Source organism: Pongo pygmaeus, chromosome 19 (assembly GCF_028885625.2).
Source record: "Pongo pygmaeus isolate AG05252 chromosome 19, NHGRI_mPonPyg2-v2.0_pri, whole genome shotgun sequence".
Taxonomy (NCBI): domain Eukaryota; kingdom Metazoa; phylum Chordata; class Mammalia; order Primates; family Hominidae; genus Pongo; species Pongo pygmaeus.
Genome location: NC_072392.2, coordinates 96,157,526 through 96,366,973, shown reverse-complemented (window position 1 = coordinate 96,366,973; position 209,448 = coordinate 96,157,526). Strand labels below are relative to the sequence as shown.

The following is a 209,448-nucleotide window of genomic DNA, read 5'->3' as shown; positions in this document are numbered from 1 at the left end:
TCAGACCCAGGTGGAGATGCCACTGGCTGTTAGCAGACCCCTGCGCTGGGTCTAGCCCACCCAATCCCATGGGGATGCTCCTATGCTCCTGCAGACATCTGGGTGCTGCCACAGGGGCCCGACAGAGTTGGCATCTGGGTGGATCTGAGCCAAGTGGTGCTTCTGGGCCTCAGCAAGTAGCTGGTGCCGATTCTGGGCAGCCAACTGTGGCAGCATCTTCAGGCGCGAGCGCTGCTGGGTGAAGCTGCGTGGGCAGTCCAGAAAGTGACTGACAGTCCACAGGGACCGACCTAGGGTTTCCGGCCCCTATCAATGCAGACGCTGTCCTCCAAACCATCATGGTCCCTCTCTGGCTGGGGACGTACGCCTGCCACCGCTGGCTTGCCAGCATGATTACTGGTTGTGACCTGTTGAGCCATCTTGCCAGCCTCACAAAGGACAGTACCAGCTGCTTATGACAGGAAAGTGGAAGAACTTGGCCTGGATATTTCTGGAGAATTACCGTGTGTGCTAGTCAGTCTTTTGTGTCAACCAGGCCAGGCTGGGGGGCCCAGTGATCTCATCAAGAGGAGCCGAGGTGTTGCTGTGATCATGTGCTGCTGAAATGTGGTGAACACCTACAGTCGATTTCACCTAAAGATCATCCTTGAGAATGTGGGTGGGCCTCATCCTATCAGCTGAAAGCTTTAAGAGCAAAACCTGAGGTGTCCCAGAGAGGGAATTCTGCCTTGAGACGGCGGCTTCCACTCCCACTGGATGTCCAGCCTGCAGCCCCACGGCTGGGTGAGCCCGTCCTCTCCTCGTTTCTATCTTCTATTCGTTCTGTCTCTGGACCCACCGTGTGGCCCCAGACCCTCCAGCGAGGACCTCCTGTGTTTCTTCAGAGCAGCCCTTGTGTGCTGGAGGCCTGGGCTTCAGCGTGTCCCTGGGTGCCCTGGGGCATGTTCTGTGACCTCCCAGCTCCTCGCCTCATAGGGCCGCTGTATCAAGTGACACAGTTTGTGTGCTGCGTACCACGCCTGGCACCCATCTGAGGTGCTGCAAGGAGGCCATGTTTGCCCGATGAGAGCAGCCTAAGATCTGCAAACTGTTGTTCGAGTGGATGGGAACTTGATGCTATTTCAGGCTGAATGACAAGACTCCGCGATGCCAGGCTGCGATGCTTCTCAGCCTGGGCTGCACAACGCAAATCTACAAGGGAAGTTTTAAAAACATTGGTACTTGCTGGAGGTGGTGGCGCGTGTCTGTAATTGCAGTTGCTCCAGAGGCTGAGGCGGAGGATTGCTTGAGCCCAAGAGTTTCGGTTTATTTGCTTTTCGAGAGTCTTGCTCTGTTGCCCAGGCTGGAGTGCAGTTCCATGATCTCAGCTCACTGCCTCAGCCTCCCAAGTAGCTGGGATTACAGGTGCATGCAACCAGGCCTGGCTGATGTTTGTATTTTTAGTAGAGATGGGGTTTCACCATGATGGTCAGGCTGGTCTTGAACTCCTGACCTCAGGTGATCCGCCCGCCTCGGACTCCCAAAGTGCTGGGATTATAGGCGTGAGCCACCATGCCCGGCCGGATGTGAATTATCTTAAAAATTTTCAGATAATTCTAATGGGCCAAGGTTGAGAACCCCTGATCTGGGCCCATCCAAGCACCAGGCTGTCACAAACACATGCACGCACTCACGCCCGTGGGCTTGGGGGGCTTCGGAAATGTGCTTCTGCTTTTTTGAGATGGGGTCTTTCTGTTGCCCATCCTGGAGTGCAGTGGCACGGTCACAGCTCACTGCAGCCTCGACCTCCTGGCCTCAGGTGATCCTCCCGCCTCAGCCTCCCGAGTGTCTGCTTCTGGTTTTCATGATGACCTGGGGGCCAGGCATACTACACTTGCTGCTGTTCGGGGGCCAGTCCTGTACCAGGAGCCCATCAACCACAACTCCGCCGAGAAGCACTGATATGCAGAGCTAAGCAGCTTTGTTTCCATGTGGATCCTGTGTGGGTTCTCTTGGTCCATCCGTAGACACCGCACTCCTGCAGAGGATCTTCTCGGGATGCCCCACTGTCTCCGTTTTTCCTCTTCACTGAACACTCAGTTGGGGCTCGCCATGATGCCTCTGTGTCTGCTGGCGTCTCCCCCATTGGAACAGCCTTCTTGGCCCGCCACGCTGCTAGCCGCTGGGCACCATGCTTTCTGCCTTTACCGTTCTGCCGTGATGTTGCCAAAACAGTAATAATAAAAAAAAAAAAAAAAAAAGGAGGCTGGGCGCAGTGGCTCATGCCTGTATTCCCAGCAGTTCGAGATCAGCCTGGGCAACATGGTGAGACCCTATCTCTACATAAATAAAAAATGAAATAAGCTGGTGGGGTGGCGCATGCATGCCTGTGGTCCCAGCTACTTGGGAGGCTGAGGTCGGAAGATCGCTGGAGCTTAACCTTGAGGTCAAGGTTGCAGTGAGCCGAGATGACATCACTGCACTCCAGCCTGGGACACAGAGACCCTGTGTTAACAAACAAATACACAAACCACAAAGGGCAGGTCTGAACTTGTCATTTAAAAAAAATTTTAATAAACTTAAAAAAAATACATATCCACAGATGCAGGTGAAGAACCTGTTGTCTTCCTCAAGCCTCCTTTTCACCCACGGGTGGAAATGGTACCCTGGAAGCGCAGGCCCACGAGGTCTTTGGTGGGGTCCCTACACGAGGCTTTAGCTTACACTGTGCTGCCCTCCTGTCCCCCGAGTTCCCAGTCTGTCAAAATCCAACCTGGTCTCCCAGGCCCAGGGCAAGGGTCACCTCCTCCATGAAGCCTGCCACATCCTTTGCGCACCCTCAGGCGCTGACCTTGTTCTCCCAGCGCACAGGCACGGGTACACTTCGCCCCTGTAGTAACTCAGGCACAAAATGAACTCTTGCTGAGGCTCGGCCGCACAGAGCTGAGGGCTGCTGCTTCCAGGTTCAAGTGCATTTTGAGTTTCATTCCCAGCTTCCTTCTTTTTCTGGTCTTTAATTTCTTCTCCGGATTAGGTCCCACTCAATGCTTTCCTTCTCAATTTCCAAAAGATGATGGTCAGAGCCAGCAGCACCCTGCCTTCCCTATGGGTGGGGGGGCCAGCCTGTGGCAGGGGTGTGGGTCCCATCTTTTTGAAGGAATTGACCCACAGTGGGCGGGTCCACCTTTGACCTTGCCCCAGGGAGTGCAGACGGAAAAAAGACCCTTGCTTAGTTTGAGTGAGGGGCCGCCGGGGTGCTCGGTTTGTCTTCAGAGGCCTGTCTGTAACACCAATGCCACCCTGGTGGCACTGACTGGTCACCCTGAAGGCCACGGCCAGTGTCCTAGGAAGGGACTCAATTTCTAGCTGTGCCACCTGAGATTCTGGGGTTAGGCTGGTGCTGCCTCTGAAGTTCCACTGTGCTCAAAGTGCTTGGTGAAAGCGAAGGTGATTTTACAAAAATAAATGCATAAAATGTCTAGGAAGCACAAAAAATCCTCATTACTCTTCTCTCTGAATATTTTTTAAGCCCCAACTGGACCCTAGGCAAAAGTGAGTGGCACTCCTCTGCCAGGACTCCAGGCCAGCCCCGGCATCTTCTTGCTGCCGTCCCAGACAACAGAAGTTACCAGATGAACAGACTTGGATTTGCCAAAGGGGTGGAGAGCTAGAAAGGTTGGTTGTGCCTCTCGATGATTATTAAGATTTCAATATTTACAGCAAAACCACAAAGCAAATGATAGAATAAAGCAAAACGATGGAAAATCTGAGTTCACTCATGAGGTATGTATGTGAGCTCTGAGGAAATTACAGAGGGAACGCATGCAGCTGGACAGCTCTCCCAATCGCAGCGTGCAAAGTAGACATCCATAGGATCTCTTGGAAAATGAAAAACACATTACTTTGAACAACCAAGAAAAAAAATTGCAATTTATTAAGATTCAATAAAGCGTTGTACTTTCGAAAGCAACTTTCGATGCATGTTCTTCAACAATCACATTCTATGAGGAAAACATTAAGAGCCACAAACTTGTTTTTTAATCTCAGAGTTACAGACATATTAAGTTCAAAATTAAAGGTAAAAAAAAAAAAAAAACCCCAAAAACAAAAAAACCCCTCAAACCCAACAAAACCCCAAAACAAACAAACATATTCTTGACTTCCATCCCCAATTTTAAAACAATAGTTTTTCTACAACTCAATGCTCGCCGGCAGCACGAGAAGTGGTATGTCGGACGCACATACGCACGCGCACGCTCACACGCACACATATTGGATATACATACGCAGGTGTGTGTCCATCGAATATATAGAACGCATGTAATGGCAATGAGATGCAGTCGCTCTGAGGAAGGTTGGTTTTGCTAAATATCCTACTAAACTTGAGAAAAAAAGTCTTGAACCCAGCTTGTGCATAGTTCATGATCCTCTATAAAACCAGCTTTTGTGGATCTGCAATCTTGCAGGACTTTTTTTTTTTTTTTTTTGTATTTTTTTTTGTTTTGATAAAACCATTAAAAAGCTAATTAAAAAAAATGTAATGCACAAGTTTCCTGATCAAGCAGGCAGGGAGCACAATGTTCATATATATATATATTTTAAAACATACTTGAGGGTATGTTATTCCATTGTCTTTCTTCCTTGCAAAACAATCAAAACATTGATCATTTTTAAAACATAAAGCAATTTTTAATATATAAAGCACTCTTCAAACATCTATTTCTTTTGAGTCCATTATTTGGTAAATATGTAACTGCTACACATTAGAGATTAGGTATTTTTCTTCTTTGTGTTTTTTTTTCCTCTTTTTCTTTTTTTTCATTTTTTTGCTTTTTTTTTTTTTTGTTTGTTTTTTAAATAACATCTTCAGTGCTAGGAATTGGGTTTAAAAATACATGAAATGGTGTGGAGCTGCCCTCGGGAGCCCTGGCTTTCCTGAGAGCGCGTCCGGCATGTGCAAGACAGTGGCCACAACGCCTGTCACCTTGACGAAGGGGCGAAAGCAATCGACAGAGTCCATGACGATGGCCGAGGGAACAACACTGTCCCGTCCCAGAGCTCTGAAGGAGCGCATCTGCATTCTGAAAATAGGTTTCTTTACGACGGAAGTCTTTTTTTTTTTTTTTTTTAATTCCTTTTTAAATTTTTAAAATTTTAAAGTCTGAAGGAGAAAAAAAGGTCTGTAAACAGGTGGGAGCCCAAACCCCAGGCTCCCCCAAAAGCAGTCACAACCCACGCCCAAGTGCTTGTTTCTGTTCCTTCCGCGGAACCATCCATTCTTTACAAGTATCTATGGCCACAGTTCAACAACAGTTTTTTTTTCTCTTTAACTTTATATTCCAAATGGAAAAATGGTGCAATACTCTGGTAATAATTTTCTTGCATTAGTCCACAATAAAAAGCTGCTAAAGGTAGGTATACATATTATTTCTCCAGAGATATACACTGTACTTTTTAAACGCAGTCACAGAGTCCTTGAGTAAACATTTACACATGAATTGTCGCCAGCCCTGTCCTAGGAATTCTCTGTAATGTATAGGATTAGCTAAAGGAAGGGCGAGGACACTCAGTGCAAAGTTAGAAGCTAATAATAACAAACGTTTGACCAACGCGCCAAAGAAAAAGCATATACTGAATACAAGGGAAAACCCACAGTTACATCCTCACACACTTTCAAACACACAAACACAGAAAACTGCACGCCGTGCGGGAGCACGCGCCACACATGCACACACACACTTCTGTTTCAACACGCACACATACACACACACGTAGGCTACGAACTTAGAAATTCTTCCTAGAGCCTGTTTCTGTGTACTGATGTCAACCTGGAAGAGTAGAATTAGAAAGTGTTCACATTTCACTATTGGCCTGCTGGATTCAAGTATTTGCATGTTTGATATGTCTTTTTTTAACTTTTAAAAAATATTTTTTGGGATAAAAAAATGACATGAAAAAGTAATGAAACAAGGGTAATGTGCATAGGCGGATCCAGGGGAACAGAGAGCAGATCGCAGCCCGCGCCTTCCGCTCAGCTCCCGCCGCGGAGCCGCTCTGCGCCCGGCGGTCCACACCAGACTCTGCCCTGATTACCGGCCGCCTCTGGTCATGTGCATAATCGTCACAGGCTCATTTTAAATAGGCTTCACGTCTCCCTCCCTCCCCCACAGATAAAATAACCCTTTCCAGCCCACAATCTGAAAAGTGCCCTTCATGATAGAACTATTCTAAGCAGCTTTTATACTTAAAAAAAAAAAAAAATCAAAATGATAACACACTATACAAACATAAGACACACAAAATAAAAAGCTACGAGGAACATCCTGTCATTAGCATGTGACGCTGACCCACCGCAGCCCGCACTGTTTTGCGAACAGTTCGCAAGGACCGCGGCCAAGGTTCGTCTTCAGTCCTGGACAGAGGTACTCAAAAGGGCGGCCGCTGCTGGGTTCCAGCGGGTCTGTGGGGCCGCCCAGCCGGGAGGGGTCCCGGGAGGGGTCGGCTCTCCTGGTGCTGATGATGGCAGCGCCTACAAGGACTCCCCGCTGAGCAGGTCCCCAGGCAACAGGGTGGTCAGCGGGGTGGGGCTGCCGATCACCCTGCTGTCGTCGGCGCTGGGCGGGCCCCACAGGCTGCTGGAGTACTGGGGCACCCCGCCCCACAGCAGCTCACTGCTCCCCTTGCCACCCAGGCACGGGGCGTTCCAGTGGCCAGCGTCGCTGCGCACCAGGCCATGGGAGCTGCCCGCTGCGCTGAGCCGCGGCTGGCTGGATGCGCTGCTGGACTGCCAGCTGGAAGTGGGTGGCAGCGCCTGGCCTTGGGCTAAGAAGCGATTCACTTCTTCTTCACCAGCGAACTCGGCCAGGATGGTAGTGTTTCCCAGGACGCACCTGCAACAGCAAGATGGGGCACGTGAACAGGGCCACCCCAAGTCCTGCTGAGTTCGTGGCACTGGCTTTCTCTGTATTGGGAAAGGCCACCTGGAAGCCATCCTGTGGCTTCTGCTTGCCACTGCTATTTCCAAACCCAGACTGTGAATGTTCTGCTCAGTTCAGACTTCCAGCAGCAACATCGTACTGGCACAGAGAGCACATCTTCAAGTGCATGAACAGACCATTAAATGTGGGCTCATTTAGGGTCAGTGTCATTTGCATCCTGGGCTAAAAACAGGAATGACCAATTTCTAGGTTCCGTATCTCAAGTGATGTTACTGATCAGGTCTACTCATACTTCTATGAAAAGCAACCTTTCACTAGGGTGAAGAGTTGGCTGTGAGGACCACTGCTGGGCCCTGTGGAGGAGTGTGTCTCAGGCAGGCAGCAGACACAGCAACTCAGCAGCAGAAAAAAACCAGGAAGTCCCAAGATACCTGTGAGGAACTGACCCGCCTTTCCCCAATTCCTTTGTTGAAGTCCTAACCCCCAGTACCTCCCCATGTGACTGTGTTTGGAGATGCGGTCTTTAAGGCGAGAATTAAGTTAGTTAGATGAGGTCACATGGGTAAGCCCTAGTCCAACAGGACTGGTGTCCTTAGAAGGAGAGATTACGGCACAGACCTGCACAAAGAGACGACCGTAGAAGAACAGAGGGAGAAGGCAGCTGTCTACAGCCAAGGAGAGAGGCCTCAGGAGAAACCAGCCCTGCCCACACCTTCATCTTGGGTGTCAGACTTATGGCCTCCAGAAGTGGGAGGGTGGCCAGCCTGTGGGGTTCTGCTATGGTGGCTCAGGACACCCCTGCAACACCCCTAACCTAATGCTCTGGGGGATGGGGAGCTACTTGGAGCGCTGAGGTGGCTGTGAGAAAACATACATGTGCAGAGACTTCTGGGCCTTGGCAGCCTCCTCCTTGGAGCTGTACCGGACCACAGCATTGCCTTGAGTCAGATTCAGGTGGAATGTGATAAGAGGCCCATGTTGCAAACACAATGTCCGCAGTGTAGAACCATCAATCTGATAGAGGAAGCACAGAGGCATGAATGAGCTTTCTTCTGGTTTCTTTCACTACAGCCTTCCAAAGAAAAAACATATGAAATTGGATACACTAAACACTGGGAAAATGTTGTTCTTTAAAAGGCCTAATAATATGTGGTTTTACATTAACGTTTTATATCTCTGTGGCCAAACATGTACCTAAAATGTTGGATGTTTCAGCTACATTTTATAAGTTAGGCTAATCAGAGGAAGGAGAAAAACCCCATTTTGAATTCTGCTCTCCTTTCACCAGAGCACGTCACACAGAGCCTCTGGTTTGCAAAAGGCACCTGGGTCCAGCTGCTGACAACAGACTCGGGAGACGTGCAGGTGGGTGTGGCCTGGGTCCCGGGAAGGGACTGGCTAGCCCCACAGTCTGATGTGGCCAAACGACTCTTTTAAAAAATGTTATAAAAATACACACACGGGGTCTTGCTATGTTGCCCAGGCTGGTCTCCAACTCTTGGGCTCAGGTGATCCCTGGCCGCGGCCTCCCAAAGTGCTGGGATTACAGGCATGAGCTACTGTGCCCGGCCAGGCCCAACCACTCTTGAATGGGTAGTTGTAAGACAAACAATTCTATTTACAGAGCACGCTTTTCCAGCCTCTAGTGGGTAAACAAACAATTCACCAGGAACGTGGTTAAAAGAGGCCCCTGGGCCCCATCTGCTGCCGCTGCTGGAGCCAATCCTGGCACTTGCTCATCTCCTCCTATGCAGCGTCACCTACGGACCCTGACCAAGAACCCCAACTATCCTGCCCCGCCAGACAGCCTCATCTGCATCGGGGGCCAAGCGGGAACCCTCCCTGGATCATGCTCAGTGATGCAGGGGCACCATATTGCACCTGGGGAGTGAGGTTTCGAAGAACGAGCCAGCTGCTGGTTCTTCCTGAGGTGTCGGTGCTCCAGGCAGAACCTGCAACAAGAGGAGAGAACCCGGTTGACAAGGCCCCGTGCCAGTGGATAGTGTGGCCCTCCCCACTTCTTATTGTGCTGAAGTGTGGGACAGCACAGGCCATCACTGCGTGCTTTAGGAGAGCCTTTCTCAGCCTGGGAGGCCCATGCTTTCTTTGGTAAACCAAAACCTCACAGTCCCTGCAGATCCCCTTCCCACTTCCCCGTGGTGACTCTTGACTTCCTGGATCTTCCCACCAGCCCAGGAGGCCTGTGTTTTCCCATCTGTGCCAGGAGAGACAGGGGTGATGAGGCCCGAGAATCTCCAGGAAAGCTCTGCTCTCCACCTCTGCCTGTCCCCAGACCCAGTGTGGAATCAGTACTCCCAGGTTCTTCTGGTTAGTACAACAGAGCAAATCCCTAAAGGCTGCTGCTAAAAGGCAGAAACCATTACTTTCAAACTATCTGATACGGTTTGGCTGTGTCCCCATCCAAACCTCATCTTGAACTGTAACTCCCATGATTCCCACACCCCTATCCCAAAATCTGGCCATTAAACTGGCCCCAAAACTGGCCATAAAAAAAACTCTCTGCAGCACTGTGACACGTTCGTGACGGCCATGACGCCCGCGCTGTGACAGGCTCGTGACGGCCATGACGCCCGCGCTGTGACAGGCTCGTGACGGCCATGACGCCCGCGCTGTGACACGCTCGTGACGGCCATGACGCCCGCGCTGGAAGGTTGTGGGTTTACCGGAATGAGGGCAAGGAACACCTGGTCCGCCCAGGGCGGAAAACTGCTTAAAGGCATTCTTAAACCACAAACAATAGCACCAGCGATCTGTGCATTAAGGACATGCTCCTGCTGCAGATAACTAGCCCAAACCATCCCTTTATTTCGGCCCATCCCTTTGTTTCCCATAAGGGATACTTGTAGTTAATCTAATATCTATAAAAACAATGCTAATGACTGGCTTGCTGTTGATAAATACGTGGGTAAATCTCTGTTTGGGGCTCTCAGCTCTGAAGGCTGTGAGACCCCCGATTTCCCACTTCACACCTCTATATTTCTGTGTGTGTCTTTAATTCCTCTAGTGCTGCTGGGTTAGGGTCTCCCTGATCAAGCTGGTCTTGGCACAGAAGCAACTTTGGAACTGGGTAACAGGCAGAGGTTGGAACTCAAGGCTCAGAAAAAGACGGGAAAATGTGGGAAAGTTTGGAACTTCCTAGAGACTTGTGAAATGGCTTTGACAAAAATGCTGATAGGGATTATGGACAATAAAGTCCAGGCTGCAGCGGTCTCAGATGGAAATGAGGAACTTGTTGGGAACTGGGGCAAAGGTGGCTCTTATTGTTTTAGCAAAGAGACTGGTGGCATTTTGCTCCTGTCCTAGAGATTTGTGGAACTTTCAACTTGAGAGAGATGATTTAGGGTTATCTGGCAGAAGAAATTTCTAAGCAGCAAAGCATTCAAGAGGTGACTTGGGTGCTGTTAAAAGCATTCCATTTTATAAGGGAAGTCGAACATAAAAGTTCAGAAAATTGGCCAGGCACGGTGGCTTACGCCTGTAATCCCAGCACTTTGGGAGGCTGAGATGGGTGGATTACCTGAGGTCAGGAGTTTGAGACCAGCCTGGCCAACATGGGGAAACCCCATCTCTACTAAAAATACAAAAATTAGCTGGGCATGGTGGTGGGCACCTGTAATCCCAGCTACTCGGGAGGCTGAGACAGAAGAATTGTGGGGTTGGAGCTCCCACACAAAGTCCCTACTGGGGCACCACCTAGTAGAGCTGTGAGAAGAAGGTCACCGTCCTCCAGACCCCAGAATGGTAGATCCACTGACAGCTTGCACCGTGTGCCTGGAAAAGCTGCAGACAATACCAGCCCGTGAAGGCAGCCAAGAGGGAGGCTATACCCTGCAGAGCTGCCGAAGACCATGGTAACCAACCTCTTGCCTAAGCGTGACCCAGATGCAAGATATGAAGTCAAAGATCATTTTGGAGCTTTAAGATTTGACTGCCCTGCTGGACTTCGATCTTGCATGGGGCCTGTAGCCCCTCTGTTTTGGCCAATTTCTCCCATTTGGAATGACTGTATTTACCCAATGCCTGTACCCCCATTGTATCTAGGAAGTAACTAACTTGCTTTTGATTTTATAGGCTTGTAGTGGAAGGGACTTGCCTTACCTCAGATGAGACTTTGGACTGAGGACTTCTGAGTTAATGCTGAAATGAGTTAAGACTTTGGGGGACTGCTGGGAAGGCATGATTGGTTTTGAAATGTGAGGACATGAGATTTGGGAGGGGTCAGGGGCAGAATAATACGGTTTGGCTGTGTTCCCACCCAAATCTCATCTTGAATTGTAACTCCCACAATTCCCATGTTTCGTGGAAGGAACCCAGTGGGAGGTTAACTGAATCATGGGGCAGGTCTTTTCCATGCTGTTCTCGTGATAGTGAATAAGTCTTATGAGATCTGATAGTTTTAAAAATGGGAGTTTCCCTGCACAAACTCTCTCTCTCTTCTTGTCTGCCGCCATGTGAGACACACCTTTCACCTTCTGCTAGGATTGTGAGGCCTCCCCAGCCACGTGGAACTGTAAGTCCAATAAATCTCATTCTTTTGTAAATTGCCCAGTCTCGGGTATGTCTTCATCAGCAGTGTGAAAATGGACTAATACACTATCTGTAGCTGATTTTTAAAATTTTGTTATTTATTATTATTATTAGTTTTTTAGAGACAGGGTCTCACTCTGTCACCCAGGCTGGGCTGCAGTGGCTCAAGCATAGCTCACTGTAGCCTCGGTCTCCTGGGCTTGAGCCATCCTCCTGTCTCAGCCTCCCCAGCAGTTGGGATCACAGGTATGTGCCACTATGCCCCACTAATTTTTTTATTTTTTGTGGAGATGGGGTCTCACTTTGTTGCCCACGCTGGTTTAAATCTTCAGTTTCTTAAATTCCCAGTACATTTCTTTCATCTCTGAGGTTCGACATGCAGCACCTGAGAGAAGCTGCAATATTATGAGAGTTGTGTTTTCAAACTGGTGGGGTTTCTTTTGTTTTGGGCCTGGAAAAGCCTTATGTCCCAGTGACATCTCGTGGAGAAGCAAATATAAAAAGCAGAAATCCAGATCCCTGTGCGAAGGGGAGTCATGGGGGCAGAGAGCCTAAAGGGCTGTGCAGGCCTCTGAGGGCCCAGTCGGGGGCAGCCACACTCCTGAGGATAGAGTTGGCCAGTGTGGGCCCTCAATGGGTGCTGGAACTGCCTGGGACCTCTTGGCCCAGAGCAAACCTGCTGCATGCCGGCACACCTAGGTTGATGCTAAAAACACCAGGCTCACCCAGCTAATGCCCTGGACATCTAGGGTGGCCCTGGTGCCCTTAAGCCCTCCCAGGCTCCAGAGTTAGAGGCAGGGGTCCTTACAAAGAAGGTACAGGACAAAGTGATAAGCACATCCCCTAAAGGGTAAGGCCCCCATTGGAACACGAGGAGCATGGAGCTTACCCGAGGAGTAGGAGCTGGTCCAGCCGAGGGGGCTGGCACCCCAGGTGGAGGAGGGCTTGGGATTGGTTAACCCTGGAGGTGGCCTCGTGGGTGCAGTAGTGTTTCTGGGCACCTTCCACAGTTCATGAGACAGAGAGGCTTGCGTGTGGGAGGCAGGGCCAGAGGACCACGTCGATTTAATGTCTGACAGTTTACCTAGAAAGGCAGAGAGATGGAGCATATGCAGTCTTGAGACAAAGAAGAAAACTCACTGCTGTGTTTGGGAAGCCACACAAGTGCTCTCTAACACCAGCAGACTGTGTGATAGGCAAAGAAACACCAAGTCAAGCCCCTGGCAAACTCAAGTAACTGCAAATTCCCAGAAGTGTTTTGCCTCTAAGTTTTCAAAACCTTGCATAGCCCTTGTCTTGTGGCCATGGGGGAAAGGAAGAGAGAAGGCAGTGGGCCCACACACTTGTATGGAGAAGAGGTTACCGTTTCCATGTGCATGCAAGCTGATGTGTCCAACGTGCCCACTGTGCCTGGGCAAGGCCCCCACCCATCCTCCATCACGCCACACGGCCTCCCAGCTCAGGAAGTGAGTAAAGAGCCAATAGAAAAAGCTGGGGCCTGTCAAAGTTTTGTTTGGGAAAAGAAAGAAAATGCTACCTGCAAGTCTAGAGGCCAGGCGCGTACCTGCAACACTAGGTGCGGATGCAATGCTGCTGAAAGAGCTACTGTAGCCGGAGGCACTGAGCGGCCAGGCACTCGAGGAAGGCAGCGTGGCATTCTGAGATGATGGCGGGGAGGACCCTGCAGAACCAAACACGGCACTGAGCAAGGTGGTGGCGGTGTCCGCGTTCATGACTCTAACTGTGGGGTGTGAGAACCATCAGGAATCAACCTCTCCCTAGGCTGCCATTTTTAATAGAAGCCTGAACATGAAAGTGTCATGTGGGAAGGAAGAAACAGGGCATGCCTCCTACTCTGGGTCCCTGTACCCACTCAGGGAGGCCTGGGATGTTGCTGAAGGCGGAGGAATCAAAGGGCAAGAAGCAGCACGAGCTTCTTTGAGAATTCCCGCCAGAATGCTTAAGATACCATGTCAGAGTTTTAAAGGACCACACTGATCTCCTCTTCCAAATAAGGTAAAATAAAAATCCAGGGCAATCTACATCCTTTCACAGTTCAAACAATGGCCACAAAATAGAAGAACAAAACTCCAAGCCTTTTATTACAAAATCTGCCATAAAAATTTGAGTATTTCTTCTGACTGGGGTGTCCCATCAACTTACACTCATGTTTTGCTTTAAAAAAAATTTTTTTTAAAGAGATGGGGCTGTTGCAATGTCATCCAGGCTGCAGCACAGTGGCTGCTCACAGGCGTGATCACAGTGCACAGCAGCCTCAACCTCCTGGGCCCAGTGATCCTCTTGCCTCAGCCTCCTGAGTCGCAGGGACCACAGGTGCATGCCACCACACCCGGCTCATGATTCCCTTGTTAAATACAGGAGTAATTAAGAGACATCGGTCCTAATAACTGTGTATATGGACTTGAGTTATTCTATTCCTAGGACTGCAGTTTTTTCAGGAAAGCTTGTCCCTGTGCCTGAAACGGAGACCTGGGATAAATGGGCCATCCTTAAGGCACCTCAATTCCTTGTGTAAAAGCTCAGCTCCTTGCTGCTTGGTTTTATTTTATATTTTCTAATGTGGCTCTCCCTTTCAATTCTGTAAAGAAAGCAAGAAGCTGGAGAAGAAAAGCGAGGATGGGATAATGGTGACAGTTGGGGTGAACACAGGATGGAAAGAGCTCTAATTGGGACAATGACTCTGCCAATGCACGGATCCTGGCTAGCAGAGGGAACGTGAGCACAGTCTGGCTGCTAAACTGATGACCACAAACAGAATCGGATGGTTTCTGAAAAGCCATGGCATCTCAGCCGTAGGCCCACATGGCGTTGTGCAGTGAATAACCAGGCGTGTGGCACCTCCTGGACATGCACAGTGTCCAACCTGCAGAGCTGTTTGCAGCTGCCCTGCTGCAAGGGACCTCTTTAGAATGAGGGCACCAGAGTTGAGAAAAGTTAACGTTTATGGGTAATCTGCAGGTCTTCCCTTTTATTTTTTCCAATTTTTATTTTGGGTTCAGGGAGTCCATGTGCAGGTTTGTCACACAGGTGAACTGTGCGTTGTGGGGGTGTGGTATAGAGATCATTCCATCACCTAGGTAGTGAGCATAGTACCCGACAGGCAGTTTCTCAGTCCTCTCCTTCCTCCCACCCTCTACCCTACAGCAGGCCCCAGTGTCTGCTGCTCCCTTCTTTGTGTTATGTAAACTCAGTGTTTGGCTCCCATTTCTAAGTGGGAATGTGAGCTGTCTGTTTTCTGTTCCTGCGTTAATTCACTCAAGAAGGTCTTTACCTTAAAAGGGTGTCAGCTTGGCCGTGCGCAGTGGCTCACGCATGTAATCCCAGCACTTTGGGAGGCCTTTTCTTTTCTTTTTTTTTTTTTTGAGACGAAGTCTTGCTCTGTCACCCAGGCTGGAGTACAGTGGCCCAATCACAGCTCACTGCAGCCTTGACCTCCCAAGGTCAAGTGATTCTACTGTCTCAGCCTCCTGAGTAGCTGGGACCACTGACGTGTGCCACCACACCCAGCTCATTTTTTCATTTTTAATTTTTTGTAGAGCCAGGGTCTCATTATATTGCCCAGGCTGGTTTCAAATTCCTGGCCTCAAGTGATTCTCCCACCTTGGCCTCCCAAAGTGCTGGGATTACAGGTGCAAGCCATTGTGCTCGGCCTGCTAGTGCTTTCTGGTTAGCAATTTCTACGTGAAGAGATGTTCATTGTACTCCCCTTTCTTTCAACAACAAACCCTAACGTATCCCTAAATACGACCGAGAGAAGTACCAGAGTGGAGCAACAAGCTTCCTAGTGCTGGTCATGAGCTGAAGGGGAGGCCTGGCATGAGCCACATGAGCTGGCTACTGCTGAATACTGAAGTCTGTGTACAAGTGCCAGGGCAGGCTCAAGACCCAAACATCGAGCACCCGGGAAGTCAAACGATGTTCACTTGGAGCTACAAGTCACCCCGGTTGGCAGGTTGGCTGGCTGGCTGGTTCTTAGGCTCAGGGCTGGAGATGCCATTTCCTTGCCTTATCTCAAAGGCCGATGCATTTCTTAGGCTTAGGTTCTCTTCTGCCCTCCCCGCAAGTTGATCCCCTTAACTGGGCAGGCTGTGGAGCTGGAGGACAGCTGCATGTGGAGCTTGAGGACAGCTGTCACGTGTTTCTCAGGTCATCTTCATCACACAATGGCACACTCAGGCAATGGCAGAGGTCACTCCCAGTGGCCCTGGTTCTGCCCGGAGGCTAAGGGGCTACTTGATGCTTCATCTGGGCACCACTCAGGAAGCTCTGCCATGCAACTTCGATTCTTTCCAACTTCCCTTATGACTTGGATCTGTACAACCTGCATCCCACTTCTCCACATCCCTCAAAATATGCTAATTTTCCTGTCTGGCACAACCCTGGTGCCCCACCAGGTGTGACAAGCAGGGAGGGCTGGGTGTCTGATTCTGGCTGGCGCCTCACCTGTCTTCTGCCATCTTGCACGGCTCCCTTTCCCGCACCACTTGGCTGTGTCTGACAGGAGGGACACCCATAACACCCCTGTTCCGAACAGCAGCTGTGTGACCCCAAGGAATACACAGCATGAAACAGAAAGGGCAATCTGTACTCACGTTGGCTTTCCAGCCAAACCAGACACATTTAGAAGCCTATCGCTTTAAAGAACCACAGAAGCAGCAAGGCACACTGGCTCACGCCTGTAATCCCAGCACTTTGGGAGGCCGAGGCGGGCAGATCACTTGAGGTCAGGAGTTCAAGATCAGCCTGGCAAACATGGTGAAACCCCGTCTCCACTAAAAATAGAAAAAATTAGCTGGGTGTGGTGGTGCACGCCTGTAGTCCCAGCTAATCGGGAGGCTGAGGCATGAGAATCACTTGAGCCTGGGAGGCAGAGGTCGCAGTGAGCCAAGATCACGCCACTATACTCCAGCCTGGGCAACAGAGCGAGAATCTGTCTCAAAAAAAAAAAAAAAAGAAAGAAAAGAAGCAAACACAAAACACATGGCTCCAATGAGTCATATTTCAAGTGGGAAATTCAATGTTTTGGGAACTACCTAGGTGGCCTTATTAGTGATAGTACCTATGGCAATCTAGCTCTTCCACAAAATAGCATGCTGTGATAAAACTTTATCAGAGATGGCACTTCTACGCTAAGACATTACTTATCAATAAATCCAGCAGCGTGGGCGACACCTGAGGTCAGGAGTTCGAGACCAGCCTGGCCAACATGGCAAAACCCTGTCTCTACTAAAAATACAAAAATTAGCCCGGTATGGTGGCACACATGCCTGTAATTCCAGCTACTTGGGAGGCTGAGGCAAGAGAGTCGCTTGAACCCAGGAGGTGGAGATTGCAGAGGGCTGAGATCATGCCACTGCACTCCACCCTGGGCGACAGAGTGAGACTTCATCTCAAAAAAAAAAAAAAAAAAAAAAAGTAATAATAATAAAAAATCCAGCAGAAACTCAAATTGATTTCCATTTCCCCATAAGCACTGCCTGCTGTCTTTTCATGCTGCTTCAGGTGACTAGAAAAGGTGCCCGCCAACTGTGCCTTGTATCATCCCTGCCTCACAGCCCAACCTGTCACCCCTGACATCTCCAAATGGGTCTAGAGAGACCGTCCATGCAGAGCAGCACCCTCACCTCCACTCTTGAGGAGGTAGCGGTTGACATCCTGGATGGTGGTATTGATGGTAGGCCCAGTGGGGACACTGCCAGGAGTGACGTCAGGGTCATTCTCAGGGTCAATATTCTGCAGTCCTTTCCATGGAACTCCCGGATGGAATTCTGTTTAAGAAACCAAAATGAGAAGCCACAGATCAGAACATCTGCACATTGATTCATGACATTTAAAAAGATGTTTTGTCCTGTTTGTAGAAATTTTTATAATCTGCTAATTAAATTAGAGGTACACTTTATACTCTCTTTCATTAAAGCAATCAATCCTTTGGAACAAACTAGAACCAGGTATCACAGATATCATATTAAGATAGTTTTCACACAGGGTTGGAATAGTTTTACCGGATAGTGTGCAGTGTGCTTCCTCCCTGCCACCCCTTCCACTCCTCATGTTGAACTAAGGGATTACAGAAAAATGCCTGATGCTAACCATACCCAAAATTGATCTGACAAATGGATTTCCAAGGAAAATGCCAAAGCTCTGGGCTTAACGCTTCCAGATCCTTAGTTCAGATTCTGGGTCCTCTCAGCCTAATTACTCTCTGCAGGCTTGGAGCATGTTCTGACCTGCTGCTGTTGCACAGAAGTGTTGCATGGTCTTACCTGGGGGCCAGTTGATGCTAGAGCCATTTGAGATTTTATCACTGTCAGATTTGGCACGTGACCAGCTATGGGGAACAGCTACGGGAGGACTGGCTGGTGACTCACTGTTCTGGATTAAATCGTACCGGCCATAGGAGTCATCAATGGAGGACTTACCTGGAGGCCCAATGCTTAGACCTCCAGGGATAGCACCTATGGGGACAATAGAAAACAAAGAAGCGAGTGAATACTCTCCAGTTGAGAGACACCAGAAGATACCCTAAGCCTCCCTATGCACCTTCTGTTCTAGGTCCAATGCGTTGCCCTATTCAGTTACATGAATTGTAAGACTTGGTCTGTCTAGGATTCTGTAAGAATCAATGACTTATTTATTTATTTATTTATTTACTTTTTTGAGACAACGTCTCACTCTGTTGTCCAGGCTGGAGTGTAGTGATGTGATCAGGGCTCACTGCAGCCTCAACCTCCTGGGCTCAAGCGATCCTCCCACCTTGGCCTCCCAAGTAGCTGGGACTACAGGTGTGAGCCACCATGCCTGGCCAGTGACTGTTTCAGTTAGCTACAATTTCAGCCCTGAAAGATTGAAACCCTTGAAGAACAATTTCAGTTTGTCCAGTAAGAAGTCTTTACAAAATACATATCCATACCATGGGAAGCTGCCCTTAATAAACCTTTTTGGGGACAACTTATGAGTCTTTGTGATTAGCTATCAAATTTGCTGTTATCTCTTCCCTCCTTTTAGTCTGAAACCCTCACTATGGAAGAACACAGTGGATGTTAAAAATTCATACAGAACCAAACCGACCAGCCACAGGCAGCAGAGCCCTCCTGCTAAGAAAGGTGCCAGCAGTGTGTGATGATTTTCCATAAGTTAACCATAAGACATAGTTTCCTTTTTCTTTTTAGAATGCTTCGTATCAAGAGAGAACTAAGTAACCTACTGAATTTCCTTTGCTGTTTATTCTACCAGGAAGTTCAGAGTTAAATTTAATGCTTGAGAGTGAGATTACCTCCTATGGTTATCATTTTTGCTTCCACCTTATTGGTGTGTCCATCAGTAAAGAGTTACTGATGGGGATGGCAGTTTGGAGTAAGACAGACTGCTTGGATGGAGGGGAATAACCAACAGAAACGCACCCTAGTATTTAGAGCTGCAGTTCCCATACATACTGTATATTTGATTTTCTATTTATGTTTTACCATTTTATTGAAAACATTTCACCAGACTCAAGTTTTTGTTGATGAATATAGATATATAAAAAAAGTACACAGGGGCTATGACCTAGATTCTTTGCTGCTCTGGGGTTTTCAAATTATTTCTAAGTTTGTAGCTAAGATCTAATGGTTGGGTTTTAAGAAGTTTGATCACTGACTAGCTGAGATCTTATATGTATTATAATGGAATGGGTTATTTTAAATCCAACTTTCAGTGCTCAATTCTTAGAAAAGTATAGAATGGGCACGCTATACAATGGGATGATCAATTAATAAGCCAGCAGTGATCCCACCACAGGCATCCTAGCTCAGACGTACCATGCTTGCTAGGGTTCTGCTCCAGGGGGGAAGCGGCACTGGGCAAGTTATCCATGGAGTTGGGGTGCGTCCACTGGGGGAGGCGTGACTGGGACTGGGATGGGTCCTTCACCGACAAGCCACCGGTCATGTCCATGCTGTTGACATTCATGTTTGGGTTCAGTCCAGCTAAAGAGAGAGATGTGATTAGGATTCGCCTGCTCCTCTAAATGACTTCATTCTAAAGCTCTCCTATAGAAGCTATTTCAGTCTTCGCTTGCAGCAAATTTTTTTTTTTTTTTTTTTTTTGAGACAGAGTGTTGCTCTTGTTGCCCAGGCTGGAGCGCAATGGCACAATCTTGGCTCATTGCAACCTCCGCCTCCCAGGTTCAAGCGATTCTCCTGCCTCAGCCTCCCAAGTAGCTGGGATACAACAAAATATTTTAACTATAACTTTTAGTGCTGGTGAAAAAATACTATTTATCATCATAACAACATGTATTTCCAGGAATATTATTCCTAAATTAAGGTGAAAATGTGAATAGTCTTTGATTAATTGAGGCCCACAATTCTCTTCATTTTACTTATTTCAGTGCTGGATAAACATGGTCCTGAGGCTTCTCAGAGTCCACAGGAAAACAGAAAAGTCCAAACTATTAGGAAAATCTTTCTTTGTTTTGGAATATCTTACGGAAACTCATTGGGTCAAAAACACTTTTCCAGAACTCTAAAGTACCACTTATGAAACAGACTGATAGGATAATTCAGTTCTACCTTTAGTGAGTTTCCTTTACAAAAGTCTGCTCTGAAAGAGTCTGTGAATTAAATATCAAACTACTTTTAAGGAACTGAACTATTTGACGGGGGCAGGGGGGGCTGCCATCTGCCCCTAGCTGGGATGGTAGTGAGCTGAGGTTTCTGGGCTCATTTCTTATAGCTAAAAGCAGGTACCTGGTTATCTGTCCAGGACCTGCACTAAGCTAGGTTAATAAAAGATGATGAGGAGGACAATGAAAAAAAGGTTGAAGTAAAGAGTTTCTGATGAGGACACCAGTTTGGAGCAGGACAGACTGCTTGTTTGGAAGGGACTAACCAGCAGAAGCGCCCCCCTCCCCTTGTATTTCCAGCTGCAGCTCCCATTACCACATACACATACCCCACAGATCCTTACCGTATGTACTACACCACACGGTACGTAAGCACAGTGAGCCTCTACTACCAAGCCAGGTGCTGAACATTCTGGTTCTTACCTTTATTTCAGAGGCTGCAAATTCAAATGCCCATAGGAGCCAGGTGGGCCATGCACATGAAGAAGTGGGCTTCATGGGGACTGTGGCAAACCAGAGAGTGTCTGTCCTGTCTAAATAAACAGGTGCTACTGGGGCCAACCACCTATTGCTACATGGAACATAAACTCACTATAGCCATTTTTAGGAGAAGCCAGATGCCACTTTCCCCAATTTTTGAATGTTGGCATTAACATACACCTACGCACATGCACACACACACTTCGCAGACCTAACAAAATGCCTTTGCAAGCCCATCAGTGCCACGGGGCTGCCTACTTGCAATCTCTGCTGTGTGGGTTCTTTTCATTTCAGCTTGTACAGATCCAGTCAGGTAAGGTGGCAACAATGCCAGGGCTTCGACCTGGTCTTCAGAATGCTCCAAATTCCACAATTTGGGGCCAACCCATCTCTCCTAACTTTCCCCTCTGGGAAAGTCAGCTAGACTGGCCTGGCCCTTGCAAAATGGGCCCCTGAAACAGGCCAGGCCTCTTTCTTCTGTGCTATGTGAGGCTTCCCCTTTATTTGGAAAGGCTTCCTCTTTATTTACTGTAATCCTATCCAATCATTTGAGGTTCAAGCTTAATCCTATTCTCTGATTTTTCTTTCACCACTCAAAGTGAAAGTGAACTTCTCCTTCTCTAGAGCCCTGTAAGAATCAGATGACACTGGTATCAAGGTTATTTTTTCCCGTTTATATGCCTGCTCTTCCCATCTAGGTGGCGAACTCCAGGTGGCAAAAGACTGAGAATAACAACGACAGGCTGAACATGAGGGAAGGAAGGTAGCTAGGAGCCCCCACTACTGACCATGGGTTGCTGGTTTCTTTACATGAATTGCTGAGTGTCTAATAGGCTCTTCAACATAGGTGCTGCTGCAGAGAAATGCTGAGAGCCAACAAGATAGGCAATTTTACAACCAAAGTTTCCTATACTTTATTAGTTGTTTTTAATACATTTATAACTTTACTGTGAATATTATAAAATATTATCTAAATTATTTTTCAACTAATTTCAAAGATTCACTGCATGAATTCTTTAACTTGTACTAACAGAAAAATTTTACAACCAAAGTTTCCTATACTTTATTAGTTATTTGTTTTTAATACATTTATAACTTTACTGTGAATATTATAAAATATTATCTAAATTATTTTTCAACTAATTTCAAAGATTCACTGCATGAATTCTTTAACTTGTACTAACAGAAAAAATCCTTAAGAGTAAAGATAAGTGGCCGGACATGGTGGCTCATGCCTGTAATCCCAACACTTTGGGAGGCTTAGGTGAGTGCATCACTTGAGGTCAGGAGTTTGAGACCAGCCTGGCCAACACGGTGAAACCCAGTCTCTACTAAAAATACAAAAATTAGCCAGGTGTGGTGATGCATGCCTGTAATCCCATCAACTTGGGAGGCTGAGGCAGGAGAATTGCTTGAATCCAGAAGGTGGAGGTTGCAGTGAGCTGAGACTGCGCCATTGCATTCCAGCCTGGGCAACAGAGCAAGACTCCATCTCAAAAAAAAAAAAAAAAAAAAAGTAACGATAAGTGTACTTTATCCTTCAAATATAGGTTAAGAAGACAGGTGAATAGTAGAAAGCTGAAGCTAATGCATTTTAGGATAATAGGTGGAATGAAATTTGTTTCTAAAACAGAAGCACTTACATAAGTAGCTGACATTTTACAAAGTGTTTGCTATGTGTTAGGCACTATTTAAGAACTTTACATATTAGGCCGGGTGTGATGGCTCATGCCTGTAATCACAGCACTTTGGGAAGCTGAGACCAGGAGGATCACTTAAGGCCAGGAGTTTGAGGCTGCAATGAGCTATGATCACGCCACTGCACTCCAGCCAAAAAAAAGAAAAAAAGATAACTTTACGTATTAGCTCATTTAATCTTTAAAACAAACCTAGGAGTTAAGTATTTCCACATTACAGATGAAGAAATTAAGGCATGGCTCAGTATGGTGTCTCAGGCCTGTAATCCTAACACTTAGGGAGGATCACTTGAGGCCAGGAGTTTGAGACTTGCCTGGGCAACATAGAAAGACCCTGTCTCTACCAAAAAAAAAAAAAAAAAAAAAAAAAAAAAAAAAAAGAAAAATAAAGAAATGGAAGCAAACAGCAGCTAGGCAAGTTGCCCAAGTTAGTAGTGAGCCTGTTGGTGGTGAGTTGGGACTCAAACCTAGGTCGTCTAATTCCTAAGTCAGGTCTTAACTACTTAGACACAAAGGGTTCTAATGGATGAGACAATAATTAAGGAACAAGATCATCTAGTCTAGTATTTATCCATCTCATATTAAAGATATACCACATTTATAATATGTCAAGTAAAAAGGGTTCATATGATTACAATATACCGCTCTTTTCAGAGACATTTAATAGAATTAGATAAATGAATATTATCTGCTGGTAGCAAATTCATTACCACTCAACTGGCCTTTGCCCCTTTACAGATGTATTTTCCAAGTTACTGATACCCTTTGTCCTGTATCTACAGACTCTAATAGCAATCAACAGACAAGCCTAAAGTGCTTTCACTAACTTCTGAATTCTTACAGCAAATTAGTCCATGCAGAATCAATTTACTAATTTATACCCTCTGGGGTCTTCAGGTATGTGAGCTGCGTCTCTCCTGGCTGGCCGGACCTCAAGGCCTGGCACCTTGGCAGGTCTTATACTGACCTGCGGGTTTCAAGTGCTGAGTGTGCTTCTACAAGTTAGATTTCAACATATATATGTTGATTTGGTCGATTATACAAATCACATTTCATACAAAATGAGTTGTATCAACAACCACTGCTTTTTAAGAAGTGCTTTTAATGTAAATCTGAATACTTTTACTGACCAAACCATTATAAAGTCTTCTCTGTGGTTTAGGCTGGAGGACAGTGGCTGGTAAAGTACAGTTCAGAGTAGACTAGGAATAGAACAAACTTTGGAGATTTGACAATGGAAATGAGATTTTGGGGGCTCTGACTGGTACTACCTTTAAAGGTTTTATACTGAGAGTATTATGACAGCAGCAAAACTCCTGCTCTATAGAACGTGGTTAGTGTCGTTCCCTTATTACAAATCCTTGAGGCTGGGCATGGTGGCTCACATCTATAAACCCAGCACTTTAAGAGGCTGAGGTGGGAGGATTACTTGAGCCCAGGAGTTCAAGACCAGCCTGGGCAACACGGTGAGACCCCCATCTCTCAAAAAAATAATAAAAAAAAATTTTAAATTAAAAAGCCTTGAGATATCTGTTCTCTGATTTTGTCTGGGGCTGCATTTCCAACAGGCTATGGTTTTAGCGCTGGCCAGTCCTCCTAACCACTGAAATGCTGCCCTGGCTACCACATACGGACTCCAGGTACCCTCTCTACCTGATGTGGCTGTTGAAGACCATGGAACACTCACCGAGAGGGTAAGGAGCAAAGGTGTTGGGTGAAGACTGCTGCTCTTTGGTCTGCAGGTCAGGTAGGCCGGGAGTCTGCGGGTGCGAGGGGAAGCTGTCCATGGCCGATTTGCCTGCAGAGGGGTGCAGAGACAGGTGCGGCGGGGGTGGTGGCGGTGGTGGCTGCTTCACGAGCAGGGCCTGGGCCAGCTGGCGCTGGTGCTGCTGGATCTGCTGCTGCAGATTAGTGATTGTGCGCGCAACCTGGCAGGCAGAGACATAGGTGCGTTAACCAGGTAGGAACGGACACTCACGGCTTGTCTAGGGACCAAGTGCATTCTTCATTGTCTTTATGCTGAGGCCACTACTGGCTAGGCCAACCTCCTCCCAAACCTAGCTGAACCCAGGAATTTTCAAAGGAAGGCTTGGCTAGAGAAAAATCAACGATCATCTAATAGTTCATCAATTAGCGTCTCTTCTATCAGGGAAAATTATAGCTCATGACAAAAATCAATCTGGGTAGCACCTACTTGCTGCTCCTGTTGTCTCATGGATCCGGACACATTACGCTGGGCCTGTAACATCTGCTGCTGGATTTGTAAACGTTGGTATGCCTGTTGACAGAACGAAGAGTTAAAGTAGTATAATAATTAAGTGTAAGTTGAACTAATGGTTCAACTTTCTGACATTAGTTAAAAAATAAAAAAAGAGAACCTAGCCACTCTTCTTGGCCCATACTGTGGCTGACACACTCTTTTTTTTTTTTTTTTTTTTTTTAGATGGAGTCTCGCTCTGTCATCCAGGCTGGAGTGTAATGGCGCGATCTCAGCTCACTGCCACCTCTGCCTCCCAGGTTCAAGCAATTCTCCTGCCTCACCCTCCCGAGTAGCTGGGATTACAGTCGCGTGCCATCACGCCCAGCTAATTTTTGTATTTTTAGTAGAGACGGGGTTTCATTATGTTGGCCAGGCTGGTCTCAAACTACTGACTTCGTGATCTGCCCGCCTCGGCCTCCCAAAGTGCTGGGATTACAGGCATGAGCCACCGTGCCCGGCCGTGGCTGACACATATTCTGGAGGCACAGAGCACTTTTAAAAGATTAATGTCTTATCCACTTTTTTAGTGCGCAGAATTAAAAAAAATCACAGAGTCAATACCCGTTTAGTGTTGGTGATGTTGGTCAGCAAATATTTTTCATTGAATGAAGAGATCAAAATTCTTCTGCTTGATTCATACAAACTGAAACTTAAAAAAAAAAAAAAAAACAAACCAACCTATTCTATAATGATGGAGACTGAAGTCCAGGACAGCCCAGACAATGTGGCAAAACACTGGTAGTCACTGTCCTAAATCATTCAAGAATAATGTGTGTTAAACAACGTGGTTATCTCCATAACATCATGGGAATGAAAGCTAAGAGAGAACCTGAAATGCAGATTTGTGGGCACTTTTGTCACACAAACTTGTCATCTACAAAGTTGGTTAAAGTTATGATGATATTCTTTTGTACACTGACATAGAAGCTTTGGTCATTTGACTGTTTTGAAATGTTGGTTGAATATCACGTTTTTTTTCTTACAACATGAATTTTAGGGACATTTTTGGCAAGACTCATCAAAGTAGAATCCAAATAAAGGTGGAGATTATACTATTAGAAATGCCTCCTTAATTTGTAATCATGGAGGAATACCCCACTTAAGTGAATACTTATAGGCCCTAAAACTTAACCTTATGAAAGCACTGAAACTTTATTTTTCCAATTTTTCTGGAAAAAAATTTAAGAACAGAATACATTGTTTTAAAATCAGAACACCCTATTGATAATTCAACATTTTCTTGATGTCTTTCACACCATAGAGGTCAATAAAAACTTACTGTTTAACTAAAAGATTCTAGCACATCAGTAAGATAATCAGCTCTGTGTCAGAGCTGCAGCAATGCCTGCAGCATCAAGTGGCAGAAAGCGATCTTCCCCTACAGTAACAGTTCTAAACCTGCATGCTTTTTCTATGAGTGCCTGTTTTCAGAGCTGTCTCCTTTCCTTTGGAGGTCAGTGGTCTCCAGCTGGCAGGACTGAAAGCAATAGGACTGCACATGTGCACTGCTTCCCCACAGCGATTCCTCACTACAGCACCGCCTCCCTTCTGACAGATGGAAAAACAGTCTCTGGCCAGGCGCAGTGGCTCACGCCTGTAATCCCAGCACTTTGGGAGGCTGAGGCGGGAGGATCACCTGAGGTAAGGAGTTAGAGAACAGCCTGACCAACATGGTGACATCCCGTCTCTACTAAAAATACAAAAATTAGCCAGGCATGGTGGCAGGCACCTGTAATCCCAGCTACTCTGGAGGCTGAGACAGGAGAACTGCTTGAACCCACAAGGCGGAGGCTGCAGTGAGCCATGATTGTGCCACTGCACTCCAGCCTGGGTGACAGAGCAAGACTAGCAAGACGCCATCTCAAAAAAAAAAAAAAAAAAAGAAAAAGAAAAAGAAAAAACAGTCTCTGAGGGCCAAGCCTTGGTCCTGATCTCATGTCTGGAGCTCTGTGCTTTCCATTAAAGCGAGGACACATAGCACGTGTCTCTGGGACATGTCCTTCCCTCCTTCCTTCTGTCCTCCCCTGCTGCTTATAGAAAAGCCAGACCTCAAACTTGTTGGACATGTGTCTAAAAAACAGCAAAGGGGAAAGACTGAGGGCTTAAGTACTCTGTTATTAGCACAGATTTTATGCCAATGGTTCTGTCTTTTGGAGTTCTCATTCTTTTTTTTTTTTTTTTTTCTCCTTCATGATTCCTGATCATGATTTTCTTTTTTTTTTTTCTTGAGACGGAGTCTTGCTCTGTCGCCCAGGCTGGAGTACAAAGGTGCGAGGCTCACCGCAACCTCCGCCTTCCAGGTTCAAGCGATTCTCCTGCCTCAGCCTCCCGAATAGCTGGGATTACAGACATGCGCCACCATGCCTGGCTAATTTTTGTATTTTTAGTAGAGACGGGGTTTCACCATGTTGGCCAGGCTAATCTCGAACTCCTGACCTCAGGTGATCCGCCCACCTGGGCCTCCCAAAATGCTGGGATTACAGGCATGAGCCATCGTGCCTGGCCGATTCCTGGTCATTTTCTAGGTGATGAAGTTGCTGGCTACGATTGCTAAATAAATCAGATACCCACATTAAAGAATGAAATAATTCACTGGGTCTTTTAGTGTATATAATTTCAGTAAGCATCTATCTATACAATGACATGGCAATTATGGTAAAATCAGTAAGACTGTTAGAAAATTAAAAAAAAAAAATCAAGATTATGTGAAGTTATAAAACTTTCAAGAATTATTAGGTCACATCAGCCATTCTTGACCGGGATTTCATGAGAGAATTAAGTTCTAATGCTCTAAGGCATCTACTATATGTAATAAAGCAATTTTTCTCCTGTGCTTCTAGAATAGTATTTATGTATACCATCCTTAGAATAACTGAGAAAATAGTCACTCAAATGATTTTTTGTGTTCTGTGGTTCTCAGAAACTCTGGCTGAGAGCTCAAATGAAAAGACATGCCTAATTATAAAATCTGGTAGATCTTCTGAACACAAAGAGGCCAAGCCATGTGCAGTGGTGCACACCCGTGGTCTCAGCTACTCAGGTGGCTGAGGTGGGAGGATCCCTTGAGTCCAGGAGTTCCAGACCAGCCTGGCAACATAGTGAGATGCTGCCTCTAAACAAAAACAAAGAGGCCAAAACATTTACAAAACCTAGTAGGACACCTTTGAGTGAGAACTTCCTAACTCATGAAGAGTTTAAATACTTCATGAGAGTCTCAATGACATCCCTGTGAAGACAAACATTATCGCAACTGCTGCTCTCAGCAGGTGCCATGTATCTGCACTCGGCCTGCATGCTCTAACTTGCATGGGTCTATCCACTCACCAGCTGCAGCTGATAGAGCTGGTTCAACATCGTCATATGTTGAGGATTAATTGGCGAGGTTAATAGTGCAGGGTTGAGACCAATGTTTTTTGCTGCAAACTGCAAAAGCTGTGCTTGAACCTGTTTAACATAAAATATACTATTAGCCGTTGTATCTCTGTTAAAATAGTTACTTGTACATGTAGTTTTTAAAAATTCAAAAATGATTAAATGATAATTTGTAGGGAGACCCCCTGAAATTACTGCTGCGGAATAAAAGACGAAATGCTCCTGATTATTGTAAATACAAAATTGCATGCAGGATTGTGTAAAGACAATGCAAGGTTGGGCTGCCAGAATGAGCCAACAGCGTGTGATGTGCTTCCCCCTGCAGAGAGCCTATAAACGGATGTGCAGTCAGGGAGGTTTCACATCACTGAGATTCCTATCCCAGAAAAGCAGATGTTCATAGCTCTGGGAATGGAATGCGACCCTTGGGGAGAGCCTATAAACGGATGCATGAGGGGCGCCTGTTCATATGGATAAGATAGGGTTACAAACGCCTTATCTTGCCATGGCTCTTCTAGGTCTCTTTAGGGTTAAGGCATACTCCCTTCTGAGAATTTGTGGTCTAAACAGTTATCTAGTTTCACGTCCTGTTTCTATTGATTGTTTGCAACCAGCTTTTGCTGCAATTATTACTACTGATTAGTATCTTACTAAACATAGGTTATGGACAGACTGTGTTTCTGTTTTAAGGCTCTGTTAGAAATTGCTGATGCACACACTATATTGTAAATTCTTGTCTCCATATACTGTACTTCTGCATACCGATGTTATGTTAAAGAATTACTTCATCCCCATGTGATCATCTCACCTCATAATCGAACGACCCTAAATCCCTCACTAACCTACCCCCACCCTCACTAAACTTAATAATAAATGCTGGTATATCCAGTGCATTGGTGACATCGCAGGATCAGAAGGCGGTGACCCCCCTGGAACCAGCTTTCACTATCTCGTGTGTGTCTTTTATTTCTCGACCTGCCGATCTGCCTGGGAACAAAGAAAGAGCCCCGTTGCACCGCGGGCTGCTGGCCAGATCCTGCAATAATAATTATATTTGTCTCATGGGTGAAATGTCAAAGGCCATTAAAAAATGTATGGACATTTTAACATTAGTAGTTAGCATGTGAAGAATAAGAAAGAAAGGAAAAAGAAAGGAGGGAAGGAAGAAGGAAAGCCTTCAGAGATCTCATCCTCCAAATATTTTAATTATAAATGAACTTTCCAAGGTTCTGTGTCCTTCCTATCAGCACTTACAGGTAACAGGGAGATACAGAAGAAACAGTGAGACGGCACACAGGGGCCTTGCCATTTGGGACATGCTGGTTTGCTTTGTGTCGGGAAGACTAACTGCTTCTTCTGCTACTGCCTCTCAGACTGGGTGCAGCTGTGGCCTAGGTTTGGGCAGTGGGATGTGACTGGAAGTGGTGTGTGCAATTTCAAGGCCACCCGCACGGTAGTGCTGCCTTTTCCTCTGTTCCTGGGAAGCGGCTGTGGCAGAGCCCCCCCCCAAATCCCTGCACTGTAACCTGAGAGAGATCAATGTCTACCTAGTTTAAGCTACTGTTTTTTGAGGCCTCTTTGTTATAGTGGCTTATCCTATGTCCTAATGAATACATTTAACTATTCTAATAACTTTTATTATTACCTGATAATAGTTACATGTATTAGTCATATTGATAATTGCGCACTATCAACTCAGTGCACAAACCTGGGTGTGAACAATTATAGAGTGAGAATTACCCTCAGTGCAGTGCCCAGTGCATCCTGCTCTTTTTCGTATGCTAGCATTGCCTTCCCATATGCTGTGGTCTGAATGTCTGTGTCCCCCCAGAACTCCTATGTTGAAACCCAGACCCTAATTGTGGTGGTATTAAGAGCTGGGGCCTTTGGGAGGTGATCAGGAGCCCCCATGAATGGGATCAGCACCCTAATGACAGAGGCCTGAGGAAGCCTGTTCGCCCCTTCCACCACATGAGGATGCATAAAAGTTGCCGTCTATGAGAAACGGGCCCTCACCAGACACTGAATCTTCTGGCACCTTGATCTTAGACTTCTCAGCCTCCAGAACTGCAAGCAATACATTCATGCTGTTGTAAACGACCCAGTCTAAGGTATTTTGTTACAGCAGCCCAAATGGACTAAGACACCATATTCCAACAAACTAAACACATTTAAATTAAATTTTATGAATAACAGAAGATTGATGAATTAACACGTTCTCTTTTGGAACAGGTTGAAAATAAGATCCCTCAGAAATCTTAACTATCTTCTTGATATCAGAGGTCTCTTGGGGAAGAAAGCAGTTTTTTCCCTCTCTGCTAGAATGCTAGAATGTTGTAAGTACTTCAAGATGCTGCTGCTCTCTCAGGGCAGGGCTCCAGTCAACCTTCACATCAGAATTATGTACCAAGTACAGCCCTGAGTTACCCCACGCAGCAAAGATGTTATCAATACCACTGATTATCAAATACATTATAAGGGGTAAGAACTAACACTGTAATTAAAAACTTGGTCCAAAGCCTAAAATTGTAAAATGTGCTAAAAATAAACAATATTTAGAAGAACAATTGATATAGATTAGGCCTCAGAGCCATGCAAAACAGCAATATCCTTTTCCTTAATTCGATTTGACCTTTTTTCCTTTCTTTCTTTTTTTCAGAAGGAGTTTCCACTCTTGTTGCCCAGGCTGGAGTGCAATGGTGTGATCTTGGCTCACCGCAATCTCCACCTCCCGGGGTCAAGCGATTCTCCTGCCTCAGCCTCCCAAGTAGCTGGGATCACAGGCATGCGCCACCCCACCTGGCTAATTTTGTATTTTTAGTAGAGATGGGGTTTCACCATATTGGCCAGGCTGGTCTCGAACTCCTGACCTCAGGTGATCCACCCTCCTCGGCCTCCCAAAGTGCTGGGATTACAGGCGTGAGCCGCCGTGCCCAGCAACCTTTTTTTCTTAACAATCTCTATGGTTTACTCCTGAAAAGGGATGAAAGAAAGAAAAAAAACCCAACTCTATTGGCAGAAATGATCTAATTCTGAATATTAAACATAACTGAAAATCTATAGCATATACACTATTATATAAGATCACATTTAGTTTCTCATTAAAGCATGATTCAGTCCTTGGCTGCTTCTAAGGGTTCTTTTACATCCTCAGCAATACTACAGCGTGTCACTTTCCTCTCCCACCAATCTAGGACAGTTCACTGGGTTCACCTGAATAATTTTCTCGAGAAAGACTGGGACAAAAGCACATCAATGGGAGTGTGTTGGGCAGGTCCTTCCCCCTCAATATTGCTTCTGACCAGGAAGAAGCCAAATGCTAGTTTGGGTGGCTGAGGCATTCCAAGGAGCAAGCTCTAAAAATGTCTCCTGGGTCAGGAGAATCCATTTACTACTTTATAGTCTAAAATTAATTTATAGGTTAAAAACCAGAAGGCCTTCTCTTAAACGTGGATTAACTCAGCTCTCACTTTAAAATAGTGACTTCCAGGTAACACAGGACCCCACGAAACACTGGCATCTACATCCTGCTGCTCAGTCCTGCTCGGATGTGGGTCTGACCTGAGGGGATAGAAACTGAGGCACTTGAGCACGGAGACTGGGCTGGGAAGAGTTAAGAGGCTGCACTGGTGGCTGTGGCGGCTGCTGCATGGTCCTGGCTTGTGCTGCTCCACTATTGCCAAACATACCCAGATTGCCACTCGGTATCTGCACAGGGACAGAATTGGACACGTTACCAAGGCAGGCATTAGAGTAACATTGTTTGGAGGTAGGGTGAAATGATCTATTTTAAGTGAATGAAAAATTGTTTCTACTTCCTACCACTGTCAACTTGTACCCAAGATAATTTTTTTGAGACAGAGTCTTGCTCTGTCACCCAGACTGGAGTGCAGTAGCACGATCTTGGCTCACTGGAGCCTCTGCCTCCTGGGCCCAAGTGATTCTCCTGCCTCAGCCTCTTGAGTAGCTGGGATTACAGATGCCCGCCACTATGCCTGGCTTTTTTTTTTTTTTTAAAATAGAGTTTTGCTCTGTCACACAGGCTGGAATGCAGTGGTGCGATCTCAGCTCACTGCAACCTCTGCCCCCGGGTTCAAGCAATTCTCTGCCTCAGCCTCCCGAGGAGCTGGGATTACCGTCGCCCGCCACCATACCCGGCTAAATTTTTTGTATTTTTAGTAGAGACGGGGTTTCACCATGTTGGCCAGGCTAGTCTTGAACTCCTGACCTCGTGATTCACCTGCCTCGGCCTCCCAAAGTGCTGGGATTACAGGCGTGAGCCACCACACCCAGCCCGAATTTTTGTATTTTTAGTAGAGACGGGATTTTGCCATGTTGTCCTGGCTAGTCTCGAACTCCTGACCTCAGGGGATCCACTCACCTCAGCCTCCCAAAGTGCTAGGATTACAGGCGTGAGCCACCTCGTTCGGCCCCAAGTGAATTTTTAATGAGTGTCGTTTATACAACAAGAAGGCTACCCCATTCAAAGAAACTACCAGCATGCAATGTTTCACACACAATAGCAACATGAATATGGTTATTTGAAAAATATACATTTCCAAAAGGATGTGATAAAAATTAAAGGGTAATAATGTGTGGTGATTACTAATCTGAGAGGATAGCAACATTTCAAACAGGAAATATAGTTATTATTTCAACAAACCTTGAAATGGAATGAACTGACAAATTCAGGAAGTTAATTTTGTGTTAACTATGATAAAGATATTGTAGCTGTAGTTTTCACTCTGTGTCACGAGTTACCTGACAAATAGGTGAGGTAAGGTATTGCACAGCTTCACTTGGGAACAGCCGCCTGAGAGGCACTGGGAGAGAACCCCTTCTGCGAACCTAACAGCTGTGAACCTAACCCCAGTGCACACCCTAGCTGGGCTGCTGACTTGAAGCTGGCAGAACAACGGAAAACTGCACCACCACCAGGGAGGCAATGTCAGATCGCCAGGATCACACAGTTGGGCGCTGGTGAGTGGAAGGGGCACTACTGGTAACAACACTGGGACAATGTGCACACAGAGGCTGTTTGGCCACCCACACCTCACAGTGTCTACTTAGAGACGTGTCCCCAAGCGGTGTGTGTGTGTGTTAACCTCATCCCTAAGAATATCAGAAAGGAGGGATGTCCTAGGGATGGGAAAGGATGATATGTTTTTTGGTACATTTCATGTTAAGAGTCTATATGAGAAAAGTGAGATGAAGTGGCAAACAACACTCTCAGGTCCTTCCTTTAGTAACTGATTTAGAAAGGTGATTTCCACCTGTACCCGAAGACTTTTGAAGCCTGGAAAAAAACGCCAGTGTGACTCCTGAGAACCACCTTGCAAGAGATGTCATCTTTATTTGTGGGAAAAGGGGAGAATGTGCTGCTTTCTCGCAGATCAACAGATGTGACGTCGTTCTGGCTGCCATGAGGAAACAGCGTGGGCACTACCGGGACCTCTGGATGGATGCGGCAGCCAAAGACCACTGTGCAACACATCATCACTTTAGCCAGTCCCAAGTTAGCACCAAGGGTGCTGAGAGCTCAAACATGTTTTACTTAAGTGTAAGCATAAATATAGCTAAAGCATTTCCAACTTCAACTCTTGACTCCAGTAAGTCACCTGAAAGGAAATCCTGGTAGTATTTCAACTACTTTTTCAGTCATATTTAAAAATAGAGGTATGAACTATAAATAAGAAAGTTTATGTCTCAAACACATTTTTTAGAAGGCAGGTAAAACAAAGGCCACATTTTGCTCTCTCCAAACAGCCTTACCTGTCTAGAAGAATTCAAGTTTTGCATGCCCAGCCCGGAGGCAATCCCACCCAGGGCCTGACTGGGGAGTGCACTGTGTGAAAGGGGGAGCTTCAGGCTTGGGGAAGGCAAGAACGGTGAAGGCGTGGGCTCTTCCACGAGGCCGCCATCCTGAATGGAGAAAGAAAGGGTGAGCTGTGTGCAGTGTCCATCAGCAGACAAAGCACCAAACAGTTTCCCAAGGAAATAGAGGAGGCATGGATGGATAAATAATTAACAGATCAAAAAAGTGTGGATAAGGGAATGGAGAACATGTGCAAAAGGAAGAGGGGAAAAAGAAAAAGAAATAGGATTAAGATGCTGTTTTCAGTTTAAAAGTATTTTACAAACACATATATTAGCTGCTACTATTCTCCTAACTATTGGCCCTGCCTCAGGTAGGAGCACAGAGGAAGGATGGAGTCATTGGCAACACGCACTTTACAACCATTTTCAAATAAACAGATTCTTTTTGGTAAGTTATTACCAAAGCTCTAGGTATACATTAGGTTGAATTCCATGACATTTGTTTTTGACCTACAAACAGCAGTTTCATAGGGTGTAATCTAAGAAGAGGGTGAGTTATAAAACTAATAAAAGACAGAACTTATTAATTTTTTTTTTTAACATCTACTGAGGTCATGTTATGTATCTCAGTACCTATGTATCACAGTACCTATGTACCAGGTCTTTTGCAAATTTATGTCATCTAACATCACAACCAGCCTGTGCATTATTCCATATTTTAAATGTCAGGGTCCCAATTTAGGGTTGCCAGATTTAGCAAATAAAAATATACGATGCTGAGTTACACTGGAATTTCAGATAACAGTAATTTTATCAGTTTAAACAGTATGATTTCAAAAATTATTTATCTGTAATTCCAATTTCACTGGGCATCCTGAGTTTGAACTCAGTCCCCACTGGCGAGGGGCAGGACAAGGACGTGAGCCTCACCCTGGGGCTACCCCACAGCTGCAGCTGAGGCAGATCATGTGCCGGAGGACTCTGAGAATAAGATCAAGTCCCATCTCTGATATTCTTTGCTTGTGAGCCTTTCCTTTGTTTTTTTTTCTTTCTTTTCTTTTTTTTTTTTTTTTTTTTGAGACAAGAGTATTGCTCTCTCGTCCAGGCTGGAGTGCAATGGCACGATCTCAGCTTACTGCAACCTCCGCCTCCCGGGTTCAAGCAATTCTCCTGCCTCAGCCTCCCGAGTAGCTGCGATCACAGGCGTGTGCCACCATGCTCGCTGATTTTTGTATTTTTAGTAGAGATGGGGTTTCACCATGTTGGCCAGGCTGGTCTCGAACTCCTGACCTCAGGTAATCCACCCACCTCAGCCTCCCAAAGTGCTGGGATTACAGGAGTGAGCCACCACACCCAGCCTCCTTTCATTATTGATTTTTTTTTTTTAAATGTGTCCTTCCTTACTTCAATTTTATTTTCAAGGCTCAACATTTGCATTGAATTTAGTGCAATGCTTTTCTCCGCTTTGTAGTCACACCAATGTGGCGTGGGGACATCATTACATGACAACACTGGGGACTGAGCTGTGACCGGACTGGCTAAACATTCAGGGAGTTTTCCACAGATGCCAGCTGTGGTCACTCATGTGGCCAACTGACAAGGGCCAGCCAGAGATGGGTGCCCAAGCCCCACCACTTCCAATCCCTTTTCCTGAGGATAAACATCTAACACATAATTTCCAAAGGGAAGATCTGTGTTTTTAAAAGGAGATAGTAAAATGGAAATTTGATGACCCTTGCCCATTGGACAAATTGAAGCAGCCAAGTTCACACAATAAAAATGAAAATCAGTTTTCAATCCCAGTCTTTTTCATTCTCAGTAACAGCTTATGAAATACGACATTCCCTTCTTTGAGTTAAATGTTCATAATGTTAGAAAAAAATGGATAAAAGTCACTTAAGTATTATAGTCCAGCAAGTTTTTAATCTGGCTTGTATTAAGGACACAGTTGAAATGAAAAACTCCTCTTGTTAAAAAAGCAAAAACAATAAACCACCTATATTCATACCTTGTCAAGAAAGGTGGGGCGGTCCACGGAAGACTCTTTGGAGATTGGCGGGCGGCAGCCGAGGGGCTTGGCGGCCATTCCATTATGGTCGGTCACTCCCAGCCCACGCTTGTCCACGTCCACCTTCTTTTCCAGCAGAGCGCCTGGAGCACAACAAACAGAAGCAACGCTGTAAACAAAACAAGTGAGTGCTGAGCACAAGACAGGCACCAGCTAAGACCTCAAGGAGGGATGGAGACCCTCCATCCCTTCAAACACAGGGAAGCCAGGGGCAGAGAGAGCCCTTGCTTTGCTAGGGCTGAGCCCGGCAAGGGGCTGCCAAGGATTCACAGCAAGGGGATGGGGGTTGGCCCCAGGCACCCTTCCGTGGCTCCTGCAGTCTGTGATCTGGCCCTGCCGCCCTCTGCCCTCTCCGCAGCAGCCACACCAGCCACTGCTGGCCCTCAGGGGCTCAGCTTGTCCTCTCCCCTGGGATGCACCCCCTCCCCTAGTTTTCTACAAGACTTGCTTCCTCATTTCGGGTGGGCTCAATGGTTGCTTTCTTACAGGGGCCTTCCCGATTATTCTGTCTGCAAAAGATCCTCTCCTACTTCATGGCCACGCCTCTCCATTCACCGAGTCCTGTATCTGCAAGGATTCTTCCAGATGTGGGGGATACAATACTGTGCAAAACAGACACTGTTTCTGTTCTTACGGCTCTATTGGCTTAATGACTAGTGTGTGTTTGGCCCACCCTAACTCTGTCCTTACTCCACAGTTAGAATTCACCTGTCGCAGCACACGCTGCTCTGTCCCGCCCTGGCAGTTTGCACCACACGTTGTCACACGTGCACGGTTAGACAGTCTGCAGTCTATCCTCATTATTCATGAATTCTGTATTCGTAAAACTGGCCTACTTGCTAAAATTTGTAACCCCCAAATCAGTAATTGTGGCACTTTTGTGGTTATTTGTGGACACGTGCAGATTGGCAAAAAAATGTGAGTTGCCCAAGTTCCCAGTTCAGGTTGAACCTCAGATATCAGGTTGTAAAGAAGTGTCCTTTTTGTGGTCCATTTATTGCCAGGCTTTTCGTATTTCTGTGCTTTCTGTAGTGATTCTGGTGTTTAAAATGGTCCCCCTGTGTGGTGCTGAGGTGCTGTCTCGTGTTTCTAAGCTCAAGAAGGCAGTAAAGCGCCTTACAGAGGAAATATGTGTCAAGTAAGCTTCATGTAGGCATGAGTTAAAGCACTGTTGGCCCTGAGTTCAATGATCATGAATCAATGATACGGTACATCCGAAAAAATTCACTGACCCGTATGTGCGGCTGCTCAGCAAGTACTCAAGTAACATCTGGGCATGTGACAGAGCTATGGAAAAGAGGCTAAATTTGCGGATTCATGAGATGATGACTAGGAAGTGTGGTGGATGGCATTGTTATGAGTCTGAAAGCCAAATAAATTTATGGTCACATTATCCAGGGTCAGAAAAATGTTACACCCTTCTTGGCTAATATATCAATATTAAATAAGGTGTCTTGAAACAGAAAAACATATAAAACAAGGTTATATATTGATTGGTTGACAAAAATGTTGTGAGCAGAGGCTCACAGGAACCCAACCCTGTATGTCTCCTAGGAGCACTGGTTCAGCATTCGTTAATTCAGTGTTTGTGGTGACTTTATAGAACATAACTACCAAGAAAATAAGAATCGACTCTATTTAAATGTAAATATTCAACATTATTATTAAAGCAGCTCCAGAACTAGGGTTGCTTGTTCCTTGACCGAAAATCTTATCTCTCAACAACAGTTGGTGCTCAGCCAGCTGGGTAACGCTTCTGCTGGCCCCTAGGCAAGTCCACTCTGGGGCAAGGCAAGAGGGATGCACTCAGTGTCCACTGAAGTCTAGTGTGTGGTTCCAGTGTCTCTCAGAGTGTCATTATTACCTTCCCTCAAAACATATGGGAAAATATGAGAAAAGCCAACATCCTTCAAATATGGCATTGGCGATTCAGCTCCAAAGTCCGCTAATCCCAAGAGGCTCCCTCTGTGGTTCCAGCTTGTTGTGCGGTTACCCCTTCACCGTGGCCTGGTCCTGTCTACCCAGGACATGTTAACCATTAAACCATGACTACAATCAAATGCTTCTGGAAAGTAGAACTTCACAGCTGGGTACCTTTTTAAAAAGGATGTTGTATGACTTACTCATGGCCTGATCAAGATTCATATTGTTACTCTTCAAGGCCTCCTCAGCTGGCTCTCTCTGTGTAGGAAAACAGAGTTTTCATCAGTGCACGTTAATTAACAAAAGGAAAGCTTACAAACAGTTTAATCACTATCAACTTAAAGACATAGTTATTAGGTTTTGGAACTGGAAATACATTTCTTCACTGTTGAGGTTAGAGACAACGTCTTTTGAATTAAAAATACTTGTAATAAGAAAATGTATTGACTTGATTTTCAAAGTAAAGCCCTTATATTTAACACTTTGGAAACAAAATGCAGAGTGACAGTAAAACCTTGTAAGTACTCCTAAAATCATTTTCATTTTTTAAAAATGTAACTGTTAGTATTATTTTTGTAGAGATAGGTTCTCTCCATGTTGCCCTGGCTGGTCTCAAACTCCTGGGCTCAAGTGGTTCTCCTGCCTCGGGCTCCCAAAGTGTTGGGATTACAGGTGGGAGCCACTGTGTCTGGTCCCAAAATCATTCTGTACAACACTGAATAGCACTGATTCCATAAAGATGCAATCTGTGCCAAGACAGCAGGGCCACAGACAAGGACACCTGCCATGAGGACAGGATGCTCTCCTAGGACAGGATTCCTGTCCCAGTGAGGCCCATCTCCATGCCTCTCTCTAGTCCCAGAAACTATTTCAGTCACTGTCGGAGTGCAGAGCTGCTTTTCGCTTCATCGACTCTAGGCTCTATCATCAACAACTTTTCTCTAAGAAACAGAAAAACAAAACAAGTAGATTCATTTTGATAATTTATGACTGGAACACCGTACTCTCAGGGGATGATCAAAGCCGCTAGGGTGCCACGATAACTGAGACAGTATAAATCAGGACACGCTGAGGCCACCGTGAACCTCTTGGCCACTCACACAGGCAGAGCCTGGGCCACCAACACAATGCCCTGCCCATGCAGAGGGCCTGTGCCCAGTGTGAAGGATGGGGTTCCTCCGCTACATGGAGGCCATTCTGGACTCATTCTTTTAGAAGCATCTACGGTAATTGAAAGATAAACACTAATTTGAATAAGGATTTTGAAAGAAGGCACATGAAGGGAATACATGGTGAATATGGGCGACATCCCTTGTCATCTGAACTGCCATCCAATCTCAGGAATTGAACAGACTGTGGTATTTTCAGGGGAACGCCCTACAATATGAATTCTCCCTACATATGACTGGAAACTTAGGAACTAAGTAGGTCTGGTTAGGATACTTTTTCTGGATATGAAACCTTAGTACTTTACAGCAAGTTTTCTTTTGTGATCTCTGTCAATATACTCTATACACTAATGAAATTCATGTTTAATTATAAATTAAAAGTAAACATAAAACTGTATAAACCAATGAAAATTAAAAATCACACAGCATTTTCCGGCTGGGCATAGTGACTCATGCCTGTAATCCCAGCACTTTGGGAGGCCGAGGCGGGCAGATTGCTTGAGCCCAGGAGTTCAAGACCAGCCGGGCCAACACAGTGAAGCCTCGTCTCTACCAAAAATACAAAAATTAGCCGAGCACGGTGGCTCACGCCTGTAGTCCCAGCTCTACCCGGGAGGCTGAGACAGGAGGATTGCTTGATCACACCACTGCACTGCAGCCTAGGTGCCAGAGCAAGACCCTGTCTCCAAAAAAAAAGCATTTTCTATTCTAGGAAAAGGCTCTCACACCCTTTTTGATAGAAATTATGTGGGTCTTTGCTGTAGTTCAAAGCAATGATCTCTAACCCAAACTACCCAGGTAAAAGGGAGATTTAAGAGTTAGATGATGTCAATATCTCATTTCTCAAATAATCTTGGTGCCTTCTGAAACACACAACAAACATGGAGAGGAAACAATGAGGGCATTTCATTTCGGGAAGCATAGTGGGTAGCAGGAAAATACGACGCCAGTTACCGGGAAGCCCATGTCTGTGAGTTGTTTGATCAGCCGGCTCATGATCCAGGCCTCATCCTGCTTGCCAGACGTCTTCATGCCCTGGAACAAAGTGTGGGAAAGGGGGAAGTCCATGAGCTACATTTTAATGCATTTCTTCCAGAAATGGGAGACAGCCTAAATTCAGGGTCATTTAAAAGTCACAGGATCTTTTTGTATTAACGTTGAATAATGCTGTATTCCAGAAACTCCCTAACAGTATTTCGTGGCTACTGCTATGGAAAGCATCAAGGTACATTTGCAGGTTGGTATATATGTGCAGTTTATGAACTTAAAGAAAGCAAGATAATTATTTCTCTTTCCCAGATAATTAATTTAGTTTATCACAAATATACACTACTTTTACTACCCAATAATCCTAAGTGCTCCCTTGAACACAGCCCTATGTGAAGTTTACTAAAAATTAACACAGTTTTTGCCCTTTTCTAAGCTTTATTCTGAAAAATGATAAAATGAGGGGGTTTATTCCAATGAATAAAGAGGCAGCAAGAAGAAAGGATGAAACAACCTGTTAATTTTATTAACTATTTGTTACTTATAGCTCATAGGGTACAGAAAAGGAATAAGGAGGAAAATGTCAGTGAAGGAGAGGATGAGGAAAAAGGTCAGCTACAGAAAGAGCAGTGCGGGTGAGGGAGGGCACGGCACCACAGATGAGCCAAGAGGCTTCTCAATAACTTCTCTCTGAGCCTATAAATGCAAAGGTTCTAATGATGCATTATTACAATATGAAAAAAAATCCCCTTCTAAAAATGCTCTTCGTAGTGTTTTTCACAATTGAGCCTGCCACAGCTATATCATGGAGCACATGGAGCTCTATAAACAAACAGGCTTTCTTTCCTCAAGGAACTAGCTTATTTTGGGGCTATTTTAATCATTACTATGCTGCCAGAGCCAGATTAGTCAAGATTTTAATTTACCAATTTGGTATTTTTGGTCCCATGATTAACTGGATTATTTGCCAGCCCAACTGTAAAAAGGATTCTTTTTGATGTCTGTAATCACTTCTACTCCTCATGAGCGGAGAGCTCTGATTTTAGTTTCTGATTTCTGCTGATTATTAACTGAATGCTTTTTTAAACTACATTTTTTTGAACATGAATACATTCACACGATTCAAAAGTATAAACGAGGTATAAAGAAAGTTTTCCTTTCATGCCACCCCATTTGCTTAGTTCCTGTTCTCTCCAAGAGGCACTACTCATAGCTGTTTCTTATTTGCCCTTCCAGAGAATTTAGAACATTCTGTAGAAGCTGATACACTACGTGTGCATGCATGCATACACACACTCACATACACACACACACAACTTGTTTTCTTCCTCCTACCCCACAAAATAGGGTGTGTGCTGTACATGTTTTTCTATACCTTGCTTTTCATTTAACAATGTACTTTAGTGATCTTTTCATATCAATACATAGATAGAATTTCCTTTTAGTTTTGTATAATGTAGAAGTGACATAATTAACTTGTTACTCCATCAATGTACATATAAACTATTGTTATCTTTTTACTACAAAAATGCTGCAATACAAAACTGTATAAATGCCACAAAGTGAGACTCTGTCTCTACAGAAAAAATAAAAAATAAAATTAGTTGGGCAGAGTGGCATGCACCTGTAGACCCAGCTACTCAGGAGGCTGAGGCAGGAGGACAATTCGAGCCCAGGAGTTCAAGGTTGTACTCCAGCCTAGGTGACACAGCAAGACTCTGTCTCTAAAAAAATTTTTTTAAATAAAAAAAACAAAATGTTGGCTTTCTGTGGGTCTGAGAGATGAAAAATGGCAGGCGTCTCTGAGTGCTGTCTGGAACTGCACTGCCTTCCTGTGAGTCCGTGTCTAGGAGCCACTGGTGCTCCTTCTCTGTGGACCAGCTACTCTTCACATCCTGTGCTCCTTCTTCTACTGGGTTTCTGGTTGATTTTTTTTTTAAATCAGTTTCTAGGACTTCATGTATCAGGGGATCGGCCCTCTCTATGATATGAGTTATAAACACATTTTTCCAGTTTGCTATTTTTCTTTTGACTTTGATTATGGTATTTTCTGTCATGTACAGTTTTTACATTTATCTACTGACACAAAAACATTTTATTTTATGGCTTTTAGATTTTGGTCATAGTTAGGCCTCTCTGACTCCAAAGTTGTTTTTAATGTTCTTTCACATTTTCATATTTCTAATATTTAAATTTGTGACCTACTTGAAGTTCAGTCATGCTGAATGTGGACTGAATTGGAGAGTCATCTAGAAAAAAATGAGATACACGTCTCATGTAGCTCATGTATATATGAGATGTGTATCTCAGTTTTTTCTAGATGACTGCCCATTTGTGTCTTTTTTTTGAGAGGGAGTCTCGCTCTGTCGCCCAAGCTGGAGTGCAGTGAGGCGATCTTGGCTCACTGCAACTGCAACTTCTGCCTCCCAGGTTTAAGCAATTCTCTTGCCTCAGCCTCCCAAGTAGCTGGGATTACAGGCGCCCACCATCACGCCCAGCTAATTTTTGTATTTTTAGTAGAGATGGGGTTTCACCATGTTGGCCAAGCTGGACTCGAACTCCTGACCTCAAGTGATCCACCCACTTTGGCCACCCAAAGTGCCGGGATTACAGGTGTGAGCCACTGTGCCCGGCCTGCCCATCTGTTTTAAGACTTCTTAACCATCTGTCTCAAACTTTTTGGTCTCAGGACCCTATAATACTCTCTTAGAGACTGAAGATCCCAAAGAACTTCTGTTTATATGAGTTGTGTCTATTGCTATTTACTGTATTAGAAATAAAAACTGAGAAAATTTAAAAATATAATTTTGCTTAAAAATAATAAAGTCATTACACATTAACCTAACATTTTAAAATAAAAAGTAATTAATTTTTCATGAGAAGGGTGGCATTGTTTTGCCTTTTGGCAAATCTCTCTGTCTGGCTTAAGAGAAATGGCTGGATTTTCATGTCTGTTTCTGCACATTCTCTGCTATAATAAAGATCTCTGGACACCTTTACCCTATACTGGAGAGAGACTTCAAATGAAAAAGACAGTCTTAGTACTGGCATGATAACAGTTGTGACCTTGCTTACTCCCCTGAAAGGGTCTCTGGGACCTCCAAGGGTCCTAAGACTACTTTGAGAACCTCAGGTCTATCTTTTTGTCTGATTAACTGGATACTGCAATGTGTCTGAAGTACCTTTGGTTTTCAGGGTGTACCATCATTAAGAGTGTTGTACTTACCTTTTGAAGTCCTTTTTTGGGGGCGTTCCCCCAGGAACTGCAGGAGGAGGTGCTTTCTTGGGAAGCAGCATTATTCCACACGTCCCCTTCTTCATCCTCCCACTGGCTGGTACTGAGGTTCATTTCATCCCCACCACTGCCCCAGCCTTCTTGCATAGATTTTGAAGCTAGAAATAGAGCAAACATGAACTTATCAAATTCATGTCCCTAACGCAGACAATGCTTCCACTGTAACATATAATTTAGGGGTCGTGGGACAAATGATGCATTGTAATCAACCTATTTATGCCTTCATTTCTCCCAGATCTCAGAATTGAATTTCTCCCACTACATATGTAAATAAACATGTATATGTATGTAATTTTTCCTTCAAACATCAGCTATTTGTACTCTGTGCTGTTCTAAACTTCCTTAACCAACTACAGATCATTCTGAAACATAAACATGCTAAGAATAAATCCTGGGGCCACCAGGGAAGGTGGCAATCTCTACATGGTATGAAAAGACTACAGAAATGTAGACGCCTAAAACATTTCATTGTCCTGTGTGGTTTTTAAAATTTGTAGGTTTTTTTCTTTTTTTTTTGAAAGAAAAACCTGTTGCCCGGATTAGAGTATAGTAGTGCAATCACAGCTCACTGCAACCTCAAACTCCTGGGCTCAAGTGATCCTCCTGCCTCAGCCTCTCGAGTAGCTAGGACTACAGGCATGTGCCACCACATCCAGCTAATTTTTTTTTTCTTTTTAATAGAGATGGGGTCTCACTATGTTGCCCAGGCTGGTCTCAAACTCTTGGGCTCAAGTAGTCCTCCTGCCTCGGCATCCCAAAGTGTCGGGATTACAGGCATGAGCCATCACAAGTGGCAGGAAAATTTGTATATGGGATGCTTCATAAATCTGTATCTCATCCTTGCATAGGAACCATGCTAATCTTCTCTGTATTGTTCCAATTTTAGTACATGTGCTGCTGAAATGAGCACCTCTGTCTGATTCTTAATCACTGCTTGATCCACACCTGTGAGCATTAAGTCACACAGACCAGAGCTTCTCAAACCTGTCCACTCGTGACAGTCAGCTGGATCATGTGAAGTCTGGCAGGCCTGAGGTTGGGCCCGACAGGCTGCATTCCTAACAAGCTCGCAGGAGATGCTTACAGACTAGCAGGATGGAGGCCTTAGGCAGATGGAGCTACAAAGTGACTATTGAGTTTCCACTTCAGATATTATTTTTTCCTCCTATCTTAAAATACAAAGTGATTTTTGGTATCAAAATTACCCCAAATTTTCACTTCTTGGAAGAATATGAAGAAGGGCAGGCAAAGACTAGGTAATAGCACAGTTAGCTGGGTCTTTAATGAAGGCTGATAAACATATAGAATAGGCACATAACTGTGCCTCCAAGGACAAATTCTCAAAATAGAACACACTGCCTCAAAATGGCACATGAATCTAAATACTCAGAAATTCTCTTATCCTTTAGGTTTGTAACAAAAAGTAATATAAACGGAATACTTTGAGCAGAGTGGTGGCTATATGGAACATACTATCGAGTATTAGCAAAAAAACAAAAACAAAAACAAAAAAAACCCCACAAAATACAAAACCAATAAAGTTGCATTTTAAGATCTAGGACATCTAATAATGTCCAAAGAAAAGATGAAGCTTCTGCAGTTATGAGAACAACGAATTTTTTTTTTTTTTTTTGAGATGGAGTCTCTGTCTCCCAGGCTAGAGTCCAGTGGTCTGATCTTGGCTCACTGCAACCTCTGCCTCCCGGGTTCAAGCGATTCTCCTGCCTCAGCCTCCTGAGTAGCTGGGATTAGAGGCGCTCGTCACTATGTCCGGCTAATTTTTGTATTTTTAGTAGAGATGGGGTTTCACCTTGTTGGCCAGGCTGGTTTTGAACTCCTGACCTCAGGTGGTCCACCCACCTCGGCCTCCCAAAGTGCTGAGATTACAGGCGTGAGCTACCATGCCCAGCCAGAATTAATTTTAATATCAGATTTAAATCAGTAATCTTATGCTCATGTTAATATTACAAATATCACATTGCAAAACACCCATATAAGAATTCCACTTGGTATACACAATCTGGACATTTATAAGGATACTTATTACCTGCATATTTGCTACACTTTCAGAAAATGGGAGGAAAATGTATCTTTCTTTAATTTTTTCAAGTTGTTTAAGTATAAACAACTTGAAAACAAACATGGCAAATTCCACACACAGTGGAATTCTGTTGACAAGATGAAAGCAGGGCAATACGACAAGATGCGTTAGGCTGCTGTGAGGTAATACATATTTTCAAAAACTAATCTCAAGAAGATGACATGCTTTATCTATATTGCTCAGTGAAATAGCAGGTTTAAAATACTTAATGTGGCAGGTGCAAGAATACTGCTGAAGTAATGTGGGTATTACCAAGAGAATCAAACATAATATGCTGGGTTGCTTTGACTCTAGCATTTATTTGTATTATTATAAAAGGAGGGCATGGACATCTCTTAAAAGCTCCTTCGTGTTCATGTATCAGGCATGGCAAATATTTTATAATCTTGGCATTTTTTTTTCCTTTTTTAAGAGATGGGGTCTTGCTCTATTGCCCAGGCTGGATGCAGTGGTACAATCATGGCTCACTGCAGTCTTAACCTCCCGGGCTCAAGCAATTCTCCCACCATAGCCTCCCGAATAGCTGGGATTCCAGGCGTGTGCCACCATGCCCGGCTAATTTTTCAATTTTTTTTTGTAGTGACAAGGTCTCACTATGCTGCCCAGGCTGGTCTCAAACTCCTGGGCTCAAGCGATCCTCCTGCCCTGGCCTCCCAAAGTGTTGGGATTATAGGTGTAAGGCACTGTGCTTGGCCAAGATTTTTGGTTTGTAGTTAAAGTGCAAATATAATGAGGAAAGTATCCTAAAACTCTAATCTTTAAAATTCAATATGTTGAGTCATTTCCAAATTGCCAGATCAGGGCAAGCAGGATGCTAGGCTTACCTGGTTTGCACAGGGCTGAGGCAGCAACAGGTGCACCAGCTCTTCCAAATGCCACCGGCGGCTCGGTAGGGTGATCTCCCCACCCGCTGCCACTGCTGGGTGGCTTCCCCCATGCTGCTGTGCCATTATCCACCAGGGTAGAAGGGGAGGATGGTTCTCCCCAAGAGTTTTCAGTCTTTGAGTGAACATTAGGCATTTCTCCCCAGCCTGATGAAACTGAAAAAGGTTCCAAAGGGTAGAGAAAATAATGAAAGTGCATCAGAGAAAAGTAAAAATATAATTCAGTTTTCAATTTCAAAATAATTTCAAGACAATCTATCCTTAGAATAGCCTTTAGGAGAAAATTTAAAGGAGGCAAATGTATTACCTGTAATCAGATTTGTTTAGCTTTGTGTTTTAAAATTTTTATTCATTTATTTTTGTTTAGAGATTCGGACTCGTTATGTTGCCCAGGCTGCCCTCAACTCCTGGGCTCACTCAATCCTCCTGAGCAGCTGGGACTACTGGGGCGTGTCACTGCACATGGCTTGTTTGGCTTCTTAAAACTGGTCAGATGCAGTGGCTCATGCCTGTAATTCCAGCACTTTGGGAGTCAGGTGGATTACTTAAGGTCAGGAGTTCAAGACCAGCCTGGCCAACATGGTGAAACACTGTCACTACTAAAAATACAAAAATTTAGCTGGATACGGTGGTGTGCACTTGTAATCCGAGCTATTAGGGAGGCTGAGGCAGGAGAATCTCTTGAACCCGGGAACCAAGTAGTTAAGTTTTGCAAAGTCCTAAGTTATACTTTTGGTAACCCGGGAAGCAGAGGTTGCAGTGAGCCAAGATTGTGCCACTGCACTCTAGCCTGGGCGACAGAGCAAGAATCTGTCTCAAAAAATGAAAAAATAAAAAATTGCCATTTTCTAACTCCTGACCTCTACCTATTTTCAACTTTAAAAGTCCATTAAACGTTAAAGCCTATTCAATTGTCAGCATTTGCAACATAGTAGGGTTTAAAAGAATAGTTTAAAACTATGGTTAAATAGCTTGTTTACGTCTTGTATTATATGTAATGACACAAAAGAAATCATTCTAAGAAAAATTTGTGAGTTGCAAATATATACTGAAATATTATTCTTGTTTATCTTTTGACCCATCATAGACACAGATCACCTTATCTGGGCAAAGAAACGAGAAGATGGCAGATTAAAAACATAAGGTAAAGTCATAACTGGAAAATGCAGATAGTTCCCATGGTACCATCCACAAGCTGAGATCTGAGATATCTGTCTTAGAAGGCAGAAGAGAGTTGAATTATGGATCAGAGTAGTTCCTACAGGTACTCTGGGAGGGTTTTTCAGGAACCCTTTCACTCCTTGCCAAGTCCTGTTGCAACAGCATCCTCAGGGATTGGTCCCTTGTGGAAACAGGTTAGAGATGCATATAGAAGCCTGTGGCATCACAGGTGACCCTTGACAACATGGGTGTGAACCTCAGTGATCCATTTATACACAAATTTTCTTCCACCTCCAGCACCCGAGATAGCAAGACCAAGCCCTCCCCTTCCTCCTCAGCCTGCTCCTCAACATGAAGATGATGAGGATGAAGACCTTTATGATGATCCACTTCCACCTAATGAATAGTAAATATACTTTCTCTTTACAATTAAAATTATATATTTTTTATATATATTTTTTGGAGACAGAGTCTTGCTCTGCTGCCCAGGCTGGAGTGCAGTAGCACAATCTTGGCTCACTGCAACCACCGCCTCCCGGGTTAAGGGGTTCTCATGCCTCAGTCTCCCGAGTAGCTGGGACTACAGGCAAGCAACAACATGCTGGGCTAATTTTTGAATTTTTAGTAAGGACGGGGTTTCACCATGTTAGCCAGGCTGGTCTCGAACTCCTGACCTCAAGTGATCCCCCCACTTCAGCCTCCCAAAGTGCTGGGATTACAGGCGTGAGTTACCGCACCCAGCCTTTACAATTTTCTTAATAATGTCGTCTTCCGTTCTCTAGCTTATCTTATTGTAAAAAAACTCTGAAGGCATGAAAAGTATATGTTAACTGACTACTATCAATAAGGCTTCTGGTCAAGCAGTTAAGTTTCTGGGAAGCCCTAAGTTATACTTTTGGGAACCCCTGATCCCAAACTGTTCGAGGGCCAACCGCATTATCTACAGGCACAGAAGAGGCTATGAAACCAGGCAGTAAGAAGGATTTCCCCACGCCCTTCACACTTCAGTACAAAAGACATTTTATATAGCATAGGTCAATTTTATTTTTCCAAATAAACTCAAATTCTAATCTTTTGCTTCTGCCATAAGCTCACCTGACACTGTTGATAAGTTGACAGCTTGTATCAGTTGTAATTTTCATATAGATACATTTTGCTCAGAGACAGAAATGTAAATATTTTAAGTCATAACTGTAGAAAGCATATGACTGTGTGCAAGAGAAAAACTTAACAGTATAAAATGCAAATAGTTAACCATCAATTTTACATTGTTTGGCCTCAACATGGATGTTACAATATCAATTACGAAATGTATTAATTTTCTGACTAAAAATAGCATGGAATCAGTTCCCTTGATACTCTTTATTCTACGAAAACGCAGTAAGAATGATTAATAACAAAAGGACACGCAACCTAGAAATCATTTTAAATTACAAGCTCTATGCTGAGGAATATATTATGCAAATAGTTACCAATAACAGGGGAGTTAGCCCTAACCAGTTATCGCTGGCAATTGCTAACTATAATATTACCTTTAATTACACAAAAGACAATAATATATATTGGGAGAAGTAGTTTTACAAATTGAAAGGACAAAATTAAATCAGAGACGTTAACATAGCTAATAAAAATTATCAAGGTTTTGGGAAGCTAAAATAACTTATGTGTTGCTAAAGACCAATTAGCTATAAAAATACTAATTTACTGTAGGTAATTAAATAATGAACTCACCTAGAATTTATCATCTCTAGAACTCCATCTCTTTGAGGAGGCAATATGTATTACAAATGATTTAATTCAGTCAAAACTAAGGATAAATACTAAGATTGTTATAAGCATAGTTCATTGATTTTTATAAAGAATTTTAAATTCCTCTTAAAGGCAGCAGAAATGTCTAGTGAGTATTTTCATGGAGAAGGCAAACGACTTGCAAGTATCATGTTTCAAAATCTTAGAAATGGAAGAACAATTGCTTACTCAAAAAATTAAAAAACCAAATATTTCCATTTTTATATTTATTTAATAGAGATGGGGTCTTGTTATGTTGCCTAGGCTGAAGTGCAGTGGCTGTTCTTAAGTGTGATCATAGTGCACTGCAGCCGCAAACTCCCAGATTCAAGCGATCCTCCTGCTTCTGAGTAGCTGAGATTACAGATGCCTGCCACCACACCTGGCCCAGTATTTTCATTTTCAGTTGAATCTGGCAAGACTATAATTTACCTACAATGCCATCCTAACAGAAACACTAGGATGTACCATCTGACACTCTAAAGGTTCTAGAAGAGATGCTAAAAACTGAAATGCAATAGAAAATTTTGATGCAAAACAAGTATTTTCAGCACACAGAAAATGATTTTAAGTACATAGAATTAAAATAATCTCCACTGTTAAGTGTTTATCATCAGAGTGAATTTGGCATCTTTTTGTTAATAATTTATAGGGATTCTTTTAAAGTTAGAATTGATGAGGTAGAACAAATTTCTTACATTTAAAATACTGATATTAAACTTTTAAAAATGATCCTTCAAATACTACTGCTTTTTGCAGGATATTTCTGTACTATGGGGTCTTAGAATCGTTACTTCCCTTCAATTTCTTCAAATTAACAAACAGAGATGGGGATAATAAAACACAGCCAGGATATGTAGTTTTCGTTCAATTTTAAAATATACATTCTTCATCTTTCCTTCAGAATGGAGAAAACATAGAGTGCACCTGGAAGCTGGGTATAAAAATGAGCAGCAGACGGAGAAAAGGCCAAGAAATAGGACCAAGAAACAGAGAATCTTTCTCTCACTTGTTAAGCACATCACATCTTAAGCACTACAGATAATTAAGTCAGTGGATGAAATTCTTTCCTCTATGAAATAAAAAATTAATTCTAGCTTGTTCCACAGATGCCACTTACATAGCTTTGTTAAGTGTGATGGGCAGTCCTTTTTGGGAGGAAAGGTTTAGTTAAAAAGTGGCCAATTGTAATTAATTAAGAGTATATGATAAAGGACTAGGCCAGGCAGGGTGGCTCACTTGAGGTGGATCACTTGAGGCCAGGAGTTCGAGACCAGCCTAGCCAACATGCTGGCACACACCTGTAGTACCCACTACTCAGGAGGCTGAGGCACGAGAATTGCTTGACCCTGGGAGGTGGAGGTTGCAGTGAGCTGAGATCGTTCCACTGCACTCCAGCTTGGGCGAGAGAGCGACAGAGTTGAGACTCTGTCTCAAAAAAAAAAAAAAAAAAAAAGATAAAGGATTAAAAATGCAATCGATCAGGCATTTATTGAGTGCTTGCTATGTGCTTGGCTTTTTAAGGTACTGACCTAAATATTAATGAGATGAGATTTTTTACTCATACCAATGGCCTTTAAACGTAATGTAAATTTGCTGTGATGGCTGGTTGGGTACCTGCTTATGGAGGAACAGAGCAGAATTGATAGCTGCAAGATCAATAAAACTTTCTTATCTGAAATCAAGATGTGTCTTTATACAGTGAAACTTTATATAGAAGAGTTTGTCCATTATACAAGAGTATAGTCAGATGGCAAAGTATCCTACTTTTCTGAAAGCCTTTGTGGTGGGCATTTTACACTTCCATTCCAAAGTCAGGGGACTCTGTTTGAGGGTTACAGATTTGGGGTCCTTTCTAGAAGCTGACCACGGGCGTCGAGCTGCACAGTAACTTCCCAGAACAGCTTCTTCTGCCTGCCTTATTGAGTCATCACGTGGAGTAAGTATTAGAAAAGGAAAAGCATCTTATATAGTTTTGATTTCATGACACTAATACAGATTTTAATGTGCTAACTCTTTCCTACCGCTATCGGTGGCGGGGGGCACACTCTATTTTCTTTTTCTTTTTTTTTTTTTTTGAGACAGGGTCTCCTGTTGTCCAGGCTGGAGTGTGGTGGTGCAACCACAGCTCACTGCAGCCTTCACCTCCCTGGGCTCTGGTGATCCTCCTGCCTCAGCCTCCTGAGTAGCTGGGACTAGAGGCATGTGCCACTATGCCCAGCTAATTTTTGTATTTTTTGTAGAGACATGGGTCTCACTAGGTTGCCCAGGTTGTTCTCAAACTCCTGGGTTCAAGCAACCCACCTGGCTCAGCCTCCCAAAGTGCTGGGATTACAGGCGTGAGCCACTGTGTCCGGCCTCACACTGTATTTTCAACTGTCTTCATCATTTATCTATTTTGAATTGAAGGTACCTAAAGCTAAGGCCTTTGCATGTGGGGTTCACATGTCTCACGCCATGGACTTGCACTAAGAATCATCTCTTCCTACTTCCATAGCAGGCTCCCAACTCCCCAGTCCTTGCTCAAGTCCAGCCCCACTTACCAAACCCCTCAAACACAAGAAAGCAAAAACAACCCAGCCAAATCCAAACCCAAGAAAAATCCCACATCCACAAAAAGCATGGATCACTCAGATCATTCCTCTTTTAGTAACTACTGCATAGTGCTTAAAATAGAATTACTTCTGGCTGCAGAGGTCAATGGGATCTATTTCTGAAGTTATGTGAAAACAGCTGAGCTGTAACAGGATCTTGCTGATTCACTCCATCTGCAGGTGACCGTCTTTTGGTGTAGTTTTTATACTAAAGAATGATAAACTTCCTAGGACAGGAGTCTGGAAGGAAGGCCACTGCTCTCTGGCTTCTGCTGCTAATGAGACTTATAGAAACAATACACGTCTCATCTTCGTAGGTAGAAGCTTCCTAAATCTAATTTTTTCCTAGTTTAGTGAATTGGAGATATGCCTCTTCCATGATTAATGCACATAACCTCTGCTTTTATATTTTATAAGATGATAATTGTTTCAGAAAACTAAGTTTTAAAGCAAATATCACCAGATTAAGTACCCACATGCAAAGTAAAGTGTGCCTCTGGCTAGAGCCTTTGCCGACTTGTAGGAGCCCACAGTGGTCACGACCAGCACAGGTGGAATACCTGCTATGGCTGAGATACATCTCTGAAGAGCTGCAAATAGGCAGCAAAATGAACACACAACAAATTCTAGACTAAGATCAGTATTAGCAGTATACTCCCTGCCAGTTTTCTGATTGGCATATGTAATGATATTTTACTTCTAGCCATAGTTGGAAGACACAATAAGATGTCACTACCCCACTGCTACTGGTTTAGCTTGGATCAACTGTATAATGGCCTTCATATTTGACTCTAAAATTATCCACATTTCAGTGAAATCTGAGTTCAGAGATGAAATCCCTGGAAGTTCTTCAATCTCATTGTTAGATTCAGAGCCAACTATGAGGCTCCGTTACTCATTAAATGGTTTCATTAATTAATATTCAATGTTCTCTTGTGTGTCTGCAAGTTGGTTTTTAAGTGTCCCAGAATATTTATGTCTGAATATGCGAGGTAATCATGTTGCTGAGTATTTTTAGGATCTGCTTTCATTCCCTTAGAACACACATAAATGCTATGTTTGCACTTTCTCCCTTTCTGCCACATCCCACTAACTGGCAAAACAGCAGACTGATTTTATGACGACTTAATAGCTTCGTATGCACAGCAGAGTGCAAGGTAGCAGGTCCTGCAATTCTGGCTCACACCAGAGACTGAGTAATTGAGGCAATGTTTGAGGAGGAGGATGTGTGCGAGCCAGTGTAGACAGCTTCACACCCTGTGTCAAGTGCGGCCTCTGGAGCCCTTCTCAGGCAGCCTACAATTTCTGATAAAAAGACAGGCACAGGGATATTTCTCTGGACTAATACTGTTGTTTTATCTCCAGAATGAACCTGAACCAGGTCCAGACAATCCAGTTTAGGAAGCTATACTGCATTTCCTAAAATACTACCAGTTTTCCTCAGGCTCACAGAAAACTAATTAATATCAACAAGCATAGGACAAAAATGATTGTACTGTAGCATTCATTCCTTTAAAACAATACACACACACACAAAATGTAATTCAGAAATCATATTTTATAAGATAGGAGAGATCAATACCCTTAAGTGGTAATGATCAACAACTTAAAACCCAAACTCTGACATAAGTGAAAATTCTATAAATTCAGCATAGGTCAACCTATGCTGAATAAAACCTAAAAACACCAACTTTAAAAATAGCAGAAACTTCATGAAGTAGTCACAAGTGGAAGGCTTTTGTCTGGGAATCCCAGTAGCTATGGAAAGCTGTGCAGGCATTCAAGCCAGTGGGCAGCATGGCCCAGCAGGTGCTAAGACTGCTGCTGCCCTTGCTGACCCTGACTGCCCAGATGGCACAGTCCCCAGAGAGGAGGGTAAGGGGCTGCCACTGGGGGTAATGCCACTCCTGCATGCTGTCACCTCTATGAAGGGAACTGGTGTGGAACTGTTACTTCTACAGGCTCAAATAATAGCTTGATCTAACAAGTTTGGAGAGTGAAAGGCTATGATTACTTGTAATTCTTAAGGGTGATGAACTTTGCTCTCACTGCAAAAGAAGGCTTAGTTCATGTCTGAGAGTTAAACATCACAGGTAATACAGGGCAGGAATAATAGTGTAGCCACTTTACGCCAGTGGTAGAAAAAGAGATTAATGTTATAAATGAAAAAAATGAACAAATAACCCCATATGTTGTGCAATATACTAAACTTAACATACTTTCAGCATGTGAGCACACTTCCACATGGAAAAAAATTTGTGTAACTTTTTATTTGTCTCTGTTAATTGGTAAAACTAGATTTGCAACTGCTCCTATAGTATTGCTACAACTACAAAGAGCACAGGCATGCACAGGCTGCAAGAATTGCAGGGGAGAACAGACTACAGAAACACTCTGTTAAGGTGTAGCAGTTACAGCACATTTTTCTTCTTTATATTTGGTGATAATACGTGCAATTTGTTTAAAAAAATCTATAAATATTTTTCATATAAAAGGGAATTATTTTGGCCCTTTTAACTGAACAAGAATGCCTTTCTCAGCGTGAAGCTCCCATGTTTTGGCTACTAAAAACCAGTTAAAAGTAGTTTCTGGGCCAGGCGCGGTGGCTCACGCCTGTAATCCCAGCACTTTGCGGGGTCGAGGCTGGCTGATCACGAGGTCAGGAGATCGAGACCATCCTGGCTAACACGGTGAAACCCCGTCTCTACTAAAAATATAAAAAAAATTAGCCGAGCATGGTGGTGGGCACCTGTAGTCCCAGCTACTCGGGAGGCTGAGGCAGGAGAATGGCGTGAACCTGGGAGGCGGAGCTTGCAGTGAGCTGAGATCGCGCCACTGCACTCCAGCCTGGGTGACAGAGCAAGACTCTGTCTCAAAAAAAAAAAAAAAAAAAAAAAAGTAGTTTCTGGGCCGGCCATGGTGGTTCATGCCTGTAATCCCAACACTTTGGGAGACTGAGGTGGGTGGATCACTTGAGGTCAGGAGTTCCAGACCAGCCTGGCCAACATGGTGAAACCCCATCTCTACTAAAAATACAAAAATTAGCCAGGCATGGTGGTGCTCGCCTGTAATCCCAGCTACTTGAGAGGCTGAGGCAGGAGAATCGCTTGAACCCGGGAGGTGGAGATTGCAGTGAGACGAGATAGTGTCACTGCACTCTAGCCCAGGCAACAGAGTGAGACTCTGCCTCAAGAAAAAAAAAAAAGTAGTTTCTGGTCAGCCATGGTGGCTCACACCTATGATCCCAACACTTTGGGAGGCCAAAGTGAGAGGACGGCTTAAGGCCAGGAGTTTGAGACCAGCCTGGGCAACACAGCAAGACTCTGTCTCTAAAAGCAAAAGTTTCTAAGGATCACGTATCAAAGGGGAGAGATCCCCCAACAAATGCAATGTGGTTCTAACCTCTGTAGGGTGTCATGGATGTAATATTTTAGAAATGTCAGCAGGTCATAGTATATATTACACATCTAAGATTTCACCATCTCCCTCCCACATATGTACCCTTGGAAAGCTACTTAATCTCCTAGGTCTCATTTGTAAAATGAGTGCGAAGGAGCTGTAAAAATTCAATGAGGTGATCCATAAAAATGCTCCATATGTGACTGCCAACCATGGCCAGACCACATTTATTGCAGGACTCCAGTGCCAGGCACAAGGCCCTCTGCAGCTCGAGCTCTTCCAGGAGTTGGCACTCAAATTGGGACTATCCACTAAGGGTGGATGTGACACGCAAGCCAATTTAAAATAGTCATGGGCTGCATAATGACGTTTTGGTCAACTGACTGCGTACAGGACAATGGTCCCCTAAGACTATATATAATGGAGATGAAAAACTCCCATCACCTAGTGACGCTGTACCCATCATAATGCAGCGGAATGCATTCCCACGTGTTTGTGGTGATGCTCATGTAAACAAACCTACTGTGCGGCCAGTCACAGCAAGGTCTAGCACACACAACTGATGATGCTAACACAAGACTATGTTACCAGTTTATGTCTTTACTGTACTTCCTGTTATTGGATCTCCAATGGGACAACGTGTGGAGGTGGACAACAGTGATATTGAAGATCCCGGCCCTGTGTAGGCCTAGGCTAACGTGTGCGTTTGTGTCTTAGTTAACAAAAAAGTTTAAAAGGTACAAAAAAAAAGCTCATAGAATAAGAATATAAAAAATACTTTTGTAAAGCTGTACGATGTGTGTTTTAAGCTAAGTGTTACTGAAGAAAGTATCTTTTAATCTTTCAATAAATGTAGTGTGGCCTAAGTGTACAGTGTTCACCAAGTCTACAGTAGTCTCCAGTGGTGCGCAGCAATCTGCAGTGGTGTACAGTACTCTGCAGTGGTGTACAGTGCTGAACTCTACTTTGCAGTGGCGTACAGTAGTCTACAGTAGTCTGCAGTGGCGTACAGTAGTCTACAGTAGTCTGCAGTGGTGTGCAGTAGTCTGCAGTTGTGTATAGTAGTGTACAGTAGTCTGCAGTGGTGTGCAGTAGTCTCCAGTGGTGCGCAGTAGTCTGCAGTGATGTACAGTACTCTGCAGTGGTATATAGTGGTGAACTCTACTTTGCAGTGGTGTACAGTAGTCTGCAGTGGTGTGCAGTAGTCTGCAGTAGTGTACAGTAGTATACAGTAGTCTGCAGTGGTGTACAGTAGTGTACAGTACTCTGCAGTAGTCTCCAGTAGTCTGCAGTAGTGTACAGTAGTCTACAGTAGTCTGCAGTGGTGTACAGTGGTCTGCAGTGGTGTACAGTAGTGTACAGTACTCTGCAGTGGTATACAGTGGTGAACTCTACTTTGCAGTGGTGTACAGTAGTCTGCAGTGGTGTGCAGTAGTCTGCAGTGGTGTGCAGTAGTCTGCAGTGGTGTACAGTAGTATACAGTAGTCTGCAGTGGTGTACAGTAGTCTGCAGTGGTGTACAGTAGTGTACAGTACTCTGCAGTAGTCTCCAGTAGTCTGCAGTAGTGTACAGTAGTCTACAGTAGTCTGCAGTGGTGTACAGTGGTCTGCAGTGGTGTACAGTAGTGTACAGTACTCTGCAGTAGTCTCCAGTAGTGTACAGTAGTCTGCAGTGGTGTGCGTAGTCTGCAGTAGTGTCCCAAGCCTTCACATTCACTCACCACTAACTCACTGACTCACCCACAGCCACTTCCAGTCCTGCAAGCTCCACTCATGGTAAGTGCCCTACACAGGTGCACCATTTTTAATATTTTATAGCATATTTTAATGTCCCCTTTCCATGTTTAGATATATAAATACTTACCATCGTCCTACAACTGCCTACAGTATTCAGTACAGTAGTATCCTATGCAGGTTTGTAGCCTAGGAGCAACAGGCTGTACCATGTAGCCTAGGTGAGTAGGAGGCTATGCCATCTAGGTTCATGTAACTATACTTTATAATGTTAACACAATGCTGAAGTTGTCTGATGACCATTTCTTAGAATGTATCAACATTGTTAAGCGATGCATGACTGTATTAATTCTGTTCCTGGAGCTTTTTTTTTTGTTTAAAGAAATGGGGTCTCATTATGTTGCCTAGGCAGGCTTTGAACTCCTGGGCTCAAGCCATCCTTCCACCTCAGCCTCCCAAGTAGCTGGGATTACAGGTGGGGGCTCTCAGATCACTTTCTGCATACCTTTACTATAATGCTAATTAAACTCTATTAAATTTGATATTACTAGCCTATTCCACTAGACTATTCCTTACTTAGGAATAATCTTATTTTTCTTTGTTTTTTTTTTTGAGACAGAGTTTCACTCTGTCGCCCAGGCGGGAGCGCAATGGCCCCATCTCAGCTCACTGCAACCTCCGCCTCCTGGGTTCAAATGATTCTCCTGCCTCCACCTCCTGAGTAGCTGGGATTAGAGACATGCGCGCCACCATGCCCGGCTAATTTTGTATTTTTAGTAGAGACAGGGCTTCACCTTGTTGGTCAGGTTGGTCTTGAACTCCTGACCTCAGGTGATCTGCCCGCCTTGGCCTCCCAAAGTACTGGGATTACAGGCATGAGCCACCACACCCGACCTAATCTTATTTTTCAAATCCCTTCATTTTCCTTCTTTCTGCTTCTCCTTATCCCCCCAAGTACTTTATAAAATGTAAGGGCCTAGAAATATTAGTCATATATTAGTAAAAAATTGGAATCACAAATTCAAGTACTCCAAGGAACCAGTCAGTTAACGTAAACAGGCCCAGTGTAAGAACAGCAGCACAAGCTTGATGATGCTCAGTGGCTACTGATCAAAAGCCTCAGTGCTGGGAACCATCAGGGGTCGGAGGGCAACATGACACGGTATGCAGAAAATGCACAGGCCCTTATGAAGGCAAGTGGCTCTGACTGACTGCTGCCATGTGAATCCAATGTCAGACTTCTCAGGTTTCCAAAGGAAGCCAGAAATCTGGAATTTAATATAAAACATTTGCATTAAAAAAATGCCAATTTACAGAAAAAATGTGGGCCAAAAAGGCACATTTGTGGGACTAGGTGCAGCCCATGGACCACCGATTTTTGACCTCTGGTTTAGTAACACTGATGTGTTAGCTGGAGGCTAAAACTGTCTTGAGGATCCATAAAGGACTCCTGATGTGGCAGCCTCAGAGAGGTACAAGTGAACCACCAAGAAGTCTACGAGGAGGCTGGAGGGCCCAGCTGGTCGGCCAGGGGAGGTCCTGTAGGGCAGTCATAATTGAATTAATGCAGCAAGCAGGACATTCTCCTGTTGAACGCTTATGACAAAAACCAAAAAGGTGCCCAAATGCCCAGGCTGCCCTACACAAGATGGTGATTCCCCAACTCCACTGGCCCCCCACATGCAGACCTTCTGGGCTGTTTCCTCCCTGCACCATCACTGCCCAACACTACATGTACACTTTAATTCATGTGTTGTTTGCCACCCTCACTAGATCTAGACCCCTCCATGGCAGGGTTTTGACTGTTTTGCTTCCTGCAGTTTCCCCAGCTACTAGAGCACAGCCTAGTACATGGCAGGTCCCAATAAATTCACTGTGTATGGTGATCTCTGGGCCCTGACATTGCCCAGCAACCCTCCAGGGGCCCCAGTCAAGTCAGTTCTCTGTTCCTGTCCTCTACATGGGCTAATGCATGCTCCCCCTCTACTCATGCTGCTGCTCCTAGCCAGCCCTCCTCCACTCTGGGCTAGTATTCACACTCGCAGAGAGAAAAGAACTCCCGAAGGTGGCCTTGGCCCTCTGGCCATGACAGCCTGGCCCACCTGTGCAGCGCTCTTTCCTGCTCCTTGCTTCACGAGATGGATGAAGTGCCCTTGTCCTGCTGGACGCAGGGATCTCTTCCCTCTTCATTCATTCTCATCTCCACTTGTTCCTTTCTAACAGCTCTGAAACATGCTCACGACTTTGCCACCTTAAAATCTCTCTACTCTGGACCTTGCCCCTCTGGCTGAGAACTGGTCTTCCATATCTGGGACCTTTCATTGTCCTCACTGGACACATGGAGCTCTGTGCCTCCTGCTGTGCTCATGGGCATGTCAGCGAACTGACACAGTCATCTGCCAACTTGCCCAAGTTCTGAACCATGTCTCTCCTATCTTCTTTGCTCCTGCAGCCAAATGGTTACGAAATCTTGGAATCATGCACTGTCACTGCTTTCAAATCCATCGTCTCCACCCCAGGCCACCACTGCCACCACCAAAACATTCGCTTGATGTTCTACTGAGTGTGCTTAATATATTTTTTTCTTGAATAGAAAACCACCAGAGGATCCTGCTTTGCTCTCACTGGATAACCTTTAGATACAATATTGCAGGGTGATAGGGAACTTAAATTATTTTAATGCTATTTGCTATAAAAAACACTACTCGGAGTATTCATGAATATATAACGAGAATAAGCTATTTTTTTTTTTTTTACTTGTAAAGAAACATGAAATACCTTTCCTACCTGGACCGAGCAACGGTGATCGATTCAGCTGAGTACTGGCCTGGTGTGGTGGCGGCGTCTCCACCCTGTGTGTGGTGTTGCTCGTGGTGGTGGTGGTGGTGGTGGTATTGGTCGTGGTACTGCTCTGGATGACCGGGTTGTTTCTATCCCACATGTTTACAGTTTTATTGTTATAGTTGCTTGGGTCCCCCCAAGCTGAGGTACCATCATCAATTTCCATTTTGCGGCGAATGGACGGTGGAGAGGGTTCTTCCCAGCCAGTTGCCTCACTGCTGTCCTTCTGTTTGACTGGTACCGGCCCCCCGATCCACCCTGTTCCTGTCTGTTTCACAGAAGCAGCTCCTCCCCAGTTACTCACATTGTTGTCTTGGGGTTTGCTAGCCCAGTTCTGTTGGGGGCCAGGTTTTAAAGTCTCCCCCCAGTTTGTACCTGGATTGGCCTTTGTATTTGTGCTGTTGCCCCAGCCACTGCTCCCAGATCTCGTGGTGTCATTCCAACCAGACCCTGACCTATTACTGTCAGCATCCCATCCAGATCCATTTTTTTTCCCATCCCCCAAGTGTCCAAGGACAGACGATGAATCTGCCCAATCTCCCCCTCCTGCACTCCAGGCTGGATTTGATCTTTGTCCATCTCCCCAGTGTTGGGATTTGGGCTTTGGAGGCTCACCCCAGGTGGGTGACTTGTCCTCCTGATTTGCGGCCCCACTCCAAGCATGGCCACTCTTGGCAGCAGCAGCAGTACTAACAGCAGTAGAGCTTATCGAGTCCCCCCAAACCCCCGGGCCACTTGGCGCTTTGTTGTTGCTGTCTCCCCAACCTGTGTTTGCTGGCACAGCGGCAGGTGGCGCGTTGACCCACCCAGATACTGAAGAGGTATTTGTACTGTTCATGATGGACCCATCGTTCTTCCCCCCTGAGTTTGAAGGCTGAGTAGCTGCACAACCCCAGGCCTCTGTCCCATTGTCATTTTTCCTTTCAGACCTAGGGGATTCTTCAAATTCCCAGGCAGTGTTTTGCTTTACAGGAGTCTGTCCCCAACCAGTATTAGACAGAACTCTTGGGTCAAGATCATTCCTTGGCAACTGGATGTGCCCTTGGTCTATAATCCCTTTATCTCGCCTTCGGCCTTCTCCCGTTCCATCCCTCCCAGTGCTTCCTTCATTGTGGTTGCCAGAACCATCACTACTTCCTTCACTTGCTGTAGTTCCAGAAGATGCCGCTTTGGCCCAGGAGTTCATGTGTTCACCACCAGGCTGTACGGTAGGGTTCTGGCTGGTGACACTAGGACTCTCCCACCCTGTTGATCCTTTCCCATTGATGTCACTGTTGGAATGCTGGTTTGGGGGCTTTCCCCATTCCCCATTCACACCATTAGAGGTGCTTCGGCTGGGGTGGCCCCAAGCTCCCGAATGGATATTACCAACGCCATTGTTGCCACTGCCCCTTCCCCAGGCGAGTATTCCAGGACCAGCAGGAGGTCCTGAATCCCAAGCATTTCCTCCACTTCCTTCCTTTTGCACAGCACTGCTGGATCCATTTTGTTTAGCACTTAATGCTGAGTTCACAGTGTCTCCATTCCCCTGACTGAACCCAGAATTGCTATTTCCTGTGGCAGGGTTACCTGGGGACAGTCCCCACACAGAATTGCTTATTCCTTCAGCACTGCCCCCACTGACTTGAGAAACTGATGATCCATTAGCACCAGGAAGGCCTTGCAGGTGGGGCGGGATGATGGCCCCCATACCAACAGCCATGCCCCAGTTTGGCAGTCCATTTGTCTGCATTGCATTGATAGGGTTGGGTGAAGAGTTCATGGGGTTAGTGTTATTTGGTCCATCAGTGTTAAGGTTCTGAGGTTGTGCGCTGAAAGACACATTCTGAGAAGTGGACGTTTGTGGTTCTGTGCTCTCTTGCGGCAGCAAGTTTCCCCAAGCACCTAAAGTGCCTGTTGGGTTCCCGTTCTGGTTGCCCATATTTTGACCTATGGCACTGACTGGACTGCAAATACTGGAAGGGTTGCCTGTCGCCACGGTTCCTTCATGTCCAAGTACAGGCCAGGCAGCTGGGTTGGCATTAGGATTAAGGTTAAGATTAATGCCAGCATTGGAGTTGGAAGCACCCCAGCAATTCTGACTTCTCCCATCTCCAATCATAGTGTCCATTTTTCCATCCCCACCACTGATAGAGCAGTGAGCCAGGCCAGAGCTGGAGCCTGTGGCTACACCCCACACTCTGGCCGCACTTCCATTACTGTTTGCTCCCCCTGCTCCAAGGGCACTCTGATTAGAAGGGCTTTGGACGAGTGCGCCATTGGTGCCATTATTGCCATTTGTCTTCTTGGTATGTCCAGTGAAGTTGCCCTGGGCACTCCCTGTAGCCATGCTACTGTTCTCTGAGCCACAGTTGGAGGCAGAGTCAGTGTCTGTAGTACATTCTGAGGCAGATTCAGTCTCTGTTCCTGTGATGGAAGGCCACGCCTCCTTGTCAGTCCTATCTATTATCACTTTATCCCAGCTGCAGTTGGCTTCGCTTCTGTAAGTAGGCTGTTGTCCCCAGTGGGAATTTTCATAATGATCTGCCAATCCACTATGACTGAGATCTGAAAAAGATGAAACAAAATTCGAAATTAGATTTTCTACTCATTTGTCAATGAATCAACTGTTAACTAGTCTTTGGGGAAGCCCTTTATTTCAAGTCTTCAAATCTGAATGACAAACACCAAAAAATGACTTAAAGAAAAAAGCTATTTGTCTTCTTAATAGATCCCATTTTAAAAAGCGTTAATGTTTTTAAAATTATATCAATTCTTACCACTACACTGTACTATTATTCCCCCTGGAGAATACTCACAATGCACGTTAGCACATCAGCATCTCTGAAAGCATCTGTAGTAAAGGCAGCTTTGAAAGATAAGTGACTTTTCAACTCCTATAAATACAGAGACTGAGAAACGCTGGCAATGACAGCAAGTTCACGTGGAGTTTTGAATAAAACTTGTAGTTCTCTTTAAGACCTCTAATTAGATTACAGTATTATATAGAGGCGAAACATGGCTTTCAGTAGAAAAAAATTGTAAATTGCATTGCAGAATCATAACAAAACCAATATTTGGGGTGGGGGAAGTGGTGACGGAAGGAAAGAGAGAAAAGACATATGAGACAATGCTATCTTATGTTATCAAAAATACTAAGGATTAGAAATGTTTAATTAGCTGTATACTACTTTATCTGATCTTATCTGCAATTTGGTTTATCACTGTCTCCTGCACATTCATAATAAAAAAAAAAATCTGTAGCTCAAGGACATCACTAAAAAAAGAAAAAAGAAGAAAAAGAAGGAAAAAGAATCTCAGCCCCCCAAGTGCTATCTTTTTGGATCTCTAAAGATTCTCTCAATCCTTGTTTTCTATTTCTTTAGAGCCTTTTCTTTGGAGATCCCTAGAATAACTTTACATGCCATCTTCTTATAGTATTTAACTCTTCAGGTCCTTTTAAAGAATCCCCTGTTTGGATCTGCATTTTATTTCCTATGACTTTAATAATTATTTGAGTATTTCCAACATCGCAGTCAAACTTATATTCCAATCAACTTTTTGGCAGACTTTATTCCAAGTATGTATCACTAAAAAATAAAGTAAAAGAAATGTTAAAAAAATAATTTAACCTAAATATACAACAAACTCACATACGTGATTTAGAAATCCTTGGTGAGTTTCTCTAAATACTACAATATTCAAATAAACTGCAATAAAATATTTTCTTCTCTTTTAAAACATTTTAATTATGTTCTCTTCAAATTTATTTTAACAAGAAAAATCTTATGGACAGTTAAAACATGAATTTCCCAAATAAATTCTCTTTTAAAGTTTGATGGAACTAAAGGAAAAAAAGGAAGTGTACAAAAAAATTATCATTAGAAAGACCATACTAAAGCTAGTATCAACCTAAAAGAGATTTTTATTGCCTGATTTAAGAGCAATGTAATGATTTTAGAATTATGCTCCAGGTGATTTCAAAGTAGGTACGTAATTCCGGTGAAAACTACAAAGGAAAAATGAAGACAGGCAACAGAAAACTTTAAATGTTGAAACTGTTATAAAATGACTAGGTTCTTTTCACTGCCAAATATTAGGGGTTGGCTCTATAACCCTGGTTTATGACAATTTGGTTTCACACATACTCTAAAAACTATCTAATATAATAACTAACTAAAGAGATAAATGAGCCATTCCTCATTTAACACAGAAAATAAGACCAAATTAACACACAGAGATTATGGCTTGTTGCCAGCAAATATTACCACATTTCATTTTACCATCAGTTTGGGTTCCCTCAAGGACAGGTTGTGCCATAAGGCAGGCTGCCTCTTGACTAGGACAGCACTCACTGCAACCCACACCCAGAAAGCAGGGGGTTAGCAACCTGGCTGACCAATGCATTCTTTTCCGTATGTGAGGTGCCATTCGAATACACAGTATTATTGGTTCCATTCCACAACAGTCACACTGTAAAATGATCTGCCCTTTGTTAACCGTCTACTTTGAGGACTTGAGGATTGCTCAGCCCCCAATTTGACAGGTTCATACTCAGTTATATGACACGTTTGAAAGAAGGACAGCATTATAAGCTGGTGGCTAATAAATGCTGTTGGACAACTGTCTAGCCACATGAAATGAAAGTAGATCCCTTATATTGTATACATTCTAGATAAAGTAAAGATCGAATTAGGAAAAGCAAAACTTCTTAAAGCTTATTAAGGAAACAAAGGAGACCATCTCTGTGACCTTGGACACTGTATCTTCTTATAGGAGACACGAAATACATAAGACATAAACAGGTGGTAAATTTAACTATGCTAATATTAAAAACATCTATATAACAAAAGATATCATATAATGAAAGCTAAAAAAACAAGCCACAGGCAGGGAGAAGATACAACAGATAATGTATGGTTATCAGATTAAAGAATTCCCGGACAGGTGCAGTGGCTCTCGCCTTGTAATCCCAGCACTTTGGGAGGCCGAGGCAGGTGGATCACCTGAGGTCAGGAGTTCGAGACCAGCCTGGCCAACATGGTGAAACCTCGTCTCTACTTACACAAAAATTAGCCGGGTGTGGTGGTGCACGCCTGTAGTTCCAGCTACTTGGGAGGTTGAGGCAGGAGAATCACTTGAACCCGGGAGGTGGAGGTTGCAGTGGGCCGAGATTGTGCCACTGCACTCCAGCCTGGGCAACACAGTGAGACTCCATCTCAAAAAAAAAAAAAAAAAAAAAAAGAATCCTACATATCAGTAAGAAAGAGGCCAACAACCCAACCAGAAATGGGAAAAGGATAGGAACAGGCAATTTAGAAAAGAGAAAACTCATAAGTCATTAACATATGAAACAATAATCAACCTCATTAATAATCAAGAAATGCACTTTAATGTCATAGTGTAGATGAAAGTGACAGAACACTACAATTTTTGAATTGTGGTTCCCTCTGGGGGTGGGATGGGGACCAGAATGGGGTTGGAGAGTGATACCTATAACATTTTTAAAATAGAGAGCCCTGAAGCAAATATGGCATGATATTATGTTAACTCTCTATTGTGAATACAGTTATATTATTTTCTGTATACTTTCTTCTATTGAAAAAATATTTTCAAAATTTTTAATTTTTATGTTTAAATGTGATACGAATCAGGCAGCAGAGCAGTCTGATTAAAAACCCATCTGATCCCTGAATTAAGTGTCTAATTTCTGAAGGTGAGTTCCTTGAGAGCATGGCAAGTATCTTTTTAGTTTTCCATTCAAAATGCTTTTGCCACGTATAGGCAAACAATATATGCTTCCTGGGCAAACAAAACCATAAATGCATAGTGCTACAATGTGAGTTCTAGCTGAAGTCACCAATCAGCTGCACTTGTACAGCCCAGACTGCTTTGAACAAGCACGTCCGTCTTCTGAGGGAACCAGTTCCACTACAATGACGCTGCCTACTCAGACCTTCCCAGGCTTTGAGGTGTAGATCTCAACTGCGCCACATCAAAATAACCACCGATGGGGCAATACTGGCAGGAAGCAAAGTCACTTCTACAAAGGCCAATATCCATCCCCAATAGCTGAAGTGCCATAAGGATGGACATATAGGATGCCATAAGGATGAAGTCATGCCTGTTGAGTTTACATACTGGGTATTTCTAGAACCTTTTCCATTAAAACAAGAAATAAAACTTCCCTCTGACTGCCCCTATTCCAAGCACCCTCATGTCTTGACTGGATTACTGTAAATAACTTTCCAACAGGTCTCTTCCCATGCCCCCTGCCATCCCGCCCCCAATAATGTGCTCAACACTGCATACAGTGCTCTTTTCCAAATGAATGCCCAGTGGCTCACCAATGGTTGGGTCTCTTTTGAGGCCATTCATATCATTCTTTCTCTTGCTCTGTGCTCCAGACAGTTCCTCGAGGTGCCATCTGTGTCCTACCCTCCCAAAGATAGGGCTGTTAAAGGTGCCATCCCCTGCCTGGGCTCAATGTCTATTCTTTTTTCCTATCTCAAATCCATGGACATTTAATTTGGGACGTTTTTGTTCCCTAGTTAGGACTCCCTCATACATTCATTGTAACAGTCTTCCTTTCAAGTCACTTAGACCAACCAGGGTGGCAAACAATTTCTGTAAAGAGCCTAATAGCCAAAATGCTTTAGGCTTTGTGGGCCATATAGTCTCTGTCACAACTACTCAATTCTGCTGCTGTGGCTGTGTGCCAACAAAACTTTATTTCCAAAAATAGGTGATGGGCCAGATGTGGCTCATGGGCCCGGAGCTTGCCAACTCAATTGAAACAATAACTATTATTGAGTGCCTCTTATATGCAGCTACTGTGCTGGGCACACAGCCATAAACGAGATGAACGACTTCTTTCTCTCATGGAGCACACATTCTAGCGTGAGTCATCGTGTGACTGGCTGGTTCTCCCTGTAGGCTGTAAACACCATGAAGGCAAGGGGTGCCTATTTTGGCCCTATTTTTACTGCCAGTGTTCAGCAGCGTATCTGACAGAGAAGAAGCAGTAAATAAACATACACTGAATGAATGAATGAATGAGTAATTCTTATCAATACCTGAAAGCAGTTTGCTAGTAATATAAATGATGCTTAAATTTTCAGTCTTGAAGGTAAAGTTAAGATTAAGCTTAGGTTGCCATGTTGACTAGCAACCAACTTAACTGAAGTTATTTGCAAAAATACTGGGTTATCTATTCAGAAAAGTTAGTTCAAGAGGAACTGACAGCTCAAAATCTTTTTTAGTTAGAAAAAATTACAACTGAGACTATGAATCTATGTTGAAAACATAGATAGGGTTTGATAATAAGTTATACTACCTCACTCCTAGGTATATACCCAAAAGAAAGGAGAGCCGTATATTGAAGAGAGAGCTTCGATGTTTGCTGCAGCACTACTCACAACAACCAAGATTTGGAAGCAACCTATGTGTCCATAAACGGATGAATAAAGAAAATATGGCATATATACACAATGGAATACTGTTCAGCCATAAAAAGAATAAGATCCTGTCATTTGCAACAACATGGATGGAACTGGAGGTCACTAGGTTAATTAAAATAAGCCAGGCACAGGAAGACAAGCTTTGCATGTTCTCACTTATTTGTGGGAGTTAAAAATGAACATAATTGAACTTACAAAGATAGAGGCTAGGAAGGGTAGTGGGAGAGTGAGGGGTGGGGAGAAGTGGAGATGGGTTAATGGGTACAAAAAATAATTAGAAAGAATAAATAAGACCTAGTAATTACTAGCGTAACAGGCCTACCATAGCTAAAAATAATTTCACTGTCCATTTAAAAATACATAAAAGAGTATAATAGGATTCTTTGTAACACAATGGATAAATACTTGAGATGACTGATACCCCATCTATCCTGATGTGATTATTACACATTGCATGCCTGTATCAAAATATCTCATGTAACCCATAAATATATATACCTTCTATGTACCCACAAAAATAAAAAAAATTATAAAAAATATGTTTTACTACAGAAGTCAATTTGGAACAATGCTATTTTACTTAAGAAGGAACCAATCAACCAACCAACCATCTCTTTTCTCCCACCTCTATAGCCTCCTTGTGCTTCTTGGGATAGGCTGCAGCCTCGGGGCCATGCTGTGGCCTGGTACATCTTCTGTCACAGGAGAGAAGCAGGGAGTGTGCCCAGCCCAGCCCAGCCCACTGAAGTTTCAGGCTGCAGCTGCTGACATTCCATGTTTGGCTACCATTATGAGCATACTGCTATTCTTTTTTCCTTTTTTTCCATACTTTAGCTGCTCTCTTGTTCCCTACTTCTTGGTTCTTCCATCTCATCAAATGATCTGGCTCTTCACAAATTAATTTTACTGAAAATTCAGTGCAGGTTCATGGAGACAGAGAAAAGTACCTACTACTTATAAGCTCTTTTTTGAAGGGTAGGCTTAGGGATCTCTCTGAAAATTATAAATACAAAACCCCCAAACCGAGGACTGTATTGCATACTGAGCTAATTAAAATATGCTTTTAGTTCTATCAAATCTCTGAATGTCTCCTCTTCCTCATCATCACCACCACCACCATCACCATTGTTACCACCATCACCAACACCGTCATCACCAGCACCACCACCGTGATCACCACCACCGTCACTGTTATCTCCACCATCATCACCAACTCCATCATCACCATCACCAATAGCACCATCATCATCACCACCAGCACCACATATTCTTTTAATCAGAATACCAGGATTTAGTCCAAAAATGAAAATGTAGTCTAAAAGGTTAAACTTCGTTAAAAAAAAAAAAAATCTGTGAAATGATTGAATTTTAAGAGCAGCCATTTTGAAATGAATGAAAACTCTGAAATGAACCAAGACATCACATACTTTATACCATTTCGGAGTCTGAAGTATTTCCATACACATCAGCTTAACTGAACCTTACAAACAATGTCAGTTTTACAGATGAAGAAACAGGCTCAGAGAGGCCAAGTGGCCGGGGTTTGTAACTAATAAGCAGTAAGGAATGAACTGAAATCTGGGTTTTCAGAATACAATCTAGTGCTCTTCCCACCACAACATTCTATTATCAAATAATTTTTCCCCTAAAAAAAGCCTTAAAAAGAAAAAAGAAATGAAGCTCATGTATAATGTTAAATTTTCTTTTCTTCTGCTGTTAAGTGGTTTACACAGTCTATAAATAGGTGTCTATAAAAATCTAAGCAACATAACTGTCTTAAGTGATTAAATTAAAAAGGATTACATAATAGCATGGTTGAAAGAGAAAAGCTTTCCTTTGTCTTTAAATTCCAAAATGTTAGCACATAAAGATAAAATTTTCCTGGAAAAGTATTTAATGAAGAGCTTCCAAAAGCCATGGTAAGCAAAATTTTAATTAGGTATCAGATTTAATCAGATATGAAAGTGTGGACAAGATTTACTCAGAGGTGTGCAGAATGCTGTACTGGTACTAACCCTAACAAATAGTAAATGCGTTCATTCTTTATCATCACAGTCCTTTTAACTGAAATAACATATTATGTATTATAAAAACTAGTTCGCAATGCTTTCAACAGTTGACAGTATATGTTTACTAAGGCTTACTGATACCACAAATCCTTCGCTGCTTGGTTTTCAGGGGCAGGATAAATGCTACAACAGCCTTCAGCTTTTGAAAACCAAAGATGCCTCCCCCTCTACTGCATTTACTGGGTGTAAAGATCTCAGGGAGAAAGTACTTTGAATTCAAAATTCCATTGCTGGACAGACTCCTAAACATTTCATCTGTCAACTACTATAAATACAAGGAATTATGAAATGCAGAACACAGTACAAGATTTATTGGAAACACAAATAGTGTCCAAAAGAATAAGTTTGTTGCCTTGTGTTTTTCTTCAAAACGGCAGTAAAATGAGATTGCTTCCTCGAGGTTAAGAGTCTATTAAATAAAGAAGGAAACTGGGGGGAAAGGAGGCTTGCTTCCTAATTTGGGAAGGCCTGCCCGTGCCAGCCCAGCAGAGAGAAACCACAGTAGGGAAAGCCATGGGTAAGTCTCTGCTCAGTGCGGCAGATCTTTAGCAAGCAACTCTTTTCCAAGACGCCATTTTATCCAATCTGAATTGCAGCCAAGAGCTTAGGGACGCCGAGCTACCACTCACACGCTGGAATGTTATGTCACAAACGGACTGGCGAGAAGCAGCCACTATTTGTTCCGTGTTTGTTCCGTTTCTCCTGCTCTACGAAGGGCTGACGGGTGAGGAAATACCTGCAGACGGTGCCGCCCAACCCTCCTAGGAGACGCCACCTCGCGTGCACAGCTGCCTCTACGCCTGCATCTAGGCTCGCCTGGCCTCTCGCTACAACATGTCGGCTGGGTACAGCGAGAGCCGCCTCCTGTAGAGCTGCCAGGGAGCTGCCAGGAAGCTCCTGGGGCCAGCCTGCGTCCGGGCCACCCGCGGGCGCCCGCGGCCGCAAGCCGGGCAGGGCTGGGCAATGCCCTTTCTACTCCAGGAGGCACCCGAATCATCCCCCTTCAACTAGGGGTGGAGGCATGGACGGATGGGATTTTACAGCTTTGATTATCTAATTGCAGCTGACACTAAACCGATCTTCCTTCCTCTTTAAATTCTTTTGATTGTCACAAACATTTTCACTTCAGGACCGAGTTACAATTAGCATCACAGCCACTTTTCTTCTGTGTTTTGAAAGTCAGCCAGAAGAATAACGGCATTTTGCCTATTGGCTGCAGGCGAATCAACTGCGGCTCTCGCATCCTGCCTTTGTTTTCCGCTCCTTCTTTCTCTCTTTTTCTAAACAACTCCTAAACATTTGGCATGCCAACACTAGCTGGAATATTCTAAATGAGCCCCATATGTAAACTGGCAAGTGTCCAGCTTCTTAATTACTTTCCTGCCTCTATCTAAAAAAGATCTAAGTAGCAAACACTGCCGTATATTAATCAAAGCCTCTGTTTATAAATGTACAAAGCAGCCGCCAAAACAATACATTGTTCTGCCTTTGGCACAAGAAGTTAGTAGTATTATTTTTTAAAGATAAAAGCTCTCAAGTGTTTCAAGCTGGAGCTATCCTGCAGACTTGCAAAAACATGATCTGCACTGAACCTGACATGATCAGGTGGCATTCTTTGGAATCTCTGGAAATCACTGTACTTACTAATACTCATCTTCCCAGTTAAGATCTGTTGCTATTTGGCTAAATATACTCCCATCCAAATCAATACATGAATTTACAAATCTACTTTCCCCTGTATTATTTTATGAGAAGGCCAATGTTTCATTTGCTGGTAACAGTCTTTATCTAAAGAGGACCTGGAACCAGGGCTGGGAGGCACCCTGGCCTATCTGTCTCGCAAAAGCCCTTCCACCATTGGCAATAACTGACTGTCTCTCCTTGGCTACTGCCAGTGAAGGGGGAAGGAATAAAAGTTCTTCCAGAAATCTGAAAACCCTGCCCACCACCCTATATTTCCACCACTCTTGTTCCACCTCTGTCCTCTGGGGCTGCCCAGGGGCAGCGGGCTCTCAGGACAGCCCTTTGACAGCTGAAATGCCCCCAGGCCCTCCTCCTCTCGGGCTTGTTGTAGGCTCCCCTCTGTTGTTCTCCCAGTCCTTAGGGGGCATTTCTAGGCCTTTATTGCCCTGTCTGCTCTGGATGCCCTTGTGTGCAAGCCTGTGTTTCCCATGAGGGATGGCAGCCACAGGATGCTGCCTGAGAACAGTCACAGCATTAACCACGGGCAGGAGGGTCAGCTGGATGCTGGAAAGCTCCATTTAGAATTGTCAGCCCATTACAAAATTGGTTTCACTTGACTGAATTTCACTTCAACATCAGCATTATCGAATATTAAAAGCATCTAGGACTTATTTTTGCATGCAAGTTATTAGAAGTCTTGGTTACCTTCTAAAATGGGATACTTGTTGACATCAACAATGCTACAAAACCAATGAAGCTTCTGCCCAATGCCCGGGCCAACGTGGGTGACAGCAAGAAGCTGACACCAAGAACAGAGGGGATGGCTGACCTGATAAGAGGTAGGGAGTGAGGGGGCAAGATTTGAAATTGCTGTTCTGTGGGGACCTGCAGCCTAGCAAAAGTTCACCTGGTTCTCAAACACAGGCTGCTCTTTATCATCACAGGATGAAGTGAGATTGCTGGTCACTGGAAGACTAATGCTATCTACACCTGTGCCTGTTCTGTAAAGAATACAGTCAACTCTGTTTTTGTCCCTACTGCCTCTCGACACGTTCCAACTTGCCTGTCATTAATTCATGCCACTGGGCAGAGGACAAATGCAGAGCATTCAGTCGTCAGTAAAGAGCTGCGCTCTAGGTGTCTGCAGGATGTATCCCTGTATCTGAACAGCTACATCATATTACCCAACATTTTGATATATCCTGCCACATGCCTCCTTACATTCCGACCAACAGCACACCAGCGTCGCCTTTCCCCACACTCTCGCTGATCGCCTGCGGTGGTTACAGGGTCTTGAGAAGATTAAATGAGTTAATATGTGTAAAGCAATTGGATCTTGCAAATGATAAGCACTCAATCCATAGTACTGTGTTATTATAATAGAGGAATATTAACAAGATTTAAAGTTTTGACAATTTGGTAAGTGAAAAGTGATCTATCAATGCTGTTTCCATTTATCTTTTCCCTGATTACAAGGAAATACTTTTTTTTTTTTTTTTTTGACAGAGTCTCGCTCTGTCGCCCAGGCTGGAGTGCAGTGGCGCCATCTCAGCTCATTGCAAGCTCCGCCTCCCGGGTTCATGCCATTCTCCTGCCTCAGCCTCCCGAGTAGCTGGGACTACAGGCGCCTACCACCACACCCGGCTAATTTTTTGTATTTTTTTTTTTAGTAGAGACGGGGTTTCACCGTGTTAGCCAGGATGGTCTCAATCTCCTGAACTTGTGACCCACCTGCCTCGGCCTCCCAAAGTGCTGGGATTACAGGTGTGAGCCACCGCACCCAGCCACAAGGGAATACTTTCAACATACTTTAGGACCCATTTGTGGTAGTTCTATGATCTTCCTGTTCACATTCTTTGCCCATTCTTCTATTGGACTGTTTTTCTTTTGATTTGTAGGAACACTTGGTATTTTTGAGATATTTACCTTTTGCTATTTACACTGTAAACATGTCCTCTCAGATTTTATTCATATTTGTGTACAAAACTTTTAAATTTTTATACACTCAAACTTGTCAGTCTTTCTTTTCATGGCTTATGATTAAAATTTTATCCCAAGATTTAGAAAATACTCTCTTACGTCATCTTTCTGTAGTTCTTATATTTGTCTTGCGTATGGCTTTCTAGCACTCGATATTGATCTGAACCACTATTTTCTCAGTGATCTGCAACTCTCCGTGTATACATCTGTTTTTCCCCCTGCTCTCTTTATATCATAGTTCCTGGATCTGTGTTTACTCCTGCCCTAGAAACACACTGTTAAAATTACTAGAGGATCACAGCTCGAAGTGATAGCTCATTATGCTTTTTCAGTTTCTTGGCTCTTCTGTTCACGTACACTCTCTCTTCTAGATGAAGTTCAGAATTAGTCTATCAAGTTCCAAAAGCAACTTGTTGGAAGAGCTTTAAATCTGAATTTAATTTGGCTCTATTACCAAAAGAAGCTTTTATGCTGGTTTATTACTACTACTTAGTAATACCAACAGCCAACTTTTGTAGCCTTAGATCTTCCCGCTGCCCCCCTGCCACAATGAGCCTGCAGCGGTTACTGAGAGGCTTTACAACTGCGGGTCTGCGCTTTTCGTGCATGCAGGTCACTCCATCTGCGACGCCCTTTCACCTTCTTTGCCCAGCACAGCTAACTTGAAACTCAGCTCATATCACCTCCACCAGCAAGGCTTCCTTGCAGTCCCCTATCCGTAGTCTGGGTTAGTTGTCCTTTCCATGTGGCACTCTATGCTTATCTCTGTTACAATATCTTGAAGTGGTTGACTTACTTATTGGTTATTCCAAAACACTTCACTCATGAATTGTCCATCCCCAGTGCAGGGTATGTGATGTTTGGTAGGCATTCAACAAATGTTCTGCTCAATGAACAAATGAAGACACACACGACAAAACCACAGTTCTGAAAGGCGAGCATCTTCCTCCCTTCTCAGAGCTGTGCAAGCTGAGTGTGGCACTGCTGCCTGAACATTCTCATATAGGAAGAAAAGGAAAAAGAGTGAAAAAGTGTGAAGCTAGTACACTAGTTTGTCTAAGAAATGGCAAAATGTGTGGTTGCAATTTTCTATAGAAACAAGCTTGCAGATTAATGTAAATCAAAAGGTGAATTATGACAAAATGTTTTAAGAGTCAGATTAATCTACTATTTACATCCCGTTAGGAAGCATGTGCTATATAAAGAAAAAGAATAATAAAGAAAAAGAATAATGAAATAAATAACTGTCAGACTAAGTCTCTTTTCATTCTTTCTTTTTTTTTTTTTTTTTATGGAAACTTGCTCTGTCACCCAGGCTGGAGTACAGTGGTGTGATCTCAGCTCACTGCAACCTCTGCCTCCCGGATTCAAGTGATTCTCTTGCCTCAGCCTCCCAAGTAGCTGGGGTTACAGGTGCCTACCATCACACCCAGCTAATTTTGGTATTTTTAGTAGAGATGGGGTTTCGCTATGTTGGCCAGGCTGGTCTTAAACTCCTGACCTCAGGTGATCCAACCTGCCTTGGCCTCTCAAACTGCTGGGATTACAGGTGTGAGCCAACGCGCCCGGCCTATGTAAGTCTCTTTTCTAATTTCACCAGTTGCCTTGTATTGTAACAGTATGTAAATATAAATTTTATCTATTCTTACACAGCTAAAAACGCTACAAATTCCATTTTTAACTCTTTAAAAACTTTCCCATTTCTGCTCCTCTATTGTTTAATTTTATCCATAAATCCTCTCTGTATACTGGAACGGACACGTAAGTTTTCCATTAGCACAGTAAAGGACTATAACATTTACTTCCACGGGAAAGCAGCAGGCAACTGGTCAAATACTCAGTTATGGGGAAACAAGGATGCCCACAAATCTTCACTGTGCAACTTTTTAAAGCTATGACAAAGGTGACTCGAACTCCATCAATTCCTTCCACGAATACTTCACCTTCTTTAGTTTTTGCTAAGCACACTAAAACTTGGGGGGAGGGTACAAAGAGTTTACATACTAACACACCTGGGAAAAGCACAGAAATTCATGTGCTAAGCTGAAAGAACTCCCAGTTTCACTTTGCTTTTCATTAGAAATGGTGTGCTGTTAAATTCCTAAGGATACCTCCCTCACCTGCCCCCTGCTTGGTTAATTCAATCTTAGTTCTACTGACCCAGCATTTGTACTGCTTTTTAATTGAACCTTACAAATTAGAGAAATGTAATCATGAATAAAACTCTATTTTTTTGTTTTAATGTAGAAGTGACTGTAGGAGTCACTTCCACATTAAAGTGACAGATTCAAGTAGAATGAAAATCTATGTATTACTTTTAAGAAAGTTGTAAGAGCTTTTATTTCAAACTGTATCTAAAAATACTTTCACTGCAACCAGAAATCTGGTTACTCCTCAGGAATACACTAATAGAATTTCACCTGGATATGAATTCATTAAACAACTATAATATGAAAAAGAGAATTCTAGGAAGGACAAGTGAAACTTCAAAATATACACAAATCACAGAGTGATGAGAAAGCTTTACTGCACTGTTTTAGAATTTAGTCAGTTAAAAATTTTGAGTATTTTTTTGAAACAGGTCTTGCTATGTTGTCCATGCTAGTCTTGAATTCCTGGGCTCAAGCGATCCTTCTCCCTCAGCCTGTCAGGTAGCTGGGATTTGTGAACACTCTGCTTCACAATGGTGTTTCAAAGATGGGTACATATCTGTTGTATATTTCAAAGTCTCACAAGTCTCACATTAACAACTATCACCTCCATTACTCAACACTTACTATAAGCAAGACCTTGTGCTGCATATGAAATAAATACCTCATCTTCAAAATTAGGAATCTCTTCATTTCAAAGATGAGTCAAAAGTGCAGGGAGTGAAGGTGATTTGGTCAAGGTCACACAGGAGGTGGTGGGTCTGGAAAGTGGATTGGGCCTGTCTCTTGACCACTTTGCCATACTGCTCCATGCATGCTGGTGCTCGCCTACGATCCCTATGCCGACACCATACAACATGGACAGTGTTCCTGAAAGTCCTTCCACTGACAAAATCAAACAAAGTCACTGGAATAGTGTCTGTGTCAGAAATTTAAGGGAAAGGACCTTAGAGATCATGAGAGGTTCAAACCTCTCATTTTAGATGATAAATGGAAGTACTCGTTGGTGGCATAACAAGTTCTAGTTTCCAAGTCCTCACCTATGGTTCAGAGATTTTCCCATTCTGCTTAGTCACAGAAAGCTCAGAGACATTATTTATTTTTTCCTGTTGCCCAGACTGGAATGCAGTGACTCGATCTTGGCTCACTGCATCCTCCACCTCCCAGACTCAAGCGATTGTCCCACCTCAGCCTCTTGAGTAGCTAGGACCACAGGCACATGCCACCATGTCTGGCTAATTTTTGTACTTTTTGTAGAAACGGGGTTTTGCTGTGTCACCCAGGCTGGCCTCGAACTCCTGAGCTCAAGCAATTCACCTGCCCAGGGCTTCAAAGTGCTGGGATTACAGGTGTCAGCCACCGCGCCCGACCTCAAACATTTTCTTCATAGGATATTTCCAACTTAGTTGAAAGGCAAGACTCTTATGACTTAATCAGCAAAAAATATAGGATATATAGTATACAGTAAGTGCAAAGGTGTATGTTACAAACTGGGCATATTACACCTGTGAGAACAGAATGGAGACAGAGCTGCTTGGGGAAGCCTCACGGGTGTGGGGGGACAATGAACTGGAAGTAAAGCAGGGGTTGGGGGGGCAATTAAGCATGTGTGCATGGGGGGGACTTGACAGTGAGCATGGCACACTTGTGAGACAGTAAGAAAGCAATCCCAATCATAATAGAAAGTAGGCCATGGAGGCTGGGGGCGGTGGCTCATGCCTGGAATCACAGCACTTTGGGAGGCTGAGGCAGGCGGATCACCTGAGGTCAGGAGTTTGAGACCATCCTGACCAACATGGTGAAATGCCTTCTCTACTAAAAATACAAAATCAGTCAGGCATGGTGGCGGTCGCCTGTAATCCCAGCTACTCAGGAGGCTGAGGCAGGCAGGAGAATCACCTGAACCTGGGAGGCAGAGGTTGAGGTGAGCCAAAACTGTGCATTTCAGCCTGGGCAACAAGAGAGAAACTCAGTCTCAAAAGAAAAGAAAAGAAAAGAAAAGTAGGCCATGGAGAGTAGGAGAGTGTGCATTAGTAACCAGGTGAGCAGGGCAGGTTTGTGAGGGGACCCCTCATCAGTGAAGGGTGGTGAGTGAGAAAGATGCATCTGGCTGTGATACCGGAGACTACTGAGGAAGAGATGAAATTGGTACAAAATGAAGATTTTTGTTTGGGAGTCAAGAATGGATTTCTTATTTTATGCTCACTAAATAGATTGATCAATTTTTTGAGATGTTTTCAATCCATAAAATGATTTATATTCTTCAATATGTGTGTGTGTGTGTTTATATATGTACTTATATATATACTCACACACTTTATTATTATTATTTTTTAAACGGAGTTTCACTCTTGTCGCCCAGGCTGGAGTGCAATGGTGTGATCTCGGCTCACTGCAACCTCCACGTCCCAGGTTCAAGCGATTCTCCTGCCTCAGCCTCCTGAGTGCTGGGATTACAGGCATGTGCCAACACGCCCAGCTTATTTTGTATTTTTAGTGCAGACTGGGTTTCTCCATGTTGGTCAGGCTGGTCTCGAACTCTCGACCTCAGGTGATCCGCCTGCCTTGGCTTCCCAAAGTGCTGGGATTACAGGCGTGAGCCACTGTGCCCAGCCTACAATATATATTTTAGAAGGACTACGAACTAGGAGTATTTTCTTGGATAATGTTATATTTACAGAGATAAATATTTAATGAAGGACTATTATCATAGCAAGATTTTATGGACTTAATTGCTTATTTTCTACTTATCTAAGAAACCAGTAACATTCTGCACCAGCAGCATTTGATGAGAAAACTGATACAATACTGTCAACCAATCACATCACAACCAGATACAACCACAACAGGCAGGGCTGTTACATTTCTTATTCAGTTTTTCAAAATAAGACCCTTAAATTAAAACACCAAGCTATTTAGGTCTAACTATAGAATCCTTGTCTCTGTTAAGATTTTCCCGAGGACCATATTGGGAAAGTAGCATGTTTGATTGTAAACTGCTGGCAACTAAATAGATGAGACTATATTCTTGGTCAGTGAATATATTTTACCTTTTCTGCCTTGCTTTTTGGTGACAATCGTTGACCTACATCCCCTCTACCAAGTGGTTAGCAGATGAAAGCCAAGACTATTTGAAGAGACTTGGTAAAGTTGTCTAAAAATATTAGTTCTGACTATACTACAAAGTCACAGTTTTGAAAAACATTGCTATAAATACTTTTAGGTCATGCTAGAATTATTCCCCATATTAAAAAGCAGCACATGAAAGAAAACAAGAATATGACTTGTGCCATGTTTCTTTTAAATTCCAATCTAAGAAGCCTCCTTGCACATCTAATTACAGACCTTAATTTCACAACTATGAGCAGATAAGTTTCCATTCTAGAAAGAGCACCAATTATTAGTTGTTACTTGAAACCGAAAGATTGAAGAATCTAACAGAGAACATGGCAGTTGACCACAAATACTTTGTTCTCTTCCAAGAATTCCTTAAAACTACAGTACATGAATTTTTCAAAAGTACAAATCCATCAAGTCAAGGAGATTGGAAAAGAAGCTGACAGGAAATGAGAGACATCTACATTTTGGCAGCTGGAAAGCAAATAAACAAGTGGTGATTTTTCTTAGGAGCCAAAAGAAAGCTAACAACTAGTTACAGGCAAGGAAGCAACAAGAAGCAGGGCTTAGGATGAGGAGGTATCAGATAGGCTTGGCTCAATGTGTATGACTAAGTTACAGTTAGAAACGCCTAGTGGAAGGATCTGTACCTCCCTGCAAAAAATGCTTGTGTGCACTCATCAGACAGACTAGGAAATTGAGAGAAAAGGGTTTTACTGAAAAGTTTTCACTTCTGGGTTCTAAAGTATCTGCCTTGATGGGTTCGTATGGACCAATGTACAGACCTTTAGTTTCTGATGAAAAATAAGCTCAGCTGAAGTAGCTCATGCCATCTGCAAACTCATGAGCAATAATGTAAATAAATAGAGGGAAAACACAATTAAATTTTAAAACCCACTTAAAATGAAATGAATTTGTCTGTCTCTGTGTATGTAGTGAGTATGGACCAAAATATGTCTATTTCTATTACTCAGCAGCAAAGTTGAAAATAGCAAACAGTTTTCAGATCAAAACAATGTCTCATCCTGTGTGGTTTTTACCTGGTTGGAGCTTACTGGGATGATGCTGTGTTCCGGCTCCAGGTAGGGGAGGTGGGCTTACCCCTGCAGGCCCAGCACCCTGGGTTGGGCTCACACTGGTTAGAGTCCCCGTAGGCAATGGCTGGCCTCTCTTTAATAGCTGCTTCTGTTCTTGCTGGCGGAAGCGTGGAGGCACCTCACGAGGCAGGTAACGGGAAGCAGCTGGCTGCTGGCCACTGGCAGATGCACGTTTGCCATTGTTGCTGCTTGAGATAGTGCTGGTGGAAGTACTGGTACTGGTACCGGCAGGTTGGGGCTGGCTTGAACAGGTCTTAGTAGGTTCTGGCACTAAAATGAACAAAAGGCAAAAGAACCCAAAACTTTAGCTAGACCCCTTTAAAACCCAACCCAAACCAAGGAAACCATAACCAAAAACTGAGAAAAAATGACAATGCAGTGCTTTGGAAACAGAACTGGACTAAAGTCTAGAGTTCCAAGTTTGAGACCTAGTTTTGCTACACACAAACTAATCTTGAGAGTCTGAGCCAGCTATTCCTGGGCCTTGGTTTCCTCATATGTAAAATCAAGGTGATACATTAAGACTGGAGCAGCAGTTCTCACACTTGGTTTGCATTACAATCACCTAGAGGGCTTATCAGAGCCCAGACACCTGGTGCCAACCTCCAGACTTTCTGATTCAGTGTCAAAAAGCGAGGAGAAACTGGGAATTTGCATTTCTTTTTTTTTTTTTTTTTAGTGTGAGACAGTGTCTCACTCTGTCACCCAGGCTGGAGGGCAGTATGGCACCATCTTAGCTGACTGCAACCTCCACCTCCCGGATTCAAGTGATTCTCCTGCCTCAGCCTCCAGAGTAGCTGGGATTACAGGCGCAGGCCACCAAGCCCAGCTACTTTTTATATTTTTAGTAGAGATGGGGTTTCCCCATGTTGGTCAGGCTGGTCTCGAACTCCTGACCTCAAGTGATCCGCTTGCCTCAGCCTCCTAAAGTGCTGGGATTACGGGTGTGAGCCACCATGCCCGGCTGGAATTTGCATTTCTAACCATTACTGGGACAATGTTGATGCTGCTGGTTCCAGCACCTCTCTATGAGAACCACTGCTCTTGTTCAATATTTATAAAACGAAGGAATCTTTAGGTGTCCATGAATTTATATGTATTTTTAATTCTGATGATAATGTATAAAACATATATTGGTGCATTCTGGGTTATCTGAATAATTAAAGCTAAATAATGACGTTTTAGTCAACAACTGACTTCATATATGACAGTGGTTCCGTAAGATTATAATGGAATTGAAAAATTCCTATCGTCTGGTGACACAGCCGTTGCAATGTCACAACACATTACTCATGTGTTTGTGGTGATGCTGGTGGTAACAAACCTACCATCCTGCCAGTCATATAAAAAGTCTAGGGAGGCCATGGTGGGTGGATCACCTGAGGTCAAGAGTTCGAGACCAGCCTGGCCAAAATGGTGAAACCCTGTCTCTACTACACACACACACACACACACACACACACAAGCCAGGTGTGGTGGCAGGTACGGGTAATCCCAGCTATTCAGGAGGCTGAGGCAGGAGAATTGCTCGAACCCCGGAGGTGGAGGTTGCAGTGAGCCGAGACTGTGCCACTGAACTCCAGCCTGGGCGACAGAGCGAGACTCCGTCTCAAAAAAAAAAAAAAAATCTAGCGCATACATTATGTACAGTAGTAATTATGTACAGCAGTACATAATGGTTCATAATAACTATATTACTGGTTTATGTATTTACTATGCTTTTTATCATTATTTTAGAGTGTATTGCTTCTACATAAAAAAAAAGCCAAAAACAACAGTTAACTGTAAAACAGCCTAAGGCAGGTCCAACAATCCAGAAGTCATTGTTATCACAGGAGATGAAACCTCCACGCATGTTATCTTCCAGTGGGACAAGATGTGGAGGTGGAAGACAGTGATACTGATGATCCTGACCTCGTGTAGGCCTTGGCTTGTGTGTGTGTTCGTGTCTAGGTTTTTAATAAGTTTAAAAGTTAAAAAAAAAAATTAAACACAGAAAAGAGCTTACAGAATAAGGATATAAAGAAAAATACTTTTTGTACAGCTGTGCAATGTGTCTTTTAAGCTAAGTGTTATTACGAAAGAGTGAAAAATCTTAAAAAAATTAAAAAGCTTTATTACTGAAAAAAAAATGTTTAAAGTAAGTTTAGTGTGGCCTAAGTGTATAGTCATGTCCTAGGCCTTCACATTCACTCACCACTCACTGACTCCTCAGAGCAACTTCCAGTCCTGCAAGCGCCATTCATAGTTAAGTGCCCTACACAGGTGTACCTTTTAAAAATTCTTTATAGCATGTTTTTCTTGTCCCGTTCCTATGTTTAGATAACATAAATACTTACCATTGTGTTGCAGCTGCCTACAGGATTCAGTATAGTAATATGCTGTAGAGGCTTGCAGCCTAGGAGCGAAAGGTTCCACCACATGGCGTAGGTGAGCAGCGACCTATACCATCTGGGTTTGCACAATGACAAAACAGCCTAACGGTGCATTTTTCAGAACGTATCTCTCTGTCAAGCAAGGTATGATCGTACTACTGAATTTTAGTGTCAGCAACTGTCGTTTGGCATCTGTAGCACTGCCACACTCTGCCAGATTTACTGGGAAAGAATGCAGTTGGGCCTACTGTGCGAATAATGAATTTGCATTAAGTGAAGGTCCAAAATCATATTAGAGTAAGTTGCATAAACAAAGATCTTATAGTAATTTAAATTTTAAAAAAGGAGCAGAAGAGTTGGGTGATAACCTAATAATAGGGTTTACTAAGAAGCATGCCAAATGCAAACAGTGATTCGAGTAGTAACTCTGCACGCCGATATGTAAAGTGCAAGAGTCTGCGCCTCAATAGTCAGTCCCACCTCATCTTGTACACAAAACATCATTATCCAGGACATTACATTTATTTTGTTACTTGAAAACACTTTTGGTTTTCTACTCAATTTGTAAACATCACTGGTTTGATAGCTGAGAAACACCTATGTAAAAATGAGTTTATACCTAGTTCTGTACATACCTTTTATGTAGAAGAAACATTAAAAAATATTTTAAGTCAACATTGGGGGGTGGTTCATGATACGGTACTGTTTCCCTTTACGTTGTCAGCTCCAGTCTACCTGCAGTTTTTGTCTCTCAACATGGACTTGGCCATCTACCATGTGAAAACTACATTGTCCACGCTGCCAGTATCCTCCAGGTCTTTGCCTCACTGTCTATCATTTGTCACTAGTGCCTGGCAAGTCCTTAGTCCTGGATGAACCCACTGTCTACTCTCCCTACTTCCTCACTCAGGTTGCTAAGTATCTCTCAAGAAAATCATGTGACATGCAGTTTGGTACCACTACGAATGCATGGTCCTGGCCTCAGAACGCCCTCACTGCTTCCTGTCAATCCTGCAACTTCCTGGGTCTGCCTTGTTCCAGTGCTGTCAACAATTCATTTAGAGATCTTCCACTTCTGAGCTCCTAATGCCTTTACCTCCTTGTTCCCACTTCTCCCCATCCCCAGAAAATGAACTTGACTACTCTGCATTAGAAATAAAAGCCATCAAGTAAAAACTCCAAGTTTTGGCGGGGGGGCGATGGCTCACGCCTGTAATCCCAGCACTTTGGGAGGCCGAGGTGGGCAGATCACAAGGTCAGATTGAGACCATCCTGGCTAACACGGTGAAACCCCTCTCTACCAAAAATACAAAAAAAAATTAGCCGGGCATGGTGGCGGGCGCCTGCAGTCCCAGCTATTCGGGAGGCTGAGGCAGGAGAATGGCGTGAACCCGGGAGACGGAGCTTGCAATGAGCCGAGATCATGCCACTGCACTCCAGCCTGGGCGAGAGTGCGAGACTCTGTCTCAAAACAAACAAACAAACAAACAAACAAAACCTCCAAGTTTCTGTCACTATAGATATATGAGTGTCACCCTGTTCTTTGTCCCACATCTGTTATTCCTATCTAAGGCTAATACTGTATTCCATCAACTCAAAGACACACATCCCTTCACAGGTTACCATCACTTACATTGGGATGTGTCTTATGATGACATGTCAGTGCACAGGCAGCATATTTTCCTTTCTTAATGGTATGTGCAATACCAATATGTCTCACAATCAATGGGGTCAGAGAGGCAATGCAAGAGGGCACCCTCCAAACCTCTGGATCCTATCTTAGGGACTTTGCGTGTCCTGGGTCTTCAACTCACAACTCTCTCCAAAGTAGATATGAAGGCCCAAAACATAAGATTGGGTCTTGGATCAATTCCTTGCTTTACAAATATTTCTCTATTTTTTTCTAGCCAGAGTTTCAATATGACGGAACTGAATACAAAAAAGAAGAGGGTTGCTGTGTTTGCGTGCAGAGTGAAAGAAATTGCATTTCCAACCTCTAACTGGCCCAGGGACTGTCTGGCTACTGTAATTAGCTCCTTCTCATCATCACTTGAACATGTTCAAATATTTAATCTCTTCACAAATGGCAACAATCACCTCTCCTGGACTCCACATTCTCCTTCAGCTCCTCCCACTCTCTCCTCTCCTCCTGCCAAACCTTCACGGAAACTGACTACCCAAGGCCATAGTTTCTTCCTTGCTGCTAAAATCCAAGGCCATGTTATCTTTTGACCCCTCAGTCTTTAGACCAAAAGACCCCTCAAGTTGTCTTTATCAGCGATGGCCACTCCTGCCTTCTTGCCTGCCTACTCCTCCATGCTACTGTTTCCCATCCCCCTTGGCAGGTTTCCTTTTCTTTTATGGCTTTGTTGTCCACTCTTTTATACTTGATACACTTCAAAATCAACACGTCCCATATACTCATCAGCTTTCTTGCCTCGCCCTTCTGAGTATTTCAATCTCTCCTACATCTAATCCATCATCAAACCTTGTCATTTCTATTAATAGCTCCTAAATGCCCTCCACCCTCAAATATCCCTCAATTTCACCCATCTATTTTCATTCCAACTGTCACCATCAGAACCTGGGCACCCTCATCTCTTAGCTGGAGTACTGTACGAGACTCTTTCTAATCCACCATCTATACTAATACACCATCTATGATCCTTCTGAAATGCAGATCTCCTCCCTGGTTTAAAACTCTTGAGGTCTTGTAATGCTCTCAGAATAAAATCCAAACTCTCTGCAAGGTCCACGTGGTCCTGAGCAATAAGACTCCCAGTTCCCCAGACTTAGCTTTGAGGTTCAGCAAGTGCTGAACTCCCCTGTGAGCTGCTTGCTTCTTCATCTAACCACCACATTTCATCAATTCTAGGGCACATTTCCAAATATTTCAACATTTCTGAAACTGGGATGCATGTTATAACTGACAATGAATATATCAGTTTAACTGGCAATTTTTTTCTTAGTGGTACATAAAATAGTGCATAATGCAATCGATAATGTCAGAGTCAAAAAACATGGTAATTTGTAGCTATTCTTTAAATATCAGACTAAATGTCACCTCCTCTCCAAACCTCCTGTGACTCGCCCAAGCCAGTCTAGGTGCTTCTGACTGAACATCCACAGTACCCGGTATTTGGCACAGCACTCAGCATTGTGGATGTTACTTTTTAAAATGACTGTCTTCTTCTCTAGGCTGTAAATTATGGCAGCATAGTGCCTGACAACAGTGAGTGCTAAATAAATGTTGAAGGAGTGATTGTTTTTCTCAAACATATAAAGTTTAAAAAATGCAGACAGCAACATCATGTAAAGAAATTAGTTGATGAAATAAAAAAATACTAAGGCTAGAGGCCTCAAAAACTTGGATTCACTTCCACTAATAATACATATGATCTGGATCAAGTAATTTTCATATCCCTAGACCTCAGTTTTCTCATCTGGAAATGAGAGGTGTAGACTAGCTGACACTCTAAGGCTCCTTCTAATTCTGAAAGCCTATGGTTGAAGTGAAGCCCAGAGAACAGGACACGCAGTTTTAATTCTGTGATGGCTAGCATTCCAGAGTCCACAGATTTCCTCTTCCCTATGTCCAGCCTGTCTCTGCTCCTATTTCCCTGGCCTTGATATACACATGAAATACTTTTTGTAATTACTTAAGATTTTAAAGTTCTTTACCTTTGTATGGAATGAACATCCATTATATCTTTTCTTTTTAAAGACAGGTGCAGAACCTACTTGTTATAAGTTGAAGTTGATTCTTAAATATAAATATATATATTTTCCTGATAATGACCTTCAGCTAATTATAATAACAGAAAAGCTAATAGGTATTTACCCAAATGAGTTGAAAACTTTACGTTCATACAAAAACCTGCACACAAATTTTTATAGCAGCTTTATTCATAACTGTCAAAAACTGGAAGCAACCAAGATGTTTTTCAGTACGTGAATGGATAAACTGGTGCATTCAGACAATGGAACATTACGTGATTTAAAAAAATTAGTTATCAAGTCATGAAAACATAGAGAAACTATAAATGCATATTGTTAAGTGAAAGAAGCCAATCAGAAAAGTACAGTATGTAAAAAATCCACAGTATGTAGATACGGTATGATTCCAACTACGTGACATTTTGGAGAAGGCAAAACTACAGGGATGGTGAAAAGATCAGGGGTTGCCAGGGGAGTGGAGGATGACTATGCGGAGCACAGGGGATTTTTAGGGCAGGGAAACTGCAATGACAGATACACAATATTGTGCATGTCAAAACCCATAGATATTTATAACACAAAGAGTGAACCCTAATGTAAACTGTGGCATTTAGTTAATAATAATATATTGGCCGGGCGCGGTGGCTCATGCCTGTAATCCTAGCACTTTGGGAGGCTGCGGTGGATGGATCACCTGTCAGGAGTTTGAGACCAGACTGGCTAACATGGTGAAACCCCGTCTCTACTAAAAATACAAAAATTAGCTGGGCGTCATGGCGTACACCTGTAATCCCAGCTACTCAGGAGGCTGAGGCAGGAGAGTTGCTTGAACCTGGGAGGCAGAGGCTGCAGTGAGCTGAGATCGCACCATTGCACTCCAGCCTGGGCAACAGAGCAAGACTCTGTCCTAAAAAAAAAAAAGTGTCAATAACTAGAACATCAGTTGTATCAAATGTTCCACACAAATATGGGAAACTAGTGGTGGTGAGGAGAGGGAATACATGGGAACTTTATACTTTCAGCTCAATTGTTTTGTAAACTTAAAACTGCTCTAAATAGGCCGGGCGCAGTGGCTCACGCCTGTAATCCCAGCACTTTGGGAGGCCAAGGCGGGCAGATCACAAGGTCAGGAGATCGAGACCATCCTGATTAACATGGTGAAACCCCGTCTCTACTAAAATACAAAAAATTAGCCGGGTGTGGTGGCAGGTGCCTGTAGTCCCAGCTACTTGGGGGACTGAGGCAGGAGAATGGCGTGAACCTGGGAGGCGAAGCTTGCAGTGAGCCAAGATCGTGCCACTGCACTCCAGCCTGGGAGACAGAGAGAGACTCTGTCTCCAAACAAAGAAACAAACAAACAAACAAACAAACAAAAAAACCAAAAAAACTGCTCTAAATAATACAGCCTATTAATAAAAAACAGAAATACAACCCACAACAGAGAAGAAAACTTGCTGTCTCTTTCACAGTAGCAACTTTCCAAATAAAACTGAGAGCACAATACATAGACATTTGTCTGGTAAACTTAAAACCACTCAATGTATTTTAAAATTACAATTAGCATACTAACAATTATTTTTTCACACACTTTAATGTATCTGCCTCAAAAGGTTTTTTTGTTTTTGCTTTTTTTTTGAGATGGAGTTTTTTTCACTTTTGACGCTCAGACTGGAGTGCAATGGCACAATCTCTGCCTCCTGGGTTCAAGTGATTCTCCTGCCTCGGCCTCCCAAGTAGCTGGGATTACAGGTGCCCGCCACCACACCTGGCTAATTTTTGTATTTTTAGTAGAGATGGGGTTTCACCATGTTGGCCAGGCTGGTCTTGAACTTCTGACCATAGGTGATCCACCCACCTTGGCCTTTCAAAGTGCTGGGATTACAGGCATAAGCCACGGTGCCCGGCCAGGCTTTTTTGTTTGTTTTCTGAGACAGGGTCTCACTTCCGTTGCCCAAGCTGAAGTGTAGTGGCATGATCACAGCTCACTGCAGCCTTGGCTTCCCGGGCTCAGGTGATCCTCCCACCTCAGCCTCCCAAGTGGCTAGGACGACAGATGTGTATCACCATGCCCAACTAATTTTTTGTAGCTTTAGTGGAGATGGGTTTTTGACATGTTTCCCAGGCTGGTCTTGAACCCCTGGACTCAAGCAATCTATCCACCTCAGCCTCTCAAAGCGCGCTGGGATTACAAGCGTGAGCCACTGTGCCCAGCTCAAAAGTTTTATCCTAGACTCAACAAGTGCTTCTTGGGAAGCTAGGAATATTGGTTCTTTTATTACGAAATTCAAAAGCAGCAGCAGAAGAAGAGGAGGAGGAGGAGGAGGAGGAGCAGGAGAAGGAAGGAATAAAAAAAGAGAACTATTAGCAAGCTACAGAAATTTTTGTGATGAAAAACCCAGTTTCTCTTTTGTAAATAACTGACATTGGATGGCTAGCTACTATAAAAGTCAAAGTACAGTCATCCTTCAGTATCCAAGAGGGATTGGTTCCAGAAACCCCCTTGGATGCCAAAATCCACAGATGCTCAAGTCCCTGATATAAAACAGGTTATTATTTGCGTATAACCTAAGCATATCCTCCCGCATACTTTTTGTTGTTGTTTTTAATTTTTAATTTTTTTTTTTAGAAATGGGGTCTCACTGTGTTGCTCAGGGTGGGCTGGACTTGAATTCCTGGGCTTAAGTGTTCCTCCCACCTCAGCCTCCCAAATAGCTGGGACAATAGGTGCATACCACCATGCCCAGCTCTCCTATATATTTAAATAATCTCTAGATTACTTATAATACCTAATGTAATTTACATGCTATATAAATAGCTGTTATACTGTATTGTTTACGGAATAATGACAAGAAAAAAAGGTCTGTACATGTACAGTACATGCACTGCATAGGTACAAATGCAACTGTCCACTTATATTTCAAATATTTTTGATTGACAGTTGGTTAAATCCATGGATGCAGAAGCCACAGATAAGGAGTGCCAACTACACTTGTACTTCTACCTGTCATTTTGCCTTTTAAAAGACTGGAAATGAAGAAAATGCACCAGAACTCAAAACCTGATGGAAACAATTAGGCAAGGACTCAGGAGCAAAGAATTTGAGCTGACGGGAACCTTAGAAATCATCCAGTCCCACCCTCGTCTGCACAGACTCAGGCAGCCGAGATGATCTGGCTGAGATGACTGACCCAGCTACCACTGGGACTAGAACTCACATCTCTGACCATGCTTTTCCACCATGCTGCTGCTAATCTTTCTTAAATGACTGAAGGACAAATTCAGGGCTGTATTTCTTCAAAACCTTCAGAGGAAAAGGAATTCATGCTACAGAAAGGAAGAAGTAAGCAAATCATAAATGAATGTTATCAGTCCTTTTTTCAATATAAACCACCAAATTCTAAGACATTTGGATATGGAATATGGTTTCCTGTGTGCTATCTGCCTGATGCATTATGTGTAGTCAATCTTATATCTAAGACAGCCTCATTTTTTAAGAGTCAAAGTATTCCTAACCAGTCTTCCCTTTCCACCTTGAATAACTGTTATGTGAGTAGGGCAGGACTGGCAGGTGAACTAAGAATGCCCCTTACATTTTTAAAGGATGGGGAAAAAACTCAAAGACAAATATATGACAGAGACCATATATGGCCAGCAAAGTCTAAAATTCTGGGAATGACCTTGGTGAGAGTCTCACTGCCTCTGGGCATCTTTTTGGCCCAAAGGCTAGACCTACAGGAAAAGGGCCAGATACTAATAGAGTTCCAACTACTTGTAATATTAGACTATCAGACATAGAAACCTTCCAGAGGAAAAATCCTGGTAATATATCCCAAAGTCTTATGTAGGTATTGTTTTATTTTAATTAAAAAAATTATAAATAAATAGGCCAGGCGTGGTGGCTCACGCCTTTAATCCCAGCACTTTGGGAGGCTGAGGCAGGCAGATCACCTGAAGTCAGGAGTTCAAGACCAGCCTGGCCAACATGATGAAACCCCATCTCTACTAAAAATACAAAAATTAGCTGGGCGTGGTGGCTCACCCCTGTAATTCCAGCTACTCGGGAGGCTGAGGCAGGAGAATGACTTGAGCCAGGGAGGCAGAAGTTGCAGTGAGCCGAGATTGCGCCATTGCATTCCAGCCTGGGTGACAGAGTGAGACTCCATCTCAAGAAAATAAATGTAAAAAAATAAATAACCTATTTCATGTCTCCTCTCCATAATCTTTTTTATGATTACTGAATGAAAAGTTAAAATGATGCTATTTATCAAGAAGAAACAGGAACATATTAAGTTTGGAGAAATGAAATTACTCTCTTAGAAACGCAGGTGCTTTTTTACTCTGTAATAGCCTTGAGCTACGAGCACAACAGGATCAGTGAATGAGCACGCACATCAGGCTTGTCTGAATGCGTGGCCCACGCCCCTCCTGTGCCCCTCAGAGACGCCTTTGTGCTCTGCTGGCCCTCTCACCGCTAATGGACTTCAAGTCTTTGTACTCGTTCTCCGGCCCTGGAATCTCTGGAGAGGTTGCATGCTCACCATTCTGACCATCATTTCTGTGCTACTGATAACCTGAGTACTGTCCCAGTGTTGCCCTCGAGCTCCAAGTCCAGCCTCCTTCTTCAGCTACCTACTGGACAGTGCTGCTTGAAGGAAGCTTTCTTTCCTACTGAACACATCCAAAAGTCAAACAAGAATTTCCTGGTCTGAGTCCAGGACTGTGTTGGTTGCTGTAGGAAGGCACTGGAGCACTTAGGTTTCTCACTTAAGTGAATCAACAATGAACTGGGGAAATAAAGAAGACACACAGAGTATTTAAAGCTTGTGCAATTGAGTGGAAATCTCAGACAAGTGTAGAGGGGAAGGATGATCATGTGTTGCCCAGTACAGCAGCCACTGGCCAAGTGTGGCTATTGAGCCTTGATGTCTAAATTGAGATGTACTTAGTATTAAAACATATACTGGATTCTAAAGACTTAGTACCAAAAAAAGAGAAATACCTCATTAACAATTTTTCTGTTGATTTCACATTGAAATGGCGATATTTTGGATATATCAAGTTAAACATTATTAAAAGTAATACCACCTGTTGCTTTTTAAATGCTGCAACTAGGCTATTTAAAATGATTTATGTGGCTCACATTTGTGGCTTCCATTATTTCTATTGAATAGTGCTGGTCTAGTAATGGCATTGTATTATTGAAAAGGATAAAGTTTAAGCTAGTTTCTCAGAAACCGTTAAATAATTACCTGTTTTCATAAAGACTGAAAGTGAAACAGAGATTGAGAAACTACAAGTTGTGACAGATCACAAGCTTTTTCAGGTGGGAGAATTTCCCTTACAACTATTTACTCTACACTAAAGTACTAGCACATTATTTCACAAACAGAAAAAAATGCCACAAAGCATGTATTCAATTAATAAAAAGACCAAAGGCCCTGGAATATAATGCAAGCATGGCACACTCAGTTTACCCACGTACTTGTTCTCACAGTGATATTTCCAGCTTGCAATGCTAATGCTATGGCTGGTGGTCTACAGGTCATCCTGGACCCTAAGAAAAGGGAAGAGAAGCCTCACTCAGCAAAGCAACAGACAGAGGAATGGGGAATTCTGACCCAGTTGAGCTGTACACCTCTGGGTCTCTTTTATATTATGCAGTGATAAACCTTCTGACTTAAGCCAGTACTTTTTGGATCTCTGAATCAAGCAGCCACTTAATAATCTCAAGTGATAAGTGGAAAATCTCAAAATCTGGATCTATTCTTGTAACACAGATAAATTATATGGGCATTTTCTTTTTTTGTCTAGCCATAAACTCTTTTCAGATCCTCATTTATGGGTCTATTACTGTCTAAAAAACCAGGGCATCAAAGCAATCCTGACATTCTCCTTCTTCAAGAAGACCTGACTCTAGGGCCATACCTCACAGATAAGGACTCACATGGGAACCTACCCTTCTGCACATCAGCATTTTCATGCAGCAAGAGAATACAGGAAGGCAATGGGAACTTTAGCTTCTTTATGATTTTTCAACAAATCATTTGTTTTATTTAAGAAATATTAAGATAGCAACCATTTAAATAACTACATATATAATTTTAAAAAACTTTCAGCAAGATGGAAATTCTGATTACTCTTTGCCTATAACCTTTTGCCTTTTGTTTTTAAAATGAGGGCGACATCTGCTGGTGAAAAGGTAGATGGTAACTCTTTATATAAGAAAGCAACAGTCTTCCAAAACAATTTTCTTTCCAAGGATTTTCTGCTTTCAGCTAAAATTTTCAGGTAGTATTGTCATAACAGGGCCAAACAGATAGATTCCCACATTTTGCTTTTTCTAAAATGACAGGCTACAGTATGGACACGAAGTTCAGGCTGCTGTCCCTTCAGACTTTGGAGAACTTGATTTTGAAGGAGCTCCTTTTCAGACTTCTCTACTACATTGTCATCTCTAAGATAGCAAGACAGAAGGAACTTGCCTTGCTGACCCAGCCTCCTTAGCCTCCAGTCTACCCTTGCGAGGGTCTGAGCCTTTTCAAGTCCTGGCTGCAACCCCATTCTCTCTGCTTCTTTCCTAGTCATTTTAGTTGGCTTGAGTCTCATCATGCTCAGTCACTTCAATATCATCATCTGAAACAGCCGAGGCCCCCGACCTTCCTTCCTTTCACTATGCTTGCTATCCATACTTCTGTATCATCCCAACCTTCAGTCATTTCCAGACTGCCTGACACTGCCACACGTAGTCTCAGAAACAGCAATGAGCTCTGTTACCTACTAACACTAACATAAACACCCCCTGCCACCAAGAATTCCTCTTACTAACCTAACATGGACTGCCAGAATCCCCCTCTTGTAACTGCTTAAAACTTTTCCTGCACTCTGGAATCCTGATGCCATCCAGTTTCTCTCAATCTATGGCCTGGATTTCTAGTTTATAGAGACAGAAAGTACTCACTTATCCAATAAATACAGAGGTTTTCTACAGCCCAGCCTCTTCTCGGCTGGGGCTGTATCAAGGAACAAAAAAGAGATCCCTGGCCCTGTGGAGCTCAGATCTTAGTAGAGAAAAAAGATCAATAATAGACTTGATGTGTAAGTAAGATACATGGTTCACCAGGTGTTAAGTGCTGCAAAAAAAGGAAAGCATGGTAAATAAGGGCTCAAACTCATTGTTTTCCCATGCAATCTGCCTATCATTCGCTCTACCCCCTAAAACATGTCAATATCCCCACCTATCCTCTCCTTATTTAGAAAATATTGAATGGGTTCCTATTCTGTGCCAGGCACTGTGAATACTGAGTATTATATAAAAAAACATGGTTCCAGCTGGGCATGGTGGCTCACGCCTGTAATCCCAGCACTTTGGGAGGCCAAGGCGGGGCGGATCACGAGGTCAGGAGTTCGAGACCAGCCTGGCCAATATGGTGAAACCCCATCTCTACTTAAAAAAAATACAAAAGTTAGCCGGGCGTGGTGATGCACACCTGTAGTCCCAGCTACTCTGGAGGCTAAGGCAGAAGAATCACTTGAGCCCGGGAGGTGGAGGTTGCAGTGAGCCGAGATCGCACCACTGCACTCCAGCCTGGCGACAGCAAGACTCCATCTCAAAAAAACCAAAAAAAACAAAAAACAAAAACCAAAAAACATATATATACACATATGGTTCCTGTCTTTATAGTTTATCATACAGTAGAAGAGACATTATCTTTAAAATGATTTCACAAATAGAAAATTACACATCGTTGTAAGCATGATAAAAGGAACAGTGGGACAAGATAACTTAATTTAGGGATTCAGAAAGCTCCTTTGAGAAAGTGACAATTAAGCAGAGCCTGCAAAAGTATGTCAGGGTTAGCGAGGTAGAGTATGTCTGTGTGTATGTGTGCGCACCTCGTACCTACAAACTCACTCCCACCAGCCTAGACAGTGCATGGGAAAGCCCCGAAATGGAAAAGAGCTTCTCGCCTTCGGGGGTTGAAGCCTAGTGGGGTTGTTTCACAGGAGGCTGGAGAGGTAGGCAGAGACTCTGGAAGGATTTTGGATTGTATCACTTGTGTAGCTGGGAGAGCACTGGGTGGTTCCATGGATGGATACTCCTCAAGTGTTCCTGCCTGGCTGCCACACTAGGAGAAGCCTGGAGCCTCCAGTTTCAGAGAGAAACTCTAGAGACAGGCTGCTACAATTGTTAACCCATGGTAAGCTGAACAGCTGTGCAGTCATGGGTTGTCTAAGCTCAACAAGCACTTCAAGCTGTAGAGGTCTCTGACCCTGTGCAGACTCTAGAGCCATGTGGTTGCGACAGGAGGCAGCGGTGCCCTCCTTGTTCAGCTCCGCCACCTGAGCAGGAATGCAACAGGGGAAAAGAAGTTCCCTATGATCCACCTTACATTCCTCACCCGGGTCTGAACAAAGCAGGGGAGCAGGGAGTGGGAGCACGCTGAGGTGCTTCTATCTTATTCAATCACCCAAGTCATAACTACCAACACAGTTTTTTCTTTAAAAACTTATTTAGAAATATTTAAGACATTTAAAAAAAGGCATAAAGACCAAATAATCAACAAATCTCCATGGAGCCAATCTCCAGCTTAAAAAATAAAATGTCCCCATTCCACCAAAGCCCCACCTATCTTTCCCTCCCTGACTGTATACTCCACCTTCCCCCAGCAAAGATCATCACCATTCAGAACTGGGGGTTTATCAGTTCCATACACTTCTCCTGCGAGGGAGTGCAGTAGCTAAAAGTATGGACTTAGGGTTGAAACTTCAGCTCTGCCACTTCTTTGCTGGGGATCCTGGATAAATTACTTAGCTTCTCCATCCTTCAGTCATGCCATCCATAACATGTGGGCAAGGGCGGGGGGATAAAAGGGAGCTAAGAATCCCTTACTGAGAGAGTTCCGTAAGGACTGAATGCTAATCTCTGTGAAGAATGGTTTAGAACAGTGACTGGCACTTAGTACACAGTAAGCGTTTATATTATAATCCTCCTCCTCTCAGAAGCAATGGAAGCCACAGAAGTGAAGTAGTCATGTTAAAGGAGGAACCACAGAGAATGACCTAAAGGAGGGAAGGCAAGCAGAGACTGCAGTAATTTAGAAGAGGTAATGACAGCTGTACTCAGCAATGGAGGATTAGATCTTACTCTGGTTCTAAACCACCCCCCTTAATTTGGTTCTCGTATCTCCAACATTTTGGAAAGCGTTAGGCGCTAGATGAATGTTAATGAACAGCCATCCCATTATTTTTTAAATGTTTACAAAGCAAGTAGTCAAAATGGTCTCTCCTACCCACCACCACAGGCACACCTGGTGCAGGACTGACAAGCCTGGCACACAGCTTATGCAGCCTCCCTACAAGGAGAGCTGAGGCTAGGGATCCGATTCCCCCAGTAACATGTGAGTGCATGTGACCTGGTAGGTACTGGCTGTGGGTGTCTGTAAGCACAGTACTGGAGATGGTGGCAGTTTCTGTGCAGGGTCCACATTCCCAATCGCTCCTTTTGTGGCTGAGAGAGACAGTGTTAGTGCTGCTTCCTGACCCCTGGTCTGCGGCAGTGGCGCTGTGCTCTGGAAGTCAAGAGAGCCAATAGGGCCTCTCAATTATTCCTGGAGGTAGCAGCTCTTCAGGGAACTCTTTGGGGAGTCATTTCTGAAGGCCCAGCCTAGAGTTTACCCCCTTCAGCCCTTTCAGTGATTTTATACGCACCCAGTCCCCCATATTTTAAACCCATTTCTGCTTATAACAGCTAGAGTAGTTTCTATATTCTTCAGCCGAAATCTGGTTAAGAGCATAGACTTTTTTAGCAAGGAGTTTTATTTATTTATTATTGAGATGGAGTCTTGCTCTGTTGCCCAGGCTGGAGTGTAATGGCATGATCTCGGCTTACTGCAACCTCTGCTTCCTGGGTTCAAGTGATTCTCCTGCCTTGGCCTCCCGAGTAGCTGGGATTACAGGCGCCCACCACCACGCCCAGCTAATGTTTGTATTTTTAGTAGAGATGCGGTTCTGCCATCTTGGCCAGGCTGGTCTGGAACTCCTGACCTCAGGTGATCCACCCACCTCGGCCTCCCAAAGTGCTGGGATTACAGGCTGAGCCACTGTGCCTGGCCCAAGTAGTACCTTTAAATCTTCCATCTACTTAGACAACATCACAGTATGTCATATGAGCTAGGTATACCACTGTTTCCCTGTAATGGCATTTACTGTTAAAAGGATCCTCAATTGAATCCCATGGGCTGCCACCATTAGCCTAAAGTATAATAACAAGTAGGTGTGAAATGGATGAGAGCAGTATATTTTAAAACTAACTTTTTATAGGTAAATGCTAACTGGGAGGGACATTTTTAACCCACACATTTTAACACATCTTCTTTCTGAAATTTGGATGCACATTACAATTGGTGTATAAATACAACAAGGTTTCCTCATTCATGCTCCACCTCTGTCAACAGGACGTTACTGAATCGATGACATGTCCTATGACTGATGTCATCTCGGAACTTAAGAAACAAGCTTTTGTAAGATAAAGCATAGAACTTCTCTTATGCATGGACACCCCACACAATGAAAAAAATTGTCGAAAATCAAGCAGTAATTCTAGTCATTTCAGAATAAATATTCAAAGATTCAGAGTTTCTTAACATTTTAAATTTAAATTTACTCAAATATAAGATTGTTTGCAAATGTGACTATGTAAGAGAACTATTCTCTTGTGCCAACATAATCAGTGATTCCAACGAATATTTTTGTTATTACAATTTCTTCTGCAGCCTATACAGCAGCAAACATTGTGGCAAGAAGTTGCCTTAGAACAATGAGATGCGAGCAGAAGATAGCTCTGAGTACCGAGGGTACATCTGCTGTGCTCATCAGCAGCCCTGGGGGGATACAAAGTGGTGCCTTCTGTTTGTTCAGTGGATGCTTCTGGCTGATCTATCACCGTGGCAACATTTGGAGCCCAACTCAAAACGAGCACAGACTCATTAACTACAAACTACATTAACTTAGTGTCTGTTGCTAATGAGAAATGCTGTTCAGAGGTATTTCCTACTCTAGCATATTACAGTTACCTCTCTAAAAGGTACCAAATGCCACTCTCAATACATCACATAGTAGATAACATGAATGTTAAAAGAAAGCAAAATTATTTTAATAATGACTACAAACAGTAAGAATCATTTCATTAAAAGGTTACTTTGTTTTGGCCCTTGGATACTCCTGCTGTAAGAAAATGTACTATGCATCATATATGCAAGTATATCTAAGTTCTTTTTAAACAACAAGCTTATTTGGAAGATCAATTTAGAAAATGTCGCTAACAGCATATGTTAAAGCTGAGTAATCAAGACAGCATTAATGCCTACTGGCTCTGCTATAATCTTCTCACATGTAACATTGATCATAACTCTCTCCAAGTGAGGCAACACGCTGGACAAAACATTAAAGCCAAAGAAAGTCCACTGGGTGTAGAGCTTGTCAGTTCCTTTAACTCCTTCTTGACCACATCTCTTTTCATACTAAATCATCCTGAACTAAATAAGCTCTCAGAACAAATCGCAAATCCTAAATCTCATGAAACACAGAAGATTTAAGTGGAATTATGTCTCAAATGTGTTCTCCCAGGACTGATAAATTGGGAAATAGCAGTAATCCTAGGTATTTTCCCTCCGAAAGTGCAGAATCCTACAACCCGCCAGAAGAGGGAGCCAAAGTTAAACTACTCCAACATTTAGTAAGACAAGGCTGGTGCAGGAGGAGAAAAATTGGCCTTATTTCAAACTGATTTGGAAAAGCCTTCTTATTCTCTTAGGCAAAAGAGCACAACTCCTCTTTGATGCCTCGCATAGTGGACCAATCCCCATCTCTCACTTTGGCCTCACCTCATACCCTGCTATTTCATAGCTTCCTGTTTGTTTAGTTCATGGAAAATGTCATACTCCATCCGGCCACAGGCTCTTTACAGATGCTGTTCCCTCTCTAGGTAGGAGTGTTCCCTGGCCTAGTTGGGTCCTGTTCACCCTTCAGATTCAATGATACCTTCCACAACTCCTGCCAAGTTCGGGCTCCTTTGTTGATGCTGTCACACAGTCACCATCCCAGTTAGTAAGGATACATGTATCACTGTGGTTGAGATTTATGTCCATTCCTCATAAGACTCAGCTCCATGAGAGTGGGAAGTGTATCTCTATTTTAACATTTTCTTCCCATAGCAATCAGCACAGTACCAAGCAAACAGTAGGTGCTCAATAAATATCTGCTGGATCAAATGATTAGTTAGCCCAGTTAGTTTCTAAGTTCTGCCTATTCTATCAATCATCACTACCCTTCCCTGTCTATCCCCGCCACTTAGCTTGTAAGCTGGAGTCTGAACTATGCACTGGTCCAACTGTACCTGCTGCCTCCAGCCCTCTCTCCTCCTCTGTTTAATTCATCTTCAATTCTGCAGGTTTAGTGATCTTTCTAAAGCACAGATCTCATGATGTCATTCTCCTACTTAAAACTCTCCAATGGCTCCCCCTCTGGTCTAGAAGATCTAAAGTCCTCAGGATGGTGTTCAAGGACTCTATGAGCTAGCTTTCCACCTTCCACCTCTCTCAAAAGAGCTGAAAAACAGTTTCAACTCTTTTTTGGGTAGAATAGCTTGGTGAGGGTGCTCAGTTTTAATGACCTGATGGATGGGTTTAAGATGACTGGGATAAGGCAACCCCTCCTTGTCCTTGCTTTCATAGCAAACTTAGGGCACAACTGGGAGTGGCCCAGCTCTGGTATGCACTTACCTCATTCATATCAGTATTTTCCTTTCCCAATTCTCTCACTTACTTTTAAAAACAGGTTATCTTTTCTTATAGAGATACAAATATTTGATGAAAAGATGACCAAACCTAAATCCTTTCGGGTAGAAAGTGTGAGATAGATAAATCACAACCAACTTCACTGACCATCTGCTGGGTCCTCACTGCATTGGCCGCCACCTCACTCAGCAGCTCCTCTGCTGCCAACATTGTAAAATGTCTTTTTTGTACTTTCCTTAGAGCCTGACTTCTCATACCTGGAAGCACTGGCTCCCTATCTGCCACTGGCCATGAAATGCTTATACTGACCTACTGATACCTGGCTGAGATAAAGAAGTTACAATGCCCAGAACATTTTATTGCATTCATTTGCATATACATATATTTGCTTATCTGCCTGGCTCTTCCCACTAAAATACCTCTTTGAGAACAGGGAACTTTTTTAAAAAAGCTTTTATTTTAGGTTAGGAGGTACATATGAAGGTTTGTTACACAGGTAAACTCATGTCATGGGGGCTTGATGTACAGATTATGTCAACACCCAGGTATTAAACCCAGTGCCCAACAGTGATCTTTTCTGCTCCTCTCCCTCCTTCCACCCGCCACCCTCAAGGAGACCCCAGTGTCTGTAGTTTCCTTCTTTGAGAACAGGGAACTGATCTCTGCCATCTAACAGGTATTTATTAACTGTTTAAGTTAATTAATGAATTAACTAGCCATCTTAGGTAGCAAAATGTGACTAATATTTAGCTCATTTATTAATATAATCTTTAGTTATGCTAAAAGCTAGATAAAATGTGATTCTATTTGAAAGTGCATATTTTCTGATATTACTATTTACAAGTAACTACACACATAGAAGGGAAATGACTGAGGCATGTAGACAACTAAGCTGTAGTGATGAGTCTTTCTGCCCAACTCTAGAGGCGAATTTAGTATCAGAAACCAATCTGGAAAAAGAAAATAAATAACAATGAAAAATGGGCAAAAGACTTTAAAAGACGCTTCACCAAGATGACAAATAAGCACATGAAAATAAGGTGCAACATTAGTCATTAGGTTAGTGCCAATTAAAAGTGTAATGAGATACCACTACATACCTATTATAATGGCTAAAATTATGAAGATGACCATACCACGCATTGGTGAAGATGTAGAACTGTGAAATAGTATAAACACGCTGGGAAAGAGCTGTGTGCAATTTCTTGAAAAATCAAACATACACCTATCATATGCCATAGCCATTTTACTATTATGCATTTACCCAAGATAAATGAAAGTATATAGCCATATAAGACTTGTACATAAATGTTCAAAGAAGCTTTACTCAATAGCTCAAAACTAGAAAAACGCAGATGTCCATGAACAGAATGAAGAGGATAAATAGCTGTGATACACCTACACAATGGAACACTGCTCAGCAATAAAAAGGAATGAACTACTGATACATACTACAGCATGGATGAATTTCAAAAGCAATACACTGAGTGAAAGGAGCCAAAGTGCACAGTGTAGGAGTCCCTCAATACAATGTTCTAGAAATAAAAACTCTTTTATAGTGGCAGAAAGCAGATCAGTGTTTGCCTAGAGACAGATGGGGGTAGAGTGGGGGCAGAAGAGATGGATCAGAAAAGGTCACGAGGACACCTTCAGGGATGATGGGTGTCATCTTGATCATGGTGATGGTTTCACAGGTGAATACATGCCAACACTTATCTAATGGTTCTCTTTAAATATAATGTCCACGATAACTCAATAAAGCTGTTTTTAAAAAAACACAGAAAAGAAACTGGTCTGGGTAAACAAATTATTTCTTAGAAAGCAGACTGTCAGCATCCTTCAGAATTATAAACTGTAACTTTGTCTAAACTTAGAAACTGCCTTTATGTTTAAAGTTCTAGTGAAAAGTTATATGAAACAGAGATGTGAACTTTCACTTTATCTGAGACTCAGGAGAAGTGCCCTCGCGAGGCGCCCCCAGAGCACAGCGCCCCGCTTCCTTGCCACTAGGCTCACTTCCTTTCTTTCACAATTTGTTCAAGAACTTACACGTTCATGGACCTACTCAGAGGTTCTAGCAATACATTTTTACCCTTTTGAATAACCTATATATTTTTAAAATGTCTCATCTTAATACATTTTTTTGTTTCCATGGAAAAAAATTAATGTTTATTATATTTCCCCCCTGGAATTTAACAGTAAAATAAACACTTTAAATATAAAGCAACATAGCTAAAGAAAGACATATCTAATATTTCAAAACCTAAAAGATGCCATCCCCTAAAGATACCTCATACAATCAATTTCTTAGGAATTTCCTTCAGCCTTATTTGAAAACATCCTAAGTGTCTAAGTTCCTTCCTAAAATTAATAATTATACTGACAACAAATACAGAATACTCATGTCTCCAGCCCCATTATGTGGTTGTAGAAAAAACATAAGAAAAACATATATTTCTATGTGTGACTATAAAATTGGGAATATATGCTATAAACCTCAATTCTTACTACTTTTCATTCTGATTGATATTAAACTTTATATGTTTAGAATGAGCCTAAGCACACTGCCAATACTTTGTGACTCTAAAACCTCCATCACTCAACTGAAGACTACTGGAAGACTACGGCTTCAACTGACTTACATCATTAACAAAAGCACCTAGAGGTTTTGTTTACCAATTACAAACTGAATGCATGGTAAAGTTTAATACCTCACTGCAAAACTGAAATTATACTCTTTATAAACAAGATTAGGATACTAATTAAATGTACGAATTTAGGCTGAGCTGGTGGCTCAAGCCTGTAATCCCAGCACTTTGGGAGGCCAAAGTGGGTGGACTGCTTGAGTGTGAGACCAACCTGGGCAACACGGCGAAACCCTGTCTGTATAAAAAAATACAAAAATTAGCCAGGCACTGTGGCATGCACCTGTAGTCAGCTACTTGGGAGGCTGAGGCAGGGGGATCACTTGAGCCTCGGAGGTGGTGGCTGCAGTGAGCTGTGTTCGTGCCATTACTCTCCAGCCTGGGTGACACAGTTAGACCCTCTCTCTAAAAAAAAGTATAAATTCAAATGTATATGACTTAAAAATCATAATTCAGGCCAGGTGCAGTGGCTCACGCCTGTAATCCCAGCACTTTGGGAGGCCGAAGAGGGCGGGTCACGAGGTCAGGAGATTAAGACTATCCTGGCCAACATGGTGAAACCCTGTCTCTATGAAAAATACAAAAATTAGCTGGGCGTGGTGGTGCGCACCTGTAGTCCCAGCTACTCTGGAGGCTGAGGCAGCAGAATTGCTTGAACCTGGGAGGCAGAGGTTCCAGTGAGCCGAGATTGTGCGACTGCACTCCAGCCTGGGCAACAAGAGCAAAACTCCATCTCAAAAAAAAAAAAAAATCATAATTCATTAATGATACGGACCATGAACCATAATGGGTCATGAAGGTATTCACTTTCATACATGGTAAGATTAACTTTGAGCTTTCTGTATGAAAACATCTACTTTATGAACTTAAACAAATCTGACTAAAAGCACTGAATTAAATTTTCACATTTATGAAAATTATCAGAGTTAATCATTAAAAAAAACCCTCACTCAATCCATGAAAACACCCAGAAAACAATACTGAAAACTTAGGCTCCCAAGGTCATCATATCACAAATAAAGCTATTATTACCTGTGCCTCAATTATGGGCAGTGCCGAAAATAAAGAAAACTGATTACTCATTATGGTCATAAAACCCATGCCAGTCTGAAGGGACACTTGGACCCCAGTTACTCCACAGAGAGCTACAATGCACAAGTTAATGGCAACAGGATTATATCTGATTCCCTTTTCCCCCAGTATAAGAGCATCTAGGGTCTCACTAAGGGTAATTGTGTTCGGCTGTCTCTTTCTTTGGTCACCAACGCAAAGACAATATTCAGCAGAATTTACAAAGGGCTAGTTTATGAATAGGCTCCCACAGAGGTTTTCAAATTGCTTGGTGCAGCTCCTTGAAGGGATAGGGATCCAGGAGTGCTAACTGCGGGGCAGTGGAGAGTCCATATAAATATATATTTATGTATATGAATTCATAGAGAGATGCATTCAAGGATGGCTAACTGTTAATGGGTAAATATCTCAGGACAGAGGAATTTCGAGTGAACTTTAATTTCTCTTTAGATTATCTCAAATTATTTTCAATCAGAATATATAACTTTTGTTTTTCATCACAGGAGGGAAAAATAAGAAAAAGTTGACTACGACAACAACCCAAGACTCTGAGACAACCGAGGAAAAGGCCTCCAGGTATAGAAACATGCCCAGATTCCTTAGGAGTGCAGGACGTCAACCCCACTGGAGGGTTTGCAGACTTAGAGGCATAGAGGAAAATCAAGGGGGAGTCAAGAGGAAGAAACTGATGAAAGCCAAAGTGAATCAACTATTTGAGTGAAAACCCCCGGGGCTGAATAAAAGTGTATCTCCTAGCTGCAGAGAAAACGTGGTTCCCATGATCACATCAGGGTAGGATGGGGGTATGAATGTTTGGCAGCATAGTGTTTCACACAAACGTACTCACTTGGCCTGAATCTTAAAAAGAAAATGACCCAAACAAAGACATCACAGGTCAGAATTTGAAAAGACAGCCAGGAACAAAATTTCTGTTTAGTGGTAATTTTACAAAGCAGACTTTCTAGAAATCTAATTTTCAAATTTGTGGGGAGGGTATGAAAGCATGCTACATATTAGATTAAGTTATTCAAAAAAGATATATTTCTAGTTAGCTTCAGTTCGTCATTAGTATTTTAAATAAAAATTCATAGTTCAAGTTTGATGGTTATAGCCAGATGCAAACATTTTTTTAAGTATAATTAATGCTATAATGAAGACTCATCTATTAAGAATGGATTAGACTAGTTAATATTCTCCAGGAGAAGGTAGAGGGGTATCACAGATGAGCATGTCATATATTCTAAAATGTTCTTTGAAAATGTTTAAAACAAATCCAAATTTAAAGCATTTCTATTATTGAGAAAATTAAGTCAAATATAATGCTAAATAATTGGGGCACGGCTTTACGAATGCTACTAGTTGAGTGGTGTGTAATATTGCAGAGCAAGGGAATTTCTAATTGATTTGGTCTAGTTTGAGCTAATTATCAAAACCAAAATTATTCAAACTTCTACAATGTTGATTGATTCAGTATATTATGCAATCTAATTTATAACTGTAGCTTCTCTCTTAAGAGTATCCAACTCTTGGACTCTCTCAAATTGCTAAACACTTTCCTATATTCAAACAACTCAGGGCCTTGAGACTTCTGGGTTCTGCCTTGTGGCAAATGTGGCCCCTGTCCTCATGGACACACAATCTGGAGCAGGGGAGGAAAGTCAAAATGCTACAATGTTAGGAAAGCATCAATTTTATGTGTGAACACTAATACTAGTACTATAACATGTATCATAGGTACAGTCAGGCCAACCTGTGTCACCCAACAAAAGTGTCCAGTCAGAAAGTTGGAACCAATATTTCTCAGGCAATGAATTTTGGTTTGAACCAGTAATAATGAAGAGTCTGAGAAAAACGTAAACCTTGATGCTGCTAATCTTCATCAATGAATTACCTAGCAGTACTGTTAGATTATTTATAATTCAAAAAGCATTTTTTGTTTGGAAAGACATTAATTATTACTACAACCCATTCTAAGGCTAGTTAGTAGTTACTGATAAACTGTACCCAAAGGAACAGTATTTTAGAGGATATAGAAGGAGAAGAGAAAAATCCAGTAGCGTTTGGAGTTAGCAATGAAAATTCTCAACAGAGGCCAGGTGCGGTGGCTCACGCCTGTAATCCCAGCACTTTGGCCGAGGTGGGGGGGAATCGTTTGAGGTCAGGAGTTCGAGACCAACCTGGCCAACATGGAGAAACCCTGTCTCTACTAAAAATACAAAAAATTAGCTGGGTGTGGCCGTGCGTGCCTGTAATCCCAGCTTATGGGGCGGGGGTGGGGTGATGCTGAGGCAGGAGAACCACTTGAACCTGAGGGGTGGAGGTTGCAGTGAGCCAAGATCATGCCACTGTACTCCACCCAGCCTGGGCAACACAGCAAGACTCTGTCTCAAAAAAAAAAAAAAAAGTAAAAGAAAATTCTCATCAGAACAGTAATAGAAAATAATAGCTCTGCGTAAAGTGGTGGGACAATGTAATTCACAATCACTGTTCAGTAATATGCAATTTGTTACCACTTGAGGAGAAAACAGTGACAATGACGAAGAATATAGCTGGTACTAAACCAGACAGAAAAATTCAAAATGTAAAAAAAAAAAAAAAAAAAGAAGAAGAAGAAGAGGAAATGGATGATCCAGAACAGTTAACTCTGTATTTTGAAATGACAATAGTAAGAAACCATTGTTTTTCATTCAAGATCATAAATTCATACACAACTATGTACCATAACCCTTTTGGACCCTTCTGGAAAAGTGTTATGTAAATTCACAGTGCTTCTAAGAGTATAACAGAGAAAAATGTCCTTTTTGCTATGCTACTTTTTAATATTCATTGAGCATTAACTCTCTCTCTTCATGTGACTCTAGTCTAGAGGTTCAGAGACCTGGGCTCCCTCAAGTCTTGTCTTTACCATTAACTGGTTCTTAACCAAGAACCAGCCTCTTAATTCACACTAGGAGATTATCTGTAAACGAATTCCTTTCCTGTTCAACTATGAAGTTCAAATGAGATAATATACATAACGTTAACTTTGAAAATTATAAAATGTCTCACAAAAGCATAGTATTAGCTGTGAGAGTGCATGTGTCTACATGTACAGCTGTGTACATGTGATGGTCCAGTGGAAAAAAACTTCAGAATAACAGTTATAGTAAACCTTTACTGAGCACCAATTATATGCTAGATACTAAGTCATTTTCCTGCATGATCTCAATTAGTCTTTTCTTCTTTTACATTTTATTTTTAATTGACAAATAATCGTACTAAGTCTTTGTAACAGCTTTATGAGGTAGGAACCATTCACTACCTTTCTCATTTTAAACATGAGATACTGAAGCCTAAAGAAGTGAAGTAACTTGTTCCAAATTAAACAGAGCTAGTGTATGTGACTCCTGAGTGTGTGCTCTTAACCACTGGGAAATAACTAAACATATAGGTATAAAATGAAGAGGCTTGGAGTATGGCTTTCAGTTTGTTCATTCTGAATCTCCAGCATCATAGAGAGTTCCTGAGTAACAGTGAGAAATGCGTGTGTTTCCACCAACACCTTTTATGATAACCAGCAAATTCTGGACTTGGAGGATAAAAAGAGAAATGTTTTACATATCAATAAGCAAAGAGGGAATACAGAAAGAATAGATCTTTTTTATTATAAAGGATAGTTGGCAATGAGAAATTGGAACCTTAAAAAAATGCAGATATCCTTTGGTTGTTCTTATTCAAACTGAATCAACTTTATCAGTTCGATCCTGTTTGGTGGAAATCAAACCAAAAGAAAATTTAAAAGCATTGTTTGGAAAGCTAATATAACCTTCAGACATTTTTAGATTAACCAAATACCAATGAGATGCAGATGTAAAACCAGTGATAAATGAGGAATTTCGCAATGAATAAAAAATAGTTTCAAAGGCAGGCTTAGATTCTCGTTTTTTAACCATCAATTAAAAAAAAAAGTCATCCTGGTCATAAAAATTTTGGTACTGCCATAAATGTACCCCCCTAAATACAAATAAACTTACCTTTGGTTTTTTGATCAGCAGCCTGAAAAAAAAAAAAGAGAGAGAGAGAGAAAGAAAGAAACTCTTTAGGAATAATGTGTAGAATGTACACATCTATGAAAGTTTATAAGCAAACTTTTATTATTGAAAATTTTAAGGGGGGAGGGGGGAGGGATAGCATTGGGAGATATACCTAATGCTAGATGACGAGTTAGTGGGTGCAGCACACCAGCATGGCACATGTATACATATGTAACTAACCTGCACATTGCGCAAATGTACCCTAAAACCTAAAGTATAATAATAATAAATAAATTTAAAAAAAGAAAAAAAAAAAAAGAAAATTTTAAAATGAGTTTTTGCCCAGTTAATTTATTACAATTTATTAGTGGGAAAAATGTGTACATGCCATTGATTACATACCAGTATTAATCTAAAGGCAAAAAATTCTATCTGGAGCTCATTTAAACTCTATAATTTTAACAGGCTCTAATAGGAATACTGTTTAAACTACAAGATACATTAAACTAGGTAAGAACAAAGACAAATGGCATAACTTGGTATTTTAAATGCCATAAAATTCAAGCTTGACTATGAAGTTTACAGTAGGGCTTTTATTTTTAATCTTTACTAATAGGATTCGTAAAAGAACATTTGCCAAAGCTGCAAAAAAAAATATTTCTAGCTTTTCTAATAAGATCAGTTGAATGGCCCTTCTTCATTTATTAGACATGGTTGTTCAGGACAGTTCATTTTAAGTAGAACAACATGGACACACTTTACCATCAGCAACTAAAACACGGCTTCCTTAAAACACAGCTCTAACACTTCCAGTTCCAAGTTAGACATTTACGGCTGTCACCTGTATTTATTTCACCAGTAGGATATCTATTATTCGCTAATTATAGACTTGGCATATTGATTTAAAAAGTAACAGAATGAAACCTTGTCATGTAATGGCTATGATAATGCAAATGAGACACACAATGATACAAAGACAATGAAGTAGGGACTTCAGTCAAACCTTTTTCTGAGCACCTTCCTTCTTTTTCTTTTCTTCCTGCTTTTTCTTTTTCTTTTCTTCCATCAAACGTTCCTCTTCTTGTGTTTCTTGCTCTTTCTCCCTATTAAATACAAAGAAAACTAGTATAAGTTTGATGATCATGTTAAGTCAAACAATGAAAAAGCACTAGCTGCTCCAAGTCTTAAGTCAGAATTTCGCGTATGGTATACAGGAGGACCCTCTGAGAAGGTGCTAGAAAGGGACACTTCCCTAACAGCACTGCAGGTTGCCCTGACTTCTTCAGTAGCCGGCTGTCTCATTCGTTCAGCCCACATTGTTGAACACCAACCCATCATCAGGCATTGCTGGGGATAAGGGTATGATATGGAGTAAGATACAGCTCTTACAGTCCAGCCCCTAGTCTGGTCTCGAATACCTGGGCTCAAGTGATCTCCTGCCCTGGCCTCCCAAAGTGCTACAATTACCAGTGTGAGGCACCAAGCCTGGCCATGCTTTATTTTTTCCACTTGATCCCTAGGGTTCTGAAATTTCAGGGTGATGTATCTTTTCTCCCCCATTATTTGGCTGATGCTTTCAGCTCATACCTTTCAGTTCTCTATTTTCTTGAAAACACTTTCCTTCTGTTTCTAAATAACAACATATTGAATCTCTTGGATTGATCACCTGTAACTTGTTGTTTCTCTTATGTTTTCTACTCTTTTTTTATTGGTGCTTCTATTTTGAGGGTGCTTGATTCAAGTTGATCTTCTAATCCTTCTACTGAATTTTTTATTGTGATGTTTAAAATTGTTAACTTTCTTGTGCTCTTGAATGCTCCTTTTCCACAACACCCTGTTCTTATTTTAGGTATGCAAAATCATCGCTATTCTTTTCTCTGAAAATCTTCTAAGTTTTCTGCATATCTTTGTTCCTTCTCTGGATGCCTCTTCCCTTAGACTCTCTCTGATCTGAAAGCCTTTCCTCAACTCTGTAGTAATCCTTGGTTGTCTGTTCAGGCACTGAAATACCAATTAGGGGCTTTGTATGTATGGGATGGATTTCCTTCGCAGTGGGTTTTGCTTTAGGGATATTAGGTAGGGAACTGGCTGTTTTACTAGTCCAACCTCAAATGCCAAAACATGTAGTTTCTCCCACCTGATCACCAGGGTGCTTTATCTATCGTATTAGCTACTAGACCCTAACCACCCAGAATTGCGCCACTGCTGAAATTTTAGATGCCACTATCCCGCATTCTGAGCATAACTTCCTATTCTCACTATTTACACGGCACCTGTTCTTTGTCCATTTCCTGACTCTTCCTTTTTCTTCTAAGCTATTTTAATCACTTCTTTTCCGAGAGAGTCTACACCTCAAGCCCATCTCATATGTTCACTAATTCCATCACTGAAGAACTATACAACTCACATGTGCTATTTATTGTAGTAAGCACCAGGGACGAAAACAAGGATGGAGGGAGGTGGGGACTGAGTCATTTAATAAGTATTTTCTGAATAAAAGTTTTGTTTATTTTTGTAAACAGAGATGGCGTACTATGTTGTCCAGGCTAGTCTCGAACTCCTGGCCTCAAGTGATCCTCCCACCTCAGCCTCCCAAAGTGCTGGGATTACAGGAGTGGGCCACCGCACCCAGCCAGAACAATAGCTTTGTAAGTGCTCTGGGATTATAGCAGGAAGCAAGATAAGAATACATATACTTTCAAAGATATTTACATAAATGAGTAAAACAAATTATCGCTATTACAACACCAACAAGTATAAAATGCAGTGAGAATTTGACAAGATGAACATCTGCATCTGCCTGGGCACTGGCCTCCTGCAAAGGCTATTTTTCTGTTACAGTCGGGAGCCACATGTCCTGGCTTTAAATGAGATTATAAGCTTCCTCTGTCCTGTGGGCTGTGTCTTGGTAGGAGGACTCTTCTCTGCGGCCCTGAGAAGAATCTGTTACCCTTCAGGGCATTTCTGGTACCAATTTCTGGTATATAATCTCAGCTGAAATTTACAGTGGAGAAAATCTGTTAAGTTTTCCTTGAAAGGAAAACTTTATTTTCTGATATGATCAAGTAGTATTTAAAAAGTTACTGTCTACCTTGTACAGTGAGATTATAAACTTGGATTTGAAAAGTGTTTTCACCTATTAAAAGAAAAAAAAACAAATGTATCAATTAAATGGAGAGTCAATTTGTATTTTTTCTAAGTTATAAAACAAATTTGTAAGTCAAGAAGCAAGGAGAATAAAGAAAAGGAATGGCCAGGCTGGGAGAATTTTACTTTTTAATCACAGAACTTTTTCTTTTTAAAATTATGTTTAAATATACATGATCAACATACACTTGTAAATATAATCTTATCATGCTTTCCCCCCAGGATGACATTTGCTTTCCTGTTTCTGACATGCTTGGCATCCCTTATCTACTCTTTCTCCCCCTTCCATATCCCTGTCAAATATCTCCCGCCCCCATGACCCACGTTAAAACCACCTAGGTTCATATCTCTCTGTTTTTGTCCCTGCTCGTGTAACTGTATAAAACATATATACTTATACATTTCTACAAAGATTTTATTGGATCACTGTTGGTATAACTGGGATTATGTTATAGAAACTTTTTTGCATCTTGCTTTTCTCATTCAATACTTGCAGGGAAGGAGGATCTCCCTTCTCTCTCCCTCCCCCTACTGAGATGTCCAATCTGTTATTTCTAATGGCTCCATAATGTACCATGGTGTGAATGTTATCATATTATTCTGTCATTCTTCTATTCATACATATTCACTTCCTTTCCAGTTTACTGCCACTGCAAAGAACTCCAGCTGTCCTATCCAGCTCTGCTGCAGAGAAGAACATCCCTTCGATTGGTGTTTCAGCTTATGTTTCAGTAGCAACGGGAACCAGGTGAGGACGAAATCTGATATGGGCTCAACGCCCGGCCCAGAGCAAGTCTGAAGGGCCAAATTGGATATAAATTACCTATACCTCATATGGTGAGGTATACTATAGTGGATCCCTCTGTACTGAGTTTTATTAGGAAGAAAACATTTTTTAATAACTTGGGTTTTCCCTTTGTTTCTTTTATTCTCAAATAATTTAGCAATCACAAGATTAGGAGGCTCTGGGTAGAAAAAGGAGCAACACTCATATTTTGGAGGCAGCTAGGAGGAGGAAGGGGTGAAAAGATTTCCCATAATGGGCCTCTGTGGGTATCATTTCGGTGTTCCTAGTTAAACTGTAGAGTTTCCCAGAGAAACAATGATTTATTTTTGTTTCAGAGGTTCTGATGGAGAAAGAGAAATAATGATTCAAAAGGTGAAATTACGTAGGTAGACTGAGAATCCAGCCACCTCATGCAAAACAATTCTGGATGAAAAATGTTACAAATTACCAGTCTTTTTGTTAGTTGATTACTTCCTATATTTGTAAAAGAAGAAAATTCAATAAAATAGGGCAGGCGTCTGTTTTTGTCTTTGAGGTTTAGTTATCAGAAATTGTAAATGTTTCTCATCCTTAGTTTCACCTACAAAGAACACCAGAGCCTATACTCTGAAGTTATACTGGTTGGACTCCCATGTCATGTCATCAAAATATTCACTAATTTGTGTGTGTGGGGGGGGGGCCGGAGGGAGAAAGAGAGAGAGAGTGTGTGTGTTACATGCCACTATTTTGAAACTAATTCAATTAGAATTTCCTTTCAGTGTTTATGTTAGAAAGGGCTTGTAAAATGTTATCAGACAAAATTAAAAAGAGAAGGGGACGGAAATGGTATGCTATGCAGTTGTCATAGAAATAGTTATGGTCTTAATTTATTCAACATGTATTTGACTACCTGCTACGTGCAGGAAGTATTTGCTAGACTTTTGTGGGCAGTATGAGAAGGATAAGACAAAACAGTCTCAGCCTTGAGCATAAAATCTAAAAGGAAAGACAAGGTAAAACTTTAATTATATTTAATACTCCATATAGACTATGGAAAGAAACAGAATAGAGAGTATGCTTGAGATTTAGAGTCACAAGGACTGGGTTCTAAAGTGAAATAAAGTCATTGGTATAGAGAAGGTCCAAAGCCTGTAAGCCAGCATATCGGATGGACTGCCTCTAAGAATGCTTAAGTCACTCAGCATGACACCTGGACCTGGGGTGGAAAAGGCGACTCATTGCCAAATGGCTCTGACCAACAGGACCAGAAGTTGCAAAGAAGACCTGTGCTTGACAGACTCTATGGTCTTCTGATTTCCACACTTTTGTATAATCCCTTCCCGTGGAGTATGAGAGAGACCAGCAACTTGCTTCTAGCCATTCAAATATGGCAAAGGTGTATGTTGTCACTCCCTGGCTGTGTTACGTAAGACTCCAGCTTTCTAGCAGACTGGCTTTAGAGTCGCCCTCTTCACTGCTGGCTTTGGAGAAACAAGCTGCCATGAATCCTACTGCTGCAAGGAACGGCATTCAGCCAGCAGCCTGAGGAAGCCTGGATACCAACCGCTACCCAGCAGAGCCTCCAGACGAAAACAGCTCCTGGCCTTGACTGCACAGCTTTGCAGAGGGCCCAGGTGAGTACAGCCTCCTGATCCCACAGAAACCATGCAATGGATGTGCACTGCTTTAAGCCACTACATTTAGTGGTATTTGTTACGCAGCATAGCAAACTAAACCAGGTAGTGATGGAGTCAGGCCTTCTGGGTCTGGGCAAGATGGATTATGCCAGCTACAGCCTCTCTCCTGCCAATTACAACAACAACAACAACAACAAAAAAACTGGACAAAGTACAATATAAACACAAACACATAAATAATGAAAAGTAACAAAAGTAGGTGGTTTGGGGAGAGGAGTTAAAATGTAGGGAAGGCAATCTGTGTGGGGGTGACTTTCTCATTTCCTTTTCTCAAACCTTTGCCCAGGGAGTGGGCCCCAATCACAGCCATGCTGTAGCAGGCATGGCACTGACACCTACAACCAAGAGAAACCCATCTTTCTCAGCAGAGGACTAAAGAAAGGAGCACCTGGGAACTGGACGTATCCCAGGAGAGTCAGGGATCCCAGAGAGAAATCAGCTGGAAAAGGGAATCCCCCAATTCTGTGTACAAACCTTCACTATTTTGGGCTCACCTCTGAGTTATGCATTTATGGGGCAGACCCAAAACAGCAGAACAAAGGCTGTGAGATCTGAACTACGATGTCAACACCCGCCTGCCCCAAGCCTCAGACTAACTCCTACATGTGGGCCAGGCCCAAAGCAGCATAGTGAGAGCCTAGTACTGAGCTGACACTGGAAGCCTTGAACCTACCCAGGCTGATTGCCTGCTAAAACAAAACCAAAACAACAAACCAGTGTTTTCTAGAGGAGTCTGATAGTACTAAGAGTCTATATGACATATTCAAAACGTCCAGGATAAAGTCCAAAATATCCCCTCATACAAAGAACCAGACTATGTGGCCAACTGTCAGGGCGAAAGACAACAGACATCAATGGCCAAATGACCCAAGTTTTGGAATTATCAGACAATGGCTTTAAAGCAGATGTTATAACTATGCTCCAGGAGGCAAATAAAAATACACTTGAGTAAACAAAAATTTAGAACTAAAAACTAAAACATCTGAATTTAAAACTTCATTGGATAGGCTCAAGAGAAGAATGGACATGAAAGAGGAAAGAGTATGTGAACTTAACAGAGAAATAAAAATTACTGAATCTGGAAAACAAAGAGACTGAAAAAAATGAACAGTGCCTTGGGGACCTGAGGGATAATACTAAAAGACCCAACATTCATGTCACTGGAGGCCCAGAAGTGGAGAAGGAAGATCAGTGAAGAAAAAAATATTTGAAGAAATAGTGGTGAAAAACTTCCCATATTTGGTGATATACACAAATTTATAAGTCAAAAAGCTCTGTGAACACCAAACAAGATAAACTCAAAGAAAACTATACTTGGATATAACGTATACTAAATGTAAGCAGCCAAACTCAAAAGACTATGTCACGTAGGGTCCATTTATATAACAGTCTGGAAAAGGCAAAATTGTAGAAACTGAAAATAGACCAGCAACTGTCGCGGGGAGGAAGGGTCTGGCTACAAAGGGGCAGTGCAAGGGAGTTGTTTTGTTGGGCGACAGAATTATTCTGCATCTTCACGTGATGATGGTTATATGGTTGTATGCGTTTGTTAAAACTCACGTAACTGTACACCACAGAGTGAATGGTGCTGCAAGTTTTTTTAAAGTAAACTTTAAAAAAAGTGAATAAAAGGAATGACAGGAAACAAAATTTAAAAAAATTATAAATGGTTGTCGGCCAGGCGCGGTGGCTCACGCCTGTAATCCCAGCATGCTGGGAGGCTGAGGTGGGCGGGTCACGAGGTCAGGAGATCGAGACCATCCTGGCTAACACGGTGAAACCCCGTCTCTACTAAAAATACAAAAAATCAGCAAGGCGCGGTGGCGGGTGCCTGTAGTCCCAGCTACTTGGGAGGCTGAGGCAGGAGAATGGCGTGAACCCGGGAGGCGGAACTTGCAGTGAGCCGAGGTAGCGCCACTGCACTCCAGCCTGGGCGACAGAGTGAGACTCCATCTCAAAACAAAACAAAACAAAAAAATGTTATAAATGGTTATGGTGAAAAGGGTTCAGGAGGATGTTGAATCCTTCCCTCATGTCTCCCCTCCACCTTGATTCCCAGCCTGATGAGAAGTGGTTTCAATGAAGTGAAGACAGTATGTGTTGGGGGCATTGAGGAGGGTGCAGGGCTAAAGATAAAGGTCTTTGTTAACCAGAGGACCATGCACCACAAGGCACGGGGGAAAGATCTGGAGAAAAGGATGAGGAAACTTCAGAGCAGCACTGGGATTTGATTACTAGTTAGGAAGAGATGACAGCAGGGACCTATACTTCGGAAGGGCGGTGAAGAATCACGGAGATCGTAAGAGAGGTATGACAAAATCAGCTGGTCTCAGGTATTTCAAAGGAACTCTGATATTATTTTCATTTTAGAGTTAATACAGACTTCAGCCCCAGGATTTAATTCTCAAGACTCACTATCATGGCTAAAACAAAACAAGACAAAGCCCCGCAGCCCAGTATGGAGTTACCGCAGCCTGAACTGACCACGCTTCTTAAGAAACGCGTCTCTTGCCCCTCACCTTTTAAACATCTTTTGGTGCTTCTTGTCTAGCCACTGACATAGGTATTCCACCTCCTTATTTCACCGATGTCTTTCTATATTATCTTCTTCCATTTGGCTTTTTATCACAGAACAAGTAATGCTTCTCATTTTGGTTGGCTGTCTCTGTGAAATAAGGTTGATGAATTGTCTGTTACTTTGCCACTCAGCTTCCTTTCCTCCTCCCACTGGTATCTGTATCCTGATTTCCCTCTCATCCACAATCTGTGGACTTTTAGGGGCAGTGGCTCCAGGGATGCATTTTGTGTCTGACTAATCGCAGGGCACAGCGTCCCCTGGGCCACAGCGCTCAGATTCAGGGATGACACTGGATGTGAACCAAACAGAATCAGAGGGCTGCAAGTTACTGCAACCATCTTTCAACCAGAGAGAGCCAAAAAATGAAGCCAACACCAAAGAAGGGAACTAAGAAATGGAGAGAAAAACTAAGTGTCTGTGAGGTATGCCCTCTGAGTCCAGGAATAAGTTGTTTTTGCAGCCTGGTATCTCAGTGCTTTGCCATCCCCTGACCAAGGGGTGAGCATGAGACTCACAGTAGGCCAATCAAGACACATCTTGGAATAGGAACTCTGAATTGAAGTGGCAGACAGCTGGAGCGGATTCACTGCACTGACTGTGCCCTACAAAACCTGCCATCAGTGCCTGCTACCTGGATTCTCTAGGCTGCACGGGTTGTGTCCTAGTTTTCCAGCTTGTCCTTCAATTTTGTCATCTACCTCACTTCCTTCCAACTGTTCCTCTTTTTTTCCTCAAATTTGTACAGTTGCTTCCCACTGTCTGTAACCAAGGAATCTTGATAATGCAGTTTATCAACAATCTATTTATTTAAACCTCGGCTAACTCAGTAAGCACTGACTGGCTGCAGCATTATTTGATTATGATTTGTCTTAACTAAGTAGGTTCAGTAAACACTTTTACCACTATAAAAATTACTTTAGTATTGCTATATTAACATGTCCATTACAAATATGGGAGGATTGTTGTTTGTTTTTGAGACAGGGTCTCACTCTTTCTCCCAGGTTAAAGTGCAGTGGTGTGATCACAGCTCACTGCAGCCTCGAACTCCTGGGCTCAAGCAACCCTCCCACCTCAGAATCTTGTGTAGCTGGGACTTCAGGCACACATCAACACGCCTGGCTAATTTTTAAATTTTTTATGGAGATGGTGTCTTGCTGTGTTGCCCACGCTAGAAGTATGGGAGTTTTCAGTACCATGTTGTGAAAACCTTTTCTTGATTTCTGAGTTTAAAGTCACCTCAAATTAAGTCAGAAAATGACAGTATAATTTTAATAGCACTCCACTTTCAGTCAATTATATAATGACACGTGTGTGTGTGTGTGTGTGTGTGTGTGTGTGTGTATATACTTTGAATGTGCTAAAATAATAGAAGAAAATGTCCAATCAGTCTCTCAGATACAGTAGTCCTTGCTGGTACATCCTGGCCTATGTGTTACAGAGTGGTTATTAATAATGCTTGGGATTTCGTTGTTTGCAAGAAATCTTAGGAATATGTATTCTGTAACCACTGATAAGCATAATGCTTTTCCCAAAAAACTACGAAGGAGTTTGGAGGTGGGGATTTACTGCCTCTCAGTGCCAAACTCTGCTTTTTGCCTGCTCTGTGAAAATGAATCTGTGGCCTTTAACTATTTTTCCTTTGCCAGCTGGCATGATGTTCAGCTTTTTCAGTACAGGGCACTAGAGACATAGCAGAAGAGTTCTGCCTCCTGGCTAGAGGGCTCCCTGGCAGGATCCCGCAGGCACACTCCAGCCATGTCGCCACCCCTGCACAGACGGTTTTGTAGCACAGTGCCTCTGGTGAGATGCCTTCCCACGAACTGCTTTCAAGTTCCAGCAACACAGCATCATGTGACTTCTCTGCCACCCCGTGAGCCATGGCTGTGATCTCTCACTGGATGTTCCACCTCAGGCTGGGGGTAGGGGTCTCCTCCTCATATCTGCTATTCCTGAATCCTCTAAGGCTTTCTTTATTCTGACTAGCCAATCCCTTATTATTCTAATCCCGTTACAGTTAACAATTCTTGACGGTCACCTTTCCCTGTTCACATAACTGTATGGTTTCTCTCTCTTGGCTGATAGAGGAGCCCATAAATTAGAGCTTATTTCAATCCTATCAATTAACTGGAGACTTTTAAATACTGTCACACCAATCAGTAAATAAAATTCACAGATGTGCCTAAAAGAAAAAATTATATCAAAGTATAAAACAACAAGCTGTATTTAATTAATAGCACAAAGACCTGAAATATCAACCCTGACAGATGGAGTGAAATAATTATTTTTGCTTGAATTTGGCACTTGCCTGTTTTTTTTTGTTTTTTTTTTTTTTAAACTTCATGGTATTTCTGTGTTCTGAAACTTGTGGCATATTTGGGCAAGTTTAGAAAAGGTTCTCCTTCATAATTACAAAAAAATAAAGGACAAAGTTCCAGGACCACATAAGCATTGGTCAGTCACTGAAGTGATGAAACGGAGCCTGGGGCAGTTATCAATATGAGAACTACATGAGAACTGACTGCAGATGATCCCCAGGGTGGCTTTCTATTCAAAGGTTTTGCAATTTTGTGAACTAAAAGGACTGTTAACCGTGTGGATTCAGTTTCAGGAGCCATTAAACTAACTTGTGTTCAAAGTTGGATTTTAATTTGGGAGAGCAGGTGAGCATACAAGACCTGGGCAGAAAGTCTGATGACAATCTGCACAAGAGAAAAATCAAATATAAAAAGAGATGATACCACCATCCACCCAGTCCCTTGATCCAGAAACATCCGTGAAGCCCAGGGCTTGCATGTGAGGATAACAGGAGTTTCAGGGGTTTACACTGGAGTAATAAGCTGATAAAGGACATGAATGTCTGCCTAAATAGTTTCTTTTTTTTTTTTTTTTTTTTGAGACAGTCTCAATCTGTCACCCAGGCTGGAGTGCAATGGCACAATCTCGGTTCACTGCAACCTTCGCCTCCTGGGTTCAAGTGATTCTCCTGCCTCAGCTTCCTGAGTGGCTGGGATTACAGGCATGCACCACAATGCCCGGCTAATTTTTGTATTTTCAGTAGAGACGGGGTTTCACCATGTTGACCAGGCTGGGCTCAAACGCCTGACCTCAGGTGATCTGCCCACCTCAGCCTCCTAAAGTGCTGGAATTTCAGGCGGGAGACACGGTGCCCAGCCAATAGTTTCTATAATGAAACAAAGTAGAAAAACAAGTGACTGATTATATTGCTGCAGGAAAAAACCCCCACAGGTACTAAGAAGCTTGTCAATATTTCACATTAAAAATGTGAAATGTAAAAACTTAAATTTCATAAAATGAAGAAAATTTACCTGAAAAATATCAATTAACAGAAAAACATTTTAATTTCCTGTTTTCAAACACACAACAGGTTCAGATGCTGCCCACACCCTGCAAAAGTTTAGACAGAGATCCTAAGGGAACTACCTCATAAGAAAAAAAAGGGTTCTAATTAAGTTTACTCTTTAGTCGTTCATTAAACAAACACAAAGCAGTACACTGATTACTGGAGCAAACTGAGATCACATTTGAGACTGTGAGCTGCATAGTCCCATACTTTGTATACTAACAAGTATTTACTAGTTATAGCTCGTTGTTTCTGTCCCTTAAACAACTTCCTGGAAATTACTATCTTACATCAAAAACTAAAATTCAAAGCATAAAATTGGTATGAACTGTAAATCTAATACTATGTTCATATACCAATCTCAAGAAGCAAATGTTTCCTATTACTCTCTTAAAGTCAATGTACTGCTAATTGCCACCTTTTGGCTTTCTGGTTTCTTTTAAAATAAAAAAAAGTGATAGGGCCGCACGCGGTGGCTCACGCCTGTAATCCCAGCACTTTGGGAGGCAGAGGCAGGTGGGTCACCTGAGGTCAGGAATTCGCGACCAGCCTGGCCATCATGGTAAAACCCCGTCTCTACTAAATATACAAAAATTAGCTGGGCATGATGGCGGGTGTAATCTCAGCTACTCAGGAAGCTGAGGCAGGAGAATCGCTTGAACCCAGGAGGCGGAGGTTGCAGTGAGCCAAAATCGCGTCACTGCACTCCAGCCTGGGCAATAGAGTGAGACTCCATCTCAAAAAAAAAAATAAAATAAAATAAGTGTAGAGTTTACCTCCTCCAAGACTTTAATGAAACCACATCTACTAATGGATTAACACGTACTCAGAGGTAACCTAAAATCTGCCACATTATTTTACTATTTGATTTAATTCCTCTCTCTGTCCTTTACGGATTCTCATGAACCATAAGAACACCTACCTGTTCTATAAGGGAAGAAAAAGTTTCCCCAGCATTCAGGTCTAAAAGTAAGTTACTTTAGTGGGCACCTCACACAGGCGACGTAGTCATGCACTAGACAGCTTCTTTTTGGCGCTAGCATGTGTGTGCAAAGGGTAGGCTTTATTAAATCATCTTCTGCAGCCTCTTGATAGCCAAAAAGCATGATGGGAAAACTCAGGGAATTTGCAAAAAGTCAGCAATTCTCTGGGGGGCCAAGGCAACACAGTCCAAGTGTGAAGGTTTCCAATGGTTTTGCTTAATCTTAAAATAAAACTTAGAAAATCAAACAATCCTCCATAAATACCGAGTTCCAACTGCAAAGATACTAGGGCAGCAGACAGTGTGAAGTGATAGTCTCTGGAAAAACTAATGGTAGCAAGAGCTGTCATTTACTCAGCACTGGGCTTGGAAGGTCTTTCAAATAGATGACTTCATTCGCTCCTCAAATCGATCTTGTTGAGACAGGTATCACCTGCATCTTCAAGGAGAGGATCAGAGGATGAAGCTCAGAGGACCTCTGTGTACAGACACAGACAGTAAGTGACAGAGCCACAGAGCTGTCGTCATTCAACTGAGGTCAGACTGAGTTTCAAGCATACGCTGCATCCATACCACACTGTATCCCTAAAGAGCACATATTCTTCATTGTGGTCCAAAAGTGACAGCCGTATGCTTCAAACTTACAATGAACTGATAGTAAGGTTGACCTCATTTTTTAGAAATTGAAGAGGATAATCAAAACAATTTCTTATATATATATTAGTTAGAGTAAAAGCGAAGCTGCTGTAACAAAGAGACCCCAAAATACAACATGCTCAAGATGTGTCTCCCCTGCAGTCCAGGGAGGCTGGCCAAGCATCCTTGCTTGAAGTTTGTTTTATTCACTAGAGGAAGGAAAAAAGGAATTGAAGAGCAAATTATTTCCTTTTTGGTTCATGCCTGGAAATTTACGTTATTATTTCTGTTCACATTCAAGTGACCAGAACTTGCCCATATCTAGACACAAGGAAGGCTGGGGAAAATGTCTCTAAACGTGCCCATCTAAAACTTCTTTCAAAATGAAGATGGGGGGAGAACGCATTCAGGGGGTTAGTTAACCATCTCTGCAACCAGTAGATGGCCTGCCCACCTCTACACATAGATAAAAAATAATTTTTCTAAAACAAAACAGATACACATACAAATTGGGGTTTGTGTGTGACCTGAACAAACAATACATAAATCAAGCCCCTGAGATTCGACTCTACAGGAATATGATGAAAATGATTTCAGCCAGAACTTCTTCAAGGGATCAAGATATCATCAGTTACCTGCTATAGCTACAGAAAAATCCTATTAACACTTGTACAGAATAACGAGCAACATACATCCCTGGTAACCCTTACAGAATGAATCTGTTATAAAATACGAACTTTTATACCTAATCTACCTTCGAATATAAGATGCACCATTATTTTATGCATCACTAAGAAACAAAAATGCTGCCAATTATACCATGATATATATGCCATTGACTGTAAGATGCATGTCAATTTCAGAGATGTTAAAAATGGGAAAAATGTGCTTCTCAGAACAAATGAAATACAGCGTGCCCCTGAAGTAACAAATCAAACTGATCGACCCTACGAAATTACTGAGTAAAAAGCAATTAGATAATGGAAGACAAATTGTTATAGTTGCTAGTAGGCCATTCTTTATGGTGATAATATAGATAAACATATTGGGGCCATACCTACACTTAATGAATTTTTAAAAACTTAATTCTATGCGAAAGACAGACAATTCCCTTCATAATACATTAATTACAGCAGCTAATAAGAAGTGCAGGGTGCTATGAGAGCACTTAAGAGGAAGGATTCTGGCTGGTCAGGAGGTCACAGAAGATTTCCTACGAAAGTGAGCTAAGTTCTGAAGGAGACCTGGTGGCACAGCAGGGGACAACATGCATGAAAGTTCTACAGTGGGAAGGCACACAGGATGTTGGAGAAACGGCAAGATGATGGGGGGCCTAAAGGCTGCAGAGCAATGAAAGAAATGGCCACACCCAGTCTGGTGGGGAAGACTTAGGTTAAATTTTTTTGTCTTTATCTTCAGAGCAATGAGAAGCCAATGAAGAATTTTAAGCAAGGGAGTAACAATCAGTTATTGATGAGATCATTCTGGCTCCTATGTGGAACAGATTACAAGAAGGTAAGAGTGGAATGGTGGAAACCAATGCGTAGGCTACTGCAGTCAATATAAGAGTTTAGACTTCGTAGTTTAGATCTGGGGATGCAAAGCAGGCTTGAACACCATTTAGAAGATAAAATGAACAGAACTGGGTGATGAATTGGATATGGGCATAAGGGAGAGGGAGGTGTCAAGAACAATCCATAGGCTTCTCACCAGTGTGACTAAGTGTATGGTGGTCCGTTCACTAAGATAAACACGGAGAAGGACACCTCACATTTGAGATGCTTGAAACATTAAACTGGGAAGGGAGCTAAATGTAAAATTCCAGAGTTCACAGGAAAGATCCAGACTGGAGAAAAATTTCAGATGTTAATGCAGAAATATAAATCAAAGTGAGGGTTATAGCTGAGATCAGGTAGGAAGGGAGTTTGAGAGTAAACAGGAAAGAGGGCCTGAGATGGGGGCTTAAGGAACAACAGCATTTAAAGATCAGGCCCAAGGGGATGATTCACTCATTCAAACATCTGTCCATTATTTGGGCATCATTTATTAATAACTGGCCATACAATGTGCCAGACTTGATTTTAGGTGTAAGGCCATCCACTGACAAGATACGTAAGATCCCTATTATCAACAGCTTACAGTTAGTGGGTAAACAAATACAAACACAGGTAAATAAACAAAGTAATTTCAGTTTTTCATAAGTAATTTCCTAAGTACTATGAAGAAAATAAAGTTGGCATTGCAACTCAAATTCCATGACTGGCACTGATTAGCAGGTGAAGAGATTTCCCAAATGAGTTAACTACTGAGCAAGTCCCAGACAAAGTACAACCTTCCCTGAATGTATATGACAGTTGCTTTCCTGAGTTTCCAGAAACTCAGCATATATTACAACAGCACAAAAAATTCTACACATGTAAAATAGGTTCTGAGCTTAAGTAAGTTTTTCACCTACATAATATCCAGAGCGAAATTCAGAAGTCATAACAGATGTACTAACAGTCTTTCTTGGACGGAAGTAGGTCCAGGCACAGAATACCTAGGACCTCTGGCTCCTACCCACTAAATGCCATTGTACCCAACTCGAAGCGCATGACATCCCTAAACAAAAGTCCATCCTTCCAAAGGCCTGCCAAGGGGCTGCTCCCTCCCTTCTTCAGAACTGCCACTTTAAGGCAACAAAGTAACATTGCGTTAAGTGACACAAATTCCAAGAAATTCAGATGCTCTGAGGTCTACATACTCAAGACTTCTAGTTGTAGATACTTCCACCAGGTGAAAATCCAATCTTTCATTCAACACATATTTATTAAGAGTGTACTATATGTGCCACATGATGTTCTAGGACCCTGCTTTCGTGGAGCTTACATTTTAGAAAACGGCAGTAAACACAACTACTTGAAATGAAGATGATCCAGAATGTGGCTCTTACATTTTAAATCTATACACCCTTGCATCTCTCAGGTAAAAGTATAAAAAGTCTCCTTGAACATTAATGTTATTTTCCCCACTAACTGTTTTCATTTCTAGACACATGTACCATAACACAGAATTTAAACATTCAGCACCCAAAGAATGATGTTCAACACTGAAAGAAACAATTGCATAGTTTCAAATTCCACTGAAGCAGTTTTAAAATTTGAAAAACTGTTTGAAATACAAATAATAGCCCCTGGTGGTAAAAATGCTAATTATAACCAAACTTTTGTGGACTCTAACTATGCTCAGATAAAAGAAGAGAAAAGCAAAAATGGAAGCTATGAGTTTTTAACGGGAAGAATCATCAAAGTACAGGAACAATCTTCTGTGAGAACAGATTCACAGATGGGCAGATGAAGAGAAGAAATTCTGATGCTGGGAAGAAGATGCAATGGAAGAATAAATAGCTGGAAAATGCGTGTGTGTGTGTGTGTGTGTGTGTGTGTGTGTGTGTGTGTGTGTGTGTGTTGAAGATGCAATGGAAGAATAAATAGCTGGAAAATGTGTGTGTGTGTGTGTGTGTGTAAAGAGATAGAGTCTCACTCTGCCACCCAGGCTGGAGTGCAGTGGTGCTATCAGAGTTCACTCGACCTCCTGGGCTCGTGACTCTCCCACCTCAGCCTCCTGAGTAGCTGAGACCACAGGCTACACCACACCCAGGTAAGTTTCTTAGTTTTTAAATTTTTTGTAGAGACAAGGTCTCATTTTTTCTTTTTTGAGACGGAGTCTCACCCTGTTGCCCAGGCTGGTCTCAAACTTCTGGCCTAAAGCAATCCTCCTGCCTTGGCCTCCCAAAGTGCTGGAATTACAGGCATGAGCCACTGTGCCTGGCCATAGCTGATAAATATTTCTAATTGGCACAGTACTGCTGGTACACAGTTGACCACCATCTTAATTTACACTCTTAAAAAATGCTTACTTCAGGCCGGGCGCGGTGGCTCACATCTATAATCCCAGCACTTTGAGAGGCCGAGGCGGGCGGATAACTTGAGGTCAGGAGTTCGAGACCAGCCTGACCAACACAGTGAAACCCCGTCTCTACTAAAAATATAAAAATTGGCCAGGCATGGTGGCGTGTGCCTGTAATCCCAGCTACTTGGAAGGGTGAAGCAAGAGAATCGCTTGAACCCGGGAGGCGGAGGTTGCAGTGAGCTGAGATGGTGCTCGCGCCACTGCACTCCAGCCTGGGCGACAGAGCGAGACTGTCTCCAAAAAACAAACAAACAACAAAAAAACTCCGCAAATATAATTTGTAATTGACAACAAAATATTTTGTTGATGGACCATAATTTACTTAATTCTCCGGTTGCTTATTTAGGTGTTTCCATTTGACACTGTTTTTATCACTAATCCCCTTTGTTTATATTTGTTCTGTATTGGTGATTATTCCAGCTTGTTCTGTATTTGTGATTGTCTTAGGAGAGATGTCCAGAAACAGACTTCCTAAAACAAAAGGGTATAATTAAGGGTTTCATTATGAAACTGCTTCCAAAAGCATTTTAATAATCTGTAGTTTTATTAGCTGAATACAAGTGTGCTTATTTCACAACACTCTCATAAGCACTGAGTATTATTAATTTTTAATCCTTGCTAATCTGATAGAAAAAGTATTTCAATGGCCTTAATTTACAATTCTTTGACTATTAATGAACGTATTTCCCCATATTGGTTATCCCACATGAATTTCATTTTCTGTACATTGCCTGTCTATATATTCTGGCCTGTCTCTTCAGTTCTTAGTGGGCGTCTTCATATAAATTTATTAAGTTTATACATGTTAAATACATTAACCTTTAATCATATTGCTGTAAACATTTCCCCCAGTTTTTGTCTGCCTTTTGTTTTTGGCATTCACCAAGTTTTAAACGCTAATAAAATTCTACCAAAAATTTTCATGAGATTTTACTTGTATTTATAGGAACTATTCAAATTAGCTATTTTTATTCTCTAGATTTCTTAAAATTTTTTCTATTATACAGATGATACTTCATTTAAAGTTTATTTTGGTGTGTGGTAGACACTAGATTCTACCTTCTTTTCTGTAACTAACAGTGCCTGGGCGTCATTTAGTGCACCAGGACTAAATGATCCTTCCTGTATCTGCTCATTTGTGACAATGGCTCTTCATACATCAAATTCATGTATAACAGATGGGCCTGAAGACCATTCTGCTCCATTAATAACTGCACGCTTCTGCCATAATGACACTATTTAAATTATTCCAGTTTCATAAAATTTTGGTTATCTGCTACCACTAGGTTCCTTTCATTATTTTTTTAAAAGTATTTATTATTTTATCCTTCCAGATAAAATTTACAACCATATTGTCATGCTCCAAAAGAAAAATATATCTTTTTTAAAAATTAGAATTGCTTTAAACATACAAATTAATGAACTGAAAGCTCTGTAAGAATTAATTTTCATATTTGAGAACATCTCTCCATTTTTTTTCCCTCTTTCAGTGAAATTGTCATTTCTTCTTCTTCTTTTTTTTTTTTTTTTTGAGATGGAGTTTCACTCTTGTTGTCCAGGCTGGAGTGCAATGGCGCGATCTCGGCTCACCGCAACCTGTCTCCCGGGTTCAAGCGATTCTCCTGCCTCAGCCTCCCAAATGGCTGGGATTACAGGCATGTGCCACCATGCCCGGCTAATTTTGTATTTTTAGTAGAGATGAGGTTTCTCCATGTTGGTCAGGATGGTCTCAAACTCCCGACCTCGGGTGATCCGCCCACCTCGGCCTTCCAAGTGCTGGGATTACAGGTGTGAGCCACCGCGCCCCGCCCATTTCTTCATATTTATTTCCTGTACACGTTAAGCTCATTTCTAGGTATTTTATAATTTTTTAAAAAATTGATTTTTATGTATTAGATCAAATATCCTGTGGATTGCCTGAATGGTTACTGATGGTAAGTATCTAGTCCAGTTACTGACTTATCTATACTGCATCAAATAATTTTTTAGCTTATCATCTTGGGTTTTCTGGGTATACAATCTGTAAATAACAACCATTTTTTCATGGCTTAATTTCTATTTCCTGTTTTGGTAATCAGAATTCTAAGATTCCTCCTAAGATTCCTGGCACCTGGGGTACACATACCTTCCCCTAGTTAATCAAACATGAACGTAGGTACTATTTGCAGGGACTGTGCAGACGTAATTCAAATCCCAAATCAGTTGACCTTAAGACAGAGAGACTATCCATCCAAGTGGGCCCGATTAACCCTTTAAATTTGGGCTTAGAGGTCAGAGACAGAGGATGTCAGAAGTTCAAAGTATGAGACAGATTCAACACAGTCGCTGGATTTTTTTTTTTTGAGACAGAGTCTCGCTCTGTCGCCCAGGCTGGAGTGCAGTGGCGCGATCTCGGCTCACTGCAACCTCTGCCTCCAGGGTTCACACCATTCTCCTGCCTCGGCCTCCCGAGTAGCTGGGACTATAGGTGCCTGTCACCACACCCGGCTAATTTTTTTTTTTTGTATTTTTAGTAGAGACGGGGTTTCACTGTGTTAGGCAGATGGTCTCGATCTCCTGACTTCATGATCCGCCCGCCTCGGCCTTCCAAAGTGCTGGGATTACAGGCGTGAGCCACTGCGCCTGGCCTCACAGTTGCTGTTTTAAAGATGGAGGCTACAAGGCAAGGAACATAGGTAGCCTAGGAATTGAGAACAACTCCTCTGACAGCTAGCAAGGAAACAAGGACCAAAAGAACTACGAAGGACTATGAAGTAACACTGATCATGCTTTAAACCTCTTAAGTTTGTGGTAATTTGTTACGCAAAAACAGAAAATGAATGCACCTGTCTTATTTAACTGGCGTAGCTTTAGACAACAACGTTAAAGATTAAATAGTAATGTTGTTAGTAAGTCTTAGGGAATAGTCAGGAGCCAGAAACCATACCAATAACTTGAACAGGATAGAGTTAATATGAAGATGTGTTAACTAGTGAAAGGTGGTTATGTTTTTAGAGGGGTAAAAATAGTTCCTTATGGGGTCCAGAGAGAGCAAATGCAGAAAGCAGATACTTACTATAATAGCTCCAAGCTAAAAGTGTGTGTGTGTGTGTGTGTGTGTGTGTGTGTGTGTGTATGTACGTATAAGAAAGAGGCTAAGAACTCAGAGGAAGATCCTTCCACGCAGGACTGGAGAGGGTGTGGCTGCCACAGAACACACAGCTAGAGAGTAGCAGAAAGACCTAGAAGAGGGAACAGGGAAGAGGTGGTCCACAGGAGGGCCCTACTAGGAGGCAGAGAAACTTCCTTGAGGGTACAGGTGGGCTGACGCTGCTTCACAGGCACCACTGAGGTGAGCACTGCCAGGGCTCTCCTATGCCAGCCTGCTGACTGCTGCACCAAAAGCACACGCACTGGAAGGAGGGAGTGGAGAGATACCCGCTACTTCTTTTTTTTGAGACAGAATCTAGCTCTGACATTTAGGCTGGGGTGCAGTGGTGCAATCACAGCTCACTGCAGCCTCAATCAAGCGATCCTCCCACCTTAGCCTCTGGAGTAGCTGACACTGATGCATGCGCCACCACACGTGGCTGTTTTTTTTTTTTTTTTAAGTATTGACGAGGTCTTACTATGTTGCCCAGTCTGGCCTCAAACTCCTGGGCTCAAGCAATCGTCCTGCCTTGGTTTCCCAAAATGCTGGGATTACAGGCGTGAGCCACCGTGCCTGGCTGGGAAGACCCTTTTCTTCTCTATTCCTCCTTACATTGTGTCTCCAGTGCTTCCACTGGCAAAGCCTAAAGTGAAGCCAGCTCACCAAAGGGAAATGTCTACAGTGCCCAGCTCCTGTATCAAAAGCAGGGCATAAATGGATGCGGATTTACATAAACTGGGAACTGAGCAACAATAAATAACTGGCATAGTCCACCCCTTTGGCTACTTGGCTTCCATATACACCCTCTATATTTGAAGTATCAAAACAACTCTGATTCCACCTAATAACATGCAGCTACCTTCCTATAAATGAACACGTTCTCACCTTCTCCCCAAAATGAGGAACTACACTCTGAACAGACATTGTATTAATCACTGGCTATATTAATTACTCCTTAAAATTCAGTTAACAGTCCCACTAAATATTCTGTTCTCTAAAGATCAAATTGTTTAATTAACTTCCAGTAATTATATATAAAATAAGGGGGAAAAAAGAAAAGTTAATACATATAAACATACAGACACAAGAAAAAATATGCTAAGTTACTACAATCCTTGCTTCTGCACCGGTTATGAAGCCATGGATGGTGTCCCTAACTTTCTTCTTTCACTATGCATCCAACATTTCTTGTGACCTCAATCAGAACCTCAGCCAGTCAGGGTTCTCAACATGACAGGGTGACCTAAACCTTCATTCCTGAAAGATGTGACTCCTCAACAGACCTGCCTTTTCTTGAATACTGCAGTTTTTCATTTTGCCTCTAATATGGTGCAAAGAAGTACTAAGAGATACTCTAGAGAATCCTGAGTTACAAACATCCTCCTCCCTGCCCCCATTGTATAGCATTACCCCATTTTGCCTTAGTAATCAGAATTAAGCACTCTAGTCAGGAGAGTGACCTCTTTTCCTACCTGTTGGTTCAGTGGCATCAACAGTCCCAAATGGGTTATAGCCTCATCTTTCAATTCAATGGAACCTTTCTGTGTCCTCTGGTAGTAACATTCCCTATTGGAAAACAAGAACTCCAAATACCAGCAGAACTCAGTTGCTAGAATGGGAAGCAGAAATTCTAGGGGTGGGTTATAAGGTATAATAACAATGAGAGACTGCTTTCAGGATTTTACCAGTAAGTATAATATGAAAGTTGGTCTGTGAATTTATGCCATATTCAACAAATATCCTGCTCTCCCTAATTTGTGTATAATAGATGAAATAGGGATACTGAATCTATCTTTTTGTCCTTTTGATTCTGTTGGCTTTTGTCTTTTGAAGCTGTTATTAGGTGCATACATATTTCTTGGTGGACTGACTCAGTTTTCATTACAAAATTTCCTTGTTTCTAGGGATGTCTTGCCTAAAAGTCCATTTTGTCTGTTACTACTTAAATTAACCATCTTACTACTTGTTTTGAACTTGTCCCTCCTTTTTTTTTGAGATTAAATCTTGCTCTGTCACCCAGGCTGGAGTGCAGTGGCACAATCTCGGCTCACTGCAATCTCTGCCTCCTAGATTTAAACAATTCTCCTGCCTTAGCCTCCCGAGTAGCTGGGACTACAGGCATGTGCCACCACATCTGGCTAATTTCTTATTTTTAGTAGGGATGGGGTTTCACCATGTTGGCCAGGCTGGTCTTGGACTCCTGACCTCAGGTGATCTGCCTGCCTCAGTCTCCCATAGTGCTGGGACTACAGGCATGAGCCACCGTGCCTGGCCTTGTTCCTCCTATTCTATGTTCCTTTTTTCTTTTTTGTCTTTTTTTGGACAGTAAGTGGTTTTTATTATTTTATTTCCTTTCTCCTTCTCTATTAGCTTGGTAGCTATAAATTTTCTTTCTATCCTTTTAGTAGTTACTCTAATCAACTCAAGATCTATGAAAGAATTATGTCCTGCAGAAAACATTCTGAGTGACTATTTTTTTTTTCAGTTCTTACAAGGCATTCTAAATGTAAAGAAGTTAATTCATAATATATAATAGATGCCTTAGCACAGATGTCTTAGTTCTGGCTGCTACTAACAAAAATACCATAGACCGGGTGGCTCACACAACAAACATTTATTTCTCATAGTTCTAGAGGCTGGGTTCTACAGACCCTCCAAGACCAGGGTGCCATCATGGTCAAGTTCTGGCGGAGACCCTCTTCCTGGCTTGCAGATGGCATTCTTCTTGCTGTGTCCCCATATGGCAGAGAGTAGAAAGCAAGAACTCTGTGTCTCTAATCCCATTTGTGAGGGTTCCATCTTCATGAACTAAATACCTCCCAAAGGCCCCACTTCCTAACACCATCACGCTGGAGATTAGAATTTCAACATACAAATCTTTGGGGAACACATACACTCAGTCCACAACACCTAGGGGTTGTCAAATCTCTTCTATCAAGGGCTAGACAATAAATTTAAGCTTTGTGGACCACAATGTCTCTGTAGCAGCTACTCAATTCTGGTGGTGCAGCATGAATCCAGCCATAGACAATATGTAAACTAACGGGCATGGTGGTGTTCCACCAATAAAACATTATTTACTAAAAGAGTTGGCAGGCCAGATTTGACCCACATGTTGAAGTTTGCTGTCTTTGAACATTATGATGTGATTCTCTCACCAAATGTGATTGAGAAGGACTACCCTAGATATTACTATCTCTGACTCATTAAAATCTAATATAAATTACAAAGACCTGAGGACATTTAAACTATATTTATCTTTGTAATACTGTGAAATATATATTTGGTCTTCCATCCTGCTTCCTGGCATATAATTCCTAAAATCCTTCCAAACTCCAAAGTAATGTCTTTTTGTATGCTAATGAGTTGACTGATAGCTGGCAGCCTCTTGGTAGCTTCAGGATGGGGGCTGGTCTCCATAAACACCAAGGCAGGATTAGAAGGTTAAGACTTTCAGCCCTACCCTCCAATCTCCAGGGAGGGTAGAGGGGCTGAAGGTTAAGTTGATCACTAGTGGCCAATGGCTTAATCAATGATGCCTTCATAATGAAGTCTCATAAAAACCCAAAAGGGGCTAGGAGCAGTGGCTCCCAAAGTGTAATCCCAGCACTTTGGGAGGCCAAGGTGGGACTAGTTTGGCCAACACAGTGGGAACCCACCTCTACAAAATTTTTTTAAAAAAATTAGCCTAGCATGATGGTACGTGCCTGGAGTCCCAGCTACTCAGGAGGCTGACGTGGGAGGATGGCTTGAGTCCAGGAGGTTGAGGCTGCAGTGAGCCATAACTGCACCACTGCACTCCAGCCTGGGCAATAGAGTCAGACAGCCTCAAAAAACCAAAAAACCAAACAAAACAAACCCAAAAGGATTGGGTTTGGAGAGCTTCCAAATGCCCGAGCAAATGGAGATGCCAGGAGGACGGTGCAACAGAGAGGGCACGGAAGCACCCACCCCCCATACCTTGTTCTAGGCATTTCTTCATCTGTTTCCTTCATAATATCCTTTGTAATAACCTGGTAAACGTAATTATTTCCCTGAGTTCTGTGAGCCACTCTAGCAAATTAACTGAACCCAAAGAGGGGTGGTGGGAATCCCAACTTGAAGCTAGTGGGTCAGAAGTTCTGGAGGCCTAGACTTGCAACTGGTGTCTCAAGGAGGGACAGTCTTGAAGACTGAGTCTTCAACCTGTGAGATCTGAGTTATCTCCAGGTAGATAATGTTAAAATGAAATTGGAGGGTACCCACCTGATATCCACAGCAGAACTCCTTGTTTGATGTGTGAGAAGAAACCCTCACATATTTGCTCACAGATCCAGCTGGTGTCCACTGCAGAACTGACTGCTTGCTTGGCACGTGGGGAGAAATCCACACATTTGGTCAAAGAAGTCCTGTGTGATGATCACTGTTGGAGAGTGAGAGCCGAGGAAAAATAACCTGTTTTTCCCCCATCAGAACTCTCTTCCAGCTTTCTGTGTTGCTGTTGCCATATATTATTTTTACTTTAAAAATTTTTAAGTTCCAGGTACATGTGCAGGATGTGCAGGTTTGTTACATACGTAAACGTGTGCCATGGTGGTTTACTGCACCTATCAATATTTTTACAGTTTTCACAGTTCACATTACTTTAGCTGTATTCGTCTATCTATCCTTTCCAGTGCTCTTTACTCCTTCCTGCATCTCCACGCTTCCAGATGGGATAATTTTCCTTTTACCTGAAGAACTTTCTTTAGAGTACCTCTAGTGTAGATCTGCTGGTGATGAATTCTAATTTTTGTCTGTCTGAAGATGTCTACATTCACTTCATTTTTGAAAGATATTTTTGCTTCATACAGATTTCTAGGTTGGCAGTTATTTTCTTACAACACTTTGAAGATATCATTCCACTGTATTTTCATTTCCATTTCTTCACAAAGTAGACTGTCAGTCTTTATTGCTACTCCTTTGAAGGTAATGTATCTTTTTCCTCCTTTGGCTGATTTTAAGATTTTCTTTGTTTTGGCAATTTTTCCTCTCTTTTCCCTTTATTTTTGTTTTTTGGTATTGATTCTGCTTAGAGCTACAGTGATTCTCAAATATGCAAGTTTGTATTAGTTTTGGAAGATTCTCAAGTCATTATGTCTTTTACTATTGCCTCTGACCTATTCTTTCTCCTCTCCTGAGATTCTAATTGTAAGTATTTTAGACTTTTAACAGTGTCCCATTTGTCTCTTGCAAATTTTTCTTTTTCTTTTCATTTTCCATCCTTTTGTCTCTCTGTGCTTTGGTATGGATATTGTCTTCTGATCTATCTTCTAGTTTACTAATTTTTTCTTCAGCTAAGAATACCATTAAACCCTCCTGTTTAATTCCTAATTTGAGTTACTGTACTTTTAAAAGTTCTTTTTAATTTTTAATTGATGCATAACAGATACACCTACTCTCAGGATTCATGTGATAATTTAGTACATTCATATGATTTGTAAGGATCAAATCAGTGTAATTGGGATATCCATCACCTTAAATGTCTTTATGTTAAAAAATTCAAATTCTTCTCTTCTAGCTATTTTAAAACATACAAAAGATTATTGTAAACTATTGTCACCCTATATTGCACTTTTCAATTCCAGAATTTCCACTTAACTTTTTTAATAGTGTCCAGTTCTTTCTGAAATCCTCCATTTGTCACTTAATTTACTAAACATATTTATCAACATTACCTTAAGGTCCATGTCTGATAACCCTAATATCTGGATCTCCTGTGGGTAACCTTATCACCTGTCTTTTTATATGCTTAGTTTTTGACTGAATGTTCACCTTGCATGCACAAAATTCTGGAGATAAGCTGAGGCTGTGAATGTTACCTTCCTCTAGAGAGGATTTAGTTTTGCTTCTGACAAGCATTTAAGAGCAAGGGTGAATCACTTTAATCTATTTCAGCCAATTCAAAACTAAGTTTTTGTGTTTTGTGACGGCTGGATTTCAGGAAAATTTTTAGGTTCACCATACACCTAGGGTAAAAAGTTGGGGTTTTTAAGGGGTAAGAGGGGTGGTTCCAACCAAAAGCCTGGGATGTTTACCAGGGTCTGTCATCCCTGAACTCCCGTTTTTGTGACCCCAGCCTCCGACATCTATTGAAAACTCTGCTTAGCTGCTCAACCTCAGCTTTTTGTTCAGGTTTTCAGTCCTAGCACTGAAGCTGGCAAATGCTTCTGAGGGATCATGTGGCACCAAATGTTTATTCTGCCTCTTTAGACCTCCCTTCTCTCTGGGATCTTGGCCTCAAAGTCTTCAATGTCCTAGTAGCTTCTAATACCTTCAAACAGTTGCTTTTTATTATTTGCCTAAGCATTTTAGTTCCTGGTAGCAGGGTTGGTCTGACACTGGCTAGTCTGTCTTAGCCAGAAGCAGACATCCAAAATAATACTGAGTTTTACTATATGACCTTACAGGTAGCAAGTGAGATAATCTTATGAATTTACTTCCTTGATCCACCACTGTGGAGGAATATTAGTAGAGTTCTTTGCATTCTAAAGATAAGCCTTACTTCTACTCTTCTATTGTTTTAATATGCTGTTGCATTTGTCTCAAATTCTCTTTAGAAAGAGGTTTTAGGCCGGGCGCGGTGGCTCACGCCTGTAATCCCAGCACTTTGGGAGGCCCAGGCAGGCGGATCACGAGGTCAGGAGATCGAGACCATCCTGGCTAACACGGTGAAATGCCGTCTCTACTAAAAAAATGCAAAAAACTAGCCGGGCGTGGTGGCAGGCGCTTGTAGTCCCAGTTACTCGGGAGGCTGAGGCAGAAGAATGGTGTGAACCCGGGAGGCAGAGCTTGCAGTGAGCTGAGATTGCGTCACTGCACTCCAGCCTAGGTGACAGAGCGACACTCTGTCTCAAAAAAAAAAAAAAAAAAAAAGAGGTTTTAAAGAAAAAATACTGATACTGATGAATTACACTTTCTGGTAAATTATTTTAAGAGTCTCACATACACTTATGTGACAAAAATCTAAAGTTAGATATTTGCCTATCATTTTTTGTGTCTTTGGTATGTTAGCTTCATAAAATAAACTGGAAAGCTGTCCCTCTTTTTTAAGTTCTTAGGCAATTTACATAGTAAATATTAAAAGCATGAAAAGGTGAAAAGCAGAAACTTTTTGGAGATAATTCTTTTATAATTAAAATTTCTTTCTTGTTTTATTTAGGTTTTCTGAATTCTCAAAGGGATCTGGGACTACTTAAAAGATCCTATCCTAGCACACAGCTAGGGCTTAATAAATGCTGGTTTCCTTCTGAGCTAAAAAGTTGTCTTTTTGTTTTGCAACATATCATAAAAAATATCTACCACTTCAGAGACAAGGAGTTCCTTTTCATAACCCAAAGCTTTAAAACTACTGGAGATTAGGGGTCTAGCAAAGATACTAGTGGAAGTGAAAATGATACATTAATGCTCTTCATATTTTCCCCATCACTCCTATCTCATCAAACTTTGAAGAGAAAATTGATACCAGCAGAAGTCAATATAGAAATCTACTACATATGAAGATTTATTCAATTAATCAAGCTCTATTTACTAAATGCATATGTATAAATCAATATACATAGCTAAGTTTTATGAAAAGATAAACTAAACATGAATCCTACCTTCAAGGAGTTTATAATCTAGTAGGAGAAAGAAAACGTATATATAGTAATCATTATAAAGGTCAGAAAGTCTAAGTACCATAAAATAGATACCATCTGGAAACATTTATCATATAATGATTAATACAATTTGTACACAAGTAGCAACATGTTAAGCATTCTATTTTTTTCCTCTTTAACATACCTGTAAAATGAAGGGGAAACCAAGTTTTTTTTTGTTTTTGTTTTTTTCCTGAGATAGAATCTTGCTCTTGTCACCTGAGCTGGAGTGCAATGGTGCAATCTTGGCTCACTGCAACCTCCACCACCTGGATTCAAGCAATTCTCCTGCCTCAGCCTCCCGAGTAGCTGGGATTATAAGCACCTGCGACCACGCCCAGCTAATTTTTGTATTTTTAGTAGAGATGGGGTTTCACCATATTGGTTAGGCTGATCTCTAACTCCTGACCTCAGGTGATCCACCTGCCTTGGCGTCCCAAAGTGCTGGGATTACAGGCATGAGCCACCGTATCCAGCCCCAAGTTTTATATATGAAGTGACTTAGTGACTATATATTGCTTAGGTATCTGATCTTGCCAAATAAAGTTTTACCTGAATAGCTGACTTCAGCGATGAAGAATCCAACATCACATTAAGGTAATACCACAGGAGACAAATTTATAAGCATTTCTGGAACTCTAACTGGGGCTACTGTGTGTGAAATACAGTAAACTGAACTGACAATCTGATCATCACAAGAACAAATCCTAATAGTCTTCACAAAGAATATGAATTCAATCTCTATCCCACATCTTTTGCTCAATTTTATACACTAGCATTTGTAGATGTTTTCAGGGCAAAACAACCTCCCTCGCCCACCTTGTAAAACATACCAAAGTGATTACTATAGTCATGTCTATGATATGGTTAAATTTGACTCACTTCTTTGAAATTACAGAAACGTACACACAAATATGTAATTACAGAGCAAATGTGTGATAGTGAGAAATAGACTACGCAGGGCTGAATATAAGGAAGATAACATGAGCCTACAATGTGAGAAACTTACATACTATCTCATTTAATTCTTACAATAATCCTGTAATAGTATATACTATTATTCATTTCTTCTAGCTGAGCAAAGGCTCACCGAAAGTAAAAATTAAACCCAAAGTCACCTAGCTAATAAGTGGCATTCCTAGAAATCTAGCCCAGAGTTGACAACTCACTCTTAAGACCATGATCGGGTGAGAAAGTTTTATAACACCATGGAATGAGAAAAATAAAGACGAACTACATTTTTCATAAAGATGCATTTATTCAATTTATAGGATTCTCCTATAAGATGGTATCCTTTCCACTTCTTTGCATGAGAATGTCCTTTATTTTATAAAGTAATGATAGAAGTATATCGTGGTAGTTTTTATTCAAGTCTTGTGTGGCAAGAGTAAAAGATGGCAACCGTAAATCAGCTTCCATTTTTGTTGTTGAACCTTTCCTCTTACATGATGTCCCAAAGTCTCATAATCACAACGCTATTTCCTATTTTCAAAAGACCAGATTTGACCCAAAAAAGAAAAAGGTTTGATTAAATAATAGTTAAGAAATGATTACCTTCCTACAAGAATGACAAATATTTTTAAAACTGCTATGTGTAGCTGCCTTTATAGGCAAAATTATAAGGGAGGTCTCCCCATTCCCTCCACAACCATCTTTCCACTGGTTGCCCAGTTTTAACAATTTGGCTTCTTTCTCCCTCCAGCACACTGCATCTGCCCTCCCACCAGCACATTTCAACATTCAGCCTCAGTGGATATGCTCACTATCTTGACTGTGGCTGTAGTTTCACAGATGTAGATGTATATCAACATTTACTGAATGTTATACTTTAAATATGTGCAGTTTAATGTATATCAGAAAAAAACCTTAATACAGATGCTAAAAAGATAACCTCCCAAGGTAATAATGTATTTGATTCGTTTGATGTAATTATGATTTTCACCACCTGAAGGTGTTCACACCTGTTTTCATGGCCACCAGCAAAAGATGCATGGAAGAATTTTTTTTTTCCCCCATACATGAGACTTCGAGAAATTTCTTTTCTCATCCTCCTCAGTATCATATTTAAGTTTTCTCAATTGAATGTTTCTTTTTTAATCTGGCTTATTTAATTTCTTTCTTTGATTACTAGAAAGATACATTTTAAAGATGTTTGTTTACAAATTTGTTTTGCAAATTGTTTTTTCCCTTGCTCATTTACCTATGGCAAAAGGCATGGAATTAGTTTTCTGCAAAACCTGGGTCTGAACCCAGGACTACCTGATCTTGGGCAAGTCACACTGCCTCTTTAGGTCTCTGTTTTCTCCTGGGTAAGCTCTACAGAACTGTGAATTTTGAACAGACTCAATGAGTTAAGATTTGTTCTTGGAAACAAAGCAGAGAAACAAGACATAATACCTGTTAATAGCACTGTTGTTGCTAATCTATTTTCACCCTGACTACACATAACATTGAATAACAATGGTAATATAAACCCAAAACGAAATGAACCAAAAATATACACAAGCAGGGTGCAGTGGCACGTGCCTGCAGTCCCAGCTACTCTTGAGGTTAAGGTGGGAGGATCTCTCAAGCCCAAGAGTTCAAGGGCAGCCTGGGCAACACAGCAAGACTCCATCTCTCCCTCTTACTTTTTTTTGGGGGGGGGCGGTAATGAAAGAGGGGACATGACTGCTGATTTTACAGCAATTGAGGTAGGTACCATAAACAACTTTATGCCAACAAAAGATGATTTAGATGAAAGTACAAATTCCTAGGAATAGACAAATTAACAAAATCAATGCAGGAAAAACGGAAAATTTGAATGGACATATAGCAAGAAATCTCATGTGTTTATCAGCTATTTGTTTATCTTTTTTGGTGACGTATGTATTGAAATCCTTCGCCCATTTTAAAATTGGGTACTTTGTCTTCTTATTATTAAGTTATGAGAGCTCTTTATATATTCTGAATACAAGTCCCTTACTAGCTTTATGATTTGCAAATATTTTCCTTCAGGCTGTTTTATCTTTTCACATTCTCTGTTTTACCTTCATTCGCTTTCTTTTTCTTGCTCTCTCCCCCCTCCCCCTCCCTCCCTCCCTCTCTCCAGGTCTTTTTGCATTTCTGCATAAATTATAGAATCGGCTTGTCAATGTACAAAAAAAAAAACAACAACAAAAAAGCCTTCTGGGATTTTGATAGAGATGCATCAAATCTACAGATCAATCTAGGTAGAGTGCCAGGTTAACAATATTGTGTTTTCCCATCCATCAACACAGAATGTCTCTCCAATTATTTGGATCCTCTTTAATTTCTCTCAGCAATGTTTTTGCAGTTTTGGTGTAAACATCTTCACTTGTTTTGTAAATTTATTCCCCAGGATTTAGTTGCTTTTGATGTTATAGTGAATGAGTTTTCTTAATTTCATTTTCAAATTGTTTACTGCTGGCATCAAGAAACACAAATGCAAACACTGGTCTTTTAAGCTGTGACCTTACTAAACTTCTTTACTAGTTCAAGTAACCTTTCTTGTGGATTCCTAAGGATTTTCTATACACAGGATTATGTCATCTGTGGATAAGGACAGTTTCACTTCTTCCTTTCTAATCCAGGTGCTTTTTATTACTTTCCCTTACCTGACTACATAGGCTAGAAGCTCTAGATCAATGCTGAATAGAACTGAACTGATATTCTTTTTTTCCCAGTTTTGGAGAGAAAGCATTCAGTCATTCACTCTTCCGTATAATATTACTGTGTTTTGTATGGTTTTTCATATATGCGCTTTTTATCAAGTTGAAGCAGCCCTCTTTTATACCTAATTTGCTGAAAGTTTTTCTCATGAAAGAATGTTAAATTTTGTCAAATGCTTTTTCTGCATTTACTGAGATGATCATGTGGTTTTGTTCTTCATCTATTAATATGGTGTATTGGCCAAGCGTAGTGGCTCACGCCTGTAATCCCAGCACTTTAGGAGTTGAGACGGGCGGATCACCTGAAGTCAGGAGTTCAAGACCAGCCTGGCCAACATAGTGAAACCCCGTCTCTACTAAAAATACAAAAAATTAGCCGGGTGTGATGGCGGGTGCCTGTAATCCCAGCTACTCGGGAGGCTGAGGCAGGAGAATCGCTTGAACCTCGGAGGCGGAGGTTGTGGTGAGCCGAGACCATGCCACTGCACTCCAGCCTGAGAGACAGTGCAAGACTCCATCTCAAAAAAAAAATAAATAATTTATGATGTTATTATTTATGATGTTATTGGCTCTGGCATCCTGGTAACATTGCCCTCACTGGATCAGCTGGTAAATGTACCTTCCTCTTTTAATTTCTGGAAATGTTTGTGAAGGCCTGGTATTAGTTCTATGTTTGACAGAATTCACCAGTGAAGACAGAATAACTTGGATTTTCTTTGTGAGAAGATTTTAAATTACTAATTCAATTTATTGTTATATGTCCATTCAAATTTTCCATTTTTCCTGCATCAATTTTTGTTAATTTGTCTATTCCTAGGAATTTGTACTTTCATCTAAATCATCTTTTGTTGGCATAAAGTTGTTTATGGTACCTACCTCAATTGCTGTAAAATCAGCAGTCATGTCCTCTCTTTCATTCTTTTTTTTTTTTTTTTTTTGAGACGGAGTCTTGCTCTGTCTTCCAGGCTGGAGTGCAGTGGCACCATCCGGGCTCACTGCAACCTCCGCCTCCCAAGTTCGAGCGATTCTCCTGCCTCAGCCTCCAGAGTAGCTGGGATTACAGGTACCTGCCATCATGCCCAGCTAATCTTTGTATTTTTGTAGAGACGGGGTTTCACCATGTTGGCCAGGCTGGTCTTGAACTCCTGACTTCAGGTGATCCACCTCGGCCTCCCAAAGTGATGGGATTTCAGGAGCGAGCCACCGCGCCTGGCCCTCCCTTTCATTCTTGATTTTAGTAACTTGTGTCTCCCCTAGTTTTCTCTTGGTCAGTCTATCTATGGGTTTGTCAATTTTGTTGATCTTTGCAATTATCCAGCTTCTGGTTTTACTGATCTTCTCTATTGTTTTTATGTTTCTATTTCCTTGGTTTCCACTCTAATCTCTACTTTTTTTTGTTTGTTTGCCATCGGTTTAGTTTGTTCTCTCTAGATTCAGAAGGTAGAAGCTTAAGTGACTGATCTGTGATCTTTCTCCTTTTCTAATACATATTTAATACATTTAAAGCTATGCATTTCTCTCCTAGTACAGTTTAGTTGCATCACATCAATTTTGACATGTTCTGTTTTGTTTTTTTTTAACTTATTTAAAAATATCTTCTAATTTTCCCTTGTGAGCTCTTCTTTAACCTATGGGTTATTCAGAAATCTCTTACTTAATTTCTGATGGACCATACATGGAGTGAAAGAGGGAAGTCAATGGGGACTCCAAAGTTTTTGAGTGGAGCAACTGGAAGGATGGCAGTGCTTTTCAGCAAGTGGGAAGGAATGCAAGCAGAGCAGATTTTAATCTCTGGAAATGTTTGTGAAGGCTCGATATTAGTTCTATGTTTGACAGAATTCATCAGTGAAGACAAAATAACCTCCTGAGGTTATTTTGGGGCAAGAACAGGGGTGCAGTTCTGGATCTGTTCAGTGGAAATGCCCATTAAAAAGCCATCGAGATGTGGAACAGGCAACTGGATACGCAAATATTGAGTCTGGGGAGCAGTCTAGGCTGGTGTCTTCAGTGTATATGTGGTATTTAATGTCACAGGACTGAATGAGATGACCAAAGGAGTGAATAGAGAAGAGAAAGTTTATCATGAGAGGAGTCAGAGAAGGGTTCATAAAGGAGACTGGTTTGATGTTAGCTATTTTAGGAAATTTAGAATTTGATCTGGCAAAGACAGAAACCAATTCAAGCACTTTATCACCCAAGGTGTGAAATAAATGTTATTACAAAACACCTGTAATTAATGCATGTGTTAATGATACCACTAATAGATTAATTTAGAGAACAAATTCCAGAGACTTGGGTCTCAGATAGACATTTTACAATATGGATATGTGAGGCTTATTTCATATATCTTTACTAAAATTATAACATCTTTAAATTGCCCGTGTTACTAAAACAAGAATTTTATACCCCCCACCTACTTTTCTCTTTTCTTTTCTTTTTTTTTTTTTTGAGACAAGGTATATCACCCATGCTGAAGTGTAGTGGCAGGATCATAGCTCACTGTAACCTTGAACTCCACAGCTCAAGTGATCCTCCCACCCCAGCCTCCTGAGTAGCTAGGACTACAGATATGTGCCACCATGCTCAGCTAATTTTTTCATGTTTTAAAAGACAAGGGTCTTGCTGTGTTGCCCAGGCTAGGCCAACTACCTGCTTTTATCTATACCAGGGGTGTCCAATCTTTTGACTTCCTTGGGCCACATTGGAAGAAGAAGAATTGTCTTGGGCCACACATAAAATACACTAACATTAATAACTGATGAGCTTAAACACATACATACACACACACACACACAAATCTCATAGTATTTTAAGAAAGTTTACGGATTTGTTTTGGGCCGCATTCAAAGCTATCCCGGGCTGCAGGTTGGGCAAGCTTGGTCTACACCCATATGACTCTATACCAATCTCAGTCATTTAACATGTATCTCTCCTGAAAATTGTGATATCAAAGTAAAGCAGCAGCCAGGTGAGGTCGCTCACACTTGCAATCCCAGCAACATAGGAAGACCCTGTCTTTACAAAAACAATTTTAAAAATTAGCCAGGCATGATAGTGCATGCCTGTGGTCCCAGCTACTTAGGAAGCTGAAGTGGGAGGACTGCTTGAGCCTGAGAGGTTGAGGCTGCAATGAGCTGTGACTGTACCACTGCATTCCAGCCTGGGCAACAGAGCGAGAACCTGTCTCAAAAAGAACCAAGAAACAAAACAAAATGCAAAGAAATAAAATTGTTATCCTTCCAACTAGAAAGCCAAATAATGAAATACGCTTATCCCAAACCTGGTATCTGAATCTGTTTACAAGTCTTGAAGGGTTTACAACACTCCATTCCTTCAAACTTTTTGTGTTGAAGAACCAGAAGAAAGATATAATGCAGAAGAAAAATGGGTCAAGTGAGGGAAATTGCTTTCCAACTGAGATTTGAGATTGAATAGGAAGTAGCTGAATTAAATGGAAGAAAGACAGTTATCATCCATTCATATGCTGCTCTTATATGAGTTATCAAAGGCGGCTTACTTCTAGCTTACCCCATTAACTAAAGCATTCTAGTTTCAACGTGACACATTTTTTTTCAGAACTGTTTTCTCACCTTTTATAATTTAGATAAAAACTAGAGTCCCTTTAAGTGGGCTTAATTTTTTCAGTAATGTTAATTTTCAAATAGTGCTCCAAGGAAAATTTGCTGCTACGGCAGGAAAAATAAAGGAATCCGTGAGATCCCTGCTTGTCTCCCAGGCACACTCCTGCCTACACTGCATTCTAGATGCCAGAGTTAGAAATCAGAGAGAAAAGAACATCAGGCTTTTCAAATATAAATAATGATTCTTATAAACACATAAACGTTAGTTTTCTCTTAATAGGTCAGATGCCACAGATCAAATTTGAGGTCCCAATATCTCTCAGATTTTTAAAGATAATGGAAATTGCCGGGCGTGGTGGCTCACGCCTGTAATCCCAGCACTTTGGGAGGCTGAGGCGGGTGGATCACCTGAGATCAGGAGTTGAGACCACCCTGGCCAACATGGTGAAACCCTGTCTCTACTAAAAATACAAAAATTAGCCAGGCATGGTGGCAGGCACCTGTAATCCCAGATACTTGGGAGGCTGAGGCAGGAGAATCGCTTGAACCCAGGAGGCAGAGGTTGCAGTGAGCCGAGATTGCGCCGCGGCGCTCCAGCCTGGTGACAGCGAGACTCCGCCTCAAAAAAAAAAAAATTTATTAAAGATAATGGAAACTGTACTACCTCAGTCAGTCTGAATGAGGTAGTGCAATAGAGCGGTGAGGAGCACAGCCACTGGAATTAGGTGACCTGGCTTCTTCAGAGTGCCTCAGTGTTCTCCTCTTATTAAGGAGGATAAATGAAATAACATATTAAGCGCTCTGTACTTGGCACATGATAAGCACTCAATAAACTGCTAGTATGAAGTTTAGAATCCTTTCACCAGCTGTGGACTGGTATCTCAACGACAGTCTTGGCTTCACAACAATTCACAGAATGAAAGAACGCTGTGTTCACCCTATTGCCTCAAACCAGGTCTCTCTCTACTCCCAACTCTGAAGTGCAGTTTCAGGAGGGCAAGTGGAAAAACAGGGGGGAAAGGTTGTGGGAAAGACATAAAAAGTAAGAGAAACTAATGAGAACTTTTGTGAGTGTTCCTAAAGGCTGAATTTTGAAACTCACGTTCAGCAATTTAAGATTTAGTTGGAAAATCACAAGTTAAAGAGAATAAACCATTTTCTGAAGACTTAAGATCTACCTAATCAAAATTCTGCCATCCAAGGCTAAATAGGCACGTGTATAAGCTATTTAAATAACTACATCTCGGGCCGGGCACGGTGGCTCACGCCTGTAATCCCAGCACTTTGGGAGGCTGAGGTGGGCGGATCACCTGAGTTCAGGAGATAAGAGACCATCCTGGCCAACATGGTGAAACCCTGTCTCTACTAAAAATACAAAAATTAGCTGGGTGTGGTGGCATGCGCCTGTAGTCCCAGTTACTTGGGAGGCTGAGGCAGAAGAATCACTTGAACCCAGGAGGTGGAGGTTGCAGTGAGCTGACATCATGCTACTGCACTCTAGTCTGGGTGACAGAACAAGACTATGTCTCAAACAACAACAACAACAACAAAAACCACAACCACCACCCACTACATCTCAGCCAGGCACGGTGGCTCACACCTGTAATCCCAGTGCTTTGGGAGGCCGACGTGGGCGAATCATGAGGTCAGGAGTTTGAGACCAGCCTGGCCAACATGGTGAGACCCCATCTCTGCTAAAAATACAAAAAATTAGCTGGGTGTGGTGGCAGACACCTGTAATCCCAGCTACTCAGGAGGCTGAGGGAGGAGAATCGCTTGAACCTGGGAGGCAGAGGTTGCAGTGAGCTGAGACCGTGGCACAGCATGCCAGCCTGGGCAACAGAGCGAGGCTCCATCTCAAAAAATAATAATAATAATAATAATAATAACTACATCTCAAATTTTTATAAAGTAACCTTTAAAGGAGTACTGAAATTATGAGTAAACATAAATTGTTTTCAAGAAAAAGAATACTGACAATCTCTTTTTAAAAATCCTCTTATTTCCACAGAGTTTTCCCTAAAGGAGGGCGGGATATAAGTCTATCCAGAATAATGCTAACCAGACATTCTGGCTTGGCCAGAATAATCTCATTAGTCATAACACTCATTTTTCCAATGGGCTAATATCTAAAGACCATCATCAAATCTGTGAAAGACAAGCCAGGAATTATTTTGTAATTGATCTATCATACCTACAATTTTAATGTCCATAAGAAACGTCACACATTGTTTTTTCATGATTTGGTCAGTGGCACTTACTGGCAGTGCCCAGAGGCCTCAGGAAAAGGCACTGGCCACTCCTTCAGGTACCCTACAGAAAACAGTAGTGCAGGGAGCCCCTATGATGACTGTTCCTCACCTGTCAGCTTCCCAACTCCCCTCAAATCTGCAGATACAGCCCCACGTACCAGGCTTACTGGTTGAAAACACTGTTGATCATTATCCTAAAAGATTAAAAACCGAAGAAAAGTGTTCAATTATCAATCTTCTCTCTCCCCCCCATGACTTGTGGAAGCAATATCTCTGAAGAAACAGATGACTCAAAAATTATCTAAATATCTTCAAAATACTACAGACGATGTAGGGATTACAAAGATGAACATGTTATTATCCCTGCTAATAAGCAACTCAAATCTAAAGAAATTACCATAATAATGAAGTTTTTTTTGCAAAGCATTAATCTGCAAGGAACTGTGCTGAAATTTAAAGTCTAAAGTTAATAGAAAAGAATAAATAACTATGCTCAATTAAATGCAATACTACATATACACAAAACTCCAACAGTGGCTAAGATCTTCATTCATCACCTGACTGGTAAAATAAAAAATATTTTTATCTGTTTTAAAGTTTCCCCACTCCACAGGAGTAAAAAAGAATCTATTATTCCTTAAGTTTAAGGAATCTCTTAAGTTTACCCAAAATTTAAAAATTCTAGTAACTTCAACACAATTACTAATGCTGCTATTCTATTTATGTAATAATTTGATCTTATGTTTCCTTGAAACATTAAAGATTTTTGTTTTCTCTTCTTTCCTGTCAACATTCCAAATATATGCATAAAATTTACTATATACCTGGGACTGTTATATAAGATCTAGGTCAAGAATTTTTTTATGAGTATGGCACTAAGAAAATCTGATTTCATTGAGAGTATTCACCATAATTAACAGCAGACCCCTATTATTACATGGCTCATTACATACTTGGATTTATGCTGTGAGTCAAATCTCTACTGCAGAACACAACCTCATACAATAAACTCGCCTAAAACTACTATCTTGTGTGTCATCTTTCCCCATCAGCATCTAAAAAGAATGTACTATGTGTATTTAACCAAATATCTTAATATTAGCTTTATTAATTTAAAGCCTCTGTGGCAGATTCTAGGAAGAGCAGTAAGTACCCTATGCCTCTTAGAATTCATTCTTTCCAACAACCCACGTCAATCATTTTGTATTATTTTATCCTGCTGATTCTTTGTAACATCTTTTCAGTTTGACCCTATCAGTATGTAGGCATCACCTTGCACAGACAGCTACAACAGCCAGTTTTAACACCCTATCTCTGCTCAAGGAAGATTCTAATCCAACACCTGATTCATGTCATGCCCACCAACAGCCACCAATGGTTCCTAAGAAGCCAACAACTAGAGGTTCTACCTGATAAAGCCCCTTCTAAACCTTACTGCCAACACAGAACCTCCATTTACAGCTAGGCCTCTGCACTCATCTAGTCAATAACTACATCCCGTCCCTACTATGTCTCAGCCATTACGTTACACGCTTTACAAAATATTCCCAAACATGGCTTGCCCATTCGTCTCCTTGTAGAATATCCCCTTCATCCAACCAAGCTCTGCCAGCCTTTCAGAACTCATTTCAAGTGAAGTCTTGCCTAACCACTCCAGCCCACAGGCCCTCTCTGGGGATGACCAGGCACTCTTCCTTTCCGAATTTGTAAAAGTCAGTCCCACTGAACTAAAAAGTGGTATGAAGGGAAAACAATGTTCAATGGCCACATAAGTTTGGGAAATACTGGGCCAATAAAGGTAAACATATTTCTTTCACTGCTAGACTTCTCAGAGCAACCAAAATTTTGACATGCGTCCTTACGAGAGGAGATACAGCATACAGCTATATAATGATATATTACGGTAGGTTTTTCTCAACTTTTTAATATGTGTACGTGGCTTTCTTCACATGTATTGCTTTCTCTCTTTTTTTAACAACTTGTTTGGTGCCCATTTCTCTCACTATACTAGTAAGACAGCTCCAGGAAGGCAGGAAGAAGTTGATGTCCTTCCCCTGTGGCTGCTGCACAGAGAAGGCATAAAGGTTTTGTGGAAGGAATGATGTAACCAGGCTCAGGCTTCAGAAGGCAGCACGGCGGAATGATAAAGAGCTCAGGCTCTGGCTTCCAAGGACCTAGACACATTTATTAAGGCTCTGATTTTGGGCAAATTATTCAACTTCCATCAACTTCAGCTTCCATGTATAAAGTGAATATAATCACAGTTCCTAACTTATAAGCTGCTGAGGAGGAATGAATGAGATCATACACACAAAGTGCTCAGAAGGCAGTCAGTTAATATTGGTAGCTGGATAGCAGGACACAGAACAGAGGAAGAGACTAATTAAGAAGCTATTAAAATAATCCAAGCTTTTTCCGTACGTGAGGGCTTTGAAGTGTACTGAGTTTAAATTCTGGCTTCATCTCCTATAAGCTATAGGATCTTGTGGAAATTACTCCCTTTGCTCATCTGTAAAATGGGAATGTTAAAAGCAACCACTTCACAGGAGTGTTGTGAGGATTAAATAAGATAAACTCACGTCCTTGGCACATAATCACATCGTAAATGCTCAGATTAATTTTTAAATGGAGATCTGGTTACCTAAGGATGCTTTCTAACCTCGTCCACTCCCACTTCGCAATTCCCAATTGTCCTCAGTAACTCAAATGTACTTGTTCCCACAAATCCATCACCTTCTTCCCTAACTGTGCCTCCCTACCAAAAAAGACCTTGTTTAAGACATCGGCCATAGCCCCCTGAAGAACAAAGCCTGTTAAATTCCCTCCCTACACTCTGGGCCCCTCACTCTGCACTTCATATTTCATATGGAGTATGAGAAAAAATACTTGTGCATCTCCCTCCTCCCCACCGTAATTTCTGAACAACCGTTGTCCACATCATCTCAACAACAGTTGGAAAGGTGACACCTGTGCCTGCATTGCCATTTCCCAGTTTCAGATCTTAGTTTAATTCCCAGTTGCTATTTTAACTTAGATTTTCCCTGCTTTCCTAAAAGAGTAATTAAAAAGAAATGATCTTTGGGAATAAAAAAGTAAACAATATCTTTGCCAGGCTCAAACCAAGCACTTGATTTTAGCTGTGAGAGATCTTATTCTTAATAAGCTAGAAGGCACACATAAAATCAGTCAAACAAAGCACATATTCCCAATAACCACCTGGGCACCAACTTGCATCTGGTATTAGCCACGTCAAAAGACAGTCTGCACATCAGTAAAGGACTCAACCACAGACGAGTTATCCAACTGCTGAGAATAATTCGACTTGACACTGTGATACTATAGGTTTGTAGTTCAATCCTTCAGAGAAGGATGTTATAAAGATACAATAGAGTATTAATTTCTAAAATGGTCTGAAGAAAAACAGAGAGGGTCTTCAGAGTAAACCATTTGGATTTATACAAATAGATGCCAGTCACACTCTTCTTCACTTTCGTGCAAAAAAATTAAAAATTTGTTAGGCCAAAAAGGTTCATGAGAAAGTGGAAACTGGGCCAAATTAGACCAATCCATCCCACAAAATATCTGGAAGATTCCAGATGACTCTTTGGGCCATGTGCACTGTGTGTGGCCCAGTGATCATATGGGTCTTAGGGCAGTGGTTCTCCAACAGAAAAGAAGTATTGCAACAAAGAGGCAAATAAAGAGGAAGATGGTGGGACAGACAACTCTTATTTCCTAGACACCCCTTATTTCCTAGAGCAAACATTTAAATCCACTGGCTTACAAGAGGCATATACTTAAGAAGCTATATTATTGCTCATCCTTAATCACTACTGTATTTTAGAAAACCGAAGTCCCAATGCATAGCTGGAACTCAGAGAGACACAGAGAATATTAAGAGTTCAAAATAACAGTGAGCGTTGCTTTCCCAAGACCATTCCTTCTGTTGCGGTTTGCAGCCACAGAGGGCTCAGGAGAGTGCGAACAACTATCTGTGCTACAGCAGTGATGTTTTATGGCTGGATGCCCAGATTGTCTAGCTCTGCACACAGCTCTATAGTCTTTTGAGGGCTACAGAGGAGGAATGCATTCTTAACAAACAGCTCTCCATTCCTGCAATAGCTTCTTCATTCTCTGAAAACATCTAAGGCTAAGAAAAGAATTCATTTTTAGTAAAACTCCAAAAATGGAACAAACGATATGGATTTTCAGCATGTTTTAAACACGTAAAACCTTGTTATATATATCCCAGGTGGAGATTTTTAAAAATTACATAATTTACTTTTCATTAAATAAATTAACATTTCAAATGCACGATCTGTACAATAGGAAACTGTACCATTATTTTAATTGGGTTATTCAAACAAGTTCACTGGCTAAGATTATACATTTCTCAGTTTCAATTTCAGATATACACTTTCTGCACAAGGTTATATAGTTATTTCTGACAAGTAACCTTTATATTTTTAAGTAATTATATTCCTAAAAAGTTATGTATAAGCTGAAAATTTATAAATGGACTCCACTGCATTAAAGCCTATTTAAAGAAAGCTTATTATCATTTTGTAAAGAATGCTCTCCTCGTGAACACACAATTATTTAGAAACTCATTTGTATAAATTTGGATAGCCGTAGACTGAGTAAAAGCAAGAAAACCTGTATAATCTACCCCCCACAAAATAGGAGCCACTTCTCACCTGACATTTTGCTGTCCCTACTCAAATCTATGACATGTTCCAACAAAATATTAAGATGTTAAGTATCTAAAGTAACTAAAATCCAGTCACCTTCACTGTGACCAGCTGTCATGCAAGAGAGACCAAAGACTGTGTCACCAACACTTCAAAATATTTCCTTACTTCTCACCTAAAATATTTGAAGACCCTCTGAGACAGAGCTGGAGAAAAGGTAAAAACCCATTTGTCTTAAAATTATGAGAAAGAAGCCAAAACAATTTCAACGAAAGATAACAAAAACAAAACAAACATAAAGTTACCTGGTTCTTCCCGGCTTATATAGACCCTTTCATGCTCAGTCTGTTCAGGACTCCACCTCCTGCTCCCTCAACCTATCCTTCTCCCAGCTCCAAGGACGTCTATAAATCTGTCCCTGCCTCCTTCTCTCCATTTCTTGTGCCTTCTCCACCAGCTTCAGTTGCTCTTGGTAATCTTTGCTTGCTCTATCCCCAAATCTTAATTGTCCCATATGTTTTACTTTGGTATACGGGACAGCCTAGAGTTCATAGCCAAAGGATTTTCTTTCTTATAAAATCTCAAGTATCACCTTTGCACAATAAACCCTGACTGAAAGATAAACAGTCATCCAAAGCATAAGCATGCAATCGAATGCTCCAATTCCTACTGGGGAAGGCCAAAAAGACCCCCAAATAGTCTTTTAAATGGTTTTTCAATCTTAAAAGGTTGTTGGTGAACTTCTACGATGCCAAAGATATTCTATATACTCAAATCAAACAATAAACTAACTTTCATCAGTAGTCTTTTTTAAAAAATGTCAAGTTAGCATCACTTTCCTGGGCCAAGCAAGACTAAGTTACAATCAAGACCTCATCCCCTTCACTTGGGGTTGGAGATGTAATGTAAATACCTCATTCCCAGCCAGTACTGCAGGAACTGTGTCTTCCATTTCTTTCCAAACTGAAAGCTCCCTTCACTAAGGAGAAAGGCTGTCCTACTCCAGCCCTGACCCTCCTCTGGCTTGGTTTTGGAAGTAAGCCAGATGACAGCATTTGGAAAAGCACAAATGTATCTCAGGAAAGCCAGCTGTTTAACAAAAACGTGGCGGTAGTGGTGATGAAAAATACTGTATTTAGTTTCATATACCCTCTGTATGACTTAGTTATTTTTTAATCACTGAATGTCAAATGAAACGGTTCATTCCACTCCACCTTCACAATCAGCATTCTAAAAGCAACTATTTACTCCAAAGTTCCTAAGCCAACTAAATATAAATGTAAACCTGTTACGAAATAATATGTTAGTGTTAAGACATATGCTACTTGAAACCCACCCCCGCCCCCCGCAATAAACATGAAATGAGGACGAAAATCTAAAATCAACACTTACATATACTCCAGGTTACTACCAGAATATTTAAATGGCAGAATCCGAAATGAAATTGTTAAGATTAAACCTTATGACAGTCTCAGTATCAACCATATTTAATTTCATACCTTAAAAGTAAAACCGGCGAGAGCGGTGGCTCACGCCTGTAATCCCAGCACTTTGGGAGGCCGAGACAGGCGGATCACCTGAGGTCAGGAGTTCGAGACCAGCCTGGCCAACATGGCAAAACCCCGTCTCTACTAAAAATACAAAAATTAGCCAGGAGTGGCGGCGGGCGCCTGTAATCCCTGCTACTCGGGAGGCTGAGGCAGGAGAATCGCTTGAACCCGGGAGGCGGAGGTTGCAGTGAGCCGAGATCGTGCCATTGCACTCCAGCCTCTCGGCAACAAGAACGAAACCGTCTCAAAAAAAAAAAAAAAAAAAAAAAGTAAAACCGAGGTAAGGTCAGCAAGGTCTTTGTTTTGGACAAGAAGCACGGAAGAGTTACAAACAAGCTTTTAAAATCAGATCCTTATAATAAAAACGAATGTGTGTGTGTGTTTACTGTTACCATTTTCTGAGCTATCAATTTCTCACGGCCTGACTATGCCTATGGTCAGGTCATGAGAAATCTGTATGAAAAACAGCTTCCAAGAATGTCTATTCTTACGAAAATAAATATTAAAAACTTTCTGTAGAAAAAAAACTTTCAGTATAGGTAAATAAAGTTACAACTGTTCACATCATTACTTTGTTCTATTAATACACACAAAATTAATTCCGACAATATAACTGAATTAGTCATTTTAAAAACCCTGTTTTGCATTATTTTCCCCAACAAAGCATCCTAGGGGTGCTACAGTGAAAAATGTTCAAAAACCATTGCCACCTCTGTCGTTCTGGAACAATGTAAATTTCTTCAAGGTGCCCTCTACTAACCAAGTTCATCTGGCCTGGGACTAAGTTTTATCATTTATTCTTTCACACAGTACTGAAGGAAATCTGGAATCTATGAATATGATTGCCAACACCCCCTACACATTTCAAACCAGCTACCACTGTCCTCTGAAATCACTCAAGCCAGGTTTCCAGGGTCTCAACTCATTCGCATAGTTATTCAATTCTAACTGTAGGAAATCACTTGCATAAAGTAAGCCTTATGCAGGCTCAAATTACATTCAGGGACGCACGAGGCTCTCACAGCGATCGCCACAAATTGGCTACCTTGTACTGGCCGAAGTATGTCAACGTGAACACCAGACACTCGAGAAAAGCCGAACCTCGGCTACACAATGGATTAACCCAGTCAGAAGGCTCCAACTTGCAACTCCTTAAAGACGCTGAAGTTGGACATCTACAGAGCACCATTTTGAGTTTAGAATCCGCAGTTCACGCCTAGAAATAACCGAGCGGACCACTCAAATGGAGGTTTCATTTGACGGAGGCAAAGGTTTGAGACAACTCCACTAATTACGTGCAGAATCACCAATACCGTCAAATGCCTTCGAATGCAATAGGTGCAGCCACGATCTAGCGGCTCCTCCTCCCCTACCTCCCGGCACAACATCCAAGAAGGAAGCCTTCATTTTTGCTAAGATCCCCAAAGCTCCGTGTAACATGCATGCCAGTTATTTCTTCCCCAGGTTAACAGGCAGGGAACCCCCACATCCACATCTGCACATTTTCATGGCTACGAATCAATTAATTAAATCTCGTCCTCAAGGTAAAGGTGCAAAGGAGGCACCGCTTAAAGCAGAGGTGGCAACCAGGCGCTCGGGTTACGTTATCTGATAACAGGACAGATGTTGTACGGCTCGTTTTCCTCATACGCATTACTCCGCAGTCCGCAGCACCGTTAGAAAATCCACCTGATTTCAGACCCGCAGAGCGCCCAGGGGTCCTTCTCCGCCCACCCGCAGCACGCCCCGGGTTTTTCTCTTCCCCCAAACAACGGCACCGGGCTCCTACACCAAAACACGGCGGGTTCGCGCCTGCCATCACCAATGCAAAATCTGCGGGGGGCTGCCCGGAGAGGACCGAATTTCACCGCTGCATGAGTTTTAAAAGGGAGGGGGCACATCCATCTTCAGCCCTCCATTCCACTCCCGTTTGATTGTGATGCACACCGGGCGTCTGCACAGCCCTGTCTCACACTAGCACACACGCGCTCCGGCTCCGGCCGCTTCCCGCCGCTCCCCTCAAACCCGGCCGGCCCGGGGACCGACGCCGCACGCGGGTCGCTCGGGGCCAGCGCCCGCCCCGGCTCGGCTCGGCCGAACAAAGGGCCCGCGAACCTCCCGGCAAAGTTGCGGCGGCGGCGAGGAGCGGGCGGACGGCCGCGCTCACCTGGGCTCCGTCCCCGGCGGCGGCGGCGGCTCCGCGGGGCTCCGGTGGCGCGGGCCTGGCGGCAGCGGCGACACCAACAACCGCCCAGGGGCCTCGGGAGTGCGCGGGCGGCAGGGGCCCGCTCAGCGCCGGCGCCGCGGACTCAGGTCCCGGCGCGGGCGGCGGCGGCGGCTGCGGCGGCGGCGGCGCGGGCGGGTGGGCGGCGGCGCGTCCCGGCAGGTCCAGGTCCGGCCCCGGCAACGCCGCGACGCGTCCTCCTCACGCCCAGCGGGACGCGGCTCCGGCGCGGCCCGGGTCCTAGGCGGCGGCGGCGGTGGTGGCGGCGGCGGTGGTGGCAGCTGCGGACGGCTGGGCGCGGGGCCGCTCCGCTCCCTCCGCCTCCGGCTCGGGCGGGCCCGCGGCGACTGCGACGGTGACGGCGGCGGGAGCGCGGCGGGCGCTGGGACTGCCCTGTCAGGGGGCGGCCCGTGCGGCGCTCAAGGCTGCGCGGCGGCGGGGCCGGCGGCGGCGGCTGCGGCTCCCGGGGCCGTCGCGCTGAGGTGCGGAGCTGCCACCGCGGCCATCTTGTTGCTCTAACTGACAAGAACCCCCCTCCCCCCGCTTCAGCCAGACGGGGCGCTCGCGCCCCCTTCCCCGCCCCGCGTTGGCCTCCAACAGGAAGTCGTCCCGGCCCCTGGCACGTGACTCCCACCGCATCTGCATACCGGAGGGCGAACTGGCCAATCGGCACTCTGCACCTGAGCTCCTCCCCCGCGCGCCCCTCCCCGGCCCATTGGCTCCTCGGCCAGGCCACGCCTCCTCCTTTCCCCTTAATACCCGCCCGCCCTGTGGTTCCCTGCACCGCGCGGGGAGCGCGCCGGGGTGCGAGCGGTGCGCGCTCTGACTGGCCGGGACGCGCGCTAGTCCTGGGAGTTTGCACTGCCCGGGGGGGTTACGTGGAGATTTGCGTGTTGTCCTTTACCGCCGCCGCCTGCCCTCCGGTCCCTGGGCGCTGTGGCTCCGCGTTAGGGTGCTGGCGGGAGGGGTGCCGACCCGGGTCTGCGCGTCCGATGGGTTCTCCGGGCCAGCGCCCCGGGGCGCCCTGGCTTTATGCTGCAATTGCGCCCGGCGGCGCCCGGCGCCCGCACCGGCGCGCGTCCCGCCCGTGCCGTGCACACGCCCTGCACCGCCCCACCTTGCACACACACACGCACACGAGTCCTTGGGGCCCTGGAGCATCGCGCTCGCCCCCCGCCTCCTGGCCCGCCCTTGCACGCAGTCGCTCCCCAGGGAGCGCCCAGCTGCGAGCAAAACAAGCCTCGCTGCGAAACAGTCCCCCGGGGAGACAGTCCTTTCCCCGGAGCACAGACACCACACCTCCACCGCGCAAGCCTTCGGTCCGGGCCGAACCCGGGCGCTCCGGCGCCTACGCACCCCGCGATTCCTCCCCGGTGCTCCGTACGCCGCCGTGATCCTCCATTCCACGGCTCCTCGATATCCATTATTCATGAGTGGTAGGTAAGGTCAGGCGCAATGTGCAGTTCGAAAAGTCCCTTTTTAACTTTCGGTTCAAGCCAGGAGAAGATTTTGAAACCAAGAATTTTCTCCATTTTCATGCAAGGTCGCAGAAGCAGGCTAGCTTTTCCCCCATCGTTCAGTGGAGGATCAGCAGTGCTACTTGGAAGTTGGTATTGGAAGAGGCCATTCCCTGTCTACGTGTCCCCGTCTTGAAGAGGAGATAATAACACACTAGTACTTTAGCAGTGCAATTTTGTTACCGCAAGTGTCATGCTTTGAAACGTCTGTGGATGGAAGAGACAAATTCCCCGCTCTCGTTTCCCTTCAGGGTCCCATGAGCTCCTTTCTTCTTACTGCCATATTTTAAGCCCTTCGGTAGTCAGATTCACAACCGCCCTCTAAAGGGTCGTCAAATGTCTGTTGTATCGTGTTGTGTATTTCCCCTCCCGAGAACCCACATCCCTTAGAAGGATCTGAAGGCAGAGGGAGCTGACATGGAGGCTTCTGCCTTGTCTATTCATTTTATTTACATTCATTTAATTCTCGACTGCAGAGAACCTACATCTTTTGTATTTCTCAAAGGTAGAGGTATTATCACATGCTCCAGAAGGGAGTGCAAAATAACATCTTCAAAATAGGCAGCGCCCGCGAAGTAGACTGCTGCTACATAAATGAGGAATCCAGGTATCTGGGTGGACCAGGGTGGACCAATCATTGTGATAAGCAGAGCTTCACTTTTTGGAAAATTGAACCAAAATACATTATTTAGCATTGTCTTTGACGTTGGATTTGTGGTTCTCACCTCTGAGTTCCTCTCTGGTTCCCTTTCTTATCTCCCTCCCTCAGTTTAATCAGGCAAAAATCGTCCTCTTCTCCAATGATAGTAGACTGAGCACCGAGAAAAGGCAGAACTATAGAGTAGAGACTATATGTTCTGAACCCCAAACTGGACTCATAGTTTGGCATGTGGACCTGTGACAGTAGAGATAATGTTTGAAACTAAAGCTGACCCAGAAACATTGAGGCATATGGTGGCCATGAATGTTAAGACTGCAGAGCAGTGTCACTTATTAGTGGTTGTTTGAACTGATAAAGTATGAGTAGGAACCCCAGGCACAACTGTAAAAATGGGTACGTTCATGTTTGGGGTTGGTCATCCTGTTATCAGCCCTGCCACCAACACCTTGTAACTAAGGTATAAGTTGATCATCTATAGGGCTGGGCGTGGTGGCTCACGCCTGTAATCCCAGCACTTTGGGAGGCCGAGGCAGACGGATCAGGAGGTCAGGAGATGGAGACCATGCTGGCTAACATGGTGACATCTCTATTAAAAATACAAAAAATTAGCCAGGCATGGTGGTGGGTGCCTGTAGTCCCAGCTACCTGGGAGGTTGAGGCAGGAGAATTGCTTGAACCTGGGAGGCGGAGGTTGCAGTGAGCAGAGAAGGAGCCAGTGCACTCCAGTCTGGACGACAGAGCTAGATTCTGTCTCAAAAAAAAAAAAAAAAAAGGGTAAAACCAACAAAATTACGTTTAAGAGGACTAAATGTTAAATGTATCTCTTAAATTGAAATGTCAACTAGTGGAGGACAAATGAAGAAGACTTAGCTGGATACAAGGTAATGTAAAAAATTCTAGTTATAGATGACCACATGCTCAACAAGGCTAAATGTGTGAACTGGTTTAAGACAACAACACCACCACTACGTTAAAATAGTGTCCAGTTTAAGAGATTGCACTCTGAGCTGGTCAGATCCCAAATGGAGTGTTTTGGCCAGTTCTGGGCACTAGGGTGCAAGAAAGAAATCGACAAAGTTAGAGACTGACTCAGAATACAGCCAGTTGTTGATGGAAATCCTCCAGTCTGACCAACAGCTGAAGAAGCAGAAGAGATTGGTGCAGGGAAGAAGAGACAAGCAGGGCAGGATGGCTGTCTTCAGATATTTTTGAAACTCCCGTATGCAAATAGGCACAGATATATTCTTTGAGATCCTGAGAGGCCAACCTGAGATCAGCGGGTGGTAGATATTAGGCAAATTAGTTCAAATATACACTGCACCCTACAAAATGTAGTTTCTATCAAATGGAGTTATTAATAGAAACTTCATTTTGTAGGGTGCAGTATATACTGCTCAGGTGATGTGTGCACCAAAATCTCACAAATCACCACTAAAGAACTTATTCATGTAACCAAATACCACCTGTACCCCAACAAGCTATGGGAAGAAAAAGAAACTCCATTTAGAAAGGTAGCAAGATCCACATCTGTGCAGGGGTTTAAGTGGAAAGACAGGATGATCATGTCCCTATCTCCATGCCTATTGCAAAGCAGATTACTGTGTTGACTAGCTCAGGGTTTCCCAAAGTACGTTCCCTAGACCAGCGGCATTGGCTTTACCTACGAGCTTGTTAGAAGGGCAACTTCTCAGACCCCATTGCCGGACCCAGTGAATCCAAACCTCTGGGGATGGGGCCCAGGTATCTCCATCTTAGCCAGCCCTCCAGGTGATTCTGAGGCGATGAAAAGTGGAGGAGAGTAATAAAGGCACCTTTTTGGGGGCTGTATTTGTGTATAATACCCCTCTCCATGCCAAGTCACTTCCTACCACACACTGGTGCCTGAATTACTCCATCCTCCTATTTCTGTTGATTTTACACGTATAATTTGCATCCTAATGATGGACTCTTAAAGGGAAAAGCTTCAGGACTCCAACAAATGATTGCTTTTCAATGAAAATGTAAGAAAGCCGGGCTCAGCTCTCCCTGCTTGTCACCGATAGATAACAACTGAGCTGCCTTAGAAAAATGTGATAAATTTACAGAGGCCTTTCAGACAAGCAGCAAGGCGCAGGGCGTCGGTTCTCAAACTTTCTGTTGATGAGAATCGCCGGGGTAGCTTGTTTGAATTACAAATTCACCTTAGGTCCAGATGAGGCCCATGAATCTGCATGTCTAATCAGCTCCCCAAGTGATTCTGATGCCCTTGTCCTCCCACTATGCTGATAATAATATTGGAATAGAGACTAGAACCTTAAAATAAGAGTAAGGGTGAGTCTCAACTCCACTGCTCACTAATTGTTTGACCTTAGGCAAGTTTCTGGGCCTCTGACTTCTTTGTACTCCTCACTGAGTTAGACATACTCGCTGAATTGCCGTGTATTACGTGCCAGGCAGCGAACTAGGTGCCAGGGATTTAAAGCTGCAAGCTGTGCTTGAGCTATGATTACAGTGCATAGAGGTGCTGCAGGAGACAGAAGAGACTCAGGTCATTCTGAAGGGCTCAGGAAGACTTCTCCAAGGGCCTCAGATCTGAGTCTTGAAAGATGCAAGGGAAAGCAGTAATAGGTCAGAAGCTCATGGAAGGGCACTGAAGAAAGAGGGAAACGTCGGTGTAAAGGAAACCAAAGAGAGCTTGTAGCGCAGCACTTTGAGGAGGCTGGAAGACATCAGTGGGGCTGCAATAGCCCAGGTAAGAGGAGATGGGAGAGATGAGCAGAGGCCAGATTATTATTATTATCTTTTTTTTTTTTTGGAGATGGAGTCTTGCTCTGTCACTCAGGCTGGAGTGCAATGGCACAATCTTGGCTCACTGCAACCTCTGCCTCCCGGGTTCAAGCAATTCTCCTGCCTCAGCCTCCCAAGTAGCTGGGGCTACAGGCGCGCACCACCACGCCCGTCTAATTTTTTGTATTTTAGTAGAGATGGAGTTTCACCATGTTGCCCAGGCTCATCTCGAACTCCTGAGCTCAGGCATCTGCCCGCCTCGGCTTCCCAAAGTGCTAGGATTACAATCGTGAGCCACCACACCCAAGGCCAGATTATGAATACAAGGAGCATTTCATGTGACCTTAAGGAGTTGGGACTTTATCCTTAAGGCAATGTGGAGCTCTTGGATGATTCCAGACATCATTACACTTGACTGTTAGAGCTCTCTGGAAACATTGTAGCAGATGACCTGGAGGAGGAAGGGCCAGGGAGGAGGTGATGGCAGGGGGTAGGCGGCCGGCACAGTTCTGCAGCCAGGAAACTAGAACTTATGGAATCCCCTAGAGTAGCAATAGAGGTTAAACGGAGAAGACCTGCTTGAAAGATAACTTTAACTTCAGCTCTGGGGGACTTGGGGTCTGACATATCTGGAGAGTAAGAAGATGGTAAAAGATGTTGCCTCGTTGTCTTTCTCAGTGAGAAAGAATGGATGGTGAGAAAGGGGCTGCAGAAGGAGGAGTAGGCTGAGCTCGAGTCTTTGGGTGGGACCCTGAGGAAGAAGGGGTGAGCCTGGTTTGGTACATTTGGAGTTGCAGGCACCTGGGGCACGTCAAGTGGTGACGGTCAGATGTGGGGTGTCTGGGCTGGATAAGTCTCCTGGGGACAGTCTGCACAGGGCTGGAAGTTGGAGGCAGGATCATAGATGATGAGCTTGGGGGATAGGGATGAGGAGGGATGGTGCGAAGGCTGAGTGCTGAGCCTGAGGAGCACCAAGGAGAGAAGAAAACCCTAAGGAGGCTGAGAAGGGACAGCCAGAGATGCTGAATCCCACCGGATGCCCCATGGAACTAGAGGGGCCAAAAGGGGAACGGGTTTGAGAAAGGAGCAGGTGGCCAACAGTATCCATGCGGTAAGAACAGGAGCACACCGATGGAATCAGGCAGCCTCGAGGTCATTTTGTCCTCAGGAAGGCAGAGCAGGGGCCGGCAGCAGGCTGCAAGGTGAGAGGAAGGCTGGAGACAGAGACTGAGAGTGAGGAGGAACCATGCTTTTAAGTTGAGACATTGTGATGGGTTGAAATGAGTCTCCCAAAAAGATATGTTGAAGTCTTCACTCCCCACACCTCAGAAAGTGACGTTATTTGGGAATAGTCTTTGCAGACAGAGTTAAGTCAAAGCAAAGTCATTAGCATGGTTCCTAATCCAGTACGACTGTGTCCTTTCTAAAAAGGGGACATTTGGACACAGAGATGCACACACAGGGAGGAGCCCATGTGAGGATGAAGGCAGAGAGCGCGGTGATGCTTCTGTAAGCCAAGGAACACCAAAGATTGCCAGCAAGCCATGAGAAGCTAGGGAAAATGCCTGGGACAGGTTCTCCCTCCGAGCCTTTAGAAGAACCAGCCCTGCTGACACCTTCATCTTGGACTTCTGGCCTCCAGAAATAGGAGAGAAGTTTCTGTTGCTTAAGCCACCCAGTGTGTGATACTTCTTATGGCAACCCCAGGACGCTCACACTATGAAAGGAAGGAATGGGACTAAAGGTCAATGTGAGACCAAGAAAGTGGTTTTGGTTCAGTGTTTTGTTTTGTTTGTAAAGGGAGCGACTCAAGCAGTGGATGTGCTGAGAAGAGTGAGCCAGAGGAGAGAACCCAGGTGGGGAAGGTGTTCTAAAGGGGTTGAGTATGGAATAAGAAAGGTCTTTGGGCACATGGTGGAGGCGGGACCCTGTCAATGGTGCAGGGAGGGAGAAGATCACTTCTATCTCTGAGACCAGAAGAGGCAATGGAGACAGCTGCAGAGGCAGGTAAGTCTACATGCATGTGTGCATGTGTGTGTGCACGAGCACACGCCTGTGCTTACATGTGAGTGTGTGTGCATAAGTGTTTGTGTGTGTGCATGTGAGTGCTTGTGTTTGTGTGTGTGTACGTGTGTGAGCTTGTATGTGTACATGCATGCATATGTTGGGGAGTGGTCTGTGAAAAATGGAGGACATTATACCCAGTCTTCTTTATTTCTTTGGTGAAGTTGAAAGTGGTCTAAGATTTCTTCTAGATCTGAAGTTCTGCTTCTAGGTATTGAGTACGAGTGATTGTTTTATTTTATATTAATAGCATTGCTGTGAAATTTACTGTTTGTGGTGTATTAAATGTAATAGAAAAACATACACCTTGTATCTTTGCCTATTATTAAAGCAAATTCCAGCCTCCAAACTATATAGGACCACATATCTAAACTGTGGAAGGCATGTTTCATTTGCCTTTGTGTCTTTGGGTCTGAATCATAAAGTGACACTTTCGATGTTTCAGAGGCCAGCCTTGGTCAGCATTTGGACATTGCAAAGGTCTCTCTTTCCGTTGACTCTATCCCTGGAAGACTCAGGGGTGGAAATCTGTGGAGAGCATCTGGGTATGGAACCGGAGATGACTGATGAAGTTGCAATGAGGATGTCACCTGTTCAGGGGGTCTCAGGCACTGAAAACAGCCTCATTTATCTGGGCCCTGTGACGCTGGGCAGATGGTTTTGGGGGCGCTGCAGTTGCTTTGATCCAGTTCTGTGAAACTGGCAACCTGGTGTACCAGGGAGACAGAAAAGGTGGTTCAGGCTGCGGACTCTCATGGAAAGGATTGCTCGTGAGCTGTTACCCCGATGGGCTTCTCTGGCCCCACTTCGGGTGATAGATCTGGTGATAAACTAGAAGCAGGGCTTTGTGTCAACAGCCAGTAACTTTTGGGTTTGCCCTCTGAGTGAACTCCTCATTCCAGGGCTAGCTCCTTCACTCTTAACGTTAATTGAGCAAATATTTGCAAGCATCTGGCATCGGCAAAGCCCTGCAGACTTTCCGAGCTAACCTGGCCACCCCTCCTGTCCTCCCTCCAGAGCCACTGATGGTCGGAGCAAGGATGTGAAAAAGGTAGACACAATTTTACCTCCCCGTTCTCCTTGTTCTCTTTTCTGTAACATCACTTTCCATAATCTATCATTTGCTTCTTACTGTGTTTCTGGTTTATCGTAAGATTGTCAGCTTCACCAGTACAAGATCCTTGTGCGTTTTGTTCACTAATGTATTTCAAGCACCTAGAACAGAGCTGGCACTGGGTGCTCCATAAATATTTTTGCTAAATTAATGAATTTAGATAAATGGATTAATGTCATAAGAAAGTTAATATCAATGTGCTGAAGGAGAAATCACATCTAGGTATTAGATGTGAGGGTGGGTCAGGGAACGCTCCCTAAGGGATATGGGATCCAAGATGGCTTTAAAGGGATGGATAGGGTTCCTTCTTTCCTTCCTTCCCTCTTCCTGTCCTTTCCTTTCTTCCCTCTCTCCTCTCCTTTCTTCCCTCCTTTTTTTCATTTCTATCTACCTTCTCTCTCTCCCTCCCTCCTTCCTTCCATCCATCATGTTCTCTTCCTTCCTCCTTTCCTTCCTCTTTCTCTTTTTCTTTTATCTTAGTAGTGTACCAATTATTCAGAGACTCAGGACAACACACAGAAGAAATAACAGCAATATGACATTTATTTATTTATTATTAATTTTTGAGATGGAGTCTCTCTGTTGCCCAGGTTGGAGTGCAGTGGCTCAATCTTGCCTCACTGCAACCTCCGCCTTCCAGGTTCAAGCGATTCTTCTGCCTCAGCCTCCCGAGTGGCTGGGACTACAGGCATGTGCCACTACGCTTGGCTCATTTTTTTGTGTTTTTAGTAGAAACGGGGTTTCACCATGTTGATCAGGCTGGTCTCAAACTCCTGACCTCAAGTGATCCACCCCCCTCGGCCTCCCAAAGTGCTAGGACTACAGGTGGAAGCCACCGCGCCCAAACCAGAAATTTGACATTTATGACGGATATTTCCTGAGACTTTTGTAGAACCCAATTAAAAAAAATCTTTAATGTATTATATAATTTTAATTTTTTCCCTCTCCGAAGTAAACCAAAATGCACGCTTGATTGTGAGTAGACAATGAAAAGGAATTTTAGTTATCTGTTGCTGAGAAACAAATTATTCCAACATTTAGCAGCTTAAGACAACAAACGTGTGTGCCTCACACCGTTTCTGAGAATCCAGAATCCAGGAGTAGTCTTGCAGAGCGAGTCTTTCGTGAGGTTGCAGTCAAGCTGTCAACCTGGTCTGTAATCTCCAAAGATGTGCCCGGGCTGGAGTGTCTTCTCCAGGGGCACTCACATGTCCATGGGAAGGAGGCTTCAGTCCCTTGCTACAGGGACCATTCTACAGGGCCACTCATGACACGGTTCACCCCAAAGTGAGGAGTGCAAGAGAGAGAGAGCACCATGGCTGAAGCCAAAGTCCTTCCTAATCGAATATCAGAAGCACACCACTTCTGCCTGATGCCATCGGTCACCCAGACCAACCGTGGCATAGTGTGGAAGGGGACCACACCAGGTGTGAGTGCCAGGAGGTGGAACCCCTTGGGGCCATTTTGGAGACTGGCTCCCATCCAACAAATCCATATGGAAACGGAATGCCATGAGGTCAGCTGGGCTCATTCGCATCACAAACAATTCAAACTCATGGCGTCATGACCTGTCATGGCTTTTCAGGTTCTGGCTGGATTCTTGGCAAGGTAGGGACATCGGTTTGCTGGGAATGCCATGTTTTTGGGATTTCCTTCACCTTCCTGGGTGAATTCCCTTTTTCTTATACCAGTGGGATTGGACTCTATGACTAAGGTCCCATCTAACTCAAACTCTATTCAGTTCCAGTAATTCGATCAGTGGATGGCTACAAAAAAGAGAAAGTCTTCAAAGAGGAGACAGCATTTGCACTTGAAAAGCTCCACCGTATTGAGATGGATGGAATGCATCCCATCAAATGTACAGAACTTAGAGATGACATCAAGATCTGGTTATGGTAACTACAGAAGGCTCTTGTTAGGAGGCAGAATCCAAACAGTTTGGCTAAGAAAGTGAGCCACTAGGCTGAGCTAAGAGTTTGGATGTGTTTCTGCAGGTGATGAATGTGGAAGAGATGGCTCCACCCAAATCCATACTATACTTCCCCAGTGTGAGTTCCCGTTGAGAAGGGGCATCTGTATCCAGCCAGGACTACATTTCCCAGAACTCCTTTTCTGGGCAAGGCCATGTGACCAGTTCTGGACAAAGGAATGTGAGCCGAAGTGATGTGATTCATGTCCACGCTAAGGCAATTGAGAGGCAGTTGTGCCCTCTCCTGCCTGGATGCAGAGGACTTAGTAGATGGAAGAGCCTCAAAAGGAAAAGGGCCCATGTCTCTAAACTTCAAGAGGGGAAACATCTCCTAAAAACCAGGAACACCAGATGAGTGAAAAGTGCACATGTATTAGGTAAGTCCACTGAGAGTCTGGGTTTGTTTGTTATAGCAGCTACCACTCTCCTAACACACAGTAGGAAACCTCTGTAGTCTTTCAACAGGGATTGCAAAATAAAAATAGTCTTAGGAAGATGAATATGCCATGGACAGGCAGGATGGTGTGATACGGGGAGAGAAACACTGAAAGCTAAGAGGTGAGTTAGGAAGCTGTCACGGGGTTGTGACGTGGTAAAACCTGAACAAGCCTAGCATACAACAGAATTTATAGAAAAGACAAAAGTAACGATAACCTTATTTTTCTTTGCTTATTACAAGCCAGACGTTAGCTATGCACTTTATACACATTACCTCTTTTAATATTTTTAGTTCTTATTTAAATGTTTCTCTTCCTATATTGTATGCATTAAAAACAGTTTGGTTTTTTGGGATGGCATCTCACTCTATTACCCAGGCTGGAGTGCAGTAGCATGATCATAGCTCACTGCAGTGTTGACCTCCCAGGCTCAGGTGATCCACCTGCCTCAGTCTCCCAAGTAGCTAGGACTACAGGCTTGTGCCATCACGCCCAGTTAATTTTTTGACTTTTTGTAGAGATGGGGGTCTCATTTTGTTGCCCAGGCTTGTCTCCAACTCCTAGGCTCAAGTGATCCTCCCGCCTCAGCCTCCCAAAATGTTGGGATTACAGACATGAGCCATCACGCCCAACCTTAAAAACAGTTTAAAAATGCAAAGTAATTCGTGCATATAGTTTTATTTTATTATTATTATTATTTGGAGACAGAGTCTCACTCTGTTGCCCAGGCTGGAGTGCAGTGGCACGATCTTGGCTCCCTGCAATCTCTGCCTCCCAGGTTCAAGTGATTCTCCTGCCTCAGCCTCGTGAGTAGCTGGGATTACGGTGTGCACCACCATAACCAGCTATTTTTTTTTTTTTTGTATTTTTAGTAGAGATGGGATTTTACCATGTTGGCCAGGCTGGTCTTGAACTCCCGGCCTCAAGCAATCCACCCGCCTCTGCCTCCCAAAGTACTGGGATTACAGGCGTGAGCCACCGCGCCCATGTATATAGTTTTAAAAGACAACTACATATTACTAATTTTGAAACAAAACAAGCAAAACAACAACAACAACAATAAAAAACCCCAATCTTATGCCCTGCATACCTTCTCACTCTGAATTGCTACCCCTGGAGTCAACTACTTTCAAATCCTTTTTTGTTTCTTGTGCCATTTACCTTAATGTTTCTAAATAATATGCTCACCCTCTTCCTTCTTGATTTTCCTGTTTTAACATCATGACTTCCTACTCTAGAGAATGAGGATGTGGCTCTTGTACACCACCTCCCATCATCCTATATACTTCCCTTCCCTCAGATGGGTAAGATTTCAACATCAGAATTGGGAGTACATTTTCTGGACAGGCAAACCAAACAGATACAGCAATAGTTAGATTAGTATGTAGGTCATCCCTAGAAGGTTAGAAGGAAACAAAACTAGAAGGGAGGTTGGAACCAGAGCATAGAGAGCCACAAGGCTAGGGAATTAGAACTTAATCTAGTGTGTTGTAGGGAGCCATTGAAGGTTTAAGGCAGGAAGTGGCAAGAGCAAAGCTATAGTAGGAGATGGCTATCCCAGCAGCATCTGTAGGGTGGAGCAGAGCAGGGGCCATTCATTCATTCATCCATGCGTTTATTCTATCAACTTTCTCATCTCCATTTACATGGAAGCCCTAGTTAATGCCTGTCTCTACCACTGCACGGTGAGTTCTGCACTTGCCCTTTTGGTTGTTATTGTGTCTTAGCACTGGCATGGTGGCTGGCACATGTTAGGTGCTTAATAAATGTTTGTTGAGGCCGGGTGTGGTGGCTCACGCCTGTAATTCCAGCACTTTGGGAGGCCGAGGCGGGCGGATCGCGACATCAGGAGATCGAGACCATCCTGGCTAACATGGTGAAACCCCATCTCTACTAAAAATACAAAAAAAAATTAGTCGGGTGTGGTGGCAGGCGCCTGTAGTCCCAGCTACTCAGGAGGCTGAGGCAGGAGAATGGCGAGAACCCAGGAGGCGGAGCTTGCAGTGAGCCGAGATTGCACCACTGCACTGCAGCCTGGGTGACAGAGTGAGACTCCGTCTCAAAAAAATATAAATAAATAAATAAATAAATAAATGTTGGAAGACAGCTGTTGGTAATGTGGAGATAAATAGGGTAGTGGCCATGATGAGAGAGCTGGAGCCACTTTAGAGAGAGACACAAACTTGGCTGCTAACTGAAGGGCAGGAGACTTGGGGTGTCAAAGTGGCTCCAGATAGGAGCCCAGGTGAGTGACAGTTTCAAGAGCAGGGTTAGGAGGGCTGAGGGGAGTTGGTGAACAGTGAGATAATAGTTTGCCTTTAGGAATATTTGATTAAACAAATCACACTCCACTTCAGCCTGTTGTGTGTCAACCCAAGGGAGCCTCAATCCGGTCTCAATCAAGATACTTCTGCACTCTGTTATCCCAGATGTTGTGACGTTCAGCTCAGCTGCCTGCTGCACTCCGACAGTGGGGCTGGATTCCCACTCATTTCCTTTTGGCCGCTTTATTAAGTGCCCAGCTGATTCAGCCTGAGCAGACCGTGTCAGTTGGCTCACTGTTGTGTCCCCCAGTGTGCGGTGTGTAACAGGTGCTCAATACATACTTACTGGGTGAATGTTTGACTTTCTTTTCGTATTATTATTTTTTATTTCCATAGTTTTGGGGGTACAGGTGGTTTTTGGTGACATGGATGAATTCTATAGTGGTGGATTCTGAGATTTAGTGCACCTGTCACTGAGGCAGTGTGCACTGTACCCAACCTCCCCAACTCCAAGTCCCCAAAGTCCGTTATATCACTCTATGTCTTTGCATCCTCATGGCTTAGCTCCCACTTATAAGTGAGAACATATGGCATTTGGTTTTCCATTCCTGAGTTACTTCACTTAGAATAGCGGCCTCCAGGCCGGGTGCGGTGGCTCACGCCTGTAATCCCAGTACTTTGGGAGTACAGGGTGGGCGGATCACGAGGTCAAGAGATCAAGACCATCCTTGTTAACACAGTGAAACCCCGTGTCTACTAAAAATACAAAAAATTAGCCAGGCCTGGTGGCAGGCGCCTGTAGTCCCAGCTACTCTGGAGGCTGAGGCAGGAGAATGGCATGAACCCGGGAGGTGGAGCTTGCAGTGAGCCGAGATCATGCCACTGCACTACTCCAGCCTGGGCGACAGAGAGAGAGACTCCGTCTCAAAAAAAAAAAACAAAAAAAAAAACAGCGGCCTCCAGCTCCATCCAACTTGCTGCAAAAGATGTGATTTCGTTCCTTTTTATGACTGAGTACTTTTCCATGGTGTATTTTCTTTATCTACTCGATGCTCAGTGGGCACTTATATTGGTCCCATAGCTTTGCAGTTGCGAATCATGCTGCTGTAAACATGCATGTGCGTGTGTCTTTTTCATATAATGACTTCTGATTCTTTGGGTAGATACCCAGTAGTGGGATTGCTGGATTGAATGGTAGATCTACTTTAATTCTTTGAGAACTCTCCTTACTGTTTTCCATAGAGGTTGTACTAATTTAGAATGTGTGACTTTCTGTACCAGACATTACTGGGTTCCTTCTGCGTGTGGATGTCAGGGGAGGTGCCGTGAAGATGGCACTAGAACTGAAGAGGAGGGTGTGTATCAGGGGAACAAGGGAGGGGCCAGCGCTCCAGGCTCAGGGTTCTGTATACACAAGGGTGAAGGAGCCGGTTTGGGCAATGCAAGCAGATTCTTTTTGTTGGTCATTTGGGAACAAGTCTAATCTCAGACACTCAGCTGCAATTCTTGTTAAAAGCAACAGGTTGAATAATTTGAGGAGCAGGGCCAAGGAGACAAATTCACTGGCTTAATGCAGCTGCCCAAGCCCCAGATGTCAGTCAGTTAATGCACTGGGAATGAGGGCAGCTTTACCCGGAGCCAGTCACAGTGTTGCCAATCTCCTGGGACCTGAGTGTGCTCCCCTCCACCTGGAGACAGGTTCTGCCCTTGGGCTAACAGGAAGAATCTCCTGGGAAGTGCCTTGTACTGATGCTCACAGTCGCCCCTGGAACAAAGGCTTTATTTTGGAAAGCATGACTCAGGGGATTATCACCAAATCTTGTCTCATCAGCAGCTAGGCTTCCAGGGCCAGTGTCCCTCAGAGATTTGGGATTACAGCATCTACCAAGGAGTCCAGCTTCCTTCAAGGGGACTGTGCAAGGTGCCACGCGGCCTGTTCCTACAAGGCGCCTCTCGTGTTGAGATGTGTAGATGTATAGATTCGTGTGTGTGTGTGTGGTGTGTGTACCTCCCTAGCCACAAGTCGGGGGAAAACTCCAAACCCAAACTAGTGAAATTCAGAGGTTGCCAAACCTCTAAACTTGGCATCTGGTATAACCTGGAGTTGGCCAAGAGGTCCTGGGTGTTCACCTCTCATAACCTGGGCAGGGTCTCCAGCTGCCAATTGTCAGATCGGGGGCATAGCCTGCCACTGGAACGAGGGAGAGGCTAGAAAAGGAGTTCCTGCCCTATCCTCTCATCTCAGCCACCGCTTGTTTGTTTTTGTTTATTTTATTCTTTCCAACTATAAAATAATACACACACTCGCTATGAAACAATGTAGAAAATATAGAAGGATAGTAAGAAAAATATTACATTGCCCCTCAAAGAAGCTTATGTTAACATTTAAAAATGTTTCCTTCTGGACTCATATCTTAGCATAATTTTTAAAAATCTATAGATGTGCTCATGCTCTACAAGATGTTTTGAATTACTCTGTGAGAAAAAGAGAAACATGTTTAGTCTAGGAGTAAGAAACTTTTTCCCGTTATAATCTTTCATGGTATTTAGTAAGCTCTTTATAGCAATCATTTTCATAGCCAGCATATTGTTTTATCAAATGAATTTGCCATAATTTACTTAAGGAAACTTCTACTAGACATTAGATCCAGGATGCCGGATCCAAGTCCTCCTCTCTGATGGGACTGGGAATGTGGATGCGGTTTAGTGATGCCAGGGACAGCGATGGAAATGGTGCATTGAAGAGCTCAGCATTGTTTTGCCACAGCGTGTTTTAGAAAATTTGCCTCCTCAGGCTGGGCGCGGTGGCTCACAACTGTAATCGCAGCACTCTGGGAGGCCAGTGCGGGTAGATCACCTGAGGTCAGGAGTTCGAGGCCAACATGACAAAACCTTGTCAACCTGGCCAACATGACAAAACCTTGTCTCTACTAAAAATACAAAAATTAGCCAGGCGTGTTAGCTGGTGCCTGTAATCCCAGCTACTCGGGAGGCTGAGGCAGGAGAATCGCTTGAACCCAGGAGGCAGAGGTTGCAGTGAGCCGTGATCATACCACTGCACTCCAGCCTGGATGACGGAGTGAGACTCTTTCTCAAAAATAAAAAGAAAGAAAGAAAATTTGCCTCCCTTTCAGTTAAGTGCCTTCACCCACTTAACAATTGAAATTTGCCCCTGAAGAGCAGGTTGTAGTAACTGTTGCATTCTTTTTTGGCGGCGGGGAAATCTTATTTCTATTAATCTTTACTTTTAAAACAGGCCAAGTTAGTGGGCTAGCTTTCTTAAGAGAAGCCAAACTAAAGCGGTTTTGATGTTGTATTTGGGGGGCCTCTGCCACTGGGCAGAGCTTCTTTCTGGAGCACAGGGACACCGATTGCATTGCTCATGAAGGCCTGTGTTGCTTCTGTGACCGGCCTATGGAGGCAATGGATTCCTGTTGATGGGGAGCATGCAAACATTTCCCTGCCCAGCCAGGAAGACTTTGACAGGCTCAGTTTACCTGCTGCTTCTTCCAAGCCGAACTTCCTCCTCCAGCTCTGCAGGAGGAGATCTGCAGGACTTCAAGGACAGCACACCCCAGGGTGGCAGCCCCTGGAAAGCCCAGGAGGTGAGATGTCAGCGGAGGGATGTCATGGGAGCCGGTGGCATCCCTAGCAACCTGCACTCTCCCAGGTCCCAGCCAGATCACCAGCTCAGCCAAGCAGGAGAAAATGGCTCCCTGGAACCCTGTAAGTGACTAGTCCAGGCTCCTCTGCCCAAAGACCTGTATTGAAAGATCCAAGACACTTCCCTCCGCCATCTGAACACAACTGGGCCTTTGTGTGTCGGGGCCAAACATGGTTCCTAATTGGCAGCATAAACAATGGGCCTCTGTGTTTGTTCCCAGAAGACAACACAGTTCTGCAGCAATGACACGTGTTTCAATGTACAAAAAAAAAAAAAAAGTGTCAGAGCCTGACATTTCAGCAAAAATCTCTTTGGAGAATCCTGTGCTCATCACTAAAAGACCTTGTTAGACATCATCCCAATGGCTGCAGCAACCACCCCCCACCACTCGGCAGGCCACAGTCCCTTTGTAGAGATTCTGTGAGCACTGGAGACTGCTGGGTGCAGAGTGTCACACAGTGCAGTGATTAGCAGCATGAAAGGTTTTATTGGGCTTGATTTAAGGGCATTAACTGCCACCAAGTGCCTCCATCCTGGGGTCCAACTCAAACCAAATACAATAGCAGTCAGAAAGAAAGCAGACCTCTCTTTGTACACTAATGTCCCAGCGGCAGACTTTGGTGAGATGCAGTGTGCAGGGCTTTTACACCACGGGGTCCTTGAAAGAGGCAAATGAGAAGGTACCTGCAGCCAGCCCATGGGCACAAGTAGGGCCAGCTCCCACAGCTGCTTGTGGTGGGAACTTGGAGGAGCAGAGTCTTCAGATGCATCCCAGGCTCAGTAGCCCCATCCCCTCGCATCCTGACTCTGACAGCTGGCCCAGGTAGGGAGCAGGGAGGATGGCAGAGCGTGCCTTATACACTGCTGTATCCATCAGGGTTCCGCAGAGAAGCAGAATCAACAGGAGATAGAGAGAGGTAGAGATAGAGGTAGATAGACAGATAGATAGATAGGCAAGCAGGTAGGTAGGTAGACAGATAGACAGGCAGATAGATAGGTAGATAGAGAGATAGACAGACAGACGAATGGGCCAGGCATGGTAGCTCACGCCTGTAATTCCAGCACTTTGGGAGGCCGAGGTTGGTGGATCACCTGAGGTCAGGAGTTTGAGACCAGCCTGGCCAACATGGTGAAACCCTGTCTCTACTAAATACAAAAAATTAGCTGGGCGTGGTGGTGCACCCCTATAATCTCAGCTACTCAGGAGACCGAGGCGGGAGAATTGCTTGAACCCGAGAGGCGGAGGTTGTGGTAAGGCAAGAACGTGCCACTGCACTCTAGCCTGAGCAACAAAGTAAGACTCTGTCTCAAAAAAAAAAAAAGGAGGGGGGAGTTTATTAGGGAGAATTGGCTCACACGATCACAAGGTGAAGAGTCCCATGATAGGCCATCTGCAAGCTAGGGAAGAAAGCAGCCAGTAGTGGCTTAGTCCCAGTCCAAAAGCCTCAAAAGCGGGGAAACCGACAGTGCAGCCTTCAGTCTGCGGCCAAAGACCTGAGAGCCCCCGGCAAACCACTGGTGTAAGTCCCAGAGTCCAAAGGCCGAAGAACCTGGAGTTTGAGGTCCAAGAGCAGGAGGAGCAATGCCAATCTCCTCTGGCAACACCCTCTTAGACACACCCAGAAACAATACATTACCAGCCATCTAGGCATCCTTCAATCCAATCAAGTTGACATCCGCTATCAACTATCACAGGTAATAAAATCCACCAGCAGAATGTTAAACCAAGCAAGAGGTCTCTCTACCTGCGGGCCCTGTGGCACGACACAGGTCACACGCCAACACATGAAGCAGCCCTGCAAGTTGGCCCTGCTAGTTTACATGTCTTTAACAGCAGTTTTATCACTAGGGTTATTGCCAGATTGTAGCTGTTTCCTCCCACAATGAGGCTGTGAGACCCGGGACCATTCCGGTGATGTTGATTTCCCGATGCCTGGCACCGTGCTTGGCACAGAGCAGCTGGCTCAGAGTATTGCTAAGTGACTGGATGCACTGATTGACACCTTAATGAATGATTCCTCACTACCGTCTGCATTCTTGATGGCCTCCAAGTTGCCATTTCACCCTTTGCTCTTTCTCCCTACCCGCAAGGAGCAAATATAATTTGATGGCGCCATTCAGCCATTCAGGGGGAGGCTGAAGTCATCTGGCCACTCCAGAGTCATGTCTAATGCATACTTCTGCCAGTTATACTCACCCTCCTGAGCCTGGGGGCGAGGCAGCCCCCTTAATCAAGTGGTGGGGACCTCTAGTGATTTTGAGGGATTTATAGACACCCATCCACCATTCGCAGAACCTTATAGCAATCCAGATCCATTAGCCAATCATTTAGAAAGAGATTAAAATAATGAAGGTGAGAATAAAGTGAGGACCTTGTCCTATTGGAACTCCATTAATCGTCATCTGTGACTTAAAGAAAGAGTTATCATCCCAGCCCATTACAGAAAGTTGTCAATTAGGCACCACGTGAAAACTCAGAGAATTGTTCCCCGAAGAGAATTTTAGGAGGGCAGTCACATCCCTGTGATGAATTCGTCACCAGAGAGCCCTGTACGAGTCCCTAGTTGAAGCTGGAGGCATTCAGAATGCCAGGTGAAATGTCCTCTATTTCTCACAGTTCTAAGGAGAGGCGAGAGAAGCTAGACTCAGGAAGTCTCTGGAAATCAAGATCACAGTGATGGTTGTCTGAGGTCAGATTTATCAACCACTTCAAAATACATCTTATGCCCAATTCAAACTTTTAAAATACTTCGGGTTGCATTTGTATAATAGCACATATTTAAAAGCAGCCTATTATAAAGTGCTTAAATAGATTAATACATATCATCTCAATGTATTATGACACAGCTATTAAATGTTTACAAAAGTGGTAAGTTAACTGATAAAAGTAAAGCATTCAGAGAGGAAAAAGCGAGACATCAAACATACAGATACTACAACCACTGCTACACAAAAATCTGCATCATCTACATCTAGAAAAAAACTGGAAGGGCCGGGCGCAGTGGCTCACGCTTGTAATCCCAACACTTTGGGTGGCTGAGGTATGTGGATCACAAGGTCAGGAGTTTGAGACCAGCCTGGCCAACATGGTGAAATTCCGTCTCTATTAAAAATACAAAAATTAGCTGGGCATGGTGGTGGTCACCTGTAATCCCAGCTACTCGGGATGCTGAGGCAGGAGAATTGCTTGAACCTGTGAAGCGGAGGTTGCAGTGAGCTGAGATGGCACCACTGCACTCCAGCCTGGGCGACAGAGCAAGACTTTGTCTCAAAAAAAAAAAAAAAAAGAAAGAAAAGAAAAAGACTGAAAGAAGAAAAGTACCCCCCAAAATGTTATTAGTTGTTGTTTTTGGATGGTGAGATTATTGGTAACTGTTTTTATTTTTTACAATTTCTTTTTATTTTCTAATTTTTAGTTCGAGGTACATGTGCAGGATGTGCAGGTTTGTTACACAGGTAAACATGTGAGTTGCTGCACCTATCAACCCATCAGCTAGGTATTCAGCCCAGCATGCGTTAGCTATTTTTCCTGATGCTCTCCCTCCATCCTGCCCCCAACCCAGGCCATGTGTGTTGTTCCCCTCCCTGTGTCTTCATGTTCACATTGTTCAGCTCCCACTTGTAAGTGAGAATATGCAGTGTTTGGTTTTCTATTCCTGCATTAGTTTGCTGAGGATAATGGCTTCCAACTCCATCCATGTCCCTGCAAAGGACATGATCTTTTTCCTTTTTATGGGTGAATATTTTTCATAATTTCTTTCTTTCTTTTTTTCTTTGTTTTGTTTTGAATCAGAGTCTCCCTCTGTCACCCAGCCTGGAGTGCAGTGGCTCCATCAGTGCTTACTGCAGTCTCAACATCGCAGGCTCAGTTGATCCTCCCACCTCAGCCTCCTGAGGAGCCGGTACCACAGGCGTGTGCCACCACACCCAGCTAATTTTTGTATTTTTTGTAGAGATAGGGTTTCACTATGTTGCCCAGGCTGATCTCGAATTCCTGAACTCAAGTGATCCATCTGCCTCGGCCTCCCCAAGTGCTGGGATTACAGGCGTGAGCCACCGTCCCCTGCCATAATTTCTTATATTCTCAATATGTTCCATACCAAGCAAGTATTGCTTTTACAGTATAGCTGATACGCTGCATCCTGGTTTTCATTTAGTAAAGTATAAACTTTAACAGCAGGCATTTTAATTAGTAGTTGGTAGAGTTGATGAAAGTGGCTAATAACAGTATTGGAGTATCTTCTTTGTTGCAGCCTAAGATTTAATAACTCACTCAGAAAATCCAGGTGGCCTTCAAGGAAGTTGTTCCTAGGGAGTTGGGGGGCCGAGAACGGGGACCAGCTGCCTCCTGAAGCATCCCCCTTGTTTCCTCTTCAGGGGGTGACATGTGTCCCTGACTGCTGGGCAGTTGGGGCTTTCAGCAAAGCTTTCTCTAGACACACATGAGGATGAGTTACCTGAGGTTATGAAAGGCCGTAGAAGTCTACAGCTGCCTGGCATGCTGCATGGGTGCCAGAGGGCTCCCAGGAACTTGCCTCAGTGGCTGCCTTGCTGCTTCCCTCCTTTCAGCTCAACTCAGCAAGTGTGCATTGGGTGCGAAGCCTGCGTCAGCACCCTAGGCCTGCGCCCCGACAAGATGGTTAAGCGCAGTGCCTCCAGCAGCTGGCTTTGGTGATTTTGTGGCTCAGTTCTACTGCACCTTCTTTTGATAAGTTACCTCAAGTTTTGTTTAAGGACACACTCTCTACTTTAGATGACTAATAATTAGCTATTATTATTATTATTATATGATTCCAGTGAACTCCTGGATTCAATTAACCCATTGCATCCTCCCAGCCACAGGCTTGGTTTTGAGATAGTTATCTGATGCAAGCCAAGCCACCCAGGCCCACCAAGACTCTCTTCTATTATTTTACTTGAACTATGAAGAAACTAGACTCTCTTCCCTTCCCTACTGTATATGTTGTTGTTGTTGTTTGTTTTTGGGTTTTTTTTTTGTTTTTTTTTTTTTTTGAGAGAGTGTCACTCTGTTGCCCAGGCTGGAGTGCAATGGTGCAATCTCGGCTCACTGCAACCTCCACTTCCCGGGTTCAAGTGATTCTTTTGCCTCAGCCTCCCGAATAGCTGGGGCTACAGGTGCGTGCCACTATGCCCGGCTAATTTTTACATTTTTGGTGGAGACGGGGTTTCGCCATGTTGGCCAAGCTGGTTCCCTACTGTATATGAAGCTGAGAGCACCTGCCTGGGAATGACGCCGATGAAGCTAAGCAAAGAGGCGACAGAAACAAGTCCTGAAGATGTGGTTGGAGCCCCAGCATCAAGCCCCATCGGAAGCCAGCCCAACCTTCAGCCTCTGAAGCCAGCACATTTTTCTTGTGCTTAATCCCATTGGGTTGGGTTTATGTCATTTGTAACTGAAGGAGTCTTTTGCAATACATTAGCTTTGGAGGACCTTCTGTCTTGTCAGGGGCACAGATAGACAAACAGGTAACTTCAGATGAGTGTGGGGTGGGTACTGGGGCCTCCAGGGGAACCAGGAGCTGAGCCTGGACCCTGGGAGGTTTCCTGGAGGAAGAAATGCCTGAGCTAAGCCTTGCACTGGCAGAGTGGGTCAAAGGCAGGAAGCTGTGAGCCTCTCGGTGCACGCAGGGGATTCGGTGTGAAGTAAGGAGCAACTCAGGTGAGGCCGGCATGGCAGGCAGGACCAGGCCCATGGATGGGCAGGGGGGCCAGAGTGAACTCCGCCCACCTGCTCACCTGAAGAGCCACCCTGTCCTGGTGCAGTGTGTGTCAGAGCTGTGGGCAGCTAGGCCCTGAATCCTTGATGTGCTTCTTGGTACCCAAGACCGTGTGCCTGCAGAGGTCTGTGTGGGAAATGCTGGCAAGTGGGAAGGAAGAAGCACTGAAGGCAGGATCATGGCTATCCAGAAATGCCCAGGCTTCCTGGGGACCAGGGTGGAACATTTTATGGTCCATTGGAAGAGAATTCTGCCAGAAGGAAGATTGTATTTGACGCAGCTGCTCTCGCTGTTCTGGGCTACCAGGAGGTGAGACTTCAAAGGAGGAAATCTGGGGACAAAAAACAAACCTGGAACCCAAAGTACCCGGAGAGAAAACACGCCAGTGCATTTGGGCTGTTTCAGATTCAAAGCGTTATATCCTGTGTATGTCGGAGTTGGGCAGGGGAGGGGAGTTTGGGGGTGAGGAGCTGGCATATATAATTTTTTTCTACTTCTTCCACTTTCTACTTTTTCTACTTCTACAATCAAACTTATTTGATTGAAGGAAATAATAAACAAACCATCAGATACTGCTTTGGATTCCCACTGATGGTGAGAAAGAGAAGCAAGCTCCAGCAAATCATCAGTAATAATGATAAGGGCGGTGCCAACCAAAGGAGAAAGAAGCCTCTACACTTGGCTGATATTGCTGAGGACTAAACTCTGATTTTTTTTTTTTTTATCTTGCCCAAATTCCTACCAAGGGGTCTGGGGAGTCATGCCCTACAAACCACAGATTCTCATCAGATGGTTTTATTTGACCCTGTATATTGTGACTTAGTTTCCAATCTGACCGTGGCATAACAAGGAAGAAAATCAAAATGTTTTACCCCAAAATATATTTCCTTGCCATACCTTAAAATTGCCCTGCAAAGTCTCTTGTGGGAAAAATCCACATCCTGTAGAGAATCTCTTTTCCCCTTTGTTTCCTTCTCTCCTTTTCAGATCCAGGAGATAATCAACTAGCCTGATTAGAAACATTTTACAACCTGCTCGCTCTCTAAAGTCTGCTGAGAGATTCCTCTGCACAATAAAACTTGGTATCCACAGTCCTTTATCTTAACCCGAGCATTTCCTTTAATCCCAGGTCTTCAGATAAATTCAACCAATTGTCAACCAGAAAATGTTTACATTTACCGATTGCCTGAACCCCCCCGGCCCCCCCGCCACCTCCCCCTCCCCCGCCCCGCCCCGCCCCGCCCCGCTTTGAGTTGTCCCACCTTTCTGAACCAAACCAATGTATTTCTTAAATGTATTTGATTGATGTCTCATGCCTTTCTAAGTGTATAAAACCAAGCTGCACCCTGACCACCATGGGCAAATGTTCTCAGGACCTCCTGAGGGCTGTGTCACGGGCCATGGTCACTCATATTTGGCTCAGAATAAATCTCTTCAAATATTTTACAGAGTTTGACTCTTTTTGGTCAACATTGCCACCGGGCACGGAGGCCTGGGCCCTGGAAACGTCCCTGGGTAAATACCAAAGCGGGAAGAGGGATGGCTGGTTTGACGCAAACAGATCAGAAGGGAGGACTTTAGACAGAATAACCCCCAGGAAGATTGAGGGATTATGGACTCCCAGGCGATTTCCTAAGGGACAGTGCTGAAGTGTCTCTTTTTATTGAAAATTGGACTGTGTGAAACAGGGTCAAATTAAGGGACCTTTTTCAGCAGTTACCTGAGGGGCCTCTTCTCTCTAATTACTAGGATTGCACCAGACGACTCCCTTTGTTCTGCCTGGCTTCTGAAATAACAGCTTCCTCTCCGAAGGTGCAGGCATGCAAAACACGGTGTTGATCTGGTATTCTCTGAAGTGGTTAATCTACATGCAGAACGACGAAAAGGTGGTTTATTAGGTTAATTGCTACTGCAAAAGAAATATATATTTTTTTCTGCCGAGAGCATACATCTGAAAATCAATACATGAGGCTGTGCAAATAGAAATATAATTGTGGCCCCAGAGCATCTTTCCCCATAAGTCAGTAGTGTGGTTAAAAGTATGGTAACCAGATTATGTTGAAACCTTCGTATAGCAAACAAGAGAAATCCATACACACCTGCAAGTCACACTGGGAAGTTCAGGCCACCCCAGTAACTTTCACCTTGGGAGCCGCAGGGATGATCTTCAACTACTTTTTTTCCCTCCATTCCAATTCACCCTGTTGTAAGATGTATCATTAGCTGACAAGTTTCTTTCAACATTTATTATAAGATGCACTTCAATTTCTGGAAAGTTAGAAGGTGAAAAAAATGTTTCTTTTCTTTTTTTTTTTTTTTGAGTCAGAGTCTCTGTCACCCAGGCTGGAGTGCAGTGGTGTGATGTAGACTCACTGCAACCTCCACCTCCTAAGTTCAAGCAATTCTCGTGCCTCAGCCTCCCAAGCAGCTGGGATTACAGGCATGCACCACCACGCCCGGCTAATTTTTGTATTTTTAGTAGAGACGGGGTTTCACCATGTTGGCCAGGCTGGTCTTGAACTCCTGGCCTCAAGAGATCCACCGATTTTGGCCTCCCTAAGTGCCGGGGTTACAGGCGTGAGCCACCACACCCAGCCAAAAATGTTTATTTTTAAAGGGAGAAAATGTATTAAAAGGTATGACTTTTTTCTTTGTCTATTTTTGCCCCTGTCTTACTCTTTTTCTCTTTCTCACCATTTCTCTGCTTTCTTCCCTGCATCCCTTCTTCCTTTCCTTCCTCTCCACCCTTCCCATTTTTGGTTCTAGGGTACACTAAGAACAGTTAGCTTCAGCTTGGAAATTTACAGCTGGGTGGGAGGGGTGTGTAGGAAGCTTTAGGAAAGACTGGTTCACGTTCATTTAGCAAAACAATCCCTGTTTGCCTGAAGACCTGTTCTGCCATCTGATCACCCCCCAGGGAAGTATTCTCCCTAATAGAAAAAACTTGACTTTGTTATGCTCAGGCCAAGGCGTAATTCTCCTCACTCTCCACCCAACTCCATGCCATAGATGCCCCTAAGCCTTAGGTAACTCACTTCCCTTTTCTGAGTCATAATAAGGTCCTGTTTTGTAAGGTTTTGGTTTTTTTTTTCCTTTGAGACAGGGTCGCACTTTGTTGCCTACGCTGAAGTGCAGTGGCATGATCATAACTTACTGCAGCCTCAGACTCCTGGGCTCAAGCGATCCTCCTGCCTCAGCCTCCCCTGTAGCTGGGGCCACAGGCGTGCGCCACCATGCCCAGCTAATTTTTAAAATTTTTTGTAGAGATAGGAAGTCTCAGTATGTTGCCCAGGCTGGTCTTGAACTCCTGGGCTCAAGCAATCCTCTGGCCTTGGCCTCCCAAAGTGCCGAGATCATAGGCATGAACCATAAGGTTCTCCAGAGCGGTGAAAAAGATGATGTCCACTAGAACTCCAAGGAGAGTGCTGGGTGTATAGTAACTACTCAGTAAGCACTCAGCTCCTCTCTTTCCTGAAAAACCCTTTCTATAAATTGAGAGTATCTCTTTGCTGGCTAGAACTAGGACAGTTGAATGTCAAGTTGAGCTTCAGACGTGCAGCTGGGTTCTTCATCTTGAAAAAAGTTGGATTTCTTTCCTGTGAGCTCTCAAAGTGGTGGAGACTCAGGTCATGTTCTCTGAATAATGAGGTTTTCAAGAGTTTGGAAAACCGGAAGGAAACTGCGAGGAAGGAGATGGACAGAAGGAGCTTAGTGGTGCCAGGACAGCAGGTGACCAGGAAAGGAGACCAGAAGAAAGGATGGTGTGGCAGGTCAAAGCTAAGGTAAGATGCTGTCTTCCATGCATGTTTTGGGTGGTGAGTAAGGAAGGACAAAACCAGCCCTGGAAGGTTTCTTTCTTTTTCTTTTTTTTTTTTTTTTTTTTTTTGAGATGGAGTCTTGCTCTTGTTGCTCAGGCTGGAGCTCTTGCTGCCCAGGCTGGAGTGCAGTGGCGTGATCCCAGCTCACTGCAACCTCCGCCCCCTGGGTTCAAGTGATTCTCCTATCTCAGACTCCCAAGTAGCTGGGATTACAGGTGTCCACCACCACGCCCAGCTAATGTTTGTATTTTTAGTGGAGGCAGGGTTTTACCATGTTGGCCAGGCTGGTCTCAAACTCCTGACCTCAGGTGATCTGCCCGCCTTGGCCTCCCAAAGTGCTAGGATTACAGGCGTGAGCCACCTGGCCCGACCAGTCCTGGAAGGTTTCTGAGAGCAGAGCTGGCACCTGGGCCTAGAGAGCTTTCTGAAGCCTGTGTCACAGAGGAGCAGGACCTGTGTTTTTCAGACTGCAGAAGGACACCCACCAGTGGGTGAAATCCAGGTTGTGGGTTGTGAAAACTAGAAATAGAATAGAGTAGAAAAGATAATGTTGGCCAGGCTCAGTGGCTCACGCCTGTAATCCCAGCACTTTGGGAGGCTGAGGTGGAGGATCACTTGAGCCCGGAAGTTCAAGACCAACTTGAGCAACACAGTGAGACTCTGTATCTACAAAAAAATTTAAAAATTAGCCAGGCATGGTGATGTGTGCTTGATGTCCCAGCTACTTGGGAGGCTGAGGTGGGAGGATCACTTGAGCCTGAGAGGTTGAGGTTATATTGATCCATGATCATGCCACTGCACTCCAGCCTGGGTGACAGAGCAAAACTCTGTGTAAAAAAAAAAATATATATATATATATATATATAGGCCGGGCATGGTGGCTTACGCCTGTAATCCCAGCACTTTGGGAGACCGATGCGGGCAGATCACCTGAGGTCAGGAGTTCGAGACCAGCCTGTCCAACAAGGCAGAACTCTGTCTTTACTAAAAATACAAACCTTAGCCAGGCATGGTGGCAGGTGCCTGTAATCCCAGCTATTCGGGAGGCTGAGGCAGGAGAATCGCTTGAACCCAGGAGGTGGAGGTTGCGGTGAGCTGAGATCGCAGCATTGCACTCCAGCCTGGGTGACAGAGTGAGACTCTGTTTCAAAAAAAAAAAAAAAAAAAAAAAAAAAGGAAAGGAAAGAAAAGAAAAATAGAATAGAAAATACTAGTGCACAAGGCTGTGTCAAGGTATGCTCTTTTGTGACCTTCAATGCACAGTGCTTGTGCGATTCACTTTCTCTCTGCCACGTGCCGTGCATGGGCTGCAGGCCCTGCCCTCACCCAAGTATTTTGGGGACAGGCCCCAGAAGAGGTGCAGGGGAAGCATTTGGACAGAGGGGCCCTTCAAAGCCTCTCAGCACCCAGCCCACCCCTCAGGGCCTGGCCCCACCTCTTCCCTGCTGCCTTTGACCTGGGAAAAACAGTGCCCGCCCAAGTAGAAAAGTGGCTCCACATTCCACAATCCTGGGGAGAAGCGGGGAGTCTGGCCCAAAGGGGGGGCGTGTCTATCTCTAACTTGTTTAGTGAAACAAGGAAGGAGTTGGGGCAGCAAGTCTCTGCGGATATGCCTCTTGTAACTGAGCATGGGTCTGTGCGTGTGTCCGCTAAGAAGCCGCTGGTGCTTCCTGAAGCTGCTGGGGCAGGACGTCCTCCGGGCCTCCAAGGAAACTTCCCAAGGGGGGGAATCTTGATTCTTCCACAGCTGCCTTGGTGGATACCCACTCCTTTGCAGCCAAGACCTATCCAGGCCAGCCCCACTGATGTGTGTGTGAGAGAACGGAGGGTGTGTGTGCAGAGTGTGGATGTGAGAGAGACTCAGAAAGAGAGGAGGGGATGGATGGGGGTGTGTGTGTGTGTGTGCGTGGACATGTGCGCGTTCACAAACGTGTCCGAAGGAAGCCTTTGCCAGGCAAAAGCAAGCAGGAAGAGAGCAAGAACCTCTCCATGTACTATATTCTCTGATGACCCTTTTAAATATATGACAAACAGTTAAAACAAAAGCCCATTTAGCTTTTATGCCTGTGATTCGTGGTATCCATTCCAGTTAATTACAGTGATTTAAAAACATCTGCATTTAATAAAGAACCTTCCTCTCCCCCAGTTCTCAGCCCACCCCGCTCCCAACCCCAGTCTTTCTTCAGGCCACTGGGCTAATGTAGTAATTACATCTCCATGCCAGGCCACAGCTGAAGGATGGCAGAAGGGGAGGCTTCATCAGGCGGGGAAGGCAAAGTGGGGATGGGCGGGGCAGGGAGGTAGGGCTGGGGTGGGATGGGGAGAGAGTTGGGTAGGGGGAGCTTGTGGGGCAGGGCAGGGCGGAGCTGGGTGGGGAAGGTAGGGCTGGGGGAGGTGGGGTAGGGGCAGAGCTGGGGCCTGGGGAGCTGGAGAGGGGAAGCTGGGACGAAGGGAGCTGGAATGGAGGTAGCGGGAAGCTTGAGGCAGAGCTGGGTTGGGGGGAGGTTTTGGGGAGCTGAGTCAGGCTTTCTCTCTAGCAGAGGAATCCTAGGTTGGGAGGATTCAAATCCAGAGACTAGGAAATGGATATATTCAAAGCCCTTTATTCATTCTGGGTCATAGGATTGTTTATTTCACAAAAAGGGAGACTGAGGCAAGGCAAGGGACTTCAGTCTTCACCCTGGGGCCCTCCCTTTGCTTCAGGAAGGAGGCTGGGAGTGGTAGAGAGAAGGGCAGGAGATCGAGAACAGAGAGGGGAGGGGAAAAGCCTCCAAACAGGGAAGCCAGTCCTAGGGCCAGAACGTTCTTTTTAAAAATGTGATGTGCTGGCCTCCGGCTCCCTCCTGCTGCCCTGGTGATGTGTTTGTGGCCCATGGTCACTGGTCACATGGACTCCTTGGTGGACATCAGGAGGCTCAGTGGCCTCCTGGACACACAGCCTCGCGTGAGTCCCAGCCTGCCATGGACAAGCAGAAAGGATCCTGGCCAAGCCCCGGGGAAGGGAGTGTGGGCCACAGCCCTGCAGGGAGTCTGGCCTCGGCCAAGGGGCAGGTGGGCCTGGGGGTCTGGCTGAGGACTGCAAGGTGCCAGCCCTTTGCTCAGGAATCCCCGCTCCCACAGCCGCTGACCACAGTGCAGCGCACTGCCCACTGCCTCCCCTGGCAGGTCTCTCACCTTGCCCCAAACGCCACCTTCAGTGCAGGAGTAGCTGATGGCTGCCTGATTTCAGTGGAGGAGAAAAACTGAACACCTGATTCTATGGAGCAGTTCAGGGCTTTGGAAGATCTGGGAGATTTGACGACCCTGGGAGAGGAAGAAGGATGGGCCCAGCAAGGAAGAGGGAGGAGAAACCAGCTTTGGGGTCTGGAGAAGGAAGGCAAGGTCCTGGTGGCCCTGTGTGGGGGTCTTGGGGAATGACACATTCCCAAGTTCAAGTGCAAGACCTCCACTCTCAAAAAGAGGGGTGTGGGGGCCAAGGAGAAAGGAGGGAGACTGGCACTTAGGCATTACCCAGGGCTGGCATCCTTCTGGCCTCAATACCTGCAGCCAGGAAGTGACTCCTCCCTGTAACCCCACCCACAGCCCCCATTTCCTGATCCCAGGGGTAGAGACTCCTGGCGCTGGAGGGCAGGCAATAGGCCCCTAAAAAACCCGTAAAGCTGCTTCTGGACGGGAGAAGCCTGTGGGTGGACTCTTACGCAGGAAGGGGGATGTTGATAGCCAAGAAAGAAATGAGTGCACCCTGCAGTATTGGAAGCAGGCTTTGGAGGCCAGCAGCCCCTCTGAGGACCAGCTGGGATCATGGTGGTGGTGTCCGACTGGAGAGGACCTGTGTCAGGCTGGGGCCTGCTGTTCCCAGAGGGAGAACTGTGGGGTCTCTGTGCCTCTCCCAGGTTGGAACTGAGAATGAACTTTGCTTCCTGAGGGTGCCTTTTTCCAAAGCTGCAATCTTGCTTCAACTTCTGTTCTCCACAGCCAAGAAAGACAAGATCAGAGAATGCATTCTCAGTGGGGTTCAGTGGCCCTGCTGGGCCCCACGGCCACCTGCTGAGACCAGGCTCAGATAAAACCCAGAGGATCAGACCACAGGAACACCATCAAAGCCAGCTACTCCCTCGTGGCCCTTCGAGAGCAGCCTGGGGGAGGGGGGATGGGTGGGGTGCACCTGCTGGAGCGCACATTCCCAGGGAGGGTGAAAGGAGACTCAAAAAAGCCAGCCTCTCAGGGGTTACTCCTTCCAGGAGAAAATAAACCTTTTCCCCTTTCTTTTCTTTCATTTCTTTCTTTTTCTTTTTTCTTTCTTTTTTTTTTTGAGACAGGGTCAGTGGTGCCATCAAAGCTCACTGTAGCCTCAGCTTCCCAGGCTCAAGCTATCCTCCCACCCTAGCCTCCCAAGTGGCTGGGGCTACAGCTGCATGCCACCACGCCTGGCTAATTTTTAAAATATGTTTTATAGAGATGAGGTTTCACCATGTTGCTCAGGCTGGTCTCAAACTCCTGGGCTCAAGCAGGCTGCCCACCTTGGCCTCCCAAAGTGCTGGGATTGCAGGCGTGAGCCATCTTGCTCAGCTACAAGGAGACCTTTCTTCAGTTCCTTGAATGTAGGTTCGTATCCCATCCTCCTCTCTGCGCACCCTTCCCACTATCCTCCCCACACCCTGCTTCCTTTTCTTCATTCAGCGTGTCCATTTGCTTGTTTTTTCTCTCCCCAAGTGGAACATGAGCTCTGAGAGGGCAGGGAATGCACACTGGCTGGGTCTGCAGCAAACGCATGACTGGGGACGTGTCACAGATGCACACAGGGGCACATGGCAACAGACGCAGCAATGCACATTGCCCCCACACCGCAGGCTCTGCAGAGGCGTTGTGTGATACCTAGGCAGCAGATGCGGCTCTCTGGTTTTGATTCTGAGATCCCCTTGCCCGCTGTCCATCTTTGTCCTCTTCCACCCTCCCCATCCTGGATCCTCTTCTTGGAATGAATTTGGATCCCCTGCAATGTCTGCCACACCTCCCTCAGGGGGCGGTCTCCCACGGCTTCACCTGTGTCTCTGCTCCTCTGGCCCATTCACGGATGGGAAGAGATGCCCTGAGCTCCCTCCCATGGGGGATTCCCAACTGACATTGTTCCCTGTCGCCTCCCCAGGTTCCAGCTCCCCTTCTTCTTTTTTTTTTTAGAGACGAAGTTTCACTCTTGTTGCCCTGGCTGGAGTGCAATGGCGTGATCTCGGCTCATTGCAATTTTTGCCTCCCCGGTTCAAGCAGTTCTCCTGCCTTAGCCTCCCATGTAGCTGGCACTACAGTCACACACCACCACCCCTGGGTAGTTTTTTGTATTTTTACTAGTGACGGGGTTTCACCATGTCGGCCAGGCTGGTCTTGAACTCCTGAACTCAGATGATCCACCTGCCTTGGCCTCCCAAAGTGCTGGGATTACAGGCGTAAGCCACCATGCCCAGCCCAGCCCCGTTCTTTTGAGGAAGCTGCTACGCCATTGCTGTCACCTGCTGACCCTGCCTCCCAGCCCCTGAGCAGACCTGGCTTACCTCTCACCAGCATCGCATCCCCTGTGACCTCATCTCCTTGTGGGCGGCAACCTTTGACCTCCCTCTTACATTATGACTACTTGTGTTTGTGTCTCTCTTCTCTAGGTCATCAGTACCTGAATAAAAGAGACTGGGTCTTTTTCCTCCTGGTAAGTTTGAACATAATGAGGTAGGAGGTGGGACTTGACTCCAGAGGTGGGGCTCAGACACTGGAACAGATTGAGGACTAGCTAAAACCAGACCAGTGCGGAAGCAGCTTTCCAGTCAGACATGGCCACCAGTGTGCTATGTCAGGTTCCCATTGCCATGGCAACAGCTGGGAATTACCTCCTCTTTCTGTGACAATGTTGAAGACCCAAAAGTTACTGCTCATTCCCTAGACATTTCTGCATAAACTACCCCTTAATCTGCATGCAATTAAAAGTGGGTATAAATATGTCTGCTAACCTGCCCTGAGTGGCAGCTCTCAGCACACTGCGTATGGGGCAGCCCTGCTCTGCAGGGGCAGTCATGGAGCTGTCACGCAGCTGTAACACTGCTGCTTCAACAAGGCCGTTTTCTTCTACCCCCTGCTTGCCTTTGAATTATTTCTTGGGCAAGACCAAGAACCCTCATGGACTAAGCCCCATCTTAGAGCTCGCTTGCCTTGCATTAGTAGGACCTTGCGCGTAGTAGGTATCAAAGAATGTGTTGTTGAAGTGAGTTGAATCAAATCTGCCTTTCTGGAGTTTTCCCAGGTTTTGGTGGTGGGAGGCTGTAGGTGGAGGTGACCTCAGAGTGTTCTCATGGGGACCTCAAGTGAGAGATGGCAGACCTGTCCAGCCCCTCTCCATCAAGAGAAGGAAGAACCCTCCCGAGGAGGCAGCCTGCGTAGTGCTGTGTTTTGGCCAAGACTCTCCATCTGCTGGAAAGGCAATGGAAAGCTTCGAACCACTTTCTTTTGGCTTGTGAACTCACCAGCTAATTGACAAATGTGCGTCCTGTGCATGAGCTGCTAAGATTTTCCATATCAGCAGAGCCCAGTGATATCTGGGGTTCACCAAGAGCTGTGGGGCCCTTTGTGTCTAGGAACCCCTGGCCATTGTCAGCAGAGAGGCCCCTGGTCGCTGTTCAGGGTCCTGCTCATTGGCAACTCATGACATACTGAGAGTCATCATTGTCCAATGCTGAGCACATAGTGAGTCCTCAAGAAATAGTTATTGAATGAATGAGTGAGTGAGTGAGTGAGTGAAAGAACAAGAGAATAATAGAACAAAGTGAGACCATATGCTTTTTACACCAAGGTTGTAAATTCAATCCCTAACTGTGCCAAAAAGCTTTAACTCTTTCCAGAATTAAGGCCACGCCATGTGGTCCTACGAGGGCCTTCTCTGGTTGTTTGTTAGTTCATCAGCGAATAATTATTGGGCCCCTACTAAGGGCAGGTTCTGAGCTCTAGCTGGACGCACCAGCCCAGCCATCGGATGGTGGGAAACCGTCTCTAAGCGCTGGAAGTTTATCAGCGTGGGTGGGGACAGCATCCCTGGCTGTGAGGAAGGGCAGCCCATTTCTTTCTTTCTTTCTTTTTTTTTTTTTTTTTGAGACGGAGTTTTGCTCTTGTTGCCCAGGCTGGAATGCAATGGCGCGATCTCGGCTCACTGCAACCTCCGCCTCCCAGGTTCAAGCAATTATCTCGCCTCAGCCTCCCGAGTAGCTGGGATTACAGGCATGCGCCACCATGCCTGGCTATTTTTTTTTGTATTTTTAGTAGAGATGGGGTTTCTCCATGTTGGTCAAACTGGTCTCGAACTCCTGACCTCAGGTGATCCGCCCACCTCGGCCTCCCAAAGTGCTGGGATTATAGGCGTGAGCCACCAAGCCCGGCCCAGGCAGCCCATTCCTCTCTTAGTAAATCACTACTGCCTGGCATCTGTTCCCCGACATTCTGAGTCCTTCCTAGTGTGATGTTCTCAAGCCTTTGCTCTCAAGCCCAAATAGGAAAGGGTGGGATGGTTGGATTGGATTTCTGGCAAATTCAAGATCTCCAGGATTGATTGATTCATCAATCATTTACACACGAGCCCATGGGGTCCAAACATGACGCACATTCTTGCTGGAACACAACCTGGCCTGACCCTTCCCTGCTCTGTGCCAGGCCCGCCCTGTGAACCCCAGATATGGTTGGGCTCTGCTGATGTCATGAAAAAGCTTAGCAACGCACGCCTTGTCAATTAGCCAGAGAGCTGACTGCCAAGAGAGGGAGGTTTGTGGTTTGACTTCGTCCTTCCAGGAGACAAAGGGCCCACTCTCTGGCCACCAAGGAGTGTTCTCCCATGCTCAGCACTGGGAGAACCCATGTCCAGGACTGTGCCAGGCAGGCCCCTCTCCAGACTCGGGGAGGTGGAGGTCTGGGAGATGCCTCTTGTCCCGGGCACCTGGGGCTTGGCTGAGCTACCTGTGTCGCAGGGAGGGATGGGGGAGGCTCTCACTCTCTTACTCACACGTCAGGAGTAGAAATGACAAATGGCTCCCGCTGGGAACCCTGCCTGCCATCCTGCCGGATCATTTATCTCAGCAGCAAGTGATTTGCATACCAACTGGGTGGGAACTGCCTCTCTGCTCACCCTCCATTCCTTCTCCCACCCTGTTCCCACTCCAGCTCAACTCAAAACTGGGCTGCCTGCCCCAACAGCCACCTTGGGTGTCGCCCTAAAGTCCTTGAATGCCTCCTCCACTGAGACTGCTGAAAATGATTGCCATCTCTCCAAAAGGCTCCTATTAAACGCTGGAAGCTAACTCTAGGGAGCAAGTCAGCCCCTTCCTGGTTGTGGGGCCAGGGAAGAGGGGCTCAGGGCAAATGACACTGTGCCCTACTATTTGGATGTGCCCATGAGCATTTGCCCAGAAGGAGAGGAGTGGGAGGTGAAGGCTGACTGCCCACCCTTGCACCAGGTATCCTCACAGGCACTATTACCCTGCCCAGCCTTCCAGCCTTGTTTTTCTTTCTTTCTTTCTTTTTTTTTTTTTGAGATGGGGTCTTACTTTGTTGCCCAGGCTGGAGTGCGGTGGTGCGATCATGGCTCACTGCAGCCTTGACTTCCTGGGCTCAAGTGATTCTCCCACCTCAGCTTCCTGAGTAGCTGGGACTACAGGCACGTGCCAGCATGCCTGGCTAATTTTTACATATGTTTTTTGTAGAGATGATGTTTCACCATGTTGCCCAGGCTGGTCAAATTCCTGGGATCAAGCAATCCACCCATCTTGTCCTTCCAAAATGCTGGGATTACAGGTATGAGTCACTGTGCCCAGCTCCAGTCTCATTTTTTGGGGGGTGGAATGTTGCCCAAGGGCAAACAGGGGACAGGCAGGGTTTGAATCCCTTTCTCCTGACTCCAAAGCGCGTAAGTACCTCCGAGTCTTCTTGTCACCAAGAGGCCACCTGCAGCCTGGGACATTCAGGGGAGAAAGGTCTCATGCTTAGGAAGCAGCGACCAGGTGCAGGTGCAGGTGCAGGGTGGTTGGAGGGTGTGGGCCGGGTGGCCTCTGCTTTCTTGTTCCCGCTGCCTCTCTGTTTCCTGGTGACTTCATTCCTTCACCAGCCTGGCACCGCCACATGCCAGGAGACATCCAGATCCCCTCATCAATTTGCAGGGCCAGCCACTCGGGGTGGCACCTGGCTGGTCTCCAGCAGAGCGATGAGTTCCAGGTTGAGGGTGTGTCCCTGGGGATGAGGGGGTAAGGCCAGTGTAGGGAGTTCCAAAGGCTTGGAGGGAGGGCAAGTCTCTTTAGGAGGCCAGGCTCAGGGGGCTGGGGTACCCCAGGGGAGAAGGGGCTGCACAGGCGACCCACTTGGGGTCTGTGCTGGTTTTGTCTAGGCCGGCCCTGCCCTCAAATCCCTTGCAAGCTGCCCTGCCTTAGGATGGAGGGAAGCCTCCTTCGACTTTATACCCAGTTAGCGCTTCGGGGGTCTTTGTGGAATTCCCTCCTCCCCAGGTCCTCTGCCCACCAGCTCTGTGAGCACTGCGCTTGGAGACCAGGCACAGCCCTGGAGGTTTCACTCAGCCTCTAGGCACAGTGGGGCCCGAGGAAGGCTTAGCATCTAAGCCAAGATAACAGTCTTCCTTTTTCCTGCACCATGAGAAATCAGTGTGGTACCCAGGGCAGGCAGTGAGCACATGCAGTATCCGTAGGAAATTTACAAACAATAATAAAACTGGCTAAAAGTTCGTCCGCTTTTTATTATCACCGTGCATCCGCACTTCTAAACAACGTCCCTGAAAATTTTTTTTGGTTGGCCTCCGTTCTAAACAATTTCTGCTTACTGTTGAGTTCTAATAATATATATGTAAGCTTCAAATTAGCACATTTTTATTACTTACTCTGATAAACATTGCATTCTTTGTGACAGTTAATTTGGAAAATGCCAGTTGTACAGTCAGCTCCCAGCACAAGGAGGGCCACTGGTTTTCACGTTTCTAAGGTGTGGAATCATTTGAGGCGCCTTAGGTGTAGTCTACGTATCCAACCCCTGCAGAAATACATTCTCCTTCATTAAACAGATTAGACATGCGCAATGACAGCACAGGGATTGCAACAATGAAGCAACAGAGCTGGACTTCTTTCAGCTTCGTCATTCTGTGTGACCACAAATCCTCTTATCTGCAATTCAAATTTAAAACAGTGAAAGAGGCCATGTGTGGTGGCTCAAGCCTGTAATCCCAGCACTTTGGGAGGATGAGGCGGGCAGATCACCTGAGGTCAGGAGTTCGAAAGCAGCCTGGGCAACATGGTGAAACCCGTCTCTACTAAAAATACAAACGTTAGCCAGGCATGGTGGCACACGCCTGTAATCCCAGCTACTCAGGAGGCTGAGGCTGGAGAATCACTTGAACCCAGGAGGTGGAAGTTGCAGTGAGCTGAGACTGCGCCCTTGTACTCCAGCCTGGACGACGAGAGTGAAACTTCATCACAAACAAACAAATAAACAGTGAAACAGTGTGAACTTCAAGGAGAAGTATTTGTGTTTGGTAAATACAAATTTTAGTCCGTACATGAAATATTTTACTGAATTTGAATAATTTTTTAACATGAAAATGTATTCTTCTATGAAAGCAGTTTTAAATCATAAACCAAGAAAAGAATGTCTATTACTTTATAACCGTATTAGTATCCTATGGCTGCTGTAACAAATTGTTACACCACAAACTTGGTGGCTTCAAGCAACAGAAATGTATTTATGTATTTAAGACAAGGTCTTGCTCTATAGCCCAGGCTGGAGTGCAGGGGTAAGATCTTGGCTCACTGCAGCCTCAAACTCTTGGGCTCAAGCTATCCTCCAGCCTCAGCCTCCCAAGTAGCTGGGACTACATGCGTGCACCACCATGCCTGGCTATTTTTAAATTTTTTGGAGACTTGGGGTCTTGCTATGTTGCCCAGGCTTGTCTTGAGATCCTGGCCTCAAGCATTCCTCCTACCTCTGCCACAGCATAAATGTCTTATCTTACAGTTTTGGAGGCCAGAAGTCTTAAATGGGTTTCATCAGGGTGTGGGCAGGCCAGCGCTCCCTCTGCAGGCTCTTGCTAGGCATTCCTTGCCTTGTCTTTTCTAGCTCGTAGAGGCTGCACTAGAGACTTACTTGGAGTCTGTGCTGGTTTTGAGTCTACATTCCGTGGCTCAGGGCCCTTCCTAAATTCTCAGAGCCCTTCACTCCGTTCTCTGCCTTTGTGGTTACACAGTCTCCTCTGCTCTCAAGTCTCCCTCTGTCTCCCTCTGATTAGGATCCATTTGATGACTCTTAGGGCCCACCCAGATAAACCAGGATAATCTCCACATCTCAAGATGCTTAATTTAATCACATTTGCAAAGTCCCTCTTTCCATATAAGGTCACATGGAAAGGTTCTAGGGATTAGGACCTGGATTTTTGGGTCCTCATTATTCAGCCCACCACAATTACCAAAAACACTTTTGTTGTATGGGGAGTGGGTTAAAAATGACCTACACTGGGTGTGAAATGAGGCCTGAGGTGTGGCACTGCAGAAAATGCCTGTGGACAGCAGGTTCTATTGTAGATGAGATGACATGTGTGCCTGTGCATGTGGGGGGGGGTGTGTGTGTGTGTGTGTGTGTGTGTGGTCCATGGGCTTGATTGTGAGGTGTGCGAAGGGTGAGTGTGGGGCTGTTTTGAGGGCTATAAAATGCAGTCCTTCTTCAGGGTCAAGGCTATTTACACTCAGTGCCTCTAGGGCCTTTGTGTTTTGTGCTTATGAAGACTTTTCCCAGCACGCACATCACTTGTTACCACCTGACATACGCCGTGATACAGACTCAGTCTGGTTCATAATTCACTGAGGGCCTGCACTCTTCTTTTTTTTTCTTCTTGAGACGGAGTTTCGCTCTTGTTACCCAGGCTGGAGTGCAGTGGCGTGATCTCGGCTCACTGCAACCTCTGCCTCCCGGGTTCAAGCGATTCTCCTGCCTCAGCCTCCTGAGTAGCTGGGATTACAGGTGTGTGCCACCATGCCTAGCTACTTTTTGTATTTTTATTTTTTATTTTATTTTATTTTTTTGAGACAGAGTCTCGCTCTGTCACCCAGGCTGGAGTGCAGTGGCGCGATCTCGGCTCACTGCAAGCGCCGTCTCCCGGGTTCACGCCATTCTCCTGCTTCAGCCTCCCAAGTAGCTGGGACTCCAGGTGCCCGCCATCAGGCTCTGCTAATTTTTTTTTTTTTTTGTATATTTAGTAGAGATGGGGTTTCACCATGTTAGCCAGGTTGGTCTCGATCTCCTGACCTCGTGATCTGCCCATCTCGGCCTCCCAAAGTGCTGGGATTACAGGCGTGAGCCACCGCACCCAGCCTACTTTTTGTATTTTTAGTAGAGACGGGTTTCACCATGTTGGCCAGGCTGGTCTCGAACTCCTGACCTCAGGTAATCCACCCGCCTCAGCCTCCCAAAGTGCTGCGATTACACACGTGAGCCACTGTGCCTGGCCACATCTGTATTTATAGTAGAGACAGCGTTTCACCATGTTGGTCGGGTTGGTCTTGAACTCCTGACCTCAGATGATCCACCCGCCTTGGCCTCCCAAAGTACTGGGCTTACAGGTGTGAGCCACCGCACCCAGCCTTTTTTTTTTTATATATTAGAAAAGACAAAACAAAACAAAACAAAACCCACAGGGGAAAGCGCAAACACAGTCCCCGCCCCACCACCGATTATGCAGTTGGATTTCCTGCATTTGGGGAAATTGCAGGGATCAGCACACCTGGAATGTGAGCCTAACCCTGGGAAAACCACCTTTGTGATCATGTTGTCTCCTCTGCCAGGTAAGGATGCAGGATGCTCTTCTAAACATGGGGACTCAGCAATGAACATGCAGACAAAATCCTTGCGCTGCGGCATCCATGTCACATCTGTGTCTATTTCTATCACTCATAGAATGTATGCGCCTCGAGGGCAGGCACTTTTTCTAATTAATTAGGAGTTATCTCCCTGGAAGATTGTCGACACGTGGCTAGTGGGATTATCATGAGTTCTTTTAGGTTTTGGGATAGGCGGTGGAGTTAGGAGCAATGTTTCGCGGGCAGGGGGTAGGTCTCACAAAGTACATTCTCAAGGGTGGGGAGAATTACAAAGAACCTTCTTAAGGGTGGAGGAGAAACAAATCACAATGGTGGAATGTCATCAGCTAAGGCTATTTTCACTTCTTTTGTGGATCTTCAGTTGCTTCAGGCCATCTGGATGTACACGTGGAAGTCACAGGGGATATGATGGCTTAGCTTGGGCTCTGAGGCCTGACGGTTTCTACATTGTTGTTTGTGGCAGTGCTATTGTTCTTCCCTAGAGTTTTCTCAGAGTCTTGCATTCTAGTGTCTATTGTGGATCCAGGTTGAGTTTTGAACGATTAAATGTGAAAGGCTGACAGATAATTTAGTTAAAATGTCTCGACCTAATAAAGGAGCTGGGCAGGTGGGGATAACTATAAAGGAGTGCAGAAAAGAGTGTTGTCCAAGTTGGCACCAGAGTTGGGGAGTTTTAAGGGGTTTAGAAGCCTGGCCGTCAATACTAGCAACATTTATGGAGGCAAGGGAAACAGGCCCTTGAAAAGAAGGTAATGCTGGCCGGGCGCGGTGGCTCACGCCTGTAATCCCAGCACTTTGGGAGGCCGAGGCAGGCGGATCACGAGGTCAGGAGATCGAGACCATCCTGGCTAACACGGTGAAACCCTGTCTCTACTAAAAATACAAAAAATTAGCCAGCGTGGTGGCGGGTGCCTGTAGTCTCAGCTACTCGGGAGGCTGAGGCAGGAGAATGGGGTGAACCCGGGAGGCGGAGCTTGCAGTGAGCCGAGATTGCACCGCTGCACTCCAGCCTGGGCAAGAGTGCGAGACTCCGTCTCAAAAATAAATAAATAAATAAATAAAAGAAAAGAAGGTGATGCTGATCCTTGGATGGCTTAGTTGCTGTTTTGCCGAGATACATACTAGGTGCCACGAAATCCACTGGGCTGAAAACATGGCCTTGGAAGAAGTAATTTTCCCCAAATCATTGGATCAGAAAGACTTCCATTTGCACTTCCTTCTAATGTTCCCCTTTTCTTGGACAACACTTGCAGCCCCAGCACCCTTGGATCGCTCCCCAGCGATGCTACCTGTAGGGAGGCAAAGGAACAAGGGAATGAATGTCTCCACCTTCAGGCACTTGTTGGTCTCCAGGCAAACTCAGCCTGCTGCCTTAGCTTCGTTTGGGGGTCTTTCTGATTCTATTCTAGCCCTGCAGAAAGGAGGGCTTCATATTTCGCTCCAGCTTTCAGGATTCAATTCAGAATCTTACTAATCCAGGGTAAAAACAAAACAAAACAAAATGGGGAGAATTTACAGAGAAGTGTTACAAGCAACTCAAAGCCCAGACACTGCTCCTTTAGTGATGCCCCTTTAGAGATGTAAATAATCTAGATTTTCAGAGGGCAGAACGCTCTGTCCTTCCCTGGGGTGGAGCGGGAAAGAAGAGAGGCCCCAGAGGAACACAGGACCTACCAAAGAACAAGCCCAAGGCGACAAGAGGCAGAACAAAGGAAGTGCGATTCAACAACCTCCACCCCTGAAATGGACATCAATTGAGGCTGAGATTCCATCCTGGGGTTCTGACGACGCAAACCATGAGAACGAAGCTAAGGGAGATTTCTAAATGTCATCACTGGGCTTCTCTGTGGAGTTACAGCCTTGTTATTTATCATGCACTGTTGGGAACATTGAAGTCCTGTGTTCGGCAGAGCTGGAGTACTTTCAGGAGGCTTTCCTGCTGGGTTTCTCACCGCATACGTGTGAGTGGTTCTTCGTAGAGTTGCCAGAAATGGGAGGGGAATTTCTTCTTTCTTCTTGCAATTCTTGTAGTAATTCTTCTAATAATAATTCTTTTTTTTTTAGACAGAGTCTCGCTCTGTCGCCCAGGCTGGAGTGCAGTGGTGCAATCTCAGCTCACTGCAAGCTCCATCTCCCGGGTTCACGCCATTCTCCTGTCTCAGCCTCCCGAGTAGCTGGGACTACAGGCGCCCGCCACCACACCTGGCTAATTTTTTGTATTTTTAGTAGAGACGGGGTTTCACCGGGTTAGCCAGGATGGCTAATAATTCTTCTAATCCTCCTCCTCCTCCTCCCCCTTCTTCTTCCTCTCCTTCCTTCTTCTCCCTTCTTCATTCTCCTCTCCTCCTCCTCCTCCTTCTTCTTCTCCTTCTCCTCCTTCCTTCTTTTCCCTTCTTGTTCATTCTCCTCTCCCTCCACTCCCTCCTCCCTCCTCCTCCTCCTCCTCTTCCTTCTCCTTCTTCTTCTCTTTCTTCTTCATGCCTGTCTTCCAGGATCATACCAAACCAGGAGGAACACGGCAACAGGAGGGAAGCACAGTGAATCAGGGATGGTGTCAGCCCCTGCTGGCTCAGGACTGTGATTTGGGGCACTGCAGCACGCCTGCAAGGGTCACTCTGCATAAACCCGGCACTGTGGGAAATGGCTTACCTACCTGTGACCTGAAAAGCTCCATGTGTGTGGCCCATGGGCCTGGGGTTCAGGCCAAAGCCCCTCCCCACCATTGTTCCGAAGCCTGAACCCCATGTCTCGGCTCCTCCAGCTACTCCTCTACAGCTTAGAGGAGAGAGCTGCGTGTATGCCATGGCAAATCTGGACAGCCACAGCCTGGCTGTATTTCACCTTTATGCCTGCTGAGCTTCCTTCTGCTTTCAGAATGGGGAAATTCAGACATCAATCTGAGCTTTCCAAGAAGTTTCAGTTCTGTTTTTTAGACCGAGAGGAGGCACACGGGTAGATTTTGCTCACATGATGATGTGTAGGCAATAGGCAGGTCAGGTACCCCACACCACTGCTCCCCAGCAAGGCTGCAGCTGTGATGCTCTCTGCTTTCCCTGGAGAGTCCGTCCTGTCTCCCTCCTTCTAATTTGACCCATTCGTATTGCTATGCGTGAACTTTTAACCAAGGCTTTGCCACCTCTTCATTATAACGCGGCTCTTACAGAGAAACTGCATTAAAAATGTGAAACTGCACACCAACGACACGGCTGTGCAAACTCAATTCTGTAAAAAATATTCTGTTTAATTGATTTTCTAAAAAAAAATCTATTATGTTTCTGTGAGCCTATTGATCTGCAGCTCCACAGAAGTAATGAAGAAGCTTTGTAATCAATAAGCCCAAAGCATATCTTACCCAGTATCTGTTCTGCCATCCGCCAAGGGTGTGACCGGCCGATTCCCCAGACAGCATCGTGAGTGTGAGCAGCCTTCTCTGTGTCTGCGGAGATTGATTTCTCTTGGCATAAACATAACAAATGAAACCCTGACGACTTTTCTTGCTCTGAAAGCCAAAGATATACCATATCAGTCATCATGAAACACACAAGAACACAATTTGCAAAAAGAAAAAAAAAAGAAAAGAAAAACGATACATTTTTAACCTCAGTGCATTAACTCCTCCCCCATACTTAATCAGGATAATATTTTACTCCTTAGCTCTTATGATGGTATTCTTTCTTTTATATCCACTCTTACCCCCCAATTCAGGTTGATTTCACAAGTCTTAGAAGGTTTTTCTGTTTTGGCGGTGAATATAAAGTACAGGTAGCTGCAATCATGGGCTGATAATTCTGAGTTGAGCAAACATTGCTATCTTATCCTCTAGAAAATAATAATGTTGAATGAGATAAGACACCTGCAACACACACAAGTGGCGGTCGGGAAATATGGCAGACCCCATAGGGCGGCATTTGCTGGGGAAAGAAGAGCTCCTTGCCCCAGATAAGTAATCTTGGTTGCTGATTATTTCAAAATGTATCATTTGCATTTTGCCCTTAAACCAGAGGACACTGCCTAGGGTGGATAGTGATCCGATGCTGTGCAAACTCATCCTGCCACATTAACAGATTTAAAGCAAGCCTTTTTCAGGGCTAACCCTGTGCTGACCAATCACCACCTGGTCCGGAGAAGTTGGTTGCTGCAGCTGGCTGGGTGGGGGTGTGTGGTGCCAAATGAGATTGCCAGATCAGCAGGGACCAGATCTTGAAGGACTTTGCCTGAGGGCACTGGGGAGCCATGGAGGGATTTTTATGAGGGGAGGGAAGTGACCAACTGAGCAACTTTGTAGCCATCACTTGCTACCGTTTAGAACTGCAGTCCTCAGGCCCTTTTTCGTGCACACCTAAAAAAAATAATGATGGTGATAATAATAATGTTAACACACTGGACCAGGCTGCGCTCCAAGTTTTGCATGTAGCAACTCATTTAATCTTCACAACAACTCTGTCAGGGAGCTCCTGTAATTCTCCCATTTTACACATGAGGAAACTGAGGCACACAGCGAGGTCCCATGAGACAGGTGCCCATCCCAGGAACCACACTCCCTTGGTCTGGCATGGGATTATACCCCTCTGTTCTCAGCTGTCAGGAACGCGTGCTGGATCGGAAGCACCCAGTGAGGATGTCTTTCATGGAGGAAAAATGAGTTTGACTCCGTTCAAGTTTGTGTTCTAAAAAGCAGATCACTTGGGTAAAGTGGAATGGTTAGTAAGTAATTTCATGTGTATATCTTCCAGTGGGCAAAGACCAACCTGATTTGGAGAGTGGAGTGGAAGTGGGGCAGCTGCAGAGAAAAGGGCAGGAGGATGGTGCAGTCTTAGGATGGTGGGGCAGGGGGTGGGCTTGGGGCCAGCCTCAGGATGGTGAGGGGGAGTGAGGAGTGAGGGGCTGGGCCCAGGTGTCTGTCCACCTGGAGTGGCCGGTGGATGGTGGTGCCGTCTGATGGTGGTGCCATTCAGATATACCTGCCGCTCAGGGCTAACCTGTATTTATCCCATCATTCCAGCCTTTCACTGAGCGCCACCTCTGGGCAGCACTCTGCTGCGCCAGGTGCTGGGCTGAGGCAGTGACACTGGGGATATTCGGGGGAGCAGAGAAAGAGGAATTGAAGATGGATTGAAGAGCTGAACTGTTGAAATGGGTGCAAAAGAGAAATTCTGAGAGCTACATACATGGTTCTATGAAGCACGTGTATATGCCATGCACATGTAAAAAAAAAAGTAAAACATTTTACATTTAATATCTCACTTCATCCTTACAACTAGCACAGAGGGAGGTCCTACTGGAAGATGGCCAGTCTCCACTTGCCTGCTAAGACAACTCCCTGAGTTGGCCCCCTTCGGAGAGTTGGGTTTCAGAGAATTGGCTTTGAGCCTGGAGCCCAGCTTGGAATCTGAGAGGGGGAGAGGGAGGACCCAGGGAATGGGAGTGGGAAGTAGACGGGCACATTTCTCGTGTTGGGTCAGTGCCTGTCTTGGGGTGTTGGGATGGCTTCTCAAGTTGGAACCCCCACCCCCAAGTATCATGTGGTTCTGCTCTAAATCACTCAAAGCCCTGGAGCTTCATTCTGCCCAGATGACAAGACTGGGAGGCAATTTGTTAACACAGTGGTCCCACGGGGGTGCCTCTTTGGCCTTTGGCACCAGAGGTTCTCAATTGAACGGCACATTAGAATTCTCGGGGGACCTTTTAAAACCTTCGATGCCTGGGCCGCACCTTGACCTGTTGGATCAGGGTCTCTGGGGTGAGGCCTGGGCACCCCCAATTTTTTTTTTTGTTGTAGAGTTTCGCTCTTGTTGCCCAGGCTGGAGTGCAATGGCGCGATCTCGGCTCACTGCAACCTCTGCCTCCCAGGTTCAAGTGATTCTCCTGCCTCAGCCTCCCAAGTAGCTGGGATTACAGGCAGGCACAACCATGCCCAGCTACTTTTTGTATTTTTAGTACAGATAGGGTTTTACTATGTTGGTCAGGCTGGTCTCGAACTCCTGACCTCAGGTGATCCGCCCACCTCGGCCTCCCAAAATGCTGGGATTACAGACGTGAGCCACCATGCCTGGCCTTTTCTTAAATTACGAATTTTATTTATTTATTTATTTATATTATTATTATTTTTATTATTACACTTTAAGTTCTAGGATACATGTGCACAGTGTGCAGGTTTGATTCAAAGGTATACATGTACCACGTTGGTTTGCTGCACCCATCAACTCGTCATTTACATTAGGTATTTCTCCTAATGCTATCCCTCCCCCAGCCCCCCACCCTCTGACAGGTCCCGGTGTGTGATGTTCCCCGCCCTGTGTCCAAGTGATCTCATTGTTCAGTTCCCACCTATGAGTGAGAACATGCGGTGTTTGGTTTTCTGTCCTTGTGATAGTTTGCTGAGAATGATGGTTTCCAGCTTCATCCATTCATCCATGTCCCTGCAAAGGACATGAACTCATCCTTCCTTTTTTTTTTTTTTTTGAGACGGAGTCTTGCTCTCTGGCCCAGGCTGGAGTGCAGTGGCGCAATCTCAGCTCACTGCAAGCTCCACCTCCCGGGTTCATGCCATTCTCCTGCCTCAGCCTCCCGAGTAGCTGGGACTACAGGCGCCCGCCACTGCGCCCGGCTAATTTTTTGTATTTTTAGTAGAGACAGGGTTTCACCGTGTTAGCCAGGATGGTCTCGATCTCCTGACCTCGTGATCCGCCCGCCTCGGCCTCCCAAAGTGCTGGGATTACAGGCGTGAGCCACCACGCCTGGCAAACTCATCCTTTTTTAAATGGCTGCGTAGTATTCCATGGTGTATATGTGTCACATTTTCTTAATCCAGTCTATCATTGACAGACATTTGGATTGGTTCCAAGTCTTTGCTATTGTGAATAGTGCCACAATAAACATACGTGTGCATGTGTCTTTATAGTAGCATGATTTAGAATCCTTTGGGTATATACCCAGTAATGGGATGGCTGGGTCAAATGGTATTTCTAGTTCTAGATCCTTGAGGGATCGCCACACTGTCTTCCACAATGGCTGAACTAATTTACACTCCCATCAACAGTGTAAAAGTATTCCTATTTCTTCACTTCCTCTCCAGCATATGTTGTTTCCTGACTTTTTAATGATCGCCATTCTAACTGGCATGAGATGGTATCTCATTATGGTTTTGATTTGCATTTCTCTGATGACCAGTGACAATGAGCATTTCTTCATGTGTCTGTTGGCTGCATAGATGTCTTCTTTTGAGAAGCATCTGTTCATATCCTTTGCCCACTTTTTGATGGGGTTGTTTGTTTTTTTCTTGTAAATTTGTTTGAGTTCTTTATAGATTCTTGATATTAGCCCTTTGTCAGATGGGTAGATTGCAAAAATTTTCTCATTCTGTAGGCTGCCTGTTCACTCTGATGGTAGTTTCTTTTGCCATGCAGAAGCTCTTTGGTTTAATTAGATCCCATTTGTCTATTTTGTCTTTTGTTGCTGTTACTTTTGGAGTTTTAGCCATGAAGTCCTTGCCCATGCCTATGTCCTGAATGGTATTGCCTAGGTTTTCTTCTAGGGGTTTTATGGTTTTAGGTCTAACATTTAAGTCTTTAATCCATCTTGAATTAATTTTTGTATAAGGTGTAAGGAAGGGATCCAGTTTCAGCTTTCTACATATGGCTAGCCAGTTTTCCCAGCAACATTTATTAAATAGGGAATCCTTTCCCCATTTCTTGTTTTTGTCAGGTTTGTCAAAGATCAGGTGGTTGTAGATGTATGGTGTTATTTCTGAGGCCTCTGTTCTTTTCCATTAGTCTACATATCTGTTTTGGTACTAATACCATGCTGTTTTGGCTACTGTAGTCTTATAGTATAGTTTGAAGTCAGGTAGTATGATGCCTCTAGCTTTGTTCTTTTAGCTTAGGATTGTCTTGGCAATGCGGGCTCTTTTTTGGTTTCATATGAACTTTAAAGTAATTTTTTCCAGTTCTGTGAGGAAAGTCATGGTAGCTTGATGGGGATGGCATTGAGTCTATAAATTACCTTGGGCAGTATGGCCACATTCATGATATTGATTCTTCCTATCCATGAGCATGGAATGTTCTTCCATTTGTTTGTGTCCTCTTTTATTTCGTTGAGCAGTGGTTTGTAGTTCTCCTTGAAGAGGTCCTTCATATCCCTTGTAAGTTGGATTCCTAGGTATTTTATTCTCTTGTGAATTGTGAATGGGAGTTCATTCATGATTTGGCTCTCTGTCTGTTATTGGTGTATATGAATGCTTGTGATTTTTGCTTGTTGATTTTGTATTTTGAGACTTTGCTGAAGTTGCTTATCAGCTTAAGGAGATTTTGGGCTGAGATTATGGGGTTTTCTAAATATACAATTACGTCAACTGCAAACAGGGACAATTTGACTTCCTCTTTTCCTAACTGAATACCCTTTATTTCTTTCTCTTGCCTGATTGCCCCTGGCCAGAACTTCCAACACTGTATTGAATAGGAGTGGTGAGAGAGGGCATCCTTGTCTTGTGCTGGTTTTCAAAGGGAAGGCTTCCAGTTTTTGCCCATTCAGTATGATATTGGCTGTGAGTTTGTCATAAATAGCTCTTATTATTTTGAGATATGTTCCATCAATACCTAGTTTATTGAGAGTTTTTAGCATGAAGGGCTATTGAATTTTGTTGAAGGCCTTTTCTGCATCTATTGAGATAATCATGTGGTTTTTGTCGTTGGTTCTGTTTATGTGATGGATCATGTTTATTGATTTGCATATGTTGAACCATCCTTGCATCCCCGGGATGAAGCTGACTTGATTGTGGTGGATAAGCTTTTCGATATGCTGCTGGATTTGGTTTGCCAGTACTTTATTGAGGATTTTTGCATTGATGGTCATCACGGATATTGGTCTAAAATTTTCTTTTTTTGTTGTGTCTCTGCCAGGCTTTGGTATCAGGATGGTGTTGGCCTCATAAAATGAGTTAAGGAGGATTCCCTCTTTTTCTATTGATTGGAATAGTTTCAGAAGGAATGGTACAAGCTCCTTTTTGTGCCTCTGGTAGAATTCGGCTGTGAATCCATCTGGTCCTGGACTCTTTTTGGTTGGTAGGCTCTTAATTATTGCCTCAATTTCAGAGCCTCTTATTGGTCTATTCAGAGATTCAACTTCTTCCTGGTTTAGTCTTGGGAGGGTGTATGTGTCCAGGAATTTATCCATTTCTTCTGGATTTTCTAGTTTATTCGCTTAGAGGTGTTTATAGAATTCTCTGATGATAGTTTGTATGTCTGTGGGATCGGTGGTGATATCCCCTTTATCATTTTTTATTGCATCTATTTGATTCTTCTCTCTTTTCTTCTTTATCAGTCTTGTTAGCAGTCTATCAATTTTGTTGATCTTTTCAAAAAACCAGCTCCTGGATTCGTTGATTTTTTGAAGGGTTTTTGTGTCTCTATCTCTTTCAGTTCTGCTCTGATCTTAGTTATTTCTTGCCTTCTGCTAGCTTTTCAATTTGTTTGCTCTTGCTTCTCTAGTTCTTTTAATGTGATGTTAGGGTGTCGATTTTAGATCTTTCCTGCTTTCTCTTGTGGGCATTTAGTGCTATAAATTTCCCTCTACACACTGCTTTAAATGTGTCCCAGAGTTTCTGGTACATTGAGGCACCCCCAATTTTTATAGCCCCCCTCAGTGATTCTTACCAGGTTGCAGCCAGAGCCAAGGCCCCCTGGTATTAGCCATCGATCACACTTAAACATTAACACCCCAGATAGAACCACACAGGAGATGCAGTGTGAGGGACAGGGAGAGGGGACCTGGGGGAGAAGGGGAAGGGGCAGGAAAGCCTCCGAGACCAATCCCCATTTTCTCCCACATGGCCCAGTGAGGGAAGGCCCACAGGCCGGTCGCTTTGGTGGAGGAGAATTGCGTGTGTGCCTGGCATGGAAAAGGCACTCCCCTCTTGTGTGTCAGGTGTGTGGCTGGATGGGGTGTGGGACGTAGGGGTGGAGTGGAGGATGGGGGTGGCTGTGGGATGGCGGGCTGGCTGCCCAGGCTTTCTAGCTGGTGTTTGCAGGGCCCCCTCCACAGGCTGCGGGTGTGGCAGGTGGGATGGGGAGGTGGCCAAGGAAGTTAGGGGGTCTCCCGTTAGCCTTGAGAGGGCAGGTAGCCCTCCTCACCCTTGTTTCCTGCTTATCATCCTGATCACTACATTCTCGAGTTTCACAGGAAACGACGGTGGAAAATGAGAACCACGTTCGTGTAAAATTAGAGACTGGATGGAGATCCAGCGTGGAACACAGTTTGCCACCCGCTCTCGAACTGAGAAGCTGAAAGGCTCTCAGGGTCCAGAGAGAGTCTTCAGGACTTGAGTTCTTCGCTCAGCTCTCCAGGAAAATCCCTGCTCCAAGCCTGGCTGGCGTCCCAGCTCTGGACTCCGGCTCCCCGGTGGGGCGGGCGTTCTTGGTCGGGACCCGGGGCACCTCCTCTACATCTGCACTCCTCTGACTGGGAGCCGCCTCCCTCTCACGCTGCTTCTGGCTTCCTGGCCTGGCTCCTTTCCCCGTTGGCACCACTGGCTGTCTTCCTGGACGGCGCTTCCTAAACACTGCTCCGGCATCTGATGCAGGTCTGTGGTTGGAGATAAGATGAAAAGAACCAGGACAGAGTGGAGAGTTTCTCACAAAGCTGGGCGCGGTCCTTTCAAGGACAGCTCTGTCTCCTGAGAGTACATCCCTTCTATCTTTTGGTGTTAGAAAGTGCTTCATTTTGTAAAATAATAGTGATATTGGACGGCAAATGCTTTGAAAATGATACCTACTCAGAAAATGAGCGGGCCATCCGTGTTCATGCCCTATGTTTCTGTTTTGAAATTTATCGCCTAGAGGAAGCCAGGTGATGTCTGAGTTGGGCGTTTCATCTTGAGGTGAGGTGTGGGGAGGGCAGGGCTTCCAGGCAGGTGGGACAGTGTTGAAGTGGGAGGGGGGAAGGGTGGTGCTGTGGGGACCCCAAGTTACCCTTTCTACACCTTGATTCCTACCAACCTATGCTTTGTGGGGATTTCATCCAATAGGTGCTACATGGGCACCTACTGTATGAAAGTCACCAGGCTAGGTCCTAGGGACGGACACCAAGATATAGGAGCCATGGTCCCTGCTCTCAGGTCAGTGAGCCAGGACAAAAGGCAGGCCAAACGTGTCACTTGTCAGGAAACAAAGCTCCAGGAGGCTTCAGAGAGTGGGAGCACTGCCAGCATCTCCGGGCCCTCCAGCTCGGTTACGGTGTTCCTTGGGGTAAGTGACGGGGCCTCAAATCCCTTTCTGTTAAATGGGATAAAAATCTCTATACTTCAAGGGCAACACGTGGGTAATTTCATTGCTTGAGGCAGATACATGCATATGGGTGTGTATGTATGTGTGTGTGTGCATGTTTTACATGTAAAACCCACATCACTCACATTTGACAACTGTTTTGTTGGGTTTGTGTGTCAGCTTGTTTTTTTAAAAAATCACTCTTTGATGGCGAAGACCATAGTAGGTTAATGTTGCACAGGTGTGGAAATAGCTGTGCTATTGTGAATCTTTAGGGTTCGCTGTAGCCCTTGTTTTGACTTATGGCTGGCCTGTGTGTGTGTGTGTGTGTGTGTGTGTGTGTGTGTGTATAAGGAGAGAGAGAGAGGCAGAGAGAGAGAGAGAGGATATGAATGGTCTGGAATAGAATATGGTTCCTAGCTTCTTGTAAGATGTGTTTTCTCTTGGCCTGAGTTTCTAGTGAGATCAGCCAAAAGAGAAATCAGAATAAAATAGGATTCCCTGGTAGAAGGGAAAACAGCATTCAGGGCATGTGATATTGTTTAAGATTTAGTGCCCGGGTCCTAGGGTGGGATGGGATCTGGGTATGTTTGTGGGTTCTCTGTGCCCGGCCATTCCTGGGCTCCATATGTAGATTTGTCAGTGGAAAGCTTCCTTGGGGCAGGAGACGAAGCTCTCTTGGGAAGCCCTCCTGATGGGAAGGGGCATGGTCAAGGGCAGGCACCCTTGCTGCAGGGCCTGCCACCTCACAATGATGGAGCACAAGCCCTCTGCCTGCATGGCCCACCCTGCTCGCCACTGTCCGAGCCCACTGACCACTTTCAGTTCTTTCAACACACCGAGCCCTTCCCCACTCAGGGCCGACACACCTTCTGCCTGGGTGTCCCATCCTCACCTGGCTGGCTCCTCTCATCCCTTAGCCCTTGGCCCAAGCACCAGGCCTGCACTGACCCCCGGCCGGTCCCTGCTGTTCTCATGACAGCACCTCCTCCTTCTCCTCCGCAGCGCTCCCTGCCATCGATCCTGTCATGCTTGTTGTCTCCCTGGTGTATTATCTGTCTCTTCAGCTAGCTCACGTGCTGTATGGGGCCAGGGACCTGTATTCCCAGTGTAGCTGCTCAAGAAATACTTGTGGAATGAGGCCGGGCGCGGTGGCTCACACCTGTAATCCCAGCACTTTGGGAAGCTGAGGCAGGCAGATCACAAGGTCAGGAGATTGAGACCATCCTGACTAACACAACGAAACCCTGTCTCTACTAAAAATACAAAAAATTAGCCGGGCGTGGTGGCGGGTGCCTGTAGTCCCAACTACTCAGGAGGCTGAGGCAGGAGAATGGTGTGAACCTGGGAGGCAGAGGTTGCAGTGAGCCGAGATCTTGCTACTGCACTCCAGCCTGGGCGACAGAGCTAGACTCCGTCTCAAAAAAAAAAAAAAAAAAAAAAGAAATACTTGCGGAATGACTGGCCCTATTTGATCTTTATTTAAGTGTCATTTAATCTCATTTAATCCTGTAGCAATCCTAGAAGTAGTGACAATCTTAGCTGCATTTTGCAAGGGAAGAAACAGGTTTCTGGAGGGTGTGTCACTTGCTCAAGGCCACCCATGTAGGATGTAGCAGAGCCAACACTTGGACCCATATCTACCTGACTGCAAAACCCAAGCTGCAAATGATACTCCTCTCTGTCTCTCAGCTTCCTGTGCCAGCAACTTCCCGACCCCATTTGCTGCCATCCTCCCTCTGTAAGACATGGGGACACAGACAGGTCCTACAGAACAAACCGGAAGCCCCTCTGCTTATCCCCCAACCTTGCCAATGCAGCAGAGAAGTCAGAGATTCCCAGGCATCAGACCCACTGTAGCCAACACCCCCCAGCCAATCCCCCGCATGGCTGGTGGAAGGGCAGTGTCCAGCTTGCTGGGCGTGGTGCACACGGTTTGGGCTTCCTGGGGAGCAGGCCACAGGCAGGAGCGAACGACCTGGGTCTTGCCCTGGAGACTCTTGTGGCCACCTGCTGTCCTCTTCCTCCTTGGGCAGACCAGGTGACCCTTGTCTGCTAGCCTGGGGTGGAGGAATCTCCTTATTTTGTGATTAATAAAGACTCAGATGGTCCTTGGGCAGTGCTGGCCCAGAGGCCCTGTATTCCCAGCTCGGGGGGCCTGCACATTTCCGGAGGCTGTCATTGTGTGAACACAGAGCCTCTTCGCCAATCACTGAGCCCTTCCTGGGCCCTGTCGGTGCCTAAAACCCTCCCCAATTGCAGCCGGCATGCCCCAGGTGGCAATCTCAGGGACCGGAGGCCACAGTCGGAGGGGGTCTCTCAGTCATCTCTTTCTGCTGCCCCTAAGCCCAGCTCCGTCATTCCTGCACTTACATGGAGCCTCAGAGTTGAAGAGTGAGCAGGAGGGGAGGGGGTAGGAGGGAAGGCATGTCGGGGAGCTCTGCTTGAAAAGTGGCTGTTGGGTCCCAGACACTTGCGTTAGAAGAAAAAAGACTCTGGAGACCAGAAATGGAGCAGGAGGGGTAAAAGTGTCAATGCCCAGCCGGGAACCCGACTCAACACAGTGTCTATTTAGACTCTAGGGGTGAGGTTCGGGAGAGGAGAAACCGGGTAAGTCTTTTCAAGCCAGAAGATGAGACTGTCCTCATCCTGTCTCTGAGTGGTGCCGGCTGGCAGGACCCAGATTTGTGTGTTGGCCGGGGTCTGCTGAGGATGTGGGGTGCCTGCCCTGGTTTTATGGGGTTCAACTGTCTTGTGATGCCCCTAGTCAGGGCTGCACCTGTGTGAGCAGCTAGTGGACAGACCAGGGTTTATTGCTTTACACATTTTATCTCATTTCATCTTCTTATCTCCACAGGGTGGACATCATCACTTCATCGACGGGAGACTCAGAGGGGTAAAGATGCTTGTGTGGAGGCACGGAGCTGGCTTGGACCCAGGTCCCTCACCTTCTAGACTCCTGACTCCCAGGCAGAATATTACCAACCAAACATGGATGCTGGCGAACCCCTGGCCTTGCTTCAAGGTTTGACTCTACCACTTGTGGGTTCTGTGACTTACGAACTCTGAGAATCCATTTCCCTCTTTGCAAAATGACAGAAATAGTAGTTAACTCTTCACAAGATTGTAGAGAGGATTAAATGAGATAATGTCTGTGAGGCTCCTGGTAGGGTGTTCAGCGGCTTAGGTTTGGAAATTAGTTTTCCATTGAAATTTTCTTTAAAGAGAGGGGAGAATCCAGATAAAATATAAGCATCATCACTTACTACACACGTGACACACATACGTAGTCATTATCTACATATATACATCTATGCTTATATTCAGATATACACACACATCATCGATATGCATACACCCATCTATTCATATCTATTTATATATTTACATGTGCATATTTATATCCATCTCCACATATATACATATATTCATATCTAGGTACTTATATACATATATTCATATCTATCTACAGATAAGTACATATACTCATATATTCATATTTATCCACACACATATACATATATTTATATCCATCTACACACACATATACATATACTCATATCTATGCACACACATACAGATATTCATTTCTATGCATATACATTATATATCTCTAAACACACATTTGTACATCTATATTCATGTCTATCTATCTATACACAAACACGCACATGCACACACACAGTCCTTTTGTGTTTCTTTTCTTGGCTGGAAAGCTGGAGGTTTATTTTTTTCTCCCTAGGAGTGGTGACATCACAATGACTTTTGAAGCTCAATTTTCCTTGAGAAGAGAAAGCAACACACTGGTGTGAACGGTGGCCTCTCTCCTCAACGGTTGGATCTCTGACATGTCAAACCTGCAGATTAGCAGGAGAACTGGGAGAACGATGAATCTGACCCGAACCCGTGAGGCTTAAAAATATGGTAATGCAATTAGCAGCTTTCGGCAGCCTAATGAAGCTTCTCTAAAATGCTGATAAAATACCACTAAAGGAAAATGCTGAAGAGCCTCTTCAAACTTCCCAAAATGTGAAGTGCGTCCTTACGGAGAAAATGGCAATCTAGTCGCCTTTCTCCAAGGTTCAAGATTAATTAGGGGCTTATTTAGTGCATGAATGAGGAAACAAATGAACTCTTGGATGGCAAAGCATTGAAACCAATTTTTTAATCATTTTTTTTTTTTTTTTACAATTACATCCCTATCATAGAAGTCTTCATTAGACGTTGTCACCAGCACGCATTGTGTTAGGAAAGTGTTACCACCGGGCTTTTGACGAGACTGCATTTCTTTCCTTTTAAAGAGGACTCTCATCACAAAGCCTTTTCGTTCTTCCTAAAGGTGAAGGGCTGCGGCTTGGAAGCGTAGTCCCGGCTCTAGGGGGAAAATCATCTCCCTAGTTGCCCTATGCAACCCGAGGTTACCTGTGTTTTCTGTAGATATGTGATCCCCTTTGAAACTAGCACAGGCCAACGAGGTGGTTGGAAGATTTCTCTGGCTCCTTGGATAGGTTATTTCTTTACTCACCGTTTTAGTTTGTTTGTTTGTTTTTGTTTCTTTGAGACAGTGTCTCGTTCTGTTGCCCAGGCTGGAGTGTAGTGGCGCGATCTTGGCTCACTGCAACTTCTGCCTCCTGGGTTCAAGTGATTCTTGTGCCTCAGCCTCCTGAGTAGCTGTGATTACAGGCGCATGCCAGGACACCTGGCTAATTTTTGTATTTTTAGCAGAGACGGGGTTTCACCATGTTGGCCAGGCTGGCCTCAAACTCCTGACCTCAGGTGATCCACCTGCCTTGGCCTCCCAAAGTGCTGGGATTACAGGTGTGAGGCACTGTGTTTACTCACCATTTATGATGAGAAGACAGGCATGGAAGAGGAGTAAGTGCTGCATGCTCCCTGTCCCATGCCTGGCTATCTACCCCACGCCTCCTCTCCTGCTTTCTCCCCTTCCTCACAAATGATCCTCTGGGTGGAAGCCAGTCCTGATTGCTGCCATCAACAGAACCATTCATTTCACCCAGCAGCTATTGGCTGGGCAGGAAGTAGTCCTATGCACTCCTAGGTGCTGGGATGCAGCAGTGAGTAAAATGTCTATTCTCCTGGCTCATGGGGCTCACAGTCTAGGGTTGATTGCCCTGATACTTGCAAATTACCTTGATCATTTCTGGCCCTGTTCTGTCTATGCCAGGACTCCATAGTAACATCATCTTTATCTATTAGATGTGTCTATGTGGCTGGGCAACATCACAGGAGTTGGTGGGAATCTGAAATGTGAACACCAATGCTAAGCTGGCCTCGGGCAAGTCCTTCACTTGCCCTTGCCTCTCCGCCTGCATTCTGTGAATCCGGGACATGGTCCTTCCCCAGGCAGGCTTCAGATGATGTTGCAGCCCCAACCTCGATGGCAGCTTTGTGAGAGCCTGAGCTGGGGAAGCCAGCCAATTTGTGCTCAGAACCCTGAGCCATGAAACTGTGCAATAATAAATGTATGTTGTCTTAAGCCACTATGTTTTGGCATAATTTGTTATGCAGCCCTAACTAATAAGCTAATTAATAAAACCATGCAGAGACCTATGTGGGAGCTTAGGTTGGTTGACTTACACAAGAGGCCATGCTACAATAGTAAGGATGGGGTGAGAGGGTAGCCACCATTTACTGACAGCCTTCCATGCAATGGATGCTGTTCCAGGTGTTGTCACAGCAAGGATGGCCTCAGCAGACAGTGATGAAGATGCAGGGTCTGGAGTCAGAACGTCTGGGTGTGAATCCAGCTTGACTGCTTCTTGGTTGCATGGTGCTGGATGTGTTATCTCACCTCCATGAGCCTGAGTTTTCTCATATATAAAATGGAGGTAGAGATAATGTATTTGTTCATTTTCACACTGCTAGAAAGAAACACTGAAGACTGGGTAATTTATAAAGGAAAGAGGTTTAATGGACTCACAGTTCCACATGGTTCGGGAGGCCTCAGGAAACTTACAGTCATGGCGGGAGGTGAAAGGGAAACAAGCACCTTCATCACATGATGGCGGGAGTGACAAGATCAAAGGAAGAACTTCTAAACACTTACGAAGCCATCGGATCTCCTGAGAACTCACTCATTATCATAAGAACAGCATGGGGGAAACTGCCCCCATGATCCAATCACCTCCCTCCCTCCACCTGGGGGATTACAGGTCCCTCCCTGGACACCTGGGGATTACAATTCGAGATTAGATTTGGGTGGGGACACAGAGCCAAACCATATCAGATAGTATCTCCCCTTTCCTCACAGAGTAAATAAATGAAATATCGTATGTGAGTATTTAACAAAATGCTTGTTCTGTAGAAATTTCTCAATAAAGCACAGCATTAGTTAGATAACTAGGAGTGTGACCTACATAATAAAGCTGTAAGGGATGATTTTAATCAGAGGACCAGCTGGACTAAAACCCCACTTCCCCATCACTAACAGGTATGTGCCCCCCAGCTCACTCCTGCACCAGGATGTTTATAATGGCAGCAATTATGGTGTTCCCTCAACCAACATGTAGAGTTGGTGGGATTTCCAGGACCTGCCCAGGTGGAGTGTGCACTTGGGACATGGTGACTGTAGCTCAAACTTCCTCTGTTGGTTCTTCATCCCACTGTACAGCTCAGAGCTGGCCAGGGCTGGAAAACCCCACAAGGCAGGCCAAGGACATGCATCTGGGGTTGTGCACCCAGCGGGCTGGCTGGCAGCTGCTGCTCCGGTAGATCACAGCAAAGCCAGCTGTGGACACACAGGAGGGTGGCAGGGAAAGTGTGTAATCCAGGCAGCACCCAGATGGCTCCCATCCTGGCATCTGGGGCAGAGAAGACTCTTGTTTCCGTGTTTTGTTTCTAGAGAGTTATTTGTGGTCTCTAAAGCAAACCTTATTCCATGCCTGTTAATCAGCTCTAAAAAGTACACTTAGGAATGCAATACCATAAACTTGGGGGCTTAAATAACAGAAATTTATTTTCTTGCAGTTCTGGAGGGTGGAAGGCTGAGATCAATGAGCAGCATGGTTGGTTCTGATGAGGGCTCTCTTCCTGGCTTGCAGACGGCCGCCTTCTTGCTGTGTGCTCACATGGCAGAGAGGGAATGATCCTTCTGGTATCTCTTCATCAAGGCACTAATCCCATCAGGGGGTCCCACCCTCATTACCTCATCTAATGTTAATCACATCCCCAAAAGCCCCATCTCCAAATACCACCACATTGTTAGGTTTGGGGGTTAGGGCTTTAACATATGAATTTGGAGGGAACACAATTCAGCCCATAGCACTCTGCTGCCACCAACATTACCCAGAGGGGCTACCTAATGATCAGGGGAGATGCCAGCACCCTCTCAGTATGGGAGAGTACCTTCAGTTTCAGGATTTGGCTTTCCATTTAGTTTGGTGAATTATCTTGTTATTTCTCAGGGCTTTGTTTGTGCCCTGGGTCATGTTCACCGTGGAGGAGCAATGGGGAACCCCAATTTTGAAATTAATTGCAGAAGGCACAGAGCCAGTGTGGGCATGGACGGAAAGGGGAAAGGGGATGTGCCAGAGAGAATTTCCCTTGCCAGCTATCCCTGAACCCTGGGGCCAGCACAGAGCCTAGTGTG

The 209,448-nt window shown here is 44.1% G+C and overlaps 1 protein-coding gene, 1 long non-coding RNA gene and 2 other non-coding genes across 13 annotated transcripts; 1 reads left to right on the top strand and 3 right to left on the bottom strand.

Annotated features, from left to right (window-relative positions):
• Positions 1-3,881: 3,881 nt before the first annotated feature.
• On the bottom strand, positions 3,882-151,763 carry TNRC6C (trinucleotide repeat containing adaptor 6C). 10 transcript variants are annotated; one of them, XM_063656544.1, is made up of 23 exons: positions 151,626-151,763; positions 106,811-106,910; positions 105,808-105,829; positions 79,136-79,462; positions 59,595-62,204; positions 46,082-46,297; positions 43,088-43,254; positions 39,829-39,909; positions 37,906-37,963; positions 35,723-35,865; positions 33,670-33,819; positions 31,459-31,605; positions 27,850-27,969; positions 24,460-24,543; positions 23,953-24,193; positions 19,283-19,450; positions 17,750-17,941; positions 17,111-17,254; positions 13,030-13,146; positions 12,355-12,549; positions 8,799-8,869; positions 7,792-7,931; positions 3,882-6,869 (listed from the first exon to the last, which is right to left on the bottom strand). In XM_063656544.1, the coding sequence occupies exons 2-23, from the start codon at positions 106,871-106,873 to the stop codon at positions 6,509-6,511; spliced, it is 5,817 nt and encodes a 1,938-aa protein (XP_063512614.1). In that variant the 5' UTR covers positions 106,874-106,910; positions 151,626-151,763; the 3' UTR covers positions 3,882-6,508. The 10 variants fall into 10 exon arrangements, with proteins under 10 accessions (XP_063512614.1, XP_054312633.1, XP_063512615.1 ...); XM_054456658.2 differs by lacking the exon at positions 151,626-151,763 and adding an exon at positions 130,301-132,132; XM_063656545.1 differs by lacking the exon at positions 151,626-151,763 and adding an exon at positions 127,528-129,752.
• On the bottom strand, positions 43,960-44,066 carry LOC129018442 (U6 spliceosomal RNA). The gene has a single exon (XR_008495272.1). It is a non-coding gene; the product is annotated as a U6 spliceosomal RNA (small nuclear RNA).
• A 30,249-nt stretch (positions 151,764-182,012) lies between the features above and the next one.
• On the top strand, positions 182,013-187,444 carry LOC129016659 (uncharacterized). The gene is made up of 3 exons (XR_008494933.2): positions 182,013-183,389; positions 185,879-186,171; positions 186,418-187,444. It is a non-coding gene; the product is annotated as an uncharacterized LOC129016659 (long non-coding RNA).
• Positions 187,445-190,395: 2,951 nt separating this feature from the next.
• Positions 190,396-190,553, bottom strand: LOC129018539 (U1 spliceosomal RNA). Its single transcript, XR_008495356.1, has one exon. It is a non-coding gene; the product is annotated as a U1 spliceosomal RNA (small nuclear RNA).
• Between the last annotated feature and the right edge of the window lie 18,895 nt (positions 190,554-209,448).

What these genes read in the sequence shown, in the direction of transcription:
- TNRC6C (XM_063656542.1), bottom strand. An exon ending in TGCTGATCAAAAAACCAAAG is followed by an intron (nt 79,463 to 105,807) that starts GTAAGTTTATTT and finishes TGTTCATTTTAG; the next exon opens with TGCCAGAACCTACTAAGACC. An exon ending in CTCAGCCCTGTGCAAACCAG is followed by an intron (nt 43,255 to 46,081) that starts GTAAGCCTAGCA and finishes CTCTATTTCTAG; the next exon opens with CTTCAAAATCTATGCAAGAA.